We start from the raw sequence: 288,358 nt of genomic DNA on the forward strand, positions 1-288,358 counted from the left end.
AATGTTGTAGTATTGTTATAAGGATCAAAAGAAGAATTAATGCAACAGAATAGAACATCTGTTCTGAAACAGATGTTCCTGTCTATTAATATGTGTATTTGAGATAAATGTCACAATCCAATGATGAAAGAAAGGATTATTCAACAGATGATTTTTAATTGGTTATATGAAAAGAACAACAAAACCAAGATTAACTCCAATATTTTTGCTTAAAATTTTCCCTGTAACCACAAATACATAATTTGAATTGAAAATGTCAATTAAGGTGTAGTTGATATTTATAGAGGGCATTTTAAACATAAAACAAGAGATCATAAAAGGAACGCTGATGTTTCGATCATATAAAAAAGTAAAACCCTTTTACAAGGCTTCTGAGTTACACAGTTACGAAGGATTCTGAGTGCTAGAGCGTGCGCAGCCTCCCATAGCCTTGCTTTTGTACATCAAAAACACCGTCATCCAAATTAAAGAAAAGTGGAATTGAGAAGCACTTCAATATATATGGCAAAGAAATTTAGAAAGAGTGACCCTTTACAATCTTTCCAATGATTTCCATCTCACTCTATGTACAAGCCCGAGTCTTTCCAGTGGCCTCAAGGCCCTATGGCCACCGTTCCAGTCGCATGTCCTCCTTTTCCCCTCTATTACTCCACTCCAAGTGCACGGGCTGCCTTGTACCCTGAACCCATGAAGCACACTCCCATTCCCTTGTCTTTGCTCTTGTTCTTCCCACTGCCAAGGCTTTCCCCTTATTTTCTTCAGACCTCCCTTTCACTCTTTCAACAGGGTTACCTGCCCCAGGGGCTTACTTTATTTTCCTCCATGGTACCAAACCCCACTGACATTCTATGGATTTACTGGTTTACTGGTTTTCTGTCTCCCTGCCTCTTGAATATAAGCTCCATGATGGGAGGGGTTGTGCCTACTTTGATCACTCCTATGTATTTCCAGCCTCTAGAACAGTGCCTGCATAAATACTACAAAGTCAGTATTTATTTGTTAAATGGATAAATAAATGTACTTATTAAGTTGTGCTTTTAGCATAATTAACAGAGAATCATTTGAGCTAACTTAAGTTAAAACTGACTAAGGATGGGGAGTCAGCTGGATCTCACTTACTAGAACCAGCACTACAACATTATCAAGACCTGAGACTGTTCTCTCTCTCTTCTCTGCTTCATATTTAGCTCCCTCTGCAGAGCCCCATCTCTGTTTCTCACAGCACATGGTGGTCAGATGGCCCACATAAGCACCCAAGTCTTGCTATGACTTGTCCAGCTACTTGGAGAGAGGATCACCTGATTCTGATGGTTCTATTCCAAATCCCTGTGAATAACTCAGTTTGGATTAACATCTATCCCAGGACCACTAACTATGCCCAGGGTGGAAGGGTGGTCAGAAGTTCACTGGGAAACCATGGTTGCCTTGATACTACCATAAGGACAGAGGAAAAGGAAATTTCTAGGCAGATAAGCCAACATTACAACATAAAATTAACTCTTTTTCAGATCAATTATTTAAAATGCCAATCCTTAATTTAAAAATGGAAAGGATATAAACAGATAATTTGTTTAAAAAAAGGAATACAATTGTCCACTATATTTTAAAGCCGATTTGACCTTATTTATCATCCAGAAAAGTTGATAAAATGAGGGTATATCGTTGGGGAAAATATTTGCCACAATATGACTATAACAATATCCTTAATATATAAAGAGCCCATAAACATTGAAAATGAAAGATATTAACATTGTCTCGAGAAGGCAAAGGATATGAAAATACTCATAAAAAAGAGGAAGCTTGGAAGACATCTATGTTCATGGATTGGAAGGTATAATGTTGTTAATATGTCAGCACTACCCACAGTGATATATAGATTTAATGCAATCCCTATTAAAATTTCAATGGTGTATTTTGCAGAAATTGAAAAGTCCATCCTAAAATTCATATGGAATTTCAAGGGACTACATATATCCATAACAATCTTGAAAAAAAGAACAAAGTTGAAGGCCTCAGGTTTCATAATTTGAAAGCTTATTACAAAGCTACAATAATAGAAATGGTATGTTACTGGCCTAAAGAAGGACATGTAGACCAGTGTAGTTTCAGAATAGAGAGCTCAGAAACATACCTTTACATATATGGTCAAAGAATTTTTGACAAGCATGCCAAGACCATTAAAAGAGGAAAGGACAGTCCTTTTAACAAATGGTATTGGAAAAACAGAATATCAAACACAAAATAATGAAGGTGAACCCTTACTTTACCCTATATACAAAAATCAACTCAGAATGGATTAAAGACCTAAATGTAAGAGTTAAAACCATAAAACTCCCTGAAGAAAACAGGGAAAATCCTTTATTGCATTTGGCAATAATTTCTTGGGTATGGCACCAAAAGCACAGGCAATAAAAGCAAAAAATAGACCAATGGGACTACACCTAATTTTAAAACTTTTGCACATTAAACAAGTCATATAATGAAAAAAAGCAATGAATGGAATAGGAGAAATATTTGCAAACCATACATCTGATAAGGAGTTGACATTCAGAAATATAAAAAATTTATACAACACAACAACAATAAAACAAATAAAAAATAGGCAAAGGGCTTGAATAGACATTTTTTCAAAGAATAAATACAAATGGTCAAGAAGCATATGAAAAGATGCTCAACATCACTAATCATTAAAACAACACAAATCGAAAGACATACCTTATACCCATTAGCATAGCTGCTATAAAAAAAGAAAAAGAAAAACAGAAAATAACAAGTGTCAGTGAGGGTGTGGAGAAGCTGGAACCTTTGGGCACTGTTGGTGGGAGTGTGAAATGGTGCAGCTGCTGTGGAAAATAATGGAGGTGTCTCAAAAAATTAAAAATAGATTTACCATGTGGTCAAGCAACCCCATTTCTGAGTATGTATCCAAAAGAATTAAAAATGGGATCCCAAAGAGATCTTTACACACCTATGTTCGTTATAGCATTATTGACAATAGCCAAGAGGTAGAAGCCACCCAAGTGTTCATCAACAGATAAATGGATAAACAAAATGTGGTATATACATACAATTGAACATTATTCCACTTTTAAAAAGGAAATCCTGGCGCATGAGACAATATGGATGAACCTTAAGGACATTATGCTAAGTAAAATAAGCCAGTTACAAAAAGACAGATGCTGTATTACTCCACTCACAGGAGGTATCTAAAATAGTCAAAATAAAAAAAAACAAATAAAATAGTCAAACTCACAGAATCAGAAAGTAGAATGATGGTTGCCAGGAGCTGGCGGCGGGGAGAGTTCTTGTGCAATGGGTACTGGCTGGGGTGTCCAACCCACGGCCCATGGGCTGCATGCAGCCCAGGAGGGTTATGAATGTGGCCCAACACAAAACTGTAAATTTACTTAAAACATTATGAGATTTTTTTGGTGATTATACGTTGCAATGTATTTAATGTGTGGCCCAAGACAACTCTTCTTCCAGGGTGGCACAGAGACGCCAAAGGTTTGGACACCCCTCGAGTTTCAGGTTTGCAAGATTAAAAGATCTGATGTACAACAATGTGAGTATACCTAATACTACTGAACTGTACATTTAAAATGGTTAAGATGGTAAATTTTATGTTGTGTCTTTTATGAATGAATGAATAAATAAAAGAATCCCAGGTGGATTTGTACATGCATTCAAGTTTGAGATGCACTGTTCTACATACTTAAAACCCTGACATTGCAGCTAGGCTTTGATACTCTTAAAAATATTTTATAGATGTCATCTGGACAGTATTTGAACAAAGCAATGAATAAGATGAAAAGAAACAAATGAATTACAACTTTCAAAAGTAGCATCCCCCAAAGGGACTTAATGTTGATGCACAGATACAATGCAAATAAAGCATTCACTCATTGACCAGAGTGGAAAATTCCAATTGTTTAAAAAAGAAAAAAAGAATGTATTGATAGTCCATCAAAGAAATTTGGTTGTTCATGATACTCTTTCAGGTGTCTGACCTACCTGAAAAGATGAAAAAGAAAACCAGATGTACTGAATACTATTCCCACCTATCAAGTTGTTAAATATAAAACATACATGTAAATGCATTCTAAAAGCATACTAAGAAACTATATACATAAAGGACTTAAATCTTAAATGTGATAGTCAATGAATTTTGACACACATGCACACATGCTTGTGCACACACAGCCCCCCCAACACACACTGTGAAACCACACAAATCAAGATATAAAACACTTCCAAAGCTACAGAAGACTTTCCTACCTTTCACAGTCAACTTCTTGAGAAAATGTTAAGAGATAATACTCATACTTGTAATTATGTTGTGTGACATGAACTTCCATACATCACTAATAGGAGTGTAATTAGTGAATGTTTTTACAAAACAATTTCATGATATTATGAAAAGTATTCATAATGCTTAAATTATTTATTGAGGAAGGAATTGAGCTCTCTGAAGTCTATCCTAAGCAAATAAGAGATTTAACAAAACAAACATATAAGGATACTCATCACTGCTTAAATGTCATAAAAAAGTTAGTAACTGGGAGATGTGGGACAAAGGATACAAATATTCAGTTAAAGAAGAATAAGTCCGAGGATCTAATGTACAGCATGATACAGTAATGTACAGTTATAACACAGTATTATATACTCGTACTTGAAGATTACTAGGAGTAGATCTTAAGCATTCTCACCACACACACACATACACACACAAAATTTAACTATGAGAGGTGATGGATGTTTAATTATTTTGATCTTGATAATCATTTCAAAATGTATATGTATGTATATAATATCATCACATTGTGCCCTTTAAATATATAATTATATTTCTCAATTAATTCTCAATAAAGTTGGAGAAAAATAAAGCACACACACATAAAAAAATTAAAGTGGAATTGCCTTATGACCCAGTGATTCCACTTCTGGGAATTTATCCTTAGAAATTTGAAAGATTAATTCAAAAGAAAATATGCACCCTTATGTTCATTGCAGCATTACCTACAATAGCCATGATTTGGAAGCAGCCCAAGTGCCCATCAGTAGATGAGTGGATAAAACAACCATGGGGCATTTACATAATAAAATACTATTCAGCCATAAAAAAGAAGGAAATCCCTTAGTTTTTGCCACAGCATGGATGAACCTGGGAAGCATTATGCTAAGTGCAATAAACCAGCCAGAGAAACACAAATACCATATGATTACACTTACATATGGAATCTAATGAACAAAATGAACTAATAAGCAAAATAGAGACAGACTCATGGAGGGCAGGCTGACAGCTGTTAGGGAGAGGGGTTGGGGAATGGCTGGGGTGAGTGGATTAGGGAAAAAAAAACTTATGGACCTGGACATGTGTTGTCACTGCTACGAGGAGGGGGTGTGGGAGGAATGGAGGAGGGTATAGAGGTGACAATGGTAATGGACGGAGACCTGATTTGATGTGATGAACACACATAACAGGGTACAGATGATGTATTATAGAATTGTGCACCTGAAACCTGTATAATTTTGTTAACCAGTGTCACTCAAATAATTCAATAAAAAGGGAAAAATTAGAAATAACCTAAATATGGGTCATAAGAGAATGGTTAAATTATAACTTAATGACATAGTTACAGTCATTAAAAATTCAGCTCATAAAAACGTACTCATAATGGTTAGGTATTAGCAAAGACAAAATAAAATGGGAAATTCAATATAATTTTAATTTTGAAAAACATTATTTTTATGGAAAAAAGACTTAGCTTGGCATTATCTCTCTTTAGTTAATAAGAACCTAGGAAATTTCAATTTTGTTCTTTTGCTTTTTGCATTTTCCAAAAATGTTGATAATCACATGTATGTCTTTTATAATCAGAAGAGAACCTTATTTTTAAAAAGCAAGCAAGAAATGTAAATGAATTGTCATTGGTTCACCTCCTTTCAGGATGAAATAAAAAGCTATCTCAAGGTTGACTGTAATTTCCATACACTTTATACTGGATACTTAAATAATGAAAACAACAAAGCACGAAGCAGATGAAAGGTCAAATGTATACTTCTGTGAAGACTCTCATGACATACCTTGTGCTGCAGACAACTAATACAGGCTCATTATTTCAATGTTTTGTTAAAAGGAAAAAACCTTGAAAGCTGCATAAAATTCTGTGCTATTCCTTCAATGCAAAGAAGAGAGGAAATACGAGAAAAAAGTCCCAGCTACTACATGACTCATTTTCATCTTCTTCCCAGAGTTCATAGGAAAGGTCAACATCAATCCAATCTGGGAACTTCTGAAGGGAACCCTCAATCTTAACACCCACATAGCATAGATTACATACATAAGCAAACATCTGACCTGCTCTTTAGTAGTTTTAAGCTTCTTTACCAAAGAGCAAAATTTGAGGCCAGAAATTGTACTCCCTGGTGGACCTTTCCATAATGCCCTGCTTTATTTTTGTTGGAAGTTGGTGAAAAAAAATGAATGTGTCAAGGCCTGTGCAACACAATTCATTTGGATAGAGCAGAAGATATCAGAGTTGAAATTTATATTTATCTTCATGTCACCTTTAAAAAATTCTCTTCTTTCTATGTACAGAATTATCAGCACAGTAGCACACGTTTATACTCCAAATGTAACTATATATACATATATTAGGATGCTCATGCTCACATTTTTTTAATGGTGGAGGAACATGCAAAAAAAAGAAACTGCGGACCATCGGTCTAGACCAGAGGACCTCAGCCTCAATTAACTGTGAAACATGCTGCAACTAATGTTTTACTGATAATAGAGAAATACTATGTCAGTTAGGACTTTCGAAAATCAGAGCAGATTCAATATTAGAACTCTGTTTCTAACAGGTAGTGTGATTAATTTGTTTTATTTTAAAGACTATTTTATTTATTTATTTTTAAGATTTTATTTATTTATTTTTAGAGAGGGGGGAAGGGAAGAAGAGAGGGAGAGAAAAATCAGTGTGTGGTTGCCTCTCATGTGCCCCCTACTGGGGACCTGGCCCGCAACCCAGGCATATGGCCCGACTGGGAATCAAACCCGATACCCTTTGGTCTGCAGTCCATGCTGAATCCACTGAGCTGCACAAGCCAGGGCTAAAGATTATTTTTAAAAGCAGGGTTAGGTTCACAGCAAAACTGAAAGAAAAGTACAGAGATTTCTCCCATAACCTCTACCTCCATGTATGCATAGCCTCCCCTATTAGCAACATTCCCTCACCAGGATGGTACATTTGTAACAACTGATGAACCTACATTGTTACATCATAATCACCCAGAGGCCCATAGTTTAAATTAGGGTTCACTCTTGGTGCTGTACATTCTATGTGCTTGCACAAATGTATAATGAAGTATCCATCAATACAGTATCACACAGATAATTTTCACTGCCTTAAAAATCCTCTGTGCTCTGCCTATTCATCCCTCCTCTGCCCTCCAATTCCTGGCAACTACTTGTCTTTTTATTCTTTCCATAGTTTTACCTTTTACAGAATGTCAAGTAATTGGAGTCATACAGTATACAGCAGGCCAGTGCTCAGTCCGCTGAGCCACACCAGCCAAGGCTGTATCATTACAAATATTTTCTCCCAGTCTGTGGATTTTCTTTCATTCCCTTGATGTTGTCTTTGCAAAAGAGTTTTTAATTTTAATGAAGTCCAGCTTCTCAATTATATATTTCATGGATCATGCCTTTGGTGTTGGTGATGTGCTTTTCTCAGTGGAAAAGACAATCATACAGTTTTTCCCATTTTCTCCAACATCCCAAATCAGCCCTTCTTGCTAAGGTACTATTATTAATTTAAAAAATTCTAAATCATTGTAATGTGCTGTTTTCTCCTTTTCTCATTAGAAAAGATCTCATTTTCTTTTAAATGAGAAACATGGATAGATGAATAGTAGAATACAAAGAAAGAATAGACAAAGTATGCTTAAGTAATTTACAAACAAGAATGATGCTATGAACATTTCTATTAATAATATAGAATACATATTATTACCAAACCAAAGCAACAATGTGAATGAAATTAGCATTAATGTTATTGATACTAACGCTAATTTTTAAAACAATCAACAGATGGCACATTAAAATAAGTTTTACTTAAGCTTATTCTTCAAGTGTAATGCTCCCTTGCTCTATTAATATGCCTGTGGAGAAATGTGCTGAGAAGCTTGTCTTGCATTTTTTAAAAACTATATACCTTCTCATTGTTGGTATTTTAAAAATATTTTATTTATTTATTTTTAGAGAGAGGGAAAGGGAGGGAGTGGGAGAGGGAGAGAAACATTGATCAACTGCTTCTTATATGTACCCTGATGAGGGAACAACCCTGCAACCCAGGCATGTGCCCTGACCAAGAATCGAACCAGCAACCTTTCACTTTGTGGGACAACGCCCAACCAACCGAGCCACACTGGTCAGGGCTTGTCTTGCATTTTAAATAAAGTTTAAAAATAGATAAACCCTGTGTTTCTCCATGTTGTATTATAATTTTTGAAATTACAAATGATTCATCAGATGGATAAAACGATTTTATTACTATCAAATTAAGAAAAAAAGTATAGTAGTATTTTCTTATTGTTTTTAATAAAGCATTTCCAGTTTTTTCAATATCTGGATAGATTATGAAAGAGTGACATGATTGTGACCGTCATCCATCATTCATGTTGCAGTAAAAAAAAGACAAGAACCTTGGGCCTGTATTTCAGCCTCCTCTGAAGAGATCATTTTTCCATCAGTATCCCGGAAATCCAGGCTGCTCCTTAGTCTCCAGGTGGTTCATGCGGACTCGAATTTCAGAGGTTCAGATGGTGTCAGGACCTAGGGAAACCCTAAAGTCTAGAGATGGGAAGAAGAGAGATGTGACAGCAGAGACCACTACTGTCACAAATGGATCACTATGTTGACTTTATTGCAAAGTTTCCTTAATGGAGATAAACCAACCACTTGTCAGAGTAGCATCCAAAGTCAGTACCTCCAACTCCTCGTGCCCTCACATAGACTTTGATGAGATTATAAAACAGTATTAAAGTGAGAGGTCATTCCACTTCCTTTAGATCTCATAGTAATTTTGTCAGGCCTAGAAGGCAGTGTGTATCATCAGGACAAAAGTCAAAAGCCAAAAGCCAAAAGGCAAAAAGCAAACTGTACCAAATCAAACAAGGACACAAACACAAACAACAAAGATTTTCTAGTGTTTTACTAGAAATGGTGAACAGATGTTTCTCAGATCCACTGAGAAATGGCCTTAAGTTGTAATAGTCAGAATTTAGACATATCATAATTTTGGTACAGATGGGATGAAGAGCCCAGGGTGTTAAAAATCTCGTTATAAATAGGATGACATGTTCAGAGGAGAGAGTTTGTTAACAGGAGAATGGGTTATAGATGAAGGTGTTCAAAGAGCATTTGCTCTCAGCAGAAGTTAAAATACAATAGAATCTCACTCCTCTGGGTCAGCACAAATTAAGGGCTCTTAATTCTCAGGACTCTCAAAATTTTGCAATGCTAGCTCTATAGGACATAATTACATTTTACTACCAGATTTGTCCTGTGAAATGTCCTGAAATGGACATCTCTCAGCAGCGGTTCATCCTGGTCAAGGTAAATCCCACCTTCTTGTCTCTAAAAGGGTCACACATGGACAGGTAACTTAAGATTTGTGATTTGGGGGACAATCTTCAGGACATTAAGTGATGGTCCTCGACACCGGCTGCATCTTATAATTATCTGAGGAGTTTTTAAAAATATCGATGCCCTAAAACTTGTAATTGAAAAGTATGAAACATCATTGAAAGACGTTAAAGATCTAAATAAGGAAACCTCTCATATTAATGAATTGGAAGGCTTAATACTGTTAAGATGGCAATACTCGCGGAGGAATCAAGATGGTGGAGGAGTGAGTGGAAGTCACACTGACCTCCTCCCAGGACCAACCTGGAATTATAACTAAATTGTGAAGACATCACCTGGAATGAACAACTGAACAATAGTGAGAGAGGAGACTTATAGCCTCAGACAGACAGAAGAATCAGCTTTAGCACAACCTAACTGGTGTCATGATTGCTAAGACTTTATAATGGATTTAAACTTTTTAATATTTTATAATGGATCTTGACATTTAAAAAAATTTAAAAAGAGCAATCTGCATTTAAAAAAAAGAAAGAAGGAAGGAACTCCTACCTTTTGCAACTACGTGGATGGAACTGGAGAATGTTATGCTAAATGAAATAAGCCAGTCAGTGAAAGACAAATACCATATGATCTCATCTATAAGGGGCATCTATTCACAAAATAAACTAACAAACAAAATAAACCACAGGCACGGAAACATGGAGCAGACTGAAAGTGACCAGAGGGGATGGGGAAAGAGGACAATGGTGGAAAGAAGGGGAAGGGACTAAACAAAGAACATGTATGAATGATGCATGGACATGGGCAACAGAGTGGGAATTGGCTGTGGGAGAGGGGGTGGGGTGGGATGGATGGAGGAGGGCAAAGGGGGAAAAACTGAGACAACTGTAACAATAGCAATAGAAAAGAAAAAGAAAAATTAGACTTCATCAAAATTTAAAACTTTTGTGCATCAGAGAGCACTATAAGAAAGTGAAAAGAAAGACACAGGATAGGAGAAAATATTTGTAAATCATATCTGCAAGTCATATATCAGATACCATATATTAATAAATCTGTATTACAGTATCCAGAATATAAAAAGGCTTTTACGACTCAATAATAAAAAGACATAAAACTTAATTTAAAAAAGGGCAAAGAATTTGACCAGACATTTCTCCAAAGAAGATATAAAATGGACAATAAACATATGAAAAGATGCCCAACATTATTAGCCATTAGGGAAATGCAATGAGATGCCACTTCATACCCACTAGGATAGCTGAAATCAAAAAGACAGATAACAGCAAGTGTTACTGAGGAGAAAGTGGGGAAATCGGAACCCACATACATTTCTTGTGGGAATGTAAAATGGTGCAGACACTTAGGAAAACAGTTTGACAGTTCTTCAAAAAGTTATCATAGGGTTACCATATGATTCAGTAATTTGATTCCTAAATATATTCTCAATAAAACTGAACACATATCCAGAGCAGCAATATTTATAATAGCCAGAATGAAGACAATCCAAATGTCCACCAGCTGATGAATGGATAAACAAAATGTGCTGAATCTACACAATGAAATATTATTCAGCCATAAAAAGGGTGTACCGATCCGTGATATAGTAAGTTATGGCCTTGAAAGCATTATGTTAAGTGCAAGAATTCAGTCACAAAAGGTGACATACTAAAGGATTCCATTGTTATAAAATGTCCAGAATAGGCAAATCCATAGAGATAATGTAGATCAGTGCTTGCCAGGGCCTGGAAGAAGGAAGGAATGGGGAGTGAATGTTGAAGGATATAGTTTTGTTTTGGGGGAAACGAAATGTTCTGGACTTAGGGAGTGGTGATGGTTGCACAGTTTTGTGAACATACTAGAAACCACTGAATTGTATATTTTAAGAGGATGAACTTTATGATATGAAAATTATATCTGAATTTTTAACTTCTATGGAAAAATACTGATAATTAGTCTCTACTGAGATCAGTCAAATCCAAATATCTGGGGATGAAGCCTGGGTATTTGAATTTTTAAAGGCTCCCTGGTGATATTGATGCATCGTGGATTAGTTATCCACTACATTGAATAAACCATTGATCTTTTCTATTGCGAATTTGTCAGCAGACATTAACAAGATTCTTTGATCCTCCGTTGCTCTAATGGTTCATTTTGATGGGGACACATGGTAGAATAGAGTCTAGAGTAATCACAGCTAAAATTCACCAGTGCTATCAACAATGGAACATGCTGTTTCATTATATTACAATGCATTTTTTTAAAAGATTTTATTTATTTTTAGGCAGAGGGGAAGGGAAGGAGAAAGGGAGAAAGAAACATGTGTGGTTGCATCTCATGTGCCCCCTACTGGGGACCTGGCCCGCAACCAGGGCACATGCCCTGACTGGGAATCGAACCGGTAACACTCTGGTTTGCAGACCCGTGCTCAGTCCACCAAGCCACACCAGCTAGGTCTACAATGTGTTTTTAAAAAGCAGTTTTCCCCACTGCTAATCAGTTGGCGTGTTTTTACATGTTCTTTGCATTGTAATATCATTTAAGATTTTTTAAAGGATGTAATGTTACCCTTAATTACAGAGTCAATATAACAGTCTGTAATGCTGGGGTTGGGGGGTGTTCATCTTTTAAAAATCTATTCCTCTTCAAAGTTCACACTGGGATAGCCATGGTAATCCCTAGCTCTGAGGAATTCTCCCTTTGGAACCAGGAGTGGGATGCAGCGTTCAGATCTTGGGTGGTCCAAAGGTGGGGTGGGGTGTTTAAGGGAGCACAGGCTAAAGTACTTCATCAACCCACGAAGCACAACTGCCCAGTGGTTTTCAGTTTTACATTATCCATTTGTTTCATATTCCCACTTAATTCCAAATAGGAAGCTGAAGTAATTTGATTGTTTGTCGAAGAAAATAAATTTAGGCCCAGAGCAGCCCCAGTAAGCAAAATATTAGGTTTCTAGCATGGTTCCTTATGCAGCGAGATATAAGCCTAATAATTCCTCCACTGAACCTGGATATTAAATATCACTTTGGAGAATGACGGTTTTCTGTGTGATCTAATCCCATGACGAGAAGCAGCAAGGAGTGCCATGCAGCAGGTACAGATGAGACGGCAAAGTTCCTGTACACTTTACTGGGAAATACCTCATTTCTGCTAAGGTACCAGAGCCATATACACATTTCTTTAAATGGAAAAGTTGTGAAATAATCTTTCTGAAAAATGTAAGGCTTTCGAACTTCTAACCTCCTATAATAAGAATAATAGAGGAAATGGAAAACACACTCCTGGATCATATCAGAGTTATGCAAAATAACTCTACCTATAACTCAATTGCTTTGTATTCCATACAAGAAAGCACATCAGAATTGAAGAAAATGTAATGTTATTAATTATTTGATCTAGACTTCTGTTCATTGTACCAGTGTTTGCTAATATTGAATTATACTAATTATGTTAATATTTAATTTGGGGAAGGTCCAATAGAAATGCAATTAGTACAATATATTGAGGTAGGTTCAATACTGAGGTAATATTGAATCTATTGAATTTAGAATTATCCTAATAACAAAATCAATTTAAACAAACTCTTTACAAGATAGGTCTGTCCTGGCCATAATGAAATAACTGGTACCACACAACCTCACCTTATAAAATTAGGTAAAACACATAAAATAATTGTTTTCAGGCACTGGAAAACTCTCAGGGAGGACCGTAATTTCCGCATACACACAAAAAAGACTTTACTGTTAATTATCTCAGTCATTTAAGGAAGAAATAATATTAATCCCACACAACTTATTTTTAGAAAATGGAGGAAGAGAGAACAGTTACAAAAGCATTTTATGTGACCAGAGTTACTTTGATACCAAAACCATAAAAAGACATTGCAAAAAGGAAAGCTACTGACCATTACTATGAGCATAGATTTAGAAGTCCTTAACAAAAATTTAGCACATTTAACCCAGTAACATAGAAAATGAATAATCTTCATGATTGAATGGGGTTTATTCCAAGAATGCAATGTTAGTTTAACATTTGAATACAAATTGATGCAATTTAACAGCATAAGAAGAAAAACCATATGATCATCTCCATACATGCATCTGACAAAATTCCTTTCATCTCCCTCGGCAATGAAAGGAAGAAACTTCCTCAACTTGATAAAAAGACATCTATACCTAACAACATACTTAATAGTGAAACAGTAAAACATTTTCCCCATAAGGTCAAAATCAGGGCAAGTGTACCCATTTTCACCACTCCTAGTAAAGGTTTTAGATATTTTTATCAGAGGCCTTCAATAGTGAAATAAAACAAGAAAAGGAAATAAAAGGCATAAAACTGTAAAGGGAGGAATAAAACTGTCCTTACAGGTGACAGGATGATGTTCATAGAAAATCTTAAACAATTTAACAAAAGCTACTAGGGATAGTAAGTGAATTTAGGAAGGTTTCAGGATAGAAGGTCAATAAATAAAACTTGGCTGTATGTCTACATATTAGCAAATACACATTTGAAAAATTAAACAATACCATTTAAAATAATATAAAAACTCAAAATACTTAGGTATGCACTTAATAAAATACATGTGAGATATATACAATGAAAACTACAAAATATTGCTAAGACAATTAAAGGAGATTAGCAAATGAAAAAACTATTTCCTGTTAAGATGTCAATTCTCCAAGTATTGATGTAAAGATTTGACACAAATCTAATCAGAATACCAGAAGATTTTTTTGTAGAAATTAACAAATGGACTATAAAATTTTTATAGAAATTGAAAGACTCAAAAGAGATGAAACAATTCTAAAAAAGAAATCGAAGTTGGAGGATGTACACTACCTCAAGATTGCTATATTGCTATGGTAATCAAGACAGTACAATGTTGGCATAAATACAGACAAATGAATATATCACTGGATTAGAATATAGTACAAGAGTAGGCCCACACATGTTGATTTTTGACCAAGGTACCAATGAAACTCAATGGAAAAAGGAAGTATTTCCATCAAACAGTGCTGAAACAACTGGTTATCAATGCAGAAAAAAATCAATTGCAATTCATTCCTCACACCAAACACAAGAATTAATTTGAGATGGATCATAGCTTTTAATGTAAAAGCAGAAAACAAAAATCTAGAAAAAAAGGAGGGTATTTTGCAACTTAGAGGCAGGCAAATATTTGTCAGGACCCACAAAGCACTAATAATAAAAGCAACAAATTGATAAAATGGCCTTAATTGAAATTTAAAACTTCTGTTCATCAAAAGACTCCTAAGACATTGAATAAGCAAGCTGTATATGGGAGAAAATAGTCACGACAGATACGTCTGACAAAGGGCTTATATCCAGAATGTAAAAACAATTCCTGTGGCTCAATGATAAAAAGAAAAACAAACACATTTTTTAAAGTAGTCAAGGATACTTCTGTTTTCAGAAAGATGGAGTAGACATAATTTTCCCATACTTCTGCTAAGTAAGCTAAGACTCTGGACATTTTCGATAAAGGAAAGAAGACCCTTCTGAAAGGTGGAGAGATGGCAGACCAGTCATAGACCTTAGGAACTGAGGATTAGGCAGTGAGTTCCTAGGTTTTCTTTCCTCCTCGCATATCCCAGACTGGACCTGGAGAAGCCAGCAGCCTAGAAATGCCAATGGTGTGCATATGCTCTGAAAGGCTTCCTGGCTCCAGCTAATTGGACCAAAAGGAGGCAGCCTGGAAGGACAGAAAACTGTTAGACAGTAACTGCTCTTTGTCAGCCAAGCATCACAGAAAAAACTCTAACCCCATCCCTAAAAGACAGGAAGCCCAGCCCTCCACCCTTGTGAGGTTAGAAGGAGGCACCTAACCCACCCAGTACGGGACATGGCAGAGCTGGATCCGGGCTTTCCTTGAGACCCTGATTCCAGATGTTCAGCCTTTTTTTGTATGCTATGAGGTGATGATTCAACCTTTTGGCCTAAACTACTTAGTGGGGTTTAACTAAAAGCCCTAATTTAACTTAAAATTTCTTTTTCTGAGCTTGAAACTCTATATTCTTATTTTAACTTGCTTTCCCTCCAGGCTTCTTACCACTAATTCTTCCCTTTCCTTCAGTTGCTGGCCATGCTTCTCCACTTCCTGCAGTGCCGGCCCGCATCCTATATTGCATCTCCTCAACCACACTTTTTGTTGAAATCAATTGTATTGAGCTGTAAGTTGGCTGCAGGATGCATCCATTTAAAATGTACGATTTGGTGAGTTCTGATATAAGCATATACAAAAGAAACTGTAACTACAATCGATTTATAGAGCATTTTCATCACCCTAAAAAGTTCCCTCTTGCCTCTTGGCCAGATGTGCCTCATCCCCAAGTGCTTTTTTGTCATTATATTTGCATTTTCACTAGAGTTTGTATTTACACTTTTGGGTCTGGATTCCTTTGCTCAGCATAATGGTTTATATGTATATCACATTATCTGTAGTTTGTTCCTTTTATTGCTGGGTAGTGTTCCATTGTACAGATACACACCACATTTTGATTATCCACCTGCCATGCAAAAGGCATTCAGGTAGTATCCTATTTGGGTTGTTGTGAATAAAGCTGCAATGGCCGTTCATGTAAAAAAAACAAAAAAGACACAGAAAGGTATTTATGGATAAGGAAAGATGCTCATGACCAATTGCTAAGTGAAAAAAAAAAAAAAGATTACAGAAGAGTTTATACAATGTCAACACATTTTTGTAAAGAATATATTTTCATAAACAAGTAACTGCATTTCTTCTAGAAAAAGCCCAAAATGTTAATGATGGTTATCTCTGGTTATTAAGATTACATGACTTTTAAGTTAAAAAAACAAATAAAGTGGGCAAAAGACTGGAGCAGGAACTTCACAAAGGAGCATATGCCAATAAGCACAGAAAATGTGCTCAGCATCCTAAGTCATCCAAGAGGTACAAACAAAAGCCACAATGTGATACCACAACTGATAGCGCTAGACATTGGTAAGGATGTAGACAACAAGAACTCTCATGTATTAGTAGCCGGAATGGGAAACTACAACCACTTTGAAAATTGGTCTGGCAGTTTCTTGTAAAGTTAAACATGCACCCACCCTATGACCCGGCATTACACTTTTAGGTATTTACCCAGGAGAAATGAAAACACTGGACATAGAAAAGACTTGTGTATGAATGTTCAGAGCAGCTATATTCATTACCCTAATACTCCAAAAATAAAATCAGATTTCAAAAAATTTTACCTTGTTCTTTTCTCTTTTCCCAGCCTTGGCCTCAACAACTAGAATAGCAACAAATTAGAAACAACTCAAATGTCCATCAGCGGGAGAATGAATTAAAAAAATGGCTACCTACCCACAAAGGATTATACTACTCAGGAAAAAACAAGTTCGCATTCACACAACACATGCATGGGCCTCGGTATCATTAAATTGAGTAAAAGAAGCCAGATACGAAGGGGTACATACTGTATGATTTCGTCAATATACAAGTTCTGAAATCAGCAAAACCAGTGTTCCGCAAAGAACTCAGTCAGGGCAGTGGTTGCCTATGGAGGTGGGAGCGGGCAGGGATTGGCCGGGACGGGGCTCAGGAAATATTTCAGGGGCTGTGGCAGTATTCTGTATCACGATGGGGTATTGGTTACACAAAGGTATGTAACTGCTGAAACTCATCACACCATGTACCTCAGGCTTGTCATTTCACTGTATAAAATTATGCTTTAATAAAAATGGCAAAAATTAAAAAGAAACAAATACTTTGTTAACATAAATTTTCAAAAACTACCAAAAAATGTAGAAAGTATGCTAGAATAAGCAAGCTATCATATTTGAGTAACCATTTGCTAACTTCAGTTACTGGCAGTAAATTGCTGAAGACACATGTCACAACTGACGTGCTTGTGAGCCAAGAATGATTGTGTGTTCCCTTTCTAATGAAAGGCTGTTTTATCCCCCTTGACAGGTCTCATGGTTTCAGAAATGGTAATATTTTCTAGCCTTCCCAGGGATTTCAGTGGAATGTCAGAATTTGACCCATTGACACCTACTGAAAAAATGTGGTCACTTTCAAATACCAGCAGGGCTTCGTGTTTTAGGGATTTTCTTCTAGTCAAAACTGCCTTTTAGAAGGAAACAACCGAGATTGATTGATTGATTGATTTTAAAATAAGCTCAAAAAAATTTTCCATTTCACCAACTGAAGAACCATAGTGCTAGGTTATGCTATACATCTTTCCATTTCTGTTTTAGAAGATGAATTCATGGGAAAGATATAGTAGATTGGGATTAGAGTGCTGTTTTTACTAATTATTTGTTATGTGATCTGGAATAAATTTCTTAATCATTCTGTCCCTCAGTCTCTACATCAATAGCCATAAGAACAGCTATCTCAAGCTGTCATAACAAAGATTAAATACTGTCCATGAAAATGCCTTGGCACGTGCTAGGTGCTCAGGAAATATTAATGTCTTCCCTTAACTCCTTAGGAGAAGGCAAGAATAAAGAAAGTGGCTTCCTCCATATTTCAGAGATAGATACACTCTGAAACCTGGACATTCTTTAGGGAATTTATACGAGTCCAATTTTACAGACGAGGTGGCTGTGGGTGGATCAAGGTGGGCGGGGTGGGAGGGCTGAGAGAGCTTCACCTTAATCTCCCAGGAACGTCATGAACATTGTATGATAACTAATGATGTAAATAGCATTTACAGTTTCTATTCTCCCCTATGAAAGAGTACTTGGAAAGCCATTTCTTTTTGTTTTTGTGCTCGCCTTTGCTTTTTATTGCTCACTGGGAAGCACGGGTCTGGGCCCCAGCTGCTGTGTGGGAGGCCAGCTTTCCCATTAGCTGATGGTGGAGGCTCAGGTCAGTGCGGCTGTGATGACTCTCAAAGCCTGGACAATGCTCCCTGGCGTGTGGGCAGGCGTGAGGGCTGCACATGGAGGTCTCTCTTACAGCCAAACGCCAACTCTCTGCTCTTCCTTCAGTTTGGTTTAAAAACAAGATCCATTTCTGCCTGCGTCACCTCCTGCAGAGCCAGCAGGCTTCACTGTGAGCCCAGCCAGATCTCTGTAATAAATTACCTGGGGAAAGAAAAAAGAACAGAGTAAAGAGTTTTGAGATCTGACTTTCTTCTGGGAGTATTCAGGGTTACCTGTTAGAAAGGGAAGGGTTGCTCTAAGGTGTGTGTTGGGAGGTTTGCAAGCTGGAGTTTGCAGAAAACGTTTGGTTGGTTCATTTAAGTCATCATTTATAAATTTTTCATATTAAAGGTGAAATGCTTCCAAACTTTAAAAGAATAAAAAATACCCCTGGCTGGTATGGCTCAGTGGATTGAGTGCCAGCCTGCCAACCAAAAGGCCGCTGGTTCAGTTCCTGTTTGGGACACATTTCTGGGTCCCCAGTTGGGGGTCTGTGGGAGGCAATAGATCAGTGTTTCTCACCCTTCCTTCCTTTCTCTCTAGAAATAAATAAGTAAAATCTTTAAAAAAATAAAACAGGTTCAGAGTGTTACAAAATCTCATTGGAGACGTGCACAGAATGATGTAAGCCTACGTACTTGACTAAATCTTTACAATAATTCTGTGAGGTAGATAATACTAGTATCTCTTATTTTATAAATGAGCAATTGAAAGTTCAAGGAGGTTACGTGCTTGCTGGGTCTTGGGGAAAGAATAAAACTAGTTCCAGATCTTTTTCCACTAGACAGGCCATTAATGCCAGTTTCCATTCTTTTGAGAACAGTATTTATTGGTTGAACGGACCATCGGAAAACAAGCTCTGGGGTGATATTCCCTCAAGCACAGACTGTGATAGTGGGGATCCAGAGAGTAAGGGGAAAAGAACAAGATGTAGGAACAAGACATGAACCAGCAGTGGCTTATAGGATGAAGATTTGAGAGGAGCCTTCGCTCACCTCTCTTCAAGTGGATCTCCTTTCATACACATTTCCTCTCTGAAGTTATATGTCTTTTCCAAACTAAGAACAATGAATGCAGACTGAAGAACAAAGGAAAACAGAAACACCAGTTTCAGAGTGTGCCAAGATTATCATCAAAACCAGGAAGAAATTTATGAATGTACAGACATAATTTTTTTTAGGTTAAAAACAGCATGTCTTGCCCTGGCCAGTGTGGCTCAGTTGATTGGAGTGTTGCCGTGTAACCAAAAGGTTGTGGGCTCAATTTCTGGTCAAGGCACATTATTAGGTTGCGGGTAGGTTGCGGGTTAGATCCCCCATCGGGGGGCGTGGGCACATGCGTGTGATCCTCACCCTTACCCTGGCTGCACTGCCCCCTGCCCCCGCCCAGGCCTGGGTCTGGGAGGCAAACAACCAATACTTCTCTCTTGCATTGATGTTTCTCTTTTTCCCTTCCTCTCTCTAAAAACAATGAAAAAACAAAAACAAAAAACTATGTCCCACTATGTACAAAGCTTGTTTGTTTCTTTGTTAACCCATTGTATTTTTGTTATGTTGACCACTGAAGTTATTTTCTTAGCAGAGAATTTTTCAGTAAACTTCCACACATCACTGGAAATTTCCTGTTCCCAAATGCTCTTCCTCTTAGGGTCCTCAATTCAGGCAGAAGGAGAGCTGATACTCAGCAGGAAATTAAGGTGGCAGGGTGTGTACCTAAAGGCACCAACTTCTGAGAGACGTTTTTATTTTAATTTATTATTATTATTATTATTATTATTATTATTATTATTTTTACAAAGCATTGGTTTTTACTTGTTGTGTGCCTGTTGAAGTTAGAAATTATGTTTTTGAAGATAGAGACTTTTGCTTTAGCACAACCCTTATTACCTGAAAAACATTCAACGCAAGTTGTTGAACTGAATGCTGTTACTTTCCCTTGACCAAATAAAGAACATTTTGGGGATCATTTTTCATTTTAGTTGAGCTTATAGGAATAGTCAATCTTTGGACAGTGGAGGAAGTAATTCATGAGGATTGTGGTCCTGGTTTAAATTCTGAGTCCTTGAGCACACTTTAAAAAGGAGTCTTTGACCCTTTATTAAATACAAAGCAAGCACAGAGCTAATGTAAGCCCGTTTTTGAATAAATGGTTATCAGCCCTAACTGCACATTGGAATTACTTGGCATGGAATGCATAACAGAATTTTTAAAAAATACGACTGCCAGGTCTCCAACCCAAAAATGCACTGTAATTAATTGGTCTGATCTATAGCCCAGGTTTGAGGATTTTTGAAAGCTACCCAGGAGACTCTAATGGGCAGCCTGAGCTGAGCATCACTCTCTTGTGTGAGTGAGACATTTGATCGGTAGCTACCAAGTACCAGGCACTGTGCTAGATGCCTGTTATGTTTTATTTTACTAACATGGAAAGTGGGACTCGCAGAAGTCAATAATTTGCTCACCATTATAGAGCAGTTTAGTGTTACAACTGGAAAGCAACAACAAAAACAACAAAAAGTCCAATGACCTCCCACTCTTTTTGCCATTTACATTGCAGAAATTAAAGGACATGCCAGTGGCAACAGAAGCCAATTTACTACATTGACCTTTGAAAATGAAGGCACATCTAAATGAAGACTAACTCTTCAGAAGATTGGAAGAATGGTCCTCAGGGTGCTATGTGAAGCATTTTTTTTTTTAAATGCATATGGAAATAAATTTGGGCACAAAGTCTGTTGGATAGATATTTCCTTTTAATGCCACATTCTATTTTTCAAACCTCAGTAATGTCTCCTATGGAATTGGAAATTGCAGATTAATGTTAGGAACGGCCCAATGTCAGCCCTTATTGAGTTTGGCATCAAAGATGAGGAGCAGCAGCGGGGTGACCACCATGAAAAAAATAGGGGCTGAGCTCTCTGTGGGGTGGAGCTCACAAAGAAACTCCAGGACAAGGTCAGTTCATTCGCTGCCTGGCTGTACACTAGCAGGCTGTGACGCTGAGATTGCGTATCAGTTGTATGCGAACTGCTCAGAACCCCAGGGAGTGGCTATTCAGTTGAGATATATTAAACTAAGGAACCAAAACTTCAACCAAACCCAACTGTAATTGTGATGGAGAAGTTCAGTGTCTGCTTGACAGTGGCTTGTGACTTTGTGTGTCTGTATGTGTGTGTAATTTTTTGCTCAAATAACTGTCACTTACAATGCCTCAAGTGTCTCATGAATATGTCCATTTTCTCTCTAAATTTCCCTCCTTTCAAGGTCTCTCTTCTATGCCTGTATGCTGTTTGTCTATTAACTGAGGAACATATGGAATAACAGTATTATGAACATTTTATATTCTTTTTAAAAGCATTCTCATCTGTGGGTATGTTTATTGACGAGAAGGGGGAGGGGAGGGAGAGAGAGAGAGGGAGAAAGAGAAACATCAACGTGAAAGAGAAACATTGATCGGTTGCCCTGGCCAGGGACTGAACCCACAACCTAGGTATTTGCCCTAACAGGGAACCAAACTCACAATCTTTTTATGGTGTATGGGATTACTCTCCAAACAACTGAGCCACTCAGGCAGGACATAGTGAACATTTTAAAGTCTTGTCTGGAGCACTGAGAACTGTCAATTTCAGAAAGAAAGAAGGATAGAGACAAATGCAGATAAGAAATGGAAGTAGACACTAAGAATAAAATTGACAGGTAGAGAAAGTCACAGGCAGGTACTTAGAGATAGAGGAGAAGAAAGCCTACAACAAAGAATGAATGAGACAAAAACAAAGAGAAATCCAGAGAGAGAGAGAGAACACACACACACACACACTCAAAGAGAACTAGGTCAGGGAGGGCATGGGGGAGTGGGGAGTGAGGGAAGGAAAGAGAGAGGCAGTAAAGAAAATCAGACCTGAGACAGGTGAAGGAGGAAGGGAAGGGAAGGGGATGGGGAAGGGGAAGGGAAAAGGAGAGAGGAAAGGGAAGGGGAAGGGGAGGGAAGGAAGGGAAGGGAAGAGATATGCTGAGAGAGAGGAGCATGGAAGACAGACAGTCGGAGGTGAACGGGGAGGTGGAGATGAGCAGAGGTAGAGCCAGGCTGGAGTGTGGAAAGGTTTTGCATGTAGCTCATAGACAAATGAGAAGCCTGACTGTTTTACCAGAAGGGTGGGCCCTTCCAGTCAGGGCTGCAGAAGGGTATGAGTTTAGTCATCCTAAAAAGAAGCAGGATTCCTTCCTCCCCAAGCTCTTTAGTGCTCCATCTGGAGGGCAGTCTGGTAAATGTGGCTTTCTATGCCAGCGCTCTGGGCCATGGGAGGACCTCACAGAATTATAGAAGGTTGGAACTGAGATCCTCGTGGTGGACATGTGTGGTTTCTGGGCCAGCCCCTATTCATTTACCCCATTTCCAGTAACAGCCTCCAATGTCTGCGGGGAAACCACCCTCCCCCACCTTCAGTCCCCGTGGTTTTTATGGCATTGACAGTACCGCCCCCCCACCAACCCATTCCAGGGACAGTGTGTGACCCAGGCTCGGTGTATGATCCAAAGTGTCACTTTCTCTGTGGTTCAGGGACAGGCACATCACTCAAGGGAGGCAAAGCAGAGCCAGCCAGTCTCACTCTGGGGGTTTGCATGGGCGCCTGGGTGTGCCCCTAGATCCAGATTTGAACCATGGAGACGTGCAGGCTGGAGCTGGGGCTGCCATCTTGCCAACTCGCGAAGTCTGAAAATGAAGCCAACACACAGAGCAGAGGAGAGAAAAAGGCGGAACAGCTGGGTTCTTGTGGGCTCTTCCGAACACTGACAAAGCTGTTTCTGAAGCCTGAACTATCTCTAGGCTTTTTACTTGCAAAAGCCAACCGATTACCTTTTTCTTTAACAGTTTAAACCAGGTTGAGTTAGATTTTCTGCACTTGCAATCAAATCGCAATTGACAGAACATCTTGGAGATGGTCTATCACCACACTCTACAGAAACTAAGTTTAAATAACTTAAGATTTTAGCCAGTTGGTGGCAGCATATAAACTGAGGTTTCATCTACCATGAGCCCACCTGAGCTCACCCTTTCATTCTCTCCCCTTATTTTAAGTGAAACTATAGGATCCATTTCAAATAAACACTTTTACTCTAGTGACTTCATAAGCTCTAGAAATGCCAGCCCTAAGCCAGAGTGCCAGCCTCTGGCAGTGCTTATCTCTCCTCTGCTGTCCCCTTCCTGTGATGTCCTCTCTCTCCCTTCCTAGCCATTGAAAGCAGAATGTGACAGATGTCCCTGATACTTGTATGTGAACTTACCAAATAGGACCTTTGCTTTCTAAAAACAGAACAGTAAAAAGATCCCAAAGAAATAAATTTCAAATGCAGGAATCCCAAATATTGTAGCATGCGGTTAGAGGACATACTTCAGAGTTTGCTGAGCCTTCTTAGAATCTCTGAACTGTCAGTGAGTACTGGGTTCATTGCTTACAAGATTGAAAGCGAAAACTTACTGAGGAATCCTGAAAAATGTCTCCCATGTAACACACTTCATTGTGCATTAGAGTCGCTGTTGACTCTAATTGTTGAAAGACTGCTGAGCCCCACCCCCCACAGTTTCAGCTGCAGTGGGTCTGCGGTGGGTCTAAGAATTTGTATTTTTAACACATTCCCAAGTGATGCTGATGCTGCTGGTCTGGACAACAGCATCCTTTGAAGATCACGTTTAGACTTAAGAAGGTAAGTCTAAGAAAGCTTGGCCGGGTGACATAAAGCCTCCACACCATTCTGCCTTAGTCCTAGATGTTAAGCATCCGGACCCACCCCCCAGCAGAGATGCCTGCTAAGCTTGAGGTGCAGCCTGGGCAATGGTGGGAGAAGCCTGTGGTGTCCCGCAGGGGACTCGCTTGTGAATCAGATGTGGACTACAGCCAGGAGTCCATGAGCACTAGGATCTCCTGATGCTTGTGTGGTGGAAAAACATTTTTAAAATACAGTTTCAAGTTTGTTGCCCTTCCCCCCCCCCCCCCCCCCCCCCCCGATAATTCCTATTACTTCAGGAACTTTCTCTGTCTACCTATTTGCTCCCACTCCATTCCAGGCAAGAGCCAGAACCAGTCTATTCTCATTCACCAAGGAAGGGATAATGTGGAACAAGAAACAAGATGTGTATTTCCTGGCTCTCCTGTATCCAGGGACACAGGCAAGACAGACCAATGGGTGCGTGGCTGGTGCTGTGGCACAGGGCACTATGCCCAGAAGGGCCTGGCACTGCGGTTTAATGTTCTGCTGTGGCTGTCTTGAAATTCCTAATTTTTCATCTTTGAATCTGTGATTTGTAAAGCAGAGTAGAATGTGACAGGACAGTGGAGCATGCACCAGGGGCTTGGAGACCTGGCTCAGGCGCAGACAGTCTCCTGGGTTGGGTGGTCCATCACCCACTCCCCTGGCCCCTGGTGCCACAGGCCCACTTGTCCTTCCACACCTGGCATGAACAGGGTGAACGGGGAGGTGGAGGTGAGCAGAGCCATGCCGGAGAGGGGAAAGTCGGGGTTCGGGGGATTCAAGGCCTGCTGTGCACACGCCATGGTATCAGAGGGTGGGGCTCAAGGCAGTCCCCTTTTTGCCTCAGGCTGCGAGTGTGCAGCTCTGTGGGGTCTTTGCTTACCCTCGATCCTGGGACGGAGTGTGTACCTGAGTGAAGGTCACAGTCCCTTGGGGATTGCCTGTCTGCTGTGGGTTGGCACTGTGGGCCGGTGGCCGGAGAGGCTGACTCCTCCACTGCCGCCCAGCTCTGTATTCCCATTTTGTACTGGGGCCGACGAAAGGCAGCCCCCGGGGAACTCGACACCCCAGAAGCGCAGAGATGTGAAGAGGTACCCTAGACAGCCCCATGGAGGTTTTCGCTTTTCCAGGATCGTGTGGGAAGAGGAGACCAATCCTTTGCACCTCAGAGCAGCAAAAAATTGAGTTGAGAACAAGCTAGAACTGGAGGGGCCTTGGGACAGGAGCAGGCACACTACAGGGCACGCCAGCATGGAGGGACAGTGACCTAGACCGTGCGTGTATGTAAATCCCACATCGACATATTTAACTCCTGCCATCAGATGAAATGGAGAAGGAATGAAGCAGAAAATAAGTTGGCTTATAGAAAAAGACTATTAAATTTCTTACGTTCCTGAATTTGTGGATTGAGGTTTATATCTGCTACACTTGTACCCCAAAAAGTGGGAAAGAGAGTTTGGAGAGGCATGGGGTTAAGAACATGCAAGGAAAGAATTCCTCTCAAGAGGGCTGAGAGCCTGGCAAGGAACCACTCACTGTTCAGAGGCTCTAAGAAGGGAACTCTGAAAGTCACTCACAAAGCCCGAAGTGACCTGGGGTCAAGAGACATAAGCACCGAGTCCGATCAGAGGAAGCCAAGCTAGTACCAAGGCATAGTTCCTATTAAGAAAATTGTTTAAATTGTCCCTTAAAATATTTAATCCTATTTTGGGTATGTGTTCCTTTTGAACTTTCTTTGGGAGCACGCTTTCCTTAAAGCAACTTACACTGGTTGCTAGGGGCACCGTCGGGGTGCAGGGGAAGAACAACGCCTGAGGGAAGTCAGCAGGAGCTGGCCTCAGAGAGGCCGGACGGCGTGAAGGGGCTGAGAAGCCTGATTTTTTTTTAATTGGGAAACATTTTTTGTATATTTCTTTTTTCTTTTTATCTACCTATTCAAATTTTCCCATAGGTTTGTGTGTGTGTGTGTGTGTGTGTGTGTGTGCATGCAGTTTTTACAAGGGGAAACACCTCAAACATGAAAGAACATTTCGGGACTCACAGTACTTGCCATGAAAATGTGTTCATGATTCTCATCTGCCTATCTCTACATTGGGGAGTAGAGAAGGAATACAGGGGGAAAAACCAACATAGGTAGTTTCATTCTCTTTCCCATTAGCTGAATTCAGATATAAATGAAAGAACAAGCATCCCTAGAGGGACCCCAGAACGAAATGAAGGCAGGGAGGTGCCCCATGGGAGGCCAGGTGTCTGGAGGACCCAAGTCCCCCACAGGAGCCCTCCTCCAAGAAGCATCCCACACTAAGTAGGAGCTGACCTCGGACCTACCATAGCAGGTTCCGGGGTTTGGGACCTGTGCGGGTGGGTGCAGGGAGTGGATTCTATGTCCAGACTAGTCCCATGTTGGTAACAATTTCTGTACACCCGAATACATTGCAGGTTGTAGTAAATAATGCAAAGCTCGGGCAAAACTAAAACCACTGTGTCAATAGTGCCGGAATGGTTCCCTGGAGACCCTGGACCTGGATTTGACTTATAGAGGGTTTTAACTTTTCTGTTTGGTGTCCAACCTGCCATAAGAGAGACTCCTGATATGAATGCAATTCATACCTGTGATAAACCAGGACAGAAAAAGCCATTCAAAAAGCCAAAGCACCCAGAGAGAACAAAAAGGAAGCAGAGAAAGGCGGACTCAGAGAGAAATGGCATTCGGTAACTCAGCGCAGACAGCTGATTTGTTCTTATGGAATCAGACCGAATGAAAAGGTTCTTCAGAAGGGGGGTCAGGTCCCTGCCACATTCAAAAGAGTGCACACTCCACTTGGCAGGGAGCCTTCTCCACTGGTGTGGCCTCCATGTAAAGGGAACGGCATCCTGGTTCTCAGAAGCTCGTGTTTCCTCTCTGTCAGGGATCCTGTTTAGCTCTTGACGGGAATTCTGTCCTCATCAGCATCAGTTTTCAAAATTCCTCACACGGCTACAAAATTAAAAGGGAAGCAGAATCCCTTTGGGATGTTTTATATCATGAATCCTCAGTCCCTTCCTGACTCCCCTGGGAACCCCATCCATATACAGAGGTCCCATTGACTCCTGTGGTCCCTGTCAAAGCCGAATTCAAGAATGGAAAAAATGAGCGGGAGTCAATTTCACGTTGGACTCATCAGCTCAGTTCTGCTGCAGGGAGGGGTCGGAACAGTTTAGGATTAAAGAGGTAGAAATCAAAGAGCGTGCCATTCAAATGCTTGGGGGTTTCTAGCATTCTGGTTGTAAATGGATCCAATAATTTATATGCAGACTATTTAGAAGGAGATGAATGGACAACAGAGCTCTGCAGTGTTCTTTTTCAACATACAATTCAGCCTGTTTGGGTGGTAACTAGACTGTAAACATGTGCAACTAAAGGAAGTACTTTGTCAATTTTGTTTTATTTTATTTTAGCCCTAGAACAAGCAAGAGAAGAACAGAATTTAAGAAAGTTGGTTCAAACCTGTGCCATTTAAACCCTTTCCAGAGACAATGCAACTCTGGGTATTGAAGATGCTTATCTGATTTATAAAGGATTCAACAAGAAAAATTATTTTATATTAACTTAAATTATATCCTCTCTGTATAGTATTCCTTGCTCTTTCAGGAAGAGATGAGAGGAGGAAACCATGCCATGGTTATCAGGTATTTGTTCTTTGGAAACATGAGCTATTTATTCCTGTATTATTAGTAAATAAATCATACAGCTTTGATTTGTTCACTCCTTCATTCATTCATTAATTCACTTTGTTTAGTCAATGAATATCTCTTAAGTCCCTTCCATATACCAGGCATTGTGCTAGGCATAGGGTAAATATAATGAAATCCAGGTTTCAAGTGAGATGGAATAAGTAACCTAGTTTCTCCCACTAAATGTAGCTATAACACCTGGACAGAATACATGGAACAGGTATTTACCCTGAAAGGTAAATAGTAGCATGTAGATTGGGAAATAGACCAGAATTTGAAGAATCACTAAACTGGCGGTGACCCTACCAATTTTTGCCCTTTGGTATCCTGTGGCCTGGATTCAAGGCAGCACCAAACCTAGAAGTGAACATTGGCAAGGACCGAAAATGCTCCAAGAGAAGCCCTTTAGTTCTGACACGAGGAGCAGAACAAGCGTCTCCTGTAATATTTAGAGAGAATGCGAAAAATTCCCCATTTTTCTTTTTCTTACTCTCTCACACAACCCAGCCTGTGATGGCCCACAGGCACCTGAAACTCTGCGGGGGAGGAACCTTCCTCCCTGGCTGGAAGAACTGCAGCTGAGAGCGGTCCAAATGCCTGTTGTTTTTTTCTCTCTGTCTTCCTGCTGCTTGGCCCTGTAATGAAGATTCTGATTCTATTTTTGATGTTGGAGTGCTGATAGCTTTTAAGCTTCACCGCTCCCCCTTCTCTTTCAGCCTCGCATCTGGGCAAAGCTGATAAGAAAGCTCAAATACGCCTTTGTAACCGTAACCGGCAGAAGGTTCAAACCATAGAGCTGCAGCCCACGTGCAGGAACTTGCAGCCCCTAACCATCACAACCGCTTCTTCCCGGGCTCTCTCCACCCATTTTCAGACCACTCTGGGAGCCCTCCCTGCTCCCTCCAGAAAGTCTCATCAGGCAAGGAATAAAACTTTTCATATCATCTTGTTGTGTGTATGGCATCATTGATCTTAATATCCAAACCAAATTTTAGGTGGGTAGGCGTCCATGCCATTTCTGCTGAAAGACCACAACAGCCACAGACATGGCACATTTATGGGAAATGCACAACATATGAGTATCAAAAGGGATCCTTTGGGGAACCAGACATCACCAAGGGAGATCTCAGAGAGAAGGCAGCTGGGATGCTACTAAAAGTGTTGAAGAGCTTGGGTTCACTCCCAAGCTGTGCATGTATGGATATGACCATAGAGAACGTTATTATATGTCACAGGGGGCGATGCGTTGTGGGGAGTGTGGGCGCTCCTGGATCTGAGGGTCACTGTCCGGAGCCAGCTGAGGAGGGAGTGGGGCTCTGAATCCCACAGAGCCTGTCCCGGGGTTGTCACCGATGGGGGGAATAAACACAAATAGTCGCAAACACTTCTCTGTTTGCCAGGAGAGGGGACATGGCTCTTCCTCTATGGGAGAGAAGGCCTCGAACCCCCTTGTCCAAAGGCTTTTATTGAGAACCATATGCACAGGGGTACGGATGCAAAGCTCATCAATCAATGTCAAAAGGCTACTTTTACAGAAAACAGATAGAGATCATGGATAACAATTGTAGGAACACAAGAGATCTGCCTCAGGTCAGGGTCTAGGAATAATGTAAATTTCCTTCCCAGTATGAGCCGGTTATCATCGCTTCTGAGGGAAGAACAAAGCAGGCTTAGAGGAACTTACTTCTCGGCCTGATTGTCCCTGGGAACCGCCTGATCCAGTTTAGGGCTGCACCTGCCTTTAGTATTGTTTCAAGCCTGAACCAGGTGGGCGGGGCAGAGTCACCAAGAGATAAGGGGACCTCTTTCAACTGGAATGAGGACTCTGGCCACGTCCAAGACGGGCCAAGGAGTGTGGGCCTTTTTGCCCTTTCTCCGTGTCCCCAAAGTCCTTGTCCCGCTGCCCATACCGGCTGATGTCCGGCTTAGGTCGTCTCTCCTCTTGAGAGAACTTACCTGTCATCAAAAACCGACCATCACAGGGCCAAGCACGGTGATGTGAGGGGGGCAGGGCCTGCGCCTCTGCCAGGGGGACAGGTTTCGTCTCCTTCGTGGCCTGTTTTCCCAAGGCCTCCTTGCTTAGCTACAGCCTTGGGGTCCTTGCGGGGCGTTTGCCAACCATCACAGATTCTGAGAAATGAACAGTGGAAAAGATCATGGCCCACGTGGCAGACTGGCCACTAGGTGGCACACATCAGAAAGATCTGAATAGCTCTGAAAAGGCTTTGAAAACAGGCCTGATGTTGAAACCACAACCCACAGAAAGTTGGTCAGAACCTGCACTCTGAAACCAACTGAGTGGACTGCTTGCTAAAACAAAAATTTCAACATTCTACAGGATTTAAACAAGACCCAGAGTCTCATAACATAAGCCTAAAAAGTCCAGGATACAATCCAAAATTATTCATCATTCCAAGAAGGAAAATCTCAACTTCGACATAGATGTATAATTGTTAAACTTCATTACATGTACACAAAAAGTCAGATTTATTGTATGTTAATTTCAAAAATGTAAATGATGTCATTTAGTTACAAGAAGAACACCGTCTAGTGCAGGGAATAAAATCATAAATGAATAACGACATAACCTTTAGCACCCGTGATGTTAGAGTTTTGGATAGGTCAATGTGGGAACACAGGGGATACCTAACCCAGCATGGGGGATGGGGAGTCAGGAAATTGGGATTGGCTTCCTGGAAGTACAGATGTGTTAGTTATGTGGAAGAATACGGAGACAAAGAAGAGTTAGGTGAAGAAGAAGAGGAAGAAATTAATGCCTAAGTAAGGGGCAGTAAGAGCAAAGCTGTAAGGCTAAGTGGGTGTGGGGAACTATAATAAACAGTTCTGTTTTGTTGGTCTGGTAACTGCCAGGCAGGGACAGCAGAAAAGGATGGCAGAATGCCCAGGCCATGGAAGGCAAATACCATCATACACCACATTTAACCCAGTGGGTCATCATATCTGGAATCTGGTCTTAGTTCTGTCAACATTAACACAACGTTCATAATGAGTAATGAGATCATGGCACCCCACTGAGTCTTGGCTTCTAGTGGCAGAAACTGCTGGTTGTGCTGATGTCTGCCTGGTCTTCTGTTTCCCAGGCTCCCTTGGAACTCTGTTGGCTTTGTGATCCAGTCTACCTAATGAATGTGAATGAAAGTGATTCATGAAACACTCAGGATTTGGAAGTCTAAAGTTTCCAGGTGCCTTTCCTGAACTTTCTCCTCCTTGCACATTGGTCCTTAGAGGCCATGTGCTGAAGGGCCATGCAACAAGATGGAAGAGATCTGGATCACTGAGTCATCACGTGGAAGGAGTAGCTCTTAGGTTGAGAAATACCAAAGAAGAGACTGAGGCCATGGCAGATTAAAGTTTGTATCAGTTTGGCAAACTGAATTTTGAACACCCCATTAGTTCATTTTATAAGACAGGAGAGGACAGGAGTTGATGAGCACAATGGAAATGTTGCGGTATCAACTGGATCTTACAAATAGATTGTATAATTTGTCCTGTGAAATGAGTTCCCCGGTGACTGTGGAGCTTTGAGGGGATTCTCCAAGTGGGGAAGATCTTTTCTCTGAGTATCTTACTGCTGACGCTGTGGCTCTGTGGCGTTGGAATGCTTCCACCCAGTGAGAAAACATACAAATCATTACCAACACATATTTGTATCCCTGAGAAGGAGGCAACTGAATGAAGTCCATTTGCCAGACATCAAAGACTAGAGGCAGGGGAAATTGCCTCATAGTGGTATGAACAGACCCTCCAGGTTTGCTCTTTGGGCAGATTTGGCATTTTCGGTGTACCTGGGAAGCTATCTTTGGAGATTGTTTCCAGTAGTATTATTTTCCCTGTAAAACCATTATGTCAGTGTTCCAGTGAGTTAAGTCATATACACACTGTAACATATGATGTTCCATGCAATTAGGAAGAAGTAGTTGGTCATTTGGACCTACCTGTAAGTTTCTTCTAGGGTCAAACTTACAACCTTGTTCTAACCATTTCTTGCTAATGTGTTGAACGGCTGAATGCTGTGCTTCCATATGTTATGTTTTATGTTTTATTTATTTATTTTATCACTTGGGACACTTTTTCTATCATTTTATTTAAATTCTTGTTTTTAGCTTGCTGTAAATATAAACTTCTCCTGTATAACATGGGCCAGGAAACATTATTTTGAGAGATACATACATTTTATGAAGTTTGGGCATTATCACCAAGAGACTTTGCATTCTAACTGGGAAAAGTTTAATGAGAGAATCTGCAGGCTATTCCTGTGCTTTTCTTTTGTCTTTTAATAACTTTTAGATAATTTTTAAAATTTTCAAGTATAGTTGATGTACAATATTATATTAGGTCCAGGTGTATGACATAATGATTAGACATTTATATGACTTTCAAAGTGACCACCCACCATAATGTTATCTTTTAAATCTCCAATTGCTTTAGCTGGTAACACAGGTTCTTCCCTTAGGAGCTCAGATTGTTTTAATGCTGCTAACTTAGCGGCAGTGTTGGCCAAATGATTACCTCTATTTTCCCCCGTGTTTGCCATCGAATGTCCAAGGATTTTTATGATTCTAAAGTTTGAGGTAATTGAATAGCCTTTAAGAGTTTGAAAGCATACAGACTGTTTTCTATCTTTTGTCTGGAAGAAGTCAAGAATCCTCTGTTTCCAGAGTACACCAAAGTCATGGGCAACATCAAAGGTGTACCCACTGTCAGTATAAATGTAAGCCCTTTTACCTCTGGCCAAACTGCAAGCTTGAATTAACGCATAGAGCTCTGCTTGTTGAGCAGAAGTTGCCTGCTGCCTTGGACTGGCCTTAATAGTTTCATTTAGAGAGACAACTGCATGGCCTGCTTAATAGTGGCTTGTTTCATATTTTACGGAAGAACCATCAGTAGACTGAAGTAATTCAGCATTTTTAAGAGGTGTTTTCTGTAAATCAATTTGAGGAGTTAGTAGTCCATTCATGTCAGGCAATTGTGAGGGGTTTCGTGGGAGGGCACAGGAAGGAGAGTAGTCGAGTATTACAGTGAGCAATAGTCACATTAGATAAAAATAATACAAGAACTTCATAGGAGGTCAGTATGCTAACAGAGAGGCACTGAGTACGATGAGAGTTAAGTAAGGCTTCCATTGAATGAGGCATATAAAGAGTCAGTGGGAGCCCATTATTAAATCTCCTACATGCTGTAGTAGATTGGCAGGGGCCACAAAGGCTCCCACCAAAGGAGGAGAGACCTTTAGCCACCAGATCTAATTGCTGACTATAGTATCCAATGGGTCTATGTCGGCTTTCATGTCACTGGGTCAAGACAGCTAAAGCATTTCTCTCTCTTTTCATGGACACAAAGGAAAAAGGGCAATTGATAATTAGGATGTTCTAAAGCAGACAGATCATAAAGGCTGCCTTTTATTTCATTGAAGAGGGTATGGGATTCCTCTGTCCATGTGAGGGGCTCTTTCTGGGCAGCCTTGAGAAGAGAGTATAAAGGTCGAGCTATGATGGAAAAATTCGAAATCCAATTTCTACAATATCTGACCAAATCTAGGAATATCCTGAGCTGTCTTTTAGTCTTGGGGATAGAAATCAAAATGCCCTGGATCCTGTCAGAAACTAAGAAGAGACCTTTATCAATAACTAAACATCCCAGATATTTAACTTGAGTTTTACTGACTGAAGTTTGTCTTTAGATACTTTATCTCGTCCTCCTCCCCCCCTTTTTTTTTTTTTTGGCTAATTCTCAAAGGAGGTGGAAGCTCCCGCCCAGGGATGCTTCCTCAGAAGGTAAGTGGAGGAGGAAGTCATCCACAGATCATAAAAGGGTGGACAGGTAAAGAACTCTATGTTGGTAACATCTGCCTTTAAAATTTGGGGAAAGGAAGTTGGACTTTCAATGCAGCCCAGAGGCATTACTGTCCTTCCTGTGTAAAAGTGCATGAGAATTGCCTTTCAGGATCAATGGGAATACTAAAGAAAGTACTACAAAGATCTGTGACTGAAAAGAATTTACTTTCCAGTGGTATGGTTAAGAGTAAGGTATGAGGGTTAGGCATGACTGGCTGTTGAGGCATGACTATGTCATTTATGGCTCTCAGATCTTAAACAAATCTCCATTCCCTCCCATAAATTTCTTTAACAGGGAGGATAGGAGTATTATTACAAGGGCTCATTCCAGGAATGATAAGACCTTGTCTGAGATCTTCCTTAATGATGTTTGATTCCTTCAATGGCCTCTGCATTTAAAGGGTATTGACAAATGTTGGGCAGAGGTTTATTTTTGTCAATTTGAGTTTTCAACGCCGTTACACAATGAATGTGACTAATTCATTGTTTGAGCAAAGTTTATTTGGAAGGGAATATAAAAGAGAATTTGGACCAAGGGTGACTGAAAAAAACTGGAATAGCTATGAACAAGTCATGATAGGAGTTCAAGATGTGAGAATACCTCTACCTTCTGAAAGAAGGAAATATGAGCTGTGCTCCCTTTCAAGAAAGTCTCATCCTAGGAGATGAATGGGGCAGGGGGAACCAAAAGAAATTGGCAGGTTCCTTGAACAGGGCCAAGTTGAAAAGGAATGGAAGAGAATTTGGAGACAGCCATGAGCTGATTGAAAGCCTCCACCATTTGTGTCGTTTCAGCACTGAGGGAGGGGATCGGGGAGGCTGGTGGGGTTAAGAATGGAAAAGGTGGCTCTGGTATCTTGTATCTGCCAGGGCCATGGTTACTTCACTTCCATTAGCTAAGTCAATTTCTCCTAAAGAATTAGTTAGGAGCATGGGAAAATCCCCTTTTGACCCTTGGAACAACCCTATTGCTGAGAAAACTTAGGCTGGAATCCTTAAGGAGGATTCACAAGTTTTATTGATCTTGTAATTACCTATTGAGCTTTAAATAATCTTTGATCCTTTTGAAAATAATTACAAACCCCTCTGAATGGTCATTTGCATTGGGAACCTTGAAAGATGGACTTAACCATCAATCTCTGTAATTGTAGACTCTTACTTGGGTTGCCTGAATTTGGGCATTTAGGGCTTCGGTAGCTTTCTTTTTGGTATCTTTTTGGATAGCTCAGGTGAAATGCTTGGTTAGTTCCCTAAAGCATGGGTTTGCATGGTGACCCAATTAAGTTATAATTTTACCTGTTGTTCAAGTTCATCTTGTAGACCCCTCAACAAAGGCTGAATCAAAAAGCATTGATGTATCATCACTGACTTCATCTATGGTGAAGTATCGTTCAAAAACTTTTTCAAATCTATCATGCTAATCAAACAGTTTCATTTGGGTTTTTTAACACATTTTGAATTTTCTTCCAATCAATAACTCGAGGAAAAGCCTCGGGTATCTTTTCACGAAGCTGTTTAGCCAACGTTGAGGCTTTGTTCGTGGCTTCTTAACCTCAACAGAAAAAGTCTCTCATAGGGTTGGGCCATCTGACAGTTTAACTTTAAATGGAGCAGTAAGAGCAGGTCCATTTGAAAAGGGAAGTTCAGCAAGTAAAGGTAAAGAGAAGGCAGACAGGCAAGAAGCAAAGGAGCAGAAGGTACATATAAGGAGACATCAGAACATTTAGAAGTCTCCTTAAGTTCAATAAGTCTCCCCCTGGCTGGTGTGGCTCAGTGGATTGAGTCCCAGCCTGCGAACCAAAGGGTTGCTGGTTTGATTCCTGGTCAGGGCACATGTCTGCGCTGTGGGGCGGGACCCCAGTGAGGGACCTATGGGAGGCAACCACACATTGATGTTTCTCTCCCCCTCTTTCTCCCTTCCTCTTTCTGTATAAATAAATAACATCTTTTTTTAAAAGTTTCAGACAATGCAGAAATTGCTTTGGTTAATTTAGGATTTGTGCTTTAGGAGGAAGCAATTTTTTAATCACTTATATGTTTGAAGGCCTCAAAATGCCAATTAAAATATACTTTACTTCCCATTCAGGTTGCTTAGTTTTGTAGTCTTTTTACTATTGACTGTGCAGATAGACTAACTTGGGGAGTTCTAAAGAGCACAAGTTGAACAGTTTAACTGTAAATCGTCCCAGGTAATTATGAACCAGTGAGATAGAAATATGTAGGACAAGGGCCTGTAATTTTTATACATAAATCCAGCAGCAGTTCCAGGAAGTGGCTGTCAGGAAAATATTCCCTTAGAAAGTGAGCTTCCCATTTTTCAAAGAGTAATTACTCACCAGATGGGCATTTTAAGTCCTGTAGACCAAAAGCCAGTAACAGAGAACATCAAATAGAGCCTGAACCTCCACCAGCACAGGAGGTTAGGATCCAGGAGGATTTGCCACAGCAACCCAGAACAGAGTGCAGTGGACTCCTGGCAGTACTTTACTCTAATCCATGAAAGGGGATGGACGTCACTTTGGATCCCACTTCTGACACCATATGATGTCAATCCATTTTGACCAAGAACTGCAAGGTAAACAGAAGCTTTATTTGCAGATCTTAGGAATTGTAATTCGAGACACACAGATATGGGTGGAAACCTAAATTGTGTTCTAAAGAGGAAAGGTAAAGAACTGAGTTTATAGAGACAGAGAAAGGAGGCTTCCTAAGGGGGTTCCACAAGTTGTTCTGGAAGAGTGTCATTGGCGCCGTCACGCAGGCTTGCACTGTGCTGTACGTGACCGATTGCTTTATGTCTATTGCTAGGTGAAATTTTGTTCCTTAATACGGAGGTCACTAATGGAGACCCAGTTCCAGGAACTGTATCAGGATGTGTCTGCTTGTGGTTTAGCCCAGTTAAAAAGTTCATTTTCACATGGAGGGGGTGTGTGAGTTGACCTTCCTGGAGGCCTCCTGGCTGCATTTTAAATTGCTCTCTTAACGATGATCAACTCCATTTTGCTTTTCCTTTCACAAACCACTCTAAAAAAACAATTCAGCATTTTCATTAAAACTAAATATGCACCAGTACAAAACCCAATAATTCTACTCCTAGGCATTTGTCTCAGAGAAATGACAAGGTATGTTCACACACAAAAAAATCTACATGAATGCTTATAGCAGTTGATCCCCATAGTAAAAACCTGAATACAATCAAGATAAGTTAAGCAAACTGTGGTACATCCATAACATGGACTATTAGTAATAAAAAGGAAATAACTATTAATACATGCAACAACCTGGATGAATCTCCAGTGCATTAGGCTGAGGGAAAAAAGCTAATCCCCAAAGGTTACATTCTGGATGATTCCACTTTTATAATATTATTGAAGTGACAAAATTATAGAAATGGAGAACAGAGCAGTGGTTGCCAGAAGTAAATGAGAGGGTTGGAGTGGGTGGGAAAGTGAGTGTGTTTATAAAAAGAGGGAAATGTTCTGTATTTTGATTATACCAGTGTCAATATCCTGGTTGTGATATTGTATTAGTTTTAGAAAATGTTACCATAAGGGGAAATGGAGTAAAGGACATAAGGCATCTTCTTGTATTACTTCTTTTTCCCCTGTCTGTATTGTTTCTTACAACAGCATGTGAATCTATAATTATAGCAATATAAAAAAAATTTATTTTAAGAACACTCCCTGCATCTGGGTTGCAGCCCATACAAAGCAAATTACAATATCCATAGGTGGGAACTAACCAGGCATTGGAAGTTTTTAAAGATGCCCAAATTGTCCCAATGGGCAGCAAGTTTGGAACTTGCTGAATTAGGCATCTCAGAAGCCTTCAAGAAGACATTTAAAAAGAGGAAAGAAAAGAATTCCTGAAGTTCTGTCTATAAAGACATCTTTGCAAAAGGGAATGACACAAAAGCATCCTATTACATTTTGGCCATAGCCCCAGTCATTATAAGGGAGAGACCTTGGCTGTTATTGATCTGGCAGGCTCCTCCCAGCCTTGCAGCTTCACTAATTGAACTTAAGCCTAAAAGCCAACCATTTTGTTAACTGGAATAATTTATCAAAAAAATTTAAGTCATTTCATAAATAATGCAATTTCTTCCTCTCCATCTTCGTCCCAATAATCTTTACTACATCTAGCCTGGGAAGGGGAGTTATACAAATGCTGCTGGGTTTTCCAGTGCCTGCCCAAGGTAAGGGTGTGTTGTTCTGTTTTAAAACTAAGATTCTACCCACACCTGACTTGAATTTCAGCTCCTTTCATGTTTACTGCCTTCTTTCCAAGAAATTTGTTGGAGATACCACTTAAACTTGCTATAACAATTAGCCTCTTAAATCAAACTGTAAGAAGAAACGAGAGAGAAAGGGACCGAATTGTTCCTCTCATTAAACTTGAACTCAATTTCACCTGTTACTGTGAACCTTCCTGCACTGTTGAGAGGCTTTTAAAAATGATTCTCGGTGCATGTTTTCAAGTATTATCAGGACCTATTTTTCAGCCTACGGCTTCTCTTGGGACTTCTCTTTTAGATTAAAAACACTGTTTAAAATGTACCATCAGAACAACATTACTGTAATGAGTAAAGTCAGCCTTATCAGACAAGATAACACGCTTTTCCTCAAAGACGCCATTTTTATTGCATTAAGGGTCATTTGCTCAAAGTGATCTGAAGAAATCACACGGATTGACCCTGTACATCAAGTCCTCTTTCTCACCAAGCCAATTTTCTGTTTGATTTCTATACTCTGAGTATCACAAGTACAGTAGTGGCTCCATGGTGACTTATACAACAGGAAAGATTGAGCTATCTTTAATATTTGTTTTTGTTTTTTATTTCCAAGAAATCTCTTTGGGTAAGATGAAATTAGACACGTATGCTAGTGAAAGTATGTAAATCTATTTTATGGTAGAAAACAATGTAATTCTTTTACTGTTAAGCAAAAGAGAAGAGTGACGAATCATTTCATTCAAGACAGAGGCTGTTCTAGTTGTAAGTATACACAGACACATAGCATTAAACTCAGTTAAGGATAAGCAATGAAAAACAAGCTGAGCACAAAGATTACCTCTCACCCCATGATGTCAAGTTTCCATGCAGCAACATCTGGAGGCTGCACAGTCAATGATTTACATAGAAAACTCAGAGACAAGAAACCACACTTAGCCCTGGCTGTTTGTGAACACAGCTTGTTGCTGAACCAATTTCACTCTGCTTCTAACTCACAGTTCTATAGTCCCAACCGAGTGCCCTCATTTGGTTCTCACTGGGCATGAAGTCGCTTTCCCACCAACGGCCTTTTCTCAGGCCAGTCCTGCTGGCTTCACTGTGGTTCCCCTGACTCCTTGCCTGCTGGCTTTCCTCTCAGACTTCAGGTTCCATTGAAATAATATGCCTGCCTAACCTGCTCATTCCAGAAAAGTCTCTGACTCAGCACCATAATTATTTCTGGGTCATATTCTAGGGCTTGACATCTAACAGCTATCTAGTAATGAAATTAGTAACTGCTTCATCCAAAAAATTAATAAAAGCTCCATCCAGCCAAAAAAGTAGATACCGTACCATTCCTTAAGAGAATTTTAGTGACTAATAAAAATTTACTATAGTTTTAGTTAAATACACACACAGACTCATATGATAATAAAACACAATGAATAAAATAATTGGCTCAAGCCATTCAGGATCGGAGGCTAATGCCAGCTGCCCAGGTAGCATTTTAAGCAGGTCCCACACTGAGCAGCCTGTGGCCCAGACCTGCTTCACAGGTGCTTCTTCCTCAGAACACTTACCTAAATCTGTTCTCTGTCCAATCATCCATTCAATAGGTACCTCTGCTGCTTTATGACTCAAAGCAACCTCTTGAAATAGATTTTAAGCTCTCAGAAAACAAGGACCAGTCTTTTAATAATAATAGTAAACACTACTAGGTATTTCCTATGTGTCAGTCATAATTGTATGTGCTTTTCTATATTCATAATATTGTGTATACAATGGAGCCATAATCAAACCCAGGCGGAATGATCTCAGAGCCTGGCACATTCTTTCCTTAAACTTGGATCTGACATTTCTTAGCTGTTTGCATGACCTTTGGCATGCCTCAGTTTCTTCCTCTGTAAAATGGGCATGCCATAGTAGCTACCTTAGAGGCTTGTTATGAAGATCAAAGAAAGCTGGCATGTATAAAATGCTTAGAAGGTGGCTGGCACATAATAGATACTCATTAAATGTTAATTGTTATTATTGTTTTTAGGAAAGTCCCCAGTCCTGGGAAATCCCTGAGTCCCAATTTTAGCATGGAAAGTCCCATATCCTTGACAAAAGTTCAAAATAGGTCCAGAGGGAAGGTCTAGGACAGCGGGTCCGCTGCTGTCCGTTGGTCACTCTTTACTGCTCTGCCTCTTTCAGAGCCCACCTCAAAATTCCCCTTTATGTCCTGTAATTCCCGCCTCCCAACCCCCCAACATAGGCAATATTTCAGGAAACTCCTCGGTCAGCGGGTTGTAATCCAGAAAGTGTTACCTTTTTTCACATAAACATTCTGTGTGGACCATTGCCCTGTTTTCCCATTTATTGTTAAGTTTTTTAACCATCCCCCTAAGAGCCAACTATTTGTTGTTTGAAAATAATTTTGACATGGCTAAAACTACCTGAATGAAACCAGAGTATCTAGTGCCCCCTACTGCCCTTTCATGTGAAAGGCAATCAAATAAGAAAAGCTTGATTTATTGACAATGAATTTTTGCTTATCGAGGTCTAAATTGGTATCGGTCTAACTATCCTAAATTTGAAATTACACTCGCATTTTATCTTTTCCTGAATTCACCTCCTTGAATTTCTGTTATTTGCTTTGCCTTTGCAAAAACTCACTTTTGCTTAACTATACTTTTCTCATATTTGCTTTCCTTGAATTTGCTTTTGGCTCTTTGCCTTTGGGAATTTGAACTGACTTTACCTTACTTTTGGCTCGCTCTCACTTCCGTGAAGACCTGAGACCGAGGCGCGGGGGCGAAAGGCTGTGATATCAGAGGCCGGAGAGGGCATCTTGGCCTTCCTGCCGCTTAGGACCAGCAGGCATCCGGCTGCATCTCGGGCACCCTTTGCAGCGCCATGGCCCCGCTGCGTTTTAAAAGGACAAATTCCCTCGGATTTAAGGCCAATGGGACGCGGGCGCATGGCTGACTATTAGGTAGGCTCAGCCAATGAACACAAGCTTTGCTAAGAGGGATCCGGCCCCCCAGTTTGGGGGCCTATAAATGTAGCCCGCTGCGCCGGCTAAACCAAGACGGTGAGAGATGAGACGGCTCAGTAACAAACCGACTCCGGAGCGTCGGAGCGTCCGCGGTGTCTTCGGCCGCGAGCAGAGCGGCCAGGTCTGCCCAGAATGTCAGAAGCAGGAGAGGGAAAGCTGCTCGTGGAGACCACGGACACCGCCAAGAGATGACAAGAGGCTGCCCCCGAAGGCAGATCGTCTTCCTGGACAGAGGATTCCTCGACCTGGAGCCGAGAGGCCAATGAAGCTGAGCAGAGGACCTGCGGCAGGAAGCCGGAGGTCGCGGGGCAGGTGCTGTGGTGTTGGTGGGAGTTGCTGGAAGTTGCGTCGGCGTCGTCTCAGAGTCGCCTGGCTGAGAAGGAGGGTGGCCGAGAGGCAGGTCTGCGCTTGGACCTGGTTCGAGCCGAGTCGAAGTTGGGGTGTCCAGCTTCTTCCCTCCCTCTTCTCTTCCTCCCCTCCAGCTGGGAATGTATTCACTCTCTGACCACAGTTTCCGCCCTGGAAGACCACGTTGCTTCAGAGTGACATCTGGGTTCAGGGTGAGACAGAGACAGACCATAACATTTTGGTAAGAGAGTTGGTTTTGGTTTTTGGGTTAAAAAAAACACAAAAACAAAAAGAACTTCCCGTTGTGAGGAGTGCTCAGGGACTGGTGGGTTGCCTGGCCTTGCCCTCTCCCAACCTGGGGGTGCGGTGGTCTTAAGTTTTGTGAGGGCCCATAGGGAGATGAGATTCCACTAAGGAGGTCGTGTAGATTTGTTAATGTCTTTCTAAGGTCGTCTTTGCAGACTAGAGTGGGTGGGTTTGGACTTTAGCTGGGGCTGGTGGCTTTATTTGTAATTTTTCCAATGAAAGATTTGGGAGATCCATCCCTTTAAGTCATGGATTTCTTCTAAGACATTCTAAACTCACCCCTTCTTCTTTGTAAGATTTCTTGTCACCATGTGTCTCACCTTACCATTCCAGAAAACTGTTCATTGGTGGCCTGAGCTGGGATACAAGCAAAAAGGACCCAAAAGGCTATTTTACCAAATTTGGAGAGGTGGTTGACTGTACTGTAAAAATGGATACCAAGAGTGGAAGATCAATAGGGTTGGGGTTTATCCTCCTTAAAAGTGCAGCCAATGTGGAAAAGGTAAGCTATGTCCTCCATCAAGGGCCGTTGTCGAGAGGATTGATTTCTGAAAAAACAGCATGATCATGACTAACTTGCCTAGGCTGCATGTGGCCAAGTGTACAGGGGAGAAACAGAATTTAGGGACTTGCAAAGATTTAAGTGAGGAGTGGGTTGGAATGGTCCAGGTAGAGGACAGTACACATTACCTTTTTTTTGTGCCTGTTTTGGGCACTGCACTAAGCACTTCACATGTGAGGACTAGAAAAGCATCCAAGAATGCAATGAGATAGGTATCATGTAAGTGCCATTTCACAGAGGAAGGAACTAAGGCTCAGAGAAGATTCAGTAACCAGAGGAGGTCACACAGTGGCGAGGCGGGGGAGACAGTGAGGATTACAACCCCAACAGCCCAGCTCCGGCCCATGTTCTTAATCCCTGCTGGAGATTGGGACTGCCAGGACAGGGAGTGAGGACTGATTTATGTGTGTGTAGGTAAATCAGCCCAATTTCAGGTTTAGAGAAAATTGAAAAGTCAGGCTCAGATAGAGTGTGGTGTGTTTGGAAGGGATGAGCAACTTTGCGTACCTGTGGTAGAGTCTTCTGGCTCAAAGAGAAGGGACTAGCCTTGCATAATGCTGCTAAGAAATGCCAGTGAGAATTAGAACCAGAGCCTGCCTGACCCCCCTCTCAGAAGGAATTGTCCCCATTCTAGCACTAAAAGTCCTATTCCTGGGAAATCCCTTTGTTCTGATTTTAGCAATGGAAGTGCTGCTTCCCAGGAAATCCCTCACTTCTGGTTTTAGCACTGAAAGTCTCCAAACCCCTTGGTCCTGAGCAAATCTGTTGGTTGGTCAATCTACTCTGTTAGGACAGGTCCTAGACCAGAAGGAGCACAGGTTGGGTGGCTATAGCATGAACCCCCAAAAGGCTATAGCCATGGAAGAGTCTGAAGAAAATCTTTATGAGGGGGATGAACCCCAAGGTCACCGAGGAGGCGGTAAGAGAGTACGTTGCAAGTATGGGGAGGTGTGTGTGTCCAGGGTGTGGTTTATACTCCCCACCAGCCACCTATGGCTGCTTTTTCCCTTCCTTCCTTCCTTGTCTGGCTGGAGTTCTTCTCAGCTGGGCTTCTTTCTCTTGCTTTCTGGTTTTTGGATGCTTTCTGGTGAGTTCCTGTTAGGTCTTGAGTAAGGTGGGGCACCAGCCCTGAGCTTGGCCTGTGCTTCCAGATTAAGGCCATTGAGTTTTCATTGGATCCAGAGTCTAACAAAAGGCAAAGTTCTGTTTTTGTCCCATTTAAAGAACAGAAGCCCATGAGAAATATCCTGAAGGAGTTCTGTACCGTCAATGGTAGCAAGGTAAGGGGTCTCCAGTTCCATGTGCCTATCTTCCTGCCTCTGGAAAGCTAGCCCTTGGGTTAGTGGAAAACCTAGTAGAGTAACCAGTCACCCCAGTTTTAGCATTGAAAGTATCTAGGCAAGCCATTCCCTGGAATGTGAAAAAGGTCCTGTTTTTTGGCAATGAGCATGGAAGATTGGAAGAAAAGTACAAAACCCATACAGTGACCCAACAAAGAGGGGCTGAAAGCAACACTGTGTTTAGTGTCAAATGCATATGACACAGACTATGCACTTTTGACAGTTGCTGTCATCCATTTTTCCCCAGGCCACTGATGTTGGCAACCACAGTTTTGGTTATCTGTTCACTGTGGCATCACTCAGAGCGACGTGACCTAGGTGTGCTATAATTATGAATATTAATAAATCACCTTTGACTTTGCCTCTGGGTTAACTGTTGTGCTTTGTATCAGGGTAGCACCACTTTAATTTTTTAACATTGTGCATATTGTGACCATGTTTTCTAAATGGTGAGGTAATGAAAATGAGAACAATTATAATACCAAAGCAAGCATGATCCCATCACTGAAAAGGAAGTCTAAATGACTGTTATTTTAATGACAGATGGAAAGACACCTACAACTGGATTAGGGAGGCAAATAACCCAAACAGAGCATACTGCACAATATGCAGAAAAAAATTTGGAACTGGGTACAGTGGAAAAGAGGGTGTAGAAACACATATGGAGACTATCTCCCAAGTCTAGGATGAAATGAGCATGTGCCTCTAAACCAATGAAAAGTGTTTTCATGTCCAGAAAGAGGCCAGTGTTCAGTCAAAAATAGCAGCTGCTGAATTAGCTAGGGTATTCCACACAAACAAACATGCATTATCTAAAGGAAAAGAAGGATGTCCTAACGTCTGCAGACAGTTCAGAAAAGTATTATTGGAAAAGGGGACAGAAAGAATAAAAATATTCTTTTATGTGGGATGAAAATGTGACATTTTTAATTGAATATAGGAAATATCTAATTAGCTGTATTTATACTCCCCTTTTAAAGACTTAAGTATCTTACTTTGATTTATGTATTTTTATTTAAAATATCCATAGCATATTAACACAACAGTATGTGTCTAATTTAGAAATAAATGTGTTATGTATATTGGGATGCTTGTTCAAAATTTCTTTTACTGATGAGCACAGGCCTAAATAATAAGTAGCCATATGGAATCTGGAAGAAGAGTCAAGGACCTGAAGAAGGCTTTTATGTTTGTTTAAAAATCAGTAAATCTCCTGTGACTTTGTTTTTTATGAATCAATCCCAAAGCCAGGGTACCCCTGGAAGAACTGGTGCAAACTGAGTTTCTGAACATTTAAAGTGAGGACCAGGCTCAGGAACTACCGGGCACTCACTGAGCTGTAAACAGCCTGTGAGGTCCTGCCTGAGCCGCCGATCTGTCTCCCTGTCAGCCTCTCAACCTCACTCTCCCTTTCAGCAATTCCACTTATGTACGACCTATGAAAACCTGCATTGCTATAGTTTGAGAATTCTCCAAATTCAGAGGAGCCTGGAAATGGAAATCAGGAGATCTGAAAGTTTGGATAGGAAAAAGAAATTCCTATTCTCATTAACCTCTAATTAAAATTTAGCATTTCTTTTTGTTAGGAAAATAAGCAGCAAACCACAGCAATATCAGTACCTGTGACTGTCATCACTAGGAACCACAGCCTTGCATGTTACAGACACCTCAAACTATTGTTCATGTGCTCCACTACTTGGGAATTATGGTAATCATTAAACCCACTCCTAGATCTTGTGATTTAATAAAGAAGCATATCTGTTATATCACAGATTTAATGTTTAACAATTTGATAACTGAATTTCAATAAAATTGGCTTACTTGGCAACCCTATGTATTTTATCTTGTGCATTTCTCCAGACTGCCAAAGGGGTCGATGGCACGTAGGATGTAGAGTCTCTGCTGTGGATCATGAATAGAAAGCTTCACAGATAGGTAGAGGTCAGTAGACTTTACTGTACCTCTGCCTCATGCTCTAACCTTACCATCATCTGGAGTGGTAGCAGCTGGTGGCATATGAATTGACAGGACAATGGACCGTTCGCCTCCTGTTTCCAATAGTATGGAATTTCCATAACATGCAAAGAGTTGTTCTGTGTTTAGGTGAAAATGCTTTGAGTAGCAATATCATGAGGCTGTTCTTACCTTCAAATACCTCTGTGGCAAGGATGGAAGGGGTCCCAAAGAGCATCTAGTCTGAGCAGCATCTTAAGTCCAGGCTCTGAGGTTCAGAGCAAAGTTATTTACCAGGGTTCACATCAGTTAAAGATGCATTCCAAGAGGGTTTTAGTTTTATTTCCCAAAAGGAAAAGTGTCCTGGGAGTCTGAAGAGGGAAGAGGAGAGGGAGGGAGAGGGAGGGAGATGAAGAGAGAGAAGATGAGAGGAGAAAGGGATGGAAAGGAGCTCGGGGAGAACTCAGAGCCAGACTTCAGGATACTTCCTCCAATCCACATTCCAGTGCCTGCCATCAACTCTCCTGTGAATCTTCAGGAATCTTAATTCCCTAGGACCAATTTAGACTTCTCATAAATTAGGCACATTACTGCTCAGATGCTCTTTGAAGCACATGGATTAGATTCAACAAATTTCCCAGGATTTAATTTATATTACTGGCTTTTTTTTTTTTTTTTAAGAATTCTATTATTCCCAGTCCCACAACACCCCTACAGCTGCTTGGACTCCTAGATGACGGCCTTCTTCGTATATCCGAAGGGCTATTATGTAAGGAAGTGGCCTAAAAGGCAACACTGGAGAGGAGTTGTTTCCAAGGTCAAGTTACGGTTCTTTCTGGGAATGAATTATCCAGGGGTTAGATTTAAAGTGCCTCGCAATTCTGGCACTCTATACATACCTTTCCCTTCAGATACTTAAGCCCTGCTAATCCTGGGCTTGAATTATATAACCTGACCTCCCTGCCACTTCTATATGACCCCATACACAGAGTATGTCAGTGAAGGGGGCTTGAGCTTTGAAACCTGAGAAACGTGGGCTCTAACCTTAGCACCCTACGGAGACTAGCTCCCTCCACTGAAAACGGAAACAGTCTGCTGGAGAGTATGTAAAAGACCTGGATTGTTGCAGACACAATGTCCATGGCATGATGAATGAACTTCAGGGTTTAAAAAAAAAAAAAAATCCTCCTTTTTCTGGGATTCCTGCTACACCCAGACTCCCATCCTGCGAATGTTTCTTAGTTCTGTTCCGTCCGGCAGGAGGCAGCAGACCCAACCCCCAGCTCAGAGCCAAAGCCCAGAGAGGGGCAGACGGAACAAGAGGCCAAATACATCCGCCGTCTTGGAAGCCTCGGCACTAGCGCTTCAGGGGCCTACCTGACCGGCCACCTCCCCTCCACCGGGCGGGCCCGGGCTGGGCAACGCTTGACGGGGACCGAGGTTCGCCGCGCATGCGCAGCACCGGGAAGGCACCGCCCGGGACGGCCGCTGCGGCCGAGTGCGTGGAAGGTGGGGCGCTGGCGAGCTGGACCACTTCCGGACTTTAGGTAGAAGTTTCCGTGCAGCTGGCTCCCAAGAGGAGGGCTCGGGGCTGCAGGTGAGTTGTATACCTTGCAGTCGAGCACTGCCTGCCCTGAATTTTCCTGCAAAGGTGCAGAAATAAGCAGAGAACCAACCATACAGAGGACGTTGGTAGGTGTTTTCAGGAGATGGGAGTCTGTTTTCCCAGGGATTGCTTCTCTCATCCTTCTGGGACTTCCCAAGATTTCTTCCTTTTCACGGTACTGAATCTCCCACCTGTCCTCCCTCCTACCTTCTTGGAGCTACGGAGGCGGGGGGGGGGATAGTGGGGCTCATGGATAATTGCAAAAATGCTGGGCAGGGTTTTAACCTTCCTAGCACCACTCAGACTTCACTCGTAAATGTGTCCTTCGAGCCCCAAGGAATGCAAAGGTAGGTAGGTAATTATTGATACTCAACGTATGAAAATGTTTTTTATATGGTAGCTTACCGAAAACCTTAGTGGGTTCCCCAAATTTTGGAGGGCTAAGGGCAAGGCAGGGCCCAGCCCCCTGGTTTTGTACGCGGTGTGGTAAGTCATTTTACTGCATTGCGCCCAAGATGCTTTCTGGCCTAAGAGCCGAGCCTCTGGTTTGTGATGGAAGCATGTGATGCATCCCACATCGTCCCCCACCCCCACCTCCTTCATGTTAATTCAGCCTCTGGTTTTCACGTGTGCTTCTGGGTTGCTCAAATGGTCCTGCCATGCAAAGGAGCAAGAGAGGTGATTGCTTTTTGTCTGAATTTTCTCTGTGAGTACAGAAACTTCTTGCAAGGATTGGAAATATATTTATTTTACCTCCTTAGAACAACCCTCAGTTCACTTAAGGAGAGATTAAGGGAATGGCTGTTTCCTGGCATTAGGTCAGTTACACAGCATCTTCAGACGGAAGTTACTAGGTTCACTTATCACTCATTTATTCAGCAAGCATTTACTAAGTACCTGCCTATGCATGGCAATGAGCTTGATCCTATGAGAAAGACAAATTTAACCAGAGCTATACCTTCAAGGAGCCTGAATGGCTGAGAGGAGAGATAAGCTCTTCTTATAACTAACTCTGTGTCAGGGTGCCTCAAAAGTGTCAGAAGAAGAAATATAAGGCTTGGAGGAGAAGCGTCAGCCTTTCACACCAGGTGGTTAGCTTAAGAAGAACATAGGGTCCCCAAATTACTCTCTGATTATGAGTGATCTCTCTCATAAGCGTCAGATCTATACAGGTGTTTTCCTGTCTGTGTGTCAGGCATCTCAGACTGAATATGTTTCAAACAGGTGTCATCATTCCTGGTCACCTTTCCCCTTCCCCCACCACACACCTAGTGCTGTTCCAATGCTCCCTGTTTCAGGGAATAGTATCAGGGGCCCCTGCCCCCTCCTCTCCTACTGGTCCAAGCCAGAGACCTAGGTGGGAGTCATCTCTGACTCACCCCTCCCCCTCCCTCCTACATCCAGGCTTATGGATTCCACCTCCTGAACCTCTCCATATCTGTCCACCTCTCTCCGCTCTCATTGCCCTTTCTCCAGGCCAGGCTACCATCATCTCTTGCTTAATTTACTGCAACAGTCTCTCGGCTTATTTTCCTGCCTCACCTCAACACATCTCTCATGTCTGCAGCCATGAAGTGCTTGCAGGAATTAAATCTGACAGCGAGGCTCCCTACGTTCATTCCTCACTGCCCTTGGGACAGAAACCAGACTCGGTCACATGGCTGCTCAGACCCTGTCTTTCTCATCAGCTCCATTTTTTTCCCCACAACCTTCTTGCACTTCTTTCCATTTCAAAAACATATGCTTTCTCATGCCACTAGTATACGGTCCCTCTTCTGCCTACAACACGCCCTTCCTTGCTACCCTCTCACTTGGCTTACTCGTATTCCCCCCAAGGTCCCAGCTGGGGCGCTGCTTCCCCAGGCGTCCTTCCTTAGACACCCAAGGCTCATCAGGTGCCCATGCCTCTCAGTGCTCATTTGCTTGTCTGCCTCCTCTGCTGTGCTGCACTGTAAGTCCTGGAAGGCCAGGGCCATGTCCAGGGCCTTTTCATTGCTTCCTACTGCCTTGCACAAAGAAGATGCTCGATAAAGTGGCTCAATGTAAGTTGTAATATTATGGTTTGATTCATTGAATGCCTGAATCATAAATGCACCCTTTCCCAGTTGTTTTCTCAGTGGCCTTACACACATCAAGCTTAAAAGTGGGTGTAAGGATGAACAAGAAGAATAATCATTATTAGAGCAGCTAATAGTTGTTGAGTACTCGGTATGTGCTAAGCACTGTTGTAAGTGCTTTACAGTTTTAACTCAGTTAATTATCACAATTCTATGAGGTAGGTGTTTTTATTATCCCTGTTTTACAGATGGAGGAACTGAGTTACACGGACATTAAAGAACGTGCCTAATGTTACACAGCTAATAAGTGGTGGCATCAGATTTGAAGCCAAGCATACATTGTGGAATATGATTAACTCTTTCAGAAAGACAGTAAGTAGGACTGAGCATGAGATGCTCATAGGGCTGAAGATGATAAGTCTCCAGATGGAAGACAGGGCAGTGTGCTGACAACTTTAAGCTCTGGAGCCAATCAGAAGTGACTAATTCAGAATTGAAAGCTCTGAAGAACATCCGTTTCACTTGCATATTCACTTTTTTTTTTTTCCCAGCCAGCAAACTCAGTTATAGGAGGTACTATTGCTAGTGGTTAGGAATGAGACTTCTCTGAGTCTGAAATCTTGCTTCTGTGGTGTGACCTCTGAGGTGTTGTTTGCCTTCTCTGTGCCTCAGTCTCATCTGGAAAATGGGGTAGTAATGGTAGTACTTACTTCATACGCATTGTGGTGATAATTAAATGAGTTGATACATGTAGGGACTTAGAGTGAAGCTTAGCACATGATAATTGCTCATAGACATTATCTTCGTTATTATTTGTTTTCCATCATTTAGTTAACATGGTTTTTGAACACAGGTCCTTCCTACACATTTTAATCCCACTGTTCCACTTCTTGGGCACAGATGAGCTCACTGTTTTATTTAATTCTTCCCACGGATGTTGAGGGTTTTTCAGCGTAGCCTTGTTTTCAGTACAGTCATCTCCTGTGCCTCGGATTTCCTCCCCCAAGACCCTTCCTCACAGTAAGTTCTAGCTTACTCTGAAAGCTCAGAACCCTTTTTCCATTCTTTTGGGTCAATTTGTTACCAGTTGTTACAGGAAATAAGAGACTGGTTAACCCAAATGACGAGCAGTGACAAAACTAAAAATGCAGTGAAATTTCATACATCATTGCTTGTCTGTACAAAGATAATTATTTTCCCCAATGAGGAAATATAGATCTAAAAAAGTTAAGTTATAAAGGCACGACAAGGACTCTTAGAGGAGCGGGTGGCGTGGATGGGGCGCCCAGTGACCAGGGCGCCTGTCTCCAGCCTGTAGCCAGCATACTTTCTCCTGCAGCTCAGAGAACCATGGGCAGGACTTCAGCGGAACCTCCCACCCCTGGGTGTATGCTTCAGTTGCTGCTATCAGTCACAATAGAATATCTTTGTCGTTCAATTAACTTGGTGCCAGGGCTTCGTTATATTCTCTAACGATTTAGCATCGAGTAAGGGTGCATGTTTCTGGCACTAGAGAAGAGCTGTCTCATAACAAAGCCAATGACAAAGCAGATGTTTAAAGGAAATCTGTGGTTCAATCAACAAATGTCCAGATTACCCCTGTTCTGCTCTTTGGTGTGAGAAGGATGGAGGGACAAATATCTGTACAGATATGAAAGAATTCTAAGATGGAGTTTCGCAGTCAAGGAATTTAGAAGAAGAGTAGTTTGTTCCAGACCAGTTGGATGGTGCAGGCTCGAGTGGTTAAGGAGGTAGGGAGGTGGTCGAGAGGAGGGCGAGGGAGAGAGGGTGGGTGGGGTTTGCGGTGGAGAGAGAGCGGGCAGTCCAGCATGAAGTGAAAAGCGAAGGTTGTGGTGTTGTCTCCAGTGAGGAGACCGGCTGACCACAGCAGGAATCTTACCCGGGGAAGCAGAAGAGAAGTAAGCAGCTGGCCAAACAACGGGTCTGGAAGACAAGGAAAGGAGAATCAAAGCGGGTGTCCCCTGGGTGTGTTTGAGCGTGGGGAGCATGGTGGCACAGCGGTTGGGTACATAGGTGAAGATCTAGCTGCCCTTTTTTAGTAGAGGAATTGATTTTTATACTTCTGGGTAATGCATGTCACATTGCTATGCATTTGCTCTCCCAAACTCTTTTTAGTTTGTGTAATTTGTCCCTTCCCCCTTGCTTTACACTTTCAGCCTTGCCAATGGACCTTGTGGGTTTTGGTTATGCGGCTCTTGTGATATTCGGAAGTATTTGGGGATATAAGCGGAGAGGTAAGCCCAAACAAGATTCTTCAGCAAAATCACTTGGTGGGGGTTGGCGATTGTGCTACACTAACTGAGGATCTGTAAGTAGGGCAGGAAGCTAAAGGTGTCCTAGATAGAGGTGGCTGAGGACCAGCAGCGGGAGGGATTCATGGAGGGGGTTATGTGGGGCTGGGTATACAGAGCCTTTCAATCTAGGGGTTCTGGGTCTCCCTCCACTACAAAAGTCTAATTTCACCTGTCACTGTCACCTGCATAATTAATTGATTTAACTTCCTCAGGGCTACTCCATTATCAAAGGAGGAAATTTTTTTGTTTACATAGTCATAGTGTCAAAAAACTGAATTATGTTGATGATATGTGCTGCAAAGGAAAACTTGTTGAATACTTAAATATCATATCTGAAGTTATCTCTCCATCTCTGTCCAAAAGAAGGAAAGAAAAAAAACCCTAGTGGATAAATTAAAGGGTTTTCATGAAGAAAAATGAAAGGTCGGGTTTTATATTTTACTTTGTTTTAAGGTAGAAGCATTTGTAGTCATGCGGTCTCATATTTCTCTTATATTTTTATGAAATTTTAAAAATGAAGTATATTTTAAAGAGTGTTATATTTGTGGCATTGGTGGACCTGAATATGAGTGGAAAAGCGAGTTCTGCACAGTTATCTGAGTTCCTTCTTTCCGTGGAGATTGCTAAGAAGTCCAAGGCCAAGAAGAATAGTTCTGCCCAGGGTCTGAGGGGCTGGCAAGTTAGGATAGGTTCTCTGCTGTGATTCCTGAGAGCCTGTCATTCACCTTAGATTTTTGTTGTTCTTATTTTTTCTCTCAATATGTGTAGCATCATGGATATTTATTTGATGGGGAAAAATGATGGCATCAAATTAAGACTATAAACAGCTACATAAAAGTTGATATTTCGTAATCTAGGTTAAAGAGGACTTAATGTAAAATCCTGATAGGATTGTTATAGAAAAATTTTTTCATTGTCAAAGACATGTCTAAATAACCTTGACTGCAGGACAGGAAAGAGCATTTAGACATTTCTGCCTGTCTGTAAGAGTTGTGGAAAGAAGGAAGGGGGTGTGTGTGTGTGTGTGTGTGTGTGTGTGTGTGTACACATATATACATATATATATATGTATGTGGTGATGGAGGAAGGGAGAGGGGGAGGGGATTACTTTACTGTTCCAACCCAAATTTGTTCAGGAACATATGAAATCCCATTAGCTGTGCCCAGCTGCACAGTATGGTTCCTTGGCCTCCTGCAAGAGCCCCCCACTCAGTGATCCTGGAAGCTCCCGAGGGTATTATATGTTCACAAAGAAGCCCACTCTTGTAGTATGTGGGTTAAGAGCATAGGCCACAGAATCATGCCTTCCTAATTTCTGCTGTTGACACCTCCAGTAAGCTTTGATACTCTTATGGGTTGTTTTAATCTCTGCGCCTCAGTTCCTCATTTGTAAATTAATCTGTTAAGATTAAATAAAATATTCTTCTTAACCGTAGTCTTATCTGAGTTCTGTTTGACCCATATCAGGGAGCGCCCAGGCATGCATTTCATGGGTATTCCTCTGGGACTGGTTATGTACCTGGCACTGTTTCAGGCCCTGGGAAAACAGCAGTGAGCAGATAAGACATGACACTCGCCACTGAGGAGGGGAGACTGACATTACGTTTCTGATGACGAACAATGGGAGACTGTAATGAGGGCCCTCATTCAGAATGATGGGTCAGAGGAGGCCTCTCTGAGGAGCTAGCACTTAACATCCAAAGCTGAGCTGCAGTTGAGCAGGTGAGCGCTGCAGGGAAGAGCAGTCCAGGCAAGGAACAGCATGTCTGGAAGCCATAAGGAGTAGAGTTTGGCCTATTCAGGGACCTGGAAGGAGGCCTGAGCTCCAATAGTAGAGCAAACTTCGGTTTTTCCTAAGTGCAGTGGGAAGTACTGAGAGTTTTCAATTAGGGGGGTGGCCTGTCCAGATATATGTTTTTAAAAGATCATATTACTGTGTTTAGGGAATAGATTTGGGGGGAGCAATAAGAAATTTAATATTATTTCCAACTGTAACATTCTAAGCCTTTATATATTTGACATGGATATTATTAACCCTGTTTTGTAAGTGATAAAACTCAGAGAGGCCAAGTGACTTAGCTAAAGACCTTCTGGCAATGAGTAAAAGAATTTGGTCTAGAATCTAGGGCATTTGGCTTCTCATTCAGGATGCTGCTACTGCTGCTGTTGGTGCATCTGTGTGTGCGTTCGTGTATGTGCATGTGCGTGTGGCTGCAGTGGTTCATAACTCTGGTTGCAATATGAGTTCCTATGGATATTTTAAAAACAGAGCTACCTTGACCCTACTCCTAGGGTTTCCAATCCAGCATATTCTAAATAGAGTGAATTCCATGAAGCAAGGACAGTGCCTGTCATGTTTAGTGTCACTGACATGTAGCCCACTGCATGGAAAGCGCTCGGTGTTGGTCACAGTGCCCTGGTGCAGTGGGTGGGTGGGTTAGGGTTAGGGCATTGCTCAGTATAGTCACCATCCCTGAGTCCTGACATCTTGAGACTGGGAAGTTTGTTACCTATCCAGGATAGAACCAGTGCTTGGTTTGCATAGCACTTCTCCCTCTACCTCTATAAGCTAAAAATACCCTGCATCTTATTTTTATCATCACAATCTCATAGTAAAAAGGTGGAGGCAAGGAGAATAGGAGAAAAAAGGGAGGGATACAAGAAGTCAACTCATTGCCCAAGGTCATGCCATCAATGTCAGAACCACTACAATAAGGCAGACTTTCTTATTCCCTGAAATGATACCTAACCCTGCATTGCCATGCATTCAGGGTTTCTCTGCCTTGCATTTAGGGTTCAGCACAAAACAGTCGTTTCTTACAAACTACCAATGAATAGGCCTATATTCAATTTGGCTTTGTCCAACGGCAATGCCCAAGTACAAATACATTTAAATGTGCATGTGTTATACTCAAAGTAATTCTTTTCATTTTGTGATTCTCTTTCTGAGCCCATACTTTTTTCCCCCCAGGTGGTGTTCCATCTTTGATTGCTGGTCTTTCTGTTGGATTTTTGGCTGGCTATGGAGCTTACCGTGTCTCCAATGACAGGCGAGATGTTAAAGTATCTCTGTGTAAGACATATTTCCCAGCTATGGAGAATCGAACCTGCAGGGTAGTTGATATGATGCCTCTAAATTTAATAGTATTACTTAGTCTGTTGTTACTTAGTCTCCAGGCATCAAATTCCCCAAAATGGAATGCTAAAAAATAAAAACTGTCAACCTCCTTCTAAATACTGAGCTAGTATTATTTTATTAATCACACCATACTTTAAAAAAAAATACTATTTTTCTTACATTCAGTTACCTAAACATTTATTGTCTCCTGTGAGTCCAGTTATACTGCTGCGTGTTTCTGAGGAAAGTTGAATAAGACAACAGTCCTAGTTTTTAAGTAGTCTATAAATAGAAATTTAAATTAGAAAGGACTTCCTTTTAAAAGATATTTCAAGAATGGACTTTAACATGCTTGTTTACTCAAACCTTTGTGATAAGCTAGTTTACATGTTTTCATAGAGCACATCATCGTTTGAAGAAAATAGCAACTCAGTACCTATGAATAATAGTTGTTACGTAGAAAGCTGAAATAATACCCCTTTTTTTCACAAGCAAACATGGATAACTTGTTTGAAACTCCAGTTCATACATTGGTTTGTTTTTTAGTTACAGCTTTCTTTCTGGCCACTATAATGGGTGTGAGGTTTAAGAGATCAAAGAAAATAATGCCGGCAGGGCTGATTGCAGGCTTAAGGTAAGAAAAACTTTTGTTTTAAAGATTTTATTTATTCATTTTTAGAGAGAGGGGAAGGGAGGGAGAAAGAGAGGGAGAGAAACACTGATATGCGAGAGATCTGGTGGTTGCTTCTCGCATGCCCCCAACCAGGGGTCTGGCCTGCAACCCAGGCATGGGCCCTGACCCAGAATCGAGCCAGTGACCCTTCAGTTTGCCGGCCAGTGCTCAATCCACTGAGCCCCACCAGCCAGGGCGAGAAAAACTATTTTGATTTATATTTTCTCCTGCCATCATTTTGAAGTGCTGAATTTTTGGTGAAAGTCAGTTTCAATTTGAAATGTCAGAGTAATTTTTATTACGATAAACATGTCTGTGACACCTTAAAATATCTGCATTCATTCAGTCTCTGGTATTGATGTGTACGTGAACATTTTCATTGGATACTCTTAGTGTTGTTGCTCTACTGTTTGATCACATGTACATTTTATCTTTTTCAGAATAAAGAACTAAGTTAAGCCTCATTGTTCCTCAACAGTTACCCTACTGAGGCAGTGAATGTACTCATTTAAATCTGAAACTCATTCTTTCTTAGAGAGTTGGACAGAGTGATGATCTGATGTTTATTTTGAGGTTTTAAGGGAAAAAAAACAATATTTTTTAAAAATAGATAAACAAGAAGCCTCAAGTTTCTCTTAATTTGATTCTAGTAATTCTATCCATGAGATTAATCATGTTACCAAGAAAAAATATATAGGTTACATTTTAATTCTTCCTGAAAGTTACCATTGTATATTGAAAGCCATAAACATGTTCATTTCCTTTGATAAACATTTTTGAGTTTTGGAATTTATTCTGAAGAAATAATGAGGTGTATCCAATGACTGATGATTATTGCAACTTTATTCCTAATGCAAAACCTGATAAACTAAAAAATTAGAAACTTAAAAAATTCACCAGTAAGGAAATGTTTCAGTAATTGTTTTGTCCTCCTGCTGGAATATTGAGCAGACATCACATGTCATGTTTTCAAAAACTATTTAGTGGCACTGAAAAACCCTAATAACATAAGAAGAAAGTTTTTTAAAAGGAGAAAAAACAACCAAATATAGTGTGGTCTCAACTTTTAAAAGTTTGTACATAAAAAACCAAGTTAGGAAGGGCAATAACTCAAATGGTTCAAGTTTGTCTTCTGGGTAGTAGCATAATTAGTAATTTTCTCCTTCTGCTCTGTAGAATTTTCTAGTGTGGCTATGTTGATAGTTGTGATTTGGGGAGGAAAAATGTGATTACAGAGACTGCTTTCCAGTTTTAAGCCTGTCTAAAAATGATAATTGTGGTGGAAAGAATCAGAAGTAGGGTTTGTGGAGCAGGAAGACAAGATCCCAAAGTTATCAAATGCCCCTTAAATTGCTATCTTCTGAAAAGCATGACTATGTGTTTTAGATTAATTTCCCTATTTTAGGAAAATGACAGTAGTTTCAGTTCTCATGGTATAAGGAAAACAAATAAAACACGTTTATTTTTTTTAAAAAAAAAAGACAAGTCCCCAATCAATGAAAAGCAGTGGAGGTGATAATAATACCCCTCAAAATTGTTCCATGATTATTTTTGCAACTTGCTTTACTTTGCAAGCTTTTAAAAGCTTTATGTTTCTTTTGAAACCTTTCTCTCATAAAGCTTCACCCCAGATCTTAAGAACAGCAAATTATGATTTTTCTTATTCATTGAATGAACATTTTTAAGTGGCTAGTTCAGTCATGTCTGGGAAGTATGAATACAGGGATAATGAGGTCACCGTGCTCCCAGCAGTAGGAGTCAGATGCCTGCGAGCCAGAGATTAGTCACCCCCTGGGGAGGACAGTTGACCCTGTCTGTCTCATGCCTGGTCTTTCTCTTCTTTTCATCCAGCCTCATGATGATTCTGAGACTTGTCTTACTGCTGCTCTGAGAATCCAGAGGAACTGAAAGCTAAATTCATGTCATTCTACACTAAGGGGCAGAACATACTCTTGGAACTCAGAAGATAAATTTCAGTATGGAATGTTAAGTGTCTTATTTAATATCAGAAACAGAAGAAACACTGTTACCTCTAATGTAAACACCAGTCTGAGGTGGTGGTGTTTTCGGGGTTTTTTTTGACAAAAAATTTTTTTCTAATTGTCTGGTACTGTTTTCATTAAAGATATTTAATAAATTGTGATACATTCATTTATTTGCTATGTTTAATCTTGTCTATGTGGTGTTTTTGAACAATCTCAATTACCATCTGAAGTAAGTGAAAATGAAACCACAGCATATCAGGTAAATGGAATGCCCTAATTGGACTTCTCAGAATGCTAATGTATCTATATGTCATTTGTACTCTACTAGAAATTATGTCTTTCCATTATAATTGTATTGCTGCCAATGTTTTTTTTTTAAATCTCATTTCCAAACACTCTGTACTAAAAGAATGTATTCAGTATTCAAATAAAAGATGTTCTGTGTTAAATCTGTCCCTTTTATTTTTCGTCTTAATGTCTTCTCTATATATTCAAATCATTTTTGACATTTAAACGTTCAATTATTAATGAAAGAGGTTGGGAAGGAGGGTTATTTAAGCCAAAACTCCTCCTCAGGAGCAGATATTCGTGTTCTCTCTCTCTCTCTTTCTCTCTCTCATTCTCTCGCACTCTCTGTCACAGCCATAATTCTGAAACAAAAATGATATTGTTCAAATTGCCACTTTATTTTCAGGCATAGTTATGGCTTTTTAAAAGGGTTCTGTCTGTTTGTTTGTTTGTTTATAGAGAGAGGGAAAAGAAGGGAGAAACTGAGAGGAATAGTGATGGGAGAGAGAAACATTGGTTGCCTCTCACATAAGCCACAACTAGGGTTCAGACCTGCAACCCAGGCATGTGTCTTGTCTGGTCCTGCAGGAAAACGCCCAACCCACTGAACCACACCAGTCAGAGGGGCATAGTTACAACTCTTAATATCCAAGGCATGTACTTTAAGGCTCCTGACTGAACATCGGAAGACCTGAGTCCCAGCCCAGTTCTCCCGCTGATGGTGGTGTGCTCATTGAAGGTCACTTCCTCTCTCCAAGACTCAGTTTCTCATCCTGAAGGAGGAATTTGACCTAAATGATTGACAAGGCCCGTTGGAGCTCTAAAATTGTGCACCTTTTGCCCTGTTGACTATGTGCTGTGGTGTCAGATTTCAAAACCTTCTTTATTATTATTTTTTTCTAATTTAATATTTATTATATTTTTTTCATTATCATTTAGTCCCCTTATTTTTTAAAAATATATTTTATTGATTATGCTGTTACCGTTGACCAACTTTTCCCCCTTTGTCCTCCTCTGCCTAGTACCCTCCTTCCCTCCAGCAATTCCACTCCCCTTAGTTCATGCCCATGGGTCGTGCATATAAGGTCTTTGGCTTTTCCACTTCTTATACTATTTTTTAAAATTTATTTTTAGAGAGAGGGGAAGGGAGGGAGAAAGATGGAGAGAAACAGCAATGTGCAAGAGATACATCAATTAGTTGCCTCTCACACCCCCTAACCAGGGACCTAGCCTACAGCCCAAGGCATGTGCCCTGACTTCGAACCGGCAATCTTTTGGATCACAGGCCGGCACTGAATCCACTGAGCCACATGAGCCAGGGTTCCTACACTATTCTTAACAACCCCCTGTCTATTTTGTACCTACCAAATATGATTCTTCATCCCTGCACCTTTTCCCCATTCTCTCCCTTCCACCTCCCAGCTGATAACCCTCCAAATGATCTCCCTATCTATGATTCTGTTGCTGTTCTGATTGTTTCCTTAGTTTGTTTTTTCAGATTCAGCTATTGGTAGTTGTGAATTTGTTGCCATTTTAATGGTCATAGTTGTGATATTTTTCTTAAATATGTCCCTTTAACATTTCCTGTAATAATGGCTTGGTGTTAGTGAACTCCTTTAGCTTTACCATGTCTGGGAAGCACTTTATCTGCCCTTCCATTCTAAATTATAGCTTTGCTGGATAGAGTAATCTAGGTTGTAGGTCCTTGCCTTTCATGACTTTGAATACTTCTTGCCTGCAAGGTTTCTTTTGAGAAATCAGCTGATAGTCTTATGGAAACTCCTTTGTAGGTAAATCTCTGTTTTTCTCTTGCTGCTTTTAAGATTTTCTTTACCTTTAACCTTTGGCATTTTAATTATGATGTGTCTCAGTGTGGTCCTCTTTGGGTCTAACTTGTTTGGGACTCTGTACTTTCTGGATTTGTATGTCTATTTCCTTCACCAAATTAGGGAAGTTTTCTTTCATTATTTCTTCAAATAAATTTTCAATTTTATGCTCTTCCTCTTCTCTGTCTGGCATCCCTATGTTTCGGATGTTGGTATGTTTGGAGATGTCCCAGAGAGTCCTTGCACTATCCTCATCTTTTTAAAATTCTTTTTCCTTCTTGCTGTTCTGGTTGAGTGCTTATTTCTTATGTTCCAAATTGTTGATTTGAATCCCAGCTGCCTCCTCTCCACTGATGATTTTCCGTAGATTTTTCTTTATTTCACTTAGTGGAAACTTCATTTCTTCCTTTATGTTGTTGCCATACTCAATGAGTTCTTTGAGCATCCTGACTACCAGTGTTTTGAACTCTGCATCTGATACGTTGGTTATGTCATTTCATTTAGTTCTTTTTCTGGGATTTTGTGCTGTTCTTTCATTTGGGCCATATTTCTTTGTCTCTTCAATTTGGTAGCCTCCCTATGTTTGTTTCTATGTATTAGGTAGAGCTTCTTCGACTCCCTTTCTTAGTAGCATGGCTTATTGTCAAAAAAGCACCTGTAAATTGTGTAGGGTGGAGCTTTTGGTAGTAGCCAGGGCAGGGCAACCTGCTTCACCACTTTGTGTTTTGTGTAGGGGGAGAGCTTGGAGAGGGAACAGTGCCACTGCCTGGCTTCTGGAGGTTTTCTCTGCACACATCCCATATCTAGTCACTTCACCCACTTCCAGTATGCAACTGGTGCCTTTCCAGCTGTTGCACTGGTGCTGAATCCCAGAGTGTTGAGGTTTGCATATGTTCTAAGTCCGTGTGGGTCCTTTAAACCAGTGTCCTGAAAATCCAGCAGTTTCTTCCCCCACCCTAACCCCTACTGGTTTCTACAGCCAGAAATTATGAGGATTTATTTACCCAGTGCTGGAACCCTGGGCTGTGTAGTTGGGCCTGTGGCTGGGATCGCTCACTCCCAAGGTATCCCTCCCAATTTTTATCCACCATACATGAATATGGGGCTGACCATTCTGCTGCCGCTGCCACCGCCTCTCTGAACCTCTCTGCCCATCTCTGCAACGCTGTCTCTACTACCCGTCTGGATGAGCATGGCTTCTTTAAATCCTTGGCTGTCAGACTTCTATACAGCTTGATATTCTGACGGTTCTGGGTGTTACTTGTTTTGAGATCTAGTTGTAATTCTTTCTATGGTTGCATGAGGCAGAGAAGCGTGTCGACCTACATATCCATCTTGACCAGCAGTAAGTCCCTTTATTTCTTTTTTAATTGAGGTAACATTGGTTAATGACGTGTAAGTTTAAGGTATACAACATTATGATTCGAAATATGTGTACGCTATAGTGTACTCACCATCAAAAGTCTGGTTTCCACCCATCACCATATGTTTGATCCTCTTTATCCATTTCACCTCCCCCCTTCCTCTTCCCTTTCCTTCTGGTAACCAGTAATCTATCGTCTATATTGATGAGTATGTTTTTGTTTTGTTTGTCTTTTGTTTCTTTTTTGTTTCATATTCCACATATGACTGAAATCATACAGTTTTTGTTCTTCTTCATCGGACTTATTTCACTTAGCATAATGCACTCAAACCCTTTCTTTAGAGGACATGGTGGGTAGAGCTCTCAGCTGACAACAGCGGAGTTGAGATGATTGTATTCCGTTACCTTTCCCAACTGACTTTCAAGGAGGTTGTTAAACGTTCAGTGGTAAGTAATTCAATTAAGGGAAAGGAAGAAAAAATAATAACAATGAACCAAATAGGAATCAAGACAAAGTCCTTTGATATACTTTAAAAATATGCTACCTAAAAAACCCCCACTAATCCTAATGGTGTTGAAGAGGTTGTTGCCACAAGCAAGCCTGGAAAAGCAGTTGTCATTGGGCTGCTCCCCACACTTGCTGACTGTCAAAGGTAATTGAGAAGACCCTTCATATTCAAATTGCCAACACCTTATACTCAAACCATGATTATGACACTGAAACTAGTTCGAAGCTATGCCGTGTCCTGAGCTTTTCCACAAGGGCGGTAGAAGTGAGTAATGGTGATGGATCAGCTTCGATGGTGTTCTCAGTGAAGACCCAGGTCAGAGTGTGAGCCTGTGGTCAGTCTGGGGCATGGAGGAAAGCCCTTCTTAAATTTTTGCTCAGTGCATGTCTTTGAGACGTCCCCTGCCATATAGAGCCTTTCTGGTAATTAAACTAAGAATGATAATGCTACTCCATGCTTTTCTCATAATACCTCTGATTTATTGAGCATTTGTTACACAGAAGACACTTTACCAAAGGAGCACCTTCGGAGTGCCGACCACGCCCACAGTGACTCCCGTTCTCCGAGAATGGCTCCGTTTCTGCCGCCGCCCGCACCGGCCCATGGGCTCCTGCCAGCTTCGGCTGCGCCACAGAACCACGCCGTCCAGCCGCGGCTGATTGGACCACGTCCATTGAGTCACCCGGCTCAACTAACACCCGGTTTTCACCCTAGGATTTTAGCATTGAGACTCTGAGGCCACTCTGTGTGTCTGGGACTGAAACAATCTCAGGAACTGTGGGGTCTCCACCCATATTTTGCCACACAGAGTGAGGAACAGAGAAAGGTAATTGGTAAAAAAAAAAAAAAAAAAAAAAAAAAAAGGAGAAAGGAAAACAAATGGATTATAGGATATAATCCTATGGGATATTATGGGATATAATAGGCAATATATAGGCATTATAGGATATAAATGAGAGGTTTCTACGACATGTTATAAGCAAACAATGTTAAATGAAACAATGTCATGTGAGGACCTGCTGTACCAAGAAATGTTATTTCTGTATGCTACTGTATTGAATTGGAAAAAGCATGATGAATCACCTCTTCCTCTGATCAGGAAAGCGTGCTGTTCATCCTGGTATCTGCCAGCACCTGCAGGAGAGAAATGGACGGATCCCACAGCTTCACCAATGGAATTGCTGCGCTGCTTTCTGCACAGTTTCCCTGCCTAAGTAACCACTCCCTCTACTGTGTTTGGCGAAATGGCTGTGCGCGCCATCTGGACTGATTCCTCTCCCCACCTACCTACCGCTCCTGTGTTCTTACACAGTCCCAGCATTCTCCAAGCCCTGAGACTACCTCAACTGTGAAAATTATTTTTCAAAACAGTATTTTAATTAATTTTCTTCTCTTTTGAGAATGGAAAGAGAAACAACAAAAACCCTCACTCGTATATAACATGTCACACCCTTAGCAGCAGGACAACATTTTCAAGCTACCAAGGATTCCGTACATTGTATCTCGACTCAATATTTTCTTCTAATTATCTCTCCAAATTGGTGAATGGCAGAGAAACAAAGAAGGATGCTGAGACTTTGGAGTTGCAAAAGCCTGGATTTGAATGTAAAAGAGCATAAAGTATATGCCATGTTTTGATTATCTATTGCTGTATAACAGATTATCCCAAAATTTAGCAGTTTAAAACAATCATTTAATTTTGCTCACAATTTTGTGGTTTAGGAATTGGGAAGGGTTCGGTCAAGCGGCTCTTGCTGGAGTCTTCCATGTATATGTTGGCTGGGGCAGGAGTCAGCTGAAGAATCTACTAGACTGATTGTCCATGGCGGCTCCCCCATATGGCTAAGAGCATGGCTGGGCTCTTGACTAAAGTACCTACCCACGACCTCACTATGTTGCTTGGGCTTCTCACAGCACGGTGACTGGTTCTGAGAGGAAGCATCTGGAGCGTGAGTGTTCTGAGACCAAAGCAGACCCTGCAAGCCTTCTGCTGCTCTAGTTTCAAAAGTCACACTGTATTATTGTCATATTTTATAGGTTTCAAGTGAGTCATGGAGGTCAGCCCAGATCTGAGGGGAGGGGGATTACAGCCTACTTCTCTCTGAGAGAAAAGCTACCATCTTTACTCCAGCACATGATACAAATAAATGATTTAGAAAGATTGAGAAAGAGCCTGGTTACCCTCTGGAATTCAGGTAGAGGAAGGGAGTTGGAGGGGTGAGGGAGAGAGTTGGAGGGGTAAGGAAGAGAAGTTAGTATCCATGAGAGGAAACTGCTCTCCTTCCTCACTTTAGCCCAGTCAAATGCTGGAGAAGACAAGCTAAGAAATGCCAGAATCCCAGTACGACTCATGGTATCTGCAAACTTGGGAAATATTTGCCTTACTTCTTGCAAAATGAGAGTGACTCAAAACCATTGAGAAGAAATGTCTAGGTGCTGTGTCTGGGCAGGTGGGCTTGAGATAGCCTGAACGTACTCCACATGAGAGCCAGATATTTCCAATAAACAGTTATAAATTCAGAAGGCCATGCAGTGTTAATGAAGGATGTGGCAGTTTGCTGCAAGACCATCACCAGGACATGATAGGAATGAGGACATCCTGGCAGTCTCCTATGTGGACAGAAGTCTGTTAAGGACAGGATGGCCCTCTCCCTGGTGCCTGGGGACTTAGATACAACCCTAGAGAAAATATGGGAGTGTGTTTTGGGGGGGGAGACTGAAACTGTCTGTGATTTGATTTACACCCTTTGTAGAGTGGGGCTCAAATAGAAATTAAATGCCGTTACAGAAATATAAAGGAATTCTTGCACTCTTGAGTTGATGAACTGATTCACCCCATCTTATATATGTCATAAAGTTCCCCTTTCAGAGCAGTTTTAACAATCAGTAGACTAATAAGTATCAAAAGAAAGTAGACCATACAGCAGATACTTTTATATGACACAAAAATAGAGGGAATATTCTCTTGTTTTGTACTCAAATGTTTGTTCTTCACAATAATTTCTAAGCCTTTGATAGACCTCAGAGTTTTAGAAATCCAGAAAGATAGCCTGGATAGGATTTTTTCTCAATAGCAAGATTGGAAATGTTTTAATATTTCTTAAAAGCAAAAGTGTTTTCTGAATGCCAATATTTCAAGTCAAAATGTCTTCACTTTTTATTTTCTTGAGGTGTTTATCTCCTAAAAGATAATGAAGCTAGATTATAGATGGGTCACCTCTGTAAAGAAGTATCATTGTTCCATAGTAATTTGAAGAACTTACAATTAAAAATGCAAATCAAAACTATGGTACTGTAATTTACAGGAAATTTGACCTCAGTTAAAAAATTAAAAAAAAAGGCCTGTAAGAATTCAAATAAACTCAAAATGAAATTTCAACTGTGGAAAACATGTTGCTAATTTAGAAATATACTGTTGGTATTATGTGCTCATATATCTGTATTTAAAATAAAATATCCATATATGTAACAGATAATGGTAAATCCTCAGTCTGCTCAAGTTGTACATATTAATTTGAGGTGAGAGAGTAACAAGAGTATTTGGCAAATATAACTGAATATGGTTTGTTCATTTTAAACTATTTATAATTTTGGCTTTCATTAAAGCTATCTTTATTATATACAGAAAAATTAGAAATATTTTTAATATCTGTGATTTTGTGTGAAGAATATAGTAGACACATTCTACAATAATTTCTGGATTTTAACAACTGAACTTGTTTGCTTAAGAGAAAGTACTGGCTTCTCCAGACAAATTATATCAAACAGAAATCTGAGCAAAAAGTATTAATGGAATATCATCTTCTATGGGCTTTTTCCAATGTTCTTTCCTTTTGTAATTACTTCCAAATCTGTCTTTTACTGAAGTCAAGGGAAATTTTGAGAAGGAGGCTCAGTAGACTTTAACGACACTGGTGACAATTTTCTCCACTTATTTGCAGAAAAGGAGGGATTAGAAGCAATTATTGTGCATTTATTACATTCTAGCCAGAACTTCATAGCTTTCTGCTAAGTGGTTAATTTCATAGCTTTCAAGTGTGCCTCAATGGTTAAAAAAAATTAAAAATCCATTGTTTAAAGTGTGTATGAATAAAAGGAATTAAATACAAGAGTAACTGCATGCCCTGTCCCCATCTCTTTTTTTTGTTTTCAGCCCAGCAGTCTGGAATTTTATCTCCAATCTTGCTGGCATCATTCCTCCATTCTGCTTTGTCTATTGAAACTGGGTTTAGTGATATGGATTCATGAGTAATTTAATATAAAGAATAAGAATTTCCCCCTTTATAAAAGTCAGTCTAGTAACCTAGCGTGCGGTACATTTCATGTGTCCTTGGATACTGAATACATATTTTCTGGTTTAGGAAAATCTTTGCGTCCTGCTTATTACATAAAATGAGGTTTGCTTTGCTCCCATAAGGATGCTGTGCTGGCACTTGCTGGTCTGATTTGGAAAGGCCTGTGCTTCAGTCTCCCTACAGGAGGATCTCTTGGCACTAGGAAGTAAATTGTTGCTAATAGTAAAAAAAAAAAAAAAAAATGAGGCTTTGTAAAATAATCAGGCAATAGCTAGATAAGCAAACAAGTTAATTTATTTAAACTATACTGGAAAAAAATTAAGCAAAATCAATTCTGTCTTTAAGAAATCTCAATGGCCTAGTATATTTTAATCTAATGTTTTTGAATTTTCAAACAATCTTGAAACACAGAACTTTGCAATTAAGTGCAGTTCAGCCTTTTAGCATTTAGAACATGTTTTCTTCACATATGTGTAAGTGTGTGGAACATATATGTGAGTACACAGATACATTCTTGTACTGGAAGCTTCTTTTCAGTACAGATTAGCATAAAAATATTATTTTATAAAACAGTATGAGGACCCTGACCAGGTAGCTCAGTTGGTTGGAGCATCGTTCCAATTGCCCTGCCCAATGCTGCATTCTCTGCCTGATGTCAGACTCTCCAGCCTCTTCATGGCATTCTTCACAAGCCTGAGCTCCGGAGGAGGAATGGCTGTCATTGATAACTTCTTATTCAGTCTGTGAACATTTTGACCCTTTGGAGGGACGCAGGATTGGATGGGATGAGCGTGACAGGATGTGGGCAAGAAAGGCATATAAATCACTAAATCAGGAAGGGAGCCCCAGGATTAAATGAGCGCTAGAATTTGGTGGCAGTGGAGTGGGGGCGAGGGGAGGGGGGACTCTGGCGGAAAGTTGCTGATGGAAAAGGAAGTTGGGTTTGGATTTACAATAAAGATGTCAAAGAAGGTAGAAATGAGAAAATACCTTTCAACCAATAGGACTAATTCGACAATTTGTTCATTGGTTTAGGAAAAAAGTTCAAGACTTTGGAAAGAGGAAGTACAGTCAGAGTACAGAGTGCTAGAATTTGGGAAATGATGGAAGAGGGAAGGAAATAGCAAGAAAGAAAACCATCCAGGGACAAAGCCCCCACCCACCTATTGCCTCCGCCCCCAGACTTATGCCTCAGACTTACTGGGCATCGCCTTCCCTATGTGCGTCTCTATCCTACCTCTCTACCCACCAAGCCTCACCAGGCCTCATAAACAGAGTTTGGTTCCAGACTGTGACCCCTCTCCAATCAAACTGATGTATGAAGAGCTGCCATCTTAGGCAGAGCTCGTGTTTTGACTTGTTTTAGAATGTTTATTTTATTTTTTTTTTATTTTTTAGTGAGGGGTGGGAATGTAGGTAGGTAAGAGGGTTAGGACAGGGGAGACCTAAGCCAGTTTGTTATTAGAAGGCAACATGCCAAAGGTTAGGTTCCTCGGGTATTATTTGCCTCCATTAGTTTTATTGCCATAATTGGGAGTATAATTGACATATAATAAAGTGCACATAATTTGAGCATGCAATTAGATGTTTTGACATACTTATGTACCTGTGAAAACATCACCCACAATCAATACAGTGAACATAGCATGTCTTCATGCCCTGTTGGAATCCCCTACTCCTGCCCCTCCCCATACCACTGACCTACTTCTTGTTGCTATAAATTAGTTTTTATTTTCTAGAATTTTGTATAAATAGAAACATATAGTAAGTGCTCTCTTTTGTCTTGTTTCTTCCACTCAGCATAATTATTTTGAGATTCATCTTTGATGTTGGGTGTACTAATTCTTGTTTGTTGTGAAGTAATTGTACTCGTTTCCTGTGGCCACTGTAACAATTACCATAAACTGGGTGGCTGAAACAACAGGAATATATTCCCTCACTGTTCTAGAAGCCTGAAATTAAGGTGCCATCAAAATTGGTTCCTTCAGATGACTCTGAAGGAGAGTTTGTTTCATGCCCCTGTCCTAGCTCCTGGTGTCTGCCAGCAATCCTTGGCGTGCCTTGGCCTATGGTTGCATCATTCCAATCGTTACCATAGAAATGGACAAGGGAAGGGACATTGAAAAGAGGGACTGAGGGAGTAAGAAGGAAGTGGAATGAACTGGAAGATGTGAGAGAAAGTATGGAGAATTTTCCACCTCAGCCCTTCAGTCGACAGTTTTTAGTCGTTCTTTTGGCCATTTACTCCAACATGCATTTAAGATTTAAAAGAAACATTTCTTTGTTCCAGCAAAGGGATTGCTCTAAACAGAAGACGCCCAATGTGCTGTTAGTCTGACTCTGACTCCATGACTGACCACTAGGTGGCGCACTTCCTGGAGCAATGACCTCTGTGATCAACCTCTTCAATGCCTTTGGAGCCTTTGTCAATTTAGTACTGAACCTTGGCCATTCTTAGGTGACTTCTGAGCTACAAATGAAACTAATGTAACTTATTAAACCTTTCTTTTCTAGATATATTGTCCCATTCTCCTTCTCTTTAGGAGAGAAAAATTCTCAAAAGGGTGGTTAGTAGCTGTGCTCTCTACTTCTCACTTCCTGTTTTCCCCTCATCCCACTCTAGTCAGGCTTCTGTCCCCTACTCCACTGCACCTGACCTCATCAAGGGGGAGCAGTGGCCTCTGGGTACCAAACTCGAAGTTCACTCTTCAGACCTTCCTTCCTCCTTCCTTCTTGATGCCACACTTTCCTGGCTCTCCCCTCTCTTCACTGACAGACTCCCGCCACCAATTCCTTGGCTGGCTCCCACTTCGCTTCCCTTCTCCTCTCTCACTGCTCTCTCATCATAGGCAATCTCCTCAATCTAGCACTATCATCAGAGGAGTGACTTCCAGTGCTAGTTTCTGTCTTGCATTTTCTGTTTTGCTCTTTTGGATTGCTCACCTTGGCGGAAGTTAGCTGATCTGTCACAAGGACACTTAAGCAGCCCTACAGAGAAGCAGACACAACAAGAAATGGAGGCCTCCTGCCAACAGCCAGGGCAGAACTGAGGCTTCTGACAATGTCTGTGGGAGTGATCCATCTTGAAAGTGGATCCCTGATCCCCAGTCAAGCTTTCAGATCAGTACAGTCCCTGCTGATGGCTTGATTGCAACCTTCCGGGAGATCCTGACCCAGAACCACCAACTAAGTTGCTTCCAGACTCCTGACCTGCAGAAATTATGTTAGATAATAAGTGTTTGTTGCTTTACATCACTAAACTCTGGGGTGATTTGTTATGCAACAATAGGCAACTGGTATACCTATGTCTACCTCTCTGACCTCATCTTTCCACATGCTCTTGCAACATCTGCGTGCCTACTGTGCCTGAAATACGCTAAAGTTGTTCCTGACCAGGATCCTTGCCCTCACTGGTCTCTCTGGTTAAGATTCTGTTACCCTGGATCTTCCATGCCTGGCTTTTTCCTGTCATTCAGGACTTAGTCTTCTGTGACCATTCATTCTAAGTTAACTTCTTCCCTATCACCATCCCCAAAAGTCTCCATCACACTGCTCTGTGTTATTTCTCTCAGAGTGTCCATCACTAATCATGATTAATTTTTTTCTTTGATTTTATTTATTTATTCATTATTTGAGCAGGAAAATGCTGTTCCATGACATCCTCTGTGCCTAGACAAATTTAGGGAATGAAACAGGTGTTCAGTCAACATTTATTGACTAAAACAATTAATAAAATCATTTCAGTGTTATTTATTGGAACAATACCCTTAAGAAAATTTCATCAACTTCTGAGATCAGAGTCTAAATATTTTTTCTTACTGGGTATGTTTAGCTGGCCTGTTGACTTAGAATGTCACAACTACATTGAAAGTTTCAAAGGACGAATATATTTAAACAAAGGTGAACAAATATTGTGGGAGAAATATAGGAGGCAAGATGAGTCAAAGTCAACACAGATTAAAGTTGTACTGACTCAGGGCTGCCTCAGGTCCAGCAGCTCTGGTTGGCAAAATGTTTCTAATACATATTTGTTCTTCAAGAAGATTTTAGAAAATTGGCAAGTTACCATATATAATATCTCAAATCTTGCCCCAATTCCACCAGTACAGTCAGAGAAATTAACACCTACTTTCATTTCAATTATATATATAAAATCTCTCCATAAAAATGGTGGATGGTATAAACACCAAATGTTAATTTTGTTATGACAAACATCTTTATGTTTTTATACCATAGATTACCTAGAAGCAACATTAAAAATATTTAATATTTGGTATAGTAAATATAAATTAAGGTATAAATCAATATATATATACCACAAATTAAAAATATATTTTCAATTATTTTTACCTAAATTATGGGTAGCATAAAAATGTATAAAGCTGTAGTGCAAGTCAGTCACAAATCATTGTAATCATTTCTAGTCATTTGTGATTTTTTAAACTGCCCATGCGTCCTGGGCTCTTTGGGTTGGCAGCAGGTACCTTCCTCTGTGAAGGCCATCACTTCTGGTTGTGGTGGCCCTTTCCTGCATCTGCAACTCCCAGTGAATGCCTAGGTCTGTCTCCAGCTTTCTACCCTTGTCCCATGGGGCTGGGAAGATAGAAGCCTCCCATGTGGCTAGGCCCAGAGGGCTTCACCATCTTTTGAGTATCTTAGCCTTACCCCAATCTTTGTAAATAGACATTTCATTAAACTTTCCTCAGTCACTGTGTTTGAGTCAAGGTGATGTCTTATTCTTCTTGTATTTATAGCACCGGCCACAATGAGGTAAATCTTACAGAGTTTACTTCAGAATAATAAAAGGGATTATAAAATATATGTTATCAATGGAAAATGGCTGGGTGTGATATGGTTGAGAACCTCTGCTCTAGAACAAGGGTTTATGAGAATATTGCTGGAGGGACATATAACAAAGTCTTCTCCTCCTCATTAGTCTCTTGAGTCTAGAGCCAAAAAGAGCAGGTAAGTGTTCAAAAGAAATGGAAGCCTCCTGGGAAGACATCTTGGGGCACCTTGGCTGGGCTGAGTTGGACTAACGTAAAGGGTACAAGTCATGTGTCCTGTGACTGTGTCTGCCCTAACCCACTCAGCTCCGGGGATGTTCGCACTAGGGCCCTGAGCTCAACCTCATAAATCCTAGATTTCCTGCATAAAAATGTATAAAGCTGTATTGCAAATCAGTCATGAATCATCTAGTCACATTTCTAGTCATTTGTGATTTTAGGAGCCCAAGTTATGGTCTCAGTATGTGGCTGAAGCTAAGAATCACTCTATCCTAGCCTCTCCTGCACAGTGACACAGTGACATGCCAGGGGGAAATGTGCATCTTGTTCTATAGTCTGAGAGCCCAGTCCTGAGTTCTCAGGAGGAAGATCTCCTTCCTTCCGTCTGCAGCTACAGAAGATAAGGATGCTGCTGCTTAGGTGGACTAATGGTGGCCAGTGTTTTGACTAAACCTCATCAGATTAGGGGGTCTGGCACAACAGGCACAAAGGGCAGCAAAGAGCAGGGGTCGCAGCAAAGGACCTATTGAATTTTCTGTTTGTCTCAAGACTACTTGATTCCTTGACTGGAGTAAACCCCTCTGGTGGTTGGATTGAACATGAAACGGAGGCTCTGAGGGAGGGGGAAGAATGTTCTTGCTATTCTGAGGTGGATGTTTGAGTGACTTAAATAGAATATTTAAAGATATGATATGATTGGCATCTTGGCCACCAACATAGCATCTAGACTGAGAAAGGCCCAGAAGCTTTGGAGCTACGGACACAGCCACATTGGCAAGCACAGGAAGCGACTGAGGTAACACTGGTGGCTTGCATCATCACAAGATCAATTTCAACAAATATCACCTCGATTACTTTGAGAAAATTGGTATGAAGCATTACCACTTACAGAGGAACAAGAGCTTCTGCCCAATTATCAACTGTTATAAACTGTGGCCTTTGGTCAGTGAGCAAATATGGGTAAACACTGCCAAAAATAAGAGTGGAGCTGCTCCTATCCCTGACATGGTGCTATAAGGCTACTACAAAGTTCTGGGGAAGGAAAAACTCCTAAAGCAGCCTGTCACCACGAAGGCCAAGTTCTTGAGAAGAGCTGAGGAGAAGATTAAGGGTGTTGGTGGGGGCGCTGGTGGGGGTGGCTTGAGGCCACACAAAGAAAAGATCATTAAGTGCTCACAAGTGCTTTTGTGAAAAAAAAATTCTATATGTATAGCTGTCTGGTAAAGCAGGGTGTATGGCTATACTTCAATGACTCCCTATTTTCCTTAAGACAAAACCCAAACTTCTTGCCATGGCTTTCAAAGACCTTAGGACTCTAAGCTTTGTTCTCTTACCTCAGCTCATTATCTCCCTTGCCCACTTGGGGAATGTTCCCCTCAGACCTCATGACTTCTCTTTCTTCAAATACACCACTTAGATTCCCTCAGGCCATCAACCCTGCTGACTTTCTGCCTGAATTACATCTCTGCTGCTTAACCCAACGAAGATCTACCCACTTGCTTCACTAACTATGACTTTCATTCCTGAAGATCTCATGTCAGACATCACTCCCCTCCTTGAGAGATCATGACTGACCCACAGATTCACACAAAGATGTCCTTTTTAGGTTCATGTCCAACACTGTCACAACCATGGGCATGGTGTTGTAGATTAAGTTGTGTTCCCCCCAAAAAATATGTTGAAGTTCTAACCCTGGGTATCTATGAATGTGACTATCTGGAAATAAGGTCTTTACAGATGTAATTGAGTCAAGATGAAGTCATACTGAATTAGTGTGGGCCCCAATCTGATGACTGGTATCTACATAAAAAGAGGGAAATCTGCATAGAGACACAGACATCTGAGGTGTGCCTCATGACAACAGAGGCAGAGGCTGGAGTTATGCATCTACAAGCCAAGCAATTCAAGGATTGCCTCGAACGACCAGAAACTAGAAAAAGACAAGGAAGGAGGCTTTCCAAAAGCCTTCAGAAAGAGAGCATGGCCCTGCTCATGCCTGATTCACACTAAGAGACTCCAGAAACACGAGAGAATAAATTTCTAATGTTTTAAGCCACTAAATTTGTAGTACTGCTACCGCAACCTTAGGAAATTGATATACATGGTATAAGATTAGAATTACTATTTTCTTGTTTCTCTCCATAGAATAACCTACATGAGCACAGAGACTATATCTGACTTGGTCATCATTATTTACCCACCTCCCAGAACACTGAATATTACATATTACATAAAATAAATATTAGTTTCCTAATTGAACAAAAAGAAAACATTGTTTATGTGAAGAAAATGGTGTTCAATGGGAGAGAGAATAAAGTGTTTAGGTTGTGTGTCAGAAAGAAAATGACAATTTTTGTGAACTAAGAGTGTCAAATGAGTATTTCTACTTAACTTTTTTTGACAACATATATGACAACTGTTCTATGACAATTTTTCAAATATATCAAAGAGTCCATGAAACTTATTCTCCATTTATTTTAAGGTAAAGGCATCCTAGAAGGTAATCATGCTTTCACATTTCACCAAAACAAAATAGATTGCTCAGTAAGGAAATAGGCATAATTTATTTCTAATTAAATTAACACTATACTTCAGAAAGTATTCTTAGTCATACAAATACCAGGATCTATATCTAAGAAGAGCATTTATTCTTGAAAAATTTCAGGAGACTGATCCTGTGCATGCTGGGCATCCACGCCTGCTTTATTTAGAACCTGAAAATCTTCCTAGCTTTTTCTAACTGTTTCTCATCAAAGGGAGGCTTCCTCTGGCTGCCAGGCTGCAGAAACTTCTTCACCGTAGGGAGGTTGCTGATCCTGGCTTTCAGGGCCTGCAATGCGCGAGAGCACAGTCTCAGGGTACAGACAAAACACTGCAAGGCATCAGCACAAGCCAGGGATTCCGAGTCCCTCCTAGACGAGGGCCAACAGAGTCCCCTGCCTCAGCAGTACCGTGAGGCTGGCAGACAGATGGCCAGCTGGACATGAGGATGAGAGGAAGAAAACAGAACTCAACAGCACTCTCCCCAGAGGCGTGGGTAAGACTTAATTCAGGTTTCATCTCCCCTGTCTCCTTCTCTACATGGAAATCCCGTCGACTCGTCACTCCCAAGCGTACAGGGAAGAGCAACACAGATAAAGGCTACAAACTGGAAGAGTGAAGGTATACGAAAATGAGGCAGAAATGGAGATACAAAATAGCAACTACATATTTTATATATCTAGAAGGAAATAAAAAGGAAACCACGAGGGTGGTCATATAAAAAGAAATATAAAAGGAGAGCCAGCTTGTGCTCTGGGAGAGAGACTGAGAGAGGGGGCTGCACAGAGAGAAACACAGTGTCTGAAGAAGGAGGAGGAGCCGAGGGAAGGAAATCAGAGAAGGGCACCTGCTCCTACCAGCTCAGGGCAAGCACGCATCTGGGAGAAAGGGAAGCCTAGAGAAAAAGAGGCCAGACACTGCAATGGGACAGGGCTGAGGACAGAAATGACGAGTCCTGGGTCCGTCTCAGTGTGAAAGACAAACTGTTCTCCCTGGGGTAGCATCCACCTCCAGTTTCCTTGACAAAACAAGATTCTTTTCATGCCTCAGACCTGGGTCGGTGAGCAAGTTTTGGGGACTGGGGGATCATAACATCACCAGTCCGAGAGTCCAACTATTAGATCCCAAGACAGGGGATGTGGGCCCTCCCTCGGAGGGCTGTGACAGAGATTACCTTCAGAAGAGGGAAGCTGGCCAGAAGGCTGGGGTCAATCTCTTCAACAGAGTAGATAAGTTCAACCAAGTGAATGTCAGCCCTGCTCAGCCTGTTGCCAACCAGGTAGTCTTGTCCGTGGCTCTTGAGCACCTGGTGAATTGGAGGGATCAGATTGGGAAGAGGGGCACAATTAGCCTGGGTCCCCGAGCTCCTGACCAGGTCTCTCCAGCCCAGCTTCCTGCCTCTGCTGCCTCACCGGGCAGGCGAGGGGCATCAGAGCACGTTCACCACCTCAGTTCAGTGAGACGGAGAGAAACAGGGCTCTGCTGTTCTTGCCTCACTCTTCAGTGGAAGCCCAAGCTAAGGGTCCTTTTTCCCGTTCCCACATCACTGCACTCCTGATATGCACCTCCTGCTGGCCCAGGGCAGGCTGTGGCTGCGCTGTTTTTCTCTTGGCTCCAAACCCCAAAGTTCGTACTCCTGAAACTCCAGACATGGCTCCCTCCCTTTCTCTCTCCTCTCACTTGGCAATTGCCCTACTATGTCTCTGACATCTTTCTTCAGTGCTGAGCAGAGCAGTTCAGAGTCCAAAGTTCTCCTCTGTGTGTTCTCCTCATTTCCTGGTCTGTCTCTTTGGGACCTGACGTAAATGCGGGCCCACTTGAATTCACCATCTCCTTTGCGACACAGGCTCTGGCTCCTAACTTGCACTGTTTTAGGACCTGCTGCTGAAATGTCTAGGTGTGAATGGCAGGGATGCTTGAAACTCACTGGGTAATACAAATAGTCTGTTTGATTGATGCAGAACGTGGTTGAGAGGCACAAGCATGAGAGAGCAAACATAATGAACACTTAATAGTTGTATTGTCATGATGGGCACATATGTGTTCATTGTACATTTGTCTCACCTTTTCTGAATGTATGAAAGTTTTCATAATAAAATGTTGGGGGAACCTGTGATATTCATTAAACTAGCCCAGCAATACGGAAAACATAAAGTATAAAGAGAATAAGCACACAGCACCAGCAACTAAAGACAACATTTGGGCAAATACCCTTTCAGATCATGGATGCATATGAAAGAATAGGTAACCATTTAATAAAGATTATAATAACATCAAAACTCATTTTGTAAGATTCATTTTTTTTATGTTACCATGGAGCTCTTTAGTATCAAAGTATCACGTCTCAAACTGCAGTGACCGATGAGCTTGCTGTTATGTGAATGCCCCCTAAACTCTCACGCCACAGGGCCCACGAGGGTGTATTTTCAGACTACGGTTAAATTCTTTGTTTCTGAATATGGATAGACACCCAAATAATGAATTAACATTTGTTGCATGAGTGAAAGGATGCCTTATAAATGCTTTTGAATGCTTTCTAGAGATGAGGGTATCAGCGTTAAACCTTGTATTTACGTGTAAGACTCCTGCATCCCTTTCGACCTTTACTTCAGTCCATAGCTTTACTGAGCTTCATTTCAGGAAGTTTTGATCCAATGTGTTCTTCTTTTACCTTCAAAGTGAAAACTCTGACGTGTACTACACATGAAATGATAGAACGTTATGCCTTAGTTTGAGAGGCTTTCGTCTAAAGTCTGACGACCCAATTCTTTTATCTCTTCCTGAACATCTTTTCATCTGTCTCTTCCTTTCCATCCCACTGCCCCCACCTTGTTTAGACACATCTCCTCCATCCCTGAAACAGTACCCTATTCTCCTGCCGGGCAGTTGGTCTCGTGTCTCCCGACACGTGCTGCCAGAACACTCTCTGATCAATTGCTTTCATCGTGCTGCTCTTGGATGAAAAGCCCCCAGGGGGTGGGTGCTCTGTGGGATCTACTGCATCGCCAGTGTGGCTCTCAGAGCCTTCCACGGCCCGTGCTCTGACTATGACCATGAAATGCCAATGCCATCAAATGCAGAGTTCTCAACTGGGCCCTAGCCAATAGAAGTGTTGCTGAAAGATCATACCTCGGGTATGAGAGATAGGTATCCTCCCCACAGTTGACTTCTGTCACGTGCCCAGAGAGCCAGTGTGCTATTAGTGTTCAGGAGGGCTCTCCGGAAGTGAAGGTCTACGCCCCAGGACTGCCCAGGTACGATTTCCCTTTGTCCTCTCTCATCTCAGTGCCCTGAATGCTAAACAGCCCACTTACTTTTTCAAAGGCAGGGAAGTAACGATTCCTTGTTCTTTCTTTGATGTTGGCCATCTTGGCTTCCTTTGCATCAGGTGGGCATAAGGGGAAGAGCATGATCATTTCATTCAAATCGCTCACACCTTCTGAATACATATCAATCCTGAAAGAGAAAAATGACCCAATTGTCAATTGTTGCTTGACTTACATGTTATTGTTTCAAAATGTAAAAGAATGGGGCTAAAGGGTTTCAGGGCAATTCCCTCCATGGAGTATTTTCTGACGGTAGTCATTCAGCTACGATTTGCACTTAATGTCAGCATTTCATATCAAGGTAGATGTCCACGTCTAACATTTTTGTTATGCACATGACCACATAGAGGGCCAGAAAATGTCAGTGAGGTGTCCAGAGGCACAGGCATAGAGAAATTGGTGGAATCGCTGCAAGTAACCACTGAGACTACACTGAGGGTTTGCCACGTCTGCTGTGGTTTGTTCCGGGCGCACACTCAGTGTGACTCATAAGGCTAAAGACCTGCCACCTGAGTAATCTCCAGAGAGTCCCTGGCACAGCCACCTCCATCATGTCCCACTCCCTGTCTCAGCCTGTTACACCTCCCAGGCCTGTTTATATGCCCAGTGTTAGCCGTTCTTCCCATTATTTCCCGTAGAACACCCTTCTACCGTCCTCTCCATGTACTGTGTCCCAGCTCTGGCCGCATTTGCACTGCTCAGGACTCCACCTAAAACAGCCCTGAACTGGTGCCATTCTTTATATAATCCCAACCAGTGCATATCCCAGAAGGTACATTTTCAGTGTTCCTAGCTGGGCTTCTTATAAGAGGTCTCTATTGAAGAAAATAAAAGCTGTATTGACATATAATTCATATACCATAATATCACTGTTTTTAAATGTACAATTTTGTAGTTTTTCATAAAGTCACAGATCTCTGCCATCACTGCACTCTAATTTCAGAATATTTTCGTGCTCCGAAGAGAATTACTGCATGTCGTTGTAACTTTCCACATTTCCTTCTGCCCTCAACCCCAATTCCTGGAATCCAAAATTACTTTCTCTTTCTATGAATATAAACATTCTAGACATTTCATCTCATGATATCATACAAGATGAGCCTTTGGTGTCTAGTTCGTTTAGGCAACATAATGCTGTCAAGGTTTACCCATGCTCATTACTTTTCATGGGCAAATAACACTACGATGACAGGTATTCAAAGCTTTGTTGATCCATTTATCAGTTAAGGGTGATTCTGATGTTTCCGCTTTTGAATATTGTAAATATTGCTGTTATGAACACGTTTAATTTTTACTTATTGATTTTGAGAGGAAGAAGAATGGGGGGAAAAAGAGGGATAGGAAGAGAGAGACAGACAGACACCGATTTGTTGTTTCACTTGTTGATGCATTCATTGGTGGATCCTTCTACATGTCCTAACAGGAGATCAAACCCACAACCTTGGCCTATCAGAATCATGCACTACCCAACTGAGCTACCTGGCCAGGGCTTGATCACTTTTGTACAAATTTTAGTGTGGATGTATTGTTGATTCTCTTAGATACATATGTAGTAGTGGAGGTGCTCACAGATGGCACCTCTATGTTTAACTTTCTGAGTAACTGACAATAGTTCCTTGGAGGTCTTTGGTTTCCCATCACTACAGAGATGTGATACCCTCCCCCCCAGATGTGGGTGTATGGAGTACATCTGGCTGCTGCAGCTCTGTATGAAAATGTGCAAGGTAACCCCGGCCTCTTGAGGACCAGCCTCTGCTAACCCTTGTCAAGGGGCCAGTCCACACACCTAGCTGATAGCTTAGGTTCCTGGAAATTATTCCTGTAATTTCTGGAACTTGAAAATTAGGTCCTTGGGATCCTTCGCTTCCCAAGCCTTCTCATCCTACAGGCCTGAGCACCAGGAGTCCTGATTCCACCATCCTCCTGGCTTCATAGCTCATCAGTGTTTGAAAACCTCTGCCACCGCCTGTGCTACATCCGTGGACTGAACCTTCTTCTATAGTCCCATTTGCTTGATTCCGCATCAGGGGGAATCCCCTCATCCTCATGCTCTCTGCTGGACTGGTCCTCAATCTACACCTCCAAGGCCCACGCTGCTGTTGGTCATGATCCCCGTCACAACCTGCTCATTCAAGGAAGAATCGAAACTGTTCTTATTAATTGTTGAGGGGTAAAGAGAAACACAAAGGAATACCATACAGGGCTCTCTCCTTTATGTCTTTCCCATTGAGGTTGTATTTGTTGGCAATGTAGTTCAGGATGGCTCTGGTCTGCACCAGCTTCATCCCATCAATTTCAACCATCGGCACTTGCTGGAACAGCAAATCCCCATCTTTTGAAGGAAGAAGAGAAAAAGGAGAGTGAAATGCCTCATAGACTGTAGGATAAAAGTATGTTTGTTGAAATGACTAAAGAAATGAAAGGAAACAAAAATTACTGCTTTGTTTTCAGACCTTGCTACTGACTCTACAGACACCCTCATCAGAGAGATTTAGATAGCCTTACCGTTTCTTAACTTTTCCAAGTCTTCTGCCATTTCCAAAAATTTTTCTTCAAACTAGGAAGCAGAAACAGGAAAGGAGTCCTTGTTATTCGTTCCATAGCATCATAGAAATTTGAACCTTCAATGCCCTCTGTCTGGTCCATCATGTGGAGGAGGAAAGCTTTCTGAGTTTGGCAGGACACACCCAGGAGTGCGATCATGGCCATTTGTGAACCTGGGTTAGAAACCTGGGTTCACAAACATGGCGTGGGTCACAGCACGTAACTGCTCATATTTGGAGGTTCCATCCACCTCCACTATTCTTTTTTATCTGTCAATGATTTGGTCGCGTTTTGGGAGGGGAGTGTTATTGGAGGGAAGGGACTGGGAGCTCTTCCAGGTACAGAGTTTTAACATTTCAGGAAAGCCTTTGTCTCCACGTGAGACAGACCATCATGTGGCCCCAGCATGGGATATGCCATGGGGCAATGACCACCTAAGATCTTGTCACTGGGGCCTCACTCCACGTTATGGGGGCCCCACTACGGGTGAAATGGGCTCTCTTAGCTGTACAGCTTGAAGTCTTCCTACTGAGAATTTCCTCTTTTGCAAAGTATGGCACACATAGGCTAGACTTCCCAATTTAAGGGGCGGAGGAGGATATCCAGTTGAGTTTTTAAATTTTAACCAAGCAAAAAAAGAAAGAAAGAAAGCCCTTTGGTTTCCGACATGACTGCTTGGATGTGAGAATCAGCCCTTTCCTGTACTTGCTCCATGAACTGGAGCACATTGCTGAATCTCAGTGTCTCAGTGTCTCAGTGTCCCTGTGTAAAATGTGTATGGTTATGGTTCTTGCTTTACAGGCTGATGTGAAGATTCAATCAACTAAGTGTGCTAAGGCCTTTGAACAATGCCAGGTGCATGTTAAGTGCTCCAAAAATATGAGTAGTCACTAGATGTTTAAAGATGGCTGCTGTTTCATGATATCATCCATCCTATTTTATAAATTTAAAGCAATCTACCATTGCTGAAAATACACTCTGTTCTTGATCTACATTCCTTGCCCCACAGCCTCTCCAGCCACGCTGGGGTGCACTAGAGGAAGCCTGGGATGCTCTCAGCATCACTCTGACTCACCCTCCCGTGCTGGACTCATCCTGCCCAGAGGCTCTGAACACGTCACTGAAACCCCAAGCTGAAGTCTGGACTACAGAGAGGACTTTGGGTTATTGGCGTACAGAGAGAAAACCACCTGGAGTGTTTCTATTTGCCTTTTTTGAGTACGTGTGTAGTTATGAAATTGATAAAGGACCAAGCTAAAGTGGCATTCACGAAACAATCAAGAAAGTCTAACCCAAGGCTGAGGTAAACCTGCGATTACGGAGGGACGACACATGAAGGGAGCGCGCTGGAACGCCAGCTCACCTGAAACCGTCTTTTACTGCTCTGACCTGAGGGACAAGGTCTCCCGAGTTCGTCCATGACTTCCTCCCCGGGGAAACCCTCAGCGGTGCTGGGTCTCTGATCTGGACTGAGAAATTTGTCTCACTGACACCTCTAGAGAGCAGGCGTGCCCTGCTAGGTGCTCTGCATCCCTCCTTTTAATCATCCCTTTGCTCGTCTGCTTCCTCACCAAAATGTAGGCTTCCTGAGGGCTCCCTGTCTGTCTCGCTCATCCTTGTATCCCAGGGACATAGCGTAGAAGCTGGAACTTAAGGGTGCTCAACAAATTTTCTGCTGAGTGCGTGCAGTAAATCTTTAACAGGCCGTTTCTGACAGTCCACTCCTCCCCACATTTCTGGCTTCCGCTTTCACTTCAATTACATCAATTTTCTGAAATGTTAGTTTCATCTTTTTATTATGGATCTTTCTAGCATGCATAAACAAGGCAGAGAATGATCCCCCTTGGACCCATCACCCACTTTCAATACCTATCGACTCCACCAACATTGTGTCGTGTTGGTGCCCGCCCGCTCTCCTACTCTCGTAATAGCTTAGAGCCAATTCTAGACATCATGTCTTGCACCCTTAAATACTCCCATCTCTATTTCCACCACAGAAGAATCAGTTCTTAAAATAACCAGAACATTATCCTACCCAACACCAGCAATGATTCTTTAATACCATCCAATAGCCAATGAATGTTCATGTTCCTAAAGTTGCGTAAATGTTACAAATGATATTTTACAGTGTGTTTAAATCCAAATAAAGCCCCCATTATGATGAGTTTCTTAAAGTTACTTCAATCGTTTACGTTCTTTGACGAGAAGAAATTTTAATAATATGTAAGGCCAAATCTGTTCATCTCAGGAACTAGCAGTCTCTGTTTTAACGCAGAACTCATGAGAAGCTGAGAAAAGCTTTCAGGTCAGTGAGAAAGTGCTTGAATACAGTTTATTTTAGATCCAACTTAAGATGACAGAACTCAGAACTGACCTCGACTCCAGCCGCAGCCAGGAGCCACCGCGTGGACTCCATTCGGCCTCGTCCATTGAAGTAGTAAAGCTTGGGTTTCCCCGCCATGATGCAGTCTCCTGTTTTCTCTAAACGTGAGTGAAGGAAGGAAGAAAGGAATGAGTGGGTGGATGGATGGATGGGTGAAGGTGCAAAAGCAAAAACTCACCTTATGACGTGTGGTGGAAGGGCACCAACAATGCTGAAGGAGTATCTGTCCTCGTTGCAGCAGAGTCGGAAGAGTCCCTGGAATGTCTTCTTTGGTCTAAATGCTCACCCATCGGTAGCCAACCCTGAGGAATCGCTGCAAACCCTTCTCATGTCTCTACTGGGTAGAATCTGATTGACTTGGCAGGCTAGTGGGAGGAGTCTGTGGTAAGGGTGTGCGTGTGCACGTGTCAGGGGGAGGGGAAGGGCAAGACAACTCCTAGCTACTGAAAATCTAATGATTCGGGCCCAGTGCTAGTGGCTTTGGGCACATTATGTGTTTAACCCCCATAACAGCCCCATGAACTTGCTGTTGTACCCATTATTCAGCTCAGGAACCTGAGGCACCGAGGCTAAATGACATGCCCACAGTCACACTCCAGTTTATCACAGGTATGGACATCCACGCCAAGGACTAAAGAAGAGCAGGGCTGGAAACCACCAGGAGCAGGCCCAGGGAGTGGGAGAGCCCTTGAAACCAGAGGATTTTACTGACAGGCAGGAGGGAGAGGGAGCAGGCGGGCCCCGGCATCGTGGCGCTTATGCTGCATTTGTTCAAAAGCTGAAATCTGGGCTGAGACTCACCGAATTGTAGCTCAAAAGACCTTAATTCTTTCCATGGACACAGGGTGCTAATTCTGTCCCTGTCTTGGAACTCTACATTCTACCTATACTTGGTGTGTTTTATAATCTAGAAAAGTAAGGGAAACTACTTTAACTTTACAGTCTACACAGTGGAACCGACATTGGTTCAGTGCCTGTCACACCATGGGCTCTCTCTCACCTATTTCCATTCACTTAATCCTACAAAAGTCAGGTTCTGAGATGGGTTCTGTTATTACTTAGGTTTAACAGTTGGGGATACTGAAGTTTCCAGAGTAACTTACTCAAGGTCACTGGTGGGCCCGGGATTCAAACCTACTTCCATTAAAAAACAAAATCTTGGCTTTATTTTCTGTCTTAGAGTTTTTGTTAAGATATGCACGACAGTTCTAAAGTGAACTGTGATATCCACCAATTTAGAAAAGGAAATAAAAAAAAGGAAAATATCAGAGAGCATTATATATGCAGTAGATAAGCATTGTTTCATGAGGTTTCGGTTTCAGTGGTGTATGTAATAGATACAGGTGTGCGCATACTCATTTCGTTATTATATCCTAAGAGACACTTTATTTGTGTCTGGTCAACAAAATTTAAAAGCCTTTGGTCTATCCCAGCCTGCATGGGAAGCGAACATGGCCTGGAACCAGATATTGAAACTCAATGACTCCAACAGTGGGCTCAACTAGTTCTGTCATTGTGTGAATGAAGCACACAGAACTCATTAAAAGCGAGCATCTCAAAGCCAGACTTGGAGAGGAACAATCTTTAGATACGAGATTGCATTTTCTATCTAAATCCCAAACTCTGCTTAGAAAATATTAATTCTCTTGAAAAATTGCTGTGGTGGAGTTTGGGACAAAAGTATACTTCCTTTTACCCAGTGGATATAACTCTGAAAACATGAGTGTGACTTGAATTTTAGCTATTGAAACGTTTTAAATATGTACATTGTTAACGTGAGATTCAATAGTCTAAGCTTTAGAAAGTAACAAATCTTTGCCCTGCCTGGCGTGGCTCAGTTGTTTGAAGCATTGTCCCCCGAACCAAAGGGCACTGCTTTGCTTCTGGTCTGGGCCCACGGCTAGGTTGTGGGTTCAGGCTCTAGTCAAGGTATCGACGTACGAGAGGCAATTGATCGATGTTTCTTTCACTCTCCCTCACCCTTCTTTCCCCTCTCTCGAACACCAGTAAGCATGGCATTGAGTGGGTATTTAAAAAAAGAAGAAAGCAAATAATCTTTTGGAAACATGCTTGATCAACCTGTTTTGTAAGTGGAGATTTTGGCATGGCATTGAGTGGGTATTTAAAAAAAGAAGAAAACAAATAATCTTTTGGAAACATGCTTGATCAACCTGTTTTGTAAGTGGAGATTTTATCTATTCTACTTTCTTATCAGGGGAAAGGGAGACACTATGATTCAGCAGAATGAAAAGGAGGATAAAGTTTGTGCTAGCATGTGCAACATGTTTACTATGCACTAGAATTTACAGAGCTTAGTGACTCAAACCCTCTCATTGAGCTCCCTTACTCCATTGATTGAGGACCGAGTTATAAAGGGAAATGATTTCTCTCTTATATAAAGTTTTATCATCAAGCTCCTGCTCAAAAGCAACTTTTTTCACCTTCCAAGCGGGAGGTCCCCAAAGTCCTGATCAAGACTGGGCCAAAAGTTATCACGAGACTTTGGTCAGCAGAAAATGACAACTGGAGAGATGCGACAACTTGCCAGAGGTCACACACGTTTGTTCCTGATTCACAATGAGTATCTGGCAAGTGTGCCTACCCTCTACAACAACCCTAGGACACAGCTTCTAATATACTTTAAGGATGAGGAGACTGGAGTTCAGAGAGATAAAGCGCCTCTCCTACGCTCGTGTCTCGCGAGCGTTAGGTTAGTGTGAACTCATCTTCTGATTTCAGGTCTGGCGCTTTTTCACTCCACCATGGAACACTTGGGCAGGCTCTGTGCTTCCCCATTTCCCCATTCAGAATCCACTAGCCAGCTAATGGCGAAAGGGGAGGGAGAGAGAGAAACATTGAGTTCACAAGCTCCTTTCTGTTACCTGATTTTTAGTGGCTTGACAGGAAGAAACGGTAATAAGCGCATTCCTTGCTTTACATCGATACCCTGAAAAACTGTGAGTAAATTGAGAACTAGCATGACTATATTTTACCTTACTAATGAAGTAGGCTTATATTTCTTGAAAGGAATATATCCTATGATAATTCCACAGCAAACAAGGAGTTCGGTCTCTGGGGATGGTCCTTATCACACGTTTCTTAGCAGAGAGATGAGAGACTTGGAGGCAAAGCCCAACTCTTTTCCTTATGAGGTTCATAAACTTGGCCAGGTTGTTTAGTATTTGCACCCCAGTTTTCCCTTCTATAAATGGAGACAGGTATATGTACTTTTGAGAGTTACAGAGGAAGTTAAATGTTATCTTGTACATAAAAGTCATAATAGGAATAGGCAAATGCACAGCCCCTCCTGTGCCCTTACCTGGGAAACAGGTAAGGCTCTGAACACATTTGGCAGCACGTGTATCTTCTTCCTTCTGTCTGTCATCCTGTCCATCTATCTGTCTATCATCTGTCTGTTATCCAGCTAGCTAGCTAGCCATCTATAATCTATCAATTTTTTGACTCAGAGCTCCAGTGCAGAGAAGATTTTTTCCACCCTTAATCATTCTGAATGTTAACTCGCTTTGTATTCTTCATCCTGGTTGTCCTAACAGACACATTTTTTGGCTATTTAGTTGGAAATGCTGAATCGTTGATTGCAGTTGGCTATTAAATCTCTGAAATCTTTCCAGGATAAAGTTGTTTTGAGAACATACTAGTTTTCTATCCATTCACACCTCTCATTCAACTCTACAGAGTACAAAGAGCACCAGGATGGGACTTTACCCCACTCCGAGTTCTTCCTACAAGTGCAGGATAAAATGAAGGGAAAAGGGGGAATAGCAACCCACACTGTGTTGACCGAATTGATCAAGTGATGATTTCTTCTAAAGCTGGTACATAAGCAGTTACCACCAGTGTCTTAAAGGCGTAAAGTTTAAAAGTTGGAGGAAATATATGTTAACACTATTGTCAAGTATATTCCTTAAAACTAATTAAATGCACATTTCTGTAACAAAAATTTTTGAACAAGCAAACAAACCAGAAGACCAACGGACAAGACAGCTCCCCACTACAACGAATGACCCAGCCCAACATGCCAATAGTGTCACAGTTGAAAAACCTGCTCCAGCCACTCGCTGGAACTTGCCAAGGACCCCAGAGAGAAAGAGAGGGACTGCTCAGTCAGCTAAAAACAGCTAAAACAGAATACAATCTAGTTCCCCTGATATTTAGAGGAATTTCATCCTATTATAATAAATAGTAACTCTGAATTTTCACAACCTCTATAAGATTACAGTACTACCATTTACAACTGTGCGTGTTGACTTCTTCAATAGAGAAAGCAAATTCAGCACTTTAGTATGAACACCTACACACTCTCTTGCGCTGGTCACGTTCTCAGCTTACGTAAAATGACATTGTTCTTTCTCCTCATATTAATTTTTCTGACATCACAATGCTCATGCCCTAGTCTTCTAAATGCTTTGTTTTTACATTTTTCTAAAGACATGTCCAACAGCAATTGAATGAACAACTCTTGGCTTGTCCCATAAGCACACCAAAAAGGCACAATGTGAGCATAAGAAAAACATTTTCTTGTGTAAGGACACATTAGGAAACATTTTCTTTTCTTTCTCTTTGGTGTCTAGGATGTGAGGATGTGAGTCAATGTATGAAGGTTTATGAAATCAGCACTTACCTTATTAAAGTCTGTCTCCTGCTTGCTCAGCAACTCAATGCCAAGTCCACATGTGTTTAGCAGCTGTTTTTATAAAGGAATAACTCCTCCTCTCTGAAAGGCCTTGCTTCCAGATAAGGAAAAGCAAAGTTCGCAGTGTTCAGGGTCTATGAGTTCCATGCCAAATGAGGGGGCGGAAAATGACAAGTCATCCTTGTTTGTATAATGAAACTACTGGTTAATATGTCCCTTCTCAGGGTGAGCATATAAGAAGTTAAACAAGAATTTAAGATTGTTGGACTCTCTCTGCCAGTGTGTGGGGCATGGCTGTTGAAAGAAGCTTGCTGTGTGGGGTTTTCATTAATTGGATGCACGGACTAAGGTAGATAACAAACGTCGACTGTGAGCAGAACAGGGACCCAAGGTCAGTAAAGGGCAAGCTGATTGTGGAATGCTTTTTATATCGGGTTGCAGATAAAATAGAGGACACCCAAGAAAGTATGAGTTTCAGCCCTGGGACATATTTATACCAAAAATTATTTATTGTTTATCTGAAGTTCACGTTTAACTGGCCATCATATATTTCCTCTGCTAAATCTGCCAAAACTGCCACCGCACTTTTTCCTCTTGCCACACTCAAGTCAGCCTTGCTAGCCCTGGGCCTCTGCGTATGCGATTTGTTCTGTCTGGAATACTCTGCTCTGAGCCAGTGCTGTGTTTTCAACATCAGGTGTTCAATGTCGTTTTCCCCCATAGTCTGTGAAGTGCTGGGGGCAGGGTTTTCTTCTTGCTTACAGGCACATTCCCATTGTCTGCCACAGTGCCTGGCATGTAACAGGAGCTCAGTAAAGAATACATAATGTAGTTTTTGAAAATTATTAAACGGAAAATTTCCAGCAACTACAAACGTACAGAGAATGGTAGGAAGTAGAGCAAGCCCAACATACCCATCCCCCTGCTGCAGCGATTGCCAACAATCTGCTTTCATCTAGACCCCGTGTGGGTGGCATGGTGGCCCCCTGAAAAGAGTGATTTGTGTCCAAATGCCTGGAACCTGTAAATGTGACCATACCTAGAAGAGGGGTCTTTGCAGATGTAGTCAAGTAAGGGACGTGAGATGACGTCATCCTGGATTATCCTGGCAGGCCCTATATCAGATGACAGGTGCCTTTACAACAGAAGAGAAGACACAGACACACAGAGGGTGAGGCAATAGAAGGTGGAGGCAGGGCTTGGAGTGACGTGGCCGTGAGCCAGGGAAAGCAAACGGCTACCAGAAGCGGGAAGACGCAGCAAAGGGTCCTCCCCAAATGCCCCCGCAGGAACTGCAGCCCAGCCAGCCCTCTCACTTTGAACTTCCGGCCCCCACAACTGCCAGAGAATACATTCTATTGTTTTCAGCCACCCAGTTTTAGTGACTTGTTATAGCAACCACAAGAAGCTCACATATGGGAATCTACTTCTCCCACAACCATGGGATTGTTCCGAAGCACATCCTAGGCAGCTTATCACTTCACCTATCAAAAATTTGGTATGCTAATCTCTAAAAGACAGGGACTCTTTCTAAGCATAACCATGGTGTTCTCCACACACCCTGAAAATTATGATTCCTTAACTCCATTAAATTCTTAGAATTCTAATTTTGCCCATTTTCTCATGAAGGCTTCTTTAGAGCGGGCTTATTTGCAGAGTCCATGCAAGGGCCATACAACGCACTGGAGTGATATGAATAAATGCATTGTGAAGACATGGGAGAGTGAACACAGATGTCAGGCAGATGAGAGTGTGTGTGGAATCCTGAGGTGTTCCCAAAGCCCAGACTCGAACACTTAGGTCATCAAGGCATGTGTGGAGTTGTGCAAGGTGTTATTGTGACAGGATAGGAAGAAGCCAGGAAAAGTCCTAGACCAGACGCATAGGGAAACCGAGACAAGAAAATTACACAAAGCCAAACAATTTGAACAACTTACAGCCAACTCGTGAATCACAAGATGTGACCCTCTCCAACCAAGGACACTTGAGAGAAAAAGGTTTACACCTCTCATCCCTAGCCAGAGAATACACGTCTTAAATCCCCCTGGCCAGGTAGATGGCGAACAGAGACCCAATTAATGCCATTTGTTGCCAGCTAAACCCAAGGACAGATGAAGTTAGAAGGACAATTAACACAAACCGCATTAAGGTCAGACAGACTTAAGATAAATGCAAAATAGTAGAGCAGACCAAAGAATAATCCCAAACCGCCCATGCTCTCATTTGGATGCATCAGTGTGTTGCTGCATCCCTGGGCTGGGCAGGTCCCCTAGAGGGACTTCTCATATTGATCAACTCATATTTATTTTTAACTCACCTGAATATTTCTTGTATAATGTATGAAATAGGGCTCTATATTTGTTTCATTTCAATTAATAGTGGTCCTTGCACCTTATTTGTTGAATAAGCCTTATTTTACCCATCGATTTAAAATATCAACTTAATCATATATTATGTTGTTAGACAGATGTATACAGTTGTCTCTAGAATGCTCATTATATTTCATTGATCTACTTGATTAATTCTGTGGTGGTGTCATGTTGGATTAATTGCTGAGACTTTATAATGGTTTTAAATTTTTTAACAGTTTATAATTCACTTTGACATTTAAAACAATAAATAAAATCAATCTGTATTAAAGAGAGAGAGATGGACCTCGTACCTTTTGCGATAACATGGATGGAACTGGAGAATATTAAGTTAAGTGAAATAAGCCAGTTGATGAAAGACAAATACCATATGATCTGACCTATATGTGGACTCTATTCAATGAAATAAACTAACGAACGAAATAAACCACAGGCATGGAACCATGGAGCAGACTGAAAGGGACCAGAGGGGATGGGGAAAGAGGACAATGGTGGAAATAAGGGGAAGGGGTTAGACAAAGAACATGTATGAATGACCCATAGACATGGACAGCAGAGTGGGAATTGACTGTGGAAGCCAGGAGTGGGGGTGGGATGGGTGGAGCAGGGCAAAGGGGGGGAAATGGAGGCAACTGTAATATAATAAATGTGATTTATAAATTTAAAAAAAAACAAATAAAAATTAAAAACTAAAAATAAAAAAATTCAAAAAATTAAATAAATAAACATTTTAATTAATAAATAAATAAAACCACAATATCACAACTTAAATCACAACTAAAAAATTACCAATAATTTTAATGTCTACTATTCAATCAGTAATCAGTTTCCTAATTATTATGTCATAAATATTTTACTGTTTATTGATATTCAAATTGAAATAAGGTCCATAAATTATTTTTTATTTTTTTAAATTATAAAAAGTAGAGCTAAAATAAATGTATCTTAATTGCAAATATGACATTAAAAATAAAATAACAAAGCACTTTCCAAATATCTGGACAAGCCCTATCATGAACCTTATGAATCCTTCTGTTTTCCATGATTAAAAACTTCTCCAGCAACTGTCCAATATAAAAGATTTTCAGACTTTTTATGATCTAATTCAGTCTTCTTTGGAACTCTAGGTTGTCGATATCTCTCTCAAAATGGGATATTCAGAATTAAAGCCAATGCTCTAAGTGTGGTCTGACTACAAAAATGATGAACCACTCTGTTAGACTAAGCAGGTAACATTAACTTTGGAAATGTGACTTTGACATAGATCTCTTATTCCTCATCCCACAAATCCATAGCTACATCTAAAGAAGCATTCCAACATCCAACCTTGTGCCATTGGTTTGGTACAAATTAAATTCAGTCTCATGCTGACTCACTTAAAATCTTCCTTTGTTGTTTTCAGATCAGCGCCCTAGTCTTTCAAGATCACTTAGAATGTTGTAATTTTAGAAAAGAAAAACAGGTGCTGTTTAATAGTAAGTGTTAAACATGGGGGTAAGGTGTTTAAATTCACTAACTGAATTCTCTACACAACACTTGAGAGAGATGTGGTGCCCACTTTATAGACTGAAAAATTTAGGTACTGAGAGTTATTGAAGTTATTTGTCAAATGTCACAGAGTTAAGGCAAAGAACTGGGATTCAAAGTCAGGAATTTAAGCACCAGCTCCTCAGCTCTGTTTTATGCTCCACAGCAGAGAAACATAGAGTGTGTTTGGAAATCTAATGGATGAACTCAAAGTAGAATTTAAGTTTCTGGATTCTGAGATTGCTTCCTGAAAATTTAGTTTGTTTCTTAGATCTCCTAGCTTCTCAAACATGGCTAGACCCATAACTTTACACATCACTTCGTATGTCTAATCCCTAAATGCTCATGTTCTACCACTCACTTCTGAAATATTTGTCACTTCCAGGTTTTATGCTATCTTCAGATTTAGGCAGCATTTAACCCAAATAGACAGGGATTAGAGAGGGTCGAGACACCTGCTGAGAGCTCAAAAGCTATCCCATATGTATCAATTTTATCCATAATAAGCACATTTTATTTATTTTTTATATTTGACGATGTTCTTTTTTTCCTGCAATGACCATTTAAATTTAACTATAATGGAAATCTCTCTTTCTCATCTTTTTCCTCATCATACACATGCCGTTTTAAGACAGTTTCTAAAAAACAAAACAAAACTTGTTTTAAGGGCAGTCCCTAGTTCCAAAGATGCTGACACCTTTAACAAGTTTTTCCAATTTGAAAGCCTACCGTGGCATTTGAAAGCCTACCGTGGCATTCTCAACTGTCCAGTGATTTAACCAGTCAGCTTCCTGGAATCAACTCACTCATACACATTGCCCCTTGACCTCCAACTGACAGCCACAGCCTTCTTGGTGAAGAATGACCAGGTCCATGAATTATGATTAGTTGTTATTTTGTTTGTTTGTTTTTTAAAAATTTTTCTTTTAATCTTTCTATACTCTTACATGGGCTTTTTAATAATTTTCATTGATAAACTAGTCCAAGTCTTTCTTAGTATGCATTATATTTTTATTTAAGGCAATACCACTCACAGACCATCTAGTATGGAAGTCTCCTAGCTTATGTGAGAAAGTACTTTGATACTTTCTGTCATTTTAGATCCAACTTAAAATGACAGAACTCAGAACTGACCTCGACTCCAGCTGCAGCCGGGAGCCACTGGGTGGACTCCATTCAGCCTCGTCCATTGGAGTAGCGACGCTTGCGCTTTCTCGCCATGGTTTCTCTAAACATGAGTGAGTTAATGAATGAATGAGTGAATGAACAAGACCACAGAAGCAAACTGTATTTTATGACATCCATTCAAACAGAAGAATGAAGTATCTGCTTTCTTCATGGTGGGGTTGGCAGAGTCCCTCGAAGATCTTCCTTGCCCCATATTCCCACACATTAGCGGCCATCTGTGTGAAATTGCACCAAGTAAGTCTCAGGCTGCCACTTGCCCTCACTCTGAAGATACAAATAGAGCAGCATGGATCCCACACAGGTAAAGGGGGCCTGCAAAGGGCCTTGAAGCCAGAGGATGTCAGGTCATGACAGGGAGGAGGGTGAGGCAGCAGAGTCACTCCTCACTCTGGCTGTCACGCTGCACTTGTTCGAAGTTTAACCAGGGCTTAGTACTGACTTGACTATCACCAAAACTTTTTAAGTTCTCACAGAAGAGGATGCTCATTCTTCTTTTCTACTGGGATGCTTTTTTTCCCACTCCTGGATGAATTTTATTTTCCATTTAGAAAAAGGGATATTAGTGCATTACCTTTATTGTATATGGAAAGGAACAAATATGCTTAGTGTCTACCACTATAACGGACATTTTCTCATTTTTATCCTCATTTCATCTTCGTAAAAATGACTTGAGGTAGATCTTGTTATTATTGTAAGTTTACATTTGGGGGGTTCTGATGTCTACAGAAGTTAAGTGACTAGCCTAAAATAAGTGGTAATCCTATCATTTAAACACACACACACACACACACACACACACACACACACACAAACACTTTTATTGGACACCAAAGTCTTGGAGCTTCTCTATACCAGTGTTTTATAAACTATGGATTGTGACCCTCAGTGCACTGTGAAATCAGCACAGTGGGCTCTGACTAGCATTTTTCATTTGCAATATAATAGTAAATATGAGAGTATCACATGTAGTAAAGCTAAGTAATTTGATAAAATTTTAATTTTAGTTACATTTATGTTGTGTGTGAGTGTACATAAGAGATTGTGTGCTCTGGTTTGTTGTAAAATTTAAGACATAATATTTAGCTGGGGCCAACCGAAGAAGTCTGACAGCTATTGCTCTATTCTAATGTTTCTCTGCACCACTGACATTGGGGGCTGGATAATTGTTTGTTGTCAGGGACCATTGGGGGATATTTACTTAGCAGCATCCCCGGCCTCTACCCATTGCCAGTGGCATAGTGCTCTGACCCTCCCCCCACTCCCCCCACCCTCAGCAGGAAGCGACAAAATCACCTCTGGCTGAGAACTACTGCTCCATTCCATGCTGGGACAGCAGCACATACATGGGAGGAGCCAAAGGCAGCTCCTCACACAATGACTGGGCAAGTTCAGCAAAGGTCTCCAGCAGGTTCTATCAGTGGTGTGAGGACAAAAGCACAGGAGTCATTAAAAAGAAAGGATTCAATTGCCTAGACTTAGGGTGGAAAAATTTCCATCCCATGTAGTCACCAGGCATCTGGTCAGAAAATACTTCTAAGCATTTTTTTTTTTTTTTTTGCAAGATTTGGTGGTTGTTGATTTTTTTTAGCAAAAAAAAAAAAAAAAAAGAATTTGTCTTCATGTACTAGTTATATATTTTTTTAAAGTTATGTGAAACTTGAATTTTTACATGTCAAAAGAGTTAAAGTATTCCAGAGGAATTTATTGATCTATGTATTTATTTTCTTAGAACCATGTTTCTGAGTGACATATAATATATTTTCACTTTTTAGGAAATTTCATTCAAACTTCTTGAACTAACACGCATTGAGCAGCTTCCTGTATCAAGCAATAATGACTGGTTGGGAACAAGGTACAAGTCTGATTCACTTGCCCTAAAAGGGTTTAAGTCTAGTCAGAAAAATGGGCTTGTAGACAAATGAGATGCTGAAGCTTTCTTGCATATGACCTCTGTTTTATTCTTATGTTGCCATTTCTTCCAGGGCACTACTGACTCTCATTAGGTTGCACCCTACTGACTTCTAAAAACTAATTCTATGCTCCATGAATGTGTGTAGTTTTCAAGGCCTCCCGCATTATAGAGCTAGAAGGCATCTGAAAAGTCTCGTTGCCCTCCAAGAGTATAATGAAGATGCTACACACACAGGACAGGGTGTGATTTGCCAGCTAGCTTGTTAGTCATAAAGTTGGAATTTGATCCTAGTTCTCCTGACATTCTGACTAGTTTCTTCCTATTATTCTTTATTATTGAATTCTCACAACCTGCAGAGATTAGTTTCTGTGTCCCTCACTAAATTGGTGAGTTTACAGAGAAGTTGTAGGATGTAGTACAATAGATTGAGCATAGTTCAATGCTCAGTAGGCCGCTCGCTGAAAATTCAGTACACTCTCCATGTGACATGGCATGGTTAGATATTTCAAGAGCCACATTTTGTATTGTTTTAGCACCTTCCTCATAGGGCTTGCCATTTCACAATAGAGCAGTATAGAGGGATTAGCTGTGAGCTGGGATTATGGTGATGAGGTAACCAATCCGGATTATAAAACCCAACACTGTGTACTATGTAAAAAAACTACCAGAGCAGAACTTTCCATGTAGTAGAAACACAATGACTATGCAAAAAAAAACTTGGCAAAGTACTTTGTCAAGGAAGCCCAGGGGAATATTTAGGCAAATAAAAAGAATTTGCAAACCCTTCGGCAGACTGAAAACAGCACAGCTCAGGAGGACATTATTTTCTTAAATTTGCCTGAGAAGTAATCACAGATGCGCTGGCCTTCCTACCCTAAAAGCCCTACTTTTTAGTTGGCCAAAAAGTCTGTTTAGCTTTTTCTGTAAAATAAAAGACACATTTTTCATTTTACCAATAACTTTATTGATTTGGATATTTTGCATATATTGGCTATCTCCCGATATTGGCTTCCAGTGGAGGCCAGGGGCGCTGCTAAACATCTTCCAATGCATAAGACAGCCCCACAGCAAGGACTTATTTGGCCAAAATGTCAACAGTACCAAGTAATTTCACAAACCACCTTTGACACATTCAATCAGTCGCAGCGCCTTCTCGAAACACTGCACAAATCTTTTTTAGCGTTTCAGTTGCGTTTTCACCTTTCTTGAAATAATAAAGCTGAATACACCGAAAATGTTGCATACCTTCTCCCATTTTCAATACTAAAATGGCTGAATAAAAATTCACAAATTTTGATGTTTTTTAAAAATATGCACATTGTTATGACAGCTGTCACAAAACAACCTAACAAAATTGTTTCGAATGAAGTTAAAGACAACTAAGCACCACTAGAGACAGCATACAAAAAAAATTAAACTTTTTGGCTAACCCACTGCACTTAGATTCACTAGAAATTCTGAGTCTTTTCTTTATAAGTAACCCTTCCTACTCTTTGGTCCCAAAGCAAAAAACAAGGAAAAGAAGGAGAAAGAGGATGAGAGGAAGAAGGAGGAGTGAGGGTGAGAAGGAGGAGAAGAAGGAGCAGGGAAAGAAAGAGGAGAAGGAAAGATAACATGCTCCTTGGCTCTCCATCACAAAACAGATCATATGAACAACACGCTAAGGTACTTGAAATCAGCTATGGAGGTGTAAGTTCAGATTCTGATTGGCAGGCATTTCTGATTGGTTTCCCAATAGCAGGTGCCAGTTCAAGAGTGTGCAACCACTGTTGTATGTTGTCTTCTCATTGCTCACCGTGTGAACCCACCAAATTTAAATCCAGTACAACTGTGTGTCAACTACTATATGAATACACCAATGTATCATTTATAATAGCAAAAGCAACTTTAGTGTAAGCTCACGCACTCTTCCTGGCACTGGAATTGTATTTTCAAGCTGCCTGTAATAACAACACTCTTACTTTTCCCATACCATCACATTCTTTGCCCTTGTTTTCTAAATTCTTGATTATTATTTTCCATTAAAGATACGTCCTTGAGGAATTAACAAACAGTGCTTGAATTGTCTCCTGAGCACACAAAGAATAAGCAATAAGAACATAAAGGACCCACATAGTGCTGACAGGTGGGGCTCAGTTGGTTTGGCATTGTCCTACCAAGTGAAAGGTCATGGGTTTGATTACCAGTCAGGGCTTGTGCCTGGGCTGTGGGTGTGGTCTCTGGCTGGGGCGCATACAAGAGGCAACCAACCAATCAGTGTTGCTCTCATATGTCAATGTTTCCGTCTCTCTCTCTCTCTCACTCACTCCTTTCCCCTCTCTCTAAAAATAAATAAATGATATCTTTTTTTTAAAAAAGAACCTACATAAAATAACACTTTTAAAAATATTTTCCAAGTGAAACAGACACAAGAAAATTTGTAAAGATGTATAAGGTCAGTGCCAACCTAAATAAAGTTCCTACTGTCTCTCTGCTCAGCTTCTCAATGTCACAGCCTCGTATCAGTGTTAGATGCTTTAATATTGTGACAACCCTCTGAAGGGGTGGAGCCCCGCAGAGGACAGCCACTCCCACAGCTCCCCAGCCTCCATCAAGTTCAATATTAGATCAGAAAGGACACATCAACAATGTTTTGTTTCAAGGTTATCCATAAATGCATAAAGAAGGGAGTTCAGGTTTATTTGGCTGCCCAGTGGGGCAGTGGGAACCGGGCTTCTTCTGTAGGATTTCATGAAATTTGCTATGAAGTTGATAGCAGATGGGAAAAATCTTATTGGAAAATGTGTCATAGAAATGTAGTGTCAGAAAAGAGGGCAGAATAGAGAAAATGGGGAGATAGCAATCTAAATTTGTAGAAAGTACTGAATGATGAATACTATTGCAACCCAAATTCTCTAGGTCCAAAGAATCTGGCTGAGTCATCCTAACCCTGGGTGGGAAGAACTCAGCTGCCTTACCTGGGCCACATGTAGACCCTTCCTTTAGTGAAGTATACTTTAGAATTCCACTCTAGCCCCAGGGCTCTTTGCGAGTGCTGTTCCTTGTGACTGGACTACCACCGCCACCACCTCGCTCCCCGCCTACTCCCCCCTCCCCCGCTTAGGCATCCTGTGCTTTCTCTATTGTGTAACTATGACCTTGTGTGTTTAATATATGCCACCCCAGCCACTGTTCAGTGTGAGTTCCTTGAGGGCTAGGCTGCCAAAGGCCAATGATTTACTACAGTGCCTGGCACATGAAAGAGTATAAAGGGCCTCGATGTACCCATCACCTTACACCAATAATTGTCAGTAGTGTTTTGAAACAAATCCCAGGCTTTATGTTATTTCATCAATAAATAATTTAACATATATCTTTTAAACTTGGGTGAGATTATTTACATTACAGAAAAATTACAAAAGTGGTAGAGAGTTCCCAGTTATCCTTCACCAAGCTTCCTGTAATAGGAATGAATATCTTACATAATGATAGTACAGTGATCAAAACCAGGAAGTTAATGTTGATAACAATACTGCTAATCAAACTCCAGATGTGACTCGGGTTTCAGAAGTTTTTCATCCAGTGTTTTTTTCCTCCCAGCCCAGGATCCTACGCTGATTAGTTGCCATAGTGTTCTTCAGTCTGTGACAATTCCTCAGTCTTTCCTTGTCTGTCATGATCTTGGTGCTTTGGAAGAGCATTGGTAAAATGTCTCTCAATATGGCTCTGTCTGATATTTCCTCATATTTTGATTGAAGCTATACATTTTTTGCAAAAATACGACAGAGATTATGCTGTTTCCGTCTTGATGTCTCATTTCCAGACATGACATCGTATCTAAGACAAAATATGTCTTACTACTTTGAAGTTAACCTTGATCCTTTGACTAAAGTAGTGCCTGCCTGTTTTGTCAGCTATAGTGTTACTATTTATCCCTCTGAAATTAGAAAAAATTTTGTGGGGAGATAACTTTGTGACTATGCAAATATTCTGTTTCTTTCTTTTTAAAAAAAAAAAGATTTATTTTTAGACAGAAGAGAAGGGAGGGAGAAAGAGAAGGAGTGGTTGTGCAAGGGAGAAAGAGATGGGTGAGCCAGGGTGCTGGGTGAGGCCGGTCTGAATCAAAATGAAAGAAAGGAGAAAAGGTCATATTAAAGAGATGAAGTTTCTGCATGGTTACAAAACCACTCTGGGGGTGCAGAGAGCAGATTAGAGGGAAGTGAAGCTGCAGTCAGGGAGGTTGTTAGGCTGGTGGAGGTGAGAAGTCGTAGGACCTGACCTCAGGCAGTGGAAGAGGATGGGAGGAGAGGGGCAGGCACGGCCACTGGGAGTTACATCGCGTGGCTCCTGTCTCACCCAGTGGGAGGGCGAGGAGAAGCCAGGTCGCCAGGTGGACGCGGAGGCTGCCCCTGCTCCAGGAGGGACTGGAGAAGAAGAGGAGGAGCCTAGGGGCAGACACCAAGGTTGGTTTCTGAGAAGTTGCTTGAGGGGACTGAAGGACAAGAAGTTGGAGATGAGCTGTGGGCTGACAGAGGCAAAAACCTGGGGCTTCTGCACTGAGTTGGAACGAGGTAATCTGATTGGAGGGAGGAGAGGCAGGGGCAGGGCTCTGTGCTCAGCTCTGAGATGGCTTCTCTCAGGTGAGCCCTGTGAGAGAGGAAGCACTGAGGGTCTCCTGGAGGGAGAGGCAAAAATCCTACACTACAGGTTAATCTCACTCAGGAGACGTGCTGAATTCCTTCCGACTTGGAAAGTAACCCACATCTTTCTTCCCTGGGGCAGCATCCGCACCCACTTCTCCCCAAAGCAGACAAAGAGCAGGCAACTCCCTCACAGGAGACCCAAAGAGTCCCATGAAATCAGCCACTGAACTTCAGGGCAGGTGTCGGGAAGAGCTTTCTGCCCAGACCTCTCTCTTGGGCACATGACCTGTGTACATCTGCCTTCTGGACACGTCCCCTCGGCCAGCCCTCCAGCCAGTCAAACTAACGAAACCCCAGGCAGAAATCAGGTTTTGAATCTTAGAGTGGCAAGGCTGATCCACACCCGCCACCTAGGCTGGAAACCTGCCATCATCCCCGATTCCGTTCTGTCCCTGTGAATCCCCCATGTGCTCCCCACTCTCACACCCCAACCCAGCTGCTTCTCTGGCACCACCCCACCTTCCAGTGTGGGCGCCCATCACCTCTCACAATTTCCTTACAATCCTGCACACCACACTCTGTGTCCAGGCTTGGGCCCAGGGGTCCTCTATTCCACCTTCCATGCAGCAGCCAAAGGGGCTTTTCTTTTCTTTTTAAGATTTTACTTATTTATTTTTAGACAGAGGAGAAAGGAGGGAAAAAGAGAGAGAGAGAAACATCAATGTTTGGTTGCCTCTCGCCTGCCCCTTACTGGGGACCTGGCCCACGACCCAGGCATGTGCCCTGACTGGGAATTGAACCAGCAACCCTTTGCTTTGCAGGCCAGCACTCAATCCACTGAGCCACACCAGCCAGGACTTTTTTCTTTTTTTGACATATAATTGACCTTCAACATTATATTAGTTTCAGGTGTACAACATAATGATTCAATATATCTATGTATTGTGAAATGATCACCACAGTATGTCTAGTTAACATCCATCACCACACAGAGTTACAAATGTTTTTTGTTGTGATGAGAAATTTTAAGATCTACTCTCTTGGCATTTTTTCAGATACCATATATAGTATTGTTAGCTGTAGTCACCATGCTGTGCATCACCAGGAATGATTTATTTTATAACTAGACGTTTGTACCTTTGGATTCCCTCTACCCATGTTGCTGACTTCTATCTCCGGCAACCACCAATCTGTTCCTTTGTTTTGTCTTTAGATTCTACATACAAGTGAGTTCTACAGTATTTGTTTTTCTCTGCCTCACTTATTTCACTTAACATAATGCCCTCAAAAGGGTCTTTCTAAGAAGCATATTTAATCCTGTTACTGTCTGGCTTAAAACTCTTCAGTGAGCCATTTTTGCCTTTAGGGTGAAGTTCAGACTCTTGCACAGAGATTACAAAGCCCCCGTCAACACCCACTCTTGTCCAGCCTCATTTTGGCCACTCTTCCTCCCTTACCCCAGTACTTTCCCCTTTAGAACTTCTTTCCTGCCTCTTTGCCCTCCTGCCTTCACAGAGGGTGTTTGTTCATAGAACTCTCTCCTTGCATCTGCCTTCGGCCTCCCCGCTTCTCCTGACTACCTCCTCCTCACCTTTTAGGTCTGTTAAAGCGTCACTGCCTGCTGGAAGCTTTCCCTGACACAGTCACACAGGCCAGGGTTGGGTAAGAGCTTGGTGTGGTGTCAGTGTGGTGCTCGACAAGCCCAGGCTTTGCGGCCAGGCTGCCTGGGTTGTCATGGCTCTGGCACCTGATACTGTGTGGCTTGGGGTGAATTACGCCCTCTCTCTGTGCTTTAGTTTCCCCTGTCTGTAAAATAGGACTATAATACCTACCTCATTAAGTCTGTTGTGAGGGTTAAATATAAAGTGCATAGGTCACGGCCTGAAGGTAAGAAGCTCTACATGTACGTGTATGTCTTAATCACTACCTTTCGGCCCCTGTCACAGTGCTTCTTAAATGTCACCCTTTAACCCCATTAGGTTATAGATTTTATATGGGAAATATGGAAGCACATACATTTTAATAATTAACAGCAGTTATCTTTGTGCTGTGGAGTTAGGGGTGGGGTGTATGTGCGTGCGCACGAGCACGTTTTGTCTTTTTCACAAGGTTTGTGCATTAAGCCTGTACTATGTTTGAAATATAGAAAATGCAATATAACATTTTAAATAGGCAGTTAAAAAAGAATCAGAATGTTTCCACTATGGTTACACATATATGAGGATTTATACGTACGTGGGAAAAAACAGAAAGGAACATGGAACAAGAAAAATAATGTGCATTGGAGTTCTGAGATTGTGGATAATGCATTTTCCTTTAACATGTACTGGGATTTTAGTATAATATCATTACCTAATAGGTTAAATCAATTAATATCTGGAGAACAGAACTAAAGCAAAAGGGAACTTCCTCTACAATGCAGAAGGAGGGAGGAAGGCATGGAAGAAAGAAAGTGAGCCGGATGCACTTTAAGTTGACACAGGTTTGTCCAGCCTAACAGCGCCCAGTGCTATACAACATGGCACAGCATTGCATTATATCACCTTGGGTAGTGCACCAAGTGCTTAGCAGGGCCTGCACGGCCCAACCTGGCAGAGGCTTTCAATCTGCCTTGCCTTACTGGGTACTAGCCTAGTATCTCCTGGTACCACAGTGGTTATCAGTTACCTATACATGAAGAATGCAGGCTTTTGAGTTTAGGCTCAAAATGCAGCTCAACCACTTCCCAAATATGCAAAATTGAAAAGTTGCTTAACATCTCTGAGCCTAATTCTTCACCAGGAAAATGGAGAGAGTAATACCTACCTCACAAGCTTATTGTGAGGTTGAAATGAGATATGTGTAAAATAGTTGACATATAATTACTCAGAATGGTCATCATCATCATCACCATGTGTGCACAGTTTTGTATGACAGAAAGGAGCTATATGCGCAAGCTGGGCTCCAACTCCAAGAATCTCATCCTTTGGGACTGAAGTGTGGTGGTGGGGAGCGGGTGGGGAGTATTTGAAATGCTGGGAGAGGCTTCCCCAGTAGGATTTCACAAAAGGACGGTCTGGGCCAAGACAGAGATTCAGTTACCGGAAGTATAACCCAAAGCAAGGTCTGGGCCAAAGAAAAAATAAATAAGCCCAAAACTAGAGATCTTTTGGGCTGATAACAATATTCAGCTGTGGGGAAGTCAGTCAATAAAGCTAAAGGTAAAAATGCAGCCACTGGCGGGGGGCGGTAAAGGGACAGGCACCGTTTTCATTAGAAGGTGGTTTTAGAAACTATATTCTGAAGCACATTTTATAAATCAGAGCATATTTTCCTCTGTGAACCATATTACATTTGTACATTTTATTCCTGACTAAGGACTCAGAATCAAATAACGCGTAGATATGGCAAGAAAAAAGTCGTAAAAACAACTGCTCTGACTGGTGTGCCTCAGTGGATTGAGTGCCAGCCTGTGAACTAAAAAGGGTGGCTGGTTTGATTCCCTGTAAAGGCACATGCCTGGTTTGCAGGCCAAGTCCCCAGTAAGGGGCGCACTTAAAGGCAACCACACATTGATGTCTCTCTTTCCCTCTCTTTCTCCTTCCCTTCCCTTCTCTCTAAAAATAAATAAATAAAATCTTTTTTTTTTTAAAGTCATAAAAACAGAGATAAAGCAGCTAACCTACAAAACAATCTAGTGAGCTTCAGTGTGTGTACCTCCTGCCGGCATCCCTGACTCCTTCTTATGACAAAGTTGAAGACAATCGATAGTTTGCTGAAAGAATCTAAAAAGTTGGTGGCTGATGGGCAGCCCTGGGCTTCCCCTGTCTTCCTCACTCCCACCCAACTATCCACCAAGTTTGCTGATTTTCTCCAATGTTTCTGAGTCTATCCCCTCGTCTCTGTCTTTACATCCCTCTGCCTTAGTACTGGCCCCACCATCACTCAGCTGGGCCCTCACAGAAGCTCCTAACCAGGTTCCCTGACCCCTGTTTCTGTCAACATATTAAAGATGCTTTCAGCTTCAAGTAAGAGAAAATTCAAACGCAAGCATCTTAACTATAAGGAATATAATGTCTCAGCAATAAATCTGGAAGCATCTCCAGAGATTAACTTAGCAACACAATAGTGTCATCAAGGACTCTGTGAGTATGTTGGCTACTTTATCAGGGTCATGACTTTGGTGGCACAGTGACAGCCACAGTCTTCGTCTCCTCAGCCCCTCAGCTGACTCTTCTTCTAGGTCCTTAGTCAAGGTCGCACGCTGATGCATGAACACTTGACCATGATTGTCTTTGACTAATCAAAACTTACTGATGGACTGGAGAAGGGGCCAGTTTCCCTGATCCAATGAGAGGGCAGTACCCCAACGAGACTGTTGGGATGCTGTAGGATGGGCAACCAAATCCCACACCCACCTTCCTCACCAAGCCCCTGCTGCACAAAATTCACCCCTATAATGCAAACCTGACCTACTGATTCTCCATACTAGAGCCTTACAGGGGCTCCACATGATTCAAGGCTTCTAGTTCATGTTCTAACAGTATGACTAAAAACTTCAAAATACTTTTGCACATTATCAATCAATTGGTCCCATGCCTGCACTCTCATTCCTTTATTCTTATGGTAATACTGACACTGCAGATTCACCTAGAAGAGATAGATTTCCCTTCCACCCAAGATTGGGCTAAATACCCCTCATTGAAGTCCCATTCCAGGCTATATTTACCCGGTGTAGAAACCACTTCAATGGCTGTGTAGAGTTGAGCTCCATTCTGGTTGTTTGGGTGTCCACTCTGGTTAGTCCCTACATTTCCTAAACCCATTGTTTAATGTGTTTTACATCACCCTATTCTTATAACACCCTTGCAGACTATCTTAGTAGTTATCTCCTAATGTAAGGAGTCTTACCTCTTTTAAATATAAGATCATTGAGAAAATGTTCATTATCTTACTAATTTGTGTATCCCCCATACCTTACATAATGCTGGCTGGCATAAAGTGAGCTTTCAATGACTTAAAACATTGTTATTGATGACCTAGTTGCATGCAAGGGTATAAAGAAGAGGAAGGATTCAAAGATGGTGCTGACGAGTGGAATAACGTTGACAGAAATAGAGTTGGGCAGGAGAACCAGCTGGGTGAGAACGAAGGTTTCATGGGGTCAAGATTTGGTCATACGGAGTTTTAAGCAATGGCAGGACTATCCTAATAAGATTGTTACCAACCCCAAATGGGGTCTGGCCACTTGGTAGGTGTCAGCCAGCAAAACATTCCAAGTTTATTTTCTTAGTGGGAAATTTATTGCAAGCCAGCAAGCAAGAAGAAGCCTGGGCTCTCCTTTCATCCATTCATTCATTCATTCTCCCTTCATTCATTCCCTTAGCTATGGCTCTCCAAGAACAAAAGACCATAGAACATTAAAGGGATAGTTGCTTACATCATAGCATGTTGAATTATGTTGGGAGTGAGCGTGTGCAATAAACAGACGTGGCTATGCATACATCATATGTACAGAAAATGGCAGATAAACCCTGCTTTGGGGGAGATTTTAGTATTATACTGAGGGTATAATGAGAAAAGTTCACACCGAGGTCATCAAAGTGTCTTCTGGTCAGCCTCGACTGGTTTGGGTACTTTTTTTCTATTTTTACATTCTGACCCTAGAGGAAAATATCTCAGGTAGGCTTTGTAATCAGCCAATCAACTAAACTTAGCAAATATTTAGGTAATTACATAGGTTTTCTTTTAGTTCTTAACCCTTATGTACAGTGAGGTAGGCTACAAGATGAGATGTTGGCCTCTGTTTCTGAGGCCGGGAGAAGTTATAATGATTGTCCAGTTGCAGTGTAGAGGGGATAATACAGCATTAGAAAAAAATCTGTTAGCTCTGGCCGGTGTGGCTCAGCTGAGTGAGTGTCATCCTGCACAGCCAAAAGTTGTTGGTTCAATTCCCCGTCAGAGTACCTACCTGAGTTGGAGGCCTGGCCCCTGGTGGGGCACGTGCAGGGGGGCAATCGATTCTTGTTTCTCTTGCACATCGATGTTTCTCTCCTTCTCTTTCTCCCTATCTCCCCCTCTCTCTAAAATAAATAAATAAAAGGCAGTAGCTGAAGAACTTACACGCATGACCCATGGACATGAACAGTGGTGGGGGGATGGCCTGAGGGAGAGGGAGTACTTGGTGGAGGAGGGCAAAGGGGGAAAAATTGGGACAACTGTTACAGCATAATCAAGAATATAGAATTAAAAAAGAAGAAAATACCCAATTTTGCAATAGCTGAAGGCTAAATTTAGACAAGTAAAAAAAAAATTCACAATAAAGAATATCACCCACTGGCTATTAATTTTTTTTAAAAAAGTATTAATCTCTAGTTGAAAGCCTGAATATATAGACAAAACAGGGCTTAGATGCTATGACTTCCTGATCCCCTTGGTCTGGGTTGCCAGCTCCAGTTATAAACTCCCACAGGAATCTGTTTTATCATCAGCCCTTTATCTGATGGGTAAATCTGTTTTACCCATCATCATCATCATCATCATCATCATCATTATCACTATTGTTATCATCAGTGATTTGACCATCTGCTTTGTTAGAATACAAGCACCATGAGGTCAGGGACCATGCCTGCCTTGGTCTCCACTGTATTGCCAGCCCAACATTCAGCACAACAGAAGGCATTTAAAAACTATTTCTTAAATGTATGAATAAATGTTGAAAATACTTATACCACTTAAGACTTATTAATTAACTAATTTTGTGGCAGAGACAATGCTAATGGCTTTTTTTTCTAATTAATTTCTTTATTCATCATCTTATTTAATCTTAGGAAGTTTAAACGGTTTTCACAAGGTCAGAGCCAGAAAGGATACTAGGAATTTGAGCCTGCTCTTGAACACATTAATCTACCTCCCTATTTTAAAGGAAGATAAGAGACAGGCTCCGAATGGTCTTCCATAGGCACATATCCATCCCAGTCTGTTCGACTTCCCCATTATTTTTTTTAACATTGAAGCCAACACTGAAACCAGGGCGATTTCACATAAACATCCAGATATCTGGCTTCTTTTGTAAAGATTCAAGAAAGGGGGAGAGGAGGAAACAGGGCAATTGGGATGCTCAGCGATGCCAGCAGTGGGCTAGAGCGGAGCGGTGGCCGTCATCTGGTTAAGGGTCTGGAGCCCTGCCCACTGCCCGTCACTCACACAAACTTCCTGAGCAAAGATGGCCCGCTTTACTCCCCGGCCCACATGCCCCGGCAGCTATTTGAGTTTGCAACCCTGCATCTGTCAAGGAGTACTTTTATTAGTTTTTCATTTTGCCCCTTTGTTTCTTTATTAGCGAAGTAATCAATTTCTGTTCAGTCCCTTCTTACTTCTTAGTTACTTTTTAAGGCTCCACTCATTAATTAATACCCTTTTATTGTAAAATGAATCAGAGTCCTCTAGAATTAAGACTGATTCCAAAATCCCCTCTGGAAGTCATCTGCCACAATATTCAAAAACACAGATAACTTATATAATAAGCCTAGTGAAAATAAAGATTAAATGTAGACATCAATTTCAGCTTTTTCCCCCTTTTAGAAAAAAAATACTACAGAAGAATTCTATGTTCTATCATTTTAATAGAATGTGCCTTTTTTCCTCTGCTAACCTCTACTGGTGTCTGCTGTAGTGGGTAAAAGGAGCCAAGTGGGGGAAAGTACATGCCCTTTAAGGAATGCATGGAATTTACAGCACCCTGAACATGTTTTAGTTAGAAATGTGACTTAGACCACCAAAATGAAAACTCGTTCCTTGGTGATGGTTAAACATTATTTCCTTTCAAATAAAATGTTGCTGTAGTTGCAAAAATAACCACCATATAATTACCACATTTTTTCTTAGCCGTAACTTGAATAAAGGGTCTCATTTTAAGTTTGCAACTCAGGAATTTCCTAGATCAAGCTGAGTTCATGGCCAGACAGTAACAGGAAGGACAGCTTTGGTTTGCATCATTAGTGCTGTTCACGTACAGGTGTCTGGAGCTGATATTGGACAAGAATTTGAACGCAAAAACAACCAGGTTGTGCCTGCCAGGGCTGCCCAAGGATCCAGTTATCAAGAGATAACCAAGGGTAGCCAGGGAGTTTGGGCAACCAAATGTGTTCTGTGCCAGGCTATCTGTATGGCTTTGAGAAAACCAGTACCCTTATTTTACAGATAAGAGACAGAGGCTCTGAAAAATAAAACTTGCTTACTCACCCAGCTGGCCAGATTCCAAGTCTTTCTGATGTCAAAGTCTATGCTGTTTTCACCATGTGCCTCTTACTCAGAATGCAAGAGAAAAAGCCAACTATGGTATGGGACTTGAAGAGAGCATGAACCAAAGGCACCACCACTGGAAGAAGATGAGGGTCTCAAACATAAAGCAGGAAGAGATTAAAGAGCATGGTCAGGGCAGCCGAAGACTTGGATTCCTGAGTAGTATTATCAGATAAAACACAAGATACATTCAACGTTTGGGACATACTTATACCAAAAAAGTATTCATTGCTTACCTGAAATGCAAATTTAACTGGATGCCTTTTTTCCCTCCCCTAAATTTATCAACACTACTCCTGAGTGCTTTTGCATCTCGTTTGTTTGAGTTCGAGGCAGGGCCCTGAAGTTGCCCTTAAACTAAATGATGATGTCTATAGTGTCCACAGCAAGTAGGAGGTAAAAGGAAACAGGAAATTCCCACATCCAGGGCAAACGGCTTTCCACATGGGGAGCCAAGTCTGCATTTATTTGGAAAGATGAAAAATAATACAAAGCTATGCCAAACACTTCAGCAGGCACACGGGGCACAGGGCAATCTTGTCAAAATGCTGATTCTGATTCAGTAGTTCTGGGGAAGGGCCTGAGACTCTGCATTTCTAACACCCTCCCAGATGCTGTTGCTCTGGGGCCACACTGAGAGAGACCGGGGCCATCCTGCCCCATAAGCAGACGTGTCTCTGGGGGTGTCACGCAATTCAGTTAACTCTATCATCTCTTCCAGTCTTGCAACTCTTCTGTCTTATTTCACACCTGAGAGGATGCTTTATCACTACATGAAGTTCTTCTCTGTGATGTCTTCTGGGAATAACAAATGCAACTAAATTATAGTTTTAAACTTGACCACCAAGTCCTGAAAGGAAAAAAAATTGAATTAACTAGATTATTGGATTCTTTTGCAATTGTAGAGGGACGACGGGGGAGGGGGCATTTAGACTACTTGGAAATAGCTACTTCCAGGGATGTTACAGCCCTGTGAATAAGTAATCCTGCTTGAAGTAGAACTTGAGTGTCCTCCACAAGCCCTCTCCACTGCCCCAGTTTCCATGATATGCACAGCCTGATAGCACTGCGACTTCAGCCCAGCCCTTGACCCTCCTCTGCGATTGAGAGGAACAGCAGGGCCAGGCTTGAGAATGATTAAAATGCTAAATTTTATGTTATGCATATTTTATTACAAAACACATACACGAAACATGTATGCAAACCAGAGATATCCGTTATTGTGCAAGAAGAAAATAAGTTCCGGGAGGATGAGGATCCTCCTGATAGCTGGCCAACGTGCCTGCAGCCCTGGAAGAAAACCTCTGAGAGAAGCTGTGATGAACACAGAATCCAAGCTAGGAAAGCGGGGAGATGTTGACAGCTGGCTTGACTCCTGAAAACACAAACTCTGGCTTCATCATCAGCATGCCCTAGAGCAATTTCCCACGTTTCACGAACTGGCAGAGAGAAGAAATGGTGCTATTTGTAAGCTCTGGGGTCAACCAAGAGATAGCTTTATCTGACCTAAAGGCTGAGGTGATCAATATCTTGCCCCTTCAACCCACTTAGGAAATGTAGATTAGGAAACTCTGCACTGGGGACCCAGGACATTCGTATTCGAGTGCTGGGAGCAGTCTGCAGATTCATAGTCACCAAGAAAAGAAATAGTCACTTGCTACAGTGCTTAACTCCTGACATGAGCGGACAGGCCGGTGGCAGGATCTCCATCCCAGCGTCTTCCGGAAGAGAGGACCTGGGACTTCAAGGTCCCACCCCTCCATTTCTATGGATACATTGAGTTGACCGCCTTCATGCACCCTTTTTCCGTCCATATTCAAGGCCGCCTGCTGACAAGGCAGTAGGAGTAGGCCCTCAAATGTTGCTGGGTGCTGTTGGGGTCTTGAGCCCACTTCCTTGGGCACCCAGAGTTATGCGGTGGGGCCAAGGAGAACCCCATAGGAAACAAACAAATGTGTAAAGTCTTACAAGAAGGACACCAGGTTGTGCTTATGAGATCATGGGACCGTGCAACTGGCTGGCCGTGCCTCTGCCAGGTGTCTCTGAGGAGCGCTTGGGGTGAATGTGCCAACTTGGGGCCAGGCCTGGGCCTTGTTTAGGCTGCTGGGCAAGGAGTGAAAACCTAGGAAGTGGTTGTTTTTAAAAACCACCTGGGGCGTGGGGGGATGATTTTCCTTTTCACTCTATCTATCAGCCTTCTAAACTGTTTGAATTATTTACCAAGAAATTGGCTTACAATTTTGAATCATTAAAAAATAATTTATTTTTCTTTTTCCACTTAATTTCTGTAAGATCAGACTCTCGGCTCTGATGGAAGTCAGAGGATGAAGTCATCCCACATAGGGGTGGGCAGGGTTTCCTCTGAAAAGCCTTTTCTACCCCTCTGTCTTATTCATCACCTGTTAGTTGGCCATGGCTTTGTCAGGGCGGGAATGAGTTGGGGTGATTAGCTAAATGGAATGCCCAGGCTGGGATCTGACCACGCTGGGAGCAGGACCTCAGGCAGGCTGGGGTGGCAGATGCTGAATGGCTCAGCGTGTCATAACTCTGCTGAGCGGTCAGTCCATCGCCTGAATGAATGGGGCAGTGTGTGGTATAGAAGTTCATGCCCTGTGGTGGCGCTGAGGGCTGATGCGACATTAGGTCACTTTATAAGTAAGGATCTGTACATGAATATACATTCAAAAACTGATCAAGCTTGGGTGGGACGTCCAGCAGCAGTGTAGAGCTGGTAAAATCATGTACCCCAAAACAATGGCAGGAACCCCATTCCAGACCAGCGACTACCCACCTAGCACCACATCTGGGCCTGTAACATCACCCTGAAGAGTCCCCCCATCTCAGCTCCTCCATCCCCCATCAGAGCCCTGATGTGCAGCTGAAGCTTCCACAACTTGGGAAGACAATGGTCATCCTTAAAGAAAATGTATTGATCCAGTCAAGAGGGTTTTTGGGTCAATTTATATAAATATTCATTGGCTATATCTTAATCTCAGTGTTACTTGGAATTATTTCACCAAAGCAAATCCAGTCTTGGTGGCTATGTTAGGTGGAATAGATTTTCTAATTGCCAAAGTTTTTTGTTGTTTTTTTTTTAACCAGGGTCTCGAAATGGTGTTCCTAGGACAGTCTCTGTCCCCTACACTTCCCCTTAGGACTTACAAGCATCATCCATCCTCTCCCTGACAATTTGTCACTTGCCACTTTTTTCTATCTCAAGTACTCAGCATCAGGGTGGGTGTGGAAAGATCTGGCCCCCCCAAAGCTCTGCTTGCCCTATCCCCCAATGGTTCTGATCTGGATACAGACAGCAAGAACAGTGCCCCATGTAGGCCACTATCAGCCTCCTATTTACCTATACGTTGATCTCAAATAAGTTGTAACCGTCATCCACAAATGACAAGCTTAAAAATTTTCACATAACAAAATGGTTTTATATTGCGTTTAATTGGCATTTGCTGCTGATGGCAGTATGGCTTTGTTCTTTTCAGACATTTTACACCTAGAGTCTACAGCAAGCTTGGGTACTACCATGGCTGCGATTAGATAGTGACTTTTTCCATTGTTAGACCTGCTGCTGTTAGAACTGCAGAATGTGCCTGACCACTTCAACATAGCTGCTATCCGGGGGCGGCTTCCTCTGACTCCCAGGCTGCAGGAACTTCTTAATTGTAGGGATGTTGCTGATTCTTGTTTTAAATGCCTGGAATGAGAAACAGCAAAATCAGGGCTTCAAAAGTGGCCACAACCTTTAAGAAAAATTAAAACTTTGTCATGAGAGGAGGAGGCTTAGACCAGCAGCATACAGAGCCCCATGTGTTGAATCTGAGTTAATGCCTCAGTGTGTGTTTACTGATGTTCCTGGGAGGGGTAATACCATTACTGGTGTGTATAACATGAGTTAAATTATCTTAATACAAAAGAAATCACTATCACAACTAGGCAGCGCATGTTAAAAACTCAAATTCTTTAACTTATCAATTCTCATTCTAGGAATTTGTTATAAAGGAATAAGTAAGGATGTTATCAAAGAAATAACTATAAGAACGTTAGCCAGTGAAAAATTAGACATAACCTGGGTTTCCAAAGAAAAACTGTCAGCCAGCAATTTAAAATGATGTAATATATAAAAGGAAAGAAGAAGGTCCTTGGTATTGATGTGAGAACATCTCTAGAATGCATTGTTCAGGGGACAACACAGCTCACGGTATTGTGTAAGAAAAAGAGGGGATAAATATGCACTCGTTTCTGCTCGCATCGGCATGAAGAGGAACAGCGGAAGCGCACACAGCAAAGCGACACAGTGATGATCGAGGCAGAAAGGTGGGAGGGCAGTGGCAGGCACGACGTTTCTTCACTTATGCCCTTTTCATACAATTCTGGTTCTTCAAAAAGATGTGACTCTATTGCCTAATGAAAATAAAACTATATTACAGAAGAATGGTTGTTGACATGTAAATATATTTCTGATAATTGAGACAGTGTTAAAGCAGGCCACAAAAACATCCAGGATGATCCTATTTGGGGAGCAAAATGTAAAATAATGGTCAGGATGCCGTACGATCTAGATGGTTAGATTTTTCTCTTTTGGTTTATACAAACATGTAACGTAGCTACCTAACCTCGCATTTCTTTTGCAATAAGAAAAAAATGCTATTTCTATAAAACCTGTGACACCTGGTAAATAAAAGGTTTCTAAGGAATTAGAACAGAGGCCAGGTAGGGTCTGGCAGTGGCAGGACTGAGAAGGAGGGGTTTGAGGGCTGGGGCATCGCAGCAGGAGGCGGGCAGTGCCACCCAGGGAGCGGATCGGGGCAGCCCAGGGTCTCCCCTGGGCCAGCGTCGGGGGGGCTCTGGGGGGCAGAGTTGTTCAGTAGGCTGGGAAGGAGACAGCAAAGACAGCCTTGTCATCCTTGCTTCCTAAGGAAGAAACATTTGAAGTACTCAACAAACAATGGAAAGCACCACAGAAATGAAAAGCACACTAAATATTTATGCTAGAAATCCAAATAATCGATTCTCTTTCTCTTCATAAGTTTTTATTTTCTAACCATCTTATAATATGAGCAGGAGAAAATTACCAAAACAAATAAAATACTGATTTTTTTTTAAAAAATAGTATTAAATTTCTTTTGAGATTGACCCAGAGGCACAGTTTGTTTCAAGCTTTGTTTTTATTGATTTTTCCCCCCGGGCTTTGTGTGGGTGTTGACACACTACCTTTAGCATAGGGAAGTCAGACAGAACAGAAGCATTGAGTTCTTCCAACATTAAAATAGTTTCTAACAGTTGTATGTCTGCCCAGCTAAATGTGTTGCCAACGAGGAAATCTTCTCCATGGTCTTTCAAAATCTGCAAAAAGAAAAACAACAAAGAATATCAAATAAAATTTTGCCTGGCTAAACACTTTCAATGCATGTACAGATCAAATTTCCTATAGAATCTTTTTCTTGATAATCCTTAAGAATGCTGGCAAGGACAGAATAAAACCAACACCCTTCCACATTGCTGCCAACAACATCTTTGGGGAAATTTGTCGGTTTCTATCAAGATGTCTCGGGTGGTGAAGTGCCAGAATGGGGTTCCCTGTTATGAGCCTACAGCTGGTTAAGCAAAAGTGTACCCATCAGTAGAGGGAGACACAAGTACAAGTAAGAGACCAATGGGATACAAGAAGCCCAAACCTGGTGAATACAAAGAAAGTAACATTTATCCTACTTTCCTACAAAAACCATACCCCAGAGTAACCAAATGTATAATGAGGGGAAGAGTCATTTTAGAAAAAGGATTCCAGGTGATAAATGAAGAGCGACTGACAGGATTGGGATGTCGACATTTGTATCCACTAATAAATCGGTGGCTCTAGGCATTGATCATCAATCACACTTAGCATAAGAAGAGTGACAACCAGATAATATGTGCTTCCTTATGACCCACACAGTACCACCAATGAAGTGGTCTGACCAAAGTACATCAAATCTGAACCTGTCAAACTTCCAGTTCTAACTTTGAATTGATAGAAAATCTAGGGAATAGAGGAGTGTGTTGCAATTGGTAAAATCCAGACTATGAGAAACTCAGCAAGACAAATGCAAGAGGGAAGAGGAGAAAAAGCGAGAGGGAAGAGAGAACTTGAAATTAAAAGGGGCTTAAAATACTATGTAATTGACTAATTACAATGAATGAATTTGAGTTTGATCTTCATTTGAATAAATGAATTATTTTAAATATTTTTAAATAATTTGAATATTTTAAAATGCTGGATTAGGCCACACAGACTTTAAAATCTGTAGCATGATAAAGCTGTAACTCAAATAATCATACTAGTTTTTTGGGTTTTTTTAATGGAAAGTATTTCAACATCACTGTATATTGTCCCCAAATAAACAGGAACTTGCTTGTCTAGTACTCTGAGGTTCTGGTAGAACTCTTCATTATAGTTCACAGAAGTAAATTATTCCTTTTCAAGGCTAAGACTGAATCATTTTGAATTATACCACAGAATTATTTTGTCCTGCAAACCTTTATTTATGGAACCCTGTGCTAACAAGTCTCTATCACATGGCATGCTCCCCTTTTAGAACCTTACCAGACATACCAGTGCTGAGAAGGCATTTGTAATTAGTATTCACTCCAAAATGACTGCAGGAATGCTGTAACTTTAAGAGGCTTTGTCTTTTCATTGAGGCATGATTGGCTGACAATATTAAGCCTAAAAAATTTCTGACACAAAGAATTCAAGATAATGGTGTCTTGGGCTGATCATTTTTTTGTTTGTTTCAATCAATACAGAAATTCTGTATCCTTTCAGTGCACTTTGTCTATTCTAATTCTGTTTTGTTGTACGTTCCATAATTATCCATGTCATTTGTTTTGGAATCCTCATTAAAGCTTTAATCCAAATTCAGGAAAGCTCTAATATGGTCTCTGTCTTTTCAGATACTCTTAAATAGGCTTATCAGCAACTGGAAATGTAAAGTTCTGGATCCCTGCAGCCTGGGAAGGGAAGTGGGAACTTGTTGTGCTCACGCTGACCCTCCCAGTCTCGCCCTTCTGTAGGCTACGTGGAGGCAGCCTGGCCTCCTCACCCAGGCGCTTGGGCAACTAGAGCGGGCAGCTTCACACAACCTTGAAGGAGTCTGATAAAGCAGTGTTCTCACAGCCTTGAGCCTGGGTGCAATAAACGGCCCCCTAGCCTTGAGTGGGTTCATATGCATAGCTCATGTTAGGTTACCTCACTTTTTGGCCTGAAGCTGGCTTTGTTTGTGCTAGTACTTAAGGAGGAAAGAAAGAGAGAGAGAGAGAGAGAGAGAGAGGGAGAGAGAGAGGGAGAGAGTAAGGGGGCTGACATAGACATGGGCTTGTGGCCTGTATGACTCCTGAATAAAGGCATGTCAAGCATCCCCACGGCTCCATGCATTTTCTTCTGTCTACCTGAGTCGCGAGTGGACGTGCCCAGCCTAGGGAGGCTGCAACACACTTTCCCTTCCCTATCTCCTTTCTGGGACCCGAGGATTAGAGGGTCCTCATAAAGTTAGCTCCATGTCCCCTTTTTCCCCACCCCAAGATCTGAGCATGCAGGGTCACGGACCCGGATCAGACCCTGGGTCACATGAGCATCAGGGCACTGCTGGTCCCTGCCAGTCCCCGCCGGGTGAGGCCTAATAGCTGTCCAGACTGGACCCCTGCAGCCTACCTTCTCAAACACCGGGAAGTAACGGGTTTTAGCTTTCATCACAATTAAAGCAAGATTCTCCTCTTTTTCTTCTGGGGGTTTGAAGGCAGCCAGCGCAATCATCATCATGAGATCCAAAGTGCCATCAGTGTACATGTTGATCCTAACAAAACACAGTGTGATTCATTTCTAGAGGAAGTCTCCCGTGTGGGTTTCCTAATCAGCAATTTCTATGGTGTAACTAGAAATTGGGGCAAATGACTTTTGATTCTCCCTCCCTTGGTTTCCACGCCCAGGAATGATTTCTGAAACCAGAACTAGCCAAGTGACCCTGGTAGAGTAGGGTCTCTGGAAATGTTTATTGAATAAAGGGATATGTGAAAGAGTTCATGAGTGCCTCTAAGTTGAAATCTTCCATAAACAAATAATTAGATTATCATGGATTTAAAGAGGAAACTGAGTGAAGTTTACCAAAAGTACAGAACCTTTTCACTTGGAAGATACATATACAATTTAGCATGTCTTCCTTGGACCTGCCAACTGAGAAAGAAGTTTACTCTCCTAGTTAGGTCAGACAAACTGCTCCTTTCATTCTCTTCACAGTTTTCCTGCCATTGACAAACACTGTTTTAAAAAGGTTATGAAAAATCTAATAATGGTAGATATATTACTCTTACTTGTTGGCCTATTGGTACAGTCATGCTGTGCTAGTTATCTCTATAACCAGTTTGCAAACTCCTTAAGGGTTGTCTGTCTTTGTATCCTCTACTATGTGCTAATTGTCCAAAAAATGTAATCATCTTCTTGGTCTTCATCTTCCTTTTTAACATATATAAAAGAATAATTTACTTTCATTGTCCTGAATTACAAACTCTTTTTTCTTTCATGTTAGATTGCCATCTAGCCTGCTTGCTTTGGTCTATTAAAGTTTATGCCTAACCTGGAGAAAAGAACCTCAATACTGCTACCTATAGCTTAGGACACGTATCTTGGAAAAAAGCTGTGGGTATTTTTAAAACACAGTCAAAAACATGCATTGAAACAATGAGAAACAGACTGTTTTGCATGTTAGTACTTGTTTACATTATAAAAGGATTCTGTTCATACACTGTGTTTAAATTGCTTCTCTTGGTGTATACCCATGGGATTGCAGGTTAGAATGACTAAGTACGTTTTGAAGGTGGAGCTCTGGGAATGTTGGGTGAGCTGCCTCTATTTATGGACTTTGCTCATTTCTATGTAATGCTCTCTCTTTTTTTCTGAACAATTGAGCTTGGGCCTTTCATCTACCATGTCTTCTATGTTTACTGATCATTGTATCATATCCATGCTTATGGTGATAAGATATAAGGGATCACTGAAAATGCCCCTTGACCATAATAAATCCAGATAAAATTTTGTAGTTGCCTTTGTTTTGTCTTGTCTACTTATCTCCTGTGAAATTAAACTAATCATCCGAATATCCACAATTATTCACCCTCTGGTATTTATAATAAAACTTGGCCACTTGTTCCATTAATAGACAAGGTCTATTTCCTGAGCTGCTTCATGACGTGCTTTGATTAACATGAGGTAGAATTGCTAAGGTACTAGTTTTGAGCCTAGAACTTAAGAGGCTTTGTGTGCTTTCATTCTCCTTTGTAGAGCCCTCCCTAGCTGCCATGAGGTGCCCTCTGGATGGCCCGTTTGCCTCCCAATAAGTAGTCAGCCAACATCCCAGACTAGAGTCTCCTGACTGACGACTAGTTGACAACAGACATATGAGTGAGTGCAGCCAAGGTAAGTCAAGCCTGGCCCAGATATGCTGACCACCCAAATGGCCCACAGACTGCTGAGTAATAATAAAAGCTTGCTGATTAAGTCACTGAGCTTCAAGATATGCTACATAGTATTATCTGTTGTAATTGAACATTGCTGCGAATGGTCAATATTTATTTACTAAGTCATTCATTTCCATCTTCATGTAGAACACCAGGTCATTTTATGAGACGGTATGTTGTTACAAGCAGGGAGAGGATATGTGAATGTTGAATGCAGACTGCTACGTGTAGTAAAAGGAGAAGCCAAGGGTTTTTATCTGGAGTTAAGCCTAGGTCATGCTGGGTATGGCAAGAGCACATCTCTCCTTTGTTCCTTTTGACTTCTCTCAGTCCAGGCTGAAAGGCTACATCCTAACCAGGTCTCAGTTGGCACCTTCATAGGCCTGGATAAGAATCAAGTACAGGCATGAATCTTATGTTACCTGACTGTCTCTTTCAGGTCCTTCCCGTACAAGTTGTACTTAGCAGCCAGGTAGCTGAGGATGGCTCTAGTCTGTGTCAACATCATCCCATCGATTTCAACCAGAGGCACTTGGCCAAAGAGCAGACATCCATCTATGGTTTGAACAAAGAAAGGTTAAGATACTCTCCTTCTATGGTTGAGGTAAGCCTGCAAAAGTGTCCACTTCTAATTTCATTGGATGATTTTTAATTTTTGTCCAAAGTGGTGAGTTAAAGACCCCAGCTATTTAGGAAGATGCCTTCCATTTGCTTAATGGAAAATATGAGATTTGGTTGATGGTTTCATGCATCTTTTTGTGTTGGGTAGTCATGATTATTTAGGACTGTCTACATCTACTATGACTGGGTCTCAAAGCTTAGGGTGTATAGAAATTGCCTGGGGGAGGTGGGTTGTTAAAAATACTCACCCGCACCTCCCAGATATCCTGATTCAGGGTGGAGCCTGGGAGTCTGTATTCTTCAAAAAGTACATTGGGTATCACTCTAGGTCCACGCAGTGTTAAGACGATGTGACAGTAAGAACCCTGGCAGACCTGGATCTGCATGTCAGCTTTGGCCCCTTCCAGCCATGTGACTTTAAGTAAATGACTTAAAGCTTCAGCTTCCTTTTCTCTAAAACAGTAACAATACATATCTGGCAGGATTTTGAAGGGATGAAATGAGATGACATCAGTAAAATAATGAATACTGTCAAGTCAGTGTTTAGAAAAATCAAACTGCCCGTTTTCTTCTTTGTGAGTGACTGCCTACATAACTAGTGTATTTTAAAATATGCTACAAATATTGCTCTTTTCATGTGATCTTGAAGAAATGAATAGCCTTTGAATTTCATTTACACCTGTACATTGCTAAGATTAAGGAACTTGACCCAGAATAGGAGCCAGACTTCACTAGTGCATTGCCAAAGGCCGCAGTTAATTTCCCCAATTTAATTTCTTTGCTAATAGGTTAGTTAGAGGCAGAAGGTGGTGGGGAGAACACCCGTACAGGGACCAGTAACTGTTGCGTGTGGCCCGTGGGGGAGCGCTGCTGCGCGTCCCCGCGCGTCCCCGCGCGTCCCCGCTAGGGGCAGCAACTGCCTTGGCGGGGACCGGAGCGAGCTGTAGGGAGGGCGGCACTCTGGGATCCGAGGGTTACTGTCCGGGGTCAGCTGAGATGGGAGTGCAGACTCTGAATCCCGCAGAGCCCGTCCCGGGGGTGTCACGGATGGGGGGAATAAACACGAGTCGTCGCAATTACTTTTCCGTTTGCCAGGAGGAGACATGGCACATCCCCCTAGTGGGGAGGCCCCGAGTCCCTCTGTCCAAAGGCTTTTACTGAAAAGGTTATCAGTGGGGCTAGGTAACAGGGATGCACAGGTTATCTCATTACATCAGTATGTTGATGTTCACAGAGAATGGGTGATGTTTTAAAGAAAACAAATGGCAGGAACACACCGATTTATATGGGTCTGAGAGGAGACTAGTCAACAAGAGAGACAACTAAACATGAGAGCATAGTAAACATAGGAGTGCCTAAGGATAAAGGGTTAGAATCTGTAAATAATGTAAATTTCCTTCCCAGCATGAGCTGGCTGTAGCTTCTGAGGGAAAAACAAAGCACATTTTAAAGAATTTACTTTTAGGCCTGATTTCCACAAGAGCTGCCAGATTGCTTTAGGACTGTCTCTGGTATTGCTTCAAGCCTGAGCCAGGCAGGGGGAGGGAGCTGCCAAGAGACAAGGAGCATTCTTTTGGATAGAATGAGGACTCCGGCCATGCCCAAGGCAGGCTGAGGGGTGCGGGCCTTTTTGCCCTTTCTCTGTGTCCCCCCAGTTTCTTGTCTGCTTCCCATACTGGTACAAGGGACCATCACAGGGCCAAGCAGAAAGGCAGGAGGTAGGCCCCTGCTTGGGGGCAGAGGAACAGGTTATGTCTCCTCAGGAGCCTGTTTCTCCAAGGCCTCTGATTATTTGCAGCCTTGGGGCCTTCCAGCCTGTCATGGGGTTACAGTTCCTGAAACCAGACAGGGCATTTCCCAACAAGTAAGAGCTTTCAAGGGGGCCAGGGTCCCTGTGAAAGTCGATGGCTTTAGGCAAGTCTAACTTCCCTTAGTTTATTTTCTCTTCTGTGACACTTTCTGTCCTGTCCATCTTACTGAGTTTCTTTGAGCAGGAATAAGATCATGCTGGTAGCCATGCTTTGGAAATATGGATACTGTTATTAATACTGCAAAACCTCAATTTCCTAAATGCTCTACATTTGTTCATTATTGAAGGAGCTTCTAAAGCTGGACTGGGCTGTTTATGAGTGATGCAATACCCGTTAGAACCAGGAGCTGATGATCTTCTGAAGGATTTTTTAAAAAAACCCCTCAGATCAAGAGTGCAGAAAAGAGATCAAAGAGTTTGAGATTATTTCATTTAATTCATTCATACTTTAGACAATGATAGGGTGGAGGCCAACGGAGGCACACGTGACTTGCCCAAACTCACAGTGTCAGGGACAGCTTAACCAGCAGAAGTGGGCCTGCTGCCTCCCAGACCAGCGATCCTCCTGCCGTCTCTCTCTGCCTTCTGTTCACAGACAGCAGCAAGGGCCAGGAGGGTGTCCCAAGTGCACTAGCAGCATCACGGTCTGAGAGAGGGCTGGAGGATTTCAGAGGCTCTGAGGGAGCACTCCTGCCAGAGTGATCACAGAGAGATCATGGGAATACAGTCATTTACATATTCAAAATGCATATATGTATTTAATCTGTACCCTGTACGAGTGACTGTCCTTGTGTGTGGTAAAACGGGCAGAAATAAAGAAGAGGAACTTCAGGGGATTCCAGATAATAAAGTTCCTAGACAAGACTTGGGGAAGGGGTGAGCAGGCTCAATAAGATCTACCGGCACATTGCAATCCATGACCATAGAAATTATTTTTATTTTATGATAAAGAGGATGTTTATGTCAACTATACTTTAGTTCAAAAAAATTTTTGTAAAGAGACAGGATGCAGAGCAGTTGAAGGCTTTGCCCAAAGTCATACAGTTTATATGTGGCAGGTGTGCTGATTACTGGTTGAATGTTTTCCTTAAAAAAAAATTTGTCAATTTTATGATTGTTTATCAGCAACAAAGGGACACCCAGTTTTCCTTCGATAAGAAAAATAATGTTATGGCTACTAGAAATTTGAAAGTACTAGTCTTTTCTCTCAGTGTAAGAAATTTTTCTAGGGAATTACAGGGATTAAAACAGTCTTAGATCCAAATTTAAACGAAGTTGGATCTTTTCTATTACCTTGATTCTAAAATTGTGACCTGATAAAATGGTTTCCATTAATCTGTTAAAACCACCAAGAACAAGTGGATATGAATGACGAGAACTAGAGAATATCTTAGGTCAAATTCCTCTTCCTTTTTGGTCCCTCCCTTTCAACTTTCTGGATCATTATTTAGGAATTAAAGGATGCTTCAGTGGAATGGGGAGTTTTGAACCAATTGGCACTGGGCAACCCCTGCTCATGCTATCTTACCTAATCGGGATAACCTACATGATAAGCTTTTATGGAGGCTAAAGAGACAGTGCAGATGACACATTTAGCTCTGGGCCCGGGACACAGTGAACAGGCAATTGATGTTAGTGGTCACACCATGCCTTTCCTAATAGTTGTCATTCTAGAGGGCTGTGTTCTAAAATAAAATGAAGAGTTCCAGAAACAAATTTTCTATTTTTTCCAATTAGATGATATTGAACACATCTAGGCTCACCTTTCTGCAACTTCTCATATTGTTCTCTTGTTTCCAGAAATTCTTCTTCAAACTAGATAAAGGACAGAGATATTGTTATAACTTTAAGGTCAAGAAAAGAAGGAAGGAAGAAAAGAGAGAAAGAAAAAGTATAAAATGCCCAATGGCTTCCAGGAAGAAAAGACTTAAAAGGAACACAAAGCTATCAGCTACCACACAGCTGAAAATTCTGATAGAGTGTGCGTGTAGATTTGCTTAGATTGGCTAGGACTGACACCCCTTTCTGTTCCTGGCCTGCTTCAAGCATATCCCGTAGACCCAAGTCATATTTTTCCTTTTCTTTGCCTTAGCTCTTCCTTCTCTCCAAACTCTTGCCTTTTTCTCCAATTTCCCCAATGACTTCTCCTCTTCAGTTTTTTTCTTTTCTTTCTCTTCTCCATGTTATTCTCCCTCCATATCAGATCAAATCAAATTTCCCTTTAATGCTCATATGTTCAATGATAGGGGTCCAAAGATCATTACTCAGGTGGGGTTTCATAATTTATTGATGGAGTTTCTAAAGCTTTTGTGGGAAAGAGCGACTTTTTTGTCCCTCAAACCTTGAGATGGGAGTAGGATAAGGTGAGCAGTGTTAGGACAGAAGCCCTTAAAGGGAAAAGAGAAAAACAAAGCAGGTCATGAGTCCTTGTTCTAGAGATGACATTAAAATAGGGAAAAGGAAGTCTACACCTGCATGAAACCAGACAACTCCACTTGTGAAAATACAGAAAAGTCAGTGGAGAGGAATTCAGAGTTAAGAAAAGGTCCCTGTGGGGCAGGCCCTTCAGATGAGGATTCAAGGGGAGACCAGGCTGCAGTTGGGCCTAGGATTCCAGCTCGCAGCCATGACTTAACAGGACTGAGATGCTAAGGCAGAGCTGAAACAACCCCTGGAGATCGGCTGGTCCCAGTGAAAGAAATGATTCAGGTGTGGTTCTCCTTTCTCACCTTTATCTTATGATCCACCAAGATCTTTCCAGCCACCACAAAGCTTCCAGAACACCTCCCTTGGCTTCCACCCTCCCAGCCCTGCTTAAACAGAGGACTGTGCTCCCTTCTTCACCTCTCACAAAGGAAGACCGTTGGAAAGAGGACCAGTCAGCATGGCTTGGAGGCACCATCCTGAATTTTGAAGAGGGAAGAGGCTCACTTCAGTCTCACCCAAATTACTCTCCTTCCTTTTTCCCAATCAGGAACCAACCTCCACTCCAGCGGCAGCCAGCAGCCAACGGATCGACTCCATCCTGCCCCTGCCGCGGAAGTACCAGAGCCTGGGCTTGGTGGCCATGGCTGATGGCTCAGGGATTCCTGAAGGGCCAAATCAGAAAAAAATGTTCAAAGAACCAACTAACACACACCACATGAAGTGTCTCTGTTCAGAACAATTCCAAAGCAGGCAGGGTGAAACTATTGTTCAGGGATGCATACATAATAGGTAAAACTATGAAGAAAAGCCAGAAAATAATTATCCCAGAAGCAAGACAGAGGTTGTGTTTGGGGGAGCATGGGGTGTCCTGGGATGTTAATAATGTTCTATATCTTAAAACAGAAATAGTAATTAGCCTTTATAACCAATCTTCAATCTGAATGCAAATGTTTTTCCACTCTCCTGTATAAATGTATGCTCTATCTCACAATTTAAGGAAAAAGAAAGAAGAAACTATACGTATCAAGCTATCAAGGTATTCTGTAGATGTGAGAGACTGTGTCTGATATTTTGAGAAAGAAACCAGGAGTTAATATGATGGTTTCATGAATGATGTTACAAAAGATAATCTTTTCTAACTGCGGCAAGGAGCTGGGCTTGTTTGGATTGAAATGTTGGGTGGCAACTGGGAACTCTTTCATTTCTGTCACAGACTTTCCTGAGTGCCAGGACAAGCAGACACAGACCTACACAGGACCAGGATTCGAGTCCTTACCTGGCCTACAAGGAGTTGGGTGAGCTCGGACCAACTCAGTAAACCTTGTCTGCCTTCATGTCCTCATCTATGACGGAGAAGACTTATACCAGGTGACCTGCCACCTTTTAAGGAAGAGCATAGTGATACTGCAAGCATACCTGATAGCATTCTTCTACCTCATTGTCACAGAGCCACAGTGATTATTATGTTAGTGACTTCTTTTTCTGTCACAGGATTACTGAGGTGATCAAACGTGATAAAATAAAGGTAAAGTGCTTTGAATTATTAAAGCTCGGCACCAAGCTAGAGGATTGTTGGGTCTTCTTTTCCCCTCTGACAGTGTAGGCATTGAAGCATGCTTTAAGGCAGTGGTGAAAATATCCGCTGTTGGCAGAGCGCTCAGGGCACCGCGGCTGCTAGGCTGCTCTGAGACAACCAGCTGAGGCTGACCTCAGCTTCCCCAGGCAACACTTACTGTGGTCCTCACTATCGCGCAGCCTTAGTCCACCCCTCTAAGCCTCGATCCCCTAACTCTTAAAACAGGGTGGTGGTTATACCGCCCACCTCAGAGGGCTATTGTGAGGACTGAGGATTGAATAAAAGTGATAGATAAAATACATACTATAATATCTGACCCATATCAAGTGAAGTTCTTGCTTCTTTAAGCAAATCACCAATGGATTTAGCATTTCTTAGAGTTTCCCATGCTAAGATAGGCTTGTCTATTAGTTTTATATGGGATTTATAAGTATTTGTTGCAAATGCAATTGATGTTTGTAAAAGAGAGCTAAAACTCTTGTGAATCTGACTCCATGTTGTACAAGATATTTAAAAAGCGATATCTCATGTGGCTTTTGTTTTCTTTTTGTGTTTATGGGCACGACCAGCATTTTTATGGTTCACTGTTACATGGGAACGTGTTTGGGAATTCTATGCAATGGATTTGTGCCCACAGCCTCCTGCTCTTATCTTCAGCCTGCCCCTTGCACATTTTCAGGGCACCTGGGAGATGGAAGGTTGTAACTTTGGAACTCAGAGCTGGATGACAAGGGACAGGGTCATCCCCTCTCCGTCAAGCCTTAAACAGTACTGAGGGAGCCCTGAAAGTCCAGGGTTGGAATGGAGACCGCACCTCAGCTAAGCAGGACTAAAGCTAGCAACCCTCCCTTTCTAGTCCAAATGAAGGAAACTTTCTGTTCTAGTTGGAAATAACCAGCCGCTACTTGGGGAAAAAAATCCCAACAAATGTTGGTGTGTCCCATAAAAAGATGGCTCTGGCCAACCAGCCACCACTCGTCATCTCTCAGTCTCAGGGCGCTCCAGGGCCTTCTAACTTGGGATGATGGAGAACTGAACCGGAGGTCGCTGAGAGGCTCAGCAGGATGCCAGTCCCCATGCCCAGCCCCTCCCCAGAAGGGCTGTTTCTGGCTAGGAAAACTGAGTGCAGAGAAGGGACCCAATGCCTCTCCGGATCTCACACCCCAAGAACCAGCTGAAAATTCTTCCCTGCAAAATTCTAACAAGGAGGGAAAGTCCTGGAAGGCAGGGATGATGGTACAGTTCTTCCATCTCTTGTAGAACGAGCCCAGACACATGGCAGCTGTTACCTCAATGTGCCACTTTGATATACATACCAGCTTCTTAATTTAAATTTCTGTGTTTGATCTTTCATTCTTTCAACATCAAACATTTATTGAACTTCTACTATGGATATCGTGCTAGTTAGGCACCCCAGGCATACAAATACAAATAACATGTAGTTCCTGCCACCAAAAACTTTACAAACCTATCTATATCTAGTGATGGAAACATCTAGACTAACAAGGGGTAAGTCAGAATCAAATAAGTGTTTAGTAAAAGTACAAAATGATATACAGGAATTGCACAGAGCATTACAGAATGGGAATATAGGGTGGGAGAAAAGTAAGTTTACAGTTGTCTATGGGAAATAATACAATAATTAAAATATAATAATACAATGATAAGACTGTGTTCCACATACTCAAGACTGTAAGCCTACTTTTGCCTGATGCCCTGTATATCCATGTTTATTTCTCTGAGCCCTCCTCCTCACTGCCCCATGGCATTATAGGTTAAGGACCAAACCAAGTCCTTTAATCATTTATACTTGACCTCTTATGAATTTCAACAAAGATTGGGATAAACAACAGCTTGGTAATACAAAAGACTGAGTTTGTTTATACTTCAAATAGAAAACCCAATTGTTCTCATTGTTAAAAAAAAAAAGTACATTGTCGAAGCTTAAAAGAACAGGTGCAATGGAAATATTCATTCCATCCCTGGGAAACGAAGAGGCAGGAAACAAAGGAGCAGTGTTTTCTGGAATTCACACACAATGCACATACTCTGAGAAAAAGCTGCTGAAAGACCCTGAACCCAAGGCCTTGAGCTGAGTATAAACTCACTCCCATCTCTTTAAAGCATTTTTGTGCTGCTGATGTTGACCAACAGGTGTGTCCTGAACTCAACAAACCTGGTTGCTCACGATGTTCCCCTGCAGGGATATAAGGGCATTGGGAATTGAAACTCACCTGCCAGGGCTCACAAGCTTCACCTGTGTGCAGCTTCACCTGAGATGAGCAGTGGCGTGCACTTCCCCACCCAAAGCCCCAGGTTCCCATGCCTAGAGCAGTTGAGCAGAAAGTAGAGATGATGGTATGACAACTTTTGCATAAATCAGAGTGTGGTCCTTGGGTAACAAATATGCCCCAGATCTTTTAGAAAGAGAACATGTATCTGAGTTAGTCCCTACGTACCACTAGTAAAAACATATTTCAGCCCTACTTCTCACTTGAGCAAGTTTTTAGCCTCTCTGAGACTCAGTATCCTCATTTGTACCACGAAGCTTAAAGTTCCTCATTCACCTGGTTAGTTATGAGGTACAAATGAAGTAATGTGTGCAAGTTGCTGAACACAGTATAGACTCAAAAAATGCCATGCACACATACATACACCTGTAGGCATACACACATAAGCGCGCGCACACACATACACACAAAGACACACACACACACACACACACACACACACACACCTGTATCTCTGGGTTGCAGCAGCATTCACATATGCTTCCGAAAGCAGGGGAAGGCATTCTTCAGAAGCATGTTGGGCCAGCAGCATCAGTTCCACCCAGGAGCGTACCAGGAAATGCACAACCTCCGTCCCTGGACCCAACCTACTGAATCAGAATCTGCATTTTTCACCACATTCCCAGGTGATGCACTTTTATATTTACATAAAGTTTGAGAAGTTGAGTCTAGAATGAAAATCCAACTAAACTGCTCCTGGGGCTCAGTGTGTGGCTGGCTAGGTTACCCTTCCCAGGGAGCGCTGGCAGGCACAGATCACAGAACACGGTGTTTGGAAGGTAGGGTGAGCAGGTAGGGTGAGCAAATAGTGGTGATGGGCCAGAGTGGTGGGTGGCTAAGAATAGAGAAGGGGAAGGGCAGAGAGAGTTTGGGAGAATTATAAGTAAATTTCCCATGTGAGATCATTTCTCTTATCCCCATTTAAGTAAGGAATTCTTAGGATGCGAGTGAGGACTTCTTCAATCCGCCCCCCTTTTTTTTTCAATTCCCAACTTTAACAAAGTACCTGATATGTACAAGAGGTTCTTGCCCGAGGGCAGGTCTGGAAGAAATGTCAGTTTCCTCAACTATAAAATGAAGAGTTGATTCAGAAGTGGACAATTTCTTTGTTTCTTCCAGTTTTAACAGGCTTTCTGACCTCATTTCTCTTCCCTCATCTTCATTCTTTGCCCTCCGCTCCTATCTGCTGAATACATGCATTGGGAAAGCAGCCAATCTTTTTGGGGTGAAATTTTACTGATAATGTTAACAGTCATTCTGGATAATTTAGGTGAAACACACATTCTTCTAATTTATTTGAACAGTTAGGCAAAAATCAGGCTTTTACTGACTTTTCTGGATCATGAAAAATTTAAGGGGTGGATTTAAGAGGTCACCAATTTTAGCAAATGTTTTAGGCCAGAGTACAAGATGTGAATTCTAAATCTATTATCAATAGAAATGACCTTAACATTTTGGCTTCTCCAATGGATCAGAATGTCCTATCTGCATTATAAACAGCAGGTCAAAACTTGTCACTAAGACAAAAAACTCTCCAAGATAACCCTGTATTCCCCACAAAATTTTAATTTGCCAGTTTGGAAAGAGGTAGCATTATTTTAGCTTTAAGTATATAATGCTTCAGAGCACAACCAAGACTTTCAGTACAGCTTTAACGTTTGTCTGTTTTTACTCAATTATAAATTATTTCTCTTCTATTTTGCTAATATGGGACATAACGTCAAAACATTTCATTAGTTAGATTCAACATATTAATTATTTGGATTTTATCAAAGGTAAAGTCTCCTACAATGAGACTAGCTCCTTTGAAAAAGAGTGCAAGTATTTATATGGAATTTCTAATACATAAACACTGCTGAACAACATTCCTGGGTGGGGAGGGGGTGGGTTACTGATGGAATAGAAGGATCAGAGAAAGAGCTTTATTGCAAACTCACATGCAAAGTATCTTCTCCAGAGAGCTTTATATTTTAGTTTCAAAATCTAAATTTTCTTTCCATGAAAGTCTAATGGATTGATTCATGTTCCCAAAACTCACAGCAGGTTGACTTATACCCTCAAGATTTACAAACTTACTTAAGTGAAAAAATATAGCCAAAATAGAGACTTTCATCTCCTTAGGTCATCAAGGCTCTTTAGAGAATAAGCAAAGTGAGCTGCCTCATGGCCCATTGCTGTTCAAAGACTGGGGCAAGCCCTCCAAGAAAACTGTGTCAGATCTTGACTTAGAAACTCCTGCTTTTCACCTTGGCAGTTCCCCGGGGATGCAAGACCTCAGAGGAGGACCCCAGTGGCAGATCATTTGGATTAGACTTTCCGAGCACAGTGGAGTAGACACCAGGAGGCAGCAGGCTTAGCTTACCTCTTAGCACCGTTGGCACAAAGTGGTGCCTGTGTTTTCAACTATGTAGAAAATATGAAATTTACCTAAGAAGGAAAAATGTAATGGCTCAAAAATTAATCAGTGTTTAAGTTCTGCTAAGCCTGTTATGTCACTGATCAACTGAAACACCACTCAACTCTCACATACTTATTTCTGAAATTACATTTAATGTGTGATATGAATGCGGAAGATGTTAATGTCTGACACTATGTTATCATGTGTTAGCAGGGAAAGTCTTGAAAAGGCCTCACTAGATGTACACTTGCCATCTTGTTGTCATTTACGTATCTACTCTGTAGAAAAAAAAATATGCTCCTTTTATTCGACACAGGAAGTTTAGAAATATAGGCATTAAATTAACCACAGTGTAACCAAAGTTGACCATAAGCTGCATATTTGGCCACAAAATGTAACTACCCGGCCAAGCCCAAGAAGAGTATATGAAAACTTCATCACTAACCTTATCTCTTCCTGGCTCCTGGCTCCAGTGCAGTGGGGGAATGAAGTGGGGGTTTATAACCCTTATCTTTCCAGTTGAAAGCTCTGCCCACTCAAGGGATTAGCCAGTGAGTATTCCAGTTTGTACACACCCCTGGGGCTTCACTTTACATCCATTGTTAGTGTATTTGATAGCACACCAGCTTACCCAAGGAAGAAGAAAGTAGAACTCCCCTGGCTCATTCAACACACATTTACTGAGTACCACTCTGTGCCAGGCACTGCTTGAGGCCCTGGCTCTAGAATGGTGGGCACGACAGACCCAATTCCTGCACCTGCGGTGCTTACAATCTAGTTGGGGAAGACAGACAGTATAAGTGTATAAAAAAGGTAAATGTAGTGTGTTCAAATAATAACAGTAACAATATAGCAGATGCTTATAGCTTATGGATAAGTGAAATCTATGATAGCAATGTTCTAAGGGACAGGAGGAATTGGGAATACTCTGTTATATGAGTTTGGCACCTACAGTACCTATGAAGCAGTATAGTGTTATTTGAAAATGGTCTTTTTTTTTTTAATCCTCACCTGAGGATATGCTTATTGATTTTGGAGAGGAAAGGAAAGAGAGATTGAGAGAGAGAGAGGGGGAGAGAGAGAGAGAGGAAACTTGATGTGGGAGAGAAACATTGATGTGAGAAACTTTGATGTGAGAGAGAAACATCGATCGGTTGCCCCCTGCACATGCCCCGACTGGGGATGGAACTGCTGCAGGTAGAGTGGGGGTCCAGGCTCTTGCTGGTCATGAACAAGGAACTGAATGGACCACATAAACAAAGATAAGCATAGCAAGCGAGAGAAAGTTTCTGGCATCATGACTGATAAATATTCTGAGAAATAGGAGAAAGCCTAAATCAGGAACACCCACTAAAGCCAATACTGACCATCAATATAGCCAGTGAAATAAGTGGAAAACCTGACAATCAGGATTCACTTAATTAGAGACCAAGTTCTGAAATGACCCCGTACCTTCCTGCAGCTGAAGTAGTCAAACAAAAAGACAGGAAAAACCCATCCAGTTAAAGCAGAACGCCACAATCTGTTGTATTTACAGTTTTAACATAGTAAATCAAGGTGAATAACCACGTGGCAGAAAGACAGTATGTTAGGGATCATCTCAACAGTTCCAAATTAATTCTTTCTTTGCTCCTAGGAGCTAATCCCTTCCCTATTCCCAGCTCTAGGCCTAATCATCAGGAGATAAAAGGAAAAAGGGATAGGGACTCTAATCACACAGAAAGTGTCAAAAATTGCATTTTACTAATTAAGAATTACGTGCAGAAATGCAGTCATAATGAAAGTTACTCTAAAATATTTAATTCCTAAGTCAAAATCATCCCGACTCACAAAATCCCCATTTCTTCCAGAAACCAAAGGGATAGTAGCTCCAGTCTTGGTTCTCTTGGCTTCATCATCCCAAGATACGAGAGTGGGCCATTTCTGGCCAGGGAACGTCTTCTGTTGAACGGATACAGGCTTTATAGCATTTTTACTTTAGCTTCTACACATGCAACCTCCCACAATCCTCCCTGATTGTCCACTTGAGGGAGGAAATCACAGTGTTAATCATTATCAGGTGTGACAGGCAATTCTCGAAAATCACGATGCTGACTGATGACAGCTACAGTATCTCAGGGTTTCCTATTCTACCTCCTGCCTCAGAACCTACAACGTTGGTATGTGCCCTGTGCAGGGATCGAACCAATAAACTTTTGGTGAATGGAATGATACTCGAAGCAATTGAGCCGCCTAACCAGGGCAAAAGCAGTCTTAGTGTAGCTATAAAAAAATATTGCAAAGTCTAGGGCAACAAATAAAACTTTCTTTAAAAAATGAGCAAGAATTGACATGCTAAGAGAAAAATGGAATCTTATAAAATGTTGAATTAAAAGCAAAGAAAGCAGAAAAAAAGGGGAAGACAAAAGAAAAAAGAAACAAAGAACAAGGGAAACAAAGAAAAAACAATTAAAAAACATGGTAGGTATTAATTCAACTACATCAATAATGGTTTTAAATGTGGTCATAAATACACCAATTAAAAGACAGAGACTGCGTGGACTAAAACAAGACCCAATGACATTTTCTCCAAGAAATCCACTTTCAATATGAAGATAGGGTTTGATTAAATAGATAAAATTGGCAGAGGGTGTCAAGTGCTCTGAAGAAAACAAAACAGGATGCTAAGAAAGATAGGCCAGTGTGGGAGAAGTGCTACCCAACCCCTGGTCAGAGGCACTCCCTTAGGTGGGGACGTTCAGGCAGACTGAACAAGAAGAAACTCTGCCATGCTATCTGGGCAATTTGCTTAAAGGAGTAAAAGGCACATTCGATGAAGAGGGAACGCCAGCAAATACAAGGGCCCATGCTGGTTGTTGTTTGATGCAGACCTGTCCAGTGGAATTCAGTTTCTGCTCTGTTGGGTCCCCAGGAGGCTGGCCTCTCCAAACCACCTCAGCCAGGCAGCAGGAGGGTCAGGTGTTCCCTGCAGCACCCAGTCTGCCAAAGCCTCTCTGTGGGGCTTAGGCTGGGGCCCGCGCTCAGTAGGCGCTGCACCTCCTCCTCCTCCGTCACAGACACCAGAGCCGCACCGTTGACCTTTTCCCCTTCTGTCTCAGACTCTGGAGCGCCTGTAACTACCCCATTTATACGTGGCTCTGCCCTTGACCCCCGTTGGTTCACCTGCTGTGGATTCTAGTCATTGTGCCTCGTGTCACCCCTCTGCTCGAGCTCCCCGTCTCACATGTTTGGGTCTAGCCCTGGTATTTCTGACGGTAAATGGCCCAGTGCTTGACTTCCTACTCTAGCACCAGAGTCCGGTGGCTCATGAAAATGGCAGAGAGGGGAAAAGTTTGAGACTAGTGGACAGGAGTGTCCACCAAACTCAGGTAATGCTTCCTGAGGCAGGACAGGAACTTGTTTCCAATATGAGGATTGAATTGCACAATTTAAGGTCATGTTACCATGAGCAGGAAAGATATGAGAATCTGTCTTTATTTGAAAAAGCTTGCCCTCTTGTGGTCATTTTCTCTAGTCCTCTAATTCAGCGCAGAAGCCAAACTTCCTCCTCGGTTGTTTCCTCAAAGAGCCAGCACTGAGTGCCCCCGGCATCCAAGAGAATTAAAACCCAAAGAGCAATGTTTACAAAATGACCTTAGGGCCTATATAGCAGACTCTCGATCACTACTGTCAGGAAATGGCACTGAATAGTAAAACCACATTGAGATGGTAGGATAAAAAAGCTCAAATTTGCTGCCACCCCCCAAAACTCAATAATACACACTCCTGGGTGTTATCAAGTCCATATCTGGTTCCCATGTGTAAATTAATCTTCAAACAAGTGTAAAATGTTTCTCTTCCATAAGGAGTTGAGAGGGAGCAGGCCTAAACACCACCTTCACTCTGACACCAACTGCAAGTTCAAGGGGATGTCCCCCAAAACACCCTCAGGTCCAACAATGCTCTAGAAGAACTCACGGGACTCGGTGAAAGCTGGTATACTCACGGCTCTGCTTTATTACAGGGAGAAGATACAGATGGGGATCAGCCAGGGGAAGAGGTGCACAGGGCAGAACCCAGGAGCGTTCCAAGCACGGAGCTTCCAGAAGTCATCTCTGGGGAGTCGAGGACGGCATTAACTCCTCCTGGCAACCATGTGTGACAATGGAGTCTTGTCAACCAGAGAAGCCCACCCAAGCTTTGAGTCCAGAGTTTTTATTTGGAGGCTCCATCACATGGGCCTACCTGACTGCCCACGTGGGTGGTCCGTCTCCGGCCCCTCCAGAGTGGAGCTGACACCGCATGACCCAAAGCCCCCACCCGACACTGGTATGGCTCAGATCACCTCGTCACCCTCTGACTGGTCCAAGGTCCCCAGGTGAACAAAGACACTCCTATCAGGCATGACATTCCAAAGGCTTAGACATCACCTCCCAGAGACAAAGGTCAGACTTGTCTCCGGTCCAGCTTAGGGGAAGGGTGAGCCTTTTCACTACACATTCCCCCGTTTTCCTCTTTTCCTTGGCTCTCGCTCTCTGGCCGGAGCCTGGGCCTCTCCCTCAGCAGCAGCAGCAGCAGCAGCAGCAGCAGTCTGGGCGGCCACCGCTCCCGGGCCCTGGCCCAGCGCTGCTCGTGTCACCAAGCCCCTGTTCCCCCAACAGTGCTAAATGTCAGTGATGACAGAGCGCTCTCATTGTGAAAGCGTGAGGGCAACTACCCGGATGTCTGCACTTGATTTTCTTCTAATAAAACATCTAGGCCCATGCAATGATTGTGACAAGCATTAATGATCACCTCGTGACTGTTTTTTTTTTTTTTCTTAAATCTGAGCAAAAACCCCTCCTGCAGTAAAAGACGAATGTGTCCCCTCTACGAGCCCTCATCAAAAACTTGCCTTTCCTTAATTTTTAAATTTCTGAGTATTTGATACTTGAAAAAGCAGCATTTCTTCCTTTTCCAAAATTACTTCTGCTGTTTACACATCCATCTCCCCTACTGTGCAGTCAATTTCTCTGGAGCAGGGGCTCTGTTCTAGGGTTCTGTCTGTCGGACCCTTATTATGTGCTTGGCACATAATAGGTGCTCAATTAATATTTGAGCCATAAATCAACACATGTTTAAAGCAGTATGAATAAACCATCTTTTTTTGTCTGAAATGCAAAAATTTCAAGTCTACAAATGAACATTTGGGTGATAAGATAAAAGTAATATACATTTATATTTTCTTATGTGTATATCAAATATAATTGGAAGGATACACAAATGATAACTATGTTTGCCTGTGGGAAGAACCAAGTAGCTGGAGGCAGGGTTGAAAAGAATATTTCCAACTGTACAGCCTTTTATACTTTTTTGATTTATGAACCATGTAACTGTACTATAGATTCCAAACAATTTAATTTAAAAATTCTAGCAACAGGGCGATGATTTGTAAATTCTTTATTTTGGCTTATATGGATTGCATTCATTACTACCATGGATTTATAATAGCTCCGAGGAGAGAGATTCACTAGATAGTCTGTTGTTATTAGACACTAAAAATTAGGAAGAGACCAGACAGGGTTTAGAATGGGATAAAAGAGAGGAGAAAAGAAGCTCAGGGGAGAACATGAGGTCCTGCCCACACCTATTGTCAGGAAACGAGTTCAGATCAGATCTAACTTATTCGCCAGCCTCTCCAAAAAGGTTTTCAGAAAAATGTCCATAACGGTATCCACTGGACAAAAAAAAAAAAAAAAAGTCAATATTTTTAGAAGAGACCTCCTTGACACGAAAGACCCAACTTAGGAACAACTATACAGAGCACCACGACAGAGCTGGGATCACGCAGCCTGGCATCAATTAAGATACTATTGCGGACATGGCAATCTCTAGGGGCGAGTTCTCACTCACAGACGTCTGTGTTGTTTTATGGCATGAAGATGTTGTAGACAGTTCTCACGTAGATCTCATCGGGAGGAGGCTTCTTCTTGCTGCCAGGTTCAAGAAATTTTCTAATTGTAGGGATATTACTCATTTTCACTGTGTACTCCTGAAACAGGAAAACATGGAAGTTCAAGGTTAACCACAATGTTCCAAATGGTCCCTCTATCAAAATTTGCTTAATAAATATTTGTTGCAGTGATCCAACCAGAACCATAATCCAGCATCTGTTCAGGGTCTGACCTCTTGGCATGGTTATTTACAATCTCTGCTAACAATAGCTAGTATCTAGGCCAGGCTTTATGCAAATCTCATGGTTCACAGCAAGATGTGAATTTTTTTCAGAGACAGGAAAAATTAAAAAGATACTTAGAATAGGATTATGATTCATGCTTAAAGAGGAAAGAAAAGGAATAAAAGACTCGGGAAGTACCTTAAATATATTGATCTACTCACAGAAAATGCATGGGTCATTTATATAAAAGTACTTTAAAAAGTCATCAGATGGTACAATTTAGATTTTAAGATTTGGCTTTCCTGGACTTTTTCACTTCTAGTAGCCAATTAATCTTATTTTTGGTTATGTGTGGGAGATGGCCAGCTGCATGTTTTGTAGCCTACAGCTCACATACCAGATATTTATGTAAACTAGAATGAAAGAAAAAAAAATCATATTTTTTTAATAGAGTTAAATCTTACCAATTCTCAGTAACTGAGAAAAAAGTCTATCTGATCCAGGAAAAATTTTGAATTATATGAAGAAGTGTATATCCATTATATGTAATTATTCTAATAAAAATCTTTCAAAGTGATGAGGTCATTTATTTAAAAAGCTACTATTTGTTAACTGTTGATTATAAACAAAGCATAGACTTAAGCATGCACACAAACACATAAATACACATGTAATATTAACAAAACTCTAATCATGTCAATTACTGCTATATAAATGACAATTTTCTTTTTATTACTTATTTGAACTATTTGTATTATCTAGTTTTGAAAATTATACCAATATTTAGAAGCTTGTTCCACAAGATTTATCATTTCAAAATTTACATGGGGTTTGTGCTTATCATGTATAATAAAATTTTGTGACTCTTTATAATTTTTAACCCTTTAATTAATGTAGGGATGACCCTTTAATTAACCTAAGGTCTGGTGTTAGATTCTGAAGTCCTTTAGTATTGATGCTTGATCTGATCAGAGATTAAAACTGTATTTAAGCAAATGTGCCTGGGGTTTAAAAACAGGTTGTTAGCGTCATCGAAGAAAAATACCAGTAGGTCCCTGGGCCATTTCAAGAACCTACTGGTATGAAAGTCAAATAAACAATGTTCATCACTGTATCTTCTTCATAATGGCTATTTGCCTTGTTGAAAATTTTTATTCTCATTGTGTGTATGCATTTAACTGATGGTGTTGCTCTCAAAGTATATCAAAATGATGTTTACGGGACTTGGAAAAATTATTTTTAAAAAAGAAAAAAGGACATGTGTGACTCTTTGGAGATTAAGTGTGTGTGTGTGTGTCTCTGGGTCTTTGATAAGTTTGTCAAAGATATATCAATGTGGTCTATATCAGGGGCTGACCACCATTCTATAAAGGACCGATTAGTCAATATTCTAGGCTTCGCAGGCCAGGTGTTATCTCTGATAGAACTGCTCAACTCTGCCGTGGCTGCACAGAAGGGGCCACAGACAAAGCATAAATGAATGAGTGCAGCTTTGTGCCAATAAAGTATTCATGCTTATGGACACTGAAATTGGAACTTCATGTAATTTCAGATATCATAAAATGTTATTTTCTTTAGACATTTTTTCCCCAACTGTTTAAAAATGTAAAAGCCATTCTTAGCTCAAGAGCTATACAAAACTAGGCAGCAGGCTGGACGTGGCCTGGCTGGGGTAAGGATGGGTTGCATTTTGCCATCCTCTGGTACAAAGGAAAGCCCACTGCACTTGCAAACAAAAGGCCAAACTCAGGGACCCACTAGCTGGGCCATCCGACTGCCAGCTTCTTTACCCTGAGTCTCTATTTCCTCATGTTGAAGGCATTGGATGAGATTAGTTTTTTAAAGCCCTTTTCTACTTGAAAATTTTATGATTGATCCTGCCAGAATAATAGTGAGGAATCAGCTGAGCCACACACGGGCCTTTCCTTGGAATTTCTGGGAAGGGGAATGGTGGGAATTCCTTAGGATGGTGTTTAAGGTGCCTCTTACTAGCTCTCAGAACTCAGGTTTGGACATTTCTGAGTTGAGACCATGTTATTTCTGACAACGGGAGCCATGCCCTGATGATGAGACCTTTTCTGTTGTTGAAGCTCACGTCCTCCTGGTTGGTATAGTCAGCAGGTACAGATGCATCCCTCCCATGTGAGTACGTCTATCGCAAGTGCCTATTGGCTAAGCTGTGTATGAGTGTAGTCATGGAACAAAACCAAAATAAAACTTCTTTCTCATGTAAATGATCTTTCAGCTATAAAGATTTGGAGAGCAAAAAAAAAAAAAAAAAAAAAAAATGTCAAGTCTGTACCTTAATTTCATTTTACCAGCTAGAATCTTAAAAATTTATACATACATGCAAGCAGCCAACTCATCAACAGGCATCGAAGGGCTAAAGTTCTGGGCCAGGCTTCTAATATGTGGTTTTGTTTACCTGCAGGTGTGGAAATGAAGACAGGATATTGGGAATTTTCTCCTCGAGAGCTAGAATGGTCTGGAGGAGAACCACATCTGCAAGGCTCAGCTGATTACCAACGAGGAACCTCTGTCCGTGCTCCCTTAGAACCTGCAGGTATAAGTGGTTTACATCAGTTACAATACAACAGAGAAACTGATGAAACTACTGAGTCAGTGCAGTACCCGAGGGGTGGCGGCACTACAGACTTATCCTTTCATCTCTTTATTAATGACATCAATTAAAAAGGAAGCTCCCTATCCCAAAGAGTGTGCATGTATGAAAAGTACAGATATGAAAGCACCATTAAATATCTGCTTTATATCAGAATGAAACACTGTAAAGGCAAAAGACATTAATTCCGGGTTTAGCATCCAGTACTTTCAAAGGATATATCTATTCCATAAATACTGAGGATACATTTACAGAAATGAACTAGCCCTGATGAATTCAGGAAGTCATGTAAGAAATAAATGATAGGTCCTCGCCAAGGAGTCCAATCTCGTTGGCCAGTTGTTTCTGCAAACATCAACACTTAGTCATTAACTGGACCTGGCTATAAAAAAGTAGGCTTCTTTTCACATCTTCTAAACCAGAGAGAGTTAAGGGCATTATCCCTATTTTGAGTACCGTATAGCTGCAGAGGGTCATAGGAGTCGTGGTGGAAGAGGGGAGATCCCTTTGGCAGTAAACTCTCAGATGTTCTTAAGTGTGCGGACATGGGCACACATGTGTGGGTGATGTGTATGACAAACAGGGACCCTGTCACAGCCACTGGAGCCAAAGTTAGGGAGTAGAACGAATCCAGAATTTGTAGTCCAAGGGCTGAGTTCCATTCCCAGCCCACCTCCATGGGCTCATCACTCAATCTCTCTGTCATTCTGTTCCCTTATGTATAAAAGAGGAGTAACCATTTTTAGTTCACATGTTGGGAGGAGCCCTGACATCATCTGGGCCACTGGGACATAGGAACCAGCAATGGCCTTTTCCCCAAGGCACCTGTTTCTCCCTTGTCACACCACATGTCTGCATTTTCATATTTTACATTCACAAGATGCCTGTGGGCAAGAGAACATGAAATCGAGTGACAGAAAAACCTAGGAAATACCTCTTCTTCTTAAATCTAATTGCATGAAGATGGCCAGAGGAAGTCTGCCAATCCCCTATTTTTACATTTTCTTCTTTCGTTTTTTAATTGAAACATTTAAAATAATTCCTCTCAGTTGAGGAAAAGAGGAGTTTGAAGTTCAGAAAAGCAGAGTAATAAGACAAGGTAAATAACAAAACAGAAAAAAGAGCAATAAAGAACAATGGTTCTTCTCTTCATATCAAACTGTCAGGTAGAAATAAAGAACAATGGTTCTTCTCTTCATATCAAACTGTCAGGTAGAGTGTCTGATACAATAACATTGTTCTGCAAATGTTTGTGGAATGAATGAATGAATGAATGAATGAATGAATGAGGGAGTTTCTGCTTTCCTGTACCTTGTGCAAGGTGGGTACCAGGTGAATGTAAGGAATGATAATGCATACATGTGGTGAGCCATATTTTCCCAGACGTCAGAATAATGTGCTCCTAGTGGAGTCTGAGAGGCTCCAAGACACCCTGGCTTTGCGCTGATGGCTAAAGTCAGGTCTCAGGTGTCCAGCGGGTTAGTCCAAAGGAGCTCAGCCTTACACTGTCCTGAGCAGAAAGGGGCATTGGTGGCAGCTCCCTGTGGTATTGGTTCTGCTTGTTCATAGGCTTCTCTGCTTCCTACCTTTTCAAACACAGGAAAGTATCGAAGGATGGCCTTCTGGGCCATGCTAACCACTTCCTTTTGTTGATCATCCGGTTTTAGGAAAGGGTGCATAATAATCAGTTCCAGCAGATCCAGCGTCCCCTCCACATACATGTCAATCCTGAAAACCAAAAAGCACTTTTCTTAGTTTCCCCTTTCTAGAACTCATTGGCTTCCACAACTAAGAATTCGGAGTGCTTTTTCTCTTAGGGTCTGGCAACTTAAGTACCACGAAGCATTCATCTACACCTGTCTCTTAAGAGGAAAGATACCAAACACCCCTATAGTTATCATTTGGAAAATTCCTTCAGAAAAACCTGTCACAAATCAGAAAACACAGTAGTCCTGAGGCCTTCTCTCTCAGCCCCTGCTCCTCCACTCCCACACCAGCACACGAGCGCAGTGTGGGTGGAACTCCACATTTATAGAAAGGGTGGGTATCATTTATGGAATGCTTGGTATGTGTCAGGCATGGTGGTAAACACTCTATGTCTGGTGTTTCATTGAATCCTATGACATTCTGGGGAATGTGCTACTATAATCCCCACTGCGCAGGAAGCCCATCAGGACTCCAGGGCTTAACACAATGCCGAGGGTCATGCATCTAGAAGGTACAAGGACCAGGCTTTCAAATTATAATTCAAGGCACAGTACCCCAGGCCTCGAATGTCACAGCAGCTTCCTATTCCCAATACCCAATGGTCATAAATTTATATGAAAGGTAAAAAGTATTACGAAAGCATTTGCAGATTTTGAAAACTGTAACTATCACACTCCAGATACGGGATCCACTATCTGAATTCAATTCTTTTCTAGCATTTTACTCCGATACTCTGTACTGACTTTGCTTCTGGCCTTGATGATCTTTCTAGGTTTTCATTCCGTGTTTACACTAATGATACAAGAAGACATAAAGCAGACGGGGTGTGTGCTGTAGAAGACTGCAAATGAGCTAAGGCATCAGTAAGCTGACAGTGACAACACTCAGGAGGGGGCCGCAGTACAGGGTTCTCTCCTTGAGGTCCTTGCCAAAGAGATTGTGCTTGTCCGCTATGTAGTGGAGAATGCTGCGGGTCTGCACCAACTTCATCCCGTCAATTTCAACCATCGGCACTTGCTGGAACAGCAGGTGGTTACCTGAGAATGGAAGCCCAGGGTTAGAGGTGATCTCTCCCTTGTCCCCCAACCCCTAAAAAGTGCTCTAGGGAATGAAACGGGATAGTGGGGGCCACAGCCTTAGGAAATGGTGTAAAACTCCCCGATGACAGATAGATAACCTCAACTGCATTCGGGGGAGCAGATTTAGCCGTCAAAGCAGCATGAAAACTAGCTTTCTTTCCCCTTCCATTCTCACCCCTGGGAAAGTACCCACTCACAGTGATAGGAGTATGGATATGAAATGAAGACATTTCTTCAGAGCTGCGCTGGCCAAGAGAGTAGCTAGTAGCTGCACGTGTCTAGTTAAGCCTAAATTTAAATTAATTAAAATTTGAAAAATTTAGAATGGAGTTCCTTAGTAACACTAGACACATTTCAAGTGCTCAGAAGGCACAGATGGCTAGTGGTTCCGACATCGGACAGCGCAGAACAGAACACTACATCACTGTACGATGTTCCACTGCCTGCGCTGCCTTAGGCAACGAGATAATGAAGCCGAAATCACCAACTGCTACTTACGGGCTCTCGCTGGTGTTTCTCTTTCACAGCCATTGAGCACTTACTACCATGTCTGCTGTCACTGATCAAAAAGTAACCTATTACTTTCTTCAACAAACTGGTATCAAACACTTCCAAATCCCAGGGAGAGCTGCAAGTACAGGGTAGTTTAGCCCTGGAGGAGCTCAAAGGGAGAGGGCATGTGAAGGTCGAGGGGAAATGAGTACTCAGCATATGCCTCATGATGTCAGGCAGTGTCCTGCACGACAGGTGGCATTACAGCCCTGCACAGCTGGTCCCTCCCCGGGGAGTCTCGGCCTGGGCTTGGGGACCGGGCTGAAGGTTGCGGGGCAGGCTGCTTACAGGCTGCTAGGTATGTCCTAGCAGAGGTGCCCAACCTTTTGGCATCTCTGGGCTACTCTGGAAGAAGAATTGTCTTGGGCCACATTAAATGCACAAACACTAAGAAAAACTGATGAGCAAGAGAAAGGTTTAAATAAATTGATGATTTTGTGTTGGGCCACATGCACTCTACAGGCTGCGGGTTGCTTCCCTCTGAACGGAGCCTGGGTGTGGAGAGGGTAGGGTTGACTAGGATTTAAAGGGGGCCTTTTATTAATTTCATTTGTTTAGTAGTTACTTTGGAAATGCAGCCCAGTGTAAATGGAGAATTTTACCTGCATACTCTAGTGGGCCCCGGTGCCTCAGATAATTTGGAGGAGGCGAAAGAGGCGAGGCAAGGAAAATGAGGAGGGAAGGGATGAGAGAGAGGAAGGAAGGGAGAGAAGGAGGTTGGATGAGGGAGGTCAGGGGGAGAAGGGCTGTTTTCTTGGATGGCAGAAGGAAGTGCTCTCTCCCTGTAGCTCGTCCTTATAGAAGTACTGAATAAGAAGTGATTTCCTGGCAATTTCAGCTGTTATTCCCTCTTGCTGGTCTGGCTTTAGGATACTGTTATGAATGTTTAATGTTGGTAGCATCTTTGCCATTCCACATAAATATCAGTTCTTTAGAAAAGAGTATCAGTATTACTGAAAGTCGTCACACGTCCATACTCACCGTCTTGCAACTTCTGCAATTGTTCTTTTGTTTCTAAAAATTCTTCATCAAACTGAATTTAAAAAAGATACCCCCCCAAAGAAAAGGTACAAGTTATTACAGGTTCAGGACTGCAAATTTCAAATTAAATTGCTGCAAAATACAAGAGGAGCAGTTAGCACCCACATCCTGGTTTCTAAAGCTCACTGCCCACTACAAGGGCTCCCAGGAAAGAAGGTTGATTCTGTCACATCGGGAAGCAAGGACACTCAAAGACCAATGAGATGCATCAAAGGCAAACTTAGGACCCTACCTGAGGATAATTCCCTAGCCAAATCTGGGATGATTCAAGCATCTTTTTGATGTCAGAAACAGTGATGTCAATTATGGATTATAAGACATAACAACAATGACAACAACCACAACAACATCACTGTGTCACTGTGTCCAGAAATGATGATATTAAAAAGGGGAGGAGGCAGGAGAAAGCTTTTTTTTTTTTGACAGCAGAATTTGTGCGAATTTAGAATTATTGCTAATTAATGATAAAATTAGAAAACCCCCAATTTGAAACCTACAATGTAATAACTGATTCTAATAAGGATTATAAAGGATGCTGAAATCATTGGGTCATGAGACACAGGCTAGTCACACAGTCTCAATGTTATTACCCAGGAGTTACTTAATTATGGCAAAGGAAAAATGTATCTTTATAGCAGAGGGACCTAGAGGTCTCACCATCTGTCTAACCAAGTGGTCAAATTTGGCTGCCCATTGGGGGACACTCTGAGATGTCATGCGCTTGCTGCTATGACGCAATGAGAGGACACAGTGACACTGTAAAGATCTTGCCAAAAACACTTAACCTGGATCTAACAGTGAGGTACAAATCATGGAAAATCCAGAATGTGGGAATTCTGCAACAAAGTGGCCTGGACCCTTTCAAAGCATCAAGGGCATGGGGGTAGAGGGGGAAGGAACCGTTTGAGAAAAAGAGACAACCAAATGCCTGAATCCTGATTAGATGCTGGATTGGGGTGGCGGTTCAGGAGGCAGCCATAACTGCTACACAAATATACATCACTCATGTAGACACTTGGGGGATGTAGGGGTTGTATATTAGATATTATAAACTTAGTATTGTCTTAGTTGTGACAATGATACTGTGGTCATTAGGACAGTTTATTCTTAGGAGGAAGAGATGTGCTGACGTCTGCAACTTACTTTCAAAGGATTGAAGGAAATAAAAGCAGAGAGAACAGAAGAAAGCAAATGTAGCAAATTATTAACAATTAAACTTAGTTGAAAGGTATCCATTGTACCATTACAATATTTCTCTAGGTTTGAAAGTTTTCAAATTAAAAAGTTGGGTGGTGGTTGGGGGGGAGAAATAAAGTAAAAACAAGTTCTTTTTCTCCTGACATTATAAAATGTTCTAACACAACTCCATGCCTTCTTCAGGAAGAAGAGGCCTCCCCCCACGGAGCAGCCTTGCCCCGTGGTTCCGGGTGTGTGTGCTCCTACCTAAGTCATCCCAGGGACGGGCAGAGCTGACAGGCATAGACTCCGCAGTGCCCCGCCTCGGTCTCAACCAGGTGACCCAGGGGGAGAGCTGGGATATGGGGTGCAGATATGGCTTCTGCTACTGGCCAGGGTCCTTGTGGCATGAGGAGAGGGGTCTCAGGGCCTCTATAGACACTCTGTCCTGTGCCTCAGGCCAGCAATGCTTAGGCATTTGTCCAAATGCCCAGCTGGTCAGACGCGGTGCCGGTGGTGTTCCCTCCATATTACTGATCTCAAAATTTTATGACCATGACAATTTAAAGCACATGGAAAAGTGGGGAGGTGGGTGTCCGACCCCAGGCCCACCTTCATAGCTGAAACAGACCAGAATTTCCTTTTTTGGAATGAGTTCTTCCCAATGGTTCTGATCCTGATTTTTGACTTCTGGGACATGCAAAATGTATGCTCTCACTAGAGGAACCATCTCTCTAGAGTTCTCTCTGCTCTTGATAGAGGAATGATTTCTCATTCTCTCTCCATCTCAATCTCATCAAGCTTTGTAAAACTATTGGTCAATAAGCTGAAACTGGAGCTGGAAGGGGAGATGAGAGGGTGGAACAGAGAGGGAAGGGAAACACCTGGCAGAGCTTGGAGGCGACGGGAGTGCAGTTGCTCCCTGAGGCTGGGCTTTGGTCTGCACCATCAGTGTATCTCTGCTCCCTGACTTCGGAGAACTGCCCTCTTCCACACCACAGCACTCACTTTTTCAAACACTCTTGCAGTTCTTTAAATGAATCACCTGTAAGTCCTGAATTAGGAGCTTAAGGCCATTAAGTCTTCTCTTTTGCATGCTGTTGGTTTCCCTCTTAACAATGGGATCTGACTGGATTTCTGGGTCGAGAGGGTCTTTGGGCAAATAGAATCCCCCGCAGTAGAGAGGCAATATAAAGCACAGAGCTATGTCTAAGGACTCAAACTAAGTGACTGGGATGGAGGATGCTGACTCCCTGAATCTGGACTTGCGGCCCTTCAGCAGGTCGTTACCTAGTCACTCAGATGCGTGTGCTTTCCCCGCAGGCTCAACCTGACACTGTGACGCTAGGAATCACAGCCTCATCCAGCAGCTGCCAGCCTGTCCCTCCTGATTGTTTCAGATCTACATGAGCACAAACTCAGCTAAAAATACCCTTTGGTAAAGACATGGTGAGGAAGCCGTTCCCACCCCCCCATACCCACCTTTCGGGAATTGTTCCTGTAAACCACTGTGTTCAGCCCCAGTGAGGGAGGCTAACCACACTCTGTCTACCCTGCTCAGAGAGGTGAGCCCAAGACCCAGGCTGGGCTAATTATTCGGCCCCACCTACCCACCCACTCCGATTGGTGTAGGATAGGCAGGTCACATGGCCTATGTTCTTTTTTGTTTAACTTACTTAGGGCTGGGTATCCATTAATGAAACCAAGAATCTTGACTCATAGGAGAATAGGAGGGGCAGGGTAGAATGAAGATTGGGAAGAGAGAGAATGTGAGGAAGAATTATATTACACACAGCTCTACATCTATTGCAAACCCTATTAAATAAAACGGAACTGTAAATTCAGAAGCATATAAGGTTAGACAGATGACACAAATAAGCGGACCAGGTTGAGATCAAGGCACCAAGAACTTTTTCACTCTGCCTCTTAACACGATTACAAACTATGTCCTGAGATGACAGGGAATGAAGGGAACTGTGCGGAGCAAGGAAGGCCCAGCTGCATAGGGGGCAGTCCTCACTCAGAGTCAGCCATGCTGCCCTGCGGGAACGAGGGCCCAGGCTCATTAGACCTTCCAGTTTCTCAAGAGAAGTCATAAGTCAGCATTTATATATAAAAATGATATCAACTAGTTTAAAAACCATTGTAAAACACTGTGTGGGGCGTTATAATGGTATGCAAAGAAACCAAAACCCAAACCACACGAATAAGCCACAAAACCCTAAACTCAACAACCTTTGTTTGCCCTCTTTGGAGGTTGCCAGGGTAACAACTCATTATTCTGAAAACTGATAAAGAGACCGAATCAAGCATTTATCTTGCCGTTCCTATATGATCTGCACTTCAAGGTAATTAAGTACTTAACAAATGAAAAAATACTCTTTATAAAAGAATCACAGTTAATAAATTCGGGTGAAATGAAAGAAATAGAAAAATCGCCATTTTGTAATCCCTAGCACTGCTGATGATCCATAGCTGCTAAAACCACTGTTTGAAAGGGTAGAGGGGGAACTTTATAATGTGTGAATCAGGCTGATGTCACCAGAACATACTGGTTAAGCTCTGCATGGCTGAAAAGGAGTCAGTCAGATATTGTGCACCCCTGATGGCGTATGATAAAAATATGTTCACAGTTCTCTCTGTTAGAGTCTGGCAGGAAAAAAAAAAAGTAAATATAGAAAGAAAAAAAAAGGCGCCTGGATTTAACCACACCTCTGGATCCAGCCAGTCATTGCAGAAAATATAGAGAATAAAGGAACATGTTAAAATGTTAGTAAATCAGCCAAATGCAGAGTGGGGAAAATTCTACAGGGCAGTTTCTTCCACACTAAAACAAATGAAGACACTTAGCATCCAGATCTTGGCTGTTAATACCATTTTCTTATAAAAGGGGCGAGGGTTTGGAGAAATTCCTGATTCTAGGGCCAGGGCAAGGAAAATATAAGCAGAGCCTGGAGCACCTTGTTGTGGTACAAAGTAAGAAGCTGAAGAAAGGGGAGAAAGAAGGAAAAAAGGGGATGGGGTTATGTGGAAAGAATACAAAGAATGAATCTGAAAGAGTCCCAATGGCCAAAGCTGGAACAAATTGAGAAACAAAATAAAATATTACTGGATTATAACCCAAAGTAAAAAATAAATACACATAAGTCAATACTAAAATATATGAATGACTGAATAAATAAATAAAGGGAGAGGAAAAAGACATCTCTCTTACATAAGAATTCTAAATGCAAATATCCACCTCGCAACTCCAGGAGGTGGGGCTTAATTCCCATCTTTTAGAGTGCGGGCTAAACAGGATTTGCATCTAAAAGAAAGAGGGGAAAATGGCCACTTCATAAGAAACGTGGCAGACACCACCTTAGCCAAGTGACCAAGATTAACAGCTCCAGTGATAATCCATGTTAATATTATGTAAACCCTAATATGATGCAATGAAAAGGGCACTTCGCCCCTGTGCTATTTTTCCCTTAACCCCAAACCTCAGTCTAATCATGAGAAAAGCATCAGACAAACCCAAAATGGAGGATTCTACAAAAAACAAAAACAAAAACAAAAACAAAAAGCAAGACCAATTCTTTTCAAAACTGTCAAGGTTACGCCATAAAGGAAAGACTGAGAAGCTGTCACAGATTGAGGGAGACTTAGAAAACATATGACTAAACATAACTGGATCCCGGAACAGTAAAAGACGTTGGTGGAAAAACTAATTAAATTTGAGTAGTCTGTGGTTTAGTCATGCACCGAGGTTAATTTCTTAGTTGTGGCATGGTTCTGTAAAATGTTGTCATTAGGGGAGCCCGAGTGGTGGTTACACGGGAACACTCTGCACTATCTTTATAGCTGTTCTATAAATTTAAAATGATTCCCAAGTATAGAGTTTATTTTTTAAAATGCAGAAGAAACTGTAACAGATTTTTAAAATACTGAAGGAAATATAACCAAATGCAATGTATAGGCCTGATTTAGATCCAGGATGGAATAACTGACTGTATAAAGACCAGTTTGAGACAATCAGGCTGCATGTTAGATGATAAATAAGGAACTGTTAATTTTGTAGGGTGTAATAATGGTATCGTGGTTATGTTTTAAAATTCTCGTCTTTTAGACATAAAAACTGATGAAGCACCACGATGTTGGATTTTGCTTTAAAATCCTCCCGCATAAGTGGAAGGAAGGACTTTGATGAAACAAGATTATCTTAAAGTTAGTGATTCTTTGTAAAAAAATTTTTATTAAATTTATTCAGGCGACATTGGTTAATGAAATTATATACATTTCAGGTGTACAATTCTATAATATATCATCCGTATATTGTATTGTTTTCACCACCCAAAGTCAAGTCTCCCCCCAACACCGCTTACCAGCCATTTACTCTCTTCTACCTTCCCCCACCCACCTTTCTCTTGGGTAATCACTATTAACATAAACGATTCTTGAAGCTGAGTGAAAGGTATTGGAATTCATGGCCATGTCCTCTCTACCTTTGTTCCTATCAGATAATTTCTGTAAGAAGCTAAAACAGAACAAAAACACTGTGGGTCAACACATACAGATATACAGACAAGAAATAAACATTGTATAATTAAGAAAAGTCTGGGAGTAACTGGCAAATTTCAGGCTCGTTTCTTTTCTCCTTATTAATAAATATTTCTTGGTGGTAGATCAGAAGCCAATGATTAAGTAAAAGTCCAATGCAAAATAGAATTCCATCCACTACATACCATTTATTGAAAAAGAAAAAAGAAAGGAAACCATGATAAGGAAGGAATCCTGGCTCCATGAAGCACGTCTAATATTAGTGGGAGAGGACTAGCTCCGGGCTCCTCCATTTAGGTTTTCCTCGAAAGTCTCACAGTTGTACGACAAATCTGTGAATAAACAGCATATAAGGTACCTCAACTCCAGCGGCTGCTAAAACCCATCTTACGGTTTCCATCCGGCCTCTCCCGTTCGGATAGTGGAGCTTGGGCTTCTTCTCTGCCATGATGGTCTTACAGGCTTTCTGAAAAACACACGCAGCAGCTCCTCCTAATTCCGTGTCCTCAACCCAGTGCTCAGGGGCTAAAGGAATACTTCACGATCAGGGCACAGGAAACTGTTTTGTTCTTGCTGCGTTTTCCCTCACTCAAAAACATACCATCATTTTAAAACTTTTTTTTTTTTTAAACCACCTTGGCTTTCACATTGTTTCTATTTATGATTTTTTATTCCGGATCTTGGGAAGCTGGGGCTATTTGTTGTAAAGACATTTGTGGCAGCATTGTATTTCGCAGAATCAGATCATTACACACTTTGACCTTGAAAAATCTTAGATTTCCCAAATTCGGCCCACGGAGGCCAGACGCCGAGGGTCGCGGAGAAGTCGACGCCCACCCACACGTCTGCAAGCGGGCGTACTTTCACACGCATCATCCTACTTGACTATCACAGAAACCGGGAGGTAGACAGGCCAAGTATTACTATTGTCTCCAAAATGTGTATCCATCGTCACGCCTGAGGTAGCGGCCCAGGGGTCCCACACGTCTCCCGCGCTCGCTGGGAGATGAGCCCCGGGCCCTGTTAATGCTCCCAGGCCACAGTCTCGGCCACCCAAGACTAGACTCGGGTGCTCGTTTCATCCCAGGGCCCGCTCAGCGGCCACCCCTCCCGGCCCGGGGCAGATCCGAGCCCGGCCTCTTCCATCAATGTATTCAGACTTCGCAAAGAGTGTTTAATAAAAAACGCGCGCACTGAGGCAAGAATGACCCTAATTTGCATCCAAGGGGCTCACGTCTGTCCAGACGGAGGCGGGGGGCGCAAAGGACAAGAGGGAGGGAGACAGCAGAACGACTGAAGGAGGGTGGGGGTGAGGGATGGACGGTGGGATAAGAGGATCGGAGCCGAGAGAACAGAGAGGAGTAGAAACAAAAAGAAGGGAAAAGACCGATCGGGGGCGGCAGTAGGGCCACAGACCTGGAATCCGCTAACAGCGCCCGGAATCGCACAAAGGGCACTGCGAAGAGCCTGCAGCTAGGCAAGGACCGGCAGGCGGCGAGAAGGCTCTACGTGTGGGCGAGGCTCAGGGAAGATTTCACCAATTGTGACAGCAATATTTAGCATGCCCCACCCATCTGCAAGGCATTCTGGATAATATAAAAACAACTCAAATTTAAGCCAGTTTTAAGATTAATTTTAGCTTTTTGAGGGATTAAATGACCTTGGAGGTCCTATTTAGACTTAGACTTTAATTTAAGATTCTTACTCGAGATCCTGCACGATTTTAAAAAATCTCGACCTATCTGTAAAGGTAGAATTCTGTTTCGGCTTTATATAGTTCTTGAGGCGCTCTGGTGCCTTGGATGTGAGGGCGATCTGGCTGCGACATCTGTCACCCCATTGATCGCCAGGGTTGATTCGGCTGATCTGGCTGGCTAGGCGGGTGTCCCCTTCCTCCCTCACCGATCCATGTGCGTCCCTCCCGAAGCTGCGCGCTCGGTCGAAGAGGACGACCTTCCCAACTAGAGGAGAGGACCGGTCTTCGGTCAAGGGTATACGAGTAGCTGCGCTCCCCTGCTAGAACCTCCAAACAAGCTCTCAAGGTCCATTTGTAGGAGAACGTAGGGTAGTCAAGCTTCCAAGACTCCAGACACATCCAAATGAGGCGCTGCACGTGGCAGTCTGCCTTTCTTTTCTTTTCACAATACAATTTAAATTATTATCTTCCAGGAGGGTCATCCAAAGTAGCAATCATGAATTTGAAGATGGAAGAGAAACAGAATGATGCCCCCCCAACATATGATTACATTTGCTTTTCCAACCCTCCTTGTCTATTTTTCATAACACTTATTGTCATCCAATATACTAAAAATTTTATTTTGTAGTCTGTCGGTTTGATAAAAATGTGAACATTCCCAAGAGGTTAGGAATGTTCACATTTTTAACAATGTGCTTTTGTATACCCTATTACATGAATAATGCTTAACACAGAGTAGATTGACATTCAGAGAGTATTTACTGAAATGAATGTATGATGCCTTGGTTTCTAGCTCCATACAGCCTGGTGGAGGTGGACACGGTCTGGGGGAAATAATGAGTAGACATGTCTTTCATTCCTATGAGCCCTCCAACCCGTGGTCTCTACTGAACAGTTGTGTAAGCCAGTGTTAACTCTGAAGGGAGGACTGACATGGATCAAACAGGCAGCCAAACGACCAGCTTATCCAGAGAAAGTATGTAAAGTAAGAAATTATGCAAATCAAGAATAGCTGGGCAGCCGGAGAGTCAGAAAAGTCACCTTCAAATATAAGTATGTTTAATTTCACCTTTCTAATTGTGACCTAACAGAGATGACTTAGTCTAACATGGGTAGGAAGTCATATTTTCCAGCCCTGCTGAAAGTTATTATTCTTTATTCATTGTTCCGGCCCACCTTTCTACAAGCATACACTTGAATGGAACTAGATAGCACAAGCATTATTATTCAATTTTGTTGATATGCCCAACATTTATCTCTATTTCCTTATTTCTAGTTGGTTGAACCCCATCACACTGCTCATAGTGACTTTAGTATTTTTTTCTAACTTATAAAAATGGCAAGTTCATATGTGCAACCTAATAAAGTAGGGATCATATCATCCTAGCAATCTTGTTTATCTGAAGAGAAACTAAGGCAGTATCTTAAAGACTCTATTAATTACACAGCCTTGTGGAGAAATAAAAAGTACTGTTCTAATAATTCTGCCATTCTATGACAGGTACCCTTGGGTCATTTTATTCTCTGGAAGTCCCTGAAATCATTTGGTTCTTGGAGACTCTGAGTCACTCTCAATCTTACTCTGTGATAGTGTCTACCTACTGACCTGATAGATTTTCAGAGGCCCTGGGAAGTCCTCTCTGCCTTTAAACCTTTGCCCACCCACTCGGCAGCACGTAAAATGCGCAAAAATCAAGAGCTTTAAATCTCAGTTTAAGAGAAGCGCAAATTGCTGCAGAAAGAGGGAAACAATTGCCTTAAATTCAGCCTCAGCTATAAATGACTAGAACCAGATCGAATTCTAACAGCAAGTTTTTACAGCAGGAAGGATGGTTTGAATCCTTCGCGGCTTCTGAAAGGGCACACATGCCAGAAGGTTGGACCAATGCTGATGTTACTGCCTTGTCAGCAGCGCTCCAGTGGTGAGGGGCACATGTGGGGATTCATCAATACAAGTTTGACTGGTAAGTCATGTGCCTACAAAATTCTGTCAAGGAGTCGAAGAATGTTTGGGAAATGAATTTCCCATGGAGTCTTGTGTGTAATTCATGAAGTTATGAGTTTCTTTTGAAGGTTTATATTGTACAGGTGAGTGCACTGTGAAAGCTAAAAACATGCAAGATAGGTATTAATCATGATGGAATCAGAAACAAGAAGTTTTGACCTGTATGTATGTGTGTTTTAATATCCCTAGTCAGCTTTCTAAAAGCTAAATTAAAAAAAAAAAAAGCTTCCACGTTGCAGGGTAACTCTGCATACAGCTACTCTAAATGTATGCTTCTAATGTACAAGTATTAAGGAGAAGTTATAAAATATCAAAATTCCAAGTGGGAAATACAAATGCTATCTTTTGATAGAACATGAAAAAAACAGAACACTCAATTTTTTCTTAAACCATAACTTTATTTTGAGCAGAATTTTTAAAATGTAAAATTAACATTTTTTAAACACCTTAGAGTGAACTAGTCAAAAAGCAACATTTTATTTCAGAAGGGGATTGCATAAGTGGTTTTCTGTCCTCTATCTTTTCATCATTAGGAATATTTGCTTTATAAATAAATATATTTTCAGTTACTCCCTTGTAATCAAATCAGTTGACTAAATTTCTACCAGAAAGCAATTCCGGTCATTTTAAATTCACATTAGCACAGTGTCTATAAGAAACTAATAATACAGATTAAGTAATATTTGCCTCCAGTTTGTCTTCTTAATGGTTTCCATGAGAAGATCCTCACAATAAATTATATAAAATACAGTACTTTGGTTGGAAATCGTAACAATAATTCTAAAAATTACCCACATACATTAAACAAACAAGTTGCTACAGAATGCTTTAAATGATATATAATTATTATGTCACACATTTTCTTATAAACATATTGCTTTTGGTCATACACTGAGCTGAATCATATAGTCTGCTTTCTTTTTCTCTCCCAAATGGCACGAAACAATGACTTGATGGAAGGGAAATGCTATTTCATGAGAAAACGTGGTGACCATGGACTCCAACAGTACTGGTATTTGTGCTAAAAACAAAACAAAACAAAACAAAACCCCAACAAAACAATTCCTGACAAAATCTTGACAATTCCTGACAAAACAAGAATAGTTTTGTTTTACACGTGCTGCCTTGATTGTATTCAATTTTCGAAAACTCCAGGAGATGACACAGCATGGATTCATTAGATGTTATTTAATCCTTTAGGTGGGAGATGTGTCTTAAAAATTGTTTTAAAATCATTTTTTTCCCTACTTAAATGCTATCATACATGAGAGGGGTGAGGGCTTACTGTAAAATGAACAATCACGCCATGTAACTTTTGTGCCTGCGCAGCTTACGCGCGTACGCCTCGGCATACCTGCCACCGAACCCTCGGGCACAGGATGAGAGCCATCCCGGTTCGCTATCTGACACCCTGGAAAGCTTTCTGACTGGAAGTGAGGTATAGTCATGGATGGGTACAGTTAAACTCGTCATTCGTCTTGGTGTCTTGTGTTACACTTTACAGTTCTATAGGAATTTAAAAAATACATGCAACAGGTAGCTTTTTTTCCCATTTAACAACAACAAAAAAGGTCACTATTCCGTTCTATAGTAAAAAACTTGTATACACACTTTATCCTCTACCCATTTCGTGGCGGGCGGGGGGTACTTTATAGGATTTTGCTAGTTCTTTAGAATTTACTTTTCTTTTTCAGTTACTCTAGTTTTCTCAACTGCACATCAGCTTTTTGACTTTCCTATGAAAAAATGTGTTTAGTTTCCCAAGGGAAGTTGTTTGCTGATAAACAAAGAAAAGATAAAAGGAAGAAAAGCAAAATATTTTCTGAACTTGGGCCCTACCAAAGTATTAGAAAAACTACTTTATAGTATGTAATAACCAGGTAACTAGGTTTTTCAATTAAAAAAATATAATGACTTTAACATAAGCTAAGTGTCAAGAATATGGTATTCACAATCTATTTGCTTCCCTAAGGGGTATTTACAATTTAAACCCAGCTTTCCAGCAAGCTGGGTATGGTTACAGATTAACTTACTTTGTATACATAATACAGAAAGGGAAAATAAATATTAACCTCAGGAAAGGACTCTTTTCTGAAAACACATTTTCTGTTGCTTTAGATAATGAGTTGAGAATATAATACAGAAATGAATTCAGGTTCAAGTTGTGCTTACATACATATTTATTTTCTGAAGCTCTGCCGCCAGTTTGTTAACAGGAAAATATTACCTATCAAATCCACATCCATTATGTGCTTTTCTCCTGGCCCTAGGGATCATAGCGTTTGGTCAAGTACATTTTTGAGCCAGATTCTCCAAAGCAGAAATTACTCCTGACTTTAGAGGGGGCTCTTTGGGAGCTGCAGCATAATTGGTTCAGGTCAGGTTGTGATATATCATTAATACATTGAAGTGATAATTTACCAACTTATTAGGCTGAACCATATCCCAAGGCCAATATTCATTTTAACGCACAATAATAACAATTTCACATGGTTCAGACTGCTATATTCGAGAGCCTGGAACCACGTGAGAGTACTTCAGCCCCGGGAGAATCCATCAATGCAGTACTGAGATGACACCGCATTCTCTGGTGGTGACCTTCCCTCTGGCCCTTCGGGTAACCACGAGGGGAGGCAAATGTGTCCTACAGAGATAGGTGAGAGTGGACCTTTTGACTTTTTCTGTTTCCAAACTAGCTTTGTCATTTTCAAAATTGCTGTAAACATTCCTCTCAATGGGACAGCCACTGTCAACCAATAGAGTTCTCGCTGTTGAAAGAAACTACACAAGGGTTAAGAGTTCAAAGTTCCAATGTGGCACACGATGACACTACTATCATGGTAACTGTGACTTCCTAGATAAGTGAAACCTCTGCCATGAATCTATTCGGCTCCCAAAGTTGCCCTGAGATTTAGACTAGGAGAGAAGATTATCTGTTGCATGTTCCTAACCAGGCCTGGAGAACTGAGCTGAATGCATAATTCTATCCATTATTATAATAAAAAATCTGCTGCTTTGAAACTTAGAATTTTGGTCATGCATCTTGGCAGGGACATCCGTTTAACTGACTGGATTAACCTTTATGTTGAGAATCTCGTGGCTTGAAAAGCTTCCCTTTTGTGGGTATTTATACCATCTGACTTCAAAAATGGAAGAAACAGAATGTAATGGCATATAGCATGATAAAGCCTGGTTTTATTTGGCTATCTCCAACCACGATAAAGGTGCTGTAAAAATTTCAAAAAATATTTACTTACAGTTCTTTCATCTGGAGGACAAACATCAAACAAAGCACATTGCATAACAGTACTTTTAGAACGGCACAGTGATATCAAAAAATCAAACCGGTAACGTGACACTGAGAAAAGCAGAAGGTCATTTTTCTGGTGCTGATGTCAGTCCAGGGAAGCCTAATGTACCTGATGTGCCACATTTAAAATTTAACCACTTCACAAATATCCACACGTATTGAGTAAATAACCCTTTATCATGTAGCCTTAAATTGCACCCCTACTGCAATACTGCATCGATATTATTACATTTTTTAAAATCTGTATAAAATATTATCTGGAACCCCCAAAGAAAATCAATTAATCTTTTAAAAATTTGTTACAAAGTTGACTGTATAAAATGCTAAAACATAATCCATATATACAAAATGCTGCTGTTTAAGAAAATAATGGGACCCAGTATTAGAATAAAATAATTTTTTACAAAAAAACGGTATTGCATTTAAATCAATATTTAAAAAAAAGTTTAAAAAGAATATTGAAATGTCTTCGTTCAGGAGACTAACTCTAAAGTGTTGTTTGCTTTTACACCATCTGAAAGTTTCTTGCAGGTCGAACCCCAGTTGGCTGAGGGACTGCCCTGCTGCCCCCTCCAAAGGGCTCCGTGACCGTCACCGCCGAGACGCGTACTTGGAAGCCCAGTCTGTCCGGCCATGCACGGGCTGCGCAGCAGGAGGCCGTGGGATCAGCCCAGGAGTGCTTCTAGGCTGGGTGTGGAAAAAAGGTCGTCCAGGATGCGGTCTCACAGGCTTCAGGGAAGAATAACCTGCAGCGAAAGAGAAAGGCGGGCCTGACTGATAGGGTACCCGTGCAAACGAAGTGCAGAGAAGTGCATCTCGGTGGCAAAAATATGAGAGAATGAGAATGCAGGAGATGCACTTTGCCTCCTACTCGTAGTCTTTTCCCTCTCCATTAAAGACAACCTGAACCTATAGCTGTCAGGCCAAAACTACAGGTATCATTCCTGACTCCTCTCCTTTTCTCATATTCCACTTGTAATTTGTCAGCAAATTCTATCGGCTCTATCTTCCAAATACACCCGGAATCTGGCCCAACTCAACGACCACCACCCCGGCTCAGGCCAGCACCATCCTTTGCCTGGATAATTCGCCTCTCCATTGGTGTCACTGCTTCCAACCTTGCTCTCCCTTTTCAGTCTGGTGACAACCAGCACTTGAGTGAACCTGGAAGATGAAAGTCAGATCACCTCTGCTCAAAACCCTCCAGCAGCTCCCAGGTCGCTCAGAGTCAATGACAACATGCTCACGGTGGCTGCAGGGCCTCAAACTATCAGCCCTCTTCTCGCCTCTCTGACCTCCTCTTCCTGCTCCCTCCTCTCACTCATGCCACTCCTGCACTCTTCCTCTTTACTATTCGCTGCATGTGCCAGGCCTGCCCTGTCTCAGAGCCCGCACACTTCAGAATCCCATGGGTTCTGGAACAGCGTCGCCCATACTGCTCGGCTTGCTCACTCACCTCCTTCACGTTTACTCAGCTTCTCCTTTGCAGTGAGGTCTTCTTTGGCTACCCTATCTAAGATGAAATCTGTACCCTTCCTCCAACCCCTACATTCTCTACTTCCTGCCTGCTATTTCTCCTTAGCACTTATGAGCATCTTATCTGGTTTACTTGTTGTCTATAGAGTGCAAGTTCTAGTTCCACGGAGACCAGGAGTTTTGTCTGTCTCCTTCACTGGTGGATCCTAGACCTACAGCATGCCTGTTCATGCCTACGACTACAAAGCATTTGTTCAATGACTATTTACTGAATCAATTCATGAATAATCCAAAATAGAACTTACCAGGGGAAGGGTCTGGAATAGGTGCCAAGTGTACCCTCTGCACAGCAGAACCAACTTCTTTTTTCAGGAAGGAAGAGATATAGTTTCCAGTCAGTCCACTAGAACTTGTAGAGCTGGAACCAACTGATTTGCAAAAGCAAAAGTCCATTAGTACAAAATCATGTACACATGACACCAACAGGGTTAAAGGACAGCAGTGCAGAATAAAGAAATTAGGTTTTTATTTTTGGGAGGGAAATAATTATGATCAAAACATATTCTGAGTAAAGCATTCCAGCACACCACACTGCAGAAAGATGCGAGGGTGGGAGACAGGGACAGTACCGCTCCTGTAGTCCATATCCAAATAGAGGACGGCTGGTTTGTTGAAGAAGAAGAAAATTTGGAATTTTCTTTCTTTTGGTATAACCGGTTTAACCTGTTCTGAAATTTGCTTTTTCCACTTCATAATATAGAAGAGTTATCCTTCCATGTCAGCATATGCAAATTCTAGAATATGGCTAAACCATAATTCATATAACCATTTTCTTATTGATCAACAAACAGGTTAGTTTAACTATTTAGTTATTACAAGTAATTCTACAATAAGTACTCTTGCCTGTAATCAGTATAATTAACCAGTATTAAACCATATTAAATAGCCCTGGCCGGTGTGGCTCAGTGGGTTGAGTGCCAGCCTGAGAACCAAAGAGTCACTGGTTTGATTCCCAGTGAGATCATGTGCCTGGCTTGTAAGCCAGGTCCCCAGTAGGGGGCATGCAAGAGGCAACCAGACATTGATGTTTCTCTTTCTTTCTCCCTCCTTTCCCCTCTTTCTAAAAATAAATAATTAAAATCTTTTACAATAATCTCTTTTTAAAAAAAAACACAAACCTACATTAAATACATTCACTTATGTCATTTACTTCTTAAGAGCACTTGAAGGGCCAGAACTACATACTACTCATCTGAGTATTCTAGGATGGTAATGGAATGCCTTACATAGAGCAAGTAATCAATATACGAGTATACTGGATGGGGTAATAATTATCTATAATCCTTGTTATTAAGGCTTAAAGCTACACATAGATTAACGAGGAATGTTATTATGGCCATTATACAAATGGAACTTATAGCCATTAAGAAAAGAGATACTGAGTGGTAGAGCTGCTCTACGTCTTCCCAACAGAGTGTGCTTGGCAATCGCTCAAAGCAGAGTGGGAACTATGGTCTGGAATGCATGCCTAGGGAGTTGTGTTGGTCAGCTGGAGCAGATTCTGCATTTTTGGTAAACAGACAGATACGAAGAAAAAGGGGAAGGTAAAGTCACAAAAGGGACAAAAGGGACAGTCAATAAACACAAGAAAAGATGCTCAACCTCATGAGTAAACAGGACATGCACGTTTAAGCGAAAACAAATGCCATTTCACACCCATCACATTAGCACAAATTTTATAATCTCAACAGTACCAAGTGGCACAACTTGCACCAAGGATGCAGCACAACTCTCATACCCTGCTGGACAGCCATTAGCCAATATCTGTGAAGTTGAAGACGAGTACACCCTTTAACCTAAAGAGTTTACACCATGCCCAGAGAAACCCTCACATAAGTGCACAGCAAGGACCATTTCAGCATACTTTCTGATTGCAAAAATTATAAGCACCTTACATATTCATCAAGAAGAGGGGATAAATAAATTACGGTCTAGTAAGGTAATCAAGGATGGTATTATAAGGTTATAATGATATATATTATACTATATATATATAATATGATATATATTCTATATATGTATAATTGCTATATATGAATATGTAATTATTAAAATGAGCGAAGTGGAGATCCAGAATTATTATATGCACATAAAATTTTAAAGCATGCACAACCATACTATGTATTTCATGTATGTATTTTTTAAGAAGCACAGAAATAACAAACACCCCAACCAGATGGGGGTGTGGAGAGAGGGAGAGAGGGAGAAGGGAGGCATGCACCCTGGGCTCTGGGTCTACTGCAAAGTTTGACTTCTTAAGCTGGCAGTGGGTATGTGGGTATTGATGTTATTTTCTTCCTTTTTGTATTCCTTGAAATAGATAAGCACACAATGGATAAAGGTGGGGAGAAGTGAAGCCCCGATGTTCACTTGGGAAGAGGGAGGGCAGCAGCACAGAGGAAGGCCGCCCCTGTGAGGGAAGGCAGTGTGGAAACAGGTCGGCTGGGGACAGGCTGAGGCGGCCTGCAGAGCTGATGAAATTCACTCACCCACTTAAAACAATCCTTCCAAACCATCTTCCAACTGGAAGTTTTGCTGCCCTGGGCTGGGGCTGGGTTATCAGATGGAAAGGACAAGCTGGAGCAAGGCAGACGGAGTTAAGCTTGACTTCTCGAGGTCGCCCACCACAGAGGGGGGCCTCAGAAGTCAGGCTTTGTAAAGTTATTTGTTTTTCCCATGAGCCAAGAAAGACTATGCTTTTCTCCTCAGATAACCTGGAAGGAAGATCCCCTGGAGCTGGCTGAGTCCCCAGGGCCTGCTTCCAAAAGAGAGACAGGCACACAGGCCTGGAAAAGAGGCCCAGGGTTCTGGTACCGGAACAGTCCTTGTGGTTCTACAGCTTGTACCCTCGTCTCTGTACCCACTCTGCCACCTCCAGAGAATCTGCTTCTTGACGTTTAGGTGTTAATAATTAGTACCCACCTGAATTTATTTTGCTGATTACTGACACCGTCCCTGAAGACTTTCCAGATAAACCAGAACTAGACCATGGATTAGACGGAACGAAATCCTTGCCTGGAGTCGGGAGGATGCCATTTCTTATATTTATTCCTAATAGGGAAGAAATGCTTTTCAAATGCAAAATATGCATTTAATCTTGCACCCGACTTCAGAGATGAAATTAATGCAGAACCCAATTTGTCAAAAAGTTTCTAAGGTTCAAGAATTAAGCAAAAACTGGCTGTGAAAAGGAAAGATGCCATCTTTGGGTTTAGTGTGTTGTCTCCCTGGGGGGTGGCCTGAGAGAGGTGTCTTACACGTCTACCAACAGATCTGTCCCACGTCTGAAGTCTTGAACCCCGCTGGTGCCATCCTCCTCTTTAGTGCCCCTGGACATTCCTACTTGTCCCCCTCACAGACCACTGCCTTCCTGTCATCTAAATCCCTCTCTATCCGCCCTCCAAAGCCCTGACCACTGCAGCTCTCTCCTTTCTCGTCCCCTGAGACTCCACCTTCTCACCGGACCTGCACCATCATCGCCCTCCCAGGCTGATGACTCCAGTCGGTACCAATGCCCCTCATCGACTCCCTGCTGGCCAAGGTTGCCTTGATCTGAATCTCAAGACAAACCACTTTCCCTCTGGCCCACCCCTATTCCCACTTGTGTCAAGCACTGTAGATGGCTGGGGCACAGACCTCAGGCGCTGCCTGGCTCTTACCAGTTCCTCCCTCCCTGCGGGCCCGACCCGGTGTCCTCGACCAAATTTCTTATCCATGGCAACTATACAAAGTAAAAACCTGAGGCCTGGGCTCCAGCAAATATTTTTATGATGTTCCCACCGTTCTGAAAATGAGCCCCAAGCACTTGCCTTCCAAAACAGAATCTCTGTGAACATGATTCCTGGGAAATCGTTTCTTATCAATGGTCCAAGAAAAGGCAAGTGTTTATATTATTACCAGGCAAGTATCGGGAGTGCTTCAAGTAGTGCTGCTTGGCTGCGGATCTCAGGGTCGGCGTGTCTCGCCTCTGATAGGAAGTCTGGGTGGGGGCGCTGTTTCCTGTCCCCACGGGCTCAGAGGGTTTCTTCAGGTCCAAAACACTCTCAAATCTGAATCGAGAGAATGTGGCTTAGGTCACAGGAGGTAGAACCCTTATCAGATCGGTAAAGGTCACCTCATCTATCCCGGGTTCAGTCTGTTTCCAGACGGAAGCTGCACACTTGCCTGCAGAGGGTCTCGTCACTCTGTCTTTTCTTGTTTTTCAGGTCAGTCCTGGCGAGGGACGGACTGAAATCCAAGTCATCCAAGTCGGCCCAATCGTCTGAATCCTTCGTTGACCTGGAAACGAGACCCCACCTTCTCCTGCTCTTTGGCTTGATCTCACCGTTTTTGTGCTCCAGCCCGGGCAGGATTTTCTGTGTTGACAAGGCAAGAGGAAAAAGGCAATGCTTGGCATTACTGGAGCTCACCCAGGAGTAATCCCCGTTCTGAACTTTCTGGGCCATAAGGAGGAGGATCTGGGGGCATATCATTCCCTAATATGCTCTGTTTATCTGAGAAAGCAACTGGGGAAAGACATTCCCAGACTTTTGTCTCTCACCCGCCCTGTGCAGGTTCTATCATTTTTCTTCCTATGGGGACATCGAGTTATAGAAAATAAGGGTTTTTAAGAAATTTAAGATACTTCTCCCATACTAAGAAGATGGCTGGATTCTCATTCATGTCTCATCTCAAAAAAGTAACGTGATTTATACTGTTATAAATAAAGATGTAAAAGAAAATAGCTAAGACGTCAGTCATCCTGCTCTCTCACAGAAAACAATACAAGTAGTGCCTCCTTTGCCTTCTTGGTAGAGCTGGATACGATTTAACTACAGAGTGAGCAATCACGGAAAATTTCCAAACACACTGCTTTCATGTCCAAGGCTGGGGACAGCGAGCAGTCGGGAGACACCGCCCTTGCAGCCTCCTGCAGCGTTGTACATTGTGCTAGTTGGGAGCCAGAGCTCGGAGAATGAATGCTAGTGACAGAGAAACTATTACTTCTGCATAAAGGTGTTAGAAAATCAGACTTTCGGACAGCATTATAAAGCTACTGGTAACTATACTCCCTTGTCAGGTTCTCATTTGACGACACCTAACATTCATTGTTTGCTTTTGAACTCCAGCCCAAGAGGAGAAAAAAGATCTGGACTCAATTATTGCCAGCATTAACCGCCACTGATGGCATTCATGGGACTAACAACTCACAAATGTTAGTATGGCACTCTCTGATTTTCAAAGTATCTTCACAAGCAGCAGGATCTTTGATTCCCATGAAGAGCCCTGTCTGGTGGGCAAGATACGCATAATGATCTTTTTTTACTGATGAGGAAACCGAGTCCACAGGGATTAGTAACCACAACAAATTTTTACCAGGTTCTTATTAAGCACCAGGTATTAGTTCACATTCTCTCAAATATTAACCCGTGTAGTCCTCAGAAAAATTCTATCAGACAGGTGCTATTAGCATCTCTATTTTACAGAGAGGAAATGAGGACCAGAGAGGCCCGTTACCATGCACGGGCAAACCGAGCTATGAAACAGCAGAGCCAAGACCTGGGACGCGGGCGATCTGGCCGCAGCTTCCTGCTCTCACCCACTACAGCACCGTGGTTAACAGGCGGAGCCCAAACGTGAACTCAGATGTTTGACTCCAAGGCCAAAGCTCTCTTCACAATTCTATGATATTACCAAGATAAATTTATTATAATTAAACTGTACATGCTAAAAAATAAAATGGTTCACACAATAAATGAAGTCAGAAGAGGAACAGGCCAGGCTCAAGGCTCATGGGTGCCCCTTCGCTGCTCACCGCCTGAGGATTCTTGGCGTGGAGGGATGGGAAGAGCAAGGGGCTTGGCTCGTCCTCCGGAAGATGGCTCGGGCGCTCTGTTCTGGAAGCCTCTGCTTTGAAGGGGTACATGAGATGCTGCGGGGGCTGGCTGGCTTGATGCTGTCTCGAAGAAATCCGCGTGTGTGGTTTGGTTGGGGGCTGGGCGGGAGGGACTGGCTTAATGTGAGGCGGTGGGCCTGCCTTTTCCAGGCCGTCCTTCTGTGGTTTCCCTGAATCCTGAAGGCTCTGCGCGTTGCTGCCCAACGGGTGCCCAATCTGGAAGTAAGGATATCGAAGCGCCTGGAATGACAAGCACGGCTGCTTTAGGAGAAACGTCTAGCTGGGAAGATTGACACCATCAGGCTCGGGGGGCTGCATTCCATGGGCCCAGTTTACTACAGTTTCTTAGCCCAAACCAACCAGGGTGGGGCAAAAGTAGGTTTATAGTCGTACGTACGGAAACTGATACAATAATTAATAAATAATAACAGAAGAATAAACTCTGTGTTTCGTGTACTCACAACTGTAAACTTACGTTTGTCCCCTCCCCATACAAAACAGAACCTTCAATTTCTAACACTCCTTGTGATTTTTCTTAGCTAAAATGTCATCAAATGTATGTACTTAAAATGATGTGGCTAAAGCAGCCAGTTACACCGCTATTATCTTTGCTACTTCTGAAAAGTATTCTGGCTCAACGCCGATCCTAGCTTTTTAACTTATTTCTATGTGTCTTCAGTATAATACTTCACCTTTCTAAGCCCATTTCCTCATACCAGAGAAAGAGGAATAAATAATATAAAACTGAAAGAACCAAACACAATGATCCTGGAGGACCCTGAAGAATCAAGTGTAAAATAAGCAAGTACATCTGCTTTTCCCCAAGAACGCCAAGAGTGTAATACATGGTATAGTTGAACAACTGACCAGTAAACCTTATTAGTTGTTCTGAATAATTGGGTTTTCTAGATAGCCAAAGGATAAATCTTACAAGTTTTTCTGAAATACTCCGTTTTCCCTAGTCTTTTTGAATGAAAATTACCAAACATAGCATAACCTTTTTTAACCATTCTGGGACAGAGTTGTAAACATCTATAATAACCACCAATACAAGTATGAGCACAGAGGCAAGTAACATGGACACTCTGGTGCAGGTCCTGGACCGTGGCGTCTAACTTGAAAAGTCTTCTTCGCAGTCCCATTTCTGCAAGTGTCAACAGTTCAGTGGTATTTTTAGCTTCCCTGACACTATTTAAAAGCATGCATTGCTCTCTTAGTTCCTTGTTACAAAATCTTTTTCTTTTCATTTCGAGTGTGCATACTTTAAAACAGTGAGTTCATCAGAAAGCTTCCTTTCTGCCCTGAGAGTGTCTGTGAATTTCATCCCCAGAAGCGCGTTTCTGAGAGCCTTCCAACCCTCTTGAGCCATGCGGAGTCTTGCGGTGCTAGTTGGCTCATTCTTCTCTGAGTTTGTGGAAAGCTGCTTTTCTCCAAGTCCTTAATCCCCCAATTACCATCTCTCTAGCTCTCCCAAATTCCAGCATCACTTCGGCACTGTCCCAAATGTTACCGTCACTTTTGCTTAGCCAAATCACTGTTTCTGAATAGAACTGGTCACCTCTTTTAATTCCCTGAGCAATGTAATCGTCCATGAGACAAGGTGAGAAGGGGTCAGACACAACCAACGCAAAAGGCAGCTGGTAGGAGGCATGGGGGCCGTGGAGCCCACTGCGCTGCCACGCCTCTTTGGGGTGCATTTTATAATCCAAGTCACGGTGGCCTGGGGGAGAGCAGGTGTAGAAAACAGGAGTTATGGAGTCAGAAGACCTCCCCTTGAGCGACTGAACTGCTGTTGGTTGCACTATTTGTACTAACTAATTACTAAATGAGTGATAGGGACAAACTGCTTAAACTTTCAGAGATTCAGTTTTCCCATTTATAGAATGAAAAGAGGAATACCTACCTCATGGGGTTAAAATCACACAAAAATACACTCCAGCATTTATAAACTGTAAAGTGCTATAAAATGCTAATCACTGTTCTATGTAACACACCAATAGTGGTATTCGATACTATTTTTTACCCATAATACCAAATGAATTACTTCCTATGAGATTAATAGACATTATTTGGAGTTAGATATGAACTTCATGAGAAATGCATCGAACAGAAGAAAATGGAAGAAAACCTGACTAGCTGTTGGCCGTTTCTTGGGATCCCACTGAAGCATATCTCTCAGGAGTTGAATTGCTTCACTGCTAGCATTTGGAATTAGAGTCTTTAAGTTATTGGGCACACACTGGGGCCAGCGGAAGTTCATGGCACTCGAAAGTTGGTAGCCTTCCGGCCAGTCAGTCTGAAAGAAAGAAAACATAGGAAACATTGCTTGGCCAACTCACGGTGATAAGAGTTTATACACTAGCTCGTGTGCCCATAACAGAAAGAAAACATGTCATTACCAAGCCCACACCCACCCACGTGGCACTGTGTGCAATGACTGACACACAGGAGGCTGCTAATGGAGAGACTGGAAAGTGTATGAAGTTAGGGAAAGAGTGGAAGGGACTAGGATTTGCCACCAACTTGTTTAATAACCTTACCACAAGGTAGTTCCTCTCTTGAGATTTGGTGGTTTAACCAAATTACTCTTTTCCCAATTGTGTTTCACAGGACAGAGGTTTCAGAAACTGCTAATGAGATAGATTTTTTTTTTTTTTTTGCAGGGGAGGGAGGGGCATAAAACACTTTGTCCTCAGTTAAATAAGTTTGTCAAAACCTACATATTCTCATCTTGATGATTCAAAATACACACGCTGAGAAGTCCAGCAATACAGAAAGCGGTCCCACCCAATCTCATACTCTCCACTTTTCCATCGATCATACCTGAGAGGACAAAGCCGGCACCATTTGCCTAGTGGGCCTGCGACCTTGTTAAACAGGACTGCCATTTTACTCTTCTGAGCTTGTCTCCAGGACTGGAAATTACTAGAATCAAGAACAGAACTAACCGGTCCCTACAGCCACAGGCAGAAGGTAGAACTGGAACAAATCGCAACCTCCTGCACAGCCCGAGAGCCACACAACGGCAGCCCCCCACCCCTTTTAATCCAATTATAATTCAGTAAAAGCTCAAAGCCCCCACCACTCAAGGCTGGTGTATCTCTCCCCACCATACCCTTCTCCTCTCTTGGAGACTGAATAAAAGCCTTGTTCTCTACACTTTCTTCTCTTTGTGAATTCTTTCACAGCCCGCATTCACTGACTGCCTTCATGATACCTATGATGATAAATACTGGAGCAAATGACGGGAAAAAAATGAACAAATAATCTTTAAGGTCCATTCTAATTCCAACACTCCAATATTTTACAAGACATGTTCTGGTGTAATTTTAAAAAAAAAAACAAAAAAACAAAGTGGCATTACATCTTGCTTATAACATTCATTCACTTAGATAATTACTGGATGCCCACTATGGGTGTAGTGTTGGGTATCCAAAAATAATCTGATATAAATCCTTCCCTTTAAAGATACTACTGTCCAAAGGAGAAAATAAGGTGTTTATTTGAGAACAATAACACAGAATAAAAAGTTACAAAGGTCACAAGAGAGGTAGAGATACAGTCATCCAGAAGAGGGAGATTCCGCAGGAGACTAGAAATCTCTACGAGGTGCCATTAGTGACTCATTCAAATGACTTAATAATTTTTTTTTTTTTTTTTGAGGGACTAGTTTGTACCAACCATGGTGCTAGGACCTGGAAAAAGAAACACAAACATGCACAAGACAAATCCTTGCCCTGAATGAATGAATCAGGAAACAGCTAGGTACACAGATAAATTATATTAACAGCACGGATCACGTGGAAGATGGAGAGGAGGAGATTAGAGGAACAATGAGGAGAAAGGTTACGGCAAGGCCTTGGAAGAAGGGCGTGCGGGGGGCCGGGAGAGACCTTCAGCTGAGCAGAGCACACATATGCAGAGCGCTGCAACGGGAAGGTTCCAGGGCACATGGCGGGTGGGGGATACAGGTATGGGGCTATAGGTATGAAATGAGGGACAAGGGATGACATTTAAGGGGGCTGGGTAATGAGGAGCCAGCAAATATTTTTAAGAGGTGGGGAGAGTACCAGAGCTGTTCCTTAAGAAGGTGAACTGGCAGCAAACTGAAGGATAAGTTAGAGGAAAAAGACGTGAGGGCAGAAAGATGGGAGGGTGAGCATGGCCCAGCCTGAGACGGCGGTGGCGCACTCCGAGGATGGGAGCCTGTGAGAGGCACCGCACAGAGATACTCGACAGGATTTAAGGACCCAACTCTTGGGGAAGGGGAGGAAAAAAAAGAAGGTCAAAGGGAAACACAGAGGCTGGGGCTCTGGGATTAGGATGGGACCACAGACAGAAAAGGAGAATGAAAGAAGGAAGCTAGTTGGGGATAAACAAAAAGAAATCTGGTGCACCTTGAACCTGTACAACACTGTGTCAATTATATCTCAGTAAAACTGAAAGAAAAAAATACTGAAGCAATGACAATATAAAATAATAAAATACATAAGTAATTCACAAGTATAAAAAGTAACTAAAGTATTGAACACGCATGTAAGGTAAGAAGCACGTAAAACGTTCCAATGTGTTTGTGTTCTTTGGAAGAAGTTTTTAAAAAAAGGCAAATTGTGTCAGATGTGTTGAGTCTGACGTGACGGTGAGGGTGTCAGGAGAAAACCTCGCACAGTTGTACGTGTGTGAATGGAGTTACAAAGCGGGGAGGTGAGGGCTGCAGGTTACAGGTAGGAGACTTCCGAATAGCTCACAAGTGCTGTAGCCATGAGAATCGGGAAACTGGGCAAGGGAGGTGAGGTGCCATACAGAGAAAAGCTGAGGGAGCCAAACGTTTTCTACTTGAGAGCAGGAGGAGGGAGCGAGGCGGCCATATCTGAGAACATGGGCAGTGGAGGGTCACTGAGGTCACAAGAGTGACTCCGGGATGGCAGGTGATCACGGTGCCAGTGCTACAAAGGGGTGGAGGGCAGGGAGCACGGGCGGGGGGTGGGAGGTGCTGGCTCTGGCCCCCAAGCCTTTGTTCTGTATCATTACCTTTTTTGGAGTCCCCAGCACTTGGCAAATTTTGAAGATCGTGTCAATTTCACTGGCCCCAGGGAAGAGTGGCCTGAGGGTGTACACTTCGGCCATGATGCAGCCCACGGCCCAGATGTCGATGGGGGAGCTGTAGCTGGTGGACCTCAGGAGCACTTCCGGAGCCCTGTACCTGGAGGGACAAAGGCGACCTGCCTGTTATCGCTCCCACTGACCAGAAGTAAGTGAAATATATCACCAATTCTCAGTGACAGAGTTTGTAAACTCCGTCCATTTTCTGTCTAGTTCAGAAGGTGGTACATGCACACACGGGCACCGCCAGCTGCTGGGGCTACTGTCATAAACTGGGCTGCTCTATCTTACGCTATTTTCCATGAGCGTGTCTCTACAAGACTCCTCTCTGCAGACTCTCTGAGAAACACAGAGAGAGAATAAAAGCGAGGAAAAGAGAGAGAAGAGGAAGAGAGAAAGAGAGAGAATGTAAAACTTGTCTGTAGACTACTTCTTGGTCATGGCCAACTGCTTAAAATCAAATCCCTAGGGTCTGAAAGTTTTAATAATAGCAATAATCAGGTTATTCAGACAGGTCTTTGGAGAATCTTTCATACAACGCTTTTAGTAAAGGGTCTTTAGGAAGGTCTACGAAATACTATTTATGTTATGGAAAAGCATAATGGACTTCCTTAGAATATTATTTACAACACAAGCTATTAAACCTTGCACAATGCCAACATACCTACAAATATGTGTTTTAAACTGCACTGTTTCTTGGTGAAAAATTAATGTTTGTGACATTAATATTATCCTCAGTATAGTGATACATTTTTAAGGAAATGTAATTAAACCATTTTGAGGAAAACGGTATTCACCATCTGGTAGATACATAATCTGTGTAGGGAGGTCTTGATCGGATTTCTCGGGCCAGTCCAAAGTCTGCAATTTTCACAAGTTCTGGTCCCATGCAGAGGAGGTTCTCAGGCTTTAAGTCCCGATGGAAGAAGCCTGGAGAGACAGCGGAGAGGGAATCAAAAGGCAAGCTTGCTTCTGCATTACTCTTTGCAGCTGTATTGCTCTTTTCATAAAAGCTATACTTTGAGAAGTGGTCTGGTGTGACACTGAAGCCTCTGTACATTCATTCCACTGGTACTGTAGAGTCCTTTGGACCTCTCAAAGGGCTTCATTCATTTCCCTTTGATGAATTCAAAATGTAAAATTGTTCCAAAGTTGATCTCCATAGTTTCTTTTCCCATGAGAGAAATCTTCTTTTAAAATATCAAAACCGAGTTATGGGCTGAGATAACTTTGCAAAAAGAAATTGTCATCCAAGGAAAAAATATTTCAAAAGGCAAGTCTTACGAGTACTGAGAGTTCATACCACAGCAGAAACACAATTACAATTTTTGTTCAAGCAGCAAGGGATTTACGAATATGACTTATTCATATCTGAGATTCTGGTATGTGTTGCAACAGATGTTTAAATGTTAAATACTACTTTGCCTAATGAAGAAGGAGAGGTACAGCTGCAGCTCTCACTGTGAAAGGCAAAGATAACTCATCAAATGGAAAGCAGGTCTCAGCTACAGCAAAGCTCTGGGGTGCATGCAAGAGATACTCAACCTGCCAGCCTTCCAGGTGCACTCAGCCACTGATCTGTGACGTATGCCTCTGGAAACCCAGGGCGCTCCACTTATGGAGAGCATCACTGACATACACATTATTGTACGTGACTCTAAAGCTCCATGGAACACCCAAACTGGAAATTTAAACTGTTAATGCTGCTAATGGTGTTATTTGTTATGTGCTATCATTGCCAACGTTGTGAAAGTTGGTTTCTGACCAGCACATTATGGGAGAAATTAATCACCATCACTGAAGATCTACACTGTTGCTCAACCACCTTTATGCTGGTAATGCTCAAGTCTCCAAGTCTAATGTGCCTTCTCCAACCTTTTCTAGGCTTGTGTCTCTAATGACAGCAGCTGAGGTCACTGTCATCCCCACATCAACGTGTCCCAAACCATCTCTCCTTGAACCTTTGATAAGATATCCAGATACCTTGTAGTAAGGGTGGATCCACCTTTCCCCAGAGAGTCATGGAACTGTCACATTTTTCATCAAAATACCTACTGTCTGTCCTGTGCGCCCTTTCTCACCACCCCTCCCAAATCCTTCCCTGGCCGCCTATCCCTGTGCTGCCACTTTCTAGTAGGCCTTCCTCGCTCCAGCCTGTCGGGATTCTCACTCTTCTGATTATTTAAACACTGTCTTTCCCTTGTCAATGTCCCATCCACAAACACACACCAAGAAACCTTCTATGGCTCCTTTTTAAATTATTTAACAAAGCTGAACTCCTTTCAGTCTATCTAAAGAGTAAAATTTATTTTCCGATACTTACCATCAATACATGTAAAGTGTGTTCCAATCAGGTTCATGGTATTTATTCCTTTTAACAATGTTGTACCCTTTTACTTTTTGTCTACATCAATCCCAATCTTTGTCATCCCTTAGGACTCGCTTTGAGTTACCCTTCCTCCATGGAGCCATTCTAATATGTTAGCCTCCACTTGTTGGTTTGTTCATTCATTCATTCATTCTAGCAATAATTATTCAAGAAGGGCCCACTCCTGGGTTAGGCTCCCTGGAGTCAGAAGCAACCCAAACGGGCATGGCTTTTGCCTTGGTGGAAATAACAGGCCCTCCCCTGTAAACCTGAGCAGAGCTCTACCATTTTCAGGTATGTTAACCATCTCTCACTAATCAGATGTAGCACTTTTAAGGGCAGAGGCCACAGTTATATTTCTTCTGAACGTCTAATGCAGTGGCAGGAGCATGGTGGCTTCAGAACATGTTCTTATTGATAGATCAAAGGACTTGAATAGGTTTGTAGGGAACATGAAGCAATTGCATGGTGTCAAATATACCTGGGTCAAGTAGGGAGGGGCAACAGAGAGTAGACCAGGGCTGCTGGGAAGGTGGGAGGAAGGAAGCCTCACAAGACAGCAGCTGAGAACTGAGAAAGAAGAGCAGCGACGCTGATGCAGCGGGGGAGACACTGACATCTCAGAGTGGGAAGTGCTCATCACAGAGTGAGTTCCTGCAAGACTCTGTCTGCTAGTCAAGGTCGTATTCCAAAAACCTTCCCTGCTCTAGAGGAAGAGGTGGGTGACTGTAATGTGGTTATATGTGAAAACCGCACTGGATGTCATGCATCATGGAAAGCAATAGAGTTTTAATGAAAGGACATTCCTCTCTATTCATCATTCCGAAGACACCAGGGCTTAGTACTAGCTCAAGTTCCACATGGATAGTATTACAACATAATAATAGATCTGTAAGGTGAATGGCTGTCTAAGATGGACAATGTAAATGTAATTGCAGAGTTTAGAACCCAGTACACATAGAAGGGCTGAAGGTACAGAAATGATTGCATACATTTGAGAAGGCCGCAGGTGAGAAGAGGAAGTGCTTCCATCCACCAATGAGCTGCTTCTATTTTCCCTAATCTGAGGCATTGAGAAGATCAAAGGAGTTAGATCTTGATTAGACCAGAGACAGGCATAGTGATTTTTCTATTTATATAGCATATGTATATCTATGAGTGTCTATATGTGTATATGTGTAGAAAGTATATATATACACACACACACACATATATATGCATATATATATTTCATCACTTCATTCTTTATCCTGCCATTGTACCAATATACTATATAATAGCCTCCCTCACAACAATTTCTTAAGTATTCTAATCAAATTAAGAGTAAATTAAACCTAAATCATAGGGAGAACCAAACTTAAGTCTGTCAACTCAACAAATTCAAACACTAATTCAGTGTTAGTCAAAAATGGCCTTTAAAACAAAAGAAAGAATTTCTGATGTGGAAAAATTTGGATGGCCTATTCTCAGCCTAATTAAATAAAGATGATCAACGCCCACCAGAGTGGGCGAGGTCTGTTCTAAGAGTTAGTATAACTGAGTCAGTGTGTTTGGACCCTCTGTTCTTTAGAGCACCATCCAGCTCCCAGAAGGCCTGACTGCGTGCTCCCATCTTGGAAATGACTTAAGAATGTGAAAATGCACAAACGTGAATAGAATTATTTTTTGTCAGTGCATCCAGGAAGACCCCTGTGGCCCCTGAAAATATATGAACCATGAGACCATGGTCTCTTTTCCTAAAAACTCAGAGTACTAAAAACATGCCAGTAAGAAATGAAATGATGGACACTGTTTTCTTACTGAACAGACGGGAGAAGTGAGTCATGGTGGGTGGGTGAATTATTCACAATACTACCAAGAAATGTGTCACAGCTGTGATACTAGGGAGCTCTACTCTGTCCCCCTTGATCCATATAGCTAAATCTTGATTTGTGGTTCTGGTCCTCTCAAGTCCAGATTAATGCTGTTTCTCCTCTTAGAATCTACTTTTCTCCTTTCATTGGGCTAACATTATTACTAAGCTTATGTGGAATTTCTCTTATAATGAGTCATTTGTCCTCTAGCCCTCAAGACCCACTGCCGCCATCTATAACACACACCTCAACAAACTTACCTCTTCTCCTGTTCAGTTCATCCCATCACATTGACTTATACTGAGATACGAGTATTCTTTTTTAAATTATATTTTATTGATTCTGTTATTACAGTTGTACCCATTTTTCTCATTTTGCCCTCCTCCACCCAGCACCCCCTAGTCCCTTAGGCAGTCCTCACATGATTTTTATATCCGTGGGTCACGTGTAAGTTCTTTGGCTGCTCCATTCCCTATACTGTACTTTCCATCCCCATGGCTAATCTGTTAACTACCTATTTGTACTTCTTAATCCCCTCACCTCCTCACCCTTTCTCCAACACGCTCCTCCCATCTGGCAACCACCAAAATGCTCTCCATATCCATGATTCTGTCTCTGTTCTTGTTTGCTTAGTTTGTTTTTAAGATTCTATTGTTGATAAATATGAATTTATTGCCATTTTGTTGTTCATTGTTTTGATCTTTTTCTTAGATAAATCCCTTAAATATTTCATGTAATAATGATTTGGTGATGAATTCCTTTAGTTTTTTCTTATCTGGGAAGCTGTTTATCTGCCCTTCGATTCTAAATGACATCTTTGCTGGATAGAGCAATCTTGTCTGTAGGCCCCTGCTTTTCATGACTTTGAATATTTCTTGCCAGTCCCTTCTAGTCTGCAAAGTTTCTTTTGAGAAGTCAGGTGTGCCCTTCATGTGGGCTGAGTATACCCTACTCTTTGTAGTTGAGCTTTGATTGGTGTTGGCAGGCCAATGGGAGGGATATACCCAGGCCAGTCAGCTGCAAAGACTGGCTGTGACCACGGAACACCAACCTCTGCCCTCTGTGGAGGATCAGCTGTGCAGGGGGAGGGTGGTGGTACTCCTATGTGGTCTGTAGCTGTCCACTGGGTGTGCAGGCTCTGGGGTTTCCTGGGTGGTGCCGGCCAAGGTCAGACTCCACCTGTGTTTTCCCCAGTGAGCTATAATGCAATCTGAGGTGGCTGCTACTTGTGCTGGGCTTGGAGATTCCCAGGTAAAGCCAAGTTGTGAATCTAGACTGGCTGCTGCTAGTGTTGGGCCTGGGGCCACTTAGCAAGAAGTACGGGGGCGGGGAGGTTCATTGAAGCTGACTGTTGTTTGTTTGAGAGGATTGAGGAAGTTGTGAAGCGTGAGCCAAGACTAACCATTCATATGGAAAGGCAGCTTGGGTGGGCCTGTAAATTAGATGGGATGGACGCTCTGGGGATCTCCAGGGTGGGGCAAGCAGTGTTAGCCAGGGTGATGGAGTCTCAGATATGGCACCCAATCTGTAGCACTGTGGCTCTTTGGGGGACGGTTTGAAGAGGAACAATGGCCTCTGCCTGCCTCTCTGTTTGGGGGAAAGCTGTCCCCCAGCTTTCGCCCTGACACCAGACACTTCAGTCCCCCCCTGTATGCCACTGCTGCCTTTCAAGCTGCTACCCTGGTGCTGGAGCTCAGAGGGAGTGAATTTAAGTAAGTCCAAGTGTGGGTTCTTTAAGGGGAACTGCTTGGGACTCCAGAAATTTCTTCTACCAACTCTACCCCTGCTGGTTCTTGCAGCCAGAAATTATGGGGACTTATTTTCCTGGCACTGGAATCCTGGGCTAGGAGCCCTGGAAGTGGCTGGGACTCCTCACTCCTGAGATATCCCTCCCGCATTTTTATCCCCCACACATAAATGTGGGACCAGCCCATTCCGTGCCTGTCCCTACTCCCAGTCTGGATGGAGGTGGTTTCTTTAATTCTGTAGTTGTCAGACTTCCATTCAATTCAATTTCTGATGGTTCTGAGTGATGGCTGTTCTATATTTTAGTTGTAATTCAGATGTGGTTGTGTTAGAAGGCGAGCCGTGTTTACCTACGCCACCATCTTCACCGGAAGTCTCAAGTATTCTTGCACTCCAGACCTCGTCCTTGCTTCCACCCTGGTCATGCTCCCGTAATCACAGACCATCTCCTCCCGCCACTCAAACTTCATCTTTCCCTCTTCCACAGAGAACATGTGCACTAATGAAATAAGGAGAATGAAGATTCTGGTTCCCCAAATGTCGCTTTAAGCAGCTTTCTTTTCTATGGATCATACTTCAGGCCCCAAATAAGTGATCAGAGGGAAGACGGCTAGGAAAAAAAATTAACTGCAAACAGGCTCTTAAAATTGCTGGTGAAAACTGTATCTGTCAGTTGACATATGTTGTCTGTTAGACTGTATAAGCCTTTATAACTAGGAACATTCATGAATATGTCTCTAGAATGTAGCCCTCTGTTCTTTTCATTACTGAATAACAGCAATAGTTATTATTAGCCTTATGCCCATGAGTTCTTTTCCTTGGTAATTAAAAGCATAAGAGCCTCATGTCATGTACATTTACTTTTCATCACTATTTTAACAAAACAGTACTATTTCCATATGAGAGGCAACACTGCACAGTGGTTAAGTATACAGGCCAATCAGATTGCCCAATTTCAAACCTCAGTTCTGTTCACTGGCTGGCAAATCATTTAACGTCTCAGTGCCTTACTTCCCCCATCTGCAAAATGGGGGAATAACAGTGTTTACCTCATGGAGCTTTTATGCAGGATTCAATGTGTTAATAGCTGTAGAGCTTTCAGAGCAGCACTTAGCACATCAGCACCTTGCAAGAGCTTGCTGTTATTAATAGTATGAATCCTCTCATTTTCTCTTCCTAACAACCTGGTAAAGTGGAGAGGCAGACACAGCTCCACTTTTGCAGATAAGAGCCAAGGCTCACGAGGCTCGTGGTGTGCCTCATGACCTGTGAGGTGGTGGTGCTAAGCCCTGATGTGACTCCTGGCTGGGTCCACGTTCTGCTGATGTGTGCACTGGGCTTGTAACAAGAGTCCACTTCTCCCTCTGCACTTCTGATTCACAATGCAAACCTGTATGGCCGGATCATTCAGAGATCACACAACAGTGCCATTAAGATAAGAACCTTCCTGTTCAAAAGTGTCTGGCTTTCATAATTCAGCAACAGCCCTTCAATTTAATTTCAGGGTACCCCACGCCAGCTGAATAACAGAGGGATTTTCTCTTTCATCCTGGCAGAAAATGGGCTGTGCTTACTTTTCATTAAGAACCCTGGGGCGAGGACACCGTCAGCCACAAAGGAGGCTTTCTCCCCTCTGCCATATTGTTAATGAAGAACCTGACAGGAATACAGGGAATTCACCAGAGAACACTTAAACACTGTGAATTTATGCAGCATACGTTTCTGCAACGGAAGTTTTAATTTCACAGGTATTACTGAATGTAAACCTCCAATGTTTCTATAAAGAAGGCCACAAGGACAGCAACACACAGAAAGGCCAAGGACTGATTCAAGGTCATGCACAGGAAGGCAGGGGTGAAACACAGAAGCAGAGATCCATTTCTCAGGGCAAAACACTGTTCTCCAAGCCACCTAATGTGTTTCTGATTACTGGCATGGTTAAGTGTGACCTGAATATTTGTAAGGGCAGGTTAAGGATGAAACACAGCACGCATTCATTATTTAATTCTTGCAAAGTACATATGCTTTGGCATCGCTCAGTCAACCCCAAGCAGAATCGTGCTTTCATTCCCTCTGTGTGGAAAGTACTCAGTGACATGAACTACAGCCATAGCAACTGCCTGCAGTACTGCTCTCCCCTCTCAAAGGAGTGTACTCCCGGGGGGGGGGGGGCGCAGAATGCGCGTCCTCGCGGTGAGAGGGAGCCAACAGGGAAGAGCCTGAAACTCACCAGGCAGATCTGTGAAGTGTTTTACGTTACTTTTTTACCATTACTGGAGGAAACAAATAATAGGGAGTTACATGTGCAGCTAACCAAAGTCAAATCAATACTATATGAATACCATTGAAGTTTCCAAAAATCATTTATCAACGAAAATGAGGTAGAGCCTGTAAAATTAATATCAACCTACAATTATCATCATTTTCTTAACCTCTTACTCTCTTGTTTGCTTTGAGGACAGGTTTTTCTAGTAAAGCATGGTTAATGGGCACAGGTCTTTGAGCTAATCGCTGCTCTACCCCTTTATTACACTGGGGCCTTTGAGAGGACTTTAAACCTCTCTAAAGCTCTTTGGAAGGAATAGATACCATCTATGCTTTCTACCTGAGAAATTGGCATGGAAATAAATAAAGTAACAGATGAAATGTTATTAAGTTACAACTAGAACTGGGCCCTTAACACCTGGGGTTATAAAAGTACAGGTGGTCTTACCTTCTCAATAAACTGAGCTTCCCATACACAACCCGAGTGTCTAAGGCATGTAAGGGAAACGGACAGTGCAGGGTTCCAAAGGGCTGTTTTGACATAATAGTGTATGGAAGCTAACTTATTGGATATAAATATGTATTGTGTATGCATACATACATGTGCATTAGTGTGTTTGTAAGTATGGTGGGAGGAGCATATACGTGGAAACATGTACATGAGGGTTTGTGTGCATGGAGATGTATATGCACATGTATGAAGGTACATCTGTATATTCGTTAGATGGGTTAGGTAGAGACCTGGATAAAAGTCTACTTGTTCTTTCTGACAACAAATACCTGAGCCTCATAAAAGCAGCAGAAAACAAAAGAAGAGAAGGCCAAAGAATATTAACTTTCTCTGAGGTCTCCCACTCAGTTTCTAGCACTGAGCAAGACAGCCCAAGCAACTGAGATGCTATGACTGGCCCCAAATGAAAACATTCTGGGTGACCGTTCTCTTTTGAGAAACTCTTTGATTTCTTGTTATTTCTTTTTTCCTGGGCTCTTAAATCTAGTAAGTAACTCTTATCCCCCGTTTGTCTCGATGTCTTACTATACGTTTTTCATGTTTTGTAAATACATACCATCCCTTGTGAATTCTGGTGACTACAGGCTAAAGTGCTACCTTGATCAATGTCAGCAGAATCAGACATACCTTTTACTAAAAACTTTTTCCTAGAATTGGTTTACATTTTGACTCAGTCTTGCAATTACTTGCTGATTATTCAGCATGTGCCTGAGGCTGGCAAGGATTTGCACAGATAGCTTCTGTCTGTTGTTTGCATTTCATTTAGTCTCTAACTGTGAGAGGCTACCCAGGGGCTAAAGAAGAGGCTGGAACAACCCCAGATGGACTGTACCACATGCTGTGGCAGAATGTCTTTTCTACCCACTACCAATTTGTATCAAATCTGAACTGACTATAATATCAAAGTGTTTCCACCCAGTTTCCTTATTGGGTAATGAAACTCATTTGTTGGTGCAGTATTTGCAATGGCAACGATGTCCTTACATTGGGAGTGAATGGATATCTGCTTGTGCAAGATCAGCCACATTGCCCACCTGTGTATGTATTAAAGTGACCTCAAATCACCTCCTGAGGGACCTCCTGGCTCTACTGGTGAACATGTCCTTCCCACGGCTCTGTGTTCACAAGAAGGTATCCATCCAACCCCAGGTGGGCCTGCATCCAGTAGTAACAAAGACTAGTAATGCCCCAGACACTTGCTGGAAAATATAGCCTCAAACTCATTGCTACTCAATATCTTTCAAAAGCTCAGCTAAGAAGAGCAATGGTGATAGAGGATTTCCTGAAGGGTATGTGGCCATCTATTTCTCTAGATCAGTGATTTTCAATCAGTGGGCTGCAAGAGTTTTTAAAACATGCAATCCCTGACTATTTAGTCAGGGGCACTGACCTTTTTTCTCTTAGATTGTAAAAAAGAAAAAAAAAAAAAAAGACAACAGCAAAGCAACAATAGCCATCTGGTGTAAATAGATCAAAGTTACACCTATTTTTTTTTTGTCAGATCAGGAAAAAAATACATTTTTTGGTGTGGTTTTATGTGTGCCGTGAAATGAAAAAGGTTGAAAATTGCTGCTCTAGGTCTCTCTTTCCTTGGACTGACCAGACCATCCCTAGAGCGAATTATACTGGGCCTTGGTAGAACTGCTTTCTCTGATCAGGTGATATAATTGTCCCCTACTGGGGGACATGATGTGAAACATCCCCATGTAACCTGTCACTGTGTTCACCATGAAGTCCCCTCAACAAGGATACACATAAGAGAACCTCTTTTGTCTCAGTACCAAGAATAGCTCTGCTCCTCTTGGGCAAATGGACTGTTTCTACCTTGGGGAAACTATGTCGCTTGTAATTGTTCATGTTTCACATTTTGCATTGTCAGAAAGCAAGCTCAGAATCAAATCTGTAGCGTGCTTCTCCCACTTAAATAAAACATGCTGATGTATATTTTGTGGATTAACCCCACTCCTGACTATATCCATAACTTGTTCTGCCTTTGCCCTTTTCTTTCTTTGTTAATTTTTAATTCATTTTATTTTCCTGTGTTGCATAAATCTTGTTAGCCTATTTTTTTAACCCTTTTGAACAAACTGAAATACAAATACATTAGGAAAATTGGAAGCCACAATAAATCCATGTTAGTTACTGGGTTAAACATAATATGTGAAACTTCTCTGAATCCTAATCTTAGGTTTCTCATTAATACACGTTGATGATCAAGAATAATTTTAGATCTATAACTAACAAGCTTAATGTTTAAGCCTAAAGTATAAGAATATGCAAACGTGATAAAGAATGAGGAATATTAAAAAAATCAAGATAACGTATTCCAAGATCCATTGTCAGCCTCTCACTTCTTTAACCTTTCCTCGGAATCAGTTAAAAAGACACCAATGCTTCCTGCATCTACCAGATGACAACATTTCCCTGTATCCACAAGAACAATAATCCAAATTGCCTACCGTGTTTGTGAATAAATGCAAGTCCTTGCAGTATCTGATACATGATATTCCTTATAGCAGACTCAGGAAACAATTTATTTCTGTATGGAACAGAGGAAAAAAAGTTACAAATCTAGATTTATAAATGAAAATGGAATTAATTTTGGTTATATAGTTAGAACTTATGAAAATATTTGCTCATGTGCTAATTTGAACAGATCCTTTGAAAATAAAGAGCAAAGAAAAAGGCCATATATCCATACAAGAGAGCAACTTTATACACCCCAAATACATTGAGTTATATTAGAAAGATGCAATGATGAAATATTTTATAGTAAACCCCCTCAACGAAATTCCCTCTAATGTAGCATACAAAACTCTTGTCTCTCCATAGTATAAGCTAAAACTTAAAAATTTTTTTAATAGGAAACATTTAAGGCTTTATGAAATGCAGTAGATAGTAACATCTCCCCTGTTAGGCAAGCCTCGCAGCTTCACTGCTATTATTGCTAATGAAGACAATACTTGTTCACTGAAATCACTGAGTGATGCAGTGAATGGCTTTCATTTGCCACCAAGAAAATGTGTCCAAGAGGTTCTACACAGTTCACTTTTAAAGTTTATAACTACCATAGCAGGTACATTTTTTATTAGTCTTCTCTACCCAGCACACAGGCCCCTGAACACTGTGGCAAGAAAGGAACTGAAATAAACCCCGAAGCTTTCGGTGGAGGTCTCGAAATGAATGAAGCTATTACACCTCCGACTTGCAGTTGCTCTGCCCACATGTCCTTGTGGGAAGAGAGAACTGCAGAATACGTTAAATATCTTCTTTGGGCGAGTAAACCATTATAACATGAAAACAGCTTCACTGAAACTAGCTCCCATGAAGCTGTCATAAGGCATCCGAAGCAGGAATTGTGGGTTGGGTCCTTCCTCTAATGGCCAGCTTGAAACAGCAAAGCCTAAGGAACATGACTGAAAAAACAAAAGCAGAAAGAAAACATGTCTACTTTGCAATATTTAGTCCTAAGAGCAAGAAAACCAAACCATACCTTTCTTTAATGAGCTGGTAAAGATTTTCCTTCATGTACTCAAAGATAAAATAAAGATGATCATTTTCCCTGATAACTTCTTTTAATTTTACTATGTTGGCATGGTTGAGTTTCTTTAAAGACTAAAAGGCAGGGAAGAAAAACAAAAAATCAAGAGAAAAAAATCTATTGCTGAAAAAGAAAAGTACTCCATGTATATACTTCGGAAGAAACAGCTAATTCTAAAACCACAGAAATACCACAATTATTATTTTAACAATAATAAATCGTATTTCTATGAAATCAAGAGTAACTTTACATGGGGAAACTATCTTGATTAACTGACTGGAATGTCAATTTGATGAGTTTCCTGGCTGCCATCACACCAGGCAATGGGCCAGGGCTAATTCAGGTTCATTCCATCCAGATAACAGAATTCACGCCTGGGAGGTGGGGACAGAAATCAATTGGCAGGTGAGGCTTTGCTTGTTCTAGTACAGACACACCTCGTTTTACTGCACTTCACTGCATTGTGCTTCACAGATGTTGTGTTTTTTTTATAAGTTGAAGGCAAGATCCTCCTCCAGCAAAAAGATTACGACTTGCTTTATTATGGAGGTCTGGAACCGAACCCACAATTTCTCTGGGGTACGTCTGTATTGGACAAGGCAGCTACTTTGGGACAAAAATCACCAGTTAACAGTCTGCAGACATTACAAACAAGAAATTGTTCAAAGAGAAGCCAATAGCCTGATTCCGTCAATTCTATCTGCCTCACGCGTGTCCATGAGACACACGGTGCTCCTTACAATGTGTGTTCTGAAGGAGGGGGAAAGGGAAATCTCATCGGAAAGACGCTGAAGTGATATGGGAGAAATATCTCTGCTTCTAAGAATAGCAAAGGCAATAAAAGTCAGACACGAGGAACAAGAAGGTGACTCAGAAAATGATGCATGACGTTATTATTCAGCCTTGCATATATGCAGCTGTCCTCTTCCAGGGACATACACGTGAGTGAGTACAGATGGAAACTATTTGTTGCTTGCCTCATTAGTTCTGTCAATGGGGAGCAGCAGTCCTGTTCATGGATAACAACCGGGGATATCTGACCACTGGTTTACTCACTAGTTGACTGGAATTTGATAGACTGGCTCCTTCCAGGAAGTCTCAAAGGGTCATTCTGGCCAGTAGGACGAGCCCTGTAATTCAAAAAGCCTCTTCCTCACAGAGGAGAGAGTCCAATAATAACACATTGTAAAGCCCTCTTTATCTTTGAATTTCCTTGTAAGAATGCCCCTTCCACAAAACAAGCACAATGTCTGAAGACGAAAACGTTAACATTAATATCCAACTCTGGAAGGACACTCAATAATAAGGTACTCCAGGGATCAGAGCTTGGGAATGTGTAATATGATCAAGTTATTTCAAGCAGCTGGGAAGAGAGATGAATATGGCCAGTGAATTAGAATAAAATAAGACTTTTCTGGAGCCTCTTCCCTGAAAGACAAGCCCCTGCCAACATGCTTGTCTGTCAGGAAATACTCAGCTGCTTTGGCCAAATGCACAGATCCTTCTAGAATGACCCAACCAGCCTGATTACTTCTCTTAGCTGGGTTGCATTCCTGGTTCTCCATGGGTAGCAAAAACAAACATTGCTTAACTTGTAAGTAGTATTCACTGGACTCTCATGGACTGCAGCAATCTTTTCTGCCTGTGTGCTTAAAATGCATCCCAAGCAATGGCTGAGATGTCCAGTGGCCACAGAGCAAATTTGTTCAGAGGAAAATGATGTAAGTTTTAAAATTTTTCAAGAGAACTCTAGGCAAGGAGTAGGATACCTTCCGCTGTTAGCCTGAAGTGTGTTCTGAGCATGAATTACTGGCCCGAGTCTAAGAGTAGCTCTCAGCTCTTCTTTCTAAGTGAGGCTCATGAGCAAGTAAAAGTCTGTATTAGCTTAGTATAAAAAGAATTAATTTTGTGTAGAGGACTTCATGTGACTGATTTTACAGAGATATATTTCCAAAAAGAAGGCATCTTATTTTGGCTCAGGGCACGTTTACAAAGGAGAGGAAAAGGCAGGACAGCTGTATCAATGCAGAGAAGTGGAAGTAGCAAATTAAACCTGGGTCAGCAGTCTGAGTAGGGACTGTTTCTCCCAGCACATGAAGGTTCCTAACTGTTAACAAAACTACAGTAAGTACTCACTTAACATTATTGAAAGGTTCTTGGAACGGCAGTGAATCGACATACAGTGAAATGAATTTTATCATAGGCTAATTGATATAAACAAGAGTTAAGTTCCTATCTCATCAATGTTATAACAAAAGGACGTAGGAGGAAAGGACATTATTTGAGGACCTGCTGTACAGTGTACCGAGCCTCAGGGATACCCTGGGCGTAAGAGACAGTGCCTGCCCTTCAGAGGCAAACAACCCAATTCACAGGAGAGGACAAAATACTTGTAACAAAATAAAGAAGATCATATTAAGGGTCAAAGAAATGACAGAAACAAGGAGCATCAGAGATGTTTTAGGATGAGCAATCCTCAAACCCTGAGAAGTCAGTGAATGACATTAAGAAACAGCAACACCTAGACAGCTCAGTTGGAGGGAAAGGTTGTCTCAGGAGAGGGTGGAGTGGTACCGTCTGTGTTTGAGGAGTAAGAATTACCCTAGTTAGGTTCTAACGAAGACCCTCTGGAAGACTCTAACTGGAGAGGTGGGCACGGAGGGCACTGGATGCCAGGGGGATACCCACGAGGCTTTCAGACAAAGCTGGGTTTGAAACCAAACCGCATGGCTTAACGTTGAGTTTACCTCAAGCAAGTTACTGAGCCTGGGCCTCAGCAGTTCTCAGGAGCAAACCCAAGAAACTAACACTTTCCCTGTCAGGTCGCTTTGGGGATGAAATAAGACGATGTGTGCTGAGCACCTAAGGCACTTCCTGTCCCATAACAACCTCTCAGTAAACGGGATAGAGTGTATGAGCAGCTGAATGCCATGGAGCTCATTCTAGCAGCAGCACACAGGACGGAGGACACTTGTGGAAAGTGGGATCACACAGCCACCTGCAAGGAGCTGGGGTTTCTGGGTAAATGACAATTAACAGAAGGGGGAGAAAATAGGAGCACTGAGGGATGCAGACAGTCTAGAAAATTCAGGTACCAATATCCACTAAGCAGTTGAATATAGGGGCCTGAAGCAGGGGCAGGAAAACTTTTCTCCAAAAGGACAGAGAGTAAATATTGTAGGCTTTCTAGGTCTACTGCAGCTACTCCGCTTTGTCATTGTAGCATGAAATCAGCCATAAGTAATATCCAAACAAATGGACATGGCTGTGTTCCAATATAATTTTACTTATAAAACTAGAATCTGGGCCATTTGTTAATCCCTGGTCTAAAGCATACGATAAAAGATTTGATGGGACTGCTGGGGGAAGGGGATTGAATGACATTACTCAGGAGGAGAGTCAGAGCGAAGGAAAAATTGCTAAGAACAGAATGTGAGAAATCACTGATATTTAAGGGAAGAACCATAAAAGAACTGGTGAAAGGCAAGAAAAAGGTAGGACAGCTAAGCAACAGCAGAGCCACACAGCCCTGGGAGAGGAGGGGAAGAAGCGGTCAACAGCACCCAACATTGCAGGCAAGAAAGTGCCTGAGAAAAGGGCCCTGGACTTGGCGACTGGCGACTTTAGGAGAGCAGCTTCCGTGGCGTTGCAGAGAGATGCCTGACTCAAGTCAGTGGTAGGTGGGCAATGATCACAAAAGGAGTTGTTGGGAAGGTAAGGAAAGGAAAGGGGTAGAAGCTCAAGGGGAGAGAGGGCTGAGGCTGATTACAGAGAATGGCAGGCACATTTATAGACTGAAGAGAAGGGGCCAGTGGAAAAGAAGTTTAAAGAAATGGGGAGGTTCACCATAGTCAAAAAGTGAGAGCAACCCAAGTGTCCACCAATGGATGAATGGTTAAGCAAAATGTGGTATATCCAGACAATGAAGTATGATTTAGCCTTAAACAAGAAGGAAATTCTAACACATGCTACAACATGGATGAACTTTAAGGACATTACACTAAGTGAAATAAGCCAGTCACAACAAGATAATGCAAGCATGCCTTGGAGATACTATGGGTTTGGTTCTAAACCACCTCAGTGAGCGAGTATTGCAATACAGTGAGTTGGAGGATTTTGGTTTTGCCTTCAATTTGTACAAAATGCAACATCTCCTGGCTGGTGTGGCTCAGTGGATTAAGCACCAGCCTGAGATCCAAAGGGTCACCGGTTTGATTCCCAGTCAGGGCGCCTGCCTGGGCTGTGGGCCAGGTCCCCAGTTGGGGGCGTGCCAGAGGCAACCCCACATTAATGTTTCTCTCCCTGTCTTTCTCCCTTCGTCCCCACTGTCTAAAGATAAAAAAATAAAATATTTAAGAAAAAACCCTCAAAAAACAAAATGAAACATCTGTGAAACACAATAAAATGAGATCTGCCTGTACTGTATGATTACACTTGTGGAATGGTGGTTGCCAGGGGCTGGGGGAGGGGTCATGGGGAGTTACTGTTTAATGGGTACAGAGTTGCAGTTTTGCAAGAGGAAAAGAGTTCTAGAGATAGATGGTGATAATGGTTGTAAAACGATATGAATATACACTTAAAAATTGGTAAGATGGGAAATTTTATCTTATTTGTATTTCATCACAATTTGAAAGAAAAAAGTTCAGTGGGAAACTATTGAAATTTGAATAAATCTGTGATTTATTTAATAGTAATAAACCAAGATTTAAAATAAAATATATTCACTAAAAGCATTAGTGTTATCATTCTCCCCCCTTTTTGGCTTCAGTGAAACAATTCACACAGAATGACTATATCAACAACAAATCTAAGCATGTATAGCACTGTTTTAATCAACCATACATAAGTTATTCCCTACTGTATTAATAAATACCTTAACCTCCCGAAGGTTCATGCATTCCTCCCAGGAATAAAACTTCCTTTTCATTCTAAAAGAGAAGAAAGAAACAAACAGTATGCTTACTACCAGTCACAGGTTAAACTTTATTTTGAAAAAAAAGTTTTCATTCTGAGCTTAATGAATGTGCTTAAAATGGTTTTGATTTCTATAGAATATTCCACTATCCAAAACAGCATTTATTTTAAAACTTGACAATGCTATCAATCCTGTGTCACCAAATTTCCCAGCAGAGGTGGTACAGAGTAGTCCAAAGAGGCCTGGACTGCTCTCTTGCTCTATCACTGACAGGTTAGTCTTGCCTGGAAGGGAAGCCCTGTTTCTTATTTTATGTAGACCAGAGCTGTCCAACGGACCTTTCTGTTATGCTTGGGAATGCTTTGTCTGTCCAGTATGGTGACTAATAGACACATGTGGCTACTGAGCACTTGGAATGTGGCTAATGAAACATAGGAACTGAATTTTAATTAAATTTACATTTAAAGGCCACACATGGTTACCTGCTACCATGTTAAACAGTATTGTTCTAGGCATCCTGGTACAAGGGTTGGCAAGCTATGTCCCACAGGCCAACTCCGCTCCGCCATCTGTTTTCCTAAAGCCCATGAGCTAAGAGGGCATTTATATTGTTAAATAGTTGGGACTGAAAATTCAAATGAAGAAGATTTTGTGGCATGTGAAAATTATCTGGAATTCACATGTCAGTTTCCACAATGACGTTTTATTGGAATACAACCACACTCATTCATGCATATATGGTCTATGACTGCTTTCACACTACGACAGCAGAGCTGAGTTGTGACAGGGACCATATGACCTGCAAAGCCTAAAATATTTACTGTCTGGCTCTTCACAGAACGAGTTTGCCAATTCCTGGTATGGAGCCTGAAGTGAGGAAGAGAAGCCTATTAGGTAACCAGAAACTCAGGTTTTGAGGTTATATCTTTCATTGCATTTGAATCACATTGTCTTGTTTGAATCTTACAGCTGCCCTGTGAAATAGGTAGGGCAGGCCAGGAAACTAAGAAACAGAGAAGTGACACAATTTTCCCAAGATCTCACTGTTGGCTAATAATAGACAAACTTTCATCTTTCCACATCACTCTGACACCCTGCCACCAACGTCACACTGTCTCCTAGTTGAGTGACCAATTCCCTTATTCATGCCCTAAATTACTTGGCCCCTCCTATGTGGCAGGGACTCTGTCAGGCACTGGAGATACAATGATGAGAGAGACATCCCTCATGGAACTGACATCTTAGCAGGAGGGCAGGTAATTAATCATTTTCTGTACTAAGTAATGGAAGGAAAGGTACAGGGCATTGAGAGAGGGCCCCTAGGCGACCTAATCTCATCTGGGGTAGTGGGAGCATTCCCCGAGGGAAGCGATATTTCAACCAAAACCTGATGGATGAGTAGAATCTAGTTTGGTAGGAGGCATGGGAAAGGAAATATCATGTGACGGCTTGGGGCAGAATGGTACTGGTGAGCTCAAGAAGCTGAAAGGCCAGAGTGGGCAGAACAAAGTAGGCAGGGGGTCACGATAGGAGATACAGCTGAAGAAAACAGGCAGGGGCTGAACAAGGCAGCTATTTATAGGTCACATTAAAAATCAGGGGCTTGATCCTAAAACTGATAGGACGACATGAAAGCTATCTTAGTTTGAGTTCCCCTGAAAGCAGAGCCTGAGGCCAGGACTCACTCAGGTGGAGACAATTTATTTGGGAGGTGATTTCAGGAAGTCTGGGCAAGGAGCAGGGAAACTGGGAACAGAGAGGTAGGAAATCTATTAAAGGGTACACTGCTGAGCTGATACCAAGGTCGGCCTGCTGGGGGACCTTCTCAGGAACTATGTAGGAGGCACGCTGGTTGAGAGTGTCCTGCAGGTACTTGTGGTGGGATGCTGGTGGCAGGCATGAAACTATACTCCACAGCACCCTGGAGCCAGAAGACATGCTGGGGCAGCAGAACACAACGGATACTCAGCACAAATGGTTTTAGATAATTAGATTCATATGTTTAAAATAACCCCTTCTGAAAGGAATAGATGGGACTAAGAATGGAAGACAGGAAAATCCTACAGAGGAAATTATTCCAGCAGCAGAGGTGGTAAAACATAATGGATTGAAAGGGAAGTTAACAGTGGAATATAGAGAGGTAGGTGGGTCAGATAAACAGTTAGTAGTTAGAAGGGACAGGACTAGTTGACCAGCATATGAAGGGAAGTCAGGAAGACTCTCAGCTTTTGTGGGGATGGTAGTGTCATTTATCAAGACAGGGAATGCTGAGAAAGAAACAGGTTGGAAGCAAAAGCAGAACGTGTTGGATAAAAGTTCAGTTTTAGATACGATGAATTTGAAGTGCCTATAGGACATCCAAATGGAGATGCTGAGAAAGCAACTGGATATAAATGGGTGTGGCAGACATATTCCAAAGACCCCCATCTCCTATTCACACCTGGTATAACCCACTCTCCTTCAATGACTTGCTTCTAATCAATAGAATACAGCAATTTGAGAGGCTATCACTTCTGTGCTTAGTTTAAAACAACAACAACAGAAAGATGTGGCCTCCATTTTTTTAGAAGGCTCGTCTTGCCTTCTTGGCTCCCATGTCTTGATGAAGTAAGTTGCCTCCAGCCCACAGCCAACCAGAAACTGTGGCCCTCAGTCCGACACCTCAGGGTGTGCTGAATGCTGCCCGTGATCCTGTGAAGGAGCGTTGAACTAGATTCCTCCCCAATCCAGCTTTAGACAAGACCCCAGCGCCAGCCAACACCGTGACTGCAGCCTCATGAGAGACCCTAAAGCAGAGAACCCAGCTAATCCATGCGCAGACTCCTGACCCACTGAATCTGTGAGATAGTTATATTAAACCACCAATTCTTGGGGTCAACTTTTATGCAGCAACAGATGACTAATACAATGAGTCTGAACTCAGACTGCAAAGGGCAAGTGGGGTTGGGGGAACAAGTCAGTAGTCACCAGATCACCACATGTGTAAGTGATTCAACTTAAGTCACTTAATTTCTCAGAGCTTCAGTTTCCTTTCCCATGAAATAATATTTATTAACCTACTTGTTACTACCTCACAAGAGAAGAAAACACTTTGAAAAAGTAATAGTGCTGTATGCTAGGTAGCAAGTCTAAAGTGGCAATGTGTTTAAGACCTCTAACATGAGTATTCCAGAGTCGACAATCACCTAACCCACAGAAATCAATGTCCAAATTCTTCTCCATGCTTCCTGTGCACTCTCCTTTAGAAATGTTTCAAAAACGAGGAATGGAGTGAGCAGAGTTAAAGCAAAGTTGACAATGTATGGCTGAGGAGAGATTCATGAGAGTGAAGGAAAAAACTTACTTTTTAATGGCAATCAGTTCCCCAGACTCAATGCTTCTTCCCAGCAGGACGGAACCGTAGGTTCCATCCCCAAGCTGCCTGATCGTTGTGTATCTATTCATGGTGTGCCCACGCAGGCCGGACGCTCATCTCAGGGCCGAGGTGGTTCAGTCCTGCAGCAGCAGCAGGCCTCCCCGGAGTGTAACCAGATTTTTCTATGGCAGCACCAGCACAAGGTATTCAACAGAACGTGACTATCTCCCAAATACATATTTTCAAAGATCAGTCTTCTGCCTGTAGAGAAAAATCCAGGACAAGGATAAATGCTACGGTGTATTTTGCATTTGTGTATTTTTATAATCTAAATCAAGAATCAGCAGACTATACCCACCCCATCCACCTGCCACCTGTTCTTATAAAGTTTTATTGGAACACAGTCCTTCCCACTCACTTGTATATCGTATATGGCTGCTTTCACACTACAACAGCAAAGTTGAGTAGTTGTGACAAAGACTGAATGGCCTATGAAGCCAAAAGTATTTATTTTCTGACCCTTTACAGAAAGTCTGTCAACCTCTAACGTAAACAATGCTCTTAAACAATTTTTTGTAGAACTAAAGAAACTATTCTTAGAAAGTGAATTTTTCACCAACTCAGAAATGAATCAGCTGAAGTCAATGCTTTTTTGTTGACTAACCACTGTGGGCAAACCCTGCACAATAACTACGGTCAATAAAAATTGCTGAGCTCATGCTAAATACACTGTGTTCTGTAATTCAGCTACAATTAACAATGCAAACATACTAAAACCAAGAAATGCTAAAATTAAAGTTCTCCTGATTGAGAGTTTACATGTGCTCCTTGATCTATCTGTGGCTAGGCATCAACAGCATTATTTTTACTACTAGATATTCAGAAGAAAAAGGAAGAGCTAGTCACTGTTTAAGGACTACATCTAGGCTGTGCCTCATTTAACGCCATTCAGTTGCAGGGTTTTTTTTTTAATTAACATTTTTTTCAATACATCACTGATTTTTCATTTATAAAATTGACAGTCATGTAGTCTGCCTATAATAAAGAAAATGTAGCAATAACTTATATGACTGCAATGCCTTTATTTAAATATTAATAAAATGTAAATACTTAGATAAGAACAATAAAGAAATTTTTAAATACAGCTATTAAACTAATTATCTGATGAATCAAAAAAGATCAGAAAATAATGATTAGAAGTATGTGTCATTCTGCATCTAAGTCCAAATCCAGTCTATGCAGCTCCTTCTCCCAAAAGAATTCTTCTAACCAATAGATATAGAAGGAAAGAGAGAAATAAGAAATTCACTCTTATGCAAGCATCACAGTAAAATTTGTTACAGACAAGATTCTCTGATGAATGCAAATATTAGCTGATAAAAGTCTGAAGAGAAACAGGGTATCTGCATAGTTTCAAAGTATCTCTAAGATATTTATGAACTTGAAAGAAAAAGATGGTAACTCTACAGGGAAAATCCAGCAGAACTTCCTGACCCAAGTGATCAAGTCCAATGTCACCATTAATAAAACATGATCATGTACCCTGGACATTGTGCTCTGAGAAGGGCACAATATCACACCATTAGAGCAGTATTCTTGTCAAAAATGCAGAACCTCACTCTATCCATGAGAAAACAGCAGACAAACTCAAATGAGAGGTATCCTATACAAAAGACTGGCCGATACTCTTCCACAGTGTCAAGATCACAAAGGCAAGGACAGACAAAGGAACTGTCATAGATTGGAGGCAATTAAGGAGACATGACAACTAAATACAATGTGAGATCCTGGATAGGATCCTTGAACAGAAAAAAGGCATGAGTGGAAAAGCTGGTGAATACAGTGTGTAGTTAGCATTGTGCCAAATCTAAATTCCTGGTTTTGATCATCATTCTATGATTATAGATGTTACTATCAGGGGAAGCACTGAGTAAAGGATTTCTAGAAACTCTCTGTCCTATTTCTGTAATTTTTTTAGAAGTCTAAAATTAGTGCAAAATTAAAAATTATAAAAACAATGCAGTTCACATTCTTGTGAAGGCTGTGTGTGACCTTGAGAAACCTTAAGAAATGTAAAGGTTATGTCTGATTTCACCATAGTCTACCATTTCATTGGAAGAGACCAATCTCCCCAACCTACACTAATTTGTCTTCCCCTAGACCATTTTAAGGCCCCTGGTTAGAAGAGCATTCTCCTTTCTTTTGAAGCTCTTTGGGATCAGGCTCCTACAACTTCCTTCAGCAGCTCTTTACAGTGACATTTTCCATTGCTGGTAAATATTTATAAAGCACCTCCTGTGTGACAGACCCTGTGTTAACATCTCGGGACACAAAGACCAATGAAATGTGGTTCATTTTTTCAAAGATCCTAGAGTCTCACAACAGGGGATAAGACTGACTTAGGATGGGGAGCAGATATGTACTCATGAATATGCACTAAGATATTCCAAGTACACCTAGGGGTGGAGAGAGTAAGGGGGAAGCCCCCTGCCTTCCAGCTGGGTCAGCTACATCTGGGCTCAGGAGGGCAGTTAGGAAAGTAGTCATAAAAAAATTGACTATTGGCAGAAAAAGAAATGTAGGTGTTGTGTAAGGTAAGGGGTACTAAGCACTCCAAGGAGCAGAAACTCAGGGGCTTGAACCTGCAGTGGAGGGAAAGGTAAGGTGCTTGGAACCAGAAAGAGAAAACCCTAGAGTTTTGTTTGTGGAGAGCCTCAGGTGCCATTTGGAAAAACACAGGGTTTCATGAGATCTCGTACTAAAGGAGAAGAAAACACCTATAAAGGATATTATTGGGTCAATGGAAACTATTGGAACATGGATGGTAGATTAGATAAAAGCGTTGTATCTATATTAAATTTACGGAAGCGGATGCCTGTCCTGTGGTTCTGTATGAGTGTATTCAGATTCTTAGAGAATAGAGCCTGAAGGATTTATATGTAAAGGTCCATGATGTATGCAGTTTATTCTCAAGTGGGCAGAACAAAAAGTTTGGGGGGAGGAGGAAAGAGCGCACAAACACACAAATGGAGTAAAATGTTAACAACAGGTATATCTGGATAAAAGTACATGGGTATTCTTTGTACTATTATTGTAACTTTCCTGTATGTTTGAAATTATTCTAGATTAAACGTTGAAAAAATTATCCTCAAAATGTAGAAGATTGGAATCTTAAAAAAAATACATATCTTAAATACTGTATTTCAGCTTAAAACAAATGTAAATTTACTTAATAAAAACCTAGTATTAAATTGTTCATAAGATAGAATACTATCATACATTGTGGCTCATCCACTTCATGATTAAAGCTGGGTTTGGGATTCAAGCTGTGTCTCAACATAACATAGAAAGAGCATTTGGGCCACAACATAAGCAATTTGGGGCTATGTGTTTGTTTCCTCTTCTTTTTCTTCTTTTTACTATTTATCACACCTATTTTTGATATGACAATATGATTTCTGCATCATTCATAAGTTCATTTTCCAACAGGTTAAAATTCCCAAAGCACTGTTAATATGTCATCTTCAAAAAAAAATGTCATTGGAAGCTTGATGTGTCAAAAAACAGCTAATTAATAACTTACATGCTTCACTTAAAAAAAAAAAGTATCCTTGGCCAATGTGGTTCAGTTGGCTAGAGCATTGTCCCATAACCAAAGGTTACAGGTTTGATTCCTGGCCAGGGCACACACCTAGGTTGCAGGTTCAATCCCCAATCCAGGCCTGTAGGGGAGACAAATGATGTTTCTAACTGACGTTCTCTCTCGCACTGATGTTTCTCCCTCTCCCTTCCTCTCTTTAAAAGTAATTTTTAAAAAATGTCCTTGGGTGAAGATAGAAAAATAAAAAATTTAAAAATTTAAAAATATGTAGACTTTGATCTAGAAATAATGGGAATTCAATTAAGGTTGGTTTTTTTTTAAAAACTAGAGATTAACATGATCAGATTTGCATTTTGAAATCCAATCATTTAGAATATTTTTCTTAATGTCCAACCAAAACTTGCCTACTGTAATTTAAGCAAATTTCTTCATGCTTATTTCTTTCTGGATATAAAGAAAATATCTCACAAAAATATGTGTGTATTATATATAATTAGTAATCAGATGTGTGTCTCTTGGCCTTTTCTTGCTTTAATTATACAGCCTTCCCTCACAGGATCTGTTTTCCGCTCCTTTAATTATCTTTGGCATTCACCTCTGAATCCTCACATGTTTCTCCATCTCCTTGATGAATCGTGGCGACCAAAACTTAATAATGATTCACATTCTAGTAGGCATGCAGGCTCTTCCCCACATTTTTTTTTTTTTGCAATGGCATTACACTAATGAATCCCGTTTATTAATTATTAATTATAGAAGTTTTTCTTTGATAATTAATGTCCTACTACTTCCCCATCCACTTAAATTGTATAACTGGGACAATGCTTTCCCTCGATGATCACTGAGAAAAGTATTCATGAAAGCATTAAGAACTTCATTGAAATTGAGATAAAGTGGGCCATTCATTCAACACACAGTCACTGTAACAATTGTTTCTTGTTAGTTTTTTATGTTATCATAGAACAAAATCCAATTACTCTGGCAAGATTTGACTGTCACCATGGCAGGGTAGTAGCTTTTTCATCTTGATATTTCAGGTAATTGAGTAATGATTGTATAATAGATGAGATTGGTGTCTCTTCAGGCTGAGATGCTAAGCATGATGCAAGGCTTTGGGGGCACGTTATGGATACAGGTCCTTCCTTTACATAACTCACAACTGACAAGTACATGAAAAATGTAGAAAGTGCTATGGAGAACATGGTATAGAGAACCTTCAACTCTTGGGAAAAAGCAGAGTTCTGACAACCCTTCAGAGAAGTGAGGGGGCTCAGGTACTGAAGAATGAGCAAAGTCTTAATATACACAAAAGGGAAAAAAAGGAATTAGATGGAGGTAGCTGTGTGCAAAAGGGTGGCGGGTACAGGGCTTGGTATGTTCACAATAGGGCAACAGCCTAGTGGTCCATTTCCTGGCTGAACATTAGAGTGACCTGGGGAACTTTAACATATACTCATGGCCAGACTTCACCTCTAACAGTTAGGGCAGGGTGACCTAAAACTCATTCAAAATAATATTGAATGCAAACTGTAATTGAAAATAAAATTAATTTAAAGAGAGTTCGGGGAGGGTGGGAATGAGTTTCAATAGTTTGGAAAGCTCTCCAGGAGACTCTAATGCGCAACCAGGGTGGGGCAGTACAGGGCCAGGGCGTAAGACCCATGGAGAACAGTGAGGGAATGGTCAGAAACGCAGGCTGGGGTCCAGCTGTGAAGGGGTGTGTGTATCTGCCATGCAGGAATTTGGTTTCTAACCCGAAGAGGGAAGCTCTCCAGGGTTTTTAGGCAGGGATACGACATGAGGAAAATCCCTCCTGGAGAGCAAACAGATGTTAAAATAAAGAGACTAGAGGTAGAGAGACTAGTCAGGTAGATGCTGAAATAGTTCAGGTGAAATATGTCCAAGGCCTGAACAGAGGCATTTGGGCTGGATGAATCTCAGAAACAGGAGCCCCAAGTTTGGGTTTGGGATGGAGAATGTGTGTGTATGTATTATTTGGGCAAAGTGCAGAGACAATGGGTTCTGTCTTCTAAGGTGTTGAGTTTAAAGTATGTAAAAAATCCCTCACTGGAGATGCTCCATGGGCAGCTACAAGTACTCCTAACTAAGGTTGATCTGTTTTTTTTCTAAACAGTGCATTACTGGATTTCTTCTTAAGAGCAGAGCATTTGGACAAGGCTAGTACATTGCACAACTCTGGGATACACCATTCACAAAGAACACTGCGTGAACGTGCCCGCTGGGGGTGTTCCAGTACGATGGCCACGAATCCAGAACAAGGGACAGGATGGTCTCAACGTACACCTGAGTTACTGTTCAGCTTTGGATGGCAAAATTCAAGAGAGTGTTAAAGAATGTATTGAGGGGTCTTAATAAATACACAGAAAGAGCAGTTGAAAAAACACAGGAAAAGAAAAAAACTTAGGGAACCATGGTAATTGTTTCAAGGGTACAAAGGGGTGTCAGAGAGAAGGATGAGTTACACCATGTAGAGATCCAGAAAACAGACCCATGACCCCTGTCTGAGCTTTCTATTCTCTATTCCAGTGAATTATTTATCCTAAAAAAAAAAAAAAAAAAAAAAAAAAAATGAAGTGGTATTATTCCAATTAGCATTAGACAAGAAGTATCATTCCACCCACAGTCAATTCTGAGCATATCTCAGCAGGAAGTGGTTAAATACATTTGAGATCAGTATTGTTCAGTTCATCATTTTTGTGGTGGCCTAAATGTGATGACTCATGTCATGATCTGAAAGTGAAGAACGAAAACTCACTCTGCTCTGGGAAAACAAGAGTGATGGACAACGCGCTGGAAAAGAGGAGGAGACAGGGGAGAGGCCATTGCTGATCTACCCAGCAGCCATGCTCCTCTTCTTGCTTGGGTTACAGAACCCTGATTTTGTTCAAGGCGCAATCTAATGAGGGATGGCAGCTACCTACTGCAGCCCTGAGCATAAACTCTGATCACTCTAAGCCAAGCAAAGCGATACCACTTCTACTAAAAATTGTGTAGGAGTGAGCTGTGGCTCTGACTTATGAGATGCAAAGTTAAGTGAGCTGATGAGGGAAGAGAAAGGCTTCTGAAAAGGAAGCTACTTTCTGATAAAGACAGCTGACAAAGAGGTTGCCCTGTATTCCTGCCTTAAACATGATTATATAAAACTGATATTTAGGGCTCAGGCAGCCCTCTGTGACTGTAAGAGGTGAACTCTAAAGGCAAGAATCTTTTCTTTCAAGGATGGACAAAAGAAAGAAAGAGAAACAGGAGTTGGGAGAGGAGAGACTGAGTGGGTTGATGATACCTCTGGGCTGCTGCCTGATCCCTGAAAATATCTGCTTTAGATTTCTTGTTGTATGACCTAATTAAAGGTCTCTGTTGCTGAAGTTACTGTTAGATATTCTACCGAGTAGAGCTGAAAGCACTCCTGAAACAGCAGATTAAGTCTACACTGACTTAAGAGACAAAATTTTATAGGGGAGGGGCTAGAGATAGATCGATCAATCAACAGATCAATCATCTGTAGTAAGCATGGTATGGAAAACTGAAAAAGGTTAGCATAGCTGGAGACAAATTAGAAGAATTCTCTATTGGCCTAAGGTTCAATTTTCCGTCCATCATTACCTGCTTCTAATTTGGAAAAACATACAAGTACAAATCTTTTGTGGTGCAACAAGGAGGAGTGTCCAAAAGTAGCCCTGGGTACTACTCAGGGTTGCCTGAACAACTAGACAAGTACTGTCTACCGCTGACACCTAAACCCAGACTGCAAATCATCTGATTATGCCCACACTGCCTGTTCAACAGAGCAACACAGTCCAGCATGGCTCTCCATGAAGATGGTGAGAAATTGGGACATCTATGCCTCTCTTTCTTGCTCTCTTGATTTGAAAGTTTCCCTCAAAGAACTTATTCCTTAATTCATGCTGTGTGACCTTGTGGAATTTTCTCCTAGTACTGTGACATGGCAGGGGGCAATCATGAAGGGATCCCACCTTGTACAATAAATGACGTCCAATGTAGGGTTCACTCTGTAGGTCACTACATATGGCAACAGAGCTTAAGTTAAAGGCAACCAAGGAAATCAGAGAACCTACAAAAGACTTTCATACAATCATCTGAATTAAGGCAGCAGTGGTTTTCACTTATTCAAAATGAAATGTTTTAGGAATGAAACCAGAAGTCTATGTTTACTTACCCAATGAACAATGGAATTCCTTTTTGAAATATAGAGAATACTTCTCTACAATTTTGCACAGTGGAGAAGACTTCACAATTGTGGCTGAAACCTCTGAATACAATATTTAGCATATGGAGACTCACACTGTGTGAACCAGAGGTTGCAACTGGCATCTTGAGGACTGAATTCTGAGGTTATGTTTTGAATCTATATTTAAAAACAGGAACTTGCACATAAAAATCCAGATTTGGGGCTTCTCTGGAAAAACTGAAGGGCTAATAACAACATGGGTCCTTGGCCTTGTTTGGTAATAAAAAGCTAGAGAACGGTAGTCACCATCCTTTATACTGAGCACGGACTCTTCAGCTCATTACAGTCCTCATCTCCCTGTTGTTCCTAAAATAATTTCCTTCTCAGTTCCCAAATATTTTTTTTTAGTCGCCATTTATTTTTGCATCTTGACAGCCACCTGCTTTACTGGAAGAAAACCATCTCTCTGTTCCTATGCTGCTATCAAAAGTGACAAACTAAAAGACAACCTGTCACTGGTGGTGGGTGGGGGTGGGCGGGGGAGGTGAGAAGGTGAAGGGATGGAGCAAAAAGGAAAAAGGACTCTCGGGCACGGACAACCGTGTGGCGACTGCTGTGAGGAGGAAGGTGTGAGGGGGATAAATGGTAATGCGAAAAAATACAATAAAGAGTAAATTTAAAAAAGAAAAAACTAAAAGACAACCTAAAAAATAAACAAAAACCTCATGTTTGAAGAAAAATTGGAGAAAAAGAAAACTGTTCTTCATTTAAAAGAGAAAAGCAATTCCTTACTGCTTACCAAGCACATATCTACCTTCCTCGAGTCTTCTATGTTTCCTCCTCTGCCCTCCTAAAGCATTTAAATTCACAGCTCCTGATATAGACAGTTCATAATGTTTGAGAAGGGAATGGAATATAGCAGCCCATCCATTAACTTAGGAATTAGCTAACATGCTAACGTGCAAAGAATTAACTTGCATAAATCACTCTCTATAACTAAACCACACTTAGCTTCCTAATATATCAAATAAGCCAGAAAGGTACTACTAGTAATTTTAGTACTTATGATGTGTATAGTACTATTATAATGCTTTGCATATATTAATCCATTTAATCCTTACAACTGTACCAGGCAGATATTATTATTATTATCATCCCTATTTTACAGTAAGAAACTGAGGCATAAGCAACTTGCCCCAGTACTATTATCATCATCCCCCCATTTTATAGATGAGAAAACTCAGACACAAATTACTTGTCCAAGGTTATACGACTAATAAGTGGTGGGACTGAGATCAGAACTCAGGCTGATTGCACCAAACTCAAGGGAAGGGTGCCAAAAGATCCAAAGATCATGAATCTTTTGAGGATCTGAGAAGAAGAGGAATTAGAGGAAGCACTTTGTAGCTCAAAGTCCAAATATGGAAACCAGCGATGTGGCCCTGTTCTTGTTGGCCTCATTCTGCACACAAACATCAGTGAACCCAGCGGGGACCTCCCCAGCAGTGGAGGCAAAGTGAATGCAGACAAAGAGGGGCTGGGCCCAGTTTCCAGTTGGCATAGACCCCGCTCTGACTCGGAGTGTCTCTTGGTCCTCAGGTTTACTTTCTGTCAATTTGGGACATTGGACTTGATGCAGTTAAGTGGTTTTTTGCTCAAACGCTCTGTGATTCTGTGACTGTGTCAGGAATCAGGCCTGCATTTGTCTAAGGAAAAAAAAAAAAAAAGGATCATTGGCTCTGGACAGGTAGCTCAATTGGTAGGAGCATCGTCCCGATATGCCAAGGTCACCAGTTTGATCCCCATTCAGGGCACATGCAAGGGTCGGCCAACGAATGCATAAATAAGCGGAACAGCCGGTTGATGTCTCTCTCTCTTCACATCATATGCACAAAAGCTAGCAAAGAAAAGATAGTGCCCCAGAGGGACCCTGTATGCTACAGGATATTTTAACGTTTCTCTTTCAGAGGGCGACAAGTATCCCCTGCCTCTGCTGGGCCCCAAAGTTCAGAATCTACGACATCATTCTTCAAAGCCTCCTGCCCCATCCTGCACAGACACAGCTAATGGCTTCCTCAGTGCTCTGTCCCCACCTGAAAGTCCCCACACATTCTCCAGTGGTCAGTGACATGCAGGTCTGCCCTCCACATCTGCCAGATCACTCAACCATACTTCATTCACTTCTGTGTTCTCACACCTCATGCTCCACTTGCACACAGCAGTTACTCAAAGACTGTCCGCAAGGTCAAAATTTCCATTTTAGTCCTTTCTATTTATTTTCTGTACCACCCTTGATAAGGATCTCAAAACTCTCAGTGCTTCTATTTCTTCATGTGCAAAGTAATGATAATCAAATTGTTTGTCCTGACCACAAACATTCAGAAGTTCTGAAATGGAAGCACAGTAAATGTGATAGAAAAGCTAAGGCAGGCAGTCTGTCTGGGCCCTCCCGCCACAATGCCAGAATCACTGAGTCTCAGAGAATCACAAACAGGCCCCCTCAATGTGGCCAGATGAGGTCTTTGGCCTTTGGGTAAAGCTTTACCTAACTAACAAAGAAATACAACTTTATTTCCCTTTCAAAGAGTTCCAGCCTTTCTTTGAAATAAAGACGATAGTTTTCCTGGCTAGGTGGCCTTGAGGAAAACCTTCCTGCAGATCAGCCCCAATTCCCGCCCCCCGGCCCCCCCTGCCCCCCCGCCACTGGCTGCAATCCTCAGTGGAGGCAAAGAGCATCATCTGCTCATACAGGGTACCCTGCTCATTCCCAGCCTGGACACCAGAGACTGGGCCCGGGGACAATGGTAGTTCTGTATTTTGGAATCCTGACAGTCCTTGTGCTCAATGAAGGCTGTCGAGAATGGCAATAGAGCTGGTCACTAGCTGCTTTCCTGATTGCCACCCATATTCAAGAGTGGGCAAGAGAGGGTAAGGTGAAGATAGCAGTGTAAATGAGAACACATGACAAGTGCTATGCAAATATTACAGCACATTTAACTCAGGAGCTGAACTCACTTCAGTGTAAGATGATTCACTATCATATATAACAGCAAACAAATCAATAAAATGTATGAAGGAAGTAAAAGCTTAATGTCAAAATAAAATAGAGCAGGGACAACAAACATTTTCTGGTAAAGGCCAGTAAATATTTTAGGCTTTGAGGGCTGTACGTCTCTGTCACAACTATTCAGCTCTGCCATGGTAGCATCAAAGCAGTCTTAGGTGATATGGAAATAAATGGGCACAGCTGCGTTCCAGGACAACTACACTATTTACAAACACAGGTGGCACTGCAGGATATGCAGGGCACCGTGTGTGGACCCCTGGAACAGAAGAAACCCTGCAAGTAAGCAGAAACACTTTAGCCCTCTCCGTAAAACCCTCATTTACTCGTAGGTTATAGGGTTACATGTATGAACTGTGTTTATCCCTAGAATATAAGCAATTTCAGAGGAGAAAATGTTATATTCAAAACTGTATTCCCAGCACCTAGCTGAGTACCTGGCCTGCAGCTGGCAAAAATAAGTGTTCACAGTAAGTATTTGTTGAATGAATAAATTAATGAATGAGCAACTTACAGGTTTGTAAGTGGTCATTTTGCTGAGAGGTGATTTTCTGTATCACCAACCCATTCCCACTGCCATCTCCCTCACACCCTTCTTTGCAAACCTGTACAACTATATGGGGACTAGCACACAAAAATTATGAATCCTCCTAAAAATTTTTACACTAATTTAGGAAAACATGTTTTTTGACAGTGAAGATAACTTTTGACAGTGTAAGCATGTATAGCTTATTTTTTTTTCTCAGTTTTGTCAGAGTTAAATTACCTTTTAATAATTCACTTTCAAAGTAAAGGCAGTATCCATGCCCATAAAACCATTAACTATTGTTTTTGGAGAACTACAAGTTCATGCAGATAGTAACTTTCATGATAACATCAAACATGTAATTGTACATTATACCATATTCTTTACCTTTTTGGTTTCTAGGCAATTACCTTTTACAGTAATCACAAGGACAGTCATATGTTATCAGCACTTTATCACAGGGAACACTACATCTACAGAAAGGTAAAAAGTGACTCATAGTGGCCCTTCCACAAAAATATGTGGCTCTAACAGCCCTGCCACTAGGAGGCTCTTCCCTGGCCTGATGGTGCTTAAGCCTGATAGCTGACTACAGATTGGCAGCCATAGATAGTAGATCCTTGGCTAAAGGGGGTGCAGAGTGGTCTAGAGACACTTGAGGAAAGACTGGAGATGGAGACTTTGGGGAGAGAACTAAGAGAGTAGCTGGTGGGATCCCGAGCTGACTCCTCCCCCATAGAGCAGCAGCCATCTTGCTCAGGCAGACCACTCTCAATGAGGGGCAGCAGCATGAGAGGACACAATAATCCTGCCCCCAAGAGGGACTCTGCCTGCCCTGTGGTGTCTAAGTCTGACTGCTGAGTGCAGAGTGACTAGATTAACAGCTGAAGGAGACAGCACAAATAGTAGATTCCTGGAAGTCTAGAACAGTCTGCCTAAGGTCAGGCAGGGTCAACATCTGGCATCATCAGAAGCAGATCCAGAAAGAAAAAACAGTCTTCTACCGTAGAAATTTACACTACAAAGTCAGGAAGTCAAGCCAGATCAGTTTAAGAAGCAGAAGCAAAAAAGGAAGAATCCCACAAATAATGGAAAGACAAAGAAATACCCCCAATCAAAGGGGAAGGAGGAACACACACAAAGAGAACTAAATGAAATAGAAGCAAGTAAACTATCAGCTATTGAGTTCAAAACAATGGTTCTAAAGAAGCTCAATGAGCTCAGAGAGTTCAAGGAGAATTACAGAAAACCACAGAAACTATGAAGAACTTACTCAAATTACATCAGCATGAAAAAGGACAGAAATTATCAATGAGGAAATGAAGAATACAATTTCTGAATTGAAGAACACAGCAGAAGGAATCAAAAGCAGGCTAGATGAAGCAGAGGATCAAATCAGCAAGCTGGAGGACAAGGTTGAAAAAAGCTCCCAGACAAAGCAAGGAAATGAAGAAAGACTCAAAAAGAATGAAGAGGCATTTAGGGAAATGCAGGACAACCTGAAACATAATAATATCCGTAAAATAGGGATACCAGAAGGAGAAGAAAAGGAGCAAGGAATAGAGAACTTGTTTGAAAGTAATGATGGAAAACTTCCCTAACTGAAGGAGAGAAAAGGGCACACAAGTCCAGGAAGCCCAGAGGGTCCCATTCAAGAGGAATCCAATGAGGTCACTCCAAGACACATCATCATTAAAATGGCAAATATCAAAAACAAACAGAGAATCTTAAGGGCAGCAAAGGAGAAACAGGTAGTAACATACATGGGAGCCCCGGTATGGCTAGGAGCTGACTTCTCAACAGAAACACTACAATCCAGAAGGGAATGGCAAGAAATATTCCAAGTCATGAAAAGCAAAGGCCTACAACCAAGACTGCTCTGCCCAGCAAGGACCTCAATTAAAATGGAAAGTGAAATAAGGAGTTTCCTAAACAAAATAAGGCTAAAAGAATCATCTCCACCAAACCAGCACTGCAAGATATGCTAAAGGGGCTGCTTTAAGAAGACAAAGAAAAAGAGTGAGAAAGAGAGGAACTCAGGTACAAAGGGAAAAAAATGGATAAGTACCTCTCAATAGTAAGTTTAAATGTAACTGGATTAAATGCTCCAATCAAAAGACATAGGGTAGCTGAACGGATAAGAAAACATGGCCTGCACATATGCTGCCTATAAGAGACCAACCTCAGAACAAAGGACCTACACACACTGAAAGTAAAAGGATGGAAAAAATATTCCAAGCAAATGGACAGAAGAGAAAAGCAGGGGTAGCAATACTCATATCAGACAAATAGATTTCAAAACAAAGGCCCAGAAGGACACTTCATAATACTCAAAGGAAGAATCCATCAAGAAGACATAAACATTGTAAACCTATATGTACCCAACATAGGAGCACCCAAATATAGAAGGAAAATCTTGGAGGACTTCAAGAAAGATATAGACAGCAACACACTGATAGTAGGGGATTTTAACACCCCACAGTCAACAATAGATAGATCTTCCAAACAAACATCAACAAGGATGTTGTGGAACTGAACAGCACATTAGATCAAATGGACTTAACTGACATATATAGATGCTTTTATCCCAAAGAAGCAAAATACACATTCTTTTCACATGCATGTGAAACATTTTCAAATATAGACCACATGATGGGACACAAAACAAGCCTCAACAAATTCAACAACATTGAAATCATAACAAGCATTTTCTCGGACCACAAGGGCTTGAAACTAGAAACCAATCTCAAGGAAAAAACTCAAAAACATTCAAACTCATGGAGACTGATTAGCATGCTATTAAAGAATGGGTCAATAGTGAGATCAAAGAAAAAAATCAAAAAGTTTCTAGAAACAAATGAAAATGAACGCACAACAGCCCAAAATCTATGGGATACAGTGAAGGAAGCCCTGAAAGGGAAGTTCATAGCAATACAGGCCTACCTAAAAAAGATAGAAACATTTCAAATAAAAGACCTAGAGCTTCAAAAACTGTAGAAACAACAACAAAGCCCAGAGCGAATAGAAGGAAGGAAATAATCAAGATCAGAGCAGAACTGATTGCCATCGAGACTAAAAGAAAAATTCAAAGGATCAACAAATCCAGGAGCTGGTTATTTGAAAAGATAAACAAAATTGACAAGCCTTTAAGCAGGCTCATCAAGAAAAAAAGGGAGAAGACTCAAATAAATTATATCAGAAATGAAAGAGAAGAAATTACAACTGATACTACAGAAATACAAAGGATTGCAAGAAATTATTATGAACAATTATATGCCAAGAAATTTGAAAACTTCGATGAAATGGACAAATTTCTAGAAAAATATAACATTTCAAGACTGAATGAAGAAGAAGCAGAAAGCCTGAACAGACCAATAACAGCTGGTGAAACTGAAGCAGTAATTTAAAAACTCCTGGCACACAAATGCTCTGGACTGGATGGTTTCACAGGAGAATTTTACAAAACATTTAAGGAATAGCTAAGCCCTGTCTTTCTCAGACTATTCCAAAAAATCCAAGAAGAGGGAAGACTCCCAAACTCTTTTTATGAGGCCAGCACCCTCCTAATCCCAAAACCAGATAAAGACACCACAAAGAAAGAAAACTACAGGTCAATATCGCTGATGAACATGGATGCTAAAATCTTCAACAAAATATTGAAAAACTGCATCCAGCAATACATTAAAAAGATCACCCACCATGATGAAGTGGAATTCATCCCAGGGATGCAAGGATGGTTCAATATTTGCAAATCAATAAAGGTAATACCTCACATAAACAAAAGGAAAGACAAAAACCACATAATCATATCAATAGATGTGGAAAAAGCCCTTGATAAGGTACAGCACCCTTTTATGATAAAAACACTCTGGAAAGTGGGAGTAGAGGGAGCACATCTCAAAATAATTAAAGCCATATATGAAAAACATACAGCCAACATCATACTCAGCATGCAATAACTAAAAGCTTTCCCACTAAGATCAAGAACAAGACAAGGTTGTCCACTTTCACCACTTCTATTCAACATAGTATTGGAAGTCCTAGCCACAGTGATCAGACAAGAAAAAGAAATAAAAGGCATCCAAATTGGAAAGGAGGAAGTAAAACTGTCATTGTTTACAGATGACATGATAGTGTACATAGAAAATCCCATTGACTCCACCGAGAAACTACTCGACCTAATAAGTGAATTTGGTAAAACAGCAGGATACAAAGTCAATATTCAGAAATCGAAGGCAGTTTTGTACACCAACTATGAAATATCAGAATCAGAACTCAGGAAAAAATCCCATTTGTTATAGCAACAAGAAAAATAAAGTACCAAGGAAGAAACTTAACCAAGGAGGTAAAAGACCTATACTCCAAAAACTACAGAATACTGAAGAAAGAAATTAAGGAAGACACAAATAAGTGGAAGCATATACCATGTTCATGGATTGGAAGAATTAACATCGTCAAAATGTCCATACTACCCAAAGCAATTTATAGATTCAACACAATCCCTATTAAAATACCAATGACGTATTTCACAGACATAGAACAAACATTACAAAAATTCATATGGAGCCATAAACGACCCCAAATAGCTGCAGCAATTTTGAGAAAGAAGAATATAGTAGGAGGGATCACAAAACCTGATATCAAACTATATTACAAGGCCACTGTAATCAAAACGGTCTGGTATTGGTATAGGAACAGATACATAAATCAATGGAATAGAATAGAGAGCCCAGAAATAAACCCATGTCTCTACGGTCAATTAATATTCGACAAAGGGGGCAGAAGCTTAAAATGGAATAAAAATAGCCTCTTCAACAAATAGTGTTGGGAGAGCTGGACGGCTACAGGAAAAAAACTGATATTCAACCACCAACTTACACCATACACAAAAATAAACTAGAGATGGATAAAAGACTTAAATATAAGTCATGATACCATAAAAGTCCTAGAGGAGAACATAGGCAGGAAACTCTCGGATAATCCACGCAGCAATATTTTCACCAGTATGTCCCCCAGAGCAAGGGGACATAAAGGAAAGTACACACAAATGGGACTTCATCAAAATAAGAAGTTTCTGCATGGCTGAAGAAAATGTCAGAAAAATGAAAAGGCAACCATCCGTATGGGAAAATGTACTTGCCAATGAAACCTCAGAGAAGGGTTTGACCTCCAAAATATATTAAAAACTCACATGACTCCACTCTAGGAAGACAAACAATCCAGTTAAAAAATGGGCAAAGGACCTGTACAGACTCTTCTCCAAGGAGGACATACATAGGGCCCAGAGACAGATAAAAGGATGATCAGTATCTCTAGCCATCAGAGAAATGCAAATTAAAACCACCATGAGGTACCACCTCACACCAATCAGAATGGCCATCATAAACAGATCAACAAACAAGTGCTGGCGAGGATGCAGAGAAAAGGGAGCCCTGGTGCACTGTTGGTGGGAATGCAGACTGGTGCAGCCACTGTGGAAAACAGTTTGGAATTTCCTCAAATAACTAAAAATGGAACTGCCTTTTGACCCACCAATTCCACTGTTGGGATTATACCCTAAGAATGCCAAAATGGCAATTCAAAAGAACCTACGCACCCCAATGTGCCTAGCAGCACAATTTACAATAGCCAAGTGCTGGAAGCAACCTAAGTGCCCATCAATAAATGAGTGGATCAAGAAACTACGGTACATTTACACAGTGGAATACTACGCAGCAGAAAGAAAAGCTACTACCCTTCGCGACAGCATGGATGGAACTGGAGAGCATTATGCTAAGCAAAATAAGCCAGGGAGTGAAAGACAAATACTATTATGATCTCACCTATAAGTGGAACCTAATCAATGAAACTAAGAAGCAAGAAAAATATAACCAGCAACATTGAAAGAAAAAAGAAATCAAGAGTAATGAGAAGTAAGAGGGAGGGGGATAATGGGAAAAAAAAGGGAAAGGTCAAATCAAGGACCATGTATAAAGGACCCATGGACAAAGCCAAAGTGGGGAAGGAGTGAGCGTGGGTGGTGGGGGTGGGTGGGGCGGGGGAAAGTTTGGTGGGAAAATGGAGACAATTGTACTTGAACAATTAAAAAAAAAATGTAGCTCTTCAGCTCTTGGCCATAACTATATACTTATCAAGTGGCTATTAAGGGCCCCCAGTGTGGCAGAAATGCACCAAGTGACATGTGAGGCTCTACTGTGGCTCTTGTTTAAAAACAACAACAACAACTGAGTTAAGATGACAAATTTAAAATCTAGGAAAAGTTTAAAGTAGAATAATATATAATAATGCTAATTAGTATAGATTGAAAGCTAAATTCACTAGAGCCAAAGTTCAACATGGGCGTAGCATAATGTTGAGGAAACTTCAGGCTATAAAATTAGATTTTTTTCCTTTAAGGGACCTTATTAATCATCCAACACCCTCACTTTACAGATGAGATCTAGAGACCCAACTGATAGGAATAGAATCCTTACCCTTAGAGTAGCACATGTGTGAATAAGAAATGTTTTAATAATCTATTAAAGATGTATCAAATGCTCCCCAATTCCCCTTTTGTAAAAAATATATGTATGTATTGTTAACTCTGAGCCACATATAAAAAAGGTGACAGATCTCTAAAAATGTGCTTTCTCACACACTGAAACAGCTTCACAAATCCATGCACATAGGATTTGATTCCAGCTGCACCAGTGACTGACCACAAATACTCTTTCCATAAAGGTTTCAACTTTCAAAGCACTAAGCATCAGGCATTTATTCAATGAGAAAGGATGCTTCAGTTTCCTTGGAAGGAAATCAAGAATCGAAGCTTTCCGAGTGGACTGAGTATCTTTCTAGGATCTGTTGAGTAGTAATATTTTCCTGACGTCGTACAGCACCTCACTAGGCGCAGAGATTGAGTGTGAATGTCCATATCTGCCCTCACCATATCGGGAGGAACTCATGCTGCTTCTTTAACTTCCCCTTTAGCTGCAAGTAAAGGCATCTGATTCCTTCCTGCCACAACACTTCTTAGCATTTTCATACAATTTTCCCCAGAAAATGATTTGCTTCACTACATTATTTTTACAGGGTAATTTTCTAGAACACGTGTGTATTGATAAGGAAGTTAAAACTGGGTTTCAAAAGTAAGCACAGCCACGACTAGGACATGGCTGTACTATCACCGCTGAACAATGTACGTGTATGTTGCCCAGTACACACCTCTGTTTGCACATTCTTCCAGCCCAGCACATCAACCACAAACACCAAGGTCCATAGACAGGAGGTTTCTGACACCCTAGTCAGAGGCCCTTCTCAGAACGCCACGTTCGTCAGACTGCTGCTGAGAGAATTTACAATGAAGTCAGACACTATTCACAGACAGACAGATTGACATATACAGAAAGGTCACTGTACCCAGAATTCTGCCAAGAAAGAGCTAGGTAAGTAGTCTTGCCACAAACACATATACTCATACACACCCCGTCAGCAGAAAAATAGAAAAGCGAGCGAGGTACAACTCGAACTCAGTAAGATCCTGCAAAATGAAATGTAGGAGCTTGCCTCAAAAGAAGCAGTTAAAAAAAAAAAAAAAATCCAAAGGCAGTAGTGCTCCTGGCAAAGTTCAGATGGAAAAACAGTAACGGATCCCAGAAGCAGAGCTCTAGCCAGGAATAACCTAAGCTCAAGCCATTTTAAGTAAGGGCAGGATGACACTCACTAAGCTTCACTGCATGATTACCATGCTCTGGGCCTCCAGGCTGAGCCGACTTGTGGTCTGCTACAAGTCAATTAACAACCATTGACCAAATATTTGCAAACTGTTCAGCCTCTGCAAATCACTGTTGGGGGATGAGCAGAGTTTTGTCAGGCATCCGCCAGGCACTGTTCAGGCACCAGATCACCCTCACAGCACAATCAGCTGGAGAAGCATTTCCCCTATTTTACATGTGAGAGAACTAATGCTGAGCCAGTCCCACAAGGCCACATGAGTAGTAAGTGGAGTCAGGCCCTGACCTCAATTCTGCCTGACTCCAAAGCCCACAACGCCACGTTACCATGCATAAAATATGGCTCCTGCCCTAAAGAGGCTTAAAATAGCCTAAACCAATTAGAGATCAATATAGCCAGTATAAGGAAGGGCTAACAAACAAGTCTCTTAAGACTTTAAGGAAAGAGGAGAGAAATGAGTAGTTAGAGAAGACGCTATGAAAAAAGTAGGACTTAGGCTCCTCCTCAGAGGATGCCAAAGATTTGCACAGGAGAGTGGAGAGAAAGGAGGGAATTTCTAGGAGGAGCCTGGCCCCTTTAGCAGGATAGCAAGAAGACCAAGCCCCAGAGAGCACAAAGGTGTGAAACTGAAAATAAGATTTAGGTAGGAGGGGTGAGGCCTGATTACAAAGGCCTTGAAAAGTCAGGCAAATTATTTTAGAGACTTTAGAGGAACTGCAGGTGGCAAGGCAAGGCTTAGAGGCATATGAGAGAAATAGTTCAAAAGTTTAAAAAGATTAGATGGACAAGGAATGCTAAAGATTCCTGAAAGAGGAGCATCTCATTCATTCATTCATTCATTCATTCATGAAACATTTACTGATGACTTACTAAGAGCTAGGCTTGGAAGGCTAGCTAAGAGGCTGCTCCAGTCTGCAGGAGAGGAAAGGCGAGGTTCTGGATTAAAACAGACTGACGGATATATATAGGTTTTGATGACTCATTGACATAAAGGAGGAAGGAAATGAAGGGAAAGATAAAGGTAATTCTAAAGGTTCAATATACAAATGATTTCCACCTTTATTAGGAACCTCAAAAAGCAATGAGAATAAAGCAAGCAATGGGCTTTGAGGATGTTGAACAGTCAACAGATAACACCCCAATCCCCGCTAGGTCTGTTCTTCATCCTGCAGGTAGGAAACTTCACTGAGAAAAATCATTTCTTTGTAACTAAATGCTTACTTCCCTCAGCAAGGAAGACAGGGCTCTGCCTATTCATATAGGCTCCATCAACCCTCTACCGCATCTCCCCATCATCTAAAACTGAACCAGTCTCATTTAGAAACATGACTGCCCACTCCTGCCCAATCACCAGTTTTGACTCTGGAGAAGGGCGACAAAGCAAACTTGGGGGGGGGGGCGGGGTGGATAAAAAGTGTGCAGGGTCACTGTAGAGGGTTGGACCTTAGGGAGAGAGCAGTGGTACAGGATATCATTTTACATAAAGAACCCCAGCACAGCTCTCATTTATTTCTACACCCACTTCTTAGTGTTTTAGGTCCTCAACAGACAGGAAGGCCTTGAAGATTCTGTACCAAATTGTAGCGCTTTGTTCAGAAACTATTTCATATGTGCATATTTATGCATATATTAACTCCTAACACAGCTAGCATATGGTTGAGACAAATTCTTCTTAATTATTTATATGTTGACTACACAGATTTAAAGCTCATTTTAATTTTATATCAAGCTATAGTACAATTCACTTTTGGGGCACAACCAGGAAGCCCACTCATTGGAAAATGTGAGAAGTGAAAACTGTGGCTACTAAACGTCTATTGCTATACTGTGCTGCAAGACAGAATAAAAAACACAACTGCCAATACCTTAGAGAAATATAGCTCTTCATGCAAAATTCAAGGTGGTATTTTCTTAGTACAATCAAGCTTTAGCAAAAACAGATCTTTATTTAGTTCTAAGTGGAGATGAATACTCTGCAGAAGGATGCATTAAGCTACTTTAATATTTAAAAGTAAAAGCTCTTGATGTTAGCGTCAAAGTCAAACTTTAAAAGGTGGAATACTAAAGAAACTCTTGTTCTAGAAAATCTGTCAACATCCCTTTCATAACATGTATTCCCTTTAGTAAGAAAGAAATCAGAGCGCAGAAAGAAATCCAGTGAAAAATGGTTGCACAGAAATGTGCGAGGATTCTTGCTCAGACCCCTTCGGGACAGCCGAAGGCCTAGTCAGGAAAATTCCTAGAGCAAGTCCTCCACATCCTACTAAAGGGGCTTCAAATCGGGCATGAATCTTTCTCCTTTTTAACACTAAAAGGTAAACATCCATCGAAATCTTCCAGACTCCGAGGAAACGGGAGTTTTCATGCCGAGAGGGAGAGAGAGACCCACATGATCGCACAGAGAAACTACAGCCCATTAACCTCTCCTTCCCGCTCCGATCACTCCAGGGCCACGGAACACGGGTCCTTCTGCAGCTCCAGTCCATCACCCCGAGTGACAGGTCGCTCGGCAAAAGCCCCTAAATCCCTGACCCTACTTACTGGCGCGGCGAACACAGGCGGGGGCCCGCCCCTGCGGTGAGCGCAGCTCCTCGGCGAGTGGGGCGCAGCAGCCCACTCCGGAAGTGAAAATGAGGGCGATCCCTGCTAGGACAGGCCGAGGCGTCCGTGCAGGGACGCCCGGGAGGTCCGGCGAGTCGCACGGGCCGCGCGGCGCATGGTAGAGCAGCAGGAACCCGGCCGCTCTCCAGCCTCCAGCAGGAAAACAAACAAAAGGCAGGGAGGCTTCTAGTGGGGACGACTGGCCGCTTTCCCTGGGAAAAGTTACCCTGCAGCTCCCCTCGCTGGCGCTGCGCGTCCCTGCACCGCGCACGGAGCGCCCGGGAGCGCAGAGCCGCTGCGCTCCCGTCTGTGCTAGGAGCCGGACGCAACCAAGGGATCCCGGCGGCCAGCAGACCGCGAACGGCGACCTCAGCTTCCGACGCATGCCTTATTGCCGCTCGGCTGCACCAGGTATCTAGATGTAGAAATGGTGGCGGTGGACGCACGTTCGAAGAACATTGCATTACAGGTAATCAAGGTGAAAACATTTTTCCTCGTTGAAAGAAAAAAACCAAACAAACCATAACCGAGGTTGCAAGATATTGTGAAGTAAATCAATGTCTCTGAAGTGCACACACAAAATGGTTAGGATGGCAAATTGTGTTATATATATTTTATTACAATAAAAGATGTTTAAAGTAAAGACGCAACTGATTGCCTATTAGCATTCATTTGAACTTTAAGAGGTTTTATATTAGCAATTTTAGTTTCAAAAACTGGATTGTTATCCAGGTGAGAAACAGACTAGGTATGCCCTACATAACAGTTGTAAATGCGAAATCTAACAGTTTTAAAACATTCACTTCTATTACCTTAAATCATCCATATAAGGACTGGCTGTGAAGCACTATGGAAAAGGAAATGCTTCAAGGTCCTCAATTTAAATTTACATAATTGCCCAAGCCCATTGTTCTGAAACTTTACTTGGAGGCCTCAGAATCACCTGGAGGGTTTGTTAAGGCATTGCTGGGCCCTATCCCCAGGTTTCTGGTGCTGGCCAAGGGAACTACATTGCCCTAAGCAATACAATTGTAATTCATAAAGCAGTAACCTTTTACACACTGCATCTTTCTCAGAGTTTAAAATTGCCAAGCTCATTATTCTATCAGTTTCTGTCACTATTTTTTTTTGAAGTCTAAGAACTGAGGATGAAGACATTGTTTTTTTCCCAAAGAGTCTGTAAAAGAGGCCCGAATCCCTCTCTCCTCTAGTTCCTGCTGAAGAAACCTACAAGACAAAAGACAGTCAAGCTTTCTTTGACTTCCTGTCCTAAATGAGAAAGAGTCATGGGGCACTTGGCAAATATATAACATTTATCTACTTTTGTGTTTACCTGTACAACACACAAACCACATAGTAAATGAAAATTGAAAAATTATTACTAATGAAATGATAGGGAAATAAGGAGCCTAACAAATGTTATGCTACTCCCATGAAAAATTATTTTTAAAGTATCTAAAATTATCAGTTCTAGTCAGATTCAACTGTCCAAGCAACTCTACCTAGCATAGAGGGACTATCTTGGTGTACCTTAACAAGGGTCCTGGGCTAGAAAATGGCTTAATTCATAGTTCTAGCCTCAGGGAAAATTACCACCCTGTAAATATAATATGAGCTAATACAAGCCTGTAAAGAGGTCTAGTGGGTACTGATCTAATGCAGAAAATTAGTAGCTATGAACCGTAACAGCATTTTAAATAAAATATGTGCTCAATTTATCATTACAAATACTAATTATTACTTTATTAAACTTTATTTTTCATTTGCTAGAAAAATAGAAATCATCTCAGCTAACTGACCAAGATATCTCAAATTAGCATTCAATGTATTTAATGAATATAGTTCTGAAAATATTTCAGTATCTCATTCTTCTTCATAGCTTAGTAATAAATTTTATTATTATTTTTAAGTATATTTTATTGATTATGCTGTTACAGCTGTCTCAGTTTTTTCCCTTTGCCCCCCTCCACCTGGTACCTGCTTTCCTCCAGCAGTCGCTCCCACCCCCCTTAGTTCATGTGCACGGGTCATGCATGTAAGTTCTTTGGCTTCTCCCTTTCTTATATACTATTCTTAACACCCCCCCCAGTCTCTTTTGTTCCTATGCTTCCTGATCCCTGCACGATTTCCCCCTTTCCCCTCTCAGCTGATAACCCTCAAAATGTTGTTTTCTTCATTTTTTAAATTTTGTTTATTTTTCTTTACAATCATTTTTAAAAGATCTTATTAATTTTTAGAGAGGAGAAGGGAGGGAGAAAGAGGGAGAGAAACATCAATGTGTAGTTGCCTCTGGTACACCCCCTATTGGTGACCTGGCCCGCAATCCAGGCATGTGCCCTAGGCTGGGAATAGAACTGGTGACCCTTTGGTTTGCAGGCTGGCGCTCAATCCACTGAGCCACATCAGCTAGGGCTGTTTTTATTTTTTAGATTCATTTGTTGTTAGTTGTGAGTTTGTTGTCATTTTAATATTCATAATTTTGATCCTCTTTTTCTTAAATAAGTCCCTTTAACATTTCATGTAATGATGCCTTGATGATGATGAATTCCTTTAGCTTTACCTTGTCTGGGAAGCACTTTATCTGCCCTTCTATTCTAAATTATAGCTTTGCTGGATAGAGTAATCTTGGCTGTAGATCTTGCTCTTCATGCTTTGAATACTTCTTGCCAGCCTCTTCTAGCTAGCCTGTAAGATTTCTTTTGGGAAATCAGCTAATAGTCTTATCAGAACTCCTTTATAGATAACTCTGGGCTTTTCTCTTTCTGCTTTTAAGATTCTCTTTATCTTTAACCTTTGGCATTTTAATTATGGTGTGTTTTAGTGTGGTCCTCTTTGGGTCCAGCTTGTTTGGGAATCTCTGTGCTTCCTGGACTTGTATGCCTATTTACTTCACCAGACTGAGGAACTTTTCTTTCATTATTTTTTTCAAATAAGTTTTCAATTTCTTGCTCTTTCTCTTCTCCTTCTGGCATTCCTATGATTTGGATTTTGGTACACTTAAAATTGTCCCAGAGGTTCCTAAGCCTATCCTCGTTTTTTTGAATTCTTGTTTCTTTTTTCTGTTTTGGGTATATGTTTATTTCTTCCTTTTGTTCCAAATCTTTATTTGAATCCGAGCTTCCTTCTCTTCACTGTTGGTTCCCTGTGTATTTTTCTTTATTTCAGTTTGTATTACCTTCACTTTTTCCTTAATTTTGTGGCCATACTCGGTCATTTCTCTGAGCATCCTGAGCACCAGTGTTTTGAACTCTGCATCTGATAGGTGAGCTATCTGCATTTTGTTTAGTTCTTTCTCTGGAGTCTTGATCAGTTCTTTCATTTTGGCCATATTTCTTTGTCTCCTTGATTTGACAGCCTCCCTGTGTCTGTTTTTGTGTATTAGGTAGAGCTGCTTTGACCCTGTATCTTGATAGTATGCCCTAATGTAGTAGATGCCTTGTAGGGTCCAGTGGCACAACCTACCTATCACCCAAGCTGGGTACTCGAGGTGCACCCTGCCTGTGGGCCAAGTACACCCTCCTCTTGTAGTTGAGCCTTGATTGCTGTTGGCAGATCAATGGGAGGGATTTACCCAGGCTAGTTGGCTGCAGGAACTAGCTTTGACTACTGAACACCAACCTCCACAGTCCATGGTAGATCCGCTGTGCAGAGGCAGGGTGGTGGTGCTTTGATGTGGTCTGTAGCTGTCCACTGTGTGCGCTGGCCCTGGAGTTTCCCAGGTGGTGCAGGCCAAGGTCAGCTTCCACCTATGTTTTGCCCTGGGCACCGTTCCTGAGCTATAAAGCAGTCTGAGATGGCTGCTACTTGTGCTGGGCTTTGAAATTCCCAGGGGAAGCCAAGCTGTGCATCTTAGGTGGTTGATGATAGTGCTGGGCCTGAAACTCACTGAGGCCAACTGTTGCTTGTTAGAGAGGATTTAGGGTGTTGGGAAGCATGAGCCAAAACCAGCCCTTTATATGGAAAAGCACCTTGAGTAGGCCTGTAAGTAGGGTGGGGTGGAGTCTCTGTGGATCTCCAAGGCAGGTCAAATAGTGTTAGCCAGGGTGATGGAGTCTCAGATATGGCACCAGCTTGCTGGACTGGTAGGGGTAGGATTTAAAAAAGGGACAATGGCCTTTGCTCGCCTTGATACCAGACATTTCCCTTTCTCCCTGTGCACCACCGGTGCCTTTCAAGCTGCTACTGCAGTGCTGGAGCTCAGAGGTGAGTCCATGCATGATTTCTTTAAAAGGAACTGCTTGGGGCACCAACAGTTTCTTCGACCTACTCAATCCCCAGTGGTTTTTGCAACCAAAAGTTGTGGGGACTTATTTTCCTGCCATGGGAATCCTGGGCTGGGGGCCCTGGTGTGGGGCAGGGACTCCTCGCACGTAAGATATCCCTCCGGAATTTTTATCCATCACACATGGGTGAGAGAAAGACCACCCCATTCTGCATCTGTGCCTCTCCTACCTATTGATGGATGTGGTTTCTTTAATTCCATTGTTGTCAGATTTCCATTCAGCTTGATTTTTGACAGCTCTGAGTGATGGTTGTTTTGTATTTTACTTGTAATTTTGATGTGGATTTGTGAAGAGGCAAGCCATGTCTGCCTATGCTGCCATCTTGACCCTATCTCCCAATACGTCATTCTTCATTTGCTAAAGTGATCTTTTGTATTCATGAGGCACACATAATTTTTTTCTATTATAAATTCTTATATTAATCTTTCCCCCCAGATTTAAATTGCAAACTTCTTTTAAAGAGATCATTGGGAGGAAAATCATCCTTAAAAGACCTAAGCCCTAGAGTCCTTTTAAGAAATTAAAAACTTAAATTTTTTTGCCTCCATTAACTAGGAAGGTAATTTTTACAGGTAGCTGATTAAAGGTGAAACTAAAAACACCAATCCGAAGGGAGGATCCCAGTATTATGAGAGCAGTTGGGCTTCCAAATTGTAGCTCACTACTCTCCCCCCACGTCCCCTTTTTTTGCCTCTATATTTCTGCCCAGTACTCTAACATCCCCAGGGTAAAATAATGGATAAGAGATTTAAACTCTGCGAACTATTTGAAAGTAGTCTTGGGATCCTGATAACCTCCTTAAATGTTTGCTGAATGAAGGTAAGAGGCTATAAAAGACTGTAGATTTTCATAGAGCATGCAAAAATTCCGTATTTAAAACAATGTAAAATGTGTGAAAATAATACATTACCTGATAAGAGTGCCTGTGGCAGTAAAATAGGGTGCTTCGTCTTTAAGAGGTGGAGCGAGTATAAGAGGTGGAGCAAGTACCGTAAGTTCGGCGCTCTGCGAGAAACAGCGGACTACAAATCCCGGAGTGTCTCGCGGGCGCCGACAGGGTAGGACTCAAGTTTCAAGGCCTTGGAGCCTGCATGTCCTTCTCGTGTTGCATGATGGGATTTGTAGTGAGACCTTCTTTGTGGTGGCTGAGTTTACCTTCCTCCTGCCGCCTTCCTAAACGCACCTTTTCCTCAATCTCTAAACCCCTGCCTTCAAAAAAGTTTAGTCCTGGCCCTGGCGGGGTGGTTCAGTTGGATAGAGCACTCTCCTGCTATGCCGAGGCTGCAGGTTGATCGCCTGTCACGGCACAAAGAAACCAAAGAACGCATAAAAAAGTAAAACAACATATAGAAGTTTTTCTCTCCCTCTTTCAAATAAATAAAAATAAATAATAAAAAGTTTAATCGTTAGAACAGCCTGTGATGTAGTGGTTTCCATTTCCCTGCATTCCTGGTGTGGAGCTCCAGCCAGAGTTGCCACAGACTGTGTAGTGATGATCAAGCGCCCAGTTTGATGCTCATTAGGGCTTCTTGTCACAGGGCCCAACCCTTAAGGTGAGTTACATTTTTGAGATAATGGTTTTTCAAGTCTGCCTAAGTGTTCTCTGAGCCGACTAAGCAGGTTGAGTAGGGGTTCGGCAAACTGGTGACCTCACGCCTAGTTTGGCCTCACGCACACAGTCGGCCCACGCCCCCTGGTCCTCCACTAGGCGGCAAGCTCCTGGCCTTGGATTCAGTTGTGCAGTGCACGCAGGAAGCGGCTGGGCACTGCGCATGTTCGGTGCGCGGTGGAGGTTCCCGCAGCAGAGGGGTTAGCTCTGCAGCGGCGTGTGGTGTCCTCAGCGTCTGGTTCTTGCACAGTCTTCGGCCTTCGCTGGCAACGGGTGTTCCTCCACTCCCGGTCTCACCGGCCGTCGCTCCAGCGCGCCCCGATCTGGCCCCCAATCCCGCGAAGATGGCTGCCGTACGCCGGGCCCGCAGTTACTGCCGCTGCCTGGTGCGCTTCTCCGACCGAGAACTCTGCTAAGCCCCGCTGCCGCAGACAGGCAGGAGTAGACACCCGGACACCCAGCACACCTCCTCAAGGGACGGTGCAGAGGGGGTGCGGAGAGCCCCTCTACCGGCGGTTGGCCCGCCAGCATGGTAACCTGAGGAGGGGGAAGGGGGAGTCTGCGAGGGGGGGGCGGGGCTGACAGCTCTGGGAGAAGGAGCCTCAAGGGGTGGGGGGAAGGGGCTGGGAGGAGTGGGAGGAGCTGCACAGCCGCTTCCCTTTATGGGACCTCTGGCCTGAGAGGGAGTGGAGGGGATACCAGTCCTGACCACTCCCCGGCTTGTCGAGGTGAAGAGTGGTTGGTTTGCAGGACGGTCGAGAAAAATGCCTCTTCTCGGCCCACTGAAGACATTGAACCAATCTGGCTCCTCTCAAGGGATTTTATCGAAGCAGTGAACATAGATTGAGGTGAGCCATGGCAGCATCTGAAATCGGGAGGGAGCCTTGGCAAGCGGAGACACTTGTTGGTTGCTCCCCCTCTGGAAAGCTGAGCGCACGGAGAAGCCTGGGTTTAGGAAGCACTTGCCCCCGTGACATGCCAGTGCCCTGGGCAGGATGTTGGCAGGCGGTCCTGGCGGCGTGGGGTCACAAGGATTGTCACCGCACAGCGGTGAGGGCCTGAGAAGCGTCCGTGCGGTCCAAATGGAGAGACTGAGCGAAGGTCCAGAAATTGACAGCGCAGATTCCATAGGACTGTTGCAGCCTGGAATATGTAGTCTCTGCCCTGTGCTACTTTTCTTTGGCTTTGAATAAATGGTCCATCCGAGAAACTAATCTCTTAGGTTGCATGATTGAAGGGTGAAATGATACCAAACTAATTAACTTACAGTAGACACTCATATGTATTAAGTAAATGAATGACCGAATGAATTTATTTTATTAATCGAGAGGAGTAAAAAGCAGTAATTGACTCTGCCCCTGAACTTTCAGAAGTAGTTCTCTGGGATTAAGCACTTAATTTTCTATATTTCTTTAATTCCATGCGTAAAACAAGAGTAAAATGATGAAGACATGAGCTATTGAAGTGAAAGGCGAGATTTAGATCAAACTCAATTAGGAAAAATAAAACGAAAATCTCTGGGCAACAGCTGAGGACCTGCTTATTTCAGCTGGCATTTGAATTGAAAAATGTAGTGAAACCCCAAATTTGATGGTTTCTTGTTTTTGTCATAGTATCAGAATCAAAATAATAATGGATTAGAACTGTATTATAACCCAGGAGCTCAGGAAAAAAGGAAAAGGCTATCTGTATTACAGGTTTCCAGCTTTCTGTCCTCATTCTTAACCTATGCATTGTATATCCACATGGAATTTTACTTATTAATTCAACCAATTTTTTGAGCACCTATAATCAGCCTGGCATAGTGCTAATGCTAGACCCTGGTACAATACTAAATCTTCAATATAGTCAAACCTGTAGTGTGATTTGTGGTAAACTTTTAATCCTAGAATGTCACTTAGAAAAAAGGGCCTCAGAGGTCACCAAACCCAATACTGCCTCTTTAGCGGTGAGATAGCTGAGGCTCCCACAGACCTGCTATGAGTGAAGCAATGTGTTTGGCCTTCTAAGTATGCAAAGATGAATGAGATGTTATCTTTGTTCCCAAAGCACCAACTCTAGCAAAGAGACAAAAATAATTTCAATACAAGTCTAAGTGCCATGGTACAAGCACAAGTGTAATAGGAAAACAAGAGGCAGTTAAGAGGATCAGAGAATTCTTCCTACTGGGATGATTCCTGAGCTGAATCGAAGGAAGAGTAGCCAAGTGAGGAAGAAGGAGCAATCATTCCAGCAGTCATTCCAGCAGCATACGCTAGAGGACAAAACTGGACAGAGCAGGAAAAGCTTTTGAAGTCAGTGTAGTATGACAATTAGGTGAGAGGTTTAGAAGGCTGTTCCTAAGAGGATACCCTAAGGAACTCAGATTCCCTTTAATTAGCTGTACTTAGAGTTTACAATATTAAAGCAGATTCTTATTTAAGAAGAGAGAGAAATATATTTCTCAATGGGATCTATAAATTCAAAGTCCTTTACTGTATAGTTTCCTGTTAGTGATGTTCTTAGTACAGAAGGCTCCTCCTACCTTACAGACTCAAAAAATGAAATGTATTCAACAATACATCAGTGCTTAAATTTTCCAGTTTTTTAGAAAACCATGTGGGTTTTGGCCTCTCTCATTTATTTCTTTGCTGATTTAGCTTTTACAGTGTGCCAAGCACTTCACCATATACTAACTGGTTCAAGTCTTGAAGGCACCTCTGCTTGAAGTCTGGTTGCCAGAGATAAGATAGGAAGCAAGGTTTATTTATGTTGCTCTGTGTAGTTCAAGTATATATCTGGTTGCTCTATGCAAAGATATGTGTTAATACAAACATTTTTTTTCTGGAAACAAATTACAGCTAAAATCGGCAGTTGTGAAACTTGCCATCTTTGAAATGAATAAAATTAAATAGGTTTTATTATTTATATTTCTAACCTTCAAGGTCATTTCCCTGATTGCCACATTTCTTTATCAGACTGAACACAGTAAGTGTTGAGCAAGCCCCATTCGCTAATAAGTCTATTACCTAACAAACTGAACCTAGGCAACATTTCATCTATGCTGGAAGGTAAGATTCAGTTTAATTTAGCAAACATTGAGAACAAAAGGATAAAATGAAAGGAAACTGGTGTGAGACCTCTATTAAGCTCCAAGCCATGCACAGTAATTCCAGTCCTGCTCTATTCTAAGTTAATTCAATATATAAAAATCTGGATTTATAAAATAGAAGGGCTTCTTAAACATACACTATTGCATGTCTTTTATTTACGAGCTTTCCTAGTACATTTAAAATACTAATAAACAGACAAAAGTCATTCACATATTAATAACATGCCAGTGTTTAAAAGAAGGGACAACCATATACGGATTATACATGGTCTTTTAAGTGATTTGTGAAACCAAAAACTATTTGCTGAACTCTATACAACACTAAATGTTATTTTCTAAATCAAAGGTGTTCTTTTTAACCACCTACCAAAACATTTTAAATGAGAGCCCAATGAAGTTGTTTATTCTACAGTATTAAAAAATTAAAGTATCAAGTTTTTCTGATTGAAATCATTAAAGTTGCCATGAAGAAGGTATCTAGAGAGAAGAAACTATAGATTTCATTGGGCAAGTAGCTGAATAGATGTAGACTTCAAAGAGAAACTGATGTTTGCATAATCCTGATTCTTTTGACTTCTCCCCCACCCCAGGCAGAAGCTGAGGAAGACTGTCATTCTGATTCTATCAGAGCAGATGATGATGAAAATGAAAGCCCTGCCGAAACAGATCTGCAGGCATGTTTCTTCATCGAATATATAATTTTCATTCCATTGCTTTCCATGGATAAGCAGAAATTGGTCATAATTGTGAAGAATTATAGGTTTATTTGCATTGAATTTAACTGCATTTCTTACTGGTTTATAAAGTACTTAAATTATAACTATCTTATGGATTTCTTTTTCTGTAAAAAGATATATCAGGTACTGCTGCTATGTAGGTCAGAACATGGGTTTCAAGTGTTCAAACCTAGGCTTAAGCATGACTCAAAACCCACCACCTCAAAGAAAAAGACTGACAGATTTGACCACCTAAAGGTTTAAAACCTACATATAGCAGACAATATAATAGATCTGTCAAAAGAGAAATAATCAGCTATAAAAACTATTTACCACATATGGGCAAAGGATTGATAGCCTCAGTATATACATAGGATATCCATAGAAATTAGCAAGAAGAACACAAGAGAGAAAGATATGAATGGACAGCGAATGGAAAAAATAATAGAAATGACTATTAAACATTTGAAAATATAATTAGCCTCATTAATAATTTTAAAATTACAAATGAAATCTACAGTTAATTTTTTTCCTAAATGATCAGATTGGTGAATAATGCCCATTGCCGTCCAGGCTATAGGAACTATCATGTAGTGTACATCAAAGTGTGAATTGCTACAACTGTTTTGGAGGGAGGAGTAGCAATATAGGTCAAAATGAGAAACATATATTCCCTTTGAACCAGCAATTCTATGTCCAAGAAATTAATCCTAAAGAAATAAAGGGGCCCAGGCTGGTGTGGCTCAGTGGATTGAGCACTGACATGCAAACCAAAAGGTTGCTCGTTTTATTCCCAGTCAAAGCACATGCCTGGGCAGTGGGCCAGGTCCCATTTGGAGGCATGCAAGCGACAACCGATTGATGTTTCTCTCACTCATTGATGTTTCTCTGCCTCTCTTTCTCCCTCCTTTCCCCTCTCTCTAAAAATAAATAAATAAAATCTTTTTAAGAAAAAGAAAGAGTGGGAAATTGAGTAAACATATGTGTACAAAAAGATTTATTGTAGCATTGTTTATATGGAAAAATGGAATACAACCTAAATATCCATCATGTGTTAAGTAATGATGCCTCCATACAGTGAAATACATTGCAGCCATTTAAAAGGATGGGTAAATCTTTAAGCGTTGAAATAGAAAAATATTCATTGTGATTGGTTAAGTGCATCTTACTGAATTTATAAGCTTTATAATGTTTATTTGGAATGTGTTATCTAGTAGGCATAAAGAATGTTGCTAAAGATTCTTTAGGTCAGAGGTATATGTGTTAGATGTAGGAAGGTGGGAACCAAAACCAAAGCAATGTACAGAATGTAGAGAAAAAATTTTTTAAAACATGTTTTCGATACCCCTTAACAGAAAAAGCCAGGACTAATATACATAGTCTTTTTGGCAATGGCCTTCTTTGAGAGGAAAGGCATCTAGGGTTGGGTTCCCCGGAAAGTAGACTTGGAGGTGAAGAGTACCACATAGGAGGTTGTTTAAGTAGTGCTGTTGGGATCAACCCCACAGGCAATGTAGAGATCTGTTTTGTCACCTCAGAAGGAAGGAAGGGAGGGAGGGAAGCCAGAGCTGGGGGGAGTTGAGCTTCTGTACAGTGTTCATGGACCACCTTTGTTATCCCAGAGGAAGTTCTGAGGATGGAATAACCTTTGAGAGCCTGGCTTTTACAGTCATTGATTGCTTTCATTCATTTACCATTGGGTGGGAATCACCTGGGAAGGGGATATGATCTAGCTGAGGGAATACTCAGAAAGGGCTAACAGCTGAAGGCTGTTTTTCAGGTGCTCTCCTAGCAGTTGAAGTAATCAGTTCCATTCCTTAAGGAGGGTCTGGGCAGCACAGCAGAGTCCACCATGCAGGGAATTCACTTGTTCTATATTTAGACAAAACGTAATGAGACATATTAGAAAAAAATTTTCCCTATTAAAAAAGGCAAGGGCTGTTAAAAGGTACTTTGGGCTTGTGTACAGAATTTTTAGCAACAATTTTAACATCTACTAGTTTGTGTATTCCAAGTAAAGAAATGTTTGAAAGCATCTAAGTTCAGTCCCTGAGTGATGGCTTATATTTTTTATTCTAATTAAAATTTGATTTTCCCATACCATTAGATTTTTCTTGTATAGACAGTCTTATTTTAGGCAGTTTTATGATTTCTTTAAAGTTTTAAGCAGAAAATTATTTTAGAATAGGTGTTTAATGGTATTAACTCAGTAATTTAAAAGACAGTGATTTCTGATCTTAGAGTATGTGTATACATATGGAAATTGATGTCGGCTCTAATGACAAATTCTTCCCAAGTTAAGCTACTCTTTCATGGGGAGTCCTAAAATACGTTTCTCCCGTAGGCACAACTCCAGAGGTTCCGAGCTCAGTGGATGTTTGAACTTGCCCCAGGTGTAGGCTCTGGCAATTTTGAAACTCGATCTTGCAGAGCAGGAGCCAGAGGCTCTTTTCTGAAAGCAGTGGATACCAAAGGAAAGCAAGAAATGGCAAAAGAAGAAAAGTTAAGTATTATGGACATTGTACTTGAAAAAACTTTGACAAGTATGCCAGTTTGTCCATTCCAATACTATTTATAGGCACTTTGGATGGCATTACTACTCCTTATGAGCATCTTTCTTACAGGTACACTATCTTCATGGAACTATCTTTGGTAACTCATAGACCCCTGAGATTCACTTGGTCTCTAAAAGATTAATGCCTCTGAATTTATTGCAGAAGGGAAAAAATGTTATTCAAATGTTAACATCTTCCCAAAGGTCTTAATGCAATATTTTGTTATATTTTGAATTGAACAAATTTATAGTGATTCATTAATCATTTTCTTATTCTGGCAAATTTTCAAAGTCCTCACAATGAAAAAAATTTGAAAGCTATCTAATTGTTTACTTCTTTCCTATTATTCACATGAAGTTGACACAGCACATCATCTTATTCTTCTTTTCCTATTCCGTAGAGGCTGTCATCTTTACACCATCAGATCGCAGGGTTTTTTTTACACGCAATTTGCCATTAAATAATTGACAGTAACATGAAAACCCAAAACTCCCATGTTTATTTTAATTTTTAAATATTTACAGATTCATAGGTAAAGGGAAGTCTCTAGTCCCATGTACCCTTGATGGTGAAGTTTTACAAGTTAGAGTACTAGAAAATAGATATTGGTATAACCCACAGGGCTTATTCAGATTTCCCAGATTTACAAGCACTTTTCTGTGTGTATATGTAAAAATAGTTCTGCGCAGTTTTATTAATGTGTAGCTTCATGTAACTGCTGCACAAAATACAAAATTGTTTTGTCACCACAAGGCTCCCTCTTGCCATACCTCTACAGTTATACTCTCTCCTCCTCCCCTTCTCCCCAGCCATCCGTAACCACTAATCTGGTCTCCATTTCTATAATTTTAATATTAAAAAGTATTATGTACATGGAATCATACACTGTTGAGATTGGCATAATTCCTTTGTGATTCATTCAAGTTGTTGTGTGTATCAATAGTTTGTTTCTTTTTATTGCTCAGTAGTATTGCATGTTATGGACATACCCCAATTTTTTTAACTAGTCATCATTTGAAGGACATTTGGGTTGTTTCCAGTTTTTGGCTGTTATGTATAGAGCTTCTGTGACTATTCATGTGCAGGTTTTTGCAGGAACATAAGTTTTGATTTCTCTGGCCTAAAAGTTTAATTACTAAATAAGTACATCTTCGGTTAAAAGAAACTGCCAAACTGTTTGGCAAACTGTCTGGACCATTTTATATTCCCTTCAGCCATGCATGAGTGATCCAGTGTCTGCATCCTTGTCAGCATTTGATGGTGGTGTTACTTTTTAATTTTAGCCACTCAAATAGTTTTATAGTTAAACCTTATTGTAATTTGAATTTATATTTCCTTAATGTCTAATGATGATGAATATCATTCCATGTGCTATTATCATCTTTATATCCTCTCTGTGTAATATTCATTTATCTTCTCTAATTATATTTCTTATGTTTTCACTGTTGAGTTTGAGAGGTTGGTTTTTTTTTTTTTTAATATTCTAAATACAAGTCCTTTGTGGAACATGTGGTTTATAAATAATTTATCTCAGTATATAGTTTGTCTTTGCATCTTCTTTACAGAGCATTTTGTAGAACAAGTTTTTAATATTGATGAGGTCCAATTTATCAACTTATTGTTATCCTCAGCTAACAATATAGTTATTGATTTGAGAGAGAGAAATGGAGACACAGAGAGAAAGAGAAATATTGATGTGAGAGAAAAACATTGATCAGTTGCCTCTTGTACCCCAACTAGGGATTGAACTTGCAACCTAGGAATGTGCCCTGACAGGGGATTGGAGCTGCAACTCTTTTTTGGTGTATAGGACCATGTTTCAGCCAACTGAACCACTGGGCCAGGGCTCAATGTATCAACTTTTATGGATTGTGCTCTTGGCCTCAAGTATAAGAATTTGCATACTGCTAAGTCTCGAAGATTTTTTTTATCTTTCCTGAAAGTTATAAAGTTTTATGTTTATGTCCATGATCCACTTTCAAGTTAATTTTTAAGTAAGGTGTGACGTTTAGGTTGAGGTTTGTTATTTTGCCTATGGATGTCCAATTGTATTAACACCACTTGTTGAAAAAGCTATCCTTCTGCTAGTCATGCTCATTTTTAATTTTCCAAAAAATTTTTTCACCATTGATTTTTATAGGCTCGAGAACTCTTCCTAAAAGCTGTAGAAGAAGAACAAAATGGAGCTCTTTATGAAGGTAAAAACCCAGGGCCTTGGATCATATTGTCATGATGTTTCTGAGCAACAACTCTATGTTACTGAAAAATTTTTTTTTTTACTAAAATATATTTGGTATGGAACATCAGTCTCCCCAAATTTGAAATTGGTTTTTAAAATATCAAAAATAAAAATTATATTTCTATGTAACCTGTCTCTCTTTCCAAAAATTAATATTGCTGGGAAACATCATATTGATAGGATGAATAAAGTGATTTTTTTTTTTTTACATTTAGGTTTTAGTATTTATTCTTCATTATTAAAGTCTTAAAAATATTGTCACATATAAAAATAGATTTTGCTTCTTTTATAGGTGGAATTACTTCTGGGGAGGGTAATGTTAAGGATACATTGAGGAACATATGTTTTCTAAGTTCTAATTTATGTTGTTTACTGTAAAGGAACACCCTTTAACTTTGTTTCTTTTAGTAAGCTAATAGAAATGCGTAAGTAAAGAAATGGGGCTGTTTACTGTATTAGGTTTGTCATTGGGCTTTCATTTTGTGATAGTAAAGCTAATGGGGCATAGAAAAGAGTCTTGTGCTTGCATCATTTGAATATGCCACCAAAATAACATTTTCAGAATTATTCTATTATTTGCAAAGTTCTTCTGGTGATATTTTTACTTTGAGATATTAAAAGGATCCAATTAATCTCTCTCCATAGTCTTCCTTGGTTTGTTCAGATTCCCATCTCCACATAGTGTGCAGTGATTTGCCCAGAGTTAAAAAAAACATGGCAGAATGTATTGAATTGACTTCGACACGTTGGCCTCTGCAGCCCCACATTCTGTTAGTATATCTCTATGGAAGATGTTATTAAATAATAAAACTCTTAAACCCCCTGGCCAGGAGATTTATTTAAAAACAAAACAGGTTTTACAGGTTATTTAGCTAAATAAAAGGCAGCTGGACTAAAGTTGTATTTGAAGAATAAATTCCAAAAAACTCTTCTCTTTATTCCACCCACTAGGAAACATTTGATTTTCCTTAACTTTGCATTTTAGAAAGAAAAATTTGCTTAAAAGTGTTTTTATTGGGGCTACAGCAGTTGTGTTTTCCAAGTCAAAAGAAAGACATTCACATAAGATCACTTCTGACAATACCTAAGAGGCTGAGGGAAAAGATGGGAAGGGCTAACAGACAAGAGTAAAGTGCAACATCTTAATTTTCTGTAACATGTTAGCTTTAGGGAAAAGAAAGATTATTTCTGAGTAGTAAGATTTGGAAATAAGTTTGTTCACTGAACTACTGTTGCATGTAGAAAAGGGATTTGGCTGTTTGTAAAGAAAGTTACCCAATTAAACCACAGTTAAGGGTAATCAAAGGAAATGACAAAAATGTGTGGTCATAGCTAATTTAGCTTTATTTCTTCTTTTAGCCATCAAGTTTTATCGTAGGGCTATGCAACTTGTACCTGATATAGAGTTCAAGATTACTTATACCCGGTCTCCAGATGGTGATGGCGTTGGAAACAGCTAGTGCGTATATAATTTGATAGACAGTAATACATAGTTTGTTAAAATTAAGCGTCTTTGCCCTGTTTACTCTTAACATGATAAGAAGATGGTGCTTTTATGTTAAGTAATATAGTCTTTAGTATACAGACTTGTTTATAAAGTATAGAAATTTTTTAATTAGGAAAATTTTAAGATTAAAATACAGAAATGCACATATTAAACAAACATAAGAGAAATAAGGTGATGAAAGAATTTTTTTATGAAAGCAGTGATTATTGAAAGGAGTAAATTAAAGGGTGTATTTCAACTTTCTGAAACCTATTGAAAGTCAACATTATTAAAATGTTATTAGGCCAAAATTGAAAAATGTTAATAATGTTTGAAATTGGGTGATGGGTACATAGGCTTTCATTACACTAGTTTTTCTCACTTTGTTTATGTTTGAAACTATACATTTTAACTTAAAAAGGGGCTTTTCATTTATTAGGAAAATGCTGAATTATAACAAGGCTTTGTCTATTATTCTCTTAAGGTATGTAGGTGGAATATTATTAAGACTGTAACATTGGTTTAAAAGCACAGGTGCAAGATAAAAGCACTCTTAAAAGAAACCACATTTCATCCTGATCATTGTAGCTCAGTGAGTTGGGAATTGTCTCTAAGCGAAAGGGCGCCGGTTTGATTCCCCAGTCAGATGTACGAGAGGCAACCATCGATATTTCTCTCCCTTTCTTCCTCTCTCACTTCCCCTCTCTCTAAAAATGAATAAAATCTTTTTAAAAAGGCAAGAAACCACAATTTGTTGTATATACCCAGCTCCTGAGTCAGTCATGAAGGTCGTAGCATTGATGGTTTTATATGACAAAGATCAAGAGAAGTTATTTTTAAGTCAGTGCTTTTGACACTATTTGCAAAACAATTATAAAATTGTTTTTGCTCAATCCCTTTATCCCCAAAAGCCCAATTTGCAGATAATAGAAGGGAAGGGAGTTTGTACCCATGAGAGAATGTCAGATTTAAAATGAGCAACACCTAGAAAAAGAGTTTTGGTAATGAGATATTTTATGATATATCATATTACCACTGCCATGAAATAATTAAGTTATCTTTATCAATAACTTACGCTTATTGCCAGTATTTTGTTAATTGCTTATAGTATTAACAGAAGCTTTGGGTAAGCCATATTAAAAACATCCCCGTGAAGTAATTTTTAATTGTCTGTTTAAACGTTTGGGCCAATAATATTGTTCACTAAATTAGACTTAACAGTGTAAGGTAAGGTAGTTCATATGAAAAAAGAATCATTTGGGCTTTTTCTAAGCCTTTTAAAAATTGAGTTAGAGTCATTTGAACCCAATAAATAGACTCCCAAGTGCTGTTAAGAATGTTTGTATTAAAACATTAAAGATGCATTTCTTTTCTGTGCAATCTCTTTATACAAACTCAGATTCTATGGAAGTTCTTGAAAGATGTGCATTAATTTTTTTATCAGATCTAATAGGCCCTAAAAGTCCCTTTGTTGTTGGGTTTGGTTTTTTTTTTTCCTTTTGTAAAATGTTGGTGAAGTAGTCCTTGAATCCGTCTAGACTCAACCACACTTGCCCTTTGTCATGTCATAATAAGCTCTTCCTGGTTTTCCCGCTTTGTCCTCATCCAAACCTTTTTTGTATATCTGATCGTTTTTAATGTTATTTTCAGCAAAAGTGGTAAGCTAAGTATTTTTCTAGAGCTCTTTAACTACACATTTGTTATGTTGGTAGATGATTCGTGGACCCTGCTGAGATTTTTTAAAATTAAACATTTCCCTCTCTAAATGTAGGGCGATAAGGTACATCTGTTAGAAAACCTTGGTAAGTACCTCAGATGACATCTGTATATTTTTATCCAATTAGATGGATTAGTCACTTACAAGAATATGTTTACTTCAGATTTTAAAAATCACTTGAAATTATCCATTTCATTAACACATGAAATCTCTACAATTAAAATCACATCATCTGTATCCCTGAATTCTAATTCTTTCTGGGTGGGAATTAAACTTGCTGAAGCTTTTTTCTTCAAAAGACTTGCTATGGTACTCCTGCGACGCAGGATAAACTTTTATCACATCAAAGAAAAAAGTAGTAAGAAGTTGCTTTTAGATTACTTTTTCTAAAGAAGACTTGAAAATGCTATGAAAAATCAGTTTCTAAGCTTTTTGTAGGCTGAGGCGCTTAGTGTATTCACCTCCCTCCTTCTTGCAGTATTGAGGATAATGATGATGATAGCAAGATGGCAGATCTGTTGTCCTACTTCCAGCAGCAGCTCACAGTTCAGGAGTCTCTTCTCAAACTGTGTCAGCCCGAACTTGAGAGCAACCAGACTCACATATCAGGTGAGGATTTATGCTTGTTATAAGCCCACGAGAAAGACTTTAACCATAGATTTTAGTTTTTGAAACTTACAAAGTCATATAGATTGCCAGATGATTGATCTCGTTCAAAATATGATAGGAGATCTAGTTATACGGACTGTTTGTGTTTACCTACAAACTTTTCAAAGTCTGAAGTAGAGCAGAGTTTGTAGTGCAGTTATCCAAGGATGCCGTACTTTTTTTCATTAAAGATATAAGAGTGTGAGTGTCTGAGTTGTTGGGGGCAGTCCTAAGAAAATTGGAGGAATACTGGTATCATCCGGTGTTTCAGCCAAGTTGGACAGTAGTCCTGAGATAGAGGCTGAATGTTTAAAAATGAATGTTTTTCCTTTTTCTTTTTTTTTTTCATGTTAAGTGTTTAATTAGTTATGGGACTTTTCAGAAGAGGACAACTGGAAATTTTCAAGAAGATGGAAATAACTTCTTACTGTTAAATGCAGTATGGATCACACACATACCAATATAGTAGGCTATTTTTGTAACACTTAATATATCTTGGTAGTAAAATGACCTTCTGAGAGACAGGGATGCTTTATAACAGTAGCTTCAGATCTGTTTTATACTGGAAAAATAAAGATTTTTGTCTTGATGTTAGGAACCGTCATTACTTTTGGGTATATACACTCATGCATTATGTCTGAGCGCTACTGGAGACGTGATTAAAATTTGCAGGAATACATAAACATACGTGCACTGACAACATGACAGGAGAATGCCATAGGAAAGATACTGAAATGGTGATATTCTTCCACAGTGCTGCCGATGGAGGTCCTGATGTACATCTTCCGATGGGTGGTATCTAGTGATTTGGACCTCAGATCATTAGAGCAATTGTCGCAGGTGTGCAGAGGATTCTATATCTGTGCCAGGTACTTACTTTTTTTAAACAACCAAGGAAGTGGTGAAAAAAGGGATTAAGATCTTCTGCAAATTTTGATTAAAAAACTAGATTGATATTCTGGGTAAAAGCTATTCTAGAACAGTTTTGCTAAGCTGTACATATTGAGTCTCTCAAACTGTTTAGCATTTAAAGGCTGGGATGCAGTAGGTTTCCAGGGTATAGAATAATATGTGGAACAGATACAGTTACACGCATTCCTTTCATAGGGTAGTTTGCATGCTAACTTAGCTGATTTGGAAAAGAAATTACGCTAAAAAAAATTTTAAGTCATTTTCACAGTAACTCTAAACCCATTAATTGGTAATGATTTAAATTTTGATTGCACTAGAATTTTCTTTTAGTCCATTAAAAGTAATCCTACACTTTTAAAATCATTCTGTGTGAAGAATAATTGTAGTTTAGCATAACATCATTTGAGACTGGTAGTCTTTCATGGGCATCTTATGTAAAAATATATACTTAGTTGTACATCCAGAACTTTTTTTATAACTTCAGTTCTTAAAATTTAAAATTTAAAAATTTAGATGCATTATTTTTAAATAACCTAATTTCATTTGGAGTCTTTGTATTTCTGGTAAAAACAGTGGAATTGCTGAAAGACTGGTTTTTGGTGATTCAGTATACTATTCTATTTAATAAGCACCTATTAAACTTCTCGTGGATTGCCACCAACCTTTTGAAATTTGGGTCTCTAGCACTGTGAATCCATTAACTTCTTTTAATCATACATGATGAAACATGAAGAGGGCATTAAGAAAAATTTGGGGGATCTCTTTTTGCAGCCTGGCTCCAATATAAGTAGTTTTTACATCTTTAAAACTGAGCATTTTAAGTTATAGAAGAAGCTAAAAGTATTTTGAGTTGTATAAGAACCATGTGAATATTTAATACATCTTTTAACTTTGCATTTTGTACTAATCCCATAACAAACTCTAGCTGCTACCTTTAAAATACTTCTCCAGTCTGACCATTTTAATACTTCTCCAAAGTATCATTCTGATTCAGACAACATGATACCCAGTCTGCATTATGACAGTAGCACCCTACATGGTCTCTCTGCTCCCAGTCTTACACGCTTGAAGCATATTCTCTCTTCATAAACCACCAGAGCGACTTGTTGTTGTTCTTTTTTTTTCCTATTCCCTCACCCCCTCCCCCTTGGCAACTATCAGCTTGATTTCTATATCTATGGGTCTGTTTCTGTTTTGTTTAGTTTTTTTAGATTCTATATATAAGTAATACCACACAGTATTTGTCTTTCTCTATTTTACTTAGCATAATAACCCTCTAGGTCCATCCATATTGTTACATATGGCAAGATTTCATTCTTTTTTATTGCTGAATAATATTCCATTGTATACACATTTTCAAATTGGGTTGTTTTATGGTGTTTTATGAGTTCCTAATATATTTTGGACATTAATCCCTTACTGGATATTTCATTGGCAAATATCTTCTTTCATTCAGTAGGTTAACTTTGTTTTGTTGATGGTTTCCTTTGCTGTGAAAAACTTTTTAGTTTGATGTTCCCATTTGTTTATTTTTTTCTTTTGCTGCCCTTGCCAGTGGAGACATATTCAAAAAGATATTGCTAAGAGCAACGTCGTAAGAATTTATTGCCTGTGTTTTCTTCTAAGAGTATTAATGGCTTCACATCTTACATTTAAGACTTTAATCTATTTTGAGTTAATTTCTGTATATAGTGTTTAGAGAGTGGTCTGATTTTCTCAGCACACCTCTTGAAGAGACTGTCTTTTCATTGTATATTCTTGCCTCCTTTGTGAATATATAAGCAAGGGTTTATTTCTGGGCCTTCTTATTTTGTTCCATTGATCTATGCATCTGTTTTTGTGCCAGTACCATGCTGTTTTGATTACAGAAGCTTTGTAGTATAGTTTTAAATCAGGGCTCATGATACTTTCCACCTTGTTCTTTCTCAAGATTGCTTTGGCTATTCACAGCCTTTTTTTGATTCCTTATAAATTTTAGGATTATTTGTTGGAGTTTTGAAAAGGATATCATTGATATTTTGATGGGGCTGCCTTTAATCTGTAGATTGCTTTAGGTAGTATGATCATTTTAATGATATTAATCTTTCTAATTCATGAACATGGTATCCTTTCATTTATTTATGTCCTCTTCAATTTCTTTCTTCAGTGTCTTAACAGTTTTCATAGTACAGATTTTTCACCTTGGTTAAATGTATTCCTACACATTTTATGCTTTAAAAAAATATATTTATTTATTTATTTATAGAGAGAGAGAGAAACTTTGATCAGTTGCTTCCCACATCCCCAACCTGGGACCTGGCCTGCAACCTAGGCATGTGCCCTGACCTAGACTTGAACTGGCAACCTTTTAGTTTGCAGGATGATGCCTAGCCACTCAGGACTCAATCATTATTTCTTTATATAAGGTTTCTATTGCTTTCTTTTTCTCCTTCTGGAATCCTTATAATGGAACTGATTAAGCACTTGGTGTTACCCCAGAGGTTCTTTACACTGTCCTTGTTTTTTTAAATTTTTTCTTTTTGCTGTTTAATTTGTAAATTTCCCCAGTTTGTCTTCCTAATCACTGATCTTTTCTTCTGTGTTAGTTAATCTGATGTTGATTCCTTCTGATGTGTTATTTTGTGTTAGTTATTGTAATCTTCAGGTCTGTCTGTTTATTATACCTTCTCTTTGTTGAAATTATCCCGAAGTTCCTCTGTTCCACACTTAGGTTTGTTGAGCATCCTTATGATTATTTCTTTGAATTGTTTATTAGGCAAATTACTTATCTGTTTCCTTAGGGCCTTTTTTGTGGGGAATTTTCTTGTTCCTTTATTTGAACAGATTCCTTCATTTGAGAGGTTCTGGGTTTGTTTGTTTGTTTTTCATTTTGTTTGACTTTTCATGTTTTTTAGTATGAATTAGACTCAAGAGCTATTTCTTCCCAGTCTTGAAAAAGTGGCCTTATGTCAAAATGGCCTATATGTGGGTTCTGTGTGTCGGGTGGTTTTGGCAAGCTGGTCAGAGCTGAGCAGGTACTAAGGTGACCAGGGCACTGGTCTACAAAGTTGGAGAGGCCAAGTACATGCAGTAATGCCTGTTCCTTCTGCTTGTTCTCCTGATCAGGAGCAAAATGGGCTTGGGTACTATGTCTAGGAACATGCTGCAGTGATCTTATAGATAGGCCAGAGCAATGGGATGAATCCCCCGTCCACCCTATGGAGGTGGAGGGGAACATAAACAATAGTGCTTACCAGCACTATTACCAGCATCCCTGACCCAGAGAGCTCCCATGGCTCCCCAGCCTTCTCTGTATAGTCTCTCTCATTTGTTGTACAGAAAGGGATCTTGCATAGAGTTATCTCAAAGTAGGCTTTATTGGTTTTAGTTTTAGAAGGCTGGTTGGAGTCGTCAGGTGCTTATATCCCTGGGAGTACTTTCTTGAGGGTTGGAGTGGCTCCCTGCAGGGAGGCCAGCATGTGATGCCCCGTTGTTCCTGCTAGCTTCCTTTGTTTGGAGGCCAAAGGCTCTGGGCAGTGTAACTGGAGACACACTCTGGTGATCTTGCAGGGAGGCCAAAGCACCCAAATAAAGCTTCTGCTCACCCTGTCAGAGTGAAGGGGGATATAAACAATGGCACTTACCAGCTCCTCTAGCCCTGACAGTTGCCACAGTTCTCAGAGAGCCCCTGTGGCTTCCCAGTCTTCTCTCTTCATCTCTTTCTTTTGCTTGTTGAAAAGCTGTTCATTCAGCCCTTAATTTTCTCGTAGTAATGGGAGTGGGTGAATTCAGCATCTTCGTATGCCATCACTATCTTGGACCTCTCCCAGAGTCATCTTTTAAAAGCCTAAGTTATGCTCAAAGCCCTACAGTGACCTCCATCTCACTTAACAGCCACTCCCACCAATAAACCAGGACCTTGCCTGCCCCTTACTACCCTTCAGATTATGTACCCTATACTTCAACTTGCTTACTTTACTGCAACCATGTGGCCCTCTAGCTCCTTGTAGAGCACACCAGCCACACTCCCACCTGAGGGTCTTGAGCTTGCATATGGTTTCTGTCCAGAGTACACTTCCTCTTCATCTGTCCAAAGAGTCTTCTCTCAGTCACTGTCTAAAAAGGTCTTTATTTCTCCACCATCACATCTTTGTCTCTTTGCCCTGCCTTTTTTTTTTTTTTTTTTTTTTTTTTGCACTAAGCACATTACCTGAAACTTCCTTCCTGTTTTCTAATTTTCCTTTGCTTTCCCACCAGTAAAGGAGCAGGGCCTTTCTCAATCCGTCTATCTCCAGGGCCCAACACAGTGCCTGGTAGACACCCCAAAAATATTTGCTGAATAGAAGATGGCTCATAGCAGGACTGTTACTTATGTCTGCATATAGGGACTTAGCCTTTTATATATATTGATGTTGCGATTTTATTATGTAGAGACCCTGAAATATGGCGTTTGGCCTGCTTGAAAGTTTGGGGCAGAAGCTGTATTAAACATGTTCCATACACATCCTGGAGAGAGATGTTTCTAGAAAGGCCTCGTGTTCGGTTTGATGGTAAGTTGAACCCTTTAGAACTCAGGAGAAATAGTGATCTATCATGCTGATTTTGATAAATACACATTCTTAGTTTTCTGTAACAGACCTAAGTACCATGAATAGATTTAAAGGTAACTACAATAAAAGTAAAGCTAGAGGGACTTCCTAGTAGCCAAGATGGACATGTAGCTAGATACACTTTGCCTCCTTACACAGACAAAAGAAGGACAACAGCAAATCTAAAATAAAAAAAAAAAAAAAGAACTGCCAGAAAATGGAACTGTGTGGAAGTCTGACAACCAAGGAGTTAAAGAAGAAACATTCATCCAGACTGGTAGGAGGGGTAGAGATGGGCAGCCAGGATGGAAAGGATGCACGGCAAGGTAGCAGCTGGAGGACCAGGTGGGTGAGGCAGCTGCTGGTGGACTAGGCAGTCCCACATTTGTGTGCAGATAAACCAGGAGGAACAACTGGGGAGCAAGACAGACTGTACAGCCCAAGGTTCCAGTGCAGGAAAAGAAAGCTTCAAAACCTCTGGCTGTAAACACCTGTGGGGGTTGCAGCTGTGAGAGAAATTCCCAGCCTCACAGGAGAGTTCGTTAGACCCACAGGGTCTCAGAATGTACACAAACCCACCCACCCAGGAATCAGCACCAGAAGAGCCCAATTTGCTTGTGAGTAGTGGGGGAAGTGACTGAAAGCCAGCCAAGAGCCGGAGTAAATGGCACTGTTCCCTCTCTGATCCCTCCCTACAGATATCACCACATGTTTCAGCGACGTGGGTTGTCTGCCCTGGCGAAGACCTAAGGCTCTGCCCCTTACAACATAAAAGGTGCACTGAGACAAAGAAAGGTGGCCCAAATGAAAGAACATATCAAAACTCCAGAAAAAATACAACTAAGCAATGAAGAAATAACCAACCTATCAGATGTAGAGTTCAAAACGCTGGTAATCAGGATGCTCACAGAAATGACTGAGTGTGGTTGCAAAATAGAGGAGAAGGTGAAGGCTATACAAAGTGAAATAAAGAAAAATACACAGGGAACCAACAGTGAAGGGAAGGAAACTGGGACTCAAATCAATGATTTGGAGCAGAAGAAATAAACATTCACCCAGAATAAAATGAAGAAACAAGGAACCAGAAAAAATGAGGAGAGGCTTAGGAACCTCTGGGACAATTTTAAACATTCCAACATCCGAATCATAGGGGTGCCAGAAAGAGAAGAGGAAGAGCAAGAAATTGAAAACTTACTCGAACAAATAATGAAGGAAAACTTCCCCAATCTGGTGAAGGAAATAGACTTCTAGGAAGTCCAGGAAGCTCAGAGAGTCCCAAAGAAGTTGGACCCAAGGAAGCGCACATGGAGGCACATCATAATTACACTACTTAAGCTTTAAGGTAGGGAGGGAATCTTAAAAGCAGCAAGAGAAAAGGAGACAGTTACCTACAAAGGAGTTTCCATAAGACTATCAGCTGATTTCTCAAAAGAAACCTTGCAGGCAAGAAGTATTCAAAGTCATGAAAGGCAAGGAACTACATCCAAGATTAATGTATGCAGCAAAACTATCATTTAGAATGGAAGGGCAGATAAATGCTACTTAGATAAGGTAAAGTTAAAGGAATTCCTCATCACCAAGCCCTTATTATATGAAATACCTAAGAAAAAGAAGATCAAAACTATGAACAGTAAAATAACACAACTATCAACAACTGAACCTAAACAAAAACAAACTAGAACAGGAACAGAATCACAGAAATGGAGACCACATGGAGGGTTATCAGTGGGGAGGGGGAGGAGGGAGAATGGGGAGAAAAGGTACAGGGAATAAGCAGCATAAATGGTAGGTACAAAGTAGACAGGGGGAGGTTAAGAATAGCATAGGACATGGGGAGAACTCAAATGCATGATCCATGGACATGAACTAGGGAGGGGCATGCTACTGGGAGTGGGGGTGCAGGGTGGAGGAGAATAAAGGGGAGAAAAAAGTGGGACAACTGTAATAGCATAATCAATAAAATATACTTTAAAAAAGGTAAAGCTAGAAACAGCCTATATGATTGTAACTAAGATTTTAAAAAATGTATTATGTTCTTAATTGTTTAAAAAAAATTTTTTTTAATAGGAGTGTATATCAGTAAAACCACATATATTCGTCAAGGGGAACAGTCTCTTGATGGTTTCTATAGAGCCTGGCACCAAGTGGAATATTACAGGTACAACTGAGTGAGTGAAAAATTCTCTCTCTCCAAGTATTAGTTCATTAGTAATTGGACACCTGTTCTCTGTGGCTTTTGCGTTTATACACAGAGTGGCCCTCAGTATTTTTATCCAGTATTATAACAGAAATTATAGTTAAAAAACCAATGGGTTACTACAAATGTAATTCCCCTAGCCTCTAAGAATCATTTTACATTTTACAACTCATCCTTATCTTTTGCCCTTGTTGTACTCATTTGCCTTTTCTAATAGCTTATGCTGTTATTCAGCCTTGTTCATCAGAAAATACTTTCAGTGAGAAAGCAGTAGATCTATTAACTACTGTGTATTATGAGATTCCACTTTTGTTTGATATTAATTAGTGCTCTAGGAAAAAACATACAGAATTTTAATAGAGCCATACTTAATCTAACTTTTTATTCAGTGAGTGAAACTAAAAGATTAACAGTTCCCTCTAATGAGGATAATAAAATACCTTTAGTTCTTTCTTGCTGGCCTCCCAGGCTGTCGGTCACAATTTAATGATGTTTTGCCAGTTCTTTGGCTCACAGTATTTCTGATTTGGTTCCACAGCTATGACTAGGTTTAGGTACCCGTAAAGGAGGACACGTTTTATATTTTGCGTATGTGTGTGTGGTGTTTTTTGATGTCCTTTTTTCACAGGTACATAAGATTCTTTCCTGATGGCCATGTCATGATGTTGACGACCCCTGAGGAGCCACAGTCTATTGTTCCTCGTTTAAGAACTCGGAATACTAGGTAGAATTTTTCTACAGTTTTCTATCCATTCACATTTTACATGGTTACTTGCAAGTTAATATGATCCTATGTTTTCTTAACTTACTATTGGATGATTTAAAAAGCAGTCATTGGGTGGGCATCTGTGAAAAATACCAATTCCTGCACCTCCCCCCGCAACAGGGTACTTCAGTAAGTCTCTGGGGCCTTGGAACCTAGGTTTACTCACGTCCTAGCTGGGTCTTCTCGAGCAAGTTGCTTAAACACTATTATAATCCATTACTTCCTAGAGTACTTAAATACATATAATGACTAATAAATTTAAAATGTATTTTTTGATTTTTAGAACTGATGCAGTTCTGCTGGGTCATTATCGCTTGTCACAAGATACAGACAATCAGACCAAAGTATTTGCTGTGATAACTAAGAAAAAAGAAGAAGTAAGTATGCAAGGTTGAATTAGCAGTTTCCTTTTTATTTAAGTAGCCTATTTATTCAAGCATTCTTGATTAGAAAGAATAAAAGTATACTGTTTCATTTTTTATACTATTACACAAATATATGTTGACTTACAGCGTCTCTCTAAAGAGAGCTGGAGAGTTTTCTAAAAAATGTGGTTATTTTTTATTGGCTCAGCTTGCTTGTTTTTCTCCAAATGGTTTCTTTTTCTGGTCCTGGTTTTCACATGTGAAAACGTAAAGCCAAAATGTCCTGTAAAGTAATTAGTAAAATGATACCTGAATATGTGTTTTTGGCTCTTCTTGTTTTGAATCATGTGGGATTTTTCTTCCTAAATTAGCTCAAATAAGTAATTTTTTATAAGGATATTCTTATAGAGAATTTCAATTTTGACTGGAAATAAGCTAATGTAAGATAATTTCCTTCTTTCCATTCTTACAAAATTGCCAAGCATATATGATTGCTGGATTATTATTATACCCTAGAGGGTTTTGGGGGCCTTTTTTTTTTTTAGTCCTGGTTAAAAACCATAATGTATACCCAAGTCAGTTGTGAGGAAGTTATAATAAATGCTAGCCTGTTGTTTTTATAAATTAGTATAGGATTTGAAAGAAGTTTCCCTTGTGTTGAGTTCTCCTCTCTTCTGTAGCAATATGTGTCAAGATAGTTAGGGTTTCTCTGTGAGTCCTAGTCTTGTCACCTTGTGACCATCTGTTGCTGGTGTCTTTGCTTGGCTCTCATAGACTCCTGAAATGTGGGGCAGCAGTCTGAGGGGCAGAGATAGTTGCTGTGACTGTGACCTTGGCCATGAGTTTCCTGAAGTCAGAACTGGGGAGTTTGTGAGGCCCTAGTGTAGGTTTTATCTAATAAGAATTTAGAAACTCCCCTATAGAACACCCGTTTCCTCTTCAGAATATGACACAGTGAAACCATATGTAGTGTTGATATTTTTGTGTTTTTAGCAGCAGTAGGTGCAGAAGTATGATTCTAATGAAACTTGTCACATCTCTTTTTCCATTGACTAGTTTACTGTTACTGCAACAAATAAGTCATACTCTGCTTTTTCTGTAGCCTTCACCAACTTACTACTTTCTCTGTTTAAAAATTCCCAAGTATTTTCAAGTAGGAGGAAATATTAGGCGTCGAGATAGGAGACAAAAGTCTTAATTCCCAGCTGAAACTGCTGTGTAACTTTGGTTAACTCTTTTGACCTGTCTGGGTCTTCATTCTTCAGCCATTAAATAGCAGTAATGCGATCATATTTAGTACATGAGGGTATTACGATGATTTACTGAGATGATGGTGATGAGGGAAAAAACCCTCATGTTTTTAGAGTGCTTAACATTTTTCAGGACACACATTCTTATCAAGACAGCTCTACTATATGCAGATGTTATGTTATTCTTGCACAATATATTCCTATAAATATTTTTTGTAGAAAATATAAGAATATGGAAAAGCTCATGTACCTTTTCTTTTACAGAAGCCACTTGACTATAAATACAGATATTTTCGTCGTGTCCCTGTACAAGAAGCAGATCAGAGTTTTCATGTAGGGTTACAGCTGTGTTCCAGTGGCCACCAGAGGTTCAACAAGCTCATCTGGATACATCATTCTTGTCACATTACTTACAAGTAGGTGAATGCATTAAAAATAGCTAGGTTACAGAATAAGTGTGTGCCTACCTGATCTTTTTTCGTCTCCCATGTTTGCCTTACCATTTTTTTTTTAACTTTATTTCCATTTCATTTATCCTCAGGGATTATACACTGATTTTAATAAAATTGTAGTTAGGAAAGTAAGTCTGCTAAGAAGACCTCTGGTATTCCAAAGCCAAATCTATTAGGTGGTTCCTTTATAAAGCTCTTGTTCTATGAGGATTATTTTTCTTACACTTTATTTTACATAATCATGCTTAATATCTTTAAAAGTTATTCAAAAACATTATTTTTCAATTACTACAAATGTATTCCGCCATTCTTGTTTTATTCTTGATTTTCCACCATTTTATTATTAAAAATTTCAAACATGCAGAAAAGTTGAAAGAATTTTATAGTGGAAACCCATATACCTGCTTGGTACACCATATAGTATTAGTTTTGGGTGTACAATATGGTGATCTGACATTTATGTAGTGTGATCACTATACTAATAATAAGTTTAGTAATCATCTGTCACTGTGCAAACTTACCACAATATTTTTGATTACATTCCCCTTCACCTTTTTCACCCTTACCCCTAGCCTCCCTCCCCTCTAGCAATTATCAGTCTGTTCTCTGTCTCTATGATTCTGTTTCTATTTTACTTGTTTATATTCTTTAGATTCCACATATAAGTGAAACCATACCATAGGGTGTTTGTTCTCTGTCTTATTTTCCTTAGCATTATACCCTCTAGGTGCATCCACATTGTTGCAAATGGCAAGATTTTCTTTTTTTCTTTTTTGCTATTTTACTTTATTTTTTAATAATTTTTAAATTACAGTTGACATACAATATTACATTGTTTCAGGCATTCAACATAATGATTATAGGTTTATATAACTTATGAAGCAATTACTCCAATAAGTCTAGTACCCATCTGACACCATACATAGTTTTTACAATACTACTGACTGTATTCCCTATGCAGTACTTTATATCTCCATGACTGTTTTCATAACTGGCAATTTATACATCTTAACCCCTTCACCTTTTTTTACCCATCCTTCCAAACGCTCTCCTCTCTGGCAACCATTAAAATGTTCTCTGTATCTATGAGTTTGTTTCTGTTTTGTTGGTTGGTTTGTTTTTTAGATTCCACAGTGAAATCTAAAAATTTTTAGATATAAGTGAAATCATATGGTGTTTATCTTTCTGTCTGACTTCACTTACCATAATACCCTCTAGGTCCATCCATGTTGTCACAAATGGTAAGATACCATTCTTTTTATGGCTGAGGAATATTTCATTGTGTTGGATTGGCCGAAAAGATCATTTAGTTTTTTTCCGTATGATGGCTCTACTAATGCTAAGTTGTCTTTAACTTTATTTGAAACAATTCTGCTAAATTGTATTGTGACAGCTGTCATATCAGCATGCATTTTAAGGAAACTTATCAAAATTGGTAAATATTTATGCAGCAATTTTAATATTGAGGATGGGAGAAAAATACCCAACATTTTCAGTGTATCATCCTTTATTATTTCGAGAAAGGTAAAAACTCAACTGAAATGCAAAAGAAGATTTGAGCAGTATATGGAGAAGGTTCTGTGACTGATTAAACGTGTCAAAAGTGGTTTGCAAAGCTTTTTGATACTGTCGACATTTTGACCGAATAATTCCTTGCTGTGGGGCTGTCTGATGCATTGGAAGATGTTGAGAAGCAGCCTGGCCTCTACCCACTAGAAGCCAATAGCAGGAGGTAGCCACCATACTCAAAATATCCAAATCAGTAAAGTTATTGGTGACAATGAAAAATGTGTCCTTTATTTTACAAAACAAACTAAATGGACTTTTTGGCCAACCCAGTATATATGTACCACATCTTCTTTATCCTTTCAACTATTGATGGACACTTAGGTTGCTTCCATATCTTGGCTATTGTAATGCTGTGGTGATCATAGGGATACATAAGTCTTGGGTTTTTTTGGATAAATACCCAGAAGTGGAATTGCTGAAACCTTCTCTGTCTCTTGTTACAGTCTTTGTTTTAAAGTCATTTTGTCTGATATAAATATTGCTGCCCTAGCTTTTTTTTTTTTAATTTCCATTTTGCATGAATTATCTTTTTCCATCCCTTTTCTTTGTCTGTCTTTCGATGTGAAATGAGTCTCTTATAGGCAGCATATATATGGGTCTTTTTTTTGTTATTAATAGTTCATGTCTTACCGTATTTTTTTCTATTGCCATTTATCCCGCCTATATCCTCTTCCACCTCCCTCTTCCTGCAATCACCACACCGTTGTCTGTGTCTGAGTTCTTTTCTTTTTTGCTTATATTATCCATTCAGCCACCCTGTGTCTTTTGATTGCAGCATTTAATCCATTTACATTTAAAGTAGTTATTGATGGGTATGTCGTTATTGCCATCTTATTCTTTTTTTTTTTTTTCCTCTTCTTCTTCATCTTGAAAAAGTCCTTTTAACATTTGTTATACTGGTTTGGTGGTGATTAACTCCTTTAGCTTTTTCTTGACTGGGCAGCTGTTTATCTGTCCTTTGATTCTAAATGATAGCCTTGCTAGGTAGAGTAATCTTGGTTATAGGTCCTTTTCATACTTTGAATATGTTGTAACAACCCCTTCTGGCCTGCAAAGGGGCCCGTGCACACAAGCTGTGGCACTCACCCAGTCCTTCAGGCCTGGATGGTTCCCTCAGCTCCCCAAGTGCTCTTGTGGTCCCCCAACCTTCTCTGTGCAGTCTCCCTCTCTTGCTTGTTGTGCAGAAGCTGTTCAACTGGCCCTCAGTTGTCTCTCAGGAGGAACTGCTCTAATTGTAGGTATACATTTGATACGTTCTGGGAGGAGGTAAGCTCAGTGTCCTCCTGTGCTGCCATCTTGACCTTTCTTTGAGTTAGGATTTACCTGTATGAAATCAGTAATGAACAGAAGAGTGTGTGCGAGAATGAAGCAGTACAGAAATAAGTAAAATTAAAAAAGGAATTAAGAAAGTGAAATATCAATTCATACGGATATTCAAGTTAGCTGTTACTGGATTTGAAAGGATATTGGTATGTGACTGAAGGCTTCTTGTTCCAGTTGAATCCAAAATTCTGAGTCAAGTTTTGAGATCACCTTCAGTTAACCTACTCTACAACCTTGACCGTGTTGTTGACTACTTTTGGAGCCACAGTTCTAGCTTACAAATAACTTTTTGCACTCATTTGGATGGTCCTGACAACTGAGAATGAGCAGGCTTTTTCTTTTTTTCTTATCTCCTTTTTGCTTCTCTCTGTCATCTGTGGAAGTTTTTTTTTCTTTTTTTTCAAAGAAAGAAAACAAACCCAGAAGTAGAACCAAAGAAATGAAAAGCATCAAGTTTTTAGGATAAATGACCTTGATTTTCTTATAATATTCATAAAGGCACTTGAGTTTTCTGCTTTTATTTACTTCTTTTTGGGAGGAAAATATACTGTAATAGTATAACTTGTCATCTGCTTCCCCTCCCTCCCATCTGTAATTATGTTGTTGGTCATGCAAAAATTAAATCATTAAATTCTATCCTAGGATTATAATTCTTTCTAAATATTTAACAAGAACCTTAACATGTCTATAGCTTTTGACTTAGAAATTCTACTCTTTGGAACCTGTCCAAAGGACACAATAAAAAATGTTCCAATATTTTTAATTGCCAAGAACTGAAAACAACATACAATTCCCAAGAAAAGGGGAATTATTAAGTAAACTGTGGTACATGCAGACAGTGAAATACTAGACAGCCACTAAAAATGACCTCTGATGATGTTAGGAAATGTATGTGCCATAATGTTAAATGACACAAGCAGGATGACTAATAAAGTGTGACCTTGGTAGGAAAGCTTGTTAGAGAGGTTGAGGTGCTTGGAAGAAACAATAGGGAAAAAAGAGCTTTGTATTTATTGCTGTATCTGAATGATAGAATAGATAGAATTATGAGTGTCTTTCATGTACTTTCCTAAATTTTTAAAGTTTTCTACAATGTGCCTGTATTATTTAGAATTTAGTGAGATGTACTAAAAACTGTAAAAGGCTAAAGTATAAAATAACCCCACCCCCAGAAATATGCAAAGATTTTAAATGAGTTGATATTTCCTGGTAACTAGTAATTTTGTGCATTCTTTTCAGGTCAACTGGTGAGACTGCAGTCACTGCTTTTGAGATTGACAAGATGTACACCCCTTTGTTCTTCTCCAGAGTGAGGAGCTACACTGCTTTCTCGGAGAGGCCTCTGTAGGACCTCATGTCCAGTCCTCTGTCAGTGTTGCATGAATAAAAACATCTAGTGTGAAAGAGCACCTAAGTTATAAATGTACATATATATATATATATATCTGGAATTGGAATTTATTTTACATTGTTGGAGTTCTTTTAAGAAGAGTATAAATTGATTTTTTTTAATTTAAAGGGATAGTTGATTCTTGGGGTGTTTTGGTTTTGAAATTAAGAAGTTGAGATTACAAGCTATTTAAACACATTTACAGTGTGAAAAACGTTAATATGAGCTTTAAATCATGTCCTTTTTCAAGCAGATTTCTGAGCAGATTACTGTCACATTAAGTCTTCTGCCTGATCACCCCAATACTGAAATGCGTCAGGGGAGAGCTTTATTGGATAAGCATTTCTTTCACGCATGACAAAGTGGCTTTGCACTAAAGACTCAAATGTGAAAACCTGTTCTCGATTTGTTTGAAACTGCTTGACCAATAAAGATTATAAATAAATGTTTCCTTCAAGAAAATGTATTTGGCCTTTTTTAAACATGGGAACAATAAATAGTCCTAGGGTAGTCAGCGAAGGCTTAAGAAGCACTGCCTCATTTTATCATTGGTTTTTACAGACAGCCACAGGCTATTGATATCTATACTGTGACCTCACCCAAGCAACTTACAAATATGTGACATTAACTAAGAAAGAATGAATCCCTCAGGACTGGAACATTTCAACAAGATAACTGCTCATCTTTGTTTTTAAAAAAACAGTAGAGGATTGTGTAAACCCAGGCCTAACTTTTTTTTCCAGAATTAAAGTTGAGATAGAGCTAGGAATCAAGTAAAATGTACTTTACCTCCCTAATAACAATACCAGTAATAATTTCAGAGTTTGTGTCTGGCAGTCTTCCGGATTCAAATGTCTTTTTGGTGATTCAATTACAACTAGAGTCAGTACTCATGTATTTTCATAAATGGTGTTTACAGCCACAATTACTTTCAAGTTCATATTGATGTTAAAAGATACTCCATATGTTCCAGCAATGCAGTATGGGACAGGCCTTTTAAAAAGCTGATACATACTGTGTTAAAGATGAACACCAAATGTATGTATACAGAAAGAAGAGAGTTTTACTTAGGCTGACTCTGTGCAGCAATCAAATGTGATGTGTTCATCAAGTTAGAAAAGAGGGAGAAGCAAAAGCCTAAGATAAGGCAGCTCTGCATGATATGACTATTAGTTCTGATAAAAAGTTTATAGAACATTTGATGAGGACCTAGTCAAATATAGCAAGAAAAACATATTACTAAGGAAAATGGAATTTGACGATTCTGTTGATTCGCCACCTGCCCTGGGATTAAATGACCTGTGGCTGACAGCCAGTGGATACCATGTTCAGAGGTTCCTTCGTGACCACTACAGCAACTTTTTTAGCTTGGGGAGCTGAAAATAATTTTTTTCAGTTTATAGTTTTTGTATATTTAAATTTTAATACAAAAGCAATGTATACTTACTGTGAGACTATTCGAATAGGCAATGAATTAAAAAATAAAATAACACCCAAAAGAACAAAGTAACTCAACAGACCTCCAGCTGTCACCACACTACCATGCAGTAAAGCACCACACTGAAATGGTGAGACCTAGCAGGAAGGATTCCCCTATCAGCCCCCCAGAACTTGGATTGCCAGGCTTATACCCATGAGCCAGGGAGGTGGAGGGAATGCAGCCCTCCACTCAAATACCTACGGATACTGAGATTGAGATACTGAGATCAACAGAATACACTCCATCTTTTACCTCTCAGTCAACAAGCCACCCCCTCCCCAACACATAGGTTCCAGTCAACATTTACTGCCTCATTCTTGAGTATCAGTGGATATGCAAGGCATACAAAGAAAAAGTCCCTAACACACAAGATAATCAAACTGGTTAAATAAACAGAAAAGGAACATAAGGAAACAGTAAAGTACAGGTAGAAAAATTTTAAAAACAAACCAAAATTACATATCTTCAGAGAGACGAAAGAAGAAATATACCCATGAAATAAAAACGAGACTACAAAAAGAAAAACCACTGGAAGACAGATCTTTTGGACATTACATATAATAGCTAAACTTTAAAAAAATTTCTGGCAAAACGATGTTAAAACTGGAAGTTATGGTAGAAATCATTTATTGACCAGCCATCCCAAGTGTGCAGGTGAGGAAATGGGGAGTGGAAAGGTGAGGTGGTTTTCCTAAGGTGGTCAAACAGACCCTGACAAATTCAAGAAGACTCATACAAAACACCTGGGAGTAGGAAGCACTCAGTAAAGTGGGTTGCCCTGCCCTGGTGAATATCTAAGGCTCCTCTGCCCCTTACAACAAAACAGGTGTGCTGAGACAAAGAAATATGGCCCAAGTGAAAGAATTCCAGAAAAAGAACTAAGAAACAAGGAGGTAACCAACCTATCGGATGCAGAATTCAAAACACTGGTAATCAGGATGCTCACAGAAATTATTATGGAGGCAAAATTAGGAAGTGAAGTCTATACAAAATGAAATAAAAATACACAGGGAATCAACAGTGAAGGGACAGAACCTGGACTCAATGATTTGGAACAGAAGGAACAAATAAACATCCAACCAGAACAGAAGAAACAAGAATTCAAAAAAATGAGGAGAGGCTTAGGAACCTCTGGGACAATTTTAAATATTCTAACATCCGAATCATAAGGGTGCCAGGAGAATAGGAAGGACAAGAAATTGAAAACTTATTTGGAAAAAATAATGAAGAAAAACTGCCCTGACCGCAAAGGAAATAGACATGCAAGTCCAGGAAGCTCAGAGAGTCCCAAACAAGTTGGACCCAAGGAGGAATACACAAAAACACATCATAATTAAATTACCCAAGATTAAAGATGAAAGCAGCAAGAGAAAAGGAGAGCATTACCTACAAAAGAGTTCCCTTAAGACTATCAGCTGATTTCTCAAAAGAAACATTACAGGCAAAAAGGGTCTAGAAAGAAGTATTCAGTCATGAAAGTCAAGATCATGAAAGTCTACATCCAAGATTACTCTACCCAGCAAAGCTATCATTTAGAATGGAAGTGCATCCCAGATAAAGTAAAGTTAAAGGAGTTCATCGTCACCAAGCCATTATTATATGAAGTGTTAAAGGGACTTATCTAAGAAAAAGAAGATCAAAATCTTTGAACAGTAAAATGACAACAACACAACTATCAACAGCTGAACCTAAACAAAAACAAAGCAAACAACTGGAACAGGAACAGAATCACAGAAGTGGAGATCACGTGGAGGGTTATCAGCAGGGATTATCAATGGGGTAAAGGTACAGGGAATAAGAAGCATAATTGGTGGGTACAAAATAGACAGGGGGAGGTTAAAAATAGGAAATGAAGCCAAAGAACTTATATACATGACCCATGGACACGAACTAAGTGGTGGTGGTGGGGGGGGGTTGCTGGAGGGAGGAGGGTGCAGGGCAGAGGGGGGATAAAAGGGAGAAAAAAATGGGACAACTGTAATAGCATAACATATTTTTAAAAAGAGTTTATAAATAATATCTCAATAAAGCTGTTTAAAATTCTGAATCGCTTGTATGAAGCATAGAGCAAAAGGCTTTAAGTTTATAGTGGTTATTGCATTTATACTCATACACATAGGTATTATTGTCCCATTTTATAAATAAGAACAATGACATTAAGAGATTTTAAATAAATTTGCTCATGCTCACCCCAGTTTACTGAGTGGTAGAGCGAGGCTGACTCTCTAGAACCCTTGCTTGTAGCCCGAGCCAGGAGTCCAGTTCTAAAGAAATCTCATCATAGCTCAAATATGTTACAATTCCCACTGGAGCTGAACCAATATGGCTTAGACCAGCACTGCCCAGTTCAAACATAATATGAACTACATATGTAATTTTAAGATTTCTAGAGCCATCTTACCAAAAAAATAAAAAGAAACAGGTGAAATTAATTTTATTTTTCCAAAGATTTTGTTTACTTATTTTTGGAGAGAGGGGAAGGGAAGGAGAAAGAGGGAGAGGAACATCAACCGGTTGCTTCTTGCATGCCTTCAACCAGGAACCTGGCCCACAACCCAGGCATGTTCCCTGACCTGGAATTGAACTGGCAACCTTTTGGGTTGCAGGTTGACACCCAACACACTGGGCCATACCAGTTAATGCAGGTGAAATTAATTTTAATAATACAATAACATACTTCAATGTATCCAAAATAGTACTATTTTGACATGTAATCAACATAAAAATTAATTTTTTACACTCTTTAGATTCTAAGTCTTTGAAACCAAAATTCAATTTACATTTACAGCACACTTCAATTTAGATTAGCTATATTGGAAGTACTTTGACAACCGCCTGTGGCAAGAGGCCAACAAAAGGGAAGGCACATCACAAGAAAGTGAGGGCAAGAGGATGATTTATGCTGAACTCAGCCCTCACAGTTTCTCAACTTCTGCAATTGACCACAAAGTAAGCCAATCATGGAGTCAATTAATTCCCACTTCATCTTAGTCTCTGCGCCTCTGTAACACATTCTCTGACTCCACCAGGAAATGCCCTTTGTTCCCAAAATACCCCACTTTACCCTCTAGCCTAGCAGTTACTCCGCTCCATTCTAAATTTTTACGTGTCAGTGTCCCTCCACCAAACTCTGGGTTCTTTGAGAACAGAGAGCATTCCTTTTAAATTCCTGATTCCAAAGCACCTGTGTGTTATGAACATTAAATAAAATAATATCTTGGGAGCACTGGACCCATTCCATGGGTGGGTGATACTTTTATTGGGGGGGGGGAAAAATAAGCAAAAGTATGCTTTTGCCACTAGGTGACACTCTTGCCCACTTTTATTTTTCCTTTTATTCTTCCTAGTAAGGGTTGGTGGGGGAAGGGGGGGCGGGATGGGTTTCACATTCATAAGAAAACAGGAGTATCCAAATCCTTACGATTGGCCTTCAAAGATGCAAATGATAGGATCTAAGAATTAAAGTGTATGTCCAAAACAAAATGCCATGTTAGTGGCAGAGCTCTGACTCCTGCCATGCTGAGCTCCTCAGTAACTAATGAAGGGATCCCAGTTTTCTTGGCCGGTTTTTATCTGGCCAGTTAACCTTGGCTGTTTGAGGAAATTGAATATCCTGTTTTGGAATAAATAGGAAATGGATCCTGGGATGAATCATGGGGAGGGAGGTGTCAGGAGAGGACTAGGGAGGATGGGAAGGGGCAGAAAAGAGGCCAATCTGTTCCCTTTTGACAAGCAAATGGCCCCGTTTGTGACTTCTTTATACTTTAGGGCCCCAGACCCCATTTCTCAGTGTCTTCTGCCCAGGGCAGAGATTTGATACATCACTATTAAATCCACTCAAAGCTTCCACATTTGCATTTTCTTCTTATGACTCAAATAGACGTTTGGCCCTGGAATTCAGATTTGCAAAAGCATGCAAGACGGTTCTAAGAGCGCCAGCTGACACCAGACACAGTGTGTGTGTGTATGTATGTGTGTGTGCGTGTGCATGCATGTGTGCTGCAGATTGAGGGGAGACAGTGTGAAAATTTCACCAGCAGCGCTGGCTTCTTCCTGACAAAATGATTTCTGTGCAGACTTAACTTTTCCTCCAACACTGGAACATGTATTGTGTGCAGCAAGTTGAAAAAAGCTATATAAGCAAGGTGACCATATCGTCAATTTATTAGCAAAATCAGGACACTTTCTAGTAGAGGAGTGTGTTTTGTAATTACACTGAGACAATAAGCATAGGTTGGGCTGTTGCGGGCAGATCGGGATGAGTTGTCCCTCTATATACAAGGCATGGCCAAGGCCCTTCAAACAGCTTTTCATCAAATTCAATTTGGAATGGTTATTTTTTCTGTTCTGGTTACTTTTCTTCCTCCTGAAGAAAAGAAGAAAATGCCGTGGCTGTTTTCTAGGGTATGAAGATGACTGCCATTGGACACTGTTCATTGCCCTCATAACCTCAGCTTCTGCATTCAGCTTACACAGGCTTTGGTGCCAGGAATCAACAGCATGAAAAAGTACGGTGTCTGTATTTGGTTTCTACTTTGCTCATGTCTGTTCTTGACTTCAGTATGATTTCTTTCACGCCTGGCTGATTGCTTCCAGGCCTGTACCTATAACACTAAGTTAATGCCGACAGTTGCAGAGAGGTGCCTTCCCCTAGCCTTATAACTCATATTCCCTTGAGGTAGATAGCTAGAAGCAAAGTTTCCTCTCCTGCCTCATTCCTATTCCTTCTTTATCCCTGCCTGTGAGGTACCTCCCCCTATGTGATCACCTAGAGAAGTGGGTTTATTGGGAGCAGTGATATGACGACCTAGCTGCACGATGTGGTGCAAAGACCACAAATTGGATCAAAGGACATGAACTTAGAGCACCTAGCACAGAGCCTGACATGTAGTACATGCTCAGTAAATGTGAGCCAACTTCCGATTAGACCATCATGGTTAACACTGGCAGTGGAGGGAAGGCCTCTGGGGACTTCTCTACCATCCTTGTGTCCACGTTGCTCCTTGCCCAGGTGTCCTCGATTCAAGCCTACAGTAGTAGATGCTAATACCACTGGGGACAAGTGCTACCTCCTCTAGATGAAGGGGTTTTCAGCTACGCATCCTTCAAAACTTAAACATAATTCCCCCAGACATGAAGGAATGAGCTGTTCCCCTACCCCTGGACTTGGGAGTTGAAGAGCCCGGGGTTTGAACTCCTACCCTTACCAGCACTTAGTATCTTAAAATCACTTGACAGCTGAAGCCTTATTTGTAAACTAGGGATAATTATAACCACCTACTACCTGAGGAGCTGCTGTGACAACAAAAATATTACAGATGTTAAGCTCTGAGCACATAACAGGTCTTCTCTGTATGGAAACTATTATTAAGTAGGATTATCTTAAAAAATTTAAAAAAAAACAAGGAGAGTAACACTCAGGTAAGTGGGGAAGACAGTTCTATGACTGGGAATCCCCAAAAGGAAGATTCTAAAATCATAGATCTTGAAAAAACAAGAAAAAAAGAAACCACTAAGACTATATTTGTGACTTACCTCAACTGTAGTTTATACAAGAAATTCCCTCATACCAGGGGCAAGAAAGCTTATGTCAAATCAGTGACTGGGCTCGATTAGTTGGTGGTAGTTGCTTAAAGAGCCAGTTGAGAAACATTCTGATGCTGATTCTGAACTCAGTAGGAAAGCATGCCATGACTGATTGGTTCTGATGCCTGCTCTGGGCACAGACTCGGGGAGCCCATGTTACTCTTTCTCCATTCCTCACAAATCAATGGATAAGACTGCCCTTAATACAGACAAGAATCTGAAAGTCTAGAGCAGCAATCAGGCTTGGGGTAGCTTAGGGGAAATAAAAGGAGGACAGTGGTACCCCAAAGGCTGATACAAAAAGAAAGACATGGGAATTCATGGGAATTCCTTGATAGTATGTTTGGCGAATTTCAATGATTTCCTAATTCTTCTCAGAAGGTCCTAGAAGAGTCGAGAGAAAATTGGGATATTAAGAAGTTCACAGAACCAAATTAAGGAGTAGGAGGAGAGGGAAAGCATGAAAGAATACAAGGTAAAATTAAAGCAAATGCCCAACTTTGTCCTTGGGAACATTAGTTTAAGAAGCACAAGTTTATAACCTTTGAGCCAAATGGCCAAGAGCAAGAAGTCTTTGAATGTCCTTAAGTTTACTGTCTCTTCCATACCTAGTGACCTTTCTCTAATTGCTGAATGATATCTCAAAACATCTATTCTGAGAATTCTAATCTTAAGAAGAATTGAGTAAGACAAAGTGCAGGCTGGTTCTTACTTAACGACAGAGTACAGAAGATGACCTTTATAAGAGTCATGGCGACTATAAATAGAAAATCCCTGTTCCTAGTGTTCTCCCTTCCCTTCCTCCAACTCAACAAGAAAGAGAAACATCTGGAGCAGAAATAATAGTCTCAAAGCAGACCTGAGTTAGTAAAAATAACCTTGAAGAACTCAAACAGTCAGGGAAAATATAAAGGTCAACAAATTTTGTCTTAAGAGGAAAAAGTTTTGAAACAGGTTTTTCTTCTCCCGCTGAGACTGTCATGAAGCAGATTTCACTGAGTGGGAGGACAGTCACCCGTGGGGCTGCTGTGTTGCTTGTACCCTCCAGGGTCAGTCATCATGGAGGGAGTATGATTCAGCTCTCTCCCTAGTTCTCCCAGGACAGGAATATTCCTTTCCCTTATCTTCCTACATTTTCCATTGACACAGCAGAAGGGGAAGCATCTGTGAGTTCTCCAAACCTTTGGGGAAATATTATAGGCCCCACTTGAAAAAATATATGTTCTATACTCAATTCTTTCCTGTATTATTTTTTTAGGAAATGTATATTTCAAAACTTTTTTTCTGATTATAGAATTAATATACCCATTTTGGAAAGCTCAGAGGGGAATTCTTCATGTTTCCTTGCCAGTGTTTCACCAGGAGCAGTATTGGCAGGGTTTGGGATAGAGAAGGAAAGGGTGAGTATGTACAATGGTGAGAAATGGGGTGATGGAAAGGGAATGTTTGTGAGCAAGGTGTAACTTTAATGCACTATGACTATTGATGTGGTGGCACTAATTGTTGGACTGGGGGATCACCTAATGAAGACTAGGCTTCTCTGATGTGTCCTGGCAGGTAGCTAGGTCTTTCACCGACTATAACCACTGTTGTTCATGGTTTGAGAAACATTGTCTTTCAAAGCCTAGTTTCCTCACTGGTAAAGTGAGAAGACCTCTGTTTGTACTAGATAAATTGTGTAAAGCTTCCTGCAAACTAGAGATGAAACAATTATATCAAACCTACATACTTCCACATACACAGTGCCATTAAACCTTAAACATGACTCCACCCCTCTTCCTCACTGCTGGACCAAGGTAGACAATGACCACCTGATTTAGTGTGATGCGGACACAGAGGGAGAAGGTCAGGGCAAGTCAGCCAAGATTAGCTCTCTTTCCTGATCATTGAACTATTCTCTGGGATTCTCTGTGCAGCCCTGGGAAGATGTGGTCAAGGGTATGAATTGTCAGAGTGTTGCAGGCATCTCAAGAAAACACTAGATATTCTGACCAGGAGATGAGGCAGTGTTTGTTACAGATACTCCTCGGCAGTTGGTGGCTACTGGGACTGAAACGTCCTCTTCTCAGTTACCCCAGTTACTGCCTTTCATAAATGCCTGAGTTTGGTCCTATTTGCAAGCAAAGGAATCGACCAGAAGATGTTTAGAACTCAGGGGACGGATTGAGGGGTGGGTGCCTTTCAGTGGAGACAGGGAAGCATGGTTGTTCCTCACTCACCAGCCATGTGGTTTTGAACCCATTTCTTCCAGATTTTCTTCCTCTGGGTTTTTCTACCTTGGTACTGTTGACATATTGGGCTGGATGATTCTTTGTTGGGGTGGGAGTGTGGGCTTTTCCGTCTACTACAGGATGTTTGGGAAGGTCCTTGGCCTTTATCCACTGGGTGCCAGTAGCAACACCCCCTCCCAGTTGTGACAACCCAAAATTTCTCCATACGTTGCTAAATATCTCCTGAGGGGCAAAATCATCACCATCTGTGCCCTGTTGAGAACTACAGAGTCACCCTGATGGAGGAAGAACTAACCAGAAGGCTTGAACAAGTTTGCCAGTAGATGGAGAGATGGTCTCAGGAACAGCCTCCCTTTGGAGATCAAACTCACTCACCATCAAGGCCCAGCTAAAATGTGGCTCGCCCTTCCTTAAATGTGTTATCTTAGGCTCCAGTGCCAGTTCCTTCACCCTGGATCTGACCCAGAATCTCTGTGTGATGCTTTCCTGTCTTCCCTGGTTCTAGGAAAGCTTTCTGCATCTGGTCTGGCATCTGTAGACTGGGGCTATACCTGCATGCACCTGCAAGCGTTAAAGGTGAGGTCTAGCACAATCCCAGGCCTCCTTATTTCAAACTTCACCTAAGACAATTCCCAATGATGACTACTCTTTGTTTCCCAGTCCATTCCACTTCAGCTATTGTTATGTTTTTTTTTTCCGCTGAAAAGACTTTAGTTATTTATTTTTAGAGAGAGGGGAAGGGAGGGAGAAAGAGAATGGGAGGAACATTGATGTGAGAGAGAAACATCGATCAGTTGCCTCTCCTGTGAGCCCCAGTCTAGGCTGGGACTAAACCCGCAACCCAGGCAACGTGCCCCGACTGGCAGTCGAATCGATGACCTTTTGCTTTGCAAAACAACGCCCAACCAACTGAGCCACACCTGTCAGGGCTGTGTTAGTTTCTTTTTTCTGCTGCAATGAGTTACTGAAAACTTAATAGCTTAAAAGAACACAAATGTATTAACATACAATTCTGGAGGTCAGCAGTTTGACATGGGTCTCGCCAGCCGCAAGTCAAGGCGTCTGTAGGGCAGCGTTCTTTCTGGAGGTTGCGGGGAGAACCCCTTCCCTCGCCCTTTCTGGTTTCTAGAGGCCGCCCACATTCCTTGGCATACGGCTCCCTTCCTCATTTTTCAAAGCGGACAACAATGCATCTCTCTGGCCACTCTTTCTCATTCCATCTCCCTCCCTCTCTCTGACCCCTGCTGGGAAAGAGGCTCCACTCTAAAGAACAAATGTGATTAGATTGGGCCCACCTGGATCAACCATAGTGTTTCCCCATCTTAAAACGCTTTGTTTAATCACATCGGCTAAGTCCCTTTTGACACGTAAGGGTTTGTCACAGTCCGAGGGATCAAGCCACAGACATCTTTGGGGGTAGGGGTCTGTCATGCTGCCTCCCATAGCTGGGACCACTGCCTGGGCTGTATCAACATCACTCAGACTCCGTGCCTCTGCTCCTAGAAGGCTGAGTGCAGGTTACAAGCTCAGTGTTTTCAGAAGGTAGCATCATTAGGTCGCCATCAGCCTCAGCGCAATCCCAGCAGGTTAGCACCCGTGATTATGCCACCCAGCGTCAGGCATTTAGTCTGCCTTCCTTCAGTTGCCTATAGATGAGCTTTGCCACTTCCATCAGCCCCCAATCCCTTTCCTCTGGTGCCCACAAATACAAAATTGCAGACCTGACTCCCTAGGAGGAGGGTCTAAAGCTCGTCAACCCACCTTATCCTTCCTCTTTCCACCACCCATAACAGCCTGGATGGCTCGGACCAGCAGGTGTCTCCTCCTGCAGGCCACGCGTGCCACCCCCCTGCCACATGCACACCTGTGTCTCCCCCACACTCCGTCCCTTCTCACTGCAAGACACCCAGGGCCATAGACTGGCCTATGAAAAATGTCAATAATGATGAGCAAACACACATCTCACAGGATCCTCACAACAAGCCTGTAGAGTAGTTGCCACCACCCTTTCTTATAGGTGAGAAAACTAAGGCACAGAGATGTTTAGGAACTTGCCCAGGGAGTCGATGGCAATGGGATGTACACTCAGACATGCTGGCTCTGAGGCTGTGCCTGGTCCCCTAGGCTACCGTGCCTCTCCTAACTGGAGACTATTACACTATCTTGGGAAAAACAGTGCTTTCTGCTGCCTAGATAGATGTATGCACACTTTTAGGAGCACGGAGGAGTGCTTTGTCCAAAGCAGAACACACCCGACCAAGGGAGATGCGTTCAGATTGGGAGCCCGATGCGAAATGTTTGTTCTGATTCTGCTCTTTACTGGCTGAACTGTTTCAGGCAACTAATGAATTATCTCTGAGCTTCAGTTTCCTCATCTACAGAATGGGGTGACGGTAATGATACCATAGTCAAAGGGTTGTGGTGAGGATCCAAGGAGATAAGGGATGTGCATGATCTGGTACAAGGTATGATTACTGTTCGAGTGTGGGCTTTCATGTTTGTTGAGAATGAACTTGGGAGAGAGACCTTGCTGGTCCTCACATGGCACCATTAGACGACACCTACTCCTTCAGTGCAGATCTTCTCATTCATTGCCACTGACTAGATCAGGACCCTGTCAGCTCTTGCTCAAACCTATACAGCAGACTACTGTCAGGCACCCAGCCTCTATTCCTGCCCCAGTCCAACCTAAATGCCCCCAGCTTGAACGTACCGAGTCACAATCCTGCTCTGTTATTTCTAAGTTACAACCTCCAAGTTGGCTCAACTTTCTATAGCAGGGTCTGTAGGGCGCCACAAACGAGCCGCGCATGCAGACATGGCTAGCTGGACACCGTGTGGCTCATGGGAAAGAGAACTGGACACTTAGCTCCAGTTGACTGTCTGCGTGAGGCTGATCTTCCCATGTTTAAAGAAACGCTGGGAATCTGGGTTGTATGTGAAATGTCCATATTTTTAAAGTTGACTCAAATTAAAAAGAAGCACACATACATATAATACAGGTCAAACAATAGCCATGGATGGAATCGGCCAGTGTTTGACCTTTGGTGCACAGAGCTTTGCACACTAGGCTCAGAATGATTCAACAGTGACCTCCCTCTCCAGTTGTCTCTCCTGCTTGGCTAGCCAAGGACGGTTCCGGCTCCCAGGACACCTGAGGCGCCGTCCTGTCCCTGCACCTTTGCTCTGCAAGCTCTGGAACGCCACCCTTTCTCCCAGCTCCTCCCGCTCCACTTTGAAAGTTATTTTTTTCTCCTGGGAGCCTTCCTTGATTTACTGCCCCCACCAATCAATAATTAAATAATTACATACAGACTACTTCCCCTGGGCCTCTAGTGCACTCTCAAAGGATTTTACAAGGGGGAAAAAAAACACAAACCCTGCCCATAATTTCACCTCTGTTGTATTTTCTACCATATGCTGGCATACACACACGTCAGACGGCTTCAGAGAAAAGTTGGGATGGTAAATTATGAGCAACTTGTGTACAGAGACCCTTACACAGAGCCTCCTCCCCACCACCACCACTAAGCCCTGGGACCTGCCTTGTAGGTGCTGGATGAATGAATGTTAAGGCCTCTCAAAAGCTTTGACTTCATGCGACTAAGCTGAGTTTACCCCAACCAGGCTAAACTCAAACCCAGAAGACTGTGGCCCATTGACTCACCTGGCTTGCACTGAACCCTTATGTTTGGTATGAAAAGAGCAAAACTCCCCCTTCTCTCTGCAGCCCCTCCACAGGGCTCCATTCTTACCATGTCATGGCCAGCATCCTTGGTCACTGAATGAACAAAGCACTCTCCCCCCCTCCGTGGGGTGGAGTGGATCCAGGTGCTAGCCCTGCCGATGGGCAAGGAGATGCCAGTATCACCTGGGATACAGGAAAGCTGCCCTCAGGGAGCAGCTCCTGGGTTTGGTAAATCCAAATTAGTATTGATCTTACTACCATCTTAAAATGTGAGACCCCAGAGGAGCCTCAGAGGCATTAAAATCAAAGGAGGAAACAGGCCCAAGGACAAGCAGGGTGCCCTAGGTAGGATCCAGGACATCTAATTGCAACTTTGAAGACATTTTCCCACTAAGCCATAGATTTTCCACATCTATTTGAAATGCTCTAGTAAAAACACAGGTGAGGTAGCACCAGGCTACATCTTTCATTAACTCCATTCTCATAGCTGTGCAAAAATGGGCTTCTGATTTGTCTTGAATGTAGCATTGGGAGTGTAACATTTGCTGCTCCTCCATCCAGCTACCCTCCCCCAGCTCAGCAGAGCTTCCTGAGTGGAAGACAGGTGAGTGGCGTGCATCCACACATTGCAAACCCCTAGCAAAATATTTGCCACAGGAGCCCTGACCAGTGTGGCTTAGTTGGGTGGGCCTTTTCCCACAAAGAGAAAAGTTGCAGGTTCAATTCCTCGTCAGGGCACATGTCTGAGTTGCGGGTTTGGGGCCTGTGTGAGAGGCAACCAGTCAATGTTTCTCACCTTCTCTTTCTCCCCTCTTCTCTCTCTCTCTCTCTAAAAATAAATAAAATCTTTTAAAAATACTTGTCACAGGAGAGGACAAAATGAGAACACTTTCACAGGTAATTTGCTGCCAAGTGTCATGATTTGCAATCCGTGACAGCTTGCCATAGGTCCCTGGGAACATTCAAATGAGGGAGGGCTACCACTTCGGTCCAAAAATTATTTTTTACACTTATGCTATTTTCCAAAACAAGAGACTATACTCTTTCCTCCTCAGGCCCACCCTGGGCACCTCTGCTGCAGAGTAAGTGAATATAGGGTCAGATCTACTGAGGCTAAGACCATTATCTTCATTTTACAGACAAAGAAACTGAATCTCAAAGCAACTCAAAATCACTCATCCACTAATTTGCAGTCAAACCAATGCACTGGGTACTGTTCCAGGCTCTGGAGATACAACAATGAGCAGGACAGACATGGTCCTTGCCCTTGAATTCCTTCCAGCCTAGCAAGAAAGAGACTGTTAGTAGTTGTAGGAAACTGAAGGGAAACAGAACATGCCACCCCAAAATAGGACACTTTGGCATAATGATTGTTTTTACTTGAATGCAATTAAGAAACAGTAGACTGCAGAAAAAGCGCTCTTCCCCCCCTGTTTGCCTAAAAGTTGGGCATAAATTTCCCTTTGTGAGGCATCCCCCTCTCTCTCTGGTACCACGAAGGGGAGGACTCCAGACTCCTCAGTCCAGAGACGGCACTGAGAGGAATCTGTACTAACACACACACTACAACAGCCCTTATCATCCACGAGTTCCCCGTACGGTTACCTTCTCACAGTTATCACCCCCAAAAGCTCAGCACGCTGTTCCTGTGCCTTGTTGCTTCTCTCTAAATGGATTCTCTTTTCGATAAGCCTGTGGGTCTGACCATCTCTTTGAGGGGTTTCATTTCATTTCTGCGAGGCCCTCCATAGGCATAAGGAATAAACTTTTTGATCCTGTTATCTGTCTTTGGCAGTTGAATTTCCAGGGTGCGAGTCACAAAACCTGAGAGCATAGAGAAAGAAGTTCCCCTCCCCTACACGATGTCCTGACACTTCATCCCGAGCCCTTTCTACCTGTCCATGGGGCCGACGCCACACTCTCAACTCAGCGGTGAATGAGATTTCCCCCCTCAGTTGCTCAGTCCTCAGTCCTTACCTGCTCATCAAACCTGACCTCATCATCACCCTGGCTGCTTCCCTAAAACAGACTTTATTTTGAGAAGGGAGGCTGTAGACCTCCTCGATCTTGATGGCCTGACTTTTGGGGGTTTCTTGGCAGCAGCTTTCAGGGTCAGTAGCCCAAATCAAGCTGCGTGGCTCATGTGACCTACGGTGTGATGATGTGGCCCAACCAGAGGGAACCAGACCCCAAAGAGAGACACAGCTTCAAAGAGGTTTTTGCTTACAGTACAATTACTTAGTCATGCAAGCAATGCCAGGCTTGATGGTTTCTGAGAAATGCCAAGCATTTCTTAAGGACGTTATCGTTTAAAGTCAGCCTTGTGACTGCTGCTCATCTAAAGCATGTTTGACATCCAGGCCCAGAATTCTTCACCTCGGCTCAGAATGTCATGTCTCTATCCTATGGGTAAGCTCTGGTGGCCTTTGTTATTGGAGAACCAATAACATCCAGCAGGAGAAACCACAAATACTCTGATGAAACAGAGAGATGGAGACAGAATGAGAAGTGATATGCAAAGACATGTGCGTGTCTGTGTGTGTGTTGGAACTTTGGAGTCACCATGGGATATTGCAGAAGGAGCTTTGCCAGCCCCTGATGGTGGAATCTTGATAAATGTCACAGAATGTCATGAGTATCTAGCTACAGTTCCTAAGTCCCTAAGCACTGTGTGACAGGTATAATAACCCAGGTGCTTGATATGGTTGTTGACTTTAGCAATTTGTCCTGAAGTCTGTCCCACCTGCTATGGGGCAGTCCCTCTCCCTTCTGCTTCTTGAGCCAGGGAGCCCTGAAGGTGGGTTGGGAGCTCTACGAGAGTGAACTTGAACACTTCCACGGCTGGGATACAGGCACGTTCAGATATGGCTGAGAGACTTGAGCAGGGTAGGGGGGCTTGTTGCAAGTGAGGCTATAGGGAGGGACCGTGAGGATCCTTGTGGACAAATCGCCATGACTGCTAAGGAGCAGGGTAGACAACCCAGACTCAGCACCGAGACCAGGGTCCTGGAAGAAGCTGTTGTCAGAGGGCAACACACCCCACCCACAACCCCTGCGACCAGCCCGGCCTTTCAGCCCAGAGAGCCTCTCTGCGGTGTGTCGCCCCTGGGAGCAGACATGTGTGAGAGGCAAGTAGGGAGCAGGGAGGCTACCCCTGTGGCATTACCTCTGGTAACATTGCCTTTTTCTGAGCTGAGAACTGGAGCAGGTGGTGAGGGTGACCAAGGGTCACTCAGTACTCCCTGCACACTGTAAATGTGTCAGAGGTCAAAGGCAGGTTACACCACTGTGCTGCTTGGGCACTCAGAGGCCAGGAGAGGATGGCAGAGAGGTGGATAGAGGCCCTGGTGGCGCCAGAACAGACTGGGAGATGTAGGTCGACCTGAGTGAGCTGAACAGCAGCCAGAGAAAGGTGCAGGGAGTGGCAAACAGTGATCATCTGTGAGCTGCCCCATCCCACTCACCTCAGAGGGTCACATAAATCAGAACACGGTCACAAAGCAGGTGGAGCAGACTTCAGGACAAACTGCTAAAGTGACTGACTGTCCCTGATACCCAGAGAGGTGTGCCTAAGACATCCCTGGGTTATCCGTCTCATAGTGCTTGGGGGCTCTCGGAAATCAGTGGGGAAAGGAATGCTACCCAGGACTGCACTTCCAGTGGGAACCCGGGTGTGCTGTTGACAACTGTGAGCACTCAGGTCCTTAATGAACCTACGTGGTAGTTTTTAGGGGGATTAACAAAAAGAGAAAAAGAGAAACATTACTATATTAAATAGATATATAAATAGGGAGATGTGTCCTAATTTCAGAAATCTTAGAAAATGGTAAAAACACAAACGTACACTTATTCATGACTGTCATATAAATGGGTGACATGTATACTCATAGGCCAGAGAAGGGTGTGTGTTTAGGCTACATGAAGGTATCAAATAAGTCGAGACACTGACGTGGCTGCTTTAGGACGGCACTTACAACTTGGGAAGGCCTCGTTTTGTTCTGAGTCTCACGATGGACTTTCTCAGGGACCTTCAGCAAAGCCCCTTGGCTCCCAAGACTGAACTTTCCAATTCAGAAAGGTTAGGATGCTATAGAAATATTATCCACGGCCTCTCTTTTCCCAGAAAAATTGCATTAAAATTGTGTTTATGAGGCTGGTGTACCTCTCCACACCATGCCCCTCTCCTTTCTTGGAGAGCAAATAAAACTTTACTCTCTGCCCTTTCATCTCTTCGTGAATTCTTTCACAGCCTGTGTCACCAGCCACCCTAACATTTTGGTGGCCCATGCAGGGATGTTCTCTATTTCTTCCCCTCCTCTACCTCCTGAGACTTGCAACTAGGGGAGTAGTGGGCAGCGGAAGTTCAACTTGGGCTGACCCCCTAACCCTGTTTCTTTGAGGTTTAGGGACAGAGACAGGTTTCTAATCCTTCCGTCTCTCCAGACTCTGTGGACAGCCTCCTCCTCACCTGTCTTTCCAACCAGCAATTAGAAAGTCTCTCTGAATCCCAGGACAAAAAATGTCCTATTGAAAGTGATAGCTTATCCCCTCTGAGTCATTTGGGTTGGGGATGCTCTTCTTAAACCTTCCCCCTCGCCTGGGGTTGTTCTTGTCCCTAAGATAGCTTTTCTTTTTACCATGGCAGTACTCAATCAACCCTGCCCAAGGACTCCCCGTTATCTTGAAAGCCCTGGAACTTACCGACCTCAGGCCCAAGTGCTTGATTTTCTATTGCAGTGTGGCCTGGCCTCAATACAAACTGGGTGATCAGGAGGTCTGCGCATGAATGGATCTCTTAACTACAATACTGTCCTCCAACTTGTTGCCACCTCCATCCCCTCTTTAGGTTTAGTTCTCAAGAAGAGGAGACAAGATTTTAACCTTTAGTGGGGATTCCAGGCTTCCTTCTCCTAACTATGCCTCTTCATTGAAAGTTGCCTCATTTTACCACCCCCACTCGTGCCTGTCTTGCTAGAGAGTAACTGCTGTATTTGTTTCCCAGCTGAGCGGCACTCTAATCCCTTAAGGCCATGCTCTTTTAATCAGTTACCCAGCAGAAAGTGACCACTTCCTTACCAGTCTAACCCAAATCCTGCAATTCAACTTCCCTTGGAAACAGGGCTTGGTTTCACTGGGCCCATGTTAAGTAAAAACAAGCATACAAAGAGGGAGAAAATTTCACTCCTCTTCTGGAGCTGCTGGGAGCTGTTAAATATGACAAAAAACCGGGCCTGCTTCTCAATGCAGAGAAAAATGGCATTTTAAACTCAAGCCACTTTTCTATCCCTTTGTCTAATGAAAGTCCTTTTAGGAGAAGCTTGCTTTTCTTTCCCTAGGTTTTTGTAATGCAAATACCTGGTCTTCTTCAAGAACTCTTGCCTAAGCCATCTTTTAAAATACAAACTTTGGGACCTTCTGTCAAGATGGTGGCGTAGGCAGACATGGCTTGCCTCTTCGCACATCCACATCAAAATTACCACTAAAATATAGAACAGTCATCACTCAGGAACATCAGAAATCAAGTTAAATGGGAGTGTGACAACTATGGAATTAAAGAAACCACACCCATCCGGACTGGAAGGAGGGACACAGATGCGGAATGGGATGGTTCCGCACCCATGTAGAAAAGAATTTGGCAGGGATATCTCGGAAGCAAGGAGTGACAGACCCAAACCAGGCATCCCAGCCCAGGATTCCAGTGCTAGGACATAAGTCCTCACAACTTCTGGCTGCAAAAACCAGTGGGGATTGAGTCAGTGGAAGAAACTTCTGGAGCTTCAAACAGTTCTTCCGAAAGAACACACATACAGACTTACCTACCCACATTCACTCACTCTGAGCTCCAGCACTGGGGTAGCAGCTTCAAAGGTACCAGTGCTGCACAGGGAGAAACTGAAGTATCTGGCATCAAGGTGAGCAGAGGCCCTTGTCCCTTTGCTAAACCATCCCGCCACAGAATTGGTAAGCTAGTGCCATATCTGAGATTCCATCAACGTGGCTAACACTGTTCAACTCACCTTGGAGATCCCCAAAAGCTCTGCTCCACCCAATTTATAGGCTCACCCAAGTTTCTTTTCCATGTGAATGGCTGGTCTTGACTCCTAAATCCTATCGAACAAGCAACAGCTGGCTTCAGTGAGCCCTAGTGGCAGCCAGGTTAGAGTCACAGTTTGGCTTCACCTGGGAGTCTGCAAGACCAGCACAAGAAGCAGCCACCTCAGATTGCCTTACAGCACAGGCAGGGTGTCATTGGAGAAACACAGGTGGGGGCTGACCTTGCCCTGCACCATCCAGGGAAACCCAGGGCCAGCACAAGTGGGCAGCTATAGGCCACGTTGGAGCACCGCCACCCTGCCCCTGCACAGCTGATCCTTCACAGAGGGTGGAGGTTGGTGGTCAGTCGTCACAGCTAGCCCTTGCAGCTGTTTGGCCTGGGTAAATCCCTCCCACTGACCTGTCAACAGTAACCGAAGCTCAACTATAAGAGGAGGGTGTACTCAGCCCACATGAACGGTGCACCTCGAGTACTCAGCTTGGGTGATGTGTAGGCTGTTCCACTGGATCCCACAGGACACCTACTACATTAGGCCATACTATCAAGACACAGATTCAAAGCCGCTCTACCTAATACACAGAAACAAACATAGGGAGGCTGACAAAATGAGGAGACAAAGAAGTAAGGCCCAAATGAAAGAATGGATCAAAGGTCCAGAAAAGAGCCAAACAAAATGAAGATAAGCAATCTATCAGATGCAGGGTTCAAAACATTATTTATAAGCATGCTCCAGGGACATAGTGAGGACCTCAGCAGCATAAAATAGACCAGTCAGAAATGAAGGATACACTAAATGAAATAAAGAACAATTTACAGGGAAACAACAGTAGAGTGGATGAAGCTGAGAATCAAATCAATGATTTGGAACAAAAGGAAGCAAAAAATAACCATGCAGAACAACAACCAAAAAAGAATAAAAAAATGAGAATAGTATAAACCGCCTCTGAGACAACTTCAAGAGGTCCAACATTCACATCATAGGGGTGCCAAAAGTAGAAGAGAAAGAGCAAGAAATTGGAAATCTATCTGAAAAAATAGTGAAAGAAAACTTCCCTAATTTGGTGAAGGAAATAGATATGCAAATCCAAGAACACAGAGAGTCCCAAACAAGACGGATGCAGGGGCCCAGTCCAAGACACATCATAATTAACCAGCCAAAGGTTAAAGGTAGAGACTTTTAAAACTAGCAAAGAAAAAGACGTTACATATTTTGCTGTGTATAATGTGCACTTTTTTGCTCAAATCTTTGAGGGAAAAATAAGGATGTATATTATACATGGGTAGTACTAATTCCACATCTACATAAATGCTTTTAATTCTTTTATTTATGCTTATGCATTAAAAGTGTAACTTTGGAAAGCAATAACGATATCCATATGCAAAATAATACGCAGGAATACAATAATCAGTTTTGTTTCTAAATATAAATTTTTAAAAAATTGAATTGAAAAGTTAAAGCGAAAGATTTTTTTCCTGAAACTTTGGGCCAAAAATGTGGGTGCGCATTATACACAGAAAGCGTGTTATACATGGAAAAATACAGTAGTTACCAGATGGTTGCGAGGTGGGAGCAGGAAGCGGGAGAATGAGTGAAGAGGTGAGGGGATTAAGAAGTACAAACAGGTAGTTACAATAGCCACGGGGATGGAAGGTACAGTACAGGAAATGGAGTAGCTAAAGAACTTCTATGCATGACCCATGGACATGAACAAAGGTGTGGGGATTGTCTGAGGGAGTGGGGGGTTCTGGCTGGAAGGGAGTGAAGGGGGAAAAATCACAATTGTAATGGCATAATCAATAAAATATAATTTTAAATAAAATAAAAAATAGAATACAAAAAATAAATTGTGTTTAGTATAGTGAATTTTAGCTTGTTATTTAAAAGAATCATATGGCATATTCTTTTCAGAATTTAAAAAAACTCTTTTTAAAAATATATTTATTTTTAAAGAGAGAGAAAGAGGGGAGAAAAGCGTTGATGTGACAGAGAAACATCAATTGGTTGCCTCTCACATGTGCCTGCACCAAAGACCAAAGCTGCAACCCAGGTATGTGTCCTGACTGGAACTGAACTGGTGACCTTTCAGTTCACAGGCCGAAGCTTAACCACTGAGCCATGCCAGTCAGTGCTTAAAAAAAATTCTTCAAGAAGTAAATGTTCATCCACTAACTTATAGTTAAATATTTAAAACATTTTTTTGTTAGAATTTGGTTGGCTTATTGTTTTCTATTTCAAATGACTAATGTAGGGATTATAGTATGTTTTGACTTTTCCTTTCGTGATGTTTCCTGAGAGATGGGGAGTGATTTCTTTTTCCCTCCTTGAGCCTTCTCCTCCAAGACCTTTTCATGGCAATTGTTGGGAGTGACCCCCCTCCTTTACCCCATTAGCAATTTCCCCCTGCTTCCCAAGGCTGTGGGCATCATTGAGCTGTGAGACACCATGGAAAATACTATTGCGGTCGACAGCACAGGCTTAGGAGCAGAACCACCTGGGTTCAAATCCTGGTTCTGCCAAGTAAAAAGCTAAATGCCCTGAGGAAAATTACCTTTCTCTGAGCCACAGTTTTGTCACTTGTAAACTGAAAGTAATGATAATAGCATTGACTTCATAGTGTTGTTGTGAGTTTTAAATGGGTAAACAAATGGCCCTTAAAATAGAACCAAGCACATAGTAGGTGCTCAAAGAGTGTGAACTACTGGCCACAAAACAAGCAGGACCTGATATAATACAATTTGAGGATTACCCATAAAACACACACCAGTCCTAGAATATTTCCCCATCATCCTGCCAAAATAGATTTCAAACCATTCAAGTCACTCCTGGGCCAAATTATGTCCCATTGGGGTCCCTGCTAGAGGGCAGACATTAAATCTTGTGAGGGTAACTTATTCAGACCCTAGAGCTGAAAACTGGACAGAGAGGGTAGTTTATGCACAAGCGATGCTTTGTGAGAAGGTTCCTGAGTAATAGAGAGAAGACACACCCAGTTTGGATCCAAGGGACTGGACACACGCACACAGCAGTATTGAGTAATAGTTTTGTTGTTGTTATTGTTGTTTTCATTTTGAGATGTAATTGACATGTAACATTGTATAAATTAAATCTTAAACGTTCTACACCTTACAATGTGTTGATTTCAGACACCTAAATACTGCAATATGATTACCACCATAATATTAGCTAACACCTCCATCACATCACATAATTACCATTTTCTTTTTTTGTGGTAAGAACATTTAAGATGTAGTCTCTTAGCAGCTTTCAGGTATACAATGCAGTATTGTTAAGTATAATGACAATGCAGTGCATTAGAAACCCAGAACTTAGTCATCTTCTAACTGCAAATTTTATACCCTTTGACCAACATTTTACCAAGTCCCCCACTCCCCACGAAGGCTCATACTCATAGACATAGACAACAGTAAGGGTCAAACTCTTAACTAACCCTTACTCAGTACTGCTTCCTAGGTATCTCTGTAAGTTAATAACACCTCAGAGCTCAATTTTCTTGTTTGTGAAATGAAGACAATACCACTTTCTACATCATTGTTTTGAGGATTAAATAAGGTGATGTTATCAAATGCAGGAAGCATTTGGCATAATGTCTGGAATGTTCTGTGTTCTCAGTAAAAAATACCAGAGTATTTACTGTATTTTGCCATGTCTAATGCATACCCATGGTTTTGTGCACATTATATACAGGATTATTATACCCATGGTATGTAATCATTATACCATGTATAATGCACATTTTTATTTTTCCCTCAAAAATTTGGGCAAAAATACACATTACACACAAAATATGATAACCTTCTCGCCCAATTCTCCTGAAAAACTTTCAGCATCTCAGAATGAAGTTTCCACAGCTTGTGGACTTGGCTTCCTCAGAGAGATGCTCTCCATCTCCCTTAGAACCAGAGTAAAACCAAATGGGACCCAAGAGGTGGAAATAGGACATTCCTTGAAAGTTCTGCCACAGCCATATAAAGAGCCTCAGCAGACAGGGAAATAGCTACATGTAACTTCTCTCAGCGAAGAGAACAGTGTCCTGTTCCCACTGTGCGCCCAAGAAGGAAACCGTGTGCTGGCATAAAGTCACACAGAAGGTGCGTGAAGGAACAAGAACCCCCAGGCCTTCACATCTACCTTGCATCAGCCCAAAGAACCCTGTATCTCCAGGTTACTGTCCAATTACTGTATTTTACTTTGTGCCAAAGGAAACACAAGTTCTCTATGACAGATTGAAAAAACCCTAAGGCTTAGCAGAGGATGCTTAGGTTTCCAAAATATTTTTCCTAGCAGGGCAAAAGGTAGCTAGAAAAAGACACCCATGGGATATGTTTCTTCTCTTCTGGTCCAGGAAAAACTGTTCTGGAGGTGGCTTTTATGTAAATGTTTGCATGATGAAAGAATAAATCACGAAATCATCCAGGACCAGAGACCTTCTGGTCAGAAGCTGGACAAGTATTCATTCTGTTTTGAACATAAGGATGAGAGTTTGGTAATTGGTTCTGGTTTTGAAGTTCATCCCGTCCTTTTTCCTCAGTCACCATGTATGATTATTTTCCCTCCACTCCATTTCTCCCAGCGCCCCCCAACCCACCCCATTTTTGAACCGTTGCCCTTTCACTCGTCCTATGAGCTGAGGTGCAGGGGCTGTTGGCTGCCAACACTCATGTCCACCCTCCAACCACGCCCAGATGTTCAGGTCCAGCTTCACTTTAACTTTCAACTACAGCTTCATAACTGTTATGTTCTGTGCTTAACTTTTATAGGTCTTCTGTAATTTTGTGTGGTTAATTTTCTTTCTTTTTTAAAGATTTATTTATAGAGAGAGGGGCAGGGAAAGAGAAAAAGAGGGAAACATTTGCTAGAGAAACACTGTTCGGCTGCCTCCCATGCACTCCCAGCTGGGGACCTGGCCCGCAACCCAGGAACCCAGGCGTGCCCTGACCTGGAATCGAACCCACAATCTTCCAGGTTCACAGCCTGGCGCTCAATCCACTGAGCCACGCCAGCCAGGGCTGTGGTTAATTTTAAAAGCTGGAAACCAATGAACACTGTTTACATTATTGAGCCCATAGAAGTAGGTCACTGCAGGGCCACAGGTGGGCAAAGATTCTTTTTCCTTATCTGTAGGCTTACATTTCCAACATCAAGATCAGATGTCAGTCTTGGCTTTAGAATGCCTTCAGAGTTTGGCCCCCAAAACGCAAGCACCAGAAGGGTTTTATTCTGGGGAACAGGTGCCCTAATAGAAGCCTTAGTTCTCCTAGAATAGTTAATTCCACATCTTTTGAGGCAGTTCTTGGGTTTTATGTTTATTTTTTGAGTTTTTTTATTCCCTGGGCTCTGTGTTTGGATGAATGCCTGCTGAGAGGGCCTGACTGGTAGCTGCTGATCTACAGGACCTTCACGTGTTGGCACTATTTTCAGCACCTCCTCTCCTCAGTCGTACCCTTCAGCTCAGTGACACGAAGCTCTCAGTCCCTCCAGAGTTCGGCCTTCTCCATTTCACCTCTGAGCCTCCTCGGTGTAGGTCAGTATGCATCCCACCCACTTCCCATTGCCCAGAAATTTGCTGACGTCTCTCATGCACTTATTATCTCCTTTATGTTCTCTTGGCTCATGAGTTAATTATATTTTTGAACTTTATTACTGACAATAAGATCTGAAGAGGTGGCAAAAGCATAAATATGTTCTGCTACCTTGAACTGAATGATTATGACTTTAGTGTTATACAAAACAATGGTAGTAGAACTAGTTCCTACTTTGGACATTTTATTCTTACTATGTGTTCATTGAAGTCAGAATAATTGTCTCCATTGTTGATTTTGATTACCTTTTGATATTTATTTACATTTGGGCCATTCTATACACACTGAGTATTTCTAGGAATCTTGCATTGAGTCAAGTGCTGAACTGGGAATGTATGGATTACACATATGGATCATGACATTACCAAAAATGGTTTTTCAGTGCTGTAGTAATTAGTAATATCCATGTTCCCATTTTTTGTTGCCTTTTATATTTTTCTATTTGTATCTTATCTTGACCTTCATAGATCTGGATCCCTTCAGTCAGGTATGTGTTGTAACTTTCTCTACGCCCAAGGGTGGTTCTTGGAATGCATGGTTCTTGGAATCAGTCAGTACTCGGTAAACACAGTTGATACAGTTTTGCTTGGCAAAGCAGCCAGCATGAGCATAGTGCTCAGGGTGAGTGTATTAGTAGGTGCTCAGTGAAAATTGATCAAGTACAAGACCCAACTAAAAGAAATTCCCAAAAGAGAACCAGAAAAAAAAGAAAAGGCAATTATTATTTTTAATGAAGAAGTTGAATGTTTTATTATTAGACTGTTTCTTATTTGCCTGCAAGGCCGTTGCTTTACTGTATAAAAATACCATCAGCAAATACAGTATATTACAAAATTAAGGTAGTATTGTTTGTCATCTGACATTGTACAGCGAATAAAAATTTGTCTCCAGTGCCAGTTATTTCCAACGGGAAGATCAGTAAGTATTTTGACCCAAATCCAGACATGGATGTAAGCAAGTCACATTACATAAGGCTTATGACAATATTATCCTTCAATTACATCATTTTTTTAACTAGTTGTTGCCACAGATAATTTCAGGAGTTCTGAATACCATAACTGTAGCCTAGCCTAAAAACATAGGGAGTTGTGAAAAACATGCATATTGTGTTCACTTGCAATCATTAGAAAGTTAAGGACTATTTTCTTCCAGTAGCATTGTTTTAAATAGTTTCTTTTTCCATTGGTACTGCTAAGAGTTGCTATTTTAAATCTTCTCTCCACCACTAACTTAAAACAACTATGCTAGATTAAGTCGTTTCATACTACTTTATTTAGGGGGCGTCCATTTTCACTCCTCTAAAGATTTTGTGTATTTCTCATATGCTTCTTCATTCCTTAGAGCATCTGGTTCTGCAGGGTTACTCAGTGTCATCTTGGCTGCCAACCAACTTCATAATAAGATTTGTTGACAAGTCCTGGATTTTCTGGAAGAGCTTCATTAATCTGTTATCTCTCCTGATAGAGGAAGACAAGAGTTCACTAGCAGCTTTCACACTTTCCAAAGCACCAAACTCTTCTTGTTTGTTCAGTTTTGCCCTAACTTCAGGCAGGCTACAGTAAACAACATCTCCCAAAGCTTCCTCTGCAAAATTGCCAATTCCCATTGTTCCAATACCATTTTATGTTGTTATGCATTTATGTTTCTCTCTGAATATATTCACGGAGAGCAGACTGGAGCTGGGGTGCAGGGACCAGGTGGTGCCACCCGCAAGGCTCCATCCAGTGCCATGGCCATGTTCATAGTGACAAGTGGTTTAAACAAACAAACAAACAAGAACATCTCTCAGAAATGAAACATCATCTGGATGATCAGGCTAAAAGTGTCAAGAGGGGTCTTGTACAATGAATAAAAAATAAAAAAAACCCACACCAACACTCAGTATCATAAGATTTCAGTTTACCAGAGTATCCTAAAAATATCCTAAAAGCTCCTAAGAAGAAAGAGTAGGCCATAATCACAGGACTAGAATTCAGAATGACATTCAGACTTCTCAACAGTAATGCTGGAGGCTAGAAAACAATGGAGCAGTAACTTTAAATTTCTGAATGAAAATTATTTATAGTTTAGACTTCTATTCTCCACTAAACTGTCACTCAAGCATGAGAATAGAATTAAGACATTTTCAAACATGCATGGGCTCAAAAACTGTATCTTCTATCCATCTCTTCTTAAGGAAGTAGTGTGTCATGTGCTCCATCAAAACCAGGGAATGTACCAAGAGGGAAAAGTGATATGGGATCCCAGAGAAAGGAAAGAAGGTCCAACTATGATGGCGAAAAGAAAAAAAAATGACAGAAAAGCAGCAGGATTGGAGAGCTATCTACATTTGAGGAGAGATGGAAGGTTCTAGAAGGATTTTCTTTAAGAAAAATATGAGTTACTATAAAGAAAAGGACTTTTATTGCTTGGACAGTGTTTGAGGGTAAACTATTGTTGGTTATATAAGAAATTAAGCAACGAGATGATCAATTAACGAGATAAGCAATTATCAACTCTAGGAGAAACAAACTGTTGTCTAAGAAAGGAAATATAATTATAGTACACCAAATAGCCCAGCTGTAAGCGATCATAAAAGCAGCAATTCTGGATATTCATTTAACCAAAGACTAATAAAACTTTGATTCAGTAGATGGTGCTGAAATAGTTTAATATCCACATGCAAAACTAAAATGAAGCTTAACCCTGGTTACCTCACACCATATACAAAAATTAATTAGAAGTTAAGAAGTTACCTAAATGTAAGAACTGAAAATATAAAACTTATAGAATAAAACATAGGAGAATATCCTTGTAGCCATGGAATAAGTAGGATGCAGTAACTGGGGAACAATATTTGTAAAACATTTATCAGATTATAGACTTTTATCCAGAAGATAAACTTGCATTTGCCCAGCTACCCCACCCCTCACCTTCTGCCTCTAGACACCACAAATCTGATCTCAGTTTCTAGAATTTGGATTTCCTTTTTTAGATTCCACATGTAAGTGAATCTTTCTCTGTCTGACTTATGTCACTTAGCATAAAACCTTCACAGTCCATCCATGCTGTCACAAATGGCAGGATTTCCTTTTATTTTATGGCTAGTGCTCTGTTGTTTTTATATATACACCACTCCTTTACCCACTCATCCATCAGTGGATACTTAGGTAGTCCCCACGTCTTGGCTATTTGTAAATAATGGTGCGACGAACAAGGGGCGGTGCTGGTAATCCCTTTGAGATAGTAAAGCCATTTCCTTCAGACATACACCCAGAAGTAGGATTGCTGGATCATATGGTAGTTCTACTTTTAATTTTTTGAGAAACTCCATACTGTTTTCCATAGTGACTGCACCAAATCACATTCCTTCTAAATTGTTAGAAGGACAGCACAAGGGTTCAGATTTGGATCATCTTAAAGGACAGAGATTTAGAAGCATTTCATTGTTGTAGTGATCCAAACCCATGTACCTCATTTCTTCATCAAAATTCCACTTGCCGCTCTTGCCTGGCACTGAATATTGATGGTGAGGGTAAGAGGTATAGGTAAAGAGAAAGGGATCTTCCTGAGGAGAATGGCATGTGGTGGAAGGGTAGTAGTTGTTAAAATCCACGTGCACCTTCTCTTCATAAAGATCCCCACCTGGATTTGGCCATGATGGATGAGAACTAGTTTTGGCTGCAGGCGGTTCCACTGGAATCTGCTGGGGGAGGGGTTCTAAAGAGTTCTGGGAAGGGGAGAAGTCGTAAGACCAGCTGGTCTGAGGAAAAGGGTAACTGGGGCAACTGTTGTCATTGAGAGGATTTCTCCCCAAGGCAGCATTTTTATTCCACGTTTGCAGATCGTTGTAATCAGGAAGGACTCCAGAGACAGGAGGCTGAAGCAGGTCTCCACTACTGTAGATCCGGCTGTTGGACACTTTGCATTTCTCATAGAGCTCAGTGGGGCACACGGGAGAAGTGGGGTCTGCCAGATCAGTGGTTCCCCCCAAACTATAGCTCTTGAATAAGCCATCATTCGGTGACTTCTGCTGGGGGGCGTTAGCTGTTAAATGTCCACTGTCACTAGCAGGCAATTGGATGCCTTCCTGGAAAGACCAAGCTAAAGGTAAACTTCCCCAACTCTGTGTTTCACCTGGAACAGACTGGAAAGGAAAGTGAAAAGTTCATGTTAATAAGTTAAGCAAGTTGACACACCTACCCCAGGCACCCATGAGTTCCTCTGTATGAGTCAGTGCACTGCCAGAGTCTCCTCATTCCTTACAAGCTGAAGCCCGAACACACAGAGCAGCGTCACCACGACCACCCAGGACCTGAGAGAAGTAAAGGCCACTTCCATTTCCTTTCTAATCTCACTAACCAGGGAGAGCTGCATTTCCCTCTACTCCAACATGAGTGTGTTTAAACGTTTCACCCTCAGACGAAAACCTGATATCCTAAATGCCTCTGTGAGAAACTTAGAAGGGCTAAGAAAAGTGAAACTACAGCTTTAAAGCTTTATCTTATACTCAGTACAACGCTCAGGGGATCTCTCTCTCTCTCTCATCCATTTCCCTCCTTGACTTCTCTATTTTTTAGTGCTATGTGGAATCCAAGAGACTGGGGTCGTTATGTTTATTTTCTTGAGAGACTTTTCCATAAACTCATTTTGTTGAGTCATAAATAGGACTTCTAGACTATGAAGTGGTAAAGATATTTTTATAAGTGGAGGATGTATATTGTTCTCCAGTTAATCATCACAAAAGAATCTGGTTGGGAATTAAGTAATCCTCTTGTTTATGTAAAACTGTTGACTAATAACAGGATCAGGGGGTGGGGAGAGCCTGTGACCAGGGATGAGTGGGTGGGAAGAAATGCCCTTCAACTTGTCCCATGGCTGGGAGAAGGGATGAGGGGCCAGTTATTTGAATTCAAAGCTTACATTGCCTGACAAGAGACACAAGTTACATATTTTTAAATATGTAAAGTACATTTAGAGCCTCCAGGGATGGACTGGCTCCATTTTTGCCTTCCTGAAAAGAAATGTAGAGCACTGAACAGTAGAAAAAGTACAGGACTTGCCATCACTATTAAGCAGACAGACCTATATAGCACAATATAACCCACGTAAGGCATGGACTGCGTATCACACCCTCTCAACCCCACCCTGAGGATCGTTGGTTTCAGAAACTGCCTTGTTCCTTCATCTTGGTAAAGGGTGATAAAGAAATACAGGGGACCCCCCTGAACAACATGGGTTTGAACTGCACTGGTCCACTTACTTATGGATTTTTTTCCAGTAAATACCTGTACTGTTTTTGATCCGAAGTTGGGAGTCTGTGGATGCAGAGGGCCAGCTGTCTGCACTGATTACTCCATTTTATATGGGAGATTTGAGCATCTGTGGATTTTGGTATCCATGAGAGGTCCTAGAACCAATCCCCCATGTATACCAAGGGACAACTTAAGTTTTGGGGGAGTCAAAAGTTACACGCATATTTTCGACTGCTTGGGGTGGGGTCAGGGGCCCTAACCCCTGCATTGTTGAAGGGTCAGCTGTAATCTGTTTTAGGGAGAACATGAAGTCAATATTTGTGGAGATCATTTTAGTTCATTGTGGTTCTATCAGAACCAAAACATGGAGTGCCAGATAAAGGTTAAGTATTGATTCCAGTCTCTTTTTCATTGTAGCAGGGAAGAGGATTCTAAAATTACACAGAATTTATCATTGAGAGTATGCTACAAAGGTGGTAGACATTAAGAGGAAAACCTCAGGTTCCGTTTCTGTGGCAGACGCCTGCGTATAGATGAGTCTGACAGAAAATGATGTCAGCTCTCATTTGTAGGTAAAGGGTGGCGAGTTGCAGGATGTTTTGAACACACGTGGGGAAAGATTACCTTTGCCTCTGGGCCCCTGTTCAGCTTTAAGGAGATGGGAGAAGATGATGTGTGTACTTTCTTCATTGTTCTTCTTGCCTCGGCCTCCAATTTGGTTTCAGGTTTTGGATGATCATGTTCTCCCTTTGACTTAAAGGAGACCAGACATAAAATAAATAACCAGATGGTACTTCTGGTTTGTAAAATTTTACCCTATGCCCTGCCACCTGACTGTGTGTTGCTACAGTTGAGTATTGTAACAAGATGGCTAAGCCTTTTAAGTACCTCCCATATCCACCTCTTTCTTGACTGCCTGTTTTTGTTTACGACAGTCTCTCACCCACATGGCAAAGCCATATTCATAGGGATAACAAGCAATGCCTATTACACATGATCTCATTTAACCTTTGGCACAACCCTGAACATACATACCGTCATTCTCATCCCCAGTTTACAGAACGGGAAATCGAGGCATGGAGAGATTATGGCACCTGGGTCGCTCCCCCTAGTCAATGGGGGAGCTGGCGTTCCAAGTGTGCTGCAGCTGGCCAAGCTGAGAGCCACTCGGGACTTCTGTGAGCTGGTTGTTAAAAACAGCTGACAGCTTGAAATCAGCCATGATAGGAAGAGTTACAGCACGGAACCTGGCAAACCCTACAAACCAGAACGTTTTCTTTTCGGAGGGCAGGATTACCAGTACTCCATTGATTCAAGCCCAGGCAGTCTGCTGGGAGAGGCCGCTCTTCACCACTGTGTATAGCACCGCTGCCATTTTTACTTCTTAATACCCAGATTTTGCAGAAAGCTGGAGCTTAGGGGAGTAAAGAGTTTTGGTTTACAGAGCACTGTAGAAGTTAGAGCTGATATTTATTTAATCCGGGGTTTGTTGGAAGCTGCCAGGTGAGGCAGGGCTGCTAGCCTGAGCATGATTGGATTACTAACCCCTCAGGAGTCCGAGGCAGCTGCTCTCGAGGGCTCGGCACTTGGCACCTCTACTGAGGTGTGGGGTTTAGATACTTGCTCGCCCCGAGTATGCCTCGTGCTTGGTGTCGGGTCTCATTCGCTTGTGCGTCTCCTGCATGAAACTCCTCCTCGTACTCTGTAAACATTTCCTGAATTAAAGGCAAATGGCATGTTATCACTCTAACTCAAATCCAACCTGGAAAAATATGAAGCGTCCGTCATGTCTCCAGAAGTTGGTGACCGGGAAGCCTCCATGGCCTCGGCAAGGAATTAGCTTCAGAGGGCTGTCGCAGTTGGGACAACGTTTCCCTGCAAAAGAGCAGAGCATGGTGACCGTGCCCGGCTGAGCCATGCCAGCTGACTCCTGAGTGTGTGCAGCCATGGAGGTGTCAGCCTGGATGCCTGGGTGGTAGCAAGTACACTTGGGCAGAGCGTTATGCACTTCCAACAACTGGGCATTGCCCCTGACCCAAGGAGGCCCGGCTACCGCAATGGCCCAGGTCAGTCTCACATGTGGACAGAAGAAGAGGTCTATAGAATGGGATATTTCACAGGTTGGGGAGAGCTTTTCTGAGCAGAAAATCCTTCCCCATTATTTACTAATACTTGAAATTTTTTGTAGAGAAGAAGAAAAAATTCTTTTACTTCACGATTAGAACTAAGGGGCAAGGGGCAAAGCCACATGGCAGAGAGAACACTAAAGCCACATGGGAGAGCTACTAAATTTTCACTAAAGTGTAAATGACTGATATTAGATCCTACCCTGAGAGCAAATCTTGAAGACAAGTTACAACGAAAGAACATGAAGTAACTTGAGATCTGAAATGGGCAAGTCACAGGGAATGTTGAATGAATTTCCCAATCTGATGAATATGATAAAAAAACAAAATGAGCACATACTTCAGCACATGATTATGGCATGAACCTAAATGTCATGGAATTGGGTCTAATCCTAAATTTAGTCCCAGTGCTTATTTAGTTCCACTGAAAATCAAAACACTCCTTGATATCACAGAGAGGCCCATTCCCCAAGGGGTCAGGGGGCAAGTCCAATAAACAACTTTCTCCTAAACTTTACATGGGCACACTGATGAATTAACGTTAGTCCCATAAGTGAAGCATCTTCCTTTTAACAGAGGCCCTTAATCACATGCCTTAACCCAAGGGAACGGTTTAAATGGTAGTTGCTGTGGTCACAGCAGACCTGTGGGGCAGTCCCCCCGTGGGGGAAGAGAGGAGCGGTTGGTTCTCCTTAATATGTTCTACGTAGGAACAGCCTTGGTCTCCACCACACTCCAGTGTGAAGGTTGGCCCTTGGGTTGTGCTGGGATGTAGTGGCCTATCTGGGCAGGAGCCTTTGAATGAATGCCATCTTTGTCTCCAGGGCCAGCAAGCCCTACTCACTCTGCTGCTTCTGCCGGGCTTTGTCACAGATCGCAGGTCTCAGGAAGATCTTGCGGCCCTCCTTGGTGGAGCAGTCCCGGCTGCACACCACCACGCCCAGGCAGGACTTCTTGAGGATGCGCGAGTTGTGGTTGTTGGTGTTGCGCATGGCCCAGCTGCTCAGGTGTCTCTGCGCGTTCCTGTCCTCTGAGCTGTAGATGAACTTCTCGTAGGAATCCGGCCATTCTTGGAACCAGTCGGTCTTTTTCACATTCTTACACAAATGACACAAAGGACATAGTTATATTCTAAGCTAGAAGACACAACTGTCCATCACTGCAGAGTCAATTGACATGAAGGTTGTTTCAGCACTCAAGAGCTAGGTGAGAGGCCTTCGGCAAAGACCACGCTGGGTCTAATTCCGATGGTGAGACCTGAGAACTCAGCACAGCAGCAGCAACACAACTGCTCTGTCTACTGAACCTTTGCTCCCCAGACCACAGTGAGCTGTAGTTCAGCCCCCGAGTTCCCCCTGATGGCCGCTTCTCTAGCCCTTGGTGATCAGAGTTAGGACCATTCTCCCTAAGAATTTTTGAGGGTGAAGTAGTATTATTGTGCTCTGACACAATTAATGTGGAAATCCTTGTGGCTGGACAGTGAGATAATATCTCATGCCACAGTGTAGTTACCTTATTAAGAATGTTAAGATTTATGCAGAGTCACCAGCCGTGGAGGGACTGGAGAGCCCTGGTGCAGGAGGATTCGGAGAGCCGCTACCTCCTCTGAGGAGGTTGTCTTCCTTTTTCTCTACTCCCGCATTCATGTGCCTCAAACAGGGAGAAGAGTAAGGAAGAGCTGACTTTGACCGGAAGTGTCTATCTTCTTGCCCAGGACTGGCACTATTCCCTGCATGTGAACATCTCACTACACTAAGGCACTCAGTCATTACAGCCTAAGTTATTTGGCTTTCTGTGCATCTGTATAAGAGGGATAGCAAGACCAGCCTACCTCAAGAGTAGTTTTGAGAATTAAATATTAGTCACTGATGTGTGGCTCACATTCCTTAGGCCCTGCTTTGGTACAGAGATGCTCCATTTGACAGATCCCACCTAGTTCTTACAGTGGGAATTATTAAGCAATCTCAGGCATCAAACTTGGGCTGTGTCCATCCCCACAGCTTCCAGAGACCTGCTATGGTATAAGAATATTTTTCATTAGGAAGATTCCAGAAGATTGGACTGGAAGGTTCTAGACAGTCCAGGAGTGATCAGGGTACTACTGATATTGATTGAGTTAAAATTCAGGTTTAGAACATGCCAAAGAACTTTGTAACCTGAGACTCTGGGCAAGTGATTTTTGTCTCTGAAGCCTCCGTTTGCTCTTCTCTGAAATGGGAACATTGATAAAACACACTTCTAACAGTACTGTAAGGAGCAGCTCTGTAAGCCTCATATAATGATAGCTGCTGTTTAAATGGAATGTCATGGGAGCTAATGTAGGATCCAAGGAAATAGGAGAGGTTTTATGTACACGATAGGTTACTGGTTAAGAACTTGGGGCTGCAAACTAGGGCCCGTAGGCCAAATCCAACCTGTTTTGGTAAGTAAAGTTGTATTGGAACACAAATGTGTCCCTTCATTTCATTGCTGTGCACGAATACCTTGTACCACCACGGCAGAGCTGAGTAGCGATGGCACAGACTGGATCGCCCACAAAGCCTAAAATATTTACTATGTGGACCTTCACAGAAAGTTTGCCAGTTCCTGGCTAGGAGCATGGCCAATGCGGGCAGATGGGCTCGGTGTGAGTCTTTACACAGTTCCTCGCCCTCTCAGTGCCTGTTTCCTGCTCTCTCACATGAGTACCTACCTCACAGAGATGTTATGAGGACCAAATCTGTTAACATACCCAAAACGTTTATAACAGTGCCTGGCACATAGCAAGTTCCAAATTGACATGAGCTGTTACTCTACTAGACCTAGGGCCGCACACAGTGAGCCAATGTGATTGTAGGAGCCACTAGCTTTCAGGAGAAGAGAGACCCACAGAGAGGTCACTTCATGCTTTAAACCTTGCCTAGCCAAATGCAAGGCTGGATTCCAAACACCTATAAAATAAAGCTTAACTGGTGCCACTCTGGTCTCACCATCTTCCTTCTCAGGGCAATGACAAAAGCTGGCCCTTCGAGTAACTGCCACGGTATGGGAAGAGGTGCTTGCCCCAGAAAAGAAGGGCAAAAGGACGTAAGTCACAGGAGGAGAGTGGCCCCCGGAGGAACAGTCCCCTCTAATCCACCCGGCAGCTACACGAGAGTTCCAGGAAGGAGGCACAATCAGGCCCAGATGCTGAACAGACTGTCTTCTTCTTCCAGGTTGTCCTCTCTCTCCCTCAAGTTCTTGGTAATTCTGAGCAGGATAAAATTCCACGCCCCAGCGTGAGAGAAATAGCTCAAGCAACCTCATCTCCTACTTTCTCTACCCGCCTTCTCTCCTCTGCCTTCTGATCTAAGCTCCAAACAAGACTCTCTTGTTTTCTTCACAGAAATGCCATAGAAAGCATAATACTTTATCTCCTGAAATAATAAAAATGCAGGTTAAAATGTGTATCTTTGTCTTACAATTTGGAGTGTAAAAATCTACTGGTGGATTTGAATTCTTTAAATACAAAGCACAGTTGTTGGGGTTGCAGAGGAAGGGGCAAGGTAGACATGGAAAAACTACGGGTTTCATGTTTTAAAGATGACAGTGACCCCTTTAGGCTTGTCAGTGGCACAAATCCCATGAGCCAGGAGGAGGCAAGGTGTTTATGAGAGCAGTTCAGATGTTGTGGCTGAAGTAGACTCCCTGTTCGTGGAGGGAGGAAAAAAATGATCACCGTGCGCCTGCCTGCCTGCCTGTCCCTGTCTCTTTCCTATTTTCTCTCAGTTTAATGTATATTTTGATCTCCCTTGAGGCTTCCTCTTTGACCCATGGATTATTTAGAAATATATTGTTTAGTTTCCATGTATATATAGATTTTCCCATTGTCTTTTACTATTAATTTCTAGTTTGATTCCATTGTATTTGGAGAATACACTCTGTGTTTTTAGTTATTGGAACACCCTGGAGATTTGTGTGAGGGATCACAATACGTTTTACACTCTATTGTCTTTTAAGCTTTTTTTTTTTTCAACAGCCCCTGCAGTTGCACCCTAGGTCTCCAGCGCTGTTAATAATGCATCAATTTTGCCAAAGTATGGACTTGAGAAAATGAGTAGGAGTAAAAGTATTCAAGCTATTTTCTTGGCTATTTATTTATGCCCAGTCATTTGACCTGGATGCTTTGCGGAATCTTTGACCTTTTGACACTGAAATTAAGGAAAACCCTGATCACAATAACTCAAAGGAATCCAGGTGTCAAATGAAGGACAATGATTTCTGAGAGCCTTTTAAATTTAAGGCACAGGAGAGGTAAAATGTAAAAGAAAGAATAATTATTTCTTAATCATGTTTAGCAAATCCCCACAAATAATTTTCTTCACTTTTTTTTAGATCTTGTGTTTATTTTAATTTCTAACTTTTCATGAGTAACTCTTTGTTTTTCCTCTTGGTTAAGAAGTTTATAATTTAAGGGGAGTATTCTTAAGTTCTCCAACATGTGAATGTATTAATTTATATTTTATGACCTCATTGGTAATATCATTGGGAGCTTAATTAATGTTTCTATAACTTCTGTGTCTAATTTTTTACTGAGACTTAATCCTCTCACTCACTCAAAATCTTTGAAACTCTGTGTGCAGTCATAGATCACCCTTTATCCTCTCTTCATTCTAATTTGCTTAATTGCTTGAAGTGTTTAATAGGGTGCCTTGAGAATTAAATACATTCTATTACACAAAACTAAAAAATTAAAATCAAAATTCTGAAATAAGGCATCAAAAATATCTACATTATCATGTTATTACATTAAAGTTGATTTTCATCTGGAATATAGTCTCATATAAAGCAATTGCGTACCAGGTTTTCTTTAATTATAATAGCTTATTAATTCCTTGTAAATAAATGTTTCCAAATAAGACAAGGATAGCAAGTAGGTACATCTTAAAGCAAATCAGAGGCAAAATAAATTAGATGTCACTTATAGAACACAGAAAAACAATTCAACCAACATCTTGATTTATATACAACTCTTCAAGAACTTATCTCTTCTGAGAGAACTGAAAACCAGACTCCAAGTGTTATCAAAAAGAAATTTAATTCAACAAAATGCTTTCCAGTTAAATCAAGAATTCCTGCTTAGGCCAAACCTGCCATTTCCTTCCTTTGTTAAGGGGTCAAGACTAAGGACAAAAAGATCCTAATTTGCTTAGACCACACGAAAGTGAGCCAGAGTTACCCAGCTCTCAAACTCTCTGTCGCCTACCTCTCTTTCCTCTTCTCCCGTCCATTTCCCACTCCACCCCGCTAAGCAAGGGCCCTCCTGATAGGCACTCAGAAGAGAGAGCTCTGCTACCACTGAGGCAGTAAGGGTCCCATCCCCCTCACACCAGAAGTACAGGGCAGCGGCAGACTTGTGGCCCCGATTGCGGGAGACCCAGTGACCATATAGGAAAGGGATCAAGAAAACTGGACAAAGAGGACAAAATCATGGTCATCTGCATCAGGCTAATACTACGTGACCTAATAATTGACAAGAAATCCAGAATCTGATACCTGTTACCTCCCTAACACCAACACACAAAAATTACTACAACTGCTTCACTGGTTACATTTAGTCACATGAATTACAGAAAGAGCTAAAAAATTCACCTTTGCTCATAATTTTGTGTTCATCCCTACAAAAGCTAAAGACTTCTTTTTGGCTAAAATCATGATCCAGGAATTAACTGACTGGAGATGTAACCTCTTTGTAATTGACTCACCAGGTTTTAGGATGGTCTGCATTTCTATTTAACTTATGTATATCTTAATTTTTTCCCTATAAAATATGTACTTCAGCTTTGTGAGTTAATGATTTGGTGTGATTTTGGCAATGGGTTTAATCTGAAAACTGCTTATGCTTAGGAACAAAATGATTCAGAGTGTTTGCTGTGGTGTTGTTGCAACAGCCTATAATTTTGCTCAGAAAAATTGGCTGGTGTTAAGAATGGAGTGGGTATTCTCATCTTATTTCTGTAGAGAATACTGTTTAGGAATAAAAGGAACTGATTCTCTTCTCAATTTTCAACCAGAAAAAAAGGAAGAAATTTCTTAGAGATTCAAGGCTCTCAACTGTTACAATAAGGATTAATGAGAGTGTGACACTTTCTGGGGCCATGTGATAAACATTTTTAATGAAAGTAAAACTAAACCAACACCAATCATTTGCCTCTTGAACCAAGAAAACCCTAAAGCAATTATATTCGAACTTTCAAAATGCAAAATTGGTGTATTAGATTGGCCTGGAATAAACGGACTCTTATCCATTATGGTTTTGAGTAATTTAAGTGCCTACAGTTCTGGGCTGGCTCCTTGGGGACTGGATTAAGGAGAGATGGGCATCAAAATAACCACAATTTAGAGGAGTGGCCAGAAACAAATGAAAAGAAGGTTTGTATGACACCTATGCAGCTAAGAGAAGGAAGAAACATACATGAAACAAACTGGGGAGGGATGATTTATTGAGGGCATGTAGCCTTTCTAAACGCAAATGTGACCATAGTGGCTTCCCACTGCCTGTAAAATAACCCAATTCTCTTAGGACAGCCTGCTGCCAAACCACCTTCCTGGTCCATAGGCTCCCAAATCTCCTTGCTGGACACCTATGCACAAGCTCCCTCAAATGCAGACTTTCAATAGCTTCAGACTCTGGTGCCCCACTCTGCCTTCATTGTCTTGATTGCTTTCTTCACCTGTCCTAATTCACCCACATTTTACAAAGCACTTCTCTGGAGAAGACCCTTTGCCAGGGGTTCTGCCTTGCTTTCCGTGCCCAAGTCCTGCTGAATTACACACTTCCTCTTCCAAGCGCCTCAAGCATTTTCTTACATGGCCTCGATTCTCTATTTGGGCTCTTGTCTTGTTCCCTTAGCCCAGATCATGAGTACTTTCATGGAAGTTAACACAGCTCAATGACCTTGTATCCCTGAGCCTGCTATAGTGTCTGGCACATTCCAGTCCCTCAAAAAACATCTGATGTCCTGTTAAGGACATCACCATTCACTGCTGTCAAAAATTAACCCATAAGTCTTGATTTATCTGAGACTCATAAAGGCATATGGAGTTTCCAGGACCCAATGGAGTCAGGGTTCACTCAGGTGACCATTGTGAAACTTGAACACATTAGTGGGTTAATAGGAAAGAATTTGTTTTACAGGTTGCAGGAATTTGCCCACAGGTTGCAATAGTAGTCATCCTAGCAAGAATATAAAATTATTAAAAATTGCCCTGGCTGGTGTGGCTCAGTGGATTGAGCGCTGGACTGTGAACCAAAGGGTCGCTGGTTTGATTCCCAGTCGGGGCACATGCCTGGGTTGCGGGCCAGGTCCCCAGCAAGCGGTGCCCAAGAGGTAATGTTTCTCTCCTTCCCTTTCTCCCTCCCTTCCCCTCTCTAAAAATAAATGAATGAGTGAATGAATGAATAAACAAATCTTTAAAAAATAGAGAGAGAGAATATAAAATTAAGAAAAATAAACTAGAAATTCTTTGTGTGGATGGGACAGAGAATAAAATTGGGGAAATTTGTAATAATAACAAACCATTGCATTTGATCCTTTAAACAACCTTTTTTTAAATGTCCCAACAGGTGATCTGAGGAAGAGTAATTGCCTAAGGGACTCCCTGAAAAAAGGGTCCATGGTCAAAAACAAGTTAGGGCAACACTGCTTAACACAGCTCCCTCTTGGGAACACCATCGATGAACAGTATGGTTGGAAAGGCTCCAAGTCTGCTGGAGAGAAATCTGCTGAACTTCGCTGAACCTAGTATTTCTCATTGTCTTTCTTCACAACACCCATTACAATTGTTTGTAACTTATACTCTACTGAAAGCATTTTGGGAAACACTAGTCTAAACAGCTTAGAGCTTTAGGCAGGATATATAGAAATTACTATTGTTATTTAACCACGGAGATAACTAAGACTTTAGAAAAATCGATTTGTTGAGAGTCACACAGCTTATAAACAATGAAGTCACTTATTAATAAATTTCATATTTGTTATTTGTTGTTTAATATATACAAGGCATTGTGGTAGGCCTGGGCAGATGGTTCTAGAATCCTAGACCATTAGAACTAAAAGGGCACATAAGAGATCATTTAGTGCAACCATGTCATTTTCAGAAGAAAGGGAGTGTCAGAAACACTAACCATCTCCTTCCCAGGGCTCTACAATTAAAAGCAGCAGAATAGGAATTCAATGCAAGGGTTCTGTCTCCAAGCTCCCTGCTTCTCAGAGTTCACCGTACTGCTTCCAGACTTGTGCACAAAACATAAAATTGAGTATGCATGGAAATCCTTCCAAGACCTTTTTTTTTCACCTCAACTGGTTCTTGATACAATCCCAGAGCCAGCATAAAACCAGCCGAGATGGTGTTGTCTATGCTTAGAAAATTTTAAGGGACCTTTGCATTTTTAATCATTTCCCTAGCATATTTAAAAAATTGAAGGGCACTTAGCTATTTCTATGGGAAATCAAAGTTTTTCTATGAACTACAAATAATACATTTCCAAAAATGAATGTGTATTTTTGTTGTAAATTTTTCACTTTAATGTCTTGGGTAGCTGAGAATGTTTTTATTTTGGGAATTCATGTTGGAACATGTGCTTTCATGAGCCCTGAGACTCCCTTCCGGGAGGTAGCTCTTTCTTTCTTATGTCTACAGATCTGGGGATGATATGGATCCTCTGCTCCAGAAAAAAATGAGTGTCAGTATACAGTGCTGCCTATCATTTCATAGGATTCTTATACCCCATTACAACTCCTGCTCTGGGATGTGACATTTTAAAATCATCTATGGACCTACTTACTTCAATTCTTGATTTTGAAGATGCCCAGCTTATATTTGGAGTTTGCAATCATGAAATTAGGAATAGGCAGACATACAGGTCCTTGAGCCAGGAGTAATTAAAATTTATCTTAAAATTTCCCCTAAAACAGCTATATCAATCATAAACCAGTGGAGAGCAACTACAAAGACAAATCCCTAAAACAGATATTATTATGATTTAGCTGTGGTTTAATTAATTATCCTCAAATGAACAGAAAGTAGGGCACACTTAGTATCCACCACTTTTCCAAGACCTACCAAGAAATGATGTAGGGGGGAATTTAAAGAGAGACAAAAGAGCCCTGACCAGCATGGCTCAGTGAATTGGGTGTCATAACACAAACCGAAAGGTGTCCAGTTTGATTCCTGGTCAGGGCACATGCCTGCGTTACTGGCCAGGTCCCCAGTTGGAAGTGTGTGAGAGGCAATGGATGTTTCTCTCGCACATTGATCTTTCTCTCCTTCGCTTTCTCCCTCCCTTCCTCACTGCCTAAAAGTAAACAAATAAATCCTTAAAAAAAGAAACAAAAGGAAAATTTTTTTAAAAGATTTAAACATAAAGAGAAACAAGAGAAAATTAGAGTAAAATTTGGAATGATCTGGACATCTTTATCAGTGTGAAAATCTGGAATGGTTATAAATCAAGGCTGTGGACTCTCTATTCCCTCTCCACTGCTTGGGATGATTCTTGTTCCCCAGAATCAGGCAGACTGGCTTAAAGTTTTCAGTATTTGGTAATGGTGGTCTCCAGTCTTACCTTTTCTACTCACCTTTTCAAACAACTTTCAGTGAAGCATCCTTCAACTATCAGAGAGGGAGGTCATTGAAGTCAGTTTTAAACAATTAATGTTTTCCACAAAATTAAGAGTTTAAAAGTCAATTGCCAAAAACGAAGGCCAAGAAAACATAAAATGAAAGCCATTCCATAGCTGGGAAGCAGTCCAGTGTGTGTGTGTACTATTTATAAAAGTTCTAGAGGAGCAAGCTGTAGCTCACATGACATCTATCATTTGGACATTCCAGGTACAGATTTAATTTGAAACCATTTCTATAGCAAATCATGTTGTATGGGAATGTATGTGCATTATGAAGAGTTCATCTATGGGCAAATATATTATCATGGATTTTATTTTTGCCACTGGCCAGGGGTGGGTACAACCTGAGCCAAGCCAACTTTGAAAGAGCAGGAAAGTAGCATTTTCCTTGCTGCTGTTTAGAGTGGGGGAGGGGAGAGGGTTGGGCAAATCTGGTATGTAAAGTCTCACTCAAATCATAGGTTTTGACATCTTTTAAAAATTCCTCAATGGGATGTCTAGCTGAAGCTCTGGAGGGAGGAGTTTACCAGTTGAGACTCCCACTAATTTCTTTCCAAGTCTCAGCAAGTAATAGTCAAGGCTTCATAGCCAAATACAGGGTGGGACAAAAATGGGTTTATAGTTGTGAGTACATGGAAACAGAGTTTATTCTTGTATTATTATTTATTAATTATTGTATTATTTTCTCTTTTTTCACCTTCTTTTAGATTTTGTTTATTTATTTTTAGAGAGAGGGGAACAGAGGAAGAAGAAACATCAATGTGTGGCTGCCTCTTGCACGCCCCCTACTGGGGACCTGGCCCATAGCCCGGGCATGTGCATCGACTGGGAATCAAACTGGCGATCCTTTGGTTTGCAGGCTGGCAATCCACTGAGCCACACCAGCCAAGACTAATTATTGTATTGTTTTCCATACGAACAACTGTAAACCTACTTTAGCCCCACCCTACCCTGTATTGAAGGCAGATCTTTATAGCAAATACATACCTGTGGCAGTTTTATATCATTAATATCCCAGCTTAATATCTCTTTGTCCTCAGAATCAAAGTCCTCAGGTTCCATGATAAAGTCAGGTCACCCACCAATTTCCGTCTATTCAACTCCCCTCAGCAGTGCTTAAGAATTTTGCTCTCAATAACTGTTGGATCAGTCCACTCAAGCAGCTTAGACCAGGAGCCTGTTTTCTGTTGCTAAAAAATAAATGACAATAATATTGACCATTAAAGATAAAAGTCAGTGCCTGTCTAACTGAAAAATGTTTTATTGATGTTTTTGCAGTCACCAACATACAAACAGAAGTAAGATGTAGAAGCCAGTAGGGATCTTGCTGAAATAAAGCCTGACCATTGGAAATCAGAAGTATAGTGATCACTGCAATAACCCCTGGGTGTGGGCTGCTTTCTGCTTCCTGGACGCAGGTTGTGAAGGCTTTAGTACAAGTGGCTGTAACCTGCAGCCAGTCGTTAAGACCTTTTCCCCATAAATATACCTGAGTTTGAGACGGAAAGCTGGCTTGGAGTTCTTTCCACAGAAATGCCTTCATAAGTTAGCTAAGGTGTGGATGAAGTTGCAGGAGGGGAACATAGCAACCAGATGTGTCTCTACATTTTAAACATCCAAATTGCTAGATTAATTGGAGATTAATGTCGGTTTCCTCAATAAATCCAGTGTGCACTTTGTATCTTCACATATTATCAAATGATATGCTCATATGGGATTCCTCTAAAACCTCGACATTATCAACATTTTGGACCTGATCATTCTTTGTTATGGGGGGTTATCTTGTGCACTGTAGGATGTTTATCAGCATCTTTGGTCTCTGCCCTTTAGGTGCTAGTAGCAAACCACCCCGCTTTGTTGTGACAATCAAAAAGTCTGGAGACAAGGCCAAATGTTTCCTGGGATGGGGGGTGGGGGTGGGAGGGATTGTATGAGAACAACAGGTCTAACATAGTGTCTCTTGTTATTTAACCTGAAGCACTCTTCAAGCCTTTCTGACTTTATCTTTAGAAATCTCACTCTTTCCTGTCCCCCGCAAGAAAACTCTCACTTTGCTTTAATTAAATTGTATTATGTAAATAATAGATATTCAAAATTTCTGTGCAAACTGAATTTCTTCCTCTATGAGGAATACTGCTCTGGTTTCTAATTGTAATGAGTTAAAGGAGATTTACAAATTAAGAAATAAAGTTAGTTTGAAGTTTTCTTTTGAGAAAAAACTAATCATTTTCCGTAGGAAATGTGCTTGCTTGGTAGTTGAATATGAAGTGAAGCATGTTTACGTGTACAGTTGACCCTTGAACAATGTGAAAGTTAGGGGTGCCAACACCCTACACGGTCGAAAATCTAAGCCAAGTCTCTGCGTGTATGTATTCCCAACCACAGATTGAAAATACTGTATCATTACCATTTACCTTGTCCTTAGAAAAACAAGGGATGTGATGATGTTAATATAGAACTATTCAGTAGTAAACACAAACTACAAGTTGGTTTCACAGTACCATGTGCTCTCTTCCTCAGTTATGTGACTTTATATAACCCTAATACTTGCCAACCACTTACAAGAATCCAAGTGTATAGACATAGAAGACTGTTGACATGAACATATAAATGAAGTCTGGCCATTAAATAACAAGCTAGACAGAGTCGAAGAGACTTCCTTACTCTACCTACCCAAATTTACCTCTCACCTAGTGTTCACAGACTCAAAGAACATAAAATCTCCACTTCCCATTTCAAACATTGACATGCAAAATTAAATTCCCATGAGTTTTAAATCAAATTGTATGTTTGATATATAAACATCGAGTTAATTAAGAAATGATGCTATAGGTTGACTTTAATTTAGAAGATTTTGATAACAAGCACATTAGACACAAGTATCAAGTGAAAATGCGGTAACAGTTTTACGTACTTACTTCTTTGAACACTAACAACAGTACTCAAGTGGTCTAAAATTTGTTATGGCTAATTGGGATAGGTTATTCTTTTTTTCTAAAAAACAAAACAAACCAAAAAAACTTAAATAAGAAAATTTATATTTTCTAAAATGGAAAACATTATTTTAAGCTTAGTTAACATGTACATCATTCTTTTGTTTTTAAATTAAAGAGAGAGGAGTCAAATATCTTGCTGCAGAATAATTACATTGTTTTAGAATTTTTTCTCATATAAAGTTTTGCCAAATAAATGAACATTAATATTTCTTTGAAGGATAAGAGCAACACATAGAAAAGAAGAAAAGAGTGTTTGCAGCCCTTAAGACATAAACAAACTGAACTTTCCTCCAGGATTAAAAATCTAAATTTGTCAAGACTTTCTTTTTTTAAAGCAGCTCAGGTCAAAGTGTATTCAATTTTCATCATTTCTACCAAGAAACAAACAAACAAAAAATAAAAAAATAACTAGAACCAATGGAACCCTGTAAGAATGGGGTGGCCATTACCACATCTATATTTGCTTCTTCTCAGGATTTCTGGCTTCCTTACCTTCTGACTTCTTATGGAGATGCAGACAATACTCTGTTATAAAAACCTCATCTCTGGTTCAGGTCCCAGCAGGCTCTGGTCATTTTCTAGGCAGAAGTCGCTGTTCCCTAATCCAGGTCAAGGTACATTATGCTAATGAGCTCTGGCAATGGTCCAATCAAAATCTAGATGCTCCCAGCTCAGGGTAGGTAAGACCAAGGGGGGAGCCACTTAACCAGCCCAGTTCTTAGAATGCCAGCAATGTGATGAATATTCTATGATGTGCCTCTGAACTTTCCCCTCCTTTATGCAAAGAGGGCATTTTAACTAAAATGGACATTGAGAGCCTAGAGAGGAAGCACAGATGTTTGCCTTCTGGTAATGTCACAGGTTAGGCCCAAGGCAGAATTTACAGTAGATTCTAATTCTCCCACCATTTAGCCCTGCCTATGTGCAACACACACACACACACACACACACACACACACACACACACACACACACACACAACCAACAGACATTGCACTGGTGGAATTTACTGGAATAGATACATGAGGTAGCCAACAGGTCCTAAACCAGAAACACCAAAATGCTACTCTACCCCTAACAATGAGTGTTCCAGTAATTCTGAGTGTTCCAATACCACCCTCCCCCTCCAAATAATACAGTTCTCCCTTCCAGAGATGTTCTCAGTACTCTGGGCACAGCCCAAATCAATTCAGGTCATCTTTTATCTTCCAGGGAGTCTGCTAGGCTCTGTAGATACAGGGAACGTTAAAGCCATTAACAAGTTAAGTCTAGTCTTGGCCAATGGCTCAGTTGGTGGGAGTATGTTCCGGCACACCAAAAGATTGTAGGTTTGATCCGCAATTGGGGTGTGTACGGGAGGCAACCAATCAATGTTTCTCTCTTGCATTGATGTTTCCTTCTCTCTCTCTACCTCTCCCTTCCTCTCTCTCTAAAACTAATAAATATGTCCTTAGGTGAGTTTTTTGGTTTTTTTTTTAAGAAAAAGAAGTTCAGTCTACCAATTAGGCACTGGAAATATCAGGAGGAACACTTTGTAAAGTATATGGTTGCCTAATCATTATACTGTACACCTGAAAGTAATGCAAAATAATACTGAATGTAAATTGTGATGGAAAAAAATTAAAAATTAATAAAAAAGAAGTTCAGTCTAAGGGAAAAGATGAAAAATGATGCTAAGTAATCCCAAGATAACTTGACGCATAGAATAGAGTCAGCCTAGAAGTAATGTAGAAAGGGGAAATTATTAATATGGAGAGAATCAAGGGAAACTTCTTTCACAAAAATGATGCCTCACCAGCCCTTTAAAGGACAAATAGGTATTTGTCAAGGCATCAGGAAATGGAAAAGTTTGTTCCAGTTTGTGGCAATGTCATGGGAAAAGGTAAAGAGGTATGAAAATTGTGGTGTGCTCAGCAGCACACGAAGTTGTACCTGCCGGGAAGATGCAGACCATCAGAGAGATAGGCTGCAGAGGAAAGAATGAGCGGGCCAGAAGGCAAAATACTTGGGAGGCTTCACAGGTTGTGTTGGGCGGTCCCTGAGAGACCTTCAGCAACGCTGAGAAAATTTCCCACTGGTCTTCCAGTCCACAAATGAACTTTATCTTTAGCAATCTCACTCTTCCTGTCCCCCCGCCAGGAACTTCTGTCTCACTGTACGTGAATTAAATTCTATTATGTAAACAGTATTCAAAAAGTTTTGTGTAAACTGAACTTCTTCCCCCATGAGAAATAATGCTCTAGTTTCTAGTATAATTGCTTAAAGGAGATTTACAACTTAAGAAAGTTAGTTTGAAGTGTTCTACTGATGAAAAACTAATAATTTTGCAGATGAAATGTGTTTACCAGTAGAATATTCAGTGAAACGTCTTTCACTGGAGTTAAAAACTCCACATAATTTTCCTGTGCTTTATCTGACCAACCTAGGTCTGCTCTTTGCAGTCCCTCCTTTGATCAGGAGGTTGTCTCTCCATCCCCCAAATATAGTGCAGTGGGACAAAGCTTAATGTTGTGCAAGCTGAGAAAAGAGGAATGTCTAAAGTGTCCAGCTCCAGAATCACAGAGCAGGGCAAAGAGTGGATTTGAGAGCTGAGAGGCAATAAAATAATAATGGGCACACCTGTTATGTTATCTACTTGTGTTAGGTCTTTTCTCTAGAACCCCTTTTTCCACCCATATATCTAAATCTTACCCATCCTTTATAAGGAATTCTCCAAATGCTGCCTCTTTATGAGACCTTCCCAGGCTATTCTACAACATGCAATTTCTCACTTTTGTATTGTTCCAGAACTCTTCACTCCGAAATATATGCTATCCTAAATGAGTTAGAACTAACATTTTTTCTAATTATAAAATACACTTACGATCTTTAAAAAAAAATTCATGGTCTCATCTCCCAGAGATTCCGATTATTAACATTTTGGTTATGTCCTTTTAGAGGTTTGTTTTCCCCTACATAGACCACCAAACAGAGGTATTACTTTGCATAACTGTAATATGACTGTACATGCTATTGCTTTTAACTGTTTATAGGTTTTATTCTTGGCTCCCCAGCTAAGCTCATAGTTCCTTCATGGCAAAGTTTGTTATCTGCCACGTTCCTTCTCTTCACAGGGCCTGCTGAAGTCCCAGATGCAACGTCAGATCTACACTTGTCCCAAGATCTAACCCTACTCTGACACATGGGGGAACTGAGGACTTCTGTCTCCCATATGATTGAGCTGTGACAAAACTGAGCAGATAATCCAGCTGAAAACAGCACTTCTGTTTTCTTAAGTCTG

At 41.3% G+C, this 288,358-nt stretch overlaps 8 protein-coding genes across 17 annotated transcripts; 2 read left to right on the top strand and 6 right to left on the bottom strand.

The window, feature by feature from the left end:
* The first annotated feature begins 47,036 nt into the window (after window positions 1-47,036).
* TMEM14A (transmembrane protein 14A) lies at window positions 47,037-57,759 on the top strand. Of its 3 annotated transcripts, XM_054568819.1 has the most exons (6): window positions 47,037-47,249; window positions 49,564-49,687; window positions 51,493-51,570; window positions 54,602-54,703; window positions 55,295-55,382; window positions 57,273-57,759. In XM_054568819.1, exons 3-6 carry the CDS (start codon window positions 51,501-51,503, stop codon window positions 57,310-57,312), a joined length of 300 nt encoding a protein of 99 aa, XP_054424794.1. In that variant the 5' UTR covers window positions 47,037-47,249; window positions 49,564-49,687; window positions 51,493-51,500; the 3' UTR covers window positions 57,313-57,759. The 3 variants fall into 3 exon arrangements, with proteins under 3 accessions (XP_054424794.1, XP_054424797.1, XP_054424795.1); XM_054568822.1 differs by lacking the exon at window positions 49,564-49,687 and having other exon boundaries at window positions 47,037-47,344; XM_054568820.1 differs by lacking the exon at window positions 49,564-49,687.
* A 15,390-nt stretch (window positions 57,760-73,149) lies between these two features.
* Window positions 73,150-91,199, bottom strand: LOC129067092 (glutathione S-transferase A2-like). 4 transcript variants are annotated; one of them, XM_054568823.1, is made up of 8 exons: window positions 86,130-86,207; window positions 81,666-81,852; window positions 81,479-81,585; window positions 79,066-79,117; window positions 78,760-78,892; window positions 76,549-76,690; window positions 74,409-74,540; window positions 73,150-73,523 (listed from the first exon to the last, which is right to left on the bottom strand). In XM_054568823.1, the coding sequence occupies exons 3-8, from the start codon at window positions 81,563-81,565 to the stop codon at window positions 73,401-73,403; spliced, it is 669 nt and encodes a 222-aa protein (XP_054424798.1). In that variant the 5' UTR covers window positions 81,566-81,585; window positions 81,666-81,852; window positions 86,130-86,207; the 3' UTR covers window positions 73,150-73,400. The 4 variants fall into 4 exon arrangements, with proteins under 4 accessions (XP_054424798.1, XP_054424800.1, XP_054424799.1 ...); XM_054568825.1 differs by having other exon boundaries at window positions 81,666-81,866; window positions 86,130-86,177; XM_054568824.1 differs by lacking the exon at window positions 81,666-81,852 and having other exon boundaries at window positions 86,130-86,269.
* Window positions 91,200-109,504: 18,305 nt separating this feature from the next.
* On the bottom strand, window positions 109,505-127,136 carry LOC129067094 (glutathione S-transferase A4-like). Its single transcript, XM_054568827.1, has 7 exons — window positions 127,106-127,136; window positions 120,951-121,057; window positions 119,732-119,783; window positions 115,960-116,092; window positions 113,739-113,880; window positions 111,263-111,394; window positions 109,505-109,745 (listed from the first exon to the last, which is right to left on the bottom strand). Exons 2-7 carry the CDS (start codon window positions 121,035-121,037, stop codon window positions 109,623-109,625), a joined length of 669 nt encoding a protein of 222 aa, XP_054424802.1. The 5' UTR covers window positions 121,038-121,057; window positions 127,106-127,136; the 3' UTR covers window positions 109,505-109,622.
* Window positions 127,137-130,626: 3,490 nt separating this feature from the next.
* Window positions 130,627-147,054, bottom strand: LOC129067524 (glutathione S-transferase A4). The gene is made up of 8 exons (XM_054569479.1): window positions 146,927-147,054; window positions 145,869-145,976; window positions 139,736-139,787; window positions 138,028-138,160; window positions 137,003-137,144; window positions 135,222-135,353; window positions 132,532-132,670; window positions 130,627-130,784 (listed from the first exon to the last, which is right to left on the bottom strand). The coding sequence occupies exons 2-7, from the start codon at window positions 145,956-145,958 to the stop codon at window positions 132,548-132,550; spliced, it is 672 nt and encodes a 223-aa protein (XP_054425454.1). The 5' UTR covers window positions 145,959-145,976; window positions 146,927-147,054; the 3' UTR covers window positions 130,627-130,784; window positions 132,532-132,547.
* A 2,555-nt stretch (window positions 147,055-149,609) lies between these two features.
* On the bottom strand, window positions 149,610-185,700 carry CILK1 (ciliogenesis associated kinase 1). Its single transcript, XM_054569480.1, has 13 exons — window positions 185,578-185,700; window positions 182,193-182,247; window positions 177,272-177,393; window positions 176,238-176,317; window positions 165,833-165,965; window positions 164,964-165,135; window positions 162,061-162,228; window positions 159,852-160,172; window positions 158,222-158,412; window positions 157,955-158,106; window positions 156,980-157,108; window positions 154,303-154,425; window positions 149,610-153,267 (listed from the first exon to the last, which is right to left on the bottom strand). The coding sequence occupies exons 1-13, from the start codon at window positions 185,676-185,678 to the stop codon at window positions 153,113-153,115; spliced, it is 1,902 nt and encodes a 633-aa protein (XP_054425455.1). The 5' UTR covers window positions 185,679-185,700; the 3' UTR covers window positions 149,610-153,112.
* A 7-nt stretch (window positions 185,701-185,707) lies between these two features.
* Window positions 185,708-212,622, bottom strand: LOC129067526 (uncharacterized). Of its 3 annotated transcripts, none has more exons than XM_054569484.1 (2): window positions 212,498-212,622; window positions 185,708-185,850 (listed from the first exon to the last, which is right to left on the bottom strand). In XM_054569484.1, the coding sequence occupies exon 2, from the start codon at window positions 185,825-185,827 to the stop codon at window positions 185,708-185,710; it is 120 nt and encodes a 39-aa protein (XP_054425459.1). In that variant the 5' UTR covers window positions 185,828-185,850; window positions 212,498-212,622. The 3 variants fall into 3 exon arrangements, with proteins under 3 accessions (XP_054425459.1, XP_054425456.1, XP_054425458.1); XM_054569481.1 differs by lacking the exon at window positions 212,498-212,622 and adding an exon at window positions 207,245-207,443; XM_054569483.1 differs by lacking the exon at window positions 212,498-212,622 and adding an exon at window positions 204,194-204,411.
* Window positions 212,623-213,326: 704 nt separating this feature from the next.
* FBXO9 (F-box protein 9) lies at window positions 213,327-240,902 on the top strand. Of its 3 annotated transcripts, none has more exons than XM_054569485.1 (13): window positions 213,327-213,728; window positions 216,878-216,961; window positions 219,348-219,504; window positions 221,697-221,756; window positions 223,157-223,256; window positions 225,479-225,609; window positions 226,403-226,517; window positions 230,971-231,089; window positions 233,196-233,286; window positions 233,954-234,049; window positions 234,375-234,468; window positions 235,971-236,122; window positions 240,290-240,902. In XM_054569485.1, the coding sequence occupies exons 1-13, from the start codon at window positions 213,726-213,728 to the stop codon at window positions 240,396-240,398; spliced, it is 1,311 nt and encodes a 436-aa protein (XP_054425460.1). In that variant the 5' UTR covers window positions 213,327-213,725; the 3' UTR covers window positions 240,399-240,902. The 3 variants fall into 3 exon arrangements, with proteins under 3 accessions (XP_054425460.1, XP_054425461.1, XP_054425462.1); XM_054569487.1 differs by lacking the exon at window positions 213,327-213,728 and adding an exon at window positions 213,839-214,044; XM_054569486.1 differs by lacking the exon at window positions 216,878-216,961.
* Window positions 240,903-268,472: 27,570 nt separating this feature from the next.
* Window positions 268,473-283,144, bottom strand: GCM1 (glial cells missing transcription factor 1). Its single transcript, XM_054568828.1, has 5 exons — window positions 283,070-283,144; window positions 273,286-273,538; window positions 272,078-272,190; window positions 270,940-271,068; window positions 268,473-269,207 (listed from the first exon to the last, which is right to left on the bottom strand). The coding sequence occupies exons 1-5, from the start codon at window positions 283,142-283,144 to the stop codon at window positions 268,473-268,475; spliced, it is 1,305 nt and encodes a 434-aa protein (XP_054424803.1).
* Between the last annotated feature and the right edge of the window lie 5,214 nt (window positions 283,145-288,358).

Source organism: Pteronotus mesoamericanus, unplaced genomic scaffold (assembly GCF_021234165.1).
Source record: "Pteronotus mesoamericanus isolate MK-2021 breed Mesoamerican mustached bat unplaced genomic scaffold, CSHL_Meso_final contig_20, whole genome shotgun sequence".
Classification (NCBI taxonomy): domain Eukaryota; kingdom Metazoa; phylum Chordata; class Mammalia; order Chiroptera; family Mormoopidae; genus Pteronotus; species Pteronotus mesoamericanus.

What these genes read in the sequence shown, in the direction of transcription:
- GCM1 (XM_054568828.1), bottom strand. Translation starts at nt 283,144, where the DNA reads ATGGAACCTGAGGACTTTGATTCTGAGGACAAAGAGATATTAAGCTGG. An exon ending in ATGATATAAAACTGCCACAG is followed by an intron (nt 273,539 to 283,069) that starts GTATGTATTTGC and finishes CATTTGTGTAAG; the next exon opens with AATGTGAAAAAGACCGACTG. An exon ending in ACAGGGGCCCAGAGGCAAAG is followed by an intron (nt 269,208 to 270,939) that starts GTAATCTTTCCC and finishes TTTCCTTTCCAG; the next exon opens with TCTGTTCCAGGTGAAACACA.
- LOC129067094 (XM_054568827.1), bottom strand. Translation starts at nt 121,037, where the DNA reads ATGGCCACCAAGCCCAGGCTCTGGTACTTCCGCGGCAGGGGCAGGATG. An exon ending in TGGCTGCCGCTGGAGTGGAG is followed by an intron (nt 119,784 to 120,950) that starts GTTGGTTCCTGA and finishes TCCTTTATCTAG; the next exon opens with TTTGAAGAAGAATTTCTGGA. An exon ending in CTGACTTCCCTATGCTAAAG is followed by an intron (nt 109,746 to 111,262) that starts GTAGTGTGTCAA and finishes TTCTCATTCCAG; the next exon opens with GCATTTAAAACAAGAATCAG.
- LOC129067092 (XM_054568824.1), bottom strand. Translation starts at nt 81,565, where the DNA reads ATGGCGGGGAAACCCAAGCTTTACTACTTCAATGGACGAGGCCGAATG. An exon ending in TGGCTGCGGCTGGAGTCGAG is followed by an intron (nt 79,118 to 81,478) that starts GTCAGTTCTGAG and finishes TCTGCTTCCTAG; the next exon opens with TTTGAAGAAAAATTTTTGGA. An exon ending in CCAGCTTCCCTCTTCTGAAG is followed by an intron (nt 73,524 to 74,408) that starts GTAATCTCTGTC and finishes CGCGCATTGCAG; the next exon opens with GCCCTGAAAGCCAGGATCAG.
- FBXO9 (XM_054569485.1), top strand. An exon ending in AGAAATGGCAAAAGAAGAAA is followed by an intron (nt 219,505 to 221,696) that starts AGTTAAGTATTA and finishes ATTGATTTTTAT; the next exon opens with AGGCTCGAGAACTCTTCCTA. An exon ending in AAATGGAGCTCTTTATGAAG is followed by an intron (nt 221,757 to 223,156) that starts GTAAAAACCCAG and finishes TTCTTCTTTTAG; the next exon opens with CCATCAAGTTTTATCGTAGG.
- LOC129067524 (XM_054569479.1), bottom strand. Translation starts at nt 145,958, where the DNA reads ATGGCAGAGAAGAAGCCCAAGCTCCACTATCCGAACGGGAGAGGCCGG. An exon ending in GACCTCAAGGAGAGAACCCT is followed by an intron (nt 137,145 to 138,027) that starts GTACTGCGGCCC and finishes TTTGGTTTTCAG; the next exon opens with GATTGACATGTATGTGGAGG. An exon ending in CTTCATTTCCACACCTGCAG is followed by an intron (nt 132,671 to 135,221) that starts GTAAACAAAACC and finishes TTCCTGTTTCAG; the next exon opens with GAGTACACAGTGAAAATGAG.
- CILK1 (XM_054569480.1), bottom strand. Translation starts at nt 185,678, where the DNA reads ATGAATAGATACACAACGATCAGGCAGCTTGGGGATGGAACCTACGGT. An exon ending in GAACTGATTGCCATTAAAAA is followed by an intron (nt 182,248 to 185,577) that starts GTAAGTTTTTTC and finishes CTTCTCTTTTAG; the next exon opens with AATGAAAAGGAAGTTTTATT. An exon ending in GATTATGTATCTACCAGATG is followed by an intron (nt 165,136 to 165,832) that starts GTGAATACCGTT and finishes TTGTCCCTCCAG; the next exon opens with GTACAGGGCTCCGGAAGTGC.
- TMEM14A (XM_054568822.1), top strand. Translation starts at nt 51,501, where the DNA reads ATGGACCTTGTGGGTTTTGGTTATGCGGCTCTTGTGATATTCGGAAGT. An exon ending in TTGGGGATATAAGCGGAGAG is followed by an intron (nt 51,571 to 54,601) that starts GTAAGCCCAAAC and finishes TTTTCCCCCCAG; the next exon opens with GTGGTGTTCCATCTTTGATT. An exon ending in AGATGTTAAAGTATCTCTGT is followed by an intron (nt 54,704 to 55,294) that starts GTAAGACATATT and finishes TTTGTTTTTTAG; the next exon opens with TTACAGCTTTCTTTCTGGCC.
- LOC129067526 (XM_054569484.1), bottom strand. Translation starts at nt 185,827, where the DNA reads ATGTATTTGGGAGATAGTCACGTTCTGTTGAATACCTTGTGCTGGTGC.